Below are 262,221 nucleotides of genomic sequence, written 5' to 3' on the forward strand. Positions count from 1 at the left end.
CAATCAGAGTACGAACCATTTATTACCACCCTCTGCTTTCTATCGTTGAGCCAATTTTTTACCCACTTACACACGTTTTCGCCCAGTCCGAGCTGCCTCATTTTGTATATTAGCCTATTATGTGGCACGGTGTCAAAGGCTTTAGAGAAGTCCAGATATACAAGATCAATAGATTCTCCCTGGTCCAGCTTAGAGCTTACTTCATCGTAGAAACTGATCAGATTTGTCTGACATGAGCGACCCTTCATGAATCCATGCTGGTGAGGAGTTATTCCCTTAATCTCCTTGAGGTACTCATCGATGGCGTCTCTCAGAATCCCCTCGAAAATTTTTCCCGTTACTGAAGTGAGACTTACTGGCCTGTAGTTACCAGGCTCACTTTTGCTCCCTTTTTTGTAGATTGGAACCACGTTGGCAATGCGCCAGTCCAATGGTACTACTCCGGTCTTGATAGTGTCTAGAAATATAAGGTATAGCGGCCTAGCTATCTCGTCACTTAGTTCCTTTAGTATCCTTGGGTGTAATCCATCAGGGCCCGGTGATTTATCAATTTTAGTTTTCTTTAGACGCTTCCGCACCTCCTCCTGCGTTAGGTATGAGATATTTTGTGAGGGGTTCGTTTTATTCCCCTGCTCCTCGTGTGGCATTTCCTTTTCTTTGGTGAACACACTTGAGAAGAAACTGTTTATTAGATTTGCTTTCCCTTCGTCATCATCAATGATTTCTCCTGCATTGTTTTTTAAAGGGCCAGCGCTCTCCCTGCAAATCCTTTTGCTGTTTATGTAGTTGAAAAATAGCTTCGGGTTGTTTCTGCTCTCTTTTGCAATCCGTCTTTCTGCTTCCTCCTTGGCAGTTTTGATCGTATCTTTGCATATTTTGTTTTTTTCCCTGTATGATTTTAGCGCTTCTTCGCTGCCTTGTTGCTTTAGTAGTTTGAACGCTTTCTTCTTTTCGTTTATTGCCCCTCGTACCGTCTTGTCGAGCCACATTGGTTTCCTTTTAGCTGAGTTACTTTTATTTTTGAAGGGAATGAACTGCTCACATGAGGCGATTAGGATCCTTTTGAACTTTTCCCATTTTTCCTCCGTACTGATATTTTTGAGGATGTTGTCCCAATTAATGTTACCGATAGTAGTTCTAAGCTCATCAAATTTTACTTTACTAAAGTTTAGTTTCTTTGTCACTCCTTGATAAGGCATCCTATTGATTGACAGCTGGAAGTTGATTATATTGTGGTCGCTGTTCCCCAAGTGCCCCTCAACCTGCACCCCCTTTATACGTTCCGGTTTGTTAGTTAGCACTAGGTCCAGAATGGCTTTCCCTCTTGTTGGTTCCTGCACAAGTTGGTTCAGGTAATTGTCTTTAATTACTCTCAAGAACTTATCCCCCCTGTGAGATTTGCAGGTTTCGTTCTCCCATGTTATATCTGGGTAATTAAAGTCCCCCATGATAATTACTTCGTTTCGTTTTGACACCTCCTCTATCTGCCTTAGTAGTAAGTCTTCAGTTTCTGCTGTTGCTTTTGGTGGTCGATAGAAGACCCCTATCAGGATTTTGTTGTTTTTTCCTCCCTGTATTTCTACCCACAGAGATTCCACCTGTTCGTCTCCTACCCCTATATCCTCCCGTAGCCTCGGCTTCAAGTTCGATTTGACGTACAGACATACCCCTCCCCCTTTCTGGTTCCTTCGGTCTCTTCTGAAGAGGTTGTACCCCTGCAAATTCACCGCCCAATCGCACTTATCATCAAGCCATGTTTCAGTAATTCCGACCATATCATAGTTTTCATCAGTCATTCTCGCTTCAAGCTCGCCCACTTTACCGATCAGACTTCGTGCATTCGTGATCATACAATTTATTTCATTTTTTTTGTTTTTTAAATTTGTTTTGTTGCTATTCGTACTTATGGCTGATCTGTCAGTTCTAACTGTACTAACCCCACCCCCTGCTTGTCCCCCATTCCCTTTGCTTGGACCCAGATCACTAATTACACTTGCTACCCCACTATCTCTCATTTTACCCTCCCCCCCAGTCCCTAGTTTAAACACTCCTCCAGCCTTCTAGCCATCTTTTCCCCCAGCACAGCTGCACCCTCCCCATTTAGATGCAGCCCGTCCCTACGGTAGAGCCTGTAGCCGACCGCAAAGTCAGCCCAGTTCTCCAGGAACCCAAATCCCTCCTTCTTGCACCAACTCCGGAGCCACTTGTTTACCTCCCTAAGGTCCTGCTGCCTTTCTAGTGTGGCTTTAGGTACAGGTAGTATTTCCGAGAAAACTACCCTGGAGGTCCGCGCCCTGAGCTTGGACCCTAAGTCCCTGAAATCATTTTTGAGGGCCCTCCATTGACCTCTAACTTGTTCATTGGTGCCAACGTGCACCATGACTGCTGGATCCTCACCAGCCCCTCCAAGTAACCTGTCAATCCGATCCGCGATGTGTCGAACTCGAGCGCCAGGAAGACAACACACCGTTCGACGATCCCGGTCTTTATGGCAGATTGCCCTCTCTGTCCCCCTAATAATTGAGTCCCCCACCACTAGAACCTGTCTAGCCTGCCCTGCGCTCCCCGTCCCCGTCTCACTGGAGCAGTCATCCCCCTGGCGTTCAGAGGGCGTGTCGTGCTGCAGCGGTGCTGGCTCTGTAATGGCATCCCGCTCATCTGCCAATCGTGCAGACTTGTTGGGTTGTGCCAGTTCAGGACTAGCCTCCCTGGTTCTCTTCCCTCTATCCCTCCTTCTTTCTGTCACCCAGCTGACTGCCTGCTCCCCCTGCTCTTCCGTACTACCATCCACCCCCGCCTCTACCCCAGCGAGTGTCTGCTCAGTGAGCACCAAACTCCTTTCCATGATGTCAATGGCTCTCAGTGTTGCCAGTTGCCCATTTAGATCCAGAATTTGGGCTTCTAAATTTGCAACGTGCACGCATCTTGCGCAACAGTATGCACCCTCGATCGGCTGATCAAGGACCGCATACATTGCACAAGTAGCACACTGGATGACATTGCCAGGCATGGAGCTCATCCTAATGGGGATCTACAATTTACTTGTGGAAGTAGTGAAGATAGCCTTGCTCACACTCCGCTCACACGCTGCCGCAACCGCTGACCCGCTGCCGCAACCGCTGACCCGCTGCCGCAACCGCTGACCCGCTGCCGCAACCGCTGACCCGCTGCCGCAACCGCTGACCCGCTGCCGCAACCGCTGGCCCGCTGCCGCAACCGCTGACCCGCTGCCGCAACCGCTGGCCCGCTGCCGCAACCGCTGACCCGCTGCCGCAACCGCTGGCCCGCTGCCGCAACCGCTGACCCGCTGCCGCAACCGCTGGCCCGCTGCCGCAACCGCTGACCCGCTGCCGCAACCGCTGACCCGCTGCCGCAACCGCTGACCCGCTGCCGCAACCGCTGACCCGCTGCCGCAACCGCTGGCCCGCTGCCGCAACCGCTGACCCGCTGCCGCAACCGCTGGCCCGCTGCCGCAACCGCTGACCCGCTGCCGCAACCGCTGGCCCGCTGCCGCAACCGCTGACCCGCTGCCGCAACCGCTGACCCGCTGCCGCAACCGCTGACCCGCTGTCGCAGCCCCTCACCCGCTGCCGCAACCCCTCACCCGCTGCCGCAACCCCTCACCCGCTGCCTCTCTCGCGCAACCTCTTACCCGCTGACACTTATGCGCAAACAGTCAAAATTTTTTATTTTATTTATTTTTTTTTTTCCCCCCCTCACAAACACTTAGACCCCCAGACACACACACACACAGAAGACACAACTAACCAGATACACAGAAGACACACAGCTCACAAACACACACAGAGGTAGATACTCAGCTCCTCCGCTCCTCCTGGTGACGTCACCCGCTGTCCCGGCGGCCGCTCACTCTGCCCTCCTGTCTCAGCTGCTCCGCTGAACTCCTGGTGGCCTCTTGGCGCCGGCTGCTGCGCTCCGGTCCCACTGGTCACTCCAGCCCCCGTACCTGCTTCGGCTGCCGCTGCCCCCGCGCCTGCTTCGGCTGCCGCTGCCCCCGCACCTGCTTCGGCTGCTGAGCTGCTCCGCTGTCTCCTTCAGCTCCCCGCTCGCTCGTGCCTCCGTCTCGTGTCGCTACTCCTGGCGTCTGACGTCACTTCCGCTTCAGGACGCTTGTGGTAGATACCACTGGTTTTCCCAATTCAGTCTCTGAGTCTCTTTTTGACTCCTTTCCAAACAACAGGTTTACTACAGGCTGCCTTATCATCCTCCTCCTCACTCTCCTCTCCAGAGGCTTCATCACTTCCTTTCGCAGCATCACTACTACCCTCTTCTTCATCCTCATCAGACGACTCTTCTTCATCACTTTCATCATTTGTTAATCTGAAAAATTACAAACATCTTTTTAAGACTGCATAGATACCAAATGCCGGTGACAACGGAATAGAAAAGGTCATTGCCAATTATACAGCTAAAGGCTACATTCCCTCATCGTAAAGCATTCCGCTCTGGATTTTGGTGCAAATCAGGCTAACTTTGTCATGGATTTCAACTCCATTTATGAAACGGTGAAATGAGCGCTAAGAATCCGCAGCATGGATTGACAAGAATTAAAATCTGCACTGTAGGTTATTTTACGCAACGGATTTCCACTGCAGCGTTTGCTTGAGATTCCTTGAAGTCTCATCCACACTGCTGATTCTGTAAAATCCTGTGGATTTTCTGCAGCCAATTCTGCTGTGGAAGGTTTGCAGCCTTTTCACGATCTATCAGCATATTTGCATCAGTATTGCAATTATTTTCTATTGGACAAATGCCGACAACATTTGCCCAGTAGATCGCAAAAGGCAAATACTGATGACAAACGGCTGTCACGTCATCTAAAACAGGGGTCCCCACCCACCGGTCCGCAGACCGGGGCCGGGCCGTTAGGGGGTCAGCGCCGGTCCGCGGAACTTTTCTTCTAAACACAAGGCCTGCGGGCAGAATCGGGCCCGCTGCCTTGTGCTATGTGGCCCGCAGCGTGCCGACGCCGCTGAGCACTGAGGCGATTACCAGCGGGGGCGCCCCAGCTCCCCGCTGGTAATCGCGCTGGTCCCGGCACACACTGACCTCCGTGTGCAACCAGGAACCTCCTCCCCGAGTTCCCTACTCATTAGTTCCGCAGGAGAGGACTCGGGGAGGAAGCGTGCCGGGCTGCACACTGACGTCTGGGCAAGCAGAGAGGAACCGACGATGACAGCGGGGAGGAGGTAAGTATAAGGGGGGGGGTTATGGTTATTACTGAGGGGTGGGGGCTGCTTACTACTGGGGGGGGCTGCCTGTTACTGTTATTACTGGGGGGGTCTGCTTACTACTGGGGGGTCTGCTTACTACTGGGGGGGCTGCTTACTACTGGGGAAGCTGCTTACTACTGGGGGGGCTGCTTACTACAGGGGGGGCTGCCTATTACTAAGGGGGGGTCTGCTTATTACTGAGGGGGGGGGCTACTTATTACAGGGAGAGGCGCTGCTAATTACTGGGGGGGCTGCTAATTACTGGGGGGGGGGGGAAATTATATGCTGCCCTATGTGTGTGCTGGGGGGGGGGAGATAAATTATATGCTGCCCTATGTGTGTGCTGGGGGGGGAGGGGGGGAGATAAATTATATGTTGCCCTATGTGTGTGCTGGGGGGGGATAAATTATATGTTGCCCTATGTGTGTGCTGGGGGAGGGATAGATTATATACTGCCCTATGTGTGTACTGCCAGGACATTCTAAATGTCATAATTAAATAAGAATGCACTAAACTCCAACCCCCTTCATAACCCCGCCCCATATAACCAAAGCCCCGCCCATGTCCCGCCCAAAATGTTCTTGCTTGAAGCCGGTCCCTGGTGCGAAAAAGGTTGGGGACCACTGATCTAAAACATGTCCATAATGCCCATCAGTGAAGGCCATTTCCGCCTTTACAATCATAGCAATAAAATGGCGCAGCTCTACAAATGGTTAAAAATCTACACTTTTGCGATGACAGGACCCAAAAGTGCTAGTGGTACCTGAAAGGACCAGTGATCTGTAACGGTAATGTCGCAGGGTAAGGCAGTGCCAACCACAGCGTCAGAGCCTAAAGGAGCGCCAGTGAGAGGTTCACCTCCTCTTATCTGCTTAGGAGGAGGGGGAGATGGAAGTAGGGAGGTGAGGGGTGGTAGTGCCATACTTACGAATCCTGTTTACTCACCGTGTCTTCATTTTCTTCATTTCAGCTCCCAGCTAGGGGATAAGCGCAGAGACCTAGAGAGGAGGAAGGCCCGCCTGCTATGGGCCTGCAGGAGGGGTAAACTGTATCTCAGTGCCTGCAGGAGGGGTATAGCTAGTGAGAGGGACAAACTCTTATTGTGCTCTGTGTCCATCTCCACATTGTCTGTGTGCTGTTCACTCCAAAAAACCTTTACAGCAGCACTTCTAGTATGATGTCACAAGCACATGGAGGGTCAATGTAAGCAGAATGGTCCCTGTACAAACAGTCAATTGGGAAGGCTTTGGCTCCACCACAGTGACTCCGAGGGCCCAAGTAACAGATTGCACATGCAGCTGTGAAGGTATGTTTTTGGGGTTGAATCAGACAATTGCAATTTTAATAACTACATATGTAGAATGCTTGTAAAAATTGCTAGACCATCATGCTCCCTGTTTATCTCAAAAACTGGTGACGGGTTCCCTTTAAAATTTGAAAGGGGGTGCTGTTGCATTTGTGTCTACAGCCAGCATTTGCAAAAAAGCAGTACTGTAAGTGACAGTTTGACACAAACAACTGTGTATCGAGAGTTTAAAGAAGGCCGTTTACTTCTAATGATCTCTGCAGCATTATATAATGTACATATGATAATATGCTATGTATACTAGGAGCCTCTTTAAGATATATGCTATATGTGATCGACTATCTGCAAATGATTTCTATGTCTAATGCTATAATATTCTATAGGTCTTAGTGATCCCTTCGTCATCATTGAGCTCTGTCCCCATCATATTTTCCCAATGGTGAAAGGTCAACGAACACAAGTTAAAGCTAAAACTTTACACCCAGTGTATGATGAGCTGTTTTACTTGTAAGTATATGAGTAACAGTTTTCTTCTATTTTAAAGGGAAAATGTCACTAAACTACTATAATGTACTAGCTGATATACCCGGCTTCGCCCGAGTTAATTTGGTACTGGTGTTTATCTGGTGTTCACACGGAAAATCTTATGTAGTTGTGGTTACTTTAGAGATACCGGAAAAACATATGTTCACCATTTTGCATAGTTCTCTGCGTTACCCAGGAAACACCACGTGCAGGTAACCATGCAACGTTTCCTTTATATAAAATGACATCAGGAAGTGAGAGAATTAGATTTCATACGTAAAATTTGGACGCTAATTCTTTTGCACTTAGAATTGAATAATTGAGTTGGGACCCATCAGCTTTTCCTATTTATGACATAATCAATGCCCGTGCCAAATTTCACGTTTCTATGACACCAGAAAGTGAGGAAATTACATTTCGTACGTAAAATTTGGACGCTAATTCTTTTGTGCATAGAATTGAATAATCGAGTTGGGACCCATTAGCTTTTCCTATTTATGACATAATCAATGCTCATGCCAAATTTCACGTTTCTATTACATTGGGAAGTGAAAAAATTACATTCCGTACGTAGAATTTGGACGCTAATTCTTTGGTGCTTAGAATTGAATAATCGAGTTGGGACCCATTAGCTTTTCCTATTTATGACATAATCAATGCTCCTGCCAAATTTCGAGTTTCTATGACACCGGGAAGTGAGAGAATTAGATTCCGTACGTAAAATTTGGACGCTAATTCTTTTGCGCATAGATTGAATAATCGAGTTGTGACCCATTAACTTTTCCTATTTATGACATATTCAATGCTCGTGCCAAATTTTAAGTTTCTATGACATTGGGAAGTGAGAGATTTAGATTATGTACGTTAAATTTCGATTCCAATTCTTCTGCGCTAGAATTGAATAATCGAGTTGGGACCCAATTACTTTTCCTATTTTGGAGATAATCTATGCTTGTGCCAAATTTCATGTTTTTACGACATCGGGAAGTTGGAGAACTTTTGGCGAGTCAGTCAGTGAGTCAGTCAGTGAGTGAGTCAGTGAGTGAGTCAGTGAGGGCTTTCGTCTTTATATATATAGATGGGTAGCTGAAGAGAGATAATTTCAGTGATGTAATGATTATCTCTGAATTCACTTTCACTCCCCCGCAGCAAGCCTGCAAATAGCCTGTGCACTGTATTCTAATGAAGCATCTAGGAGTCCCCTGTGGTGTTTGTCAGAGTTTAGGAGTCTGGGGGATATATTATAATGCAGAGCACAAATTGTTTGCAGGTTTACTGCGGGGAGTGAAAGTGAGTTCAGATATAATAATGACATGACTGGAATCTGGCTCTTCCGCTTTCTACTCATTATAGTAGCTGCAAGGGAGTTTTCATTGTTACACATTCTCTTTATGGACCATGTAAGGAGTCTAGAAGTGCTTACTCCATGACCCATGCTCCACCTACGTTATGGTTTACCCTACATCTGAATCCCATAGGCTAAAGTGCAATGCGAGGCAGATGAGGGCTCTTAGAGAAAGCATGGTTTTATTTTTCATCTCAGCATTGTTCCCTTATGTAAATGTAGTTCCTGTTGCTTATATAGCAGCGATATATTCTTCAGCACTCCACACCCTTAGGAGGGTCCCTTTCTAATGGCACAGATAGGTTGTGCTCCTTTCCCGTGAAGCCACAACTCCTAACCGGAAAAGTATTGATTTTTTTTAATTGCATCCACTGAAAAAAGTCACATCATAAGTGTCCCGTAGAGCATGTAAGACAGTTTTCTGGTGTACTATTCAATAGTAAATTTGCCCCTCCGTGCATAGTAGACAACGCGTTTAAGTATGTTAGTGTTTGGGAGGAAATCTGTGTAAGCACAGAGGGAACATGCAAACTCCATGCAGATGTTGCTCTGTATACTTTGTATAGATTTACTTTTTACATTTTCCACTTGATGAGTATATGTAAAATAAGCTGCGTCCCCTTAATATACTGTAATGTCTTCCACAGCTCAGTCTCGTCAGAGCAGTGTCGGAGGAAGTCTGCCTGCATTGTCTTTACTGTCATGGATCATGATTGGCTCTCCACTAATGACTTTGCTGGTGAGGCTGTCCTTCCCATGAATGTCATCTATGGATTAAATCGGCCTCATATTACGGGTGGTGTGAAAAACGTCCAGCCCACAGTCCTGAAACTGACAAGACCTAAGGCCAATGGTAATGTGATATAGAAGTGGTGTTCAATGTCAAGACACTGGGTTACAAGCAGTACATACTCGCTGTAGCCTGACCACCTCTAGGTACAGTATCTGGGTCTTGCTGTAAGTTGAATGTAGAAAACGTCTAAACACTAATGTTTCCAGAGATCAGTATGACGACGTACAGTACATTTTACATGTGGGATTACAATGTTTTATATCTGTATTTTACACTGAATTAATAAAATGTGAAATAAAAGAAGTCTACGTCTCTGTATCCAATATAACGCACCATGAAGGTGACTTCAGTGCTTCGGGATGCAATCTGTTCCCATAGGTAATAAGCATATTGGACTTAAGAAACACTACAAGATTTTTCTTTTATTGGTCTAATTCCCTCTTCCTTACCCCCCACTTACCCGTATGCCTCAATGTGAGTTTCTCAGACTTGCATAGAGCCTAACTTCTGGTCCACATGGCAAACGCAGTGGGATTTGGGTGCAGAGTCATGTGATCTGCCAGCAGCCAGGACTGCAGTTTTTAACATTAGAAAGTCCCATCGACAATCGCGAGCAAAAAGTGGGTGTTTACCCTCAATAGTAAAAGTATACAGATCGCATTGCACATGCATTTACATGGGAGTGCAATTTTCTTTTTGCTTTCCATAGAAAATAGGACATCAGTGCAAGTGCAGCGTCCCATAGGGTAACTCAGGACACAGGGCATTCGCTGAGGAGCTGGGAGGTTAAAGCTGTCACTTGTCACGGTGGCACTTACTAGACTCCTCCCCAGAGGGACACATGCAGCTTCGGGCGGAGCATTGCTGGGCCTCTTCTAGTTACCCATAGGAGAGGGATGGCCAATATACATACAGTATAACAGGAATACATGTTGTCATGTGACACCACCGTTTCTTTACCCACCAGGATGAAACCTCAGCGGTAATAAAGAGAGTCCACACACTGTATAGTAATTAAGTACCTCAGTCCCTGGGAACGGTCAGGGCCTGGTAAACTTTACTTGAAAACTTTGCCACTTTACAGAGTAAACACACCTGTGCAGGTGAGAAAGTACAGGTTCATAAAAAATAAAGAATCTGTCTCAAAATGGCCGCTAGATACAAAATGGAGCATTATAAGATGTAAATAAGCTTGTGCGTAGTGAAACAATAAATTTGCAAAAATAACTTTACAGCAGGTTATTCGGTGCAATGTCTAATGATTTGTTTTTTTCTTTCTATTCATCCGAGAACATTTGCCTGGTACAGCCGCTATCAGAAAAAAACTCCCCCATGTCCTGAGCTTTGGGAAAAGAGCAAATCGTGCTGATAAGACGCTGCGATCATCCAAACTCACAAGAGAGAATAATCATTTGAAGGACATTTCACATATTTATTCTCACTGCGCTGATTGTTCAACAAAGCACAATTCTTGATGTTTTTCTAACCCAATAAGATTAACCCTCGTGACTAATGACGTATTGCTTTCCTGTATTAGAACTATAGTCAGTCAATAAAGATTCAGTGTACGCGCCTTAAGCAGAGGGGGCTGAATACTTGCCGCGGCTCATCTCTACATATCTGTGAGAGCTAATTACTATAAATCATATAGTTTTTGGCCTCTCTGATGCATCCAGGTATGAACTAATTTGGAACCCAAGGCTTGAAAGGTTAATGTGACCGGTCATGTGTAACGGTCCTTAACAACTGGCGTAGTCGGCAGGATTATTGATTGACGCTGATGATAACCATTGGACTGCGACACAGACCTGGATTGATGATATCAGCCGTGCCAAAGTCCGGGGACTGATCAACCCCATACAGCGCGGTAAGTCACATATATACATATATATGATGTCTACCGTGGTCTGTTTTGGTACGTTTGATTGTAGTCTGTCCTGCGGTCAGTCGTTATTTCAATGTACAATTGTTAAGCTGTCATCAATAGACATTGTTACCTCAGGTCTTGGGTACTCTTAAGTGACACCGAGGGACAGAATCTGTAATTTGACTATATGCATATATATGTGTTTTCATTGTGGGTCCAGTAGGACTAGCTGTTTAAATGTACGGGGCGTTTTGGCTGTTTAACTGTACATGGCATTTTGTGGGTCCATTAGGACTGGCTGTTTAACGGTGCAGGGCGTTTTGGCTGTTTAACTGTATCGGGCATTTTGGCTGTTTAACTGTATTGAACGTAGAAGTCTGTGAACACTACGTCATCGAGGACAGGGCATTTGGCGTGGAAGTCTTTGAACACTACGTCTTGTTGTATCGTACGTAATAACATGTTGAAGTTCTTTAAGAAGACTACTGATCAGGGTCTCTTGGATTCTGTCCACTTGGTGTCATGTAGAGCAGGCAAAAAGTTAAGAAGTTATGTGAAAGGGCGTCAGACGTTAGAGTTCTTACATTACATGATTGAGCATAAGGCTACAGGCATACCAGGGTCTCAGGCAGTTATATGTACTTATAATTAGGCCATTGTGATATACGATGTTTAAATTGTTATGGTCTTTTGGATCCTGTCCAGTTGGTAGTATATAGAGAGGAGTTGAAAAATGCAGAACATGTGGCGTTATCAGAAGGTGCCAGCATATGTGTTATTTATGAGTCTAAATGCAGGGAATAGTTCCTATTCACAGAGAGCGGACAGCCGTTTTACAAAGGTGGGGGCTGTCAGAGAAGGCTTGGAAAGTGTGTTAGCTAATAATGAAGGAATTGTAGTTAATAGACGTTTGCTCAGGTTTGCAGAGAAAGATGTTTCAGTAAGTAACGTAAAGTTGAAGTAAGAAAGTTGCAGATTCAAGATGGCGATTATTCATATGCTTTGAGTTGAAGACAAAGGAAGGCAGTCCTTCACCACATCTGAGGGCACCGCCCCGGCCGTGTCATGGACGATGTTTTTCTCCCTTTTGTCCTGCCCCTAGATGGCCGTGTTGTTATTGGGGCCAATACCAGTCGATATATCTTGATACGTGTCTAGTATGTAGTATTCCTGGACCCTCCCATCACCATCGCCCAGTCAGGCCACGCCTTCGGTGGCCATTTCAGTGCCAGCCATAGCCCAGCGGCCATTTTAGCATCTGTTGTAACAATACCTTCAGCTGCCGCTCAGACGTCCTCTTAGCTCCGCAGCAGAAATGAGCTGGCTTCTCATCTCCCATCTATGTATGTTTTTACCCGGCATACCAATTCTTTGAACTGCAATGACGAGTGCCTTTTCTGAATTTTGCATAGAAACGTTCAAGTCCCCTCATCCCACCTGCAAATAGCCTTCTCCCGATTATCTGTTCTGCAGTCTGTGCTTAGCACCCCCATCCCAAGTAGGTCTGTGCTTAAAATTTCCCATGAATGTAGTTGTTGCTGGAAAAATCTTTTCCACTTTGCAAGGGGGAAAAATGGAGGAGAAAGGGTATCCCCTCTAGTCTGTGTCCCCCTATGACATGAAGCGAGTACATGTAGAGTCTGCAGACAATTATGTGACAATTAACCACCGTGCTGTCTGTCCTGTATGTTTTAATGCCATAACATTGTGTCATTGCTGTACGTGTTGTCCATTCCTCATAAGTCAGATACTGCTGAGAAGAAAGGTCGGAAGGGGAGAGTCAATATGTGATAATATATATATATATATATATATATATATATAGGAGTACATAGAGGGTTAATGCTTGATCTATTAGAAGCTGCAGCTAGTCCGGAGCAGGTCCTCCCCCTTGTCTCCAATCCCCCCCTTCCCTTTGGTTTTCTTCATCTAACTCTCAAGGCCAAAGATTAGAGAAGTTTGCTTGACTAGAATAGAACCCGTAATGAATCTTACTGTTTTTGCTGTTCTTTGTGTAAATGTCAGTTCTGTGATTGGTTGGGCGTGTGCATAATTGCTAAATGTGTGTTCCTTTTATGGGAAATATTAGTGATGAAGTGGTTGTTGTGGAATCTGTTGTACATCTCTAGTATTACAGACAGTTAACGTTTGACTGTTTCCAGGGAGAGGTGGTAGTGATTGAATGTATTTGTTTGCAAGATGAGGACAGTTGCATCATACGCGTTACATCCTGTGTGAACTCTTACTAATATTTGAATGAGAGAGACAGACTTGACCACATGGATGGATGAGAGTTAATGACCCGTGTTCAGACGATGCAGATATTGACTGGGGATACAATTTCCCCTCCTCCCCCCTGCATATGCAGAACTGTAAATTTTCAATGTGGATAGATGTTTGTAGAATATTCATGTTTCTGTTATTGGCACTGATATCTTACAGGCCTTATCTGCATCCACCAAATTCCTACCGGATAGATCGGTAGGGGTTGAGACCTCAGGTGCCAGTTCAGAAGAGTTTTGTAAACTAACTGCTCCAACAAACACCCCTCTTATTTCCAGTCCAGAAAAAACGCTGAAGGGTCAGCCAGGTGCCTACCACATGTAGGCGCTGTGTGCTGTCGGCGCTGTGTGATGTAGGCACTGTGTGCTGATGAGGTGTCAGTCAGACACCTACGGCATGTCGGTTCTGTATGCTGATAATTTGGAAGCCTGCCAACAGGCCACAATTTCACTGTTAATTTTTCTTGCAGAAATGACAAACTCCAGTCCTGCAAAATAAAGGTTGTTCTCCTGGGTCATTGTTTAGGCCAAGGAACTGGACATCTGACAGAGGAACAAAAGGCTGTTGTCCAGGCCATACCTGTACCTACATGTGTTGCCAAACTCCGCACCTTTCTGGGCCTTGTTTCATACTGTCACCCATGAATCCACTCGGTTTCCTCTCTCATGCAACCACTCTATGACTGTCTTTCAATTATTCTTTTCTCTCTCACCTCTGAAGCAGCTCTCTAGTCTTGGGTATTCCCAACTACTCTTTACCCTTTACTCTTTTCTGTACTGAACTTTCTAGCCATGTGACGGCAGTGTTGACACAAAAGCACGGAGGACAACCACGGCCACTTGGATACTACTCAATTGTGAGGGTATATATATATATTGCCATATGTTCTTTATACTTTTATACCTATATGCAAGTTCTATTCAATTCCAAATAAGAAAAAACTTAATCTGTCGCCTTAACATCAGATATTCCAAGGCTTTGCAAGGCTGAGAGAGATGTTTCTAGAAATTCAGAGATGATACCGAACCAGACACGAAGGCCGCGTGTACTTGGCTGTTTTCCCGGAGGCGCCAGTATCAAGATAATGACTGTTATATGATTTTCAGTGTCTCAGGCCGGAAATCCGGACTTCCTATATATGGAGAATGCATGCTTGGCCGCTTTCTTAGAATTGAGTGGGTGATTCTTTGCACTGGAGTTAATTGAATACGTGATTTTCTGTACATAAGCCAGAGGCGCCATATCAAGATAACGAGTGTTTTCACTGTCTCAGGCCGGAAATCCGGACTTCCCATATATGGTTATGAGCCCATCACCCCTTGCTGGTGATGAGACAAAGGGTATAAGATCTCATGTAATCTGTAATAAAGCGCAGCCATGTCCCCGTGTGAGAAACTATACCAGACCTCCGTGTGGTGTTTTCTTCTTATCGCCGGCAGCGGGGCAAGTGGGGTGGGCCCGATTGGTGCTGTATTTAGAATTTTACCCTGGCACAATGAGGGTGGATCCAGTGGCTCAAGGAGCTCCCTCATGTGCTTGTGCGGTGGCAGCAGTACAGGCAATGGTTGACAAACCTTCTGAGTTGGTATTGGACTATACCCCCCCCGCCCCCGCATTCCTTAGTGGTCCTCACCCCTCATGTCATTCGGACCATACTCACGCAAGTGCAACCCAAGCACTTATCTCTGGTCTGTCAGATCCGGCTACAATGTGCTCTTTTGAACCTGGCTACTCTTCTTTTAATTGAGTATCCTGGTTCACAGGGGGGAGGAGAAGGCATAGGTGATCTAGGTATTGCAGATCAGCTATTTTTAAATTGTTTGCAACAAGGTTCTGATCTATTTGAAATAGAATATCAGCATGATTGTCTAGCAGTGATGCAACAAGAAAATGTAAGTTTTAAGAGGTTACTGAAGCCCCTGTTAACAATGTATATTTTGAGTTGTTTTTTATAGATGGTACCAAGGTGATGGACGACTCCACACTGGATATGCAGTGGTCACACAACAAGATGTCCTAAAAAGCAGAAGCTCTTCCTCCGCATGTTTCAGGACAAGAAGCGGAGTTACAGGCCCTCACTGAGGCGTGTGGAGTGGTAGAAGGTAAGATGGCAACCTTTTACACTGACTCCCGGTATGCATTTGGCATAGCTCATGATTACGGCCTAACATGGAAGGCCAGACAGCTTGTTAAGAATGGTGCAGCGGTGACAAAGTGGAAAGCTCACACCAATTCCTACACCGGAGAAGCAAGAGGCAACGCCATCACAAACCACACAGTGAAGGCAGTGGCCCTGAAGCCGTGGAAGAAAAGAAGAAAAGAAGAATTTGACAATAACTTTGGACTTTGATATAAACCTTGGACTTTGACTACTTTGATATGAACTTGGACTTTGATACAAACTTGGACTTTGATATGCTAAAGACTTTACAGTTACAAGCCAGCAATGAAGAAAAAAGACAAATGGACTAAATATGGGAGCAGCAGAAATAGGGCGGTCAACAGAACTTGCCTACCACGGTCCCTGTGCCCCATGATGGCCCAGCTGATGCACGGAAAGACACACCTACCGGGGGTCTAGATGTCCGCCTTGAGGTTGTGTCCTCTGGCCTGCTCCGTCGCCTGCGGTGCCGTCCGACATGGCGTGCCCACAAAGGTCTTTCTGACTTTATTCCTGGTGATGTCGCCTCCTGTGGCTAGAAACGCGCTGACGCCAAAATCTGCGATCTGCACTGAGCCGTCTTCACCCAGGGGGATGTTTCCAGCCTTAACATCCCTGTGGATCTGGCCGTTCTTATGCAGGTACTCCAGGCCTTCCAGCACCTCCTTCAGCATGGTGGCGATGCTTGTCTCATCCAGCACCCCGTTCAAAGCAGCAATGATTTCGGCGCTTGAACAAGGACGGGTGGCTCCTGGGTTTTCTGTAGCTGCTGTATCATTTGTCCAATTTTGCATGATCTTTGCCGTAAGCAACAGGGCAGAAGTAAATTTGCCACATAACGCTTGCCTAGACCGCTCTACCCATTTCAGGGATTGCAAATTGGCTACATTCAGCTCCCACTTGTTGGGAAGTATGAATACGTGCTTGTTGATTTCTTTTCAGGTTGGAGACCTACCCTGTTACCAAAGTAAATAAGCAGGTAACCATACAGAAGCTCATGAATGAGGTAATCCGCAGATATGGGGTACCGGAAGTAATTGAGTCTAACAAAGGTACAAATGTCACAGGTGAAATAATGCAATACATCATGTCTGCTTTGGGTATATTTCAGGCTTTTCACACACCCTACCGTCCACGGAGTAGTGGGAAAGTAGATCCATGGGCAATGAAGGAAACGGGTAAATCTTGAATTGAGTGTCTTCCATTAGTTTTTCTTTTTCTCCGGAGGATACATGTCACAGTAGCCAAGTTTGGGAAATGATTCTCTTGTTAATTTTGTCATAGGTCTCTCCAAGGAAATGTCAATAACGCATTCTGTGGTCTCTGCTTCTCTCTCAGGTCCTACAGACGAGCGTCACAATCTGAAACCAGGTGGCAGGTTTGATCCACATGTGTATATATATATAGATGCAATCAGAGTGCCAAGGGGGGTGCCAGATGAGTTTAAAGCCAGGGATCAAGTTAAGGCCGGATTTGAGTCCCTGTTTGGAATAGTAACCATCAATAAGAATGTTTGTATATATATTACAACCAGCAGGGGTTCGTGAGCTATACAAGAGATGCACTTTAGGGGCTTGCTGATCAGTTGGGCCCCACGGCCACCATGGCTTTCCAGAACCGAGTGGCTCTGGATATGATGCTAGCCGAGAAAGGTGGTGTTTGTAAAATGATTGGTGAAAACTTGCTGTACATATATTCCAGATAATACAGGCCCCACAGGTAAAGTGACTATCGCAATAAAGAAATTGGCCACATTGTCAGAAGAGCTGAAGCGTAATTCTGGGATAACTAACCCCTGGGATGAGTGGTTTGTATGGACCGGACAATGGAAACAATTCTTGGTGCAGATAGGTATAGGGATTCTGGTTACTCTTATCATACTCCTGCTACTTTCTGTCTGTATTGTGCCCTGCATAAAACGCTCCTGTGCTAAGCTTACAGATCAGATGGTACCTGTCGCCCCCGTATACGTAGATATAGAGACCCCAGGCGATGGCTATATGCCTATAATACAACAGAGTGATTTGTCCCCTTATGGATCTGTCTCAGCAGAAGCAGGGGTGACCACTCTAGTCTCCCAGCCATTAGACTAGAGTAGCATGTGTGTTGTAGATCCCTTCTGTGTCTACTAGGTCTTCGTGTTTAGTTAGTTAGGATTAGTTCTCGGGGAAGGGATTAGCCCTTGGACAGCTGACCAACAATGATAGGTAAACTAGAGATAGGGAAAGCAAACCTTACCCCGCCCAGTAGAAGTTATAAGGTATTGTTTATTTTGAGACAGTTTCTAGGGGGATTTGAGAAAGTACAGGTTCATAAAAAATAAAGAATCTGTCTCAAAATGGCCGCTAGATACAAAATGGAGCATTATAAGATGTAAATAAGCTTGTGCGTAGTGAAACAATAAATTTGCAAAAATAACTTTACAGCAGGTTATTCGGTGCAATGTCTAATGATTTGTTTTTTTCTTTCTATTCATCCGAGAACATTTGCCTGGTACAGCCGCTATCAGAAAAAAACTCCCCCATGTCCTGAGCTTTGGGAAAAGAGCAAATTGTGCTGATAAGACGCTGCGATCATCCAAACTCACCAGAGAGAATAATCATTTGAAGGACATTTCACATATTTATTCTTACTGCGCTGATTGTTCAACAAAGCACAATTCTTGATGTTTTTCTAACCCAATAAGATTAACCCTCGTGACTAATGACGTATTGCTTTCCTGTATTAGAACTATAGTCAGTCAATAAAGATTCAGTGTACGCGCCTTAAGCAGAGGGGGCTGAATACTTGCCACGGCTCATCTCTACATATCTGTGAGAGCTAATTACTATAAATCATATAGTTTTGGGCCTCTCTGATGCATCCAGGTATGAACTAATTTGGAACCCAAGGCTTGAAAGGTTAATGTCACCGGTCATGTGTAACGGTCCTTAACACAGGCAAGATAGTAGATTTGAGGTCAGGCAGGAAACACCGGCCCTACAGTCCTCGTTATCTGTATGGTACTGCTCCTGGAAGGGGAACACTCACTGAGTGACAGCCCGATCCCCCACTCCCCGCAGGACCAGTGGCAGCCTGGCACCCCCCTTCATACTTACCGTTCAGCTGAGAACGGTCCGTCAGGGAAAGCTGCTCTTCTTCTTCAGCGGGAGCCAGCTGGCAACGGTAAAGCCATTGCCATGGAATGAGCGGACTGCACATGCGCGTGCACCAGGCATGTTCACGAGGACCCAACCAGCCGGCAAGAGTTACTGCGCTTGCGTGACTAGAAGATGCAGAGACACCGCTGGATTTGTCGTATCCATAGACAACGGACAGGTAAATATAGGGGGGGGGGCACCTGATCAGGTAAGTATATATCTTCTGTATGGCTCATTTACAAAGCACACATTATATTGCAAAGTGCTTCGTAATGGCCATACAGAAGTATATAGCTGCATTTGTCACGGCGGGACAACCCCTTTAACAACTCTACCACCCAGCATACAGTTGGGTCACTACACACCTGATATCAGATCAGGAGAGAAAGAGTAAGCTTCCTGTCCACGGATAATATGTCACTGTGTTATCCGTGGCGATAATGTGGCCGCGGGTAATGCAGTGAACGCTTTCCATAGACTTAACTATGGAAAGCGCAGCCCGACGTCCACGAGCAAAGAATCATAGTAATTCTCCACTCGCGGGATTCAAATCGTGGCATGCTGCGATTTGCCACAATTTTTTGCGGTCAGCCTATCTATCAGATAAGCCTATCTGATAGATAGGCTGACCGCGGAAAATTGCGGAGACCTGTCAGTTCTCCTCCCTGCTCCCCTGTGGCGGAATATCATAGACAGGCAGCCTAAGGGCTCCTTCACACTGGCAAGAAAATTGTGCAAGACTTGTGTGTTGCGAGACACACAAATCTCACACACACATGAAACCCATTCTTTTGAATGAGTTCATTCACATTCACGATGTTTTCCTGCACAGCTCCGCACTGCGTTTCTATGCAGAAAACAAATTGCAGTATGTTCTTTCTTTTAGTGATATCGCCCATTGTTGTCAATCAGGCCAGCAGCAGCCCCCGCCGGCCCCATTGAAATCAATAGGAGAAGATCGCGAAACAGCCTGCGAGGCTGAAGGAATCCCCCATAGTGAGGAGAGAGAGAGGGGCGGAGCTACATGGAATCTTCTAGTGATCTCCCCATATTTGGAGAGATAGGGGGTGGGGCTAGAGGGATTCCCTGGGATCGGGACTAGAGAGGGTTCTCATAGTGATTCCTCTCTAGCAAATAGAGGGGGCAGGGCTAGAAGGATCCACCCTTCAGCCCCGCCCCCTCTCTTGGCTGGGGAGGAGTCACTATGAAAACCCTCTCTAGCCCCGTCCTCTCAGAAAGCCCTGGGGGAGCCCTTTAGCTCCCCCCCCCCCCCCCCATCTCTCCAAATATGGAAAGATCTGTAGGAGATCCCCTATTCCTCCACCTCCCTCTCTCTCCTCGCTATGGGGGATTCCTTCAGTCCCATAGGGATGCGAGCCTGCTTTCTTTTGAAAACGCTTTGCATCCAGGGGTTTTCAGAAGAACTGCAAGGGCGATATTGGGCTGTGAATCATGGAGAGACACTTTCAACTAATCAGCAGGCCAAATATTTCTGCTTTGTACACCTTGGACTGATGTAGTTTATGCATACATAATGATACAATGTATAAAACTGTAACTCTATATGCAAGATTAGGATCATTCACCGACAGCAAGCGGAGCTTTGAAACTGGTGAAGCATTGTAAATTTGAAACTTTAAGTACTTTCATTACATGACATTAGGCAACGCAATTTTTGTGTCTAAGAAAAGTTTATTTGTTCCTGTTAACTTATTGTAAAATATAATGGGAAATAACTCTCATTTTGAAAAAAGTTTGCTTTTGTGGTCAGGACATCGATAATTAAAAGTATATGATTTTGAATTTCGAATATTTCAAGGACATACACAATGAGAAAATAAATTACTTACAATCATGAGCCAAAGTCCTTATACAATGCAGAGTATGTCCATACAGTTCACAATTAATGAAAACGTCTGAATCTTTTCATTAATCCCTTCCACTGGCTTACTTTGCACATCTCAAGGAGGAGTACAGTAGTGTCAAATTCCTGTTGCAAGTTCTAAAGTACGATCAGTATGGTTGGGAGGTAATTGGAGACTTCAAGATGGTTGCTTTCCTAATGGGTCTTCAAGGTGGTTTCACAAAGTTTCCTTGCTATCTTTTGTCTTTGGGATAGCAGAGCCCAAACTGAACACTACCATCGACGAGACTGGCATGAACGTATTGACTTCACTGTCGGACGAAGCAATGTCAAGTGGGAACCCCTAGTAGATTCTAAGATGATTTAACACATTTGTCTCTCAGTAGACCACAGGCTGTTATCTCCATGGCACGTTTACACTAGCTGGGAGAGAACAATGCAATCTCCTGGCAGCCGCGGGGAGAGCAATGCAGCTGTTTTCACAGTTGGGCATGTGTTTAAACACACACTGGGCTCTGCAAACAGCTCCTGGAGGACATTTTTCATGCAAATGAAGGTGATAAAGAGTTAATGACCATTAAAGGCCATTAACACTTTATGCAAATAAAGCGCTAAATCTTTCAATCTTTCAGTCCTTTGAAAGATTATCTTTGCGTGTAAATGGGCCTTTAATTTCTCAGTTCAGAACTGTCTCATGCAGATAATAGTTCATTATGGTTAGCGCATTCCAGAGAACTGGTGCTGTTTGGGAAAAATCATGGAGACGAGAGTGGGAGGTTCAGACTACGATGGAAATAAAGACTCTTTTACACGTAACCATTATCACTCAAACAATTGTTGGATCATACAAATTTGAAAGATAGTTGTTCAGTATAAACATGGCAGACGATTAACGATTAGACGACAAATGAAAATGCGTTCCTTTATCAGTCGTTGTTCATTTTGCACGGTGTGGCAAGGCTATGCAGAGAATCTGATGGGAAAGGACGCTTCCAAACAGACACCTTGTTGGGTACATGTAGTGGTGCTAGGCCACTGTGTTAGTAGTGAGGGAACTACTGTTTAGTTAGCGCCTTGATGGTAAAGTGTTTATTATGTTTCATAGCACTAAGTTTATGTGCTGCCAGTGGCTGATGTGTTTGCTCTGGATTTCCTTGCTACCGCTGAGTATTGAAGACAATAAAAGTAATTTGGACTTTTACACGGACTGAATGAGCCGCTGTGTTGTCGCCGACCCCCACCCCTCACGCAGACATTGTCACAACACACAGAAAAATCATCATTCTGTCGTTTTCAAGTCATTATATGCAAAAAAAAAAAAGTTCATTCAGTTGTTCCCACTGACTGGCACAGACCTCTGGAAGATCAAACATCGAGCGAATGACAAAAACATTTAAAAGATTATTTTTGCATGTAAACTAACTGCATTTTAAAGCAAATGACTGTCACTGTTTACACGTTGGAATGATTTCTCGCTCCATGTAAAAGGACCGTTAGGCCTCTTTTACACGGGCGACAGCGATATCGCTGCTACAGAATCGCTACAATATTGTTGCCATGTACACATGATTTTGTAGCGTCAGTGATGCTTTTTTCTTGGAAGAAGTGTAGCATCGCGTCGCTGCTACCGCGATTTTTGTCAGGAGAAAGTTAATAGGAGTTTTTTAATGTTAAAATTGCATCGAAACTTAAAGGGGTTGTCCGGCCAGAAACATTACATCTCATTACTTCTGTTTGCCCATTTCCATGCACTTTGTAATATACATTGTGCATGGAAAATGATGCAAACAGAAGTTATTGACTTACCTTTAGGGGTGCCCCCCCTGTGTTGCTCCTCCGTCGTCCATATTTACGACAAGTCTTCTGTTCTTCTTGTCGGGCCGGCTCCAGGTCTTGACGGGACGTCGGGGGACGTGCTTCTTGCTTCCTGGTTGTTCTCTCTACTGCGCATGTGCAGTAGAGCTTCAGCGGCTGGGAAGCTCTGGTCTGCCTGCAGGGGACGTGCTGCTGCTTGATCTTCTTGGTAAGGTAAGAACCTGAAGGGGGGGTTTGGGGGGATGGGGGGTGCTGGTGGGTGTCGGGCTGTCAGATGCAGCGGGGGAAGGGGGGTGTGCTAGTAGTTCCGGCGGCCGGGCTGTCAGATGCCGAGTGGGGGGGGGGGGGGGGGTGCTGGTGGCACTGTGGGGAGGTCATTGTGGGGGGGTGCATTGTGTGTGGGCACTGTGAAGGGGGGGCTGTGGGGGGGGGGGAACTGGAGGGGGACACTGTGGAGGGGGCACTGTAAGGGGGGTGGGCATATGTGTGTGTCTGTAGAGCATGTTTGGTGCTACTTTCACTTTCAATAGCAGACCATCATCTGCTATTGAAAGTGCCGCTAGAGATCAGGATCTGCTCCTACTGCTGTGACAGGTGTAGCAGGAGATTTCTTCATCTCCCCAGCATGTCCCCTCATCACTGGACACTGGGACACTGTTGTCACAGTGTCCAGTGATGAGGGGACATGCCGGGGAGATGAAGGAAACTCTTGCTACTGCTGTCAGAGCAGTAGGAGCAGATCGCACTGCTCTCCCTGCCCTCTCATTACTTTGAATGGGGCCGGCCGGCTCCATTCAAAGCAGTGAAGCATGCATGACACCGGTCCTCCAGTCATGTGACTGGTGTCATCAGGAGCGCGCACTGAGAAGAGAAAGGCAGCAGTGCATCATGGGAACTACCCAGCGGCGCCATCTTTGAAAAATCCTTCAGGCAAGCTTTATAAAGGGAAGGAAAGAAATAAAAGGTGAGCAAAATATAGTTTTTTATGGGTAAAGCTGTAGTGTGTGATGCTTCTCCACTACAGGGCATTAATGGGGGGGGGGGGAAAATCAGTTTCGGCGGCGGACAACCCCTTTAAGTGCCTGGAGGAGAGGCTCAAGATTCAAATGAAATATGTCTGTCAGAGCAGCAGGAATCCTGACCTTGAGATAACCAGTGTGATGAGGTTGCTACTTAAATGAAAAACTAGATTGTAATTGTGTGCGTTTATCAGGAGTGATAGTTCTAATAAAAATTTCCGACTTCTGTACACTCACTTTAAAGTTACTGGGCACACCCAAAAAATTCAAACTTGCACAGAACAAATGGGAGCTGTACTCTGGGCAAGTGAATAAACAGCCACATATGCAATGTAATGCAACAATAGGTACAGTGCAATCCTGTCAATGGTGGCCACGCAATTCATGGAGGAGGGGATATATCATTCTGCATAAATGTGTTGTTACAGTAACATAAATTAGTAACATTAGCTCAAAAAATCTATGCCACCAGATTACACTAGCAAGCACATACACCTAGAGAGCAGATACATAAGATTCAGTCCAATGAGAAAGAAAAAAAGGGGAAAAGCTTTCTGGTGACTCCTGCTTCCATACACTTATTCTTCCAGATGCTCTAAACAGTCAAAAGGGGGCTTAGGGCTCATGTCCACGGGCAAAATATGATTTAAGATCCGCAGCGGATCTCCCGCATGCGGATCCGCATCCCATAGGGATGCATTGACCACCCGCGGGTAGATAAATACCCGCGGATCGTCAATAAAAGGGATTTTAAAAAAAATGGAGCATGGAAAAATCCGGACCATGCTCCATTTTCGTGCGGGTCTCCCGCGGGGACGGCTCCCGCGGGCTTCTATTGAAGCCTATGGAAGCCGTCCGGATCCGCGGGAGACCTAAAATAGGAATTTAAAGTATTTACCATCCGGCGCGGGCGGGGAAGGTCAGCTGTTCCTCACGGCCGCATCTTCCTTGCTTCGGCTCGGCGGATGTGCCCGGCGCATGCGCGCGGCACGTCGGCGACGTGCCGGCGACGTGCCGCCGGCGTCAGGAATTCATCCGCCGGCCGAAAATGAAGATCCGGCCGTGAGGAACAGCTGATCTTCTCCGCCCGCGCCGGATGGTAAATACTTTTAAATTCCTATTTTCGGCGCTCATGTCCGCGGGGCAGGAGGGACCCGCTGCAGATTCTACATGTAGAATCTGCAGCGGATCTGATTTTCCCCGTGGACATGAGGCCTTAATCTACCATGAGTCCTGTGTCATGCCAACAGTAAAGCATCACAAGACCATTCATGTAGGGGGTTACTTTTCATCCAAAGGAGTGCACTCACTCACAGTTTTGCCTAAGATCACTGCCATGAATAAAAAAAATGGTACCTAAACATCCTCCAAGAGCAACTTCTCCCAACCATCCAGGAGCAATTTGGTGATGAACAATGCTTTTTCCAGCATGATGAAGTACCATGTCACAAGGCAAAGTGGCTCAATGAACAAAACGATGACATTTTGGTTCCATGGCCAGGGAACTCCCCAAATCACAATCCCATTGAGAACCTGTGGGCAATCCTCGAAAAAAGTAAGTGGACAAAGAAACAGAAATGACAATAAACTCCAAGCCTGGATTATGCAAGAATGGATAGGGGATAACTTGCAATTGTGGTACAACCCCTTTAAGGGCCCATTCACACATGCATTATAAAGCGAACGGAAAGCTTTCAATTTGATTCCATTCTCTTTGGTTTCTGTTTTTCCAACTTAACAAATAAGACACTGTGCTACAACGGAAGTATAGCTTGACGGGCGGCTTCCATTGACTACAATGGAAGCCGTCTGCGCGTATACCCGCAGCAAATAGGACATGCTGCGGGTAGTTTCATGCTGCGGAATTCCGCAGCATGTGCATTGCGCTATTAGGTTCAATAGAACCTAATAGCTGCAGTGAAACACAGCGGATTTCCACTGCATTTTACGTGGCGGAAATCCGGCCGTATGCATTAGGCCTAACAGAGCCCCAGCACTGGTATTACTGGGCCCTAACTGTATTAAATACACATTTTATAAATCAATAAATATATTGGGCTAGATCAATAACTATTTGGAGTTTTTTCCTACACACTCATAACATCATTCGATAGAGAAAATAGAGGTCTCGGTTGCTTTGAAATTTTCTGTTTACCATAATGAAGAGTCATCACACGCGTGCAGCCATCTCCATTACGAACAGTGGGGAAACAATTTTATTAAACCTATTTTTTAAAAAAAAAACTGTTTGCAAAAACATTGATACCACGAAAAATTACTTTAATTGCTATAAGAACTTGGAGTAGTTATATTACATATAATTACAACTCTATACAACTTTGTAAAATAGATATTTCAAAATGTGCAAGTTATAACATTTATTATTTTATTTTAATTTTTTTCTTTAGATTGGAAAAACAACTTATAAATTTATCAATAGGCAACTGTGTAATTTCAATAATAACCTCATGTTTGTAAACCCTTTAGTGGTGCTTTTCCAAAAGTGGAGAGTCAATTAAATGTTTTCTCCTCTCTGATAAAAGCTATGACATCATTCATGATGTCAAAAAGAAAATTTTGGTAAATTGGCTTATACAGTGCCTTGGTAATCCAAGACCTTTGACCTTTACAGGCATCCAATTTCTGTGTCATGGTATCTAAATCATCTCCACTTGAAGCATTTTGTACCTCTGCCTTAACCCTATGGACATTTCTGTTATGGTCAAGGGCTGCCAGTTGTGTGCGTGCTACCATGGAGTCCATGAAGAAATGCAATGTCTTTGGATGATATTTAAGGCAAGTGCCATGGTATATCTCTAGCTCTCCCGTGTGACATGAGAAGGATAGTCGTTTTAGGTCACTTAATAGACTGGTATTTTCAACTATCTTTTTGAGCTGTTCATAGGCAGTCGAATCTTTCTCTAACCAGTTTGTACTGCTCACCATTTCTTCTGGGAGAGGTGGATGAGGACATGCTTTACAGTCACTATCACCATCCCACTCATGAACATTGGAGACATGTTGAATAACCGAGTTCCATTTTTGGATTAACAAATCAGGGTTTCTACAACATGTGTGAGAACTCCACCAAATATGGTTTCTAATTGCCTCCACCCATTGATATAAGATTTCACAGTCTTTATGTTTGGCTGCCATTAAAACTTCATTGCCAATTGATTTGGATAGGTGCCACAGGTCTACTCGATGTAGGATATCCGGATAATTGTCCTTTAGAACCTCCTGAATAGCCACACTTCGGTCAGTAACAATCATTTTCACATCAACATTCATAATCTGGAGCTCATCCATGGCTTTTTGAAATCCTGTTTTTTCTAGGCAGTCCAAAGTCACTTCTGGATTAACCGGTTCCACTGAAAATGAACACATTTTTTTGCTAGTCACGTCCATTAAAGAGTATATAGAATACTTGGCTGAAAATCCAGGCTTGTCCAATTGTTGATCTCCTGCCAAGCAAAGTGGTTTTTCCTGAACACATCGAAGAACTTCTTTTTGTTCCTCCTTCCAGTGATGACTGATGGCCGGATACAGGTACATATATTGATTTTTATGATGGGTAGTTTTGTCTATTGATTTCAAATTGAGCAACTTAAACATATGCTGGGATTTTAGAAAGCTTGAACCACTAAACAGCACCGCAGCAGATAACAGAACATTACCCAGTGGTTGATATCCATGTCTTGGCTGGCTTTCCCACAGTAAACTTGTATGGCCCGAACTGCAGCGTACTTCTATTGACAAATGTGATCCAGTAGTTTCCTTTCTGTATTGTGTAAGTGGTGACATACATTTTGTTTTGGACATACAAGGTATCATCATTATCAGTTTTCTGAGACAGGATTCAAAAACAATATACTTTTCTTCTTCAACAGGATTTTCCACTGGTGAATCCAAGTCCTGGAAGACATCTTTAATGTCATCTTCATCCTCTGCATCACTTGGAACCAAGAATGATTCATCTTCATCCTCACTTAATTCATCAATATGAAAAGCAGAGTCATTCAGGTCCTCTGGTTCATCATCAGTTTGTACAGCCGATGTCTCCCACGAAGTTGGATTTCTGCAAACTGGAGCTAAAGGTTCACTTTTAATGGGTGGAATCCTTTCAGTTTTGGGATTGTGTAAAACAAAGTCAGTGAGTTTTTGTGAAGAGTTAGAGATTGGAAATTGATCTTCTTCTGCCTTTATATTGGGTTCCATTTTCAGTATATTGATGTCAAAATCTGGTATTGTACAGGTACTTTTCAAAGGTGTTGGAGATAAAGTTGCTTGTCCCGCAGATGATTCATTTTCTTCCGTAATATGGATTGCTTGCTTTTTGTCTGAAGAATTAGGTACAGATACATCCCGTTTAGAATCTGATAATTTAGATCTTGGTAAAGTTGAAAGCTTAACAGCTTCCAAAACTTCACAGGAATCATCATCGCCATCACTTGATCTGGAGGCACTGCAGTCACTACATCCCTTATCTTCTGGGCTGACAAGAGATAAGTTTGATTTCAACCTATTACTTCTTTTTACAGGGACTAGTAAGTTGCACATAATTTTTTGATGTTTTCTATATATTTTTCTAGTTTGGGTTTGTGCAATTCTTTTCCTATGCATTGGGTCAGTGGCCACACAACAACTTCTTCTATTTGTGAAGAAATCAGTGTTTACACCTTTGTCAACCATTAATGGCTTCTGAATCGGGGGAGATGTTCGAACCAATGGCATGGTGCTTGAAACAATATAAAATTTACCTTTATTAATAGATGTTTTGCATACAGAAATATTTTCATCCAGTTTCCTTTTCTTTGATGATGGCGGACAATCAGTGATTGCAGTTCGTGAAGTAGGTGTTTTAAGTGGAGCATGGACAACAGATATAGAGGGTGGTTTCTGTGCCAAACCGGATGTTGCTTGCGATTGTGTTATAGAGGGCACATTTCCAGAGACTGGAAGAACTGTTGTCGAGCATGGCTTTGTTTCATTAACAGTCAAGGGAATGCTGACTGGTGAAACAGTCAGAGTTTTAAAAGAAGACTTGTCAGATACAGAGGTAGAGATTACTTGACTTGATGCTGGGGATAAGGATATTATCGGACAGGAAGATGTGGTAGACAATGGTGTTTCGGTACTTGAAGATGTAACTTCTAGCTGGAGCTGGGTATCCAAAGGCAAGTCAGAATTTGACATTGGTACTTCCAAAGGAAACGAGGTTGAAGGTCTTGATACAGATGACTGTGGACTTAAACCAGACAAGGCAGAATGCATTTGTGTAGCCTCAGAGGTAGTGCTTGTAGTCGTATCAATAGTTACTGATCTGTCACCGACGTTTTGATTACGTTTTCGACTAACTTCACTTGTCTGAAAAAAAGCATGTTGAGGAACCACAGGAACTAAAGTCGTTTGCTGAATGGTGGGTTGTGAGGAAGCTTTTGAATGAACAACGGGGTACTCAACCTGACATGTACATGCTGCACCAAAGCAAGATGTTTTCTGGCTGTCAGGAGGTGGAGCGGAAAGACCATCAAGCTCATTGGAAGAGCTGGATGGAGCTGACACTGATGGACTGTTTGTAGATACCACAGATGTTGAAGAAACTGTAGATGGTTTTATGGTATTAAAAATAGTAGGAATAGCATTCTTTTTTAAAATCCTCCTATAAAGATCATGGTGGTAACAGTCATTTGAGAAATGTAAGGAGCACATTCTGTATTTGTCATTTATTTTTCCTAGATATACTTTCACAACCATCTCGTCAAGGTCAATGCCATATTGTCCAGTCTGTTGCAGCCATTGCTTGATTTTTTCAGGTTGCTTTGGGAAACAATGAAGAATTTTAGGATGATCACAGTTCTTTGCGCGGATACAACCACGCACAATGCAGTTTGGCATGATGAGATGCCTACATAAAAAAAAAGACAAAAACGATATTAAGGTAAATGTTTACATTGCATATGTCAAAATACATGTTTCAAAGCAGCAAAAATATTTTTAAAGAAGATTACATGAACACATTATATAACTGATGGGATGGGTTTAAGAACACAATTATGCACATTTTCTAGGGCTAAGGGAGCATTCAGACGATCGTATATGGGCTGGGTTTTCATGCTCAGCCGATATATGGCGCCCCTCTCTGCAGGGGGAGGAAGCTGGAAGAGCCGGGAGCAGTGCTCTGAGCTCCCGCCCCCTCTCTGCCTCCTCTCCACCCCCCTGCACTATTTTCAATGGGGAGAAGCTGGACAGGGTGGAGCTAATTTCCGGAACTTAGCCCCACCCCTATTCCACCTACTCTCATTGCAATTAGTGCAGAGGGACGGAGAGGAGGCAGAGAGGGGGCGGGAGCTCAGAGCACTGCTCCCGGCTTCTCCAGCTTCCTCCCCCTGCAGAGAGGGATGCCGTATATCGGCTGGGCGTGAAAACCGAGCCGATATCCGATCATCTGAATGCACCCTTAGATTGGTAAATCTCTCACATTTTATCAGCTGGGCAGTGAAAGGAGATGTTAAAGGGGTTGTCCGGAGAATTTTTAAAAATCTAATGGCAGGTGAGAAAACAACAAATATAGCAGTACTTTCCCATCCTTAACAATTCAACGCTGCAGCCCTGATGTACTTCTGTTCTTTGTTGACAGCAGAAATCGTGTGGCTGCTGCCTGCCAATCACAGCCTGCAGCACCACTGTTCAGAACTTCTGGCATCACGGTGCCTAGGATGTGAGCACTGATGCAAGGAGAACGGGCGGTGAAACTGCAGGCTCTGATTGGCAGGCAGTGGTATATGACTTTTGCTGTCAACAGAGACCGGCACATCAATGGGGCTGCAATGCTACATAGCCAGGGCTGAGGATAGGTAAATACAGCTGTACTTGCTATTTTTTGCAAATGCACCTGCCATTTAATTTTCAAAAAAGTAACCAGACGCCTGAAGCTCGCCTATTTTTCTTGTTAGACATCTTGCATTTGGGAAAATACAATTTGAGCTGCATCCGATTTTTCATGTTATTTCAAAAATGCAAAGTCTTTAAAATTTGAGCACATATTTGCCATAGTGGCTAACTACATTACTATTTTTTGCCTGACCACCAGTTTCCTCACCCAAACTCCAAGCATCCTATAATGCTCAGGTCAGGCGAACCACAACCAGGCTGGGACACACTTCAGTATTCCACATACAACATGGAGGCAAAATATGGCAGTGTGGTTAGCCCCTTAAATGTTTATTTTGTAACACACAGGTTTACTTATCCAGGGCCCCAACCCTCCAACCCCCAATAGAGTCTATCCTCCCCCCTTAACCCTTATTTAAATGCTCTTCCACCCCTACTAGAATTCTCTCATCCAGCACAACTGCTACATCCGCTGAGCGCACCTAGCTGCAGCACAGACGTGAAAAAGGTATCGCATTCCCACAGGATGCGATAGCTGGAACACCAAAGGGACAGTGAACTGTGTACGGAAACCAGGACTCACGGACAGACATAACATAGAACTGACAAATGGCCAACACACTCACCAAACATCCCCGCACGCATAAGCAGATGGAACTGCTTAAAGGGGTTGTCCCGCGGCAGCAAGTGGGTCTATACACTTCTGTATGGCCATATTAATGCACTTTGTAATGTACATTGTGCATTAATTATGAGCCATACAGAAGTTATAAAAAGTTTTTTACTTACCTGCTCCGTTGCTAGCGTCCTCGTTCCCATGGAGCCGACTAATTTTCGCCCTCCGATGGCCAAATTAGCCGCGCTTGCGCAGTCCGGGTCTTCTGCTCTCTTCAATGGAGCCGCTCGTGCAGAATGCCGCCTCCGTGTAGCTCCGCCCCGTCACGTGCCGATTCCAGCCAATCAGGAGGCTGGAATCGGCAATGGACGACACAGAAGAGCTGCGGTCCACGGAGGAAGAGGATCCCGGCGGCCATCTTCACCGGTAAGTATAGAAGTCACCGGAGCGCGGGGATTCAGGTAAGCGCTCCGGTAAGCTTTCTTTAGGTCCCTGCATCGGGGTTGTCTCGCGCCGAACGGGGGGGGGGAGGGGGTTGAAAAAAAAAAAAACCCGTTTCGGCGCGGGACAACCCCTTTAAGTAAATAAGAGGAATTAGTTAGTGAATTGGCCAAGTCACTTAAGCCACGAGCCCAGCTTCAAGGGTCCTCGTGTCTCGCAGTCCCTTCTCTAACGAAACATCATGAACCAGAACCCTGCCTGCAAGCAGGGAAATCACCTCAATAAAGGTGGCCCCACACACTGGAACATAGGGGCCACACTAGCCTAGAGATGATACATGATCCAGCAGGATAGGACACAGTTCACACACCAACACACTAGGACAAGCATGCAAGACAACCAAAGAACAGGACTGTCCACACCTGATGTCTGGCCACCTGCACAGAGACTGGACAAGACACTGTTCACACACAATCTAAACATATACAAGCATGCAGTACCAACAAAGCCTAGAGTGAAGGGATACCAGCTTCCTCGTGCAGAGGGGCTGGTGCATATACAGATGGTCCCCGACCTGCGAACTGGTTCCGTTCCAGGAACCTGTTCGCAAGTCGAACAAATGCTTGTATGGAGCAGGATCGCGGGTGGATCCCGCTCCATACAACATCGGGTGCCGGCTGTTTCTTACAGCGGGCACCCGGCGGCAGCGTCTGAACTGTTAACACTTTAAATACCGCTCTGACAGCGGTATTTAAAGTGTTAACAGTTCTGACGAGCGGCGGGGCTCGTCGGAACTGCTGCCGCCGGGTGCCCGCTGTAAGAAACAGCCGGCACCCGACGTTCAGGGGGCCCGTACAGCATCCCATGATGAGATCGCGGGACGCTGTGCGGTTGCTAGGCAGCCGGGGACCTCCTGAAAGGCCCCAGGGCTGGCTATGCAGAGTGCCTATCAAGCGCACGGCTTGATAGGCGCTCTGCATAGACAGCCCTAGGGCCTTTCCGAAGGCCCCCGGCTGCCTAGCAGCCGCGATCTGACCGGATCTGACTTGATAGAAGCCTGTCCGGTCCCTGCACAGTATGATGTAATGCCATAGCATTACATCATACTGTGCAGAACAGATAGTTCGCATCTTGCGAAATTCGTAACTCGAATGTTCGCAAGTCGGGGACTATCTGTATATACAGCAGACCAGTGAGGATTGGCTGGCAGCAGGAACTCCACACCTAGCCAGCTCAATTATCCCACACCTGTGAAGTTGTGACAACAGATCCCAGCAGCACAACCTGACAACAACAAACCGCCTTTGCTTTTTGATGTAAATGATTGGCAGAATATAGTTTGTATGCCAATGAAAGGTCAGCCCAGTGCACTAGGAACACGAACTCTTCTCCCTTACGTCAAACCGTAAACCATACATTTAAAGGGCTTTTCTGATCTTAAAAGTGATGAGCAAATGGCTTACATACAGGAAGCTCAGTCACTTACCAATGTACGGTCTGTAGCTGAGTTGTCCCTGTAAGTCAGCCTCTCATCTAGTCACGTGAGCAGCCTCCTGTGTATCTCCTCCTTCTGTGATGCCTGTAATCTGAACACCTCCCCTCTCCCCCTCCCTGTAATAATGGAGGGCACACATGCCTCTCCACTGTCCCCTGGCTCTCCCCCCCTTCCTCCCTGGTGGAGTCTGTTACATGCTTGGCAGTAGATTGTGCCGTCTCTAGTGGCCAAAAGTACAGAAAAGCCATGCCTGTGGCAGATCTGTGTTGTGGGTGAAGACCAGGAAGAATGACAGAACTTCCTTACAGTTTATAACAGAGGGGCGAGCAGGGACCGGTGGGCACAGAGACAATATCTGAGAAGGGTAGAGGAGTCTAGGGAATTGTAGCTACATGATGGGCTCGCCCGTAGCAAACCCTGGCAACATCAGGTTCAGCAAGAGGCTTGGCAAGATAAGCTGGGCAGAGAATATGGTACATACTTGAAAGTTCTTTCCTTCAGCTTGGAGCCCAATTCTTTAATTCGCTAAGTACTAAGCGCTGTAAACATATAGGGTCAAAACCGGCGACAAGTGCGGTCCCGCTGTGGACATTGCGCAAGATTTCTGTCCCATGTGAACTGAGCCTTAGGCTGCTTTCACATCTGCGTTGGGGATTCCGTTTTCCTGTTCTGTTCGGGGAGCAGGAAAGGGGAATCCCCTGGCTGAAAGATCTGTCTTATGACGGACCCGTACAGCGCCGGGCGGACCCCACTGACTATAAGGCCCGTCTCATACAACTGGATTTGAATTGCGGATTCTGCAGGCTCTGAGCGTGTGATATGCAGTAGCTCACAACCAACCAATTGCACTGCCCTACGCAGTTCCGATCACATAAGCGTGTCGCAATTGCATAGTCCGCAAGCTGAAAATAAAGCTCGGCATGTTCTATTTTATACACGAGTATACACGACACAGCCCATTCTGTGTGTATAGACTGCGGGTATCCGCGTGATTGCTAAGCGAAGGAAATATAAACACACAACAATAAAAAAAACAGGTTACTGCGCATTACCATCTGCGCGAGTACGTGGTCATGCACAGTGCAATTTTGGCGGCCATACGCAGCGTCACGTCCGGGCTCACAGCTCTAATCCACTGCAGTATACAACCCGGCCTAATGGGGTCCGATTCATTTCCACTCACTTTACTGGACATAAAAGTCCTGCATGCAGTTCTGTGGCGAAGATTCCAGCGCAGATGTGAATGTGGCCTTAGGGTGCACACGGCTATATCTCGCAGCATGCGAGATATACACGTGCGGCACACTGGCAGTACGCAATGATATTGCATACTGGATGCTTGCTGCCCATTGCCATCTACTACCTGCCAAGATAGAACATGCAGCGATTTTTCTTGCATGCGTATTTTGTGTAAGCAGTAACATGGCTGCCTATAGGCGATTAGTATAGCATAGTCCATGCGCAGAATACATTACACCAACACGCTTGTGTGAGCCCGGCCTAGGGCCTCATGCACGCAGCAGGTCCAGTTTCTGCCTGCGGAATCCCGCACGGAATCCGACCGTGACCGTGGCGCAATGCAATGTCAATTGCAGACAGTCGCGGGTCGGACTGTTTTCATTGACTTCAATGAAAGCTGTCCGTGCGGGAACTGCAAGAAAATGGAGCATGCTGCGATTTTTCATCCGTGAGCGAAAAACGCAAATGGTTTCCGTTCATGTGCATGAAAACTCATTTTTTCATACCATGCTATGGCGAGTTATTGCTGTGGAATCCGAAGGCGGATGCCTGCTCCGGATTCTGCAGCAAAAATGCGCTCGTGTGCGTGAGGCCATACTGTTTGTGCTACTAATGAATGGAATGTGTGATGCCGTTTTCTTGTACACCTGTATATGTGTGTTTGTTTATTGCTTATAGAAACACTACTTATAGTGCTCCCATATAATATACTATGTAACCACATGAATGCATTTGCTCAGGCATACACATCGCACACTGCAGTCTGACCCCGCCAGGCCCCCCTACTGCTGCGTGACGTCATCAGCCGGCGACTCTGCGGCGCCGATCAGTGGCGTCACACAGCGGAGATGGCGGAGAAGTGGAGGTTTCAGCCCGGCTGCTCTGCAGGTGATGGACGGGACTTCTGTGAGGCAGAGCAGCACAATAGCCGTCCGTGCTGCGGCCGGGGTGTCATATGAGGGGGTCCATACATCACGGCTGTTTCCCGACCGCCTTCCCCGGGACTCACGCTGTTTCCATGGCACCCACTGAAGTTAATGGGAGTTAATGGGGACAGTGTAAGGCTGCCGCCCAGGTGTTTCGGTTACACTAAGCAGGCTGGTTGGGGAAATCCACGTTTTTTTCCATCCATCCAAAGCTGAGCTGTTGCCTGGCGGCTCGCTGACCGTTTCCATGCAGCGACTTTTAATAAGTTATATATGTATTGACTTAAATATGGGAAAGTAATGGTGGCGGATAATGGAGGCGACTCTTGGAGGACGGCGCAGGATTTGCGCAGTGCGTTTTTGTTCAACATATGATGTTTACACCTCAAATAATACTTATTAACCCCTTAAGGACCAGGCTACCTAAGGGCTAATGCCCACGGACGGATTTCTGCTGCGTTTTACACGGCGGAAATCCGCAACGTTACCCCGGAGCTATTAGCTTCTATTGAACCTAGTAGCTCGATGTCCGCGGTGGAATTCCACAGCGTGAAGCAAACCGCGGCATGTTCTAACTGTAGTCAGTGGAAGCCGGCCATCGCGCTATACTTCCGCTCTAGCACAGCGGAGGTATCGCATGAAGACGCGGCCTCGCCGGCTGCATCATACAGCACACCGGCGCCATGCGCTGTACTGCGTGTGCGCATCGGCTCGAGAGGCAGGAACAGCGCGGCAGATCCAGGACGTGAGTAAGAGGGTTCTGGGGGGCGCCGTGGCGGACTCCGCTGCGATATTCCGCTAGTAGAGTCTGCCACGGCCGTGGGCATGAGGCCTAAAGGACCAGACATGTTTAGGGATTTTACCCATGTGCTGGTTTTACTGCAATTTAATCCCCCCCCCCTATGACCTCCATGACTTTATATAAGACCTCTGGGGGTTATTCACATTGTGTTTTTTATTTTACACTTTCCCACTGCAGCTGGGGCAGCATCCATAGGCGCTCCAGTTATAGGGAAAAACAATAGTCACTAACAGATCTGATTGGGGTCTTCTAGGACCCTGCAGCTGGCGGCCACGTGATCGCCGGGTCGCATAGTGGAAGAAACACTTTCACTTCTTAGGGCTCCTGCCCACAGACGGATATTTGCTACAGAATTCCCGGTGGGCATCCGCACTAGGGATCCGCAGCAAATAGCGCCCGTAGCATGCTATGATAAATCGATTCTTCCTGCACAATTGCGGTTTCCGCAGGCGAAGGAATGATCACAGCATGTCCCGTTTTTGGCGGATTCCGTGCGGACGGCTTCCATTGAAGTCAATAGAAGCCATTGGATCTGCGGCCCTTCCGCAATGTAATTGCAGAAAGGTCGTGGTTTTCGCAGGATGACACGGTAAAAGCAGGAGTTTAACATAAAAAAATTTGTACTGTGCATGTCCGACGGTTCGCCATGCGGACCGTCCGTAGTACAGATCAAAAGAGAAGACAGCAGGTAAGCGCGGACGCCGCTGCTGGCAGAGCCAGATTCCGCATGCAGATTCCCTCTCTGTGGTGTGCAAGGGACCTAAGTACGTAGCGCTCATTGAGCACCATATACTGGGAATTCGAAGGCAGAAGTGGTTAAAAACCCGCTTCTTCCTGCTCAGTTGCAGGAGCAGAGGCTTTAATCCCCCCGCTGTATTTTTGCTATTGGCAGGAATTAAAGCCAAGGACCAAGTGGCGTATATTTACTGCTTCTTGGCCCTTAAGAGCTAAAGGGGTTGTACCGAAATCTACAGTTATCCACAGAACAACAGTTACGTTTATTATCAATGGGGGTCCAACTGATAGGACTCCCACCTATTTCAAGAACCAGGGTCCCACATAAAAATTTGCAGTGCAAACTAAAGGGGTTATCCAAGCAATATAATCCATCACAGAATACGCGATAAATGTTAGATCGCTGGGACCTGCCATGATGACGAGATCGCACCACCAAGTCCCCAGGTGAATGGAGCGGTGGTGCGCATGCGTGACTATTGCTCCATGGCTAGTGAATAGAGCCGTGGTCGCACATACGCACCACCATTCCATTCACCTGGGGGACACAAGGGTGCGCCGTTCTCATGATCGCTGGTGGGATCCAGCAGTTGGATCAAATATTTAGCCCTTATTCTACGGATAGATGACAAGTGTTTTTGGTGGGATAACTGCTTTAGAGGGAACCTGTTACCAGCATTTACCTCTATAAAGCAACTGCCACCATACAGATTAGTCAGCTGGAACTCTGCATAGCTTCTAAGGGCTTGTTCCTATAGAAGCGGTCACGTGAGCCCTTGGTAGACATGCTGAATCAATAAGAGATAGGACCTACCAGCCAAACTCGCATGTCAGCTGAGGTGCGCACAAAGATAGGACATGTCCTATCTTTGCTGTGTGCTTTCCATAGGCTCCTATAGGAGCCTTTAAAGCACGCAGCCCCGTACCTCGGATCGTGTGAACGGCTGCTTCACGGAGCTGGAAGTAACCCATTCACGGGACCTTTACAGCACTGCTAGCAGCAAGCTTTTCTCGCTAAAATAGCGCGCATCTGAAGGGGGCTGAATGCTCATGGACAGAGTATCACAGCGGAGTTCACGGCCAGGCACCCGCCACGAATTCCACAGCAATGTCTGTCCATTGACATGCTAGGTTAAATGATTGTCCCCTGCCCACGAGCGGAAAGCAACAGCGATTTCCTGCTCGCAGGGAAGAATTGCAGCATGTTCTAAAATCACACAGATGGCTTCCATTGCAGATAATGGAAGCTGTCCGTCCCACGATACTTCTGCTGTGAACACAGTGGAAGTTTCGCATCAGCGCCAAGCGCTGGCATGTCGCGCGCTGCACTGCGCACACTCGCCGGCCGAGAGGCTCGCAGCAGATCCGCAGAGGTGACTATAGGGTCTCTGGGGGGGGCCAGGTCTGTGGGCCTGAGGCCTGAAGATGGTTTCACACACAGGTTTGTCCGGTAGTTTTAGAGCAACAACCAGAAGTGTATTCAAAAGGAGTGGGAAGTATAAAGGACGGACTCTGCACTTCCTGCTGCATCCACTTGCAGCCTTGGCTAATAAAAAACTGCAGGAAAAGCTGCCATAAACATTTTTTTTAAGGCACAGGTTTTCTGTTAGATCTTTTCTCAGCCCTCCTCTGGTCCGTTGATTAGTGTGAATGATTCTTCATGTCATCATTGAATCCCGTACTTGTACGGTAGAGGAGTGTTTGCCCTTGTGCAGGCAGATGAATCACTTTTGGTCTATGCATGCTGCAGAATGAATGGAGAAGCCGGTGATGAAGTATATTTATGTTTAACCGCTTCGTGCACCGCCCGCTGTAAATTTATATCTCTGCTTGCCGGTCTCTGTGCAGCAACGACATAAATTTATGTTCCTCACCCAGCAGGAGAAAAACCCTTAGCGGGTTGTTATTAGCAACCTGTAGATCAGGCGCTGTTGTTCCTATTTGGTTGCTAATGGGTCCTGATTGGTTCAGATCGCAGTGATGTCATCTGAGTGACGTGGGCAGGAAAGTTTGTTATAGTAGCAGACTTTCCTGGCGTTTCAGCACTGTAAAAGCACCTTGCTGCAGTAAACGATTCTGTACATTGTGCGGTGGCCCGGTTTGCTACGGCAGGTTGATACTTATTAAAGTGAATGGGAATCATCCTGCAGTACCTACCTTTGCCATTGCACAATGTATGGAGCTGTCTACTTCCTGAAGCAAACCGCTAGAAGTGACCCCTTTGCAATCCAATTTTGGATTCAGGGTTTCCTAGGGAGCTTTCTCTTTCTACCATTATACAATGGCGCCATCTGCTGGATAGAGCCAGTACTGCGGTATGGGACATGCTGGAGAGGCCCCCTACAACAGAGTGGCCAGTAATGTACAGTAAGAATATCCTGCTGGACGTCTTCCGACATTGGAGCTGTACAGGCTTCAATCAGAATGTTTTTAGACGTCGGACAATCGATTGGAAAGGGTTAAAGGTCATAACGGGATAAAGAAATCCACCACAAAGTAGTTTGCACTGGTTTTAACCAGATGTCACATATAAATAGTGGAATATTATTGCTTCACATCTGGCAATGTTTATTACCAATGTAATAAATCATAATCGTACTGCAGGAGTGATCAAACTATCGCAGGTTCTTGTCCCCTATGGTGACTAAAAAAAAAATGTGAAAATTAGTTTACAAAAGTTTTATTTAAAAAAAACAAAAACCTTTTGCCATATTTATAATAAAAGAATCTAAATCATAAAACCCAAAATATATTTAATATCGCTGTGTCTGTAAAAGCCCGATCTTTCAAAGTAACACATTATTTAACCCGCAAGGTGAACGTCATCAGAAAAAAAAAGCTAGAATTGCGCTATATATATATATATATATGTATGTATGTAATATATACACATATATGTGATGTTTGAATTATTACTTACACCACAGAATAATCATGGAATGTACTAGATAAACCACATGACCAGGTTCTTAGCTATGTACAGAGACACATATGCCAAAACGAGATAAGAAGTTTCTACTGCGCAACTTGTAACTATGTCAAGATGTTATTCACTGCGACTTGTGTGTATGTATGTAATATAATTATATATATACACACACACATTCAGTCCATAATTACTTTACATTTCATTATTACTTTATTCTATCGGTTAATAAAGGCATTAATGCTGCCTATTAGTTATATTTTGATACTCTTGGTACAGCTTCTAAGCCAAATATACAACCTTCTTGATAGTCTTATCTTATGTCTCTCTGTACATACAGAAATTAGACAAGTTGTTTTCTGGTATATTCGACGGTGCCTGCTACTGCGTAGTTTAAATTCATATATATATTCTCAATTGCCCATAATCAAATATTTTCCCTTACAAAAGCGGATTGGTTTGCTCCATATATTATCTACACCCTGTCCTAATAAAAACTTTTTGAACGGAATCACCTGGCTCCCGGCTACTGTAGGTAGCCGGGAGGCATGAAATGTCCCCGGACCCGTGATCACTGTTATCCATTGGAGAATGGCGATCACGTAAAAGTAAAAAAAGACTAATGAAGTTTAATGCTCCTTTCGATTTGGGCACTATTGTGCATGCGGACATAAGATTAGGGCCACAACAGGTATTTTTCTGAACACAGGACTAACTGGGGTATCCATTTTGGAGTGTAAATCTTCATTTTCATGAGCGCTATTGAATAAAAAAACTGTCTTTAAAATGACATATTTGCAAAAATGAGAAATTATTTTTTCTCCTCTAAATTGCATTAACTCCTGAAAAAACCCTGTGGGGTCAAAATACTCACGACCCCCCCCCCCCCCTAGTGAAATATATTAATGGGAGTAGTTTTTTAAATGGGGTCATTTGTGGGGGTATCTATCATTCTGACACCTAGGAGCCTTTACAATCTTGGCGTAGAAAAACAAAATGTTCCTCAAAATGTTGAAAAGTAATGTTAAATTTGTACGTCTCCTAAATGGTTAAAAAAATTTCAAATGTGTGTCCAGAATAAAGTAAACAGATGGAAATTTGTCAAAAATCTGTATGTTTGCACATATTTGAGACATTACAGTTGAAAATGTGAAAAAATAACAATTTTTTTTCAAGATTTTCCCAATTTTGGCACTTTTAATAAATATAAACAAATTCTATTGGTGAAAAAGCAATGTCAGAATCACTTGGATATGCAAAGCCTTTACGGAGTTATTCTATTCTTTATAATGAGGGAGGTGGTTGTTTAGTGTTAGTTGAAAAATACAACTTGTCCCGCAAAAAACAAGCCCTCAGACATCTGTCGAGGGGGGGGGAGGGGGGCTGCGTCATTTAAGGGGTTAATACAGGCTGTTACAACTGCTGTAGGATGATGTAGGAACATTTTCCGCTCACAGTCCGCCTCATCTGATAACTCATATTGCTCAACTGAGTTCTTGCCTGTTGGCCACAGTTTGACATTTCTACTCTTCTGTTTGCAGGGTCCTTCTCTGGTCAGTCTTCCCAGGACTGTGATGTCCTAACCACTGAAGATTGTTCAGGTAGTGATGATGAGGACGAGCCCAAAGATCCAGAAATGGCTGACATGCCCCCAGAATTCAGCACTTACTGGAGAGCGGCTGTTCAGAAACCCAGTGATTTCCCCGCATGGACTAAACTTGTAGCATATGCAGACAAAATGGTAAGACTATAAACCCCCCACTCCTCGCCATAGAGGCTTTCCAGTTCATTTCATAGAGAGAAACTATAATGTTATTGCTCTGTAGGAGAAACAAAATTTTTCATTTTTTTAGGCTCACCACAGAGACCTGACAGCGCTAACCCCTTGTCCCTCGCGGCGGAATATCGCTGGTGATATTTCGTCACGGCCGTGGATAGGGGGCCTAAGTCTCCTATGCAGACTAAATAAAAATATACAAAAAAAGTAATGTTTTTTTTTTCCAAGTTGAATATTAAAAGTTAAAAAAACCTTTTTTTCACTTTTTTCTATTAAAAAAAGCACACGACCGGATTTGTATTGTGAACTCCGCTGCGGGCGTCGGCCTCCGGATTCCGCAGCAAATACCTTCCATAGCACGCTATGGGAAAGCGGTTTTCCATTTTGTCCATCCTGACAACACTACTGGAGGTTGCCCTTTAACCTTTCTGGGACAGGAAGAGGCGTTTAAAAGGCCGCCGTCCTCACATTTCTCCAGGACTCTTCCTGTCTGATGGACATAGAGGAAAGCTCCCGACAGGGGCACCAAAAGTCTTGTAGCTGACTGTGCAGAATTGAGCGCACAAAGAAGCGATCTGGGGGTTCCTTGCTAATTGCGGTCATTTCCTACTTCGGTGCCTGTGGCACTGCAACAGCAGGTGCGATTAGGAGCATGAAATTTTGCACTTGTATACTTGTAAGTTGCCACGGGGTGCAGCCAGGTGCACGTCTACAGCGAAGGGGTTAAAAATCATCCTTCTGCAATACATGGGATTGACATCAGCTGTTCGCCAGGCGTGGTTGGTGGAGCCTCTGCAGTCTAAATCCAGGAGGACTAGGACTGGCATCACCAAAGCAGCTAGGAATAGCATTGAGAACAGGTTAACTCTCTCAAGAGAGTTCATTGGGAGACTCCTATTTAATTCAGAAGAGACAAGCCTATGGAGTGAAATCCCTAAAGTAGATTCACCTGTAGCTAAAGCAACCAGACATACCTCCCTTCCATTGAGGACGTCTCTCACCTACAGGAACCTATGGACAAAAAAAAGCACGAAAAGCCACATCTACTCTGATAGAGGCTAATGTTGCAGCCACATCCGTGGCCAGATAGGTGTTTCTCTGGCTCACAAGACTGGCGGACTGTCTAAAACAAAGAACCTCCAGGGAAGAGGTTCCCGCTTCAAATATCCTCTGAAGTCCAACAGCCAGTGGGAGGCAGATTGCTCATATGCTATGGGAAATGGGCTGTGATCTCTGATAATGCATGGGTACTGGAAATAATCCAGCAGGGTTATAGGATAGAATTTTACTCTCTACCACCTAGGAAATTTGTGATTACAACTCATCAGTCCATAAATTTCCAGCCAAAAATATAAGAAGGGGTGAAGGACCTTTTACAGATGGGTGCAATAGTGCCAGTTCCTTTAAGGGCTCCCGTGGACGGGCGATCTTGCATTGCGTTACTTGTGGCAATAATCCGTCAGCGAGTAGCGCAGTGCACGCTTTTACTATGGAAAGCACAGCCCCCTGTCCACAAGCGGAGAATCATAGCGATTCTCCAATCGCGGGGCTCAAATTGCAGCATGCTGCGATTTGCCAAGATTCTCGGAGGTGAGCCTGTCTGTCAGATAGGCTAACTGAAGAGAACTGACAGTTATCTCCCCTGCTTCCCGGCGGCGGAATATCGCTAGCGATTTTTCCACCTCGCCCATGGACAAGGGGGCCTTAGTAAACAGGGAAAAGGTTACTATTCAAAACTATTTATAGTCCCCAAGCCAAACGGATCGTCTAGAATAATACATCTTAAAAGTCGCAATAAATATATCACAGTTAAGAAATGAAAAATGCAAACAATTAAATCTACTATACCTCTGATAAAGCAGAACAGCATCTTATGTACCTTTTGATTTAAAGGGTGCTTACTACTATATACCAGTCTATCAAACTTACTAAAAATACATTAGGTTTGCAGTTCCAATGGACACAGACATTCACCATTTTCAGGTTGTGTGTCTGCCTTTCGGTCTGGCAACGGCCCTGTGTTTATTTTCCAAAATGATAGACCCAATGGCTCACCTCAGAGGTCAAGGGGTTAATATTGTCCATGTCAACTGATCTGATCTAGACAATAGAACTTTTATCAGGTCTGGGGTGGATTATAAATTACAAAAAATTGGAAGTCTGACCCCGGACACTTAAAAAAAAAAGTATTCCTTGGGGTACTGCTAGATACGGGCTCAGGCTCATCATCCCTTCCGCAAAAAGAAAAAAAAAAGGCAGATGATAGAATCAGTTAAGAGATTTTGGAAAGAAAAGCTTTTTACTTATTAGAGAAGCAATGCAAATTCTGGAGAAAATAACCATGGTGCCATAGGCTCGGGCACATTCTAGGCCCCTCCAAAGGGAGGTTCTGCCCAAGTGGACCGGAGACAGATATCTCTTTAAAAAAAAAAGAAATGTATTGTTCCCACTAACTAAGAGGTCATTGACCAGGTAAACTCTATTCAATAACCCGAGCAATGAAATATGGTGGCATGAGGATCCTTTAGTTTTTGATAACTACCGATGCAAGTAAATCATGTTGGGGGCTCAAGTAGGCCTTCTCTCATTAGTTCCCAGTCTTCTAACCATAGAGAACTTAGAGCAGTCTGGGAAGTCCCAATGAACACAACAAAATCAAAGGTAAGCAAGTCCGAATATAGTCTGATAATATGACGACTGTTTCCTTTGTGCGTCATCAGGGAGGGACCAGGCACCGGCACTTACAGAAGCTGACAAAGAGCATTTTCTCCTGGGCAGAGGGCAATCTTCAGTCCATAACAGCAGTCCATCTGAGAGGATTTCGGAACGAGATAGCAGGCAACAGGTTGACCCGGGGGAGTGGTCCCTCAACACTGAGGTGTTCAACCAGCTAGTAGCCCGATGGGGGGGGGAAAACCACAGATAGATCTGTTTGCCTCCAGGAAAAACTCAAGAGTCACGGACTTTCTCCGTGGGATCGGGGCTGGGCAGGCTGATAGGTGTTAGATATATCGCCAGTAATTACAGCTGCACTTGTCCTCTGACCAGCTAGGCTCTCCTCTTAGGAAAAAGAGGCAATCTTATGTGCCGAGAATACGGTATAGAAAAAAAAAGCCATACTCGCCTCATGCAGCGCTGCTGGAGGCTTTCACTCCACACTGACAGAGTATTGCTTTCTGGATGCAGGGCTCGAATGCCCCGCCTCCAGAAAGCTAATGCTCTGATTTGGCTAACTCAGCGCGGCGTCCGCCAATGAAAGTCGTACTGGATTAACCAGTCACAGCCATTCAATGACATCGGTATGGAGGAGGGAGCGACAGCCAGCTGCAGCGCCGTGGGAGGTGAGTATTGTTTTTTTTTTCTACACCGTATTCCCGGCGTATAAGTCGACAGTTGGGGGTTGTCTTATACGTCGGAAAATACGGTAGTTAGCTCTATTTCGGAACTTGGGTTTTCTGTATCTTTGCTTCTTAGGTGATAGGGGGTTAGGGCTTATCAGATCATGTACTATGACATTTGGCTTTATTAATTTTTGATCTGTGGGTGCCCTTAACTAGTTACCTGATCGGTCTTTTGAATAAATAAGGACTTCAATTTGGGGATAAACTGTTTCGGGACATTGATCCCTTCTGAGTTCTCCTCATTGTTACTTGATAATTATTTTTCTAATACTTTTTGTTCCTGATGAGTCGAACCCTTTTGAACCAATATATGATTAGCAATTCATCTGAATTCTTTATATATGTTGATCTCTCGTCATCTATACAGCATCAAACATTTGTTTACGATTCTGTAGCAGCTTACGGTGGTGTAAGATAATACCAGCACACATGATTCAATATCTATGATTTTGGTATTTAAGGATTTTTGGGGTTCATTAAACTCGGTTTTCCTTGTTCCATAAGGGGCAATCCTTTTGGGGCCCTGATTGCAACTCAATATTTTGAGTAGAGGGGTGCCCTGTATTATCAGTTTCTTCCATCTGTGGGCCCCTATTCTCATTTAATTAGCTGAGTGTGCTGGTCAGCAGAGGTACCCCGCCAAGATAACAAAAGGGGGGGGGGGGGGTGGAGGCTTATGCCATTCTAAGCTTCTCCACTTTTTTTTTTTTTGTCGCTTGTAAAAGTTTAGAGGTCAACACAGTGATAGTGATTAAACAAGTATAGATATAAAAAATGTTTATGGGCTGGATATACCTATAAACTGTATTATTTTGTGGGACATTCCCTTTAAGAGTAGAAACTATGTTGCCCGTAGGAACAGAGCCTTATGACAAAAGATTGCACCTCTTATAGCAAACGTGTTATAGTGACTTGCATTTAGTGGCTCAATACTGGTATATGTCTGGATCAGCTGAGGCGGCTCCTGCCAATTTGTGGGACTGAGTCTTTCTATAGGCCTCGGCCTTCTCCTGTTACTAGGATGGATCTGGGACTGGCTGTTGCCGGTTTAACATATATAATGTTAAGCTCCAATATATGACATTGTTAACATACACTTCCTAATGCTCGCAATGTGACTTAACCCGTTAAGGATCAAGCACCGTAAATTTACGGCGCTTGGTCCTGGGCTTTAATCCCAGCCGATAGTAAAAATATGACGTGGGATTAAAGCCGCCCCTGCTTCTGCAATCTTTCAAAAGCAGGATGGGTTGTCAGCTGTTAGTCACAGTTGATAACCCGGAGGAGGAGGAGAGATGTGGCTTTTAACCCTTTCTGCCTTCTCCTTTCCCATGTACACAGTGCTCAATGAGCGTTATGTACTAAAGAGTGAAAGTATAACTTCCACTACCTGAGCCCGCAGTCACGTGACCGCCGGGATTCCCTGGTACAGTAGAGCTACAGGGTCCCAGAAGACCCTGAACATCTCTCAGTGACTGTTGTCACTACAGGGGATGTTTTCACAGTAACTGAGACTGCTATGGATGCTCCAGCTTCAGTGGAAAAGTGTAGAATAAAAAAACATGTGAATGCTCCCCCAGAGATCTTATATGACGTCAATGGGGAACATAGATAGTAAAAAAAGAATAATTACATGAATAAGTAAAACAAAATGACAGAATAAATTAAAAATATAAGCATAAGAAAGAAAATAACCCAAAGGCGACGCCAAATCAAAACCTCTGAAACAAAATGAGGAACCCATTCCCATACTTTTATTTTAGCATAAATTTACTGATTTAAAATTTTTTTATATATATAATATATATAGAGAGAGAGATTGATTAAAGATTTAATTTTGATGCAATGTTGATTGATTCTTGTGTTGGCCGTTTTTCTCCAGTTGGGTTGTAATCCATTGCTTTCATTACTTTACAAAGGCATTTGTCATTCATGTTCACAGAAAAACCTGGCAGCCTCTAGGAAAGCTTATGACGCCTTCCTTATGCATTTCCCTCTCTCTCATATCTTCTGGAAGAAGTATGCAGACATAGAGCAACAGCTTGGCAGTGCAGAAGACTCGGAAAAGGTATGTGTGTCACAAACTGGAGAAGCAGCTCTGGATTCTTCTAGTACAAAGGTGTACTTCATTTCGCTGGTTGCCTTCCATAAACATATTACGCGTGATACGCTGTTTCTGCAATACTTACAGTTCAGAAAGCACATGTACAAATAAGAGAGACGCATAATTAACACTTAAACACAAGCATTAGAACCCTACTCACAAGAACTTACCATCAAACAGAAAATGGGGTGAAACGACGTAGAAGTGCTTGTTGCCTACTATATTATTTGCATAAAGTCAAGCAAGGCACTCAAAGTTGCATGAGCCGGTCAGTATCGGCGTAGATGCACATATGTAGTGTATGAGGTGTAAGACAGATTGTCGAACTGAGGACTAATGTAGAATTGGGTGGTAAAATGGGTAATAGGCTGTATTTTAGGGCACGCGTTAAACTGGATATTACAAAGTCATTTGATTTAATGTAGTAGCACATTTCCAAGATCTGCTGCAGGATCAGATAAATCCTAGAGCTGGGACAGGGAGCTTCGGTTATATGTTAAGCTTAGATTTTGTTAGTGGAGTGTAGATCGAAATGAATATTTGGCATATTGGTGGTAATCTGCTCCCAGATGTGAAGGAGGTTGTGCCAACATCACAACTCATGTCAACATACAGTTTTAGAGCACATGAACTTCATAAAATAAGATCCCCTCTACTCAGGACCCAATCTATGACTTGGAACGGAGAGCCTCTCTGAAAAAACCCACCACTGAATGCGACATTCCTGCTGCGGTCGCTGCAGGGAGAATGCTTGGCTGGCCATGACTTCCCCTGACACAATCAGCTGTTTGCAGGATCCGCGATGATCAGCTGCTCCTCCCAGGCGCTGATTTTTAAAAAGGGTTTGATGGTACAATCTCCTTAAACCGGATAATTCTATTAAGTATACTTGAACCTCCACCCTGGCCAAAGAAGGCACTCTGGAGAGAAAGTCCAGAGAAGAGGAACAACAGGAATAACTATCCACATCACATTAGTCACAGCAAGAGTATCTCTGCCGCGGGATCACCACCTCCGTCCTTGCACAGCTCTGGAGATGAAAGGAAGAAGATGGCACGAAATTCAAACAAGAAGTTTATTAAGGTGACGTGAAAAAGCAAAGGTTTCCCTACGGTGCAACTCCAGCGAGTGACTCGTTTATATCTATTAACCAAGCAACTTCTTTTTGCAGTCTGGAGCATTACAGCTAGCATTCCCTATGGAGCCTCTCCTCTGTGTTATCGGCATAATACTATCCCTGTTCACTACCCCTTTATTCCCAAAGCGAGTGTTAGGGGATTTGACGGCTCTTTTCCTCCTCTCTCTTACCAGCGGAGCGATTGGGCCGGTATGTACAGAGCATTTGCTGTACAAATCCTTTTTCTAATGCAGAACGTTTGCTTTACTCAGCAACAAGAAAACGGGTTGATCATAAACGATCGTCACACTGTTATTTATAAGGGGAACGTTCTGAAATACATCGTTTCATAATATCTGTATCTTCTTGTGTCACTCTTCAAGTGATTCTTAATAGTGATAAACTATTCTTTCAAGCATGGAAGAACACAGACAATAGGGTGGGGGTGATACAGGGGGGTGCAGATGAGGCATGGGCAGCATGGGAATTGCATGTGAAAATGGGGTAAACTGGTTGTGGTGATAAGGAGGTACAGGGGTAGAGGTATTTGATAATCAGGGTTGAAGGTGTGGGGAGCTGTAGGGAGGGACAGGGGGACTAGATCCGGAGATTTGGTATTCTTCCCTGAAGAGGTGCGTTTTTAAGGCGCTACTGAAATTTCGTGCATCAGGGATTGTCCGGATGCTGTGGCGTAGAGCGTTCCAGAGGATGGGTGCTGTTCTGGTGAAGTCCTGTGGCGAGCATTAGAGGGGTGTTTAGTCTGAGTGTGTTTGCAGATTGACGTGTGCGGGCTGGGTGGTGTACGGACAGGATGGAAGTGATGTATGGTGGCACTGCGCCGTGGAGAGCTTTGTGGGTGAGGAGTTTAAATTTAGTTCTGCAGTGTATGGGCAGTGACTGACATAGTGCAGAGGCTTCTGAGAAGTGGCTGGATAGGAAGAGGAGCCTAGCTGCTGCATTTAATATGGATTGGAGTGGAGCGAGTCTGGTGCAGGGAAGGACGATGAATAGCGATTTGCTGTAGTCGAGTCGGGAATGGATGAAGGCGACGAGTGTCTTTAGTGTGTCCGTGGTGAGGGACGGACGGATTTTAGCAGTATTTCTGAGGTGCATGTGGCATGTTTGGGCCAGAGATTGGATTGGGGGGTAAAGGAGAGGTCTGAGTCCAGTGTGACCCCGAGACAGCGGGCATGCTGTCTGGGGGTTATGGTGGTGCTAGACACTGATATGGAGATGTGGGGGGGGAGGTCGGCTTGTTGAGGGTGAAAAGACAAGGAAATCAGTTTTTGAGAGGTTGAGTTTGAGGAAGAGGGAGGACATGGTGTTAGAGACAGCAGGTAATGCAGTCTTAAGGGTAATATGGTTCAAAAAAAGTTTTGTTCAAATTGTGCTTGCCCTTCTATTATCCGCAGGTTTGACTTTTATGTTAGGGCTACATGGCAACGTTGTCCACTACATAGGTTGTGTGGCCAAATTTGCAGTGCCGCCCTGTGACCTCGGAATCTAATAGTCAATGTGGTCGCATTTTGGCTCGCAAGTTGCTGTGATGTGACCAGAAGATTGCAAGTAATCCATTGTTAGATCTGCCATCACACTGATCTATTAGATTGCAAGGTTGCATTATTGTGACCAAAATCGCTGTTTTGCCCTAGTCTTCTATGTTCTCGTATTTGTGATTCACTTTGGATTTTCCTCCTTATGGTCTAACTCTAGATTTGGAATCGGTTGCCTCCTGAATCTTGTACCTGCCATGCATTATCAGGCCGGCAGGCAGCTATATCGTATACTGTATATGCATCCGTACGCATGTGTTTGTACATTTTAACAGGACGATTTATATATTTGCAGCATATATTCCCTTCAGTTATATTATACTGAAAACAAGAACAAGATTTTCTTTCCTTTTGCTAACTGCTTTTTGATGAATAATGTATGTGATGTATTGTTACATGTATATAAATTCAGTTGGCTTTATTTGTGTAACTTTCCACTGATCATTCTGAAAATGCTAGAAATGTCATTTTATGTGGAACTCAGTGGTTTGACATTTGTCTAGAAATGTTGGGCAGTGGAGGGAGCATCAGGAACGTTGGCTGCTTGGGATAACTACGTCTTACTGGAGAGGCCATTAGTCTCTCCAGAATGAGGTAGTGTAAAAACTCAAGAAACTCTGCAAGATGCCGCAGAAGCTGATGAGACCTTAATCATGAACACTGGTATTCAGCTACAATGAAGACGGCGATTCTAAAAGACTGAGGCAACCGAAAAAGAAAAGGCAAGTTTTAAACTATTTTGTAATTTAAACCTAAAAGTGTAAGACTACCCAAAATCGGCCTTCAGGTTTCACTGAATTTCATCCCACATTCACTTCATCTTTTTCTCCTTTCGGCTAAAATGATTTGCGAGGTCCGTAAGTAAGAAAAATGATATATATATTTTTTACCCCAGTATGGCGCCTATTTTGTTAGACACTTAACCATACACCGTGTCCCTTCTGCAGACACAGGATGAACAGCGTATATGGTCAAGGAGTCTGCAGAAGAGAAACCAAGATATTGGTTTCCTTGACCACGATATGTGTTGGCGAGAGTGAGAGGTTTGGGTTTACTGCAACCTGAATTTTTTTTCGGTTTTGGGTCGTATTGGGCGCTCTGATATCATACATAAGCAATCTTCTATGAAGAAATATATGTAGCAGACCTATCTAAGTATTTAAATGTACCTACACACACACACTCCCACTCAACCTGACATTGAGAGTATAGAGATGCCACTGCAAGCTGGTCAGTAGAGTTGCTGAAGCAAACATGCGATGCCTGGGAAGTATTGTTCACAGGGTCTATTCTAATTAATAGGATTGGTATGCAAGACTCGGCAGGTGGCTTCTGTCTCAATCAGGGCTCCCCAACTTATTTTACACTAAAACCTAGTGTTGACGTGTTGTTTAGCCAAAACTCTCGCTCCTGCAAGTGGCCAGCTCCCAGTTTCGAGCGAGTCAATCTCAAGACTTAAAGGGGTTGTCTCGCGAAAGCAAGTGGGGTTATGCACTTCTGTATGGCCATATTAATGCACTTTGTAATATACATCGTGCATTAAATATGAGCCATACAGAAGTTATTCACTTACCTGCTCCGTTGCTGGCGTCCACGTCTCCATGGCTCCGTCTAATTTCACTTTCTTCTGGCATTTTTAGACGCGCTTGCGCTGTGCGGTCTTCTGCCTGGTGAATGGGGCTGCTCGTGCCGGAGAGCTGGTCATCGTAGCTCCGCCCCGTCACGTGTGCCGATTCCAGCCAATCAGGAGGCTGGAATCGGCAATGGACCGCACAGAGCCCATGGTGCACCATGGGAGAAGACCCGCGGTGCATCGTGGGTGAAGATCCCGGTGGCCATCTTGGTGAAGGAAGAAATAGGAAGAAGGAAGAAGTCGCAGAGCGGGGATTCGGGTAAGTTTTTTATATATATATAATATAATATAATTTTTTTTTTTTAACACATCCCTTGGGTTTGTCCTGCGCCGAACAATGGAAAAAAAAAACAACCCGTTTCGGCGTGAGACAACCCCTTTAAGCCTCAGAAAATAAGGGCTCTATTTCAAGGTCCCAGGAAATCTACAACAAGCTACCTCAATGCAAAGTATACATACATGGCTGAAACTATGCAAAATTGCCTTCTTAACTACTATTTTCACACTAGTAATTATTAGGACATTATAGTGGCAGTGTTTCTGGTGGCACATCACACACACATTAGCTTGATTACCACACATCACACACACAGCTTGGCTCCTCCCACAGCAGTGACATCACCACGGGTCCTTCAGCCCACCAGATCTTTGTGGTGGTGGTAGGTCAGTGTGTTCTGTCAGGACTGCTGAGTTGTGTCTGACATAATAGCGGTTTAGTTGTATTCTCAGTGTGTTAGGACCTGCCATAATGGCGCCAGGAGGTGGGGCTATGACTTCACCAGGGGCGGGGCTATAACATTGCCAGGGAGCCGAGCTATGAGACTCACACATATACATACAAACAGACAAGTGGTCGTTAGTAGTTTGATTACCTCAGAAACTGTATCTACCAGTGTGCATGAGCACCTCTTTACTGCTAGTGTCAGAGCGGATGGGAAAGAGTCAGTACAGGCACAATTTAACATCAATCTCTCATTCCCTCTTCCACAATATTGCAAGGTTCCAGGAAGCTGAGATGGTTGTATGGCAGGATCCTTGCCCATTTCCTCCCATGCCCTGTGGCATTAGGCTAGGCATTAGGTTCACTTCGCCTTTAGAAACCATTAGGTTCTTCCGAAATGCAAAAAATGGATGCTGTTTTTGGCATTTCTGAAGGAGCCTTAACAGCAACCAGTTCACAAATACGCGGTGAACATGTTCTTAAAGACTTATGTCTGCCTAGCCACTTTTCTGTTAGGAGAAGTAAATTATTGGTTACTTCAATTTCTTCAGTATAAGGATCAAGCCAAGCCACAGCCCATAGTTCTGCTTCCTGCACCCCTCTCCTTGTAAAATTAGAGGTTGTTAGATAACGCAAGTGACAGCTCAGTTTTCAGATTTATATATTTTTTTCACCTTGTTGTTATATATATTCACTTTATTTGCCTTGTATTTTTTCAGATTTAACTACTTTTTCTCCTATAAGAGCACATGTTTTTCAACGTTCTTTTTTGACGGAACATTGGATATATGATTGCCCAAATGAATTGCAAATGTGTATTGGGTGATTCTAGTGCAGTATCACTAATGTTTCTGGTTTGTGCAGATCTTCATTCGTGCTGTGAAGGCAAACCCACTGAATGTGACCTTGTGGACAAGCTACATCTTGTTCTTGTTAAAGAAAATGAACATTAAACTGCCAGAGTCTGCTGAGAAGCTGCGAGGGTAAGAATGAAACGATTCCGTTAACACACATCCCTAATTTTATAGAATATATTTTTTTCTATTAAGCATGAGTGGTTGAATGACGGTGATTGGGTTATTTGTATCGATTTATTTTTAATATGAATGTGAGTTATTTGAACATTTTCTAAAGATACCCTCCCTCCCTACACAACTTTCACTTGGAGGTTCACCACTAAGTAATAAGGTAAATCGTCGCACCTCACAACCCTTTAAGACTTAAATTCTGGTCCCCAGCAACAATATGAGCACAGCCTCTTTCCATTTATTAAAATGAAGCCTTGCAGGTTCCAGTCCTCATGAAACTGGGCTGAAAACGTCAGTTCTCATGTCTTTGCTTCATGCACTGACTGCAATGATAAGTAGATACCCCGTGTATCTGCTTCTGCATGAGGGAACATTGGTTGACAATGTAATGGTGGTGGGCGTTTGCTTAAGATTTTCTTAAGGTACTTTGATTATTTTATGTACTAAATAAATGTAATGTAAAATGCTAAATTGTTTGTTTTTTATTTAAAAAAGGTCTATATACATTATTCTGTCTTTGTTTCCATTGACTATACAGTGATGAGTCTCAGATTTTCTCCTTCAGCACCAATTCTGGTTAAATTTTATACATAAAAATTATCCCATGGCCAAGTCGAGAGTGTTTTAGTGATAGTGAATCATTGCCTACATAAAGGTAGCCCATTTCAAGGTGGACCTCCCGATGGCACTGGTTCAAGTCATCACACCGTCCTGGCACAAGACAGTCAATGCTTGTTGTCCCCCACTACATTCTCTTCTCTTAGTCTAGTTTTTCCTCTCCTCTTGTTTGCTAATACTCCTGTGATTTGGGGGGGATTGTAGATCCCTCGAATTAAAGCTGGATAGGGCTATTTTGAGCGTCCCCTTCATTTTTTTTCAGCAGCTACTTGGACTGCTTCTACAGTACATATGACCGGTACTTCTATCGCATCGATCAATATTGTTTTGGCTTTTTCCATATCTGATTGATGTGAACAGAAGAAATAACACAACTTTAATTTTCGGATATTGGAAAGGATATTACTTTTTCCATCCTAGCAAAAGTTGTTGATAAAATATCCATCTGATTGAAGACTACATTGGTCTGAGCAAACCTTACCTGGTAGTCCTATCACTGAAAAAATAGATGCAAGGTCTCATTCACACATCAGATTTGGCTGCTAATCCTTATGGGATTCCATATCACATCGGCTGCAAATCCACGTCCTAAAAGTCTTCCATTACGATAATGGAAATCCGTGGTGTAGTCTACACAATGTGGATATTTTTGGCTAGTGGATTTGACATTCTCCTGTGAATGTAGCCATGTATATACATTAATATTAGTATACCATTATAGTAAGTTTGTGATTACTGTTAAAAGTGTGGGGGGTATATTTCTTTTATTTCCAGCTTTACCAACAATGTAACGCCCTTTCATTCATTCTGTGGTAGTCGATGCAGACATCAGTTCAAGAAAATGGACTCCAACACCAAAAATTTTGATTACACACCTTTGTTTTTTGGTTGGCAAGTGTACCAATAAAGGTGTTTTTCGATAGTAGGATTTTATGAAGTATCCACAGAATAGGTGATAATGGTTAGATGCCTGGGGCCCCATCGATCACTGGTATGGAGGTCCCCAGAAACCCCATTCTTCTTTATTACAGCTACAGCTGAATGGGAGGACGGGAATACTCAGAGAGGCTGTCAAAATTGGGATTATTCACCCTGGAAAAAAAGACAGCTAAGGGGCAACCAAATAACTATGTATGAATACATTAGGTGACAACACAAGGCTCTCTCCTATGATCTGTTTATACCCAGGACTGCGACGGTAACAAGAGGGCATTCTCTACGGTTAGAGGAAAGACGGTTCCAACACAGAAGGGTTTTTTTTTTTTACTGTAAGAGCAGTGGGACTTTGGAAAACTCTGCTTGAGGACATGGTGATGGCAAACTTCATAGAGGAGTTTTAAGAGGGGACTAGATGCCTTTCTGGGGCACTATATAACATGATATAGACGTAAAAAAACAGATGGGTTGTTGATCCGGGTCTTGGCGTCGGGTAGGAGCTTTCAAAATGTTGATTCAGGGTTTATTCTGACTGCCATTATGGAGTCTGGAAGGAACTTTTTCCCACAATTGGGCTAAATTGGCTGCTGCCTCATTGGTTCTTTTTTTGCCTTCCTCTGGATCAACAAGGGGGGGGGGGGTGAAAACAGGCTGAACTAGATGGACATTGCCTCCCTTCAGCCTTACATACTATGTTACTAGGGGGAGTTTGTCTGGTGCAGCAGTCAAGCATGCATGTTACTGCTCTTTACAAACTGTGAGTGGTAGGGTAACGCATGCTGTACTTGGCTGTTTCCGTAGTTCCTTGTATATGGAGTAGCGGTGTGCATGCTCAACCGCTGCTTCATACAAGCTTCTTCTCCTTACCACGGTTGTGTTGAGCAGAAGGGACAGAGCGTTCGAGACCCCCGTACTAGTGATCAGTAAGGGTCCCAGCGATGCACATTTATCACCTGAGGATTTGGGGACGTCTGTGTGATCTTGTTTTTGCTTGTGTCTTGCTGGATTCTGTTTTAACAGGTATCCCAGACAATAATTTTCTTGCTCATTTAAAGAAATGGTGAAGCTGTTTTTGTTTTTCCCCACCGGAGACGTCGCTCCTCTCTGCGCTGCGTCCACTTCTGTTAACAATGTTACTTTGCTATTGTAGATTCATGTTTATGTATAATAATAAATTACCTTTACTTTACACTTTGCTTTTTTTTATCTCGAGTACTGTATTTCATTTGAAAATGTCTGTAAAAGGGGGCATGGGTTGGTCGCATTGCATTTGCTTTGCAGGACAGCGCCTCCCAGAAAAGGTGGGGGGAACCGCTTTAGATGAGATCCATGTCATACACTAGGAGATGTTTGTTTTTTTTCTTTTCTCTCTCTAATACATTTAACTATTTTGTGATACACGTTAATACACTGCAAGACTCTACAACAAATCCAGGACATACCAGACACACTGAGGATTTGACAATCTGCAGCATTCCCTAAAATGCGCGTGTGTTTTGTGCATGCATGTATACGTTTGTGCATGAATGTATCTGTGTGATTGTATGATCTGTAGGGGAATTTCTGTGTGTGTGTATTTTGTATGAGCATAATTGTATTTAGATGAATGCATCTGCTTGTATATTAGTGTGCGTGCGTATGTATGCATCTGCTTGTATATTAGTGTGCGTGCGTATGTATGCATCTGCTTGTATATTAGTGTGCGTGTGTATGTATGCATCTGCTTGTATATTAGTGTGCGTGTGTATGTATGCACCTGCTTGTATATTAGTGTGCGTGCGTATGTATGCACCTGCTTGTATATTAGTGTGCGTGCGTATGTATGCACCTGCTTGTATATTAGTGTGCGTGCGTATGTATGCATCTGCTTGTATATTAGTGTGCGTGCGTATGTATGCATCTGCTTGTATGTTAGTGTGCGTGCGTATGTATGCATCTGCTTGTATATTAGTGTGCATGTGTGCGTGCGTATGTATGCATCTGCTTGTATATTAGTGTGCGTGCGTATGTATGCACCTGCTTGTATATTAGTGTGCGTGCGTATGTATGCACCTGCTTGTATATTAGTGTGCGTGCGTATGTATGCATCTGCTTGTATGTTAGTGTGTGTGCGTATGTATGCATCTGCTTGTATATTAGTGTGCGTGCGTATGTATGCGTCTGCTTGTATATTAGTGTGCGTGCGTATGTATGCGTCTGCTTGTATATTAGTGTGCGTGTATGTATGCACCTGCTTGTATATTAGTGTGCGTGTGTATGTATGCACCTGCTTGTATATTAGTGTGCGTGCGTATGTATGCATCTGCTTGTATGTTAGTGTGTGTGCGTATGTATGCATCTGCTTGTATGTTAGTGTGTGTGCGTATGTATGCGTCTGCTTGTATGTTAGTGTGCGTGCGTATGTATGCATCTGCTTGTATATTAGTGTGCGTGTGTATGTATGCATCTGCTTGTATATTAGTGTGCGTGTGTATGTATGCACCTGCTTGTATATTAGTGTGCGTGCGTATGTATGCACCTGCTTGTATATTAGTGTGCGTGCGTATGTATGCATCTGCTTGTATGTTAGTGTGCGTGCGTATGTATGCATCTGCTTGTATGTTAGTGTGCGTGCGTATGTATGCATCTGCTTGTATGTTAGTGTGCGTGCGTATGTATGCATCTGCTTGTATGTTAGTGTGCGTGCGTATGTATGCATCTGCTTGTATGTTAGTGTGCGTGCGTATGTATGCATCTGCTTGTATGTTAGTGTGCGTGCGTATGTATGCATCTGCTTGTATGTTAGTGTGCGTGCGTATGTATGCATCTGCTTGTATGTTAGTGTGCGTGCGTATGTATGCATCTGCTTGTATGTTAGTGTGCGTGCGTATGTATGCATCTGCTTGTATATTAGTGTGCGTGCGTATGTATGCATCTGCTTGTATATTAGTGTGCGTGCGTATGTATGCATCTGCTTGTATATTAGTGTGCGTGCGTATGTATGCATCTGCTTGTATATTAGTGTGCGTGCGTATGTATGCATCTGCTTGTATATTAGTGTGCGTGCGTATGTATGCATCTGCTTGTATATTAGTGTGCGTATGTATGCATCTGCTTGTATATTAGTGTGCGTATGCATGCATCTGCTTGTATATTAGTGTTAGTGCATGTATATTGGTGCATATAGCTGTGTATATCCATATTGTTTGTGCATATGTTAATCCGTATCTTTTTTTGTGCATGTTTGCGTTCGCTCCATTATATTAATAAGAATGTATATATCTGTGTTTTGCTGTGCATTCGTGAATACCTATATTTTTTGTGTCTGTGCATCATTGTGCGTGTATATGTGCATGACAATATAGCGGTGTACTTACCTGTGTATTTGTGTTGCGCCGTGAACTCGCACTTACATTCGCTATTACAGAGTCCTATTTTGATTCTTTAATTTTAAACCAACTTCTTCCAAGTTTTCTTTTGTTCTGTATCTTTGTACTGACTGCAACTTAGCCCCTTTCATCATCCATGGCACATTCATCCCAACGTGAGGCGCACGCACGTTACAATGTCTGTTCAGATATATTGGAGGGATTTCTGTATTGGAAAACTTTGCAATGTGTAAACTTACCCCAACAACTTTTCCTTCTTTATATTCACTTGTTATACAACCTCTGGGTACAGACTAATACATGGGCAGGTGCTGCGTTTAGTAGAACTGAACTTCTATCGTTCTCGGATTGCAGAAGTATCATTAAAGTAACCTTAGGGTCTATGCACATGGCAATTTGTATTCAGCTGCATACAGAGTCCCTGTGAGTGGATATTACGGGTGTGTAAGCCGTTTATATGAGTCCTCCTTTGGCACCATATTTAACCCCCATTCCCCCATCATTACCCCCATCATACGGCATTCATTGGTGCATGCCATGATTTGTGTCTTGTGGACACTCATTGCAACCATGAGAAAATAAGCAGTGCAGTATGAGCCTGCGACAAGCTATGAGCACTGTATTACGGATATTTACGTCAGGCTCCGTAATACAGCTATGCACATGATACTTAACTGTAGAGCGGTTCTAACATACACATAAAGAGCTCCATACACATTAGGCATTGGTTGTCCAAACCCATCAATAATGGTACGTTCGGACAGTTCTCTAACTTGTATGGGAATTTGCCCCAACAGATGATAATGGGGAAGAAAGAAAGGCTGGGGACGTTGAATTTGAATGTCTTATCCCCGAGAGACATGCCAGAACCAGAGCTGTCTGGCTGCGGCTTACCTCCCAAAACACACAAACGTTTGACCGAGCCAAACGATGTGTGTGATGGAGCTGGTGAAAATGGCTGTCTGATTAACTTTTAAAGAGGTTGTCCCATGAAGAAATTCTTTTTCAATTGGAGCCAACCTAGCAATGAGCTGATGACTTCAGAGCCAACTTCCGAGACCCCAGGAGATCAGCTTTTGTGGCCTGCCAAAACCACAGCTATCCATACAACTCTAGTATTACATGTTGCCTATGTAATACATGGACAGGCTGTATCCACCAGAGAGACATGCTCTTTGTAAGCAGCTCCCTGCTCTGGCTTATAGATTGGGCCCACAGAAGGGCAGCGTCATTTGTGATGTCCATATAATCCTATTAGGGATTCATGAGACAATCTCATTAATGTCTCAAAGATATATGCCCATACCAGTATGTATTTAGCAGCTGTTTTTCTTTATGATTTTAGCTGTAATGTTAGAGTCTCGATTTCATATAAAATTTTATCTTAAATCACATGGCCAAAAATTACCTGAAATTCTTCCATTTGTTTTTTAATGACAAGAATATTGAAGCCTGTAGTGTTCTAATGCCATGCTTCAATGGCTTTTACTCACTTGGCTAGTTAAGGGCGTTCATAGTCTATTTGGCAGTATATCAGACCAGTTTCTATACAATAAAACCTCCCCCTAAGGCCATCTGGAAGTCGAACCCTTTATCTAGACCAGATTTCCGCTGACAGATTTCGGTTTCAATATACAGGGTTATCGCAAAGGGTCTTCCCGTTTTGAAACACTCGTAACTCACATTTAGTAACCCTCTGATACATAAACTTAAAGGGGTTGTCTTGCGGCAGCAAGTGGGGTTATACACTTCTGTATGGCCATATTAATGCACTTTGTAATGTACATCATGCATTAAATATGAGCCATACAGAAGTTATTCACTTACCTGCTCCGTTGCTGGCGTCTCCATGGCTCCGTCTAATTTCGCTGGCTTCTTGCTTTTTTAGACGCGCTTGCGCTGTGTGGTCTTCTGCCTGGTGAATGAGGCCGCTCGTGCCGGAGAGCTGGTCGCCGTGTCGTCATCGTAGCTCCGCCCCGTCACGTGTGCCGATTCCAGCCAATCAGGAGGCTGGAATTGGCAATGGAACGCACAGAGCCCATGGTGCACCATGGGAGAAGACCCGCGGTGCACCATGGGAGAAAACCGCAGTGCATCCCTGGGAAAGGACTGGCGGCCATCTTAGGGAGAAGATTTTTTAAACTCCTTATTTCGTCGGATCGGTGAGTAGCAAGCGGTTTAAAAACCGCTTTAATTAGCTATTTTATGCCAGGGGGGTGACAGGGGGAATGGGGTAATTTAAAATTTTGATGTTTGCCGCGAGACAACCCCTTTAATATCAATGGAAACAGAAGCTCAAAAAGTTTTTTGTTTCACAACATCTAAAATGTTTTCCCTATCAGAGGTGATCACTGTGAGCCCCCTTTGTCCCTCAACACACACCGAACCTGTAGTCAAGTTCCTGCCATACATGTTGTAGTGTATTACGACTGACTAATGCAATGGCGTCCCTGATGAGTACTCGTAGATCATGTATGGTGGGTGATAACAGAGCATGTAGACTCTTATCTTTAACATTCTCTCCCCCCCGAGAAAAAAAATCATTAGGCATAAGGTCTGGGGAACATGGAGGCCAAGGAAGAATTTAACTATCATCACTACCTGCATGGCCATTTCATCTGTTTCATCATAGTCTCCTACTGAGCTCACCTCTGACTTCATTGTGAAAATGCGGCAAGGGGTGTCCTGTTGGAAAATGAAATCTGGGGTTTACTGTTCAAGCTACTCCAGAAGCCATATCTGTAGGAGTTCCTGGTACGAAATCCCATGACTGTTTGCTCATGGAAATTTGCTGCATGTTGACATGTGGGTCCCCCCACCCCCCTTCCTCCCCCCCCAGATTATTACATTTTGTTTCGGAACTGTGCCGGAAAGGTGGAAAGCGGCTTCGTCACTAAACACTAAAGATTCAATAAAGCCACTTCTGATTACAGTTTGCACACTCTTACAAAAGGGACGTCGCCTCACTTTGTTCGGTTTCTGGCCCGATAACATTGCAAACTTTTGCGCAGAATCGTCCACACAGTCGCCTGCGGGGCGTCCAACTCTGCTTGCTCTAATGGAAGATTTCCGAGGACGACTTGGGAAACTTGTACGGACACGCGCCACTGTTTCCACGCTTACTGTCGGACGGACGGATGATTTTCGCTTACAGATGCATCCTTTTTCCTTAACATTGGAGTATCCCTTATGAACCGTGCGCCTGCTGGGTGGGTCTTCACCAAAATGTTTGAAAATGATGTTGCACACTAATAACACACTGGTAGACATGAAAATCAAGGACACAAAACACCCCCTCTATTTTTGTAAGCAGTACTATATAAAACCAGAGTTAGGCCGACTAAACAAAATATGGCACATTCATTTCCCTCCAACCAAAATTAGGGAGTTTTGTTATTTTAAGAAAAGAAAGAACCTGCAACCAGCTCCTAGAGGCCCTGAAGATGATAAATTGTTAATGGCTATTAACACTTTATGCAGATCGCTAAATTTTGCAATCCTTCAGTCCTTTGAAAGATTATCTTTGCGTGTAAATGGGCCTTAATAGTGCAGCTAGCATTTTACCTCAGCAGCTTGAGTAATAATAGCTGCGCTGTGATTGGTTGCGATGGGCAACAAGGATGTCTTACTGTTAAACAGTTTTGCTAAATTAAAAATTTTTACTTCGTTTCCATTGATATCAAATTTATGTATTTTGAGTGTCAATAAATGTGAATTATGAGTGTTTCAAATCGAGAAGATGATTTTATAGCCCTATGTACTATGTATACTGGCCGCCTTCTTTGAGAGGACCATACTCCTAGAAGACCATTTTAAACATTTTGGGTGATTGTCTTAAAGAGGTTTACTATATATGTATAGTCTATCAATGACGAACTGATCTTGTCCTCTCCCATTCTACTACTATAGTCTCCGAATGACCTCTCTAAGTGGTAAGTAGATCAGTCAAAAACTTTGATCACAATTGCTCCTGGTGATGTACAGTTCCAACAGTGTGCACTAAGCGTATAGCTGAGGCACAGCTTATGTACATCTGACGGTGCCAAGGCGTTAAAATGAAAATCAAGTTTAACCCCTTAAAGACGCACCCATTTTTTTTCCTCCCCCGCTTTTGAAAATATTATTTCATTATTTTGCTGCCAACATAGCCATTTTTGAATAATGTTTTATTTTTACTTTAAAAATTTCGAAGTTGGATGACATAGGAAAAAAAAAAATCTACTTTGCCATTTTGAGGGGGGGTCTTGTTTTTACAGCGTGCATGGTACAGCAAAATTGACATGTTTAACTTTATTCTGTGGGTCAGTATGATTACAGCGATATCCAATTTAGGGCTCGTTCATACGGCCATTAGTTAACTAATGGCAGAGAAATTAAAGAAATAAAAAACTGCGCTAGTTGTTCAGTTTGAAAAACAAATCAAACGGAAATATTTCCGTTTTTAATGAAAACTCTTTGAAATCTTAATGGGAAAACATTTAATTCCGTTTTTATTTCTTTTTCTCCGCTCCTCAAATAGAACAAAGGAACTCAAATAGTTAACTGCCCCTACCGGCAGTGTGAACGAGCCATAGAAGGTGTTGTATCTTTGTTTTTGTTTTTTTAACTACTTTTACCCATTTCTCAAGCACATCAACAGTCTTTTTTATATATATAAAAATGTCTTTGAGAGTCATAAGACCGGTGGATATGCTTGAGAAAGAGGTAATGGCTAACCCTGAAATGCGTTGCTTCAAGGGTAGGTCATGGATTTTTTTAAAAAAGTCAAAGTCCTGGAGAGCCTCTTTTAACTGCGAGATATTTTTCGGGTTTTCTTTTTTGTGTTTTTCATTTTCGCCTTTCAAGAAGCATTTGTGACGGCTTTTTTTTATTTTTTGAAGGACGAGTTGTATTTTTAATGGCACTGTTTAATGCACCATATAATGTACTGGGAAACTTCTAAAAAGAAATGTAGGTGGGGTGAAATTTTTAAAAAAAACTGCGGCTTTTTTTTTTTTTTTGCGGCTTTTTAATCTTCCAGCAGAAATGTATTAGACGTACCCCTTTAGTGATGATTGTTATCACTATGACTATAGTGTACAGAATGTCTTGCTATAGATACGGGTAAGGATAGGATGGGAGTAGTGAAAAAAATGTATACATTTTATTGATGTGTAGTAAGAATTACTTGATGCCACAATCTAGATGCTGGTAAAAATCTGAGTACTGGACTAAAGAAACAGGCAAATTAGGTGAAGAGGTATAGTAACAATAATCAGATATGCAAGTTCTCATCTTCTTCCTTTTCTGTAGGACAAAAAAAGCCCATGCGTCACAGGTAAAGTATGCTTTGTTTGATGGAGGAATTATAGCATTCCCCCAACAAGCCGCCCAAACATCTACAGTTCTACAGGGGTAGACAGGAGGATTTATGTCTCCATGCAGTCTGATAGCACCCCCACAGGTTCCCATTCACACTGAAGTGAGAGCCAACTGAAGGGGGGATACATTTCGACTTGCTATCTCCCAGACTAGGTCTCACCTAGAGCAGGGATCTCAGTCTTGTTCTAAAGCTAAGATTCTCACTATATCTGTGATCTATCCTGACGTAGAGCCTGTAGAAATGCTGTCAGTAGTGGAAGCTTCAGGTATATGCTACTCCCACTTCAGCTTTGTGTATCTCGAGCTATATAGCGGCAAGAACTGCAGTTCTGATCATCTTTTAAAGCCAAGATCAATACTCTAGGTGCTGTATAACCTAAGAGACATTAGTAGCAAGGACTGAGCTCATACATCCTTGACTGCTGAGCTGCCTTCTTGTAAGGATGTGTAAGATGCATCCTTGGCAGGGAAAAGCTTCAACTGCATAATTTTAACATAAGTCTTAACTTTTAATATATGCTTTTACAGGGTGTTCAGTGAAGCTATTGATGCCTGTGGCATGGAATTCCGCTCTGATGAGCTCTGGAGCCTTTATATAGAATATGAGGCAATACATGGAAACCTAAAAGAAGCCATGGCTCTATATAATCGTATACTCAATATCCCCACCCAGCGGTATCAAATGCATTTTGAGAGGTGAGAACGCAGGTGCTGAAAGTAAGGGGGGGGGGGGGGGGGGGGTTCATTCTCCATTGTCCCATTATGAATGCTCTCCTTCATACTTTAGATTGTGCAATGTTGCAAATTGTATCGTAATTCTGTTCATTTGGTTTTGTCTTTGGTTCTGTATAGGTTTAAAATACTTGTATCTTCTCACTCTCCTGTCAAATTCTTGACCGGGGAGGAGCTCAACCGGATCCACGCAAGTATACAAGTTGAAAATGATAATGACCAGGTTGCTGCGGAAGATTTGCCAACCGGGGACATCGCCGACTCGTTAACAGTGTGTACTGTTCTGAATCTGTAATCTTGTTGTAGCTAGTACTTGAGCTGTTTTGTTGTACTGTAATATACACAAGCAGATATTCTCTTGCCGCCTTAAAATACTTTTTCCAGTCCTTTTACTAGTCCCTTTAAATATAAGCAGAATGCAGAAGTGTGTTGAAGCTTTCCTTTTTTTTTTCTTTAAGGAAATGGATCTGCAGAAGATCCGGCAGCATATTATAGATACAAGAAAACAGATGCATCTCCTAAACGAAATCCAAGTTAATAAACGTACCGTGTTTGAAATTGGGGTAAGTTTCAGTTTTTTAGGGGTATTCCCAGAATGAACATTTGGCACCTTCAATACCTTTCAGAAGTTTGGAAACACTAATCACTAGTTAAAAATATCTCTCGGAGATACTTCACCAATAGTTGAACCATAGCCGGACCGAAAAACTTCAGGGTTGATTCACTTTACACTGACAGCGTGCAAGGCTGTCATACAGGCAAAGGGCGAATATTTCAAGGTGTCAAAAATTGGAAGTTGTTTCCAGATTCCAAGAGTCATATGGGGAACTGAGCTGTGTTTTTTTTTATTAGTTCAGTATACATGTAGATTCCTAAGCACTGATATATTAGGGTGATTTCACATCTGCACTGGGGATTTCGCTTTTCTGCTCTGCTCGGGGAGCAGGATTCCAAACTTTTACTCACTTTTTATAGATTTGAAGTCTAACTTTCCCTTTAAGGCATTGGTCAGGGTAGTTGTGGCACTACTGCTAAATCTCCCAATGAACGTAATAACTAAAACAAATTTGTAAGTAACTTTTTATCTTGATCTAGATCAAACGATTGTACTTCTTTGCCACACCATTAAGTGTTAAGCAACTAAGAAACTGGAGGATATACCTGAATTTTGAGATGTCTGAGGGTCAGCACGAACGTATAGTCGTACTGTTTGAACGCTGTTTGATGCCATGTGCGCTGTATGAAGAGTTCTGGATATTGGTGAGCATTTCAGATTATTGTTAAATATGCTTATGCTAGGTCTAGTATTCAACAGTGATTACACATACAGTACTGTGAAAAAGTTTTTTTTAGACAAGTGTGGGAAAATACGAATGCTTTCAAAAATATAAAAGATTTTACAAAATGTAAATAAAATGAACAAAAGATAAATTAAATCAAATCAAGATTTGGTATGACAACCTTCAAAAAAGCATCCATTTGTTCTAGGTACACTGGTACGAACTCAGGGATTTTTGTAGGATTATAGTCAGGCCAGGCGTATGATTAAGCAAAATATGCCAAACCGGCAATAATGATCACCATTTTCATATGTAAGTTGAAACCGTTATTAAGTAAAAGAGAAAAAGCTGTGTAGGAGGAACAGCCAAGCTCTGCTACAAAGGTGATGTTGTGGAAGACAGTGTCATGGGTCACACACCAGCACAAGACTGAGCACAGCAACAAGACACAAGGTAGTCATTCTGCATCAGCAAGGTCTGTCCCAGGAAAGATTCTAAAGTGGACTGGAATTTCAAGATGTGCTGTTTTGAAGCCCAAAGAAACGGGCAATGGTGAGGACTGCAGACAGAAGTGGCCGGCCAAGGAAACTACCTTTTGAAATAGGATAATGCTCAGCAGTGCCATTAGCTCAAAACTGGCAGAAAAAGGTGGAATCGATGTACACCAATCTACTGTTCAGAGAAGACTGGCCACAAGTGGTCTTCAGGGAAGAATTTTGGCCAAAAGGCCATACCTTCAACACAGAAACAAGGCCAAGTGACTGAACTATGCATGAATACATAAGAACTGGGGTGCCAAAAAAGGGCAGCAGGTGTTCTGGGCTGATGAGCCAAAACTTGCAATATTTGGCTGTAACAGAAGGCAGTTTGTTCAGCGGTACAATAATGAGTGTCTGCAGGCAGTGAAGCATGGTAGAGGGTCCTTGCAAGTTTGGGGCTGCATTTCAGGTTCAGCTAAGGTTGTTTATGATTTGGTCAGGATTAATGGTGTCGTCTATGCTGAGAAATACAGGCCGGTACTTATCCATCATGTAATACCATCAGGAAGACGTCTGATTGGCTCCAAATTTATTCTTCATCTGGACGACCTCAAACATACAGCCAGTGTCATTAAGAACTATCTTCAGTGTAAAGAAGAACAAGCAAACCTTGAAGTGTTGATACAGCCCGACAGAGCGCTGATTTCAACATCATTGAGTCTCTCTGGGATTACAGGAAGAGACAGAAGGATTTGAGCAGAAGATGTGTGCTTAGTTATACAACTTCTCGGCTGTATTCCTTCAAAACATTGCAGGGAAACAGGCTGAACTGGATAGAGACAAGTCTTTTTTCAGCCTAAAATACTGTTACTAAAAACTGTGTACCTAGAAAAATTTTAGCGGTTTTGAAGGCAAAAGGCCGTCATACAAAATAGTCAGTGGATTTAGATTTTATTTTGCATTTCGTAAATTGACAAAGATAAACTATTAACAGTTCTATATTTTTGAAAGCATGCTTAGGCCTCCCTCACTCAGGCGGTTTTCATCGCTTTGTTTACTGCAGATTTAGCCTGCTCTTAGCATGCTGAAGGGTGCTGGGAAAAAAATCCATACTTACCTGGCAGGTGCCGTCGGGGACTCTCTGGACCTCCGTGCAGGCTGCCAGGCACTTGTCAAGGTAGCAGAGGATCTTTTGCTAGTGACGGAGAATAGAATTCCCCTCCTCCAGCAAAAGTTTGCTCTGATTGGCTGATTGACAGCCCGTTCAACCAATCACAGCCAGCGCTGGATGCTCTAATCATAGCCATTCATTGGAGCATCCAGCACTGGCTGTGATTTGCTGAGTGGGCTGTCACTCAGTGGTGCTCAGCCAATCAGAGCAATCTCGTGCTAGAAGCAGGGAATTTCAATGGGCAACACAGGGCCGAAAATGGACAAAGCTAGAACATGTTCCGCTATGAAAGCGTGCTTTGACGCTTGTGTGAGCAGCCCCATTGAAATGAATGGGAGCTTTGTACAGCGTTTAGCGCTGCGCTGAAAAGGCAGCGCTAAACACTGTATAAAAACGTCTGTGTGAAGGAGGCCTTACTTTGCAGGACTTTGTCCACACCTGTCTAAAACGTTTGCACAGCATTGTGGATATATGTGTGTATATGTAAAGTATCATTTACACGCAACGATTATCACTCAAAATTAATTCAAACGAGCGAAAGTGAGCAATAATCATTATGTGTAAACATGGGGCCATCATGAACTATTTGTTCACTGGTCGTGTATCGCTGAGATTCAACCTGCATAAAAATAGTTGTTTGTTCGCTTGTCGTTAGGTTTAAAGACATTTGTATAGTCGTTTATTCTACCAAATGAATGGAGGGGTGATTGTTTGCTGACAATACACAATGACTACTTGCTTACTCATGCAGCAGAATGCAGTGGCTTTTCTTTGCACTAATTAAAAACCTCCAGGCCAGAGATTCCTCGCATAAACACACGCCTATCTGAGCAAACAACATACACAGTGTTTACTTAGTTAATGAGGGAAATGGTGAGGATTTCAAACTATTATCTTTATGTGTAAATGCTCAGCATTTGAAAGCAAAAAAAATAGTTAAAGGCCCATTTAGACACAACGATTATCGCTCAAAATTTGCTCAAAAGCCATCTTTTGAGCGAAAATCGTTGTCTAAATGTGCCCATTTTCAGTTTTCTGCCGAACTACCATTTATAGTTCTGTTTGAAAACCATCCTTCAGCAGAACAGCTGATATGCAGGACCGCACGCTGTGTTCTGCTGGGAAAGAGCTGATAACAGCTGACAACATTGTTACAGCTGTTCTTAGCTCTCAGCCCCCATCAGAACGGCTGATAAGCAGGACTGCACACTGTGTCTGCTGTCCATGGTGCTGAATTCTCCACGGGGAACTAGAGATTACATTGTTTTCTCTTAGCAGCCCATGGCTGAACAGTGGAGCTAATTACAGAGCTCAGACCTCCTGCTTAGCTTGCAACATCTACCAGAAGCTCAAACGACGAATAGTTGCATGTAAATGGGCCTTAAGTCCTCACCTCTCTACCCCAGTGATTCTGGCTTCTGTCTCTCTGCCTTTGTTATCTGTGGCACATGTCTCCGGCTAAGGGATGCTGTGACTGCCACTGCTCAGACTGCCTCTGAAAGGGTCAGTGCATGCACTTAGCTATCCAGTCACTGGCCAATTCAGATAGACTCCTGTCTATTTAGGGTACCCTTCTCCCACTAGAGGGTGCCTGAGCTATTATGGCAGCATGCATCTTTGAAGGAGAAAGCAGCTGGGCTGGTGCAAGGCCTTTTCTGTTTTTGTCCTCTTGAGGCCACTTTCACATGGGCGACAAAATCGTGAGATTTTCTGGCAGTGCAACAGTACTACAAAGCGCACGTATGTGAAGCCCACGCTTTCCTATGAGTTCCTTCCCATTAGTGATGTTTTGTAGGCTGCTACATTGCGAGAAAAAAGAAATTGCTGCATGTTCTATACAGCCACGATTTGCGATGTTTTGTAGCTCGTTTCCCTATGGAGCCTTCCTTTGTGTTGTGTCACATTGCATGAAATCACTGTTTTCAGGCGATGCAACTTTTACAGTAGGAAGTGCTACTGTTTCCCTAAAATATGCCCTAGATGCATTAAAAAAAATAAAAAAAACAGTACATCACCCAACAGGCACTGTCTGCTCCAACACACTTCTCCTCTCGAACATCCAGCACGCTTGTTTTCAGTCTTCAGCCGCCACTTCCTGGTCAGGCGGTTGAAAAATCCGACATCCAAGAAGCGCTGGCTCTGATTGGCTGAGCCGCAGCGCTCGAGAACCAATCACAGGCATCGCATTGAATGGCTGTAACTGGTTATTGAGCGCTGTATATAGATGTTTACACACATTGTATCTGATTGTAAATAAACAGAATAATCTGTTAATATTTGGGCAAATTTACTGCAAATGGTAAACTTACACCCTTCTAATGAATCTGTCACCATAAAAAACATTAAAAAAGCCCTGAAGGAGTACGCTGTGTGGAAAGCTGAATTCCAAGGATGTCATTATCTCAGATCTCACTTTCACTCCCCGCATGAAGCCTGCAAACTGCCTGTGCTCTGTATTGCAGTGAAGCACCTAGGAGTCCTGCTCCACTGGCTTGTAGACCTCAGTAGCGCTGGAGAGGCATTACATGGAGCACGGGTCATTGCTGGCTTACTGCAAGAGAGGGAAACTGAGCTCAATGATAATAATGCCCTAACCATTGTTTCATGGTAAATGCACATATTGTCTACAACAGACATGTAAATCAATGTTAGTATATCATAATATAGAGGGGAACTTTCAAGATAACTTTTAAATGTCAAATATTTATTACATAGATCTTGCAAGTCTGAAGATTAAAATGTCGCAGTCTTTTAGAAGAGACTGCTAGTATATAGCTTGAAATTCCTGACTCTCTGCATCTCTACAGTATGCTCGGTATATGGAGAGACATTCCATTGAAGCTGCCCGTTCCGTGTTTGTGAGAGCGTGTCGAACCCACTTACCACTGAAATATACGCTCCATCTTCAATGGGCTTTATTTGAAGAACAGCATGGTAGGTCGTCCTCTATAACTAGCAGTCCTTCCATAGATGAGCATTTTCTACTATTGATGTTTTTGGTTTTTTTCCAACCCGTAACTAAAGCCGTATCTATTTTTCTTGCCTCAATAATGGCCTCCTCTCACTAGGACAACTGGACTCCGCTCGGGCCATTTTTTGCAATCTACAGAATGTGTTACCCGAAGTCGCCATGGTGCGTGTGAGGCATGCGAACTTTGAGCGCCGGATTGGAAATCTACAAGAGGCAGAGAGGTTACTCCGAGAGGGTATACAGAAAAGCTCTGCCCCAGAAATGGCAGCGTTTTATACTGGCAAGCTTGCCCGACTACTCCTAAAGCTAAAAAAGGAACCTGAAAAGGCCCGAGACGTACTGATTGAAGGTCTCAAGATGGTACCGGTGAGAGAATACGAATAAATGATGGCTCTCGGAAAGCGGAATGGTTAAAACACAAATAAGTATTGCCTCCCTAATGGCCAAAATAGGAAATGTCTTTTAAGGGGTTGGCCCACTTCTAGCTATTGATGACATAAGGATAAGTCCTCCTGTAGTCGATTACCAGATTGCCCCCTCCCCTACTAATCAGCTGTTCCTCTGTGCTGTTGCAGGCAGTAGGTAGCGCTGTACATTTCAGGGTGGCCCAGTCTGGTACTGCAGAGTTCCATTCACCTGAAAATGCCACTTTTTTTTTTTTATTGTAAAGCTTAAATTTAGGTCTCATGTAAATATATTGGACATAGAAATCAGTCGCGTAAATTGCATTTTTTAACCTCTTAGTGACATAACTAACTTCAGCCTTTTTAAAAGGGTTTTCCAGTGAAATACTATTGATGACCTATCATCAGGATAAGTCATCAATATTTGATCGGCTGGGTTCTGTCGCTCAGCAACCCGACCGATCAGCTGAGCGGGGCGCATGCTGTCAGCGTCACAAGTACACAGAGGTCGGAGCGGAAGCCTCTGCACAGGCTTCTGTGTAGTGGCCAGCGCTTGTAACTGCAGCACAGTTCCCATTAATTTCTTATGAGAGCTATGCCTATTGTTACAAGCGCTGGTCACTACATGGGAGGTCGGCGCTGAGACTTTCACTCCAAATACAGAGGTCGGAGCGGGAGCCTCTGTGCCAACCTCCGTATAGTGGCCAGCGCTTGTAACTGAAGGCAAGGCTCCCATTGATTTCAATTAGAGTTGTGCCTGCAGTTATGAGTGTCGGCCACTATACGGAGGTCAGCGCAGAGATTTCAGCTCCGACCACTCTGTACTTGTGGCGCTGACAGCATGAGCCTGCTCAGCTGATCGGTCGGGGTGCCGAGTGATGGACCCCAGCCGATCAACTATTGATGACCTATCCTGATAATAGAATTTACTGTGCAGGGTAAATAATGTAATATTTTTTTAGTAGGGAATGCTATAGATGTGTCAATACAAATTTACGTATAATTTTTTTTTCAATATTTAATACCTTGTGCAAAAGGAAAAAAGTATTTTTAAAATCTCTACAGAAACATTTAGATGCCAAAGTCATTGCTGACCGAGGCATCTGTAAGGTTAAACTATGTTAGAGGAGTGATTAGATGCGCAAGTCCTAATCATTTCACTCCTTTTCTGAGAGAAAACCTTATATGTGACTCACGGTACAGCAAATATATTCTCTGACTATTTACATGCAATTATATCTTTTGAGCGATAATCATTGCGTGTAAATGCTACTATCATTGACTTTTCGGTCGAACGATCATTTTTAAGTGAGCGTAAAATCCATTGTTCAGCTGGAGAGCTGATAGCACGCTGTGTTTCTCCACGGGAGTGCTGATTACATTATATTCAGCATGGGGCCCGCGGCTGAACAAAGGAGCTGTATGCAGAGAACAAGCCACCTACTGTTCTCTGCATACAGCTCAGGGAGGCTCATTTATATGCAAATGAAGGTAGTAAGCTGCCGATTGGCATTAGTGTCCGTTTGCAGCTTATGCAAAACGATCATTCAAACTGTCAATAATCCTATCTTTTGAACAAATTTTGAGTGATCATCTTTGCATGTAAGTGGGCCTTAACAAAGAGGTGATAACATGGACAAACAGTTTTGACCACTTTTCCTGGGGCTGGGGGAGTGGCATAAGAATCACAGATCTTGTGTGCTGCTGAAAGATCCTCCTCTGTCTTTCCTCTGCGCATACTGACTGAAATGACAGCTGTGAATTCAGTATTCCTGACCCCACTTCAAACGGCTGTAGCTTTAAAATGACAGAAAAAGCATGTCCGTAGCCCTGATAGAATCGGAGCTACAACGGTTTACAGTAGAAGGAGCTCTGTTCATCAAAAACTGTAATGTCTTTTCCTGCATAAAGAACAGTGTTCATCCAAAACTGCTGGGAGGTAATGTTGTACTACATGTAAAGATTCAGGTTTTTCCAGTCATCTCAGATGAAACTTAAAGCATGTGTTTTTGTCTTACATTTTTTTCTTCCAGAATAGTCCTTACCTGCACCAGTGTTTGCTGGAAACGGAGGTATCCAGAGATGCTGTGGATGATGTGATACATTGTGTGGAAAGAGCTCTGAACAGCAACATCCACGATACTGTAAAGGGGATCTTGTCTCAAAGACGTCTTGAATTTCTGGAAGATTGTGGCAATAATATTAAAAGGTACGGAGGCTTGAAAGTCCTGAAAAATTAGTCCCATTTTTATTAATTATACAAATTTTATATTTTGTCTATGTAAATGTTCTGGTTTATTTTTCACTTGCAGTTTAAGAAATGCCTTTGATGAACATCAGAAACTGATCAAGCAGGAAGAACTGAAAAGGAAAGCAAATTACAAGTAAGAGTATTACCATTTGCTAAAAACTATCTAAAGGCCCATTTAGACACAGATGATCGCGCAAAAGACAGTTTGACCGGTTTGAGCGGTCATTTTGCATAGCTACTAATGATGTTCATTAGTTTCTAATGCCCTTTTAGCAACTTATTAACATCATTTGCATGTTAATGAGCCGCCAGGAGATGTATTTACAGAACAGCAGCAGGTGGTCTGTTCTTTAAACACATTCCCTTTGTTCTGCTGTGGACTGCCAGCTAATAACAATGTTATCAGAGCTGCCCAAGGGGGAACTTAGCATGTGGTCCCTGCTATCAGGAAGAATGGATTTCATACTCACATGAAATCCATCATTCAGCAGAGAATCAAACGATGGTAGGATTTAGACACAACAATTATCGTCCCAAAGCCATTGTTTTGACGAATTTTGAGCGATAATTGTTGTCTAAATCAGCCTTTAGTCCCTCTTCTAGTTGCTCATTGCAGATAAGCTAATAGGTTGGGTGTTAATGGGGTATTCAGGGATGGTTTTTATTTTTTGATTGATGACTGACAGCTATCCGCTGCTCGGATTCCCACCAATCGGCTGATTTTCATGGACTCTTGTCTTCTGACAGCCATAACTTTAAAAAAAAATCCGTCCACATAGCTGTGTGAGGGAATGTTTTTCGTGCGATGTAATTGAGTTTCTATTGGTAACATTTTCAAATACATGCTATTTGATTGCTTTTTAATTACATTTTTTTCCTGGAGACTGGGTGACCAACAAAGTGCAATTCTGGCGTTGTAGGATAAACAATGCGTTACTTTGATAGATCGGACTTTTACAGATGCAGTGATACAATTTTTTTTTTGTTTTGCAATTTTTATTATTATATATAGGAAAAGGTTAAAAAAAAAACAACTTTTACTACCTTTTTTTATAATCGACCTTTTTTTTTAACTCATTTTTGCTTTTAGTCTCCATAGGAGGTGTAAACTTGTGATCCTTTTGTTCTATTATAGAGTATATGCTGCATTTATATAATATGTATCTGTAGCTGGGGAGTACAGCCATGGTCAAACGTCTTGGGACTGACCCAAGTTTGGTTCTCACAAAGTTTGCTGCTGCAGTTTTTTTTAGATCTTTTAGTCGGCTTTTTCTATGTTATACCGAAGTACAATTATAAGCATTTCATGGGTTTTTAAACTTTTGATACATATTTCAAGTTTAGGCTACTGCAAGACTACTGCAATTTCCGCTGGCAGGCTGGCTATCTGCTTCTGGGCCAAATGCTGACTTTTATCACAATTTCAGTTTTTCTTTGTCCGACCCGCTTTTTGAAGATTGAGATTGGGATTTTCCTGGCCTTGGACCCAAAATGTCAATGTTTTGTTCGCCAAGCCACTTACAACCGATACTATTCTTTATTCATGGCAGTGCTTTTAGGCAAAAACGTGAGTGGGTCCACTGCCTTGGATGAAAAGTAACCCCACACATGAATGGTCTCAGGATGCTTTACTGTTGGCAGGACACAGGACTCCTTATAGGCTCACCTTTTTCTTCTCTGGGCAATCATTCTTCCAGATGTCCCAAACAGCCTGAAGGGGCTTCATCAGGGAATATAACAGTCCTCTACAGCCCAATCCCTGTACTTCCTGCAGAATGTCAGTCAGTCCTTGATGATGATCTTGGAAAGAAGCGGCTTCTTTGCCGCCCTTCTTGACACCAGGCCAGCCTCCAAAAGCTTTTGCCTCACGGTCCGTGCCGATGCCCCGACACCTGCCTGCTGCCATTCCTGAGCCAGCTCTGCATTGGTATTGAGCAGATCTCGTAGCTGAATCCTCTTTAGGAGACGGTCCTGGCCCCCTGAAGCCGCCTTCACAACAATACTGGAAATGGTGTTTTTGTGATGAAGTTCCTATTCATGGCAAGTAATGAGTGCAAGTTAATGTAATTCATCTGAGCACTCTTCATAACAAGCTAGAGGCAATGCAAATTGTCACTGAAGCAGCAACATTTGCGAAAACCAAAATTTGTGTCTGTCTCAAAACTTTTGACCACGATTGTGTATGGCGGTCATGAAGCGGTTAAATAGCTTTATATTAAAAGATGAAAGGGTTAATATACTTAATTATCCTTTTACATTTGAAAAGTATTTTAGCATTAAAAGGAGTCTGATTTGAACCGTGTGCCGTCTCTTATCCACTGAGATCTTCTGCTCCTCCTATTAATCTATGTGCCCAAGCTGGATGTCAAAGCAGAACATTCGAATGCACAATAATGTTATATTCTCTTCCTATACAGGTATGAAGAAGATAAAAAAGCCAAAACTCAATCTTTTAAACCACCTGTAGGGGATATTGTCATCCCAGGAGTTCCGCAGCCTGAAATTCCATCTCCAGCACCACCTTTAGTGTCTAAGGAAAGTGCAACTGTATCACCGGCACAAACTACTACTGTAAATGTGAAAACAGAAAATAAACCTGTCCCTTATCAGAAACCCCCTCCTGTACAGCCTCGCTTTCATCAACCAAGACCTCCCGCACAACCATATTTCCCTCGTCAAAGAGCACCAGTTCAAAATTTTATTCCCGTCGTTTTCAGAGCACGAATATCACCACCTATGCCTCCACCCCACATGGGAGGGCCACCTGTACAATTTCCTCCTTACAATTATGAACCATGGCAGCCTCCGGTAAGGGAAAAGTACAATGCGGAAAATATGGCCCCGTTTTGTTTTCACATTGTCCATCCATTTTCAATACTTACGTTTATTTTTTTTCTTCCTCAGAACTTTGAAGAATACAACAGACCACCTCCTTGGAATTTCAATAGGCTTTACCTACCTTATTGATTGCCTACCTTTTTGAAATCTTGCAAATTGTTGCCTACGTTTTTGAAATCTTGCAAATTGTTGCCAACTGTTTCAAGTCTAAAACCGTAATGGTGGTATTTTTCTATTTCATTCCCTTTTGGGGACCTGCCCAGAGCGTTACTTTTTTTAAATATCTCAATGCACTATGGGTAAAGCGGTGGCTTACCAGGAACATACTGATGGCAGTTACATACTAGACTACAGATGATCGGCTTTTGCCAATTATGGTCATAACCATCTACCCAATAAACTGTGTTAAGACAGTGTGGCTGCATCAGGGTTATGGTTTTCCTAGGGAACAGCAGGGTATGATCCTGGAAGAAGGCATGAAGACCAACACAGCCCCGTGTGTGCCATCCCATGCTGTTTTGTATTTGGTTTCCTTCAGTTTAGTTTCACGTGTTTACTTGTTAATTTCTGTAAATAAAGTTTGACACGATAACTAAAGTTTAAGGAAGTTCCTACAAATTACATTTATGGAATGTCCACAATAAGTGCCACAAATGCCAATACGTAGGGCTCACATGTGCAAAATTCTTCATTTAGGGACTTTTCACACATGCAGAATATTTCTGCTCCATAATATTCAATATATACATGTGGATTTAGGTGCAGAATTTTCTGTGCCTTTTAGATGTGTCTTGCAGAAATAATCCACGTCTCAAAGGTCTCTTGCTCATCTGTGATGGGGTCCCGACTTTACTCAAAGAGCAGATTTTAGGGTAATAAAACATTTCAACATGCCCAGTCCTTTTGCATTAAGAGGAGGTAAGCTGCAAGCAGTGGCTTACTCCCCATTCAAAACTCATACACCCTCGGCTTAGCCAGATGTGCATGTCTGTGGGTAGTTGGGAAGAATAGCTGTTGGCGAAACTACAATACCAGAACGAAGATTGGTGGGGAGACTACAAAATCAGAGCAAGGCCGTCTCACACGAGTGTGTCAGTATACCATAATCTAAATGCTGAATACGCTGTACCAATCTCCCAAAGGCGGCCATGTTACTGCTCACACAAAATACATGTGCAAGAAAACTCACAGCATGTTCTATCGTGGCACTTTTTTACGTGGGCATACATGCAAAGATAGTACATGGTGATGGGTGGCACGTAGCCAAGACTTAATGTCAACTGTTTTCATCCTGTTAGATACATATACAGAAGAGAGGTCCAATGTCAGAGCTCTCCTGCGTACTATTAGAAACGTGCTATACACATTTTATGCAATTCTAGGATGCCTCTATTAGGCCTCATGTCCACTGGCAGGTCTGATTCCATGCGATGAATCCCACACGGAATCCAGCCCTGCCTGGGGTCAGCGACTCTCGCACACCTGTATTTTCCCGGCAGTGGCGTCCACCTCTTCCGGGTGTGCCGTACAATGCATGGTCCTCACAGCTCCATGTCCAAAATGTACAGTACAGTTTTGTTTTTTTTTTCCCCCTCCAAACTCCTGCGTTCCCACGAGATCCGCGGAACGTTCGCAGTGTCAGCTGCAGGTGTGCCGCGGATCGTACAGCTTCCATTGACTTCAATGAAAGTCGTACATGCGGGAACCGCACAAAAATAGAGCATGCTGCGATTTGTTTTTCAGACTGAAAGGTCCGCCAAAAACCTCTGCATACTTTCAATTGATTTGCGGATGCCCAAGCTTCCCTATGGGCGGCTTCATTTGTGGATCTCCCGTGTGCATTCTGCAAATCAAACCCGGCTGTGGACATTGGACCTTTCAAAAGTAGATATTAGAGAAATTTGTAAATGCCTGTTAGATCAATATACATATAATTTACAGCACTATTACTAATTATTTTCCCCAATGTGAAACATTCATAACTCACATTTAATTTTCAAAAGACTTCTAATAAAATCATCATGACAGATTATTTGTGTTTGTAGAGTAATTCCAAGGAATCCACAACACGCTTCCCACCCAAAATAAAGGAGGCAGGGAAATTGAATTGGAGAGGGATAGGAGTGTCTGTTACGGTGCTTGCCTGCTTAGAGTAGCCTTCATAAATAGCGCCACTCAGTGATCCCAAATAAATTAGTGTGATGTAGAAAATCCACCCAAAATGGCAAAATAATATTTTATGAACTACACAAGCCAAAATCCATTTCTTTTTTTAATGTTAGAACAACACTTTTTAGAATGCAATAGTCATTATTCAGCATGGCCAAAGTCTCTGTACTTCCCATAAAGAGTAGTTCCAATAGTGTCAAAAACCCTTTTCCGCTAACCATGCTTGTAATTCCTTATCGAAGTAGCCTTTAATCCGGATGGAGTGGCTGATCTCATTGACCTGAGTTGCTGGTGTCCTTCCTGTTAGATTGGTCAGGAATTCTCGGACTTCTGCTTCCAGAGCCTTTAGAGGGTAGAGAAGGGAGTGAGAATATTAGGGGCGAGGGATCCTTTATATACACATAAAAACATGATTAAGTACCTGCTCATGACGGGAATTAACACACACAAGTATGACCTAAACCGTTCTAGATTTCCTCCCTGCTACATATAGGGCCATGCCATGCTGGCAGCTCTTACAGGTTGTTGGATGTATGCTTACTTATAACAGTCTGCATTACGCCTCTTGCACACAGGCAACAGCAATATCGAAGCTGTGTGCCTGCGATTTTGTAGCGGTAGTGATATATTTTTGTGAAAAATCGTGCATCGAGTCGCTGCTGCAAGTGATAAACTCGTGAGAAGGTTAAGCCCCCTAAAATAAGCCCTAGCTAAATTCCTTGGAAAAAAAAAAAAAGGAAATACCTAAAAGGCTCGGGGCTGCTCGCCGGAGCTCCGCTTGGTGTCATCTAGTCCTTGTTCGCCCACAGAAGATCACTTCCTGCTTGCAGCATTCAAAAATCCCGCCTCCGGGAAGCAATTGCTCTGACTGGTTCATCCATCGCTACTCAGCCAATCAATGCAGGGCTTGATGAACCAATGTGAGGGCTGTGATTGGTTCATCCAGCTCTTCATTGATTGGCTGAGCAGAGTTTGAAGAACCAATCATGTTGTGGAAGCAGGATTTATGAATTGGCTGAGTAGCCACAACCAGAAAGTTATCTTCTGTGAGCGAACGAGGACTGTAGGCTGCCTGACGGAGCTTCGGCCAGTAACAGGTGGACCTGGATCGCGCCTGTGAGGTAGTATTCCTTTTTTTCCCCTGGGAATGCGGGTAGGGAAACACATTGCATCTCACGAATATCGCTAGTACATGAGATGCGATAAACAAAGAGGCTCCATAGAGAAACATGGGGTACAAAACATCCCAAATCGCGGCAGTATAGAGCATGCCACAATTTTTTTCCGTCGCATCAGACAAAACATCGCTAACGTGAAGGAACATAAAGGAAAGCATAAGCTTCACGTACGTGCGATTTTGTAGCACTGTCGCATCATGAGAAAAAGCACACGAGTTTTGTTGCTTTTGTGAAAGCGGCCTTAATCCTACAAGGGCTCCTATAAAAGCATAGCCCCAAGTCAAGACAGGTTCTTTTATGCATGGAAAAAAAACTGCAGTTTGGAGGTTTTATTTTGTATGGGGTTTGTACAGGAATTTATTTAAATTATATTGATTAGTAGAAGGCAAAAAATGACAACTCTAATGGTATACGTTTAACACATGGTGTTTTGGGGGAATAAAACTACAGATAGACCCCTACTTGCAAACAGGTTCTGTTCCAGGAACTGCTTTGCAAGTCTAGTTGTTCGTATGTCCGAACAAATGCTTGTTTGGAGCAGGATAGTGGGTGGATTCCGTTCCGTATAATGTCAGGTGCAAGCTGTTCTTACAACCAGCAGCCTGTTTCGACAAGCCGCGTCGCTCGTCGGAACTGTTAACACTTTAAAGCGTTAACAGTTCCGGTGAGCGGCGCAGCTCGTCGGAACTGCTTCCGCCAGGTGTCCCCTGTAAGAAACAGCCGGCACCCAACGTTCAGGGGTCCCATAAAGTGTCCCGCAACCAGCTCGCGGGATGCTGTACAGATGCTAGGCAGCCGGGGGCCTTCTGAAAGGCCCCAGGGCTGCCTATGCAGAGTGCCTATCAAGTGCACGGCTTGATAGCTGTTCTGCATAGGCAGCCCTGGGGCCTTTCAGAATGCCCCCGGCTGCCTAGCAACCGCATAGTGTCCCGCTATCTGACCGGACAGGCTTAATAGAAGCCTGTCCGATGCCTGCACAGTATGATGTAATGCCATAGCATTACATCATTCTATGCAGGACAGATTGTTCGATTTACGAACTTCACAAGATGTGAACAATCTGTACTATGCAAACCCTAAAGGTCAACACACTAAGCAAAACTGTGTGTGGAACTGCTCTCAAATTTAGTATTTAGGAGAGCAGAACAACCTCAAGACAATAGAGTTGTAAGAAAAAACAAAAGCAAGTGAACACTTAAATTTCTACAATAATTACTAGTAAAATGTGTTAAACCCTTTCCAATCCAAGTTCCCTGCCACCCACACACTCCCCCTATATTACACTATGCAGAATAGAGGTCAGACGTTGGAGCTCGCTTCTGCATAGTGTTAGAAATATGTAGCGGACCTCGGAGGCATGGGAGCTATGCAGGGAAATCTCAACACTGGATCAGAACAGGTTAATGGCAGCGAGACATTTCTGTGCTACAGTGGTTATGGCTGTGTAACAGCATCACCCTATCCTTAAGGCCTTCACATGGGCAACACTGCATCGCAGTGAGAAAATCGCTGCGACTTCTCGCAGTGATACCGCGATTTTGTAGTACCACATGCGAGGATCTTTTTTTTTTTTGAGGGGGGGTATATTAAAAAACCTCAGCCTGCTGCTAAGCGTCAGCCAATCACAACAAGAGCTTCCAGGAGGCGGGGATTTTTCAATCCCCGGTCATAAGAGATACAGTCTATGGGATGGTGAGGAAGCTGCTGCATCAGCGTCTGACAGCGCTTCTAAGGTGATGTTTTGTCTTTTTTCCTGCAGTTAGGGCTTAGCTTAGGCATTGACCGTAAGATTTCTTACTGTCTAAGTTACATTGCACTGCCCAAAAATCGCGTCTTCATTTAATGCAACAGAGGGGAAGGCTCCATAGGGAAACAAGGGCCACAACACATCATGAGTCGCGGGCATATCGCTGGACCTGCGAGGTTTTGTGTCGGGTTGTTGCATCCTACAAAACATCGCATGTGTGAAGTAACCCATAGGAAGGCATGGGCTTCTCATACATGCGATTTGTCGCATTGTAGCAACGCGATAAAAATCGCACAGCTTTGGCACTCAGGTGGAGACCTAAATAAAGATAGGCAAGTCCTCAGTACTACGCCTCTATTGTTTGATTACTGTGAACACATGAAGCTGGATGAGGCTACAGAAGCATTGCTAAACAGCTGGATGTACATCAAGCCACAGGTAGACAATTATCTATTCAGGACTGCTACTACTGTTTTTCTCCCAATGTCTAAGCACGCAGGGATTCTGCTGCGGGATTCAGCAGTGGAATCCGTGCATACAAGTGGACATGAAGCCTAAAGGACAGAGGTCCTTGCCCTCAAGCTGGAGAGACACTGGGTACTGCAACAACACAATGACAACGCGCACAAATCAACTACAGATAGTGTTTTGGGATGGCCAAGTCAAGAGTCCTGACCGTGAAGGAATTAGATCAAAGATTTTTGTATTAAAATCAAATAGTGAAACATTTTTCTAATTTTAATGTTTTTATTTTCAGATTGTAGAACTTTGTATTCTGCTGTCTATACATGACTAGGCAGACGCCCATGTTTCTGGAGCTACATTTAACAGCATTAAGAGAATTTAAAGCCACATTCACACGATTGACAGGCAGAAACCCATCGACTTTGTATGGGGCACTGTTCTAGACGTGCTCTGTGACTTGTGTAGAGGTTATTTTGCGAGGAGGAGGAGTAGAAAGTCACAACTTATAAGTAAAGAGCACCATTCGCAATGCGCATAAGTCTTCCCTTTCTGTGTAATCTTAGTGAGCTTTCTCTATTAGGCCATGTGCTCAGTGTGAAAAACACAGGGTTTCAGGATTGTTTTCTTTTTTTTAAATACAAATTGTGATCAAACGTTAAAAATGAAAAATTACCAAAAATTCTTAAATATGTTTAACACAAAAATGTGATTTTTAAAGGTCATTTTCTGATGACACATTTCCTTTAATCCTATTGATACAGAGTGGCATTATCTGAAGAAAGCCATGTATGCAAGGCATCCCAGAAAAGATGGATTATACCTACCTGATAATCGGGTTTCCAGGAGTCTCCACGACAGCACCAATTGAGATTGCCTCCTCCTGATAGGACAGGAACATACTGAGAGGTTAAAAGCTCCCCCCCTTCCCCACTTTCCTCAGTGGATTCTAACGAATTGCCGGGGTAGGAGCTCAACTTAAATTTCTTTCCTTAACCAGGGTTTTTTTGTTGATTATAAAATTATATTATATATTTATTTATTTTTTATATTATATTCTATAGTTTCTTTTCTATCAATTTACGGGGGGGGGGGGGGTACGGGTGCTGTCGTGGAGACTCCTGGAAACCTGATAACAGCACCAATTGAGACGTACCAACTAAAGTTTATTAGGGTGGGATTGCTGCCGAGAGGACTTTGCGGCCGAAGGCCATGTCCTCGTCCTGCTGCACTTTTACCCTATAATGTTTAATGAACGTGTGGGGTCTTTTCCAGACTGCGGCCTTGCATATCTGCTCGACCGAAGCTGAGCTATGTTCGGCCCATGAGGATGCTACTGCCCTTGTAGAGTGGGCTGTAAGAGCTAAGGGGATTTCCTTCCCGAGGGCTTTATAGGACTCTATGATGGCCAGGCGGATCCACCTGGCTATGGAGTTTTTTGCCGCTTTGTTCCCTTTATTTGGGCCACTGAACTGGATGAACAGGTTGTCGTCCCGTCTCCAGTGGCTTGTCGCATCTATGTAGCCTAGGACTGCTCTTCTGATGTCCAGGCAGCTTAGGATTTTTTCTTCCTCGTTTTTTGGTTTGCTAACAAATGAGGGAATTATTACGTCCTGGGACCTATGAAAATGTGATACCACCTTTGGCATGAAGGCAGGGTCCGTTTTTAATACTAATTTGGAATCCGAGATTTTTAGAAATGGGTGGCGAATGGACAGGGCCTGCAGCTCGCTAACCCTCCTTGCAGACGTGATGGCTACTAGAAATACGGTCTTGATTGTAAGCATTTTTATCGGTAGTGCTTCGATCGGCTCGAATGCTTCCGCTGACATGGCCCTTAGGACCCAATTAAGGCTCCAGTCTGGAACAAGTTTTATGGGTCTAGGTCGTAATCTAGCTGCTGCTGTCAAGAACCTGTTGACCCATCTATTGTCCGCGAACTTTGTGTCGCATATGGCGCTAAGGGCTGCGACCTGGACCTTCGACCCATCTGTAGGCCCTCCTGCAAGAATTCTAAGATCAAAGGGATGCTCGGGATAGAATCCCCGGAATCCCTTCCCTGTCTCCATGAGGAGAACCTTCTCCAAACCTTCTGGTAGATAAGGTGGGTCGTCTTTTTTCTGCTGGACATTAACGTTTCTACCACTCTTTGTGAGAATCCCTTCCCCCTTAGTGAGGATTCCTCAAGAGCCATGCTGTTAAGTGGAGTCTGTCTAAGCCCGGGTGGTTCAGTGGCCCCTGTGATAGCAGATCTGTCCAGGTCAGAAAGGTGACTGGGTCCTGGACACTCAATGTTGTCAGAAGACCGAACCAACTTCTCTTGGGCCAGAAGGGGGTCACCAGGATGAGCATGCATACCTGGGTTCTGAAATGTTGTAAGACCCTGGGGATCAGCGGTATCGGAGGAAATGCGTACGCTAGCCCCTTTCCTCAGTCCTGGCCTAGGGCGTCGAATGCTGTAGGACGATCTCCTGGCCGGAGGGAGAAGAAATTGCCTACTTTGGCGTTCTCCCTGGTTGCAAATAGGTCCAATTGTGGGGACCCCCACCGGTTGGTCAGGATTCTGAATGCCTCCAGGAAGAGAGACCATTCTCCTGGGTCTATCTGCCTCCTGCTGAGGAAGTCCGCTTTTTGGTGTAGCGTCCCTTTTAAGTGTGTTGCCGTGATCGAAAGGATCCGGCCCTCTGCCCAGTGGAAGATTTTCTGCGAAATGTTTTGCAGAACAGGAGACCTTGTGCCCCCCTGGTGCCGAAAATGGGCGACCGTGGCGGTATTGTCCGACAGTATCTTTATATGCTGGTTCCGTAGCGAGTTTCCTAACTGCTGTAGGACCCGCCATACGGCCTGTAGCTCTCTGTAATTGGAGGATTGTTCTTTTATCCTTTGGGACCACGGGCCCTGAAAGAACTGGTTCCCCACATGCGCTCTCCATCCCCAGGCGCTTGCGTCCGTTGTGATGTGCGTGGCTGGGTTTTGTAGCCAATGAACCCCTCTCTGCAGGTTCGCTGGGAATGTCCACCAACGCAGGGATGTTTTCACTGTGTTTGGGATATACATTTTTGTCCCATGCGGATAGGATGGAGGCCTGTAGAGCTCTGGTGTGAGCCTGGGCCCATGCTACTCCGGGAATGCATGACGTTAGGCTTCCCAGGAGAGACATGGCTTCCCGAATTGTGCATGATCGTTTCTGTAAGAAGGATCTGACCAGCCTCTGGATTTTTTGTATTTTTTCCTCGGGCAGGCAGGAGCATTGTAATTCTGAGTTGAGCGTTATGCCCAGAAACATCTTCTTCCTGTCAGGGTTTAAGCTGGATTTTTCCCAGTTTATGATCCATCCTAGAGACTGGAGGAGTTCTAGTACTATCTCTAGGTGCTTTGTTAGTAGTTTCCTGGACTCTGCTATTATTAAAATATCGTCCAGGTAGGGTATTATTAGGATCGACTTTTTTCTCAGGTAGGCAGCTACCTCTGCCATAATTTTGGTAAAAATTCTGGGTGCTGAAGAGATCCCGAAAGGCAGGCATCTGAATTGGTGGTGCTCTATTCCTTTGCCCATATCCACTGCAAGCCTTAGGTATCTTTGGGACCCCTCGTGGATCGGTACGTGGAAATAAGCGTCCTTCAGATCGATGGACGCCATGTAGGCCCCTTTGGTAATCAACTTTATCGTTGAAGAGATGGACTCCATTTTGAATTTCCTGTACTTGACACAGGTGTTCAGAGGCTTCAGATTCACTATCATGCGGTGTTTCCCGCAGGGTTTACTTACTAGGAAGAGCCTGGAATAATGGCCCTGAGTTTCCTCGTTTTGCGGTACGGGGGATATTGCGTTTAGATGTTGCAGGTCCCGAACGCTTTGCCTTAGTGTGAGGATATATATATATATTGCCATATGTTTTTTATGCTTTATACCTATATGCAAGTTCTATTCAATTCCAAATGAGAAAAAACTTATATGTCGCCTTACATCAGATATTCCAAAGGCCTTGCCAGGCGAAGACAAAATGTACAGCAAAGAAGAACCAGACGAAGGCCGCGTGTACTTGGCCGTTTTCCCAGAAGTGCCATATCAAGATGTTCCACTATGTACAAAATTTTCACTGTCTCAGGCCGGAAATCCGGACTTCCCATATATGGAGAATGCATGCTTGGCCGCTTTCTTAGAATTGAGTGGGTGACTCTTTGCACTGGAGTTAATTGAATACGTGATTTTCTGTACATAAGCCAGAGGCGCCATATCAAGATAACGACTGTTTTCACTGTCTCAGGCCGGAAATCCGGACTTCCCATATATGGTTATGAGCCCATCACCCCTTGCTGGTGATGAGACAAAGGGTATAAGATCTCATGTAATCTGTAATAAAGGAGAGCCATGTCCCGTGTGAGAAACTATACCAGACCTCCGTGTGGTGTTTTCTTCTTATCGCCGGCAGCAGGTAAAGTGGGGTGGGCCCGATTGGTGCTGTACTTAGAATTACCCTGACATTAGTAAGTGTAACTGTTGCCCTGAGCCTCCTGTGATGATGAATTTCCTTCTGGGGAGGGACACCAGTTCTATCCGGTATCCCTGCTGTAGGATCTTTGGGATCCATGGGCCTTTGCAAATTGCGGCCCATTGGTCCACAAAGTTCCCCAGCCTTGCCCCTACGGAGCTGGCGTCAGGGTCTCTGCTTGGGCTCCCCCTGGTGGGGATTAAAGAGGATATTTCTCCCTCTGCCCCCCTTGGGGTAACTCCAGCGGCCTGTCTTGCCCTTGCCTCGGTAGGCCTCGGGCTGTTGCCCTGGGGTTCGGAAGAAGGTCTTCCCTCTCTGCGGCTTTTCTTCCGGGAATCCCTTCTTTTTGTCGTCCGCCTTTTCCAGGATTTTATCAAGGTCCGGTCCGAACAAAAACTGACTGTAGAACGGGAGGTCGCATAGTTTATTTTTTGAGGCCAAGTCGCCTGACCATGATTTCAGCCATAGTACTCTTCTCGCTGAGTTAGATCGGGCTGTAGCTTTTGCCGAGAGTTTAACCGTTTCGGCCGCGGCATCTGCTAGAAAATTTGTTGCCATGCGCAGGATAGGTAGGGAATTTAGGATCTGTTCCCTTGGCGTTTTATTGTTTAAGTGTAGCTCCAGCTGTTCGAGCCATACCCCCAGGGTGCGCGCCACGCAGGTGGCTGCGATCCCTGGCCTAAGTATGTTTGCTGCTGCCTCCCATGATTTTTTTAGAAGGCCTTCGGCTTTGCGATCCATGGGATCTTTTAACTGTGCGGCGTCCTCAAAGGGCAGGCTCGTCCTCCTGGCTACTTTGGCCACTGGGACGTCTACCTTGGGTACCTCCTCCCAGCTTGTGCAAACTTCCTCCTCAAATGGGTACCTTCTTTTTACCCCTCTAGCGCAGAAGGAACCTGCGTCTGGTTTCTTCCACTCCTTTTGGATAATTTTAATGATGTTTTTGTGGACAGGGAAGGTATGTTTACGCCTCTCCCCTAGACCCCGAATATCTCGTCTTGCAGGGTGCGTGGTTCTCTGGGCTCTTCCATTTTTAATGTAGCCCTGACTGACTTAATTAATTCTGTTAAGTCGTCCTGATGGAAAAGGTATCTTTTGTAGTCCTCATCGTCTGAGGACTCCTCGGCCGCCTGTTCCTCTTGCTCCGATCCGATAGAACTCTCGGAGTCGGAAGGCTCATCGGGAACGTACGCCTTTTTCTGGCGTTTCGCTGGCGGCGCCAGCTGTGACGTTGGGGCTGATCGAACCTCCTCCTTCACCAGCTTCCTAACGTCATCCAGGAATCCCCCCGATTCCTCTTTGACTAGCCTAGCTACGCATGCCTTGCATAGAGGCCTCTGGTACGTAGCTGGCAGTCTCGTCCCGCACTCCACGCATTTTTTGGGTTTTGTTCTGGGGGGGATGTTTTTTTATCCCCTGACAAAGAGGGGAAAGTATTTTTTGCGGGTAAATATGCAATTTTTCCATATACAATACATTGGATTTTGCATTTTGTATTTTTTGCCGCACTGGCTACTTACGGCCGCTGAGGCTGAGGTTTCAGCTATCTCTGGGGCTGGAGCACTCATTACTGTACCGGTGCTGCAGACACCCTGCGACCTGTAGTGCTGGTCCACCTTCTGGCTTCTCTCAGGTTCCTTATTTTGAATTTTCGCGCTCCTGTGCTAAGCCCCGCCCCCTCCGTGCGGCTCTTGATGCGAGCGTGATGACGTCACCACGCTGGACACGTGACGCGACGCCCCGCCCCCCGCCGTCAAAGGGCTTCCTGGAGCGCCGCGCTGTGACTATACGAGGAGGAGGAGGGGGACTGAGGCTCCCGCTTTGTACCCCCCATGGGCCGCCGCAGGAGGAACCTGGCCCGGGGGCTACCACCCCATGTGGCGTCCCGGGAGTCGTCTGGCTGGGAAGGGAGGACAGGCTGACCCACTGCCCTCCGATCCGCCCGTGAGTATGCTTTGGCTGGCTTCTCCACCAGCCCCTCTCAGAGATCCTGCCTCCTGGCAGGGCAGGAAGACACTGAGGAAAGTGGGGAAGGGAGGGAGCTTTTAACCTCTCAGTGTGTTCCTGTCCTATCAGGAGGAGGCAATCTCAATTGGTGCTGTCGTGGAGACGACTGGGGGAAATATGGATTAAGAAATACATTTGTAAGAAGTAATGCTCTAAAATTCCTTCTCAACTGTGTGCAAAGAATAACCATATATGAATGTTTAACTAACTGACATCTACTGATTTCATTGGCCAGCAGCTGTTTCATCATTTAGTGAATCATTATCCTTTAAATGCAATATTGCTGCTGACAAAAAAGAAAAGCAATTTTTTAAACTATAAAAGCGTAGGATAACTCACCCATATGTCACCTTCAATCTTCCGGATAACGGTCATCTGCCGATTACCATGAGTGATGTCCGTGTACACTGGAACATTGTGCATCCTCGAGCGTCTCACAACATAAGGAAGATCTGGGAGTGTGTCTAGCAAAGAAACAAAGTTTAGACTGTAAGCTACTCTTCAAAGCACAAAACGGCAACATTTCATAAAAAGTGACCAAAATGTAATATGAACCCTAAAATGGTGCCAACAAACTACAGATTGTCCCTCAAAAGAACAAACCTTCACAAAACCCCAACCACAGGAAAATTAGTGCTATGAGCGTGGCTGTGGAGTCGGGAAAAATGTAGCGACTGTGGCTTATAAAAATATATAGATTATACATATGGTATAAATTCATTCAATGCAGAATTTGTTGCACATTTCCATTCGTAGGAAATTAGGAAAGTTTTGGAATGTCCTATAAATACACAGTTAATAAAAAAAAAAAAAAAGCACGCACCTAGGGCGAGTTGTCGTCTTGCTGCAAAACTCAGCATGAAGTAACATCTCAGGCCGCTTTAACGCGGCCGTAAAAATCCGAGAGCTGCAAATTTTGCACAAATAGGAACCTCATTCTTTTGAATGAGGTTATTTACATGAACAGTTTTTTTCCTGCATTGCAGCGTGGGAAAAACCTCGGAGTGTTGTATCTGTGGGTGTCCCCTCGGAATGTATCGCCAATTATTTTCAATGAGACAGGAAAACACATTGCACAGTGTGACGTACAGGCGAGTGTGATGTGAGGTTTCCCATTGAAAAAAATGGGAAACGTGCCGATCCTCCAACAGGGCTGAAAGCCGCACCAGAGGGTCACAATCTTACCGAAATGATGAGAGGCGGTTTTTTTTTTTTTTTACAGAAAGATTCCTTGCATTCGCAGGTATATCACACGTGCACATGTGTGATATCGCGCTAGGCCGTGTGTAGAAGCCTCAGGCAGATATGTAAATGATTAGAGTTGTGGTGTGATTAGATGAACGGTCTTGCCACTTGAGCCCCTAGGAGAGGTTCCATGCTTGGCCAATGTATACCTTGTTGACCATCAGACGCCTCTATCATGTGATTGAAGAGATTTTGCCCAGTTAACAGAGGTTAACCGGGGGTGCAATACTGGAAAGCGAGAGGCTGGACGGTCGTATTGACGATTTTCTGTCACCTAGGCCGTTCTGACCAGACTATTGGGAAGTGTTGGTACCAGTGCAAGTGTGGGTGCACTCAAGACAACCGGGCTCAGGACATCCTTAACAGACCACCAGTAGAGAGGATCGTCCGACAAGCACGAGCAGCTACAGCCGTTTCATTGTCCGCCATTCAGAGACAGGTAGCGCCATCGTTACAGGCTCTTGTGTCTGTCGGAACCATTTCCAGGTGCTTGGCTTAAGGACATTTGGTCTCGCGGCCCCCATTGCAAGTACTGCCTTTGACAGAAACCCACCATCGCCTCCGTTTGGAGTGGTGCTGTGAGCAACAAAATTGGGCTGCTACAGAGTATAATTGGGTTGTCTTCAGTGACAAATCCAGGTTTAGTTTGGACGCTGATGATGGCCATGTTTATGTTTGTAGACCTCGAGGTGAGCACCTCACTCCTGCCTTTGCTGTGGAGTGGCACATTACCACCACTGCTGGTGTGATAGTCTGGGGGCCATCACATATGACAGTCGGTCACCCCTAGTAGTGGAACAAGGGACAATGACAGCTCAACGATATTTTCAGGACATCCTGTAGCCACGTGTTCCTCTCATAGCAGCTTCCAAGAGGCATTTTGCAGCAGGATAGTGCCATGCCGCACACACAAGAGGGTCACAGGAATGTCCCCACAACATTGTCACATTTTCGTGGCTGACTGGTCACCAAATTTATCACCAAAAGAACATGAGGTTGGCGTCCCAGATGGTCCTATATGACCGCCTATGAATTTGCACGATCTAGAGGCTCAGTTACAGCAAATGTGGACCAATATGCCACAAAATACCATACAAGACCTGTATGACTCCATGCCTTCTCATATCACATTTTGCATCCAAGAAAGAGGCGGTACAACAGGGTACTAGAGCCTCCATGCCTACCTGTATCACATCTTGTATCCAAGCTAGAGGCATTACAACAGGGTACTAGAGCCTCCATGCCCGCCCGTATAATATCTTGTATCCAAGCTAGAGGAGGTACAACAGGGTACTAGAGCCTCCATGCTCACCTGTATCACATCTTGTACCCAAGCTAGAGGCATTACAACAGGGTACTAGAGCCTCCATGCCTACCTGTATCACATCTTGTATCCAAGCTAGAGGCATTACAACAGGGTACTAGAGCCTCCATGCCCGCCTGTATTACATGAGAGTATATGTTCTTTTAAGCCCCTCTTTATCAAAAACATTGATAACTATGATGTTGGGCCGCCTGCACACGAACAAATTTGCATTGCTGAATCCACGGTCATAGAGGTTAGGAGGTAAAACCATAATGTGTCAGAAGCCCGAGCCGCAGCTGGCCATACATTTATTTCCTCTGTGTCCAGAATTGAAGGTCAGGCCTTTTGCAGAATATAGAGTTGATCTGCAATACCAGACAGGAAAGGTGCGGTGCAGATTCCAGCATGAAAACGTGTAGATACTATTTTTCTGTTCTCATGCAGCCGCTTTAAGACTGCCATCACACTGGCAAGGAAATCATGCGAGATGTGTTGCGTTAAGAGATCTACAAATCTTGCACAACTATGAAACCCATTCTATTGAATGGACTCGTTCACATTAGCAATGTTTTCCTGCATGGCACCGCATTGTGATGCTGTGCAAAAAAAAATTGCAGCATGTCCTATTTTTCTGTGATATCGCCCATTGTTCTCAGTGGAACCGGCGGCAGCAGCACCAACCTTATTGAAAATAATAGGAGAACTCTGTGATCCCCTGCCGCGACTGTTACAGCCACGGTGGGGATTCCTTCATCCCCGCAGTGATGAAACGCTGTTTTCATGTGAAAGCACCTCACAGCCACAGTTTTCACATGGATGGCGATATCGGGCCGTGATTCACAGCCAGATATCTCCCTCGGCTGTGTGAAGAAGCCCTTAATGCGGTTCTTTAAACCCTATAGTCCTGAACAAACAAAGATGGTCGAACTGCTTCTCTGATGCCTTGATGCACAATGTGTACCAGTATATGTCATTACTCTAAAGCCCTACAACTGCGCTGATTGGCCAGCGACGTCTATGTGAACAGTGCTGGCCAATCAGAGCAGTGTGTAGCGTCTTAGACTACCGATGTATACTATAAACACTGTATCAGGTAGTCATAGAAGCGGTTTGGCCATCTTTGTTTCTCCAGCACTGGGGGGTTGCTTTAATGTAACAGAAGGAAAAGGTTTGGCAGGAGAGAGGAAGTCACCTGCCACACGTGTATCATCAACAGTTGTTTCCGTATAGAGTAGAACTGCAGCACACAAACCTTTAGGGGGGATCCATCCGGACGGAGTCACTCCTGTATGCTTTGGTGGCTTGGGCACCCGAGTGGGCGGTATGAGCCGTTCTACAAACCTGAACTCTTCATGGGATTCTATTATACCCGGATATGAAGATGTCGCACTCGCTGCTGACCCACTGCATGGCCGCTTGAAGAAAAGAGGAAACACGAAAAACAAAAATTTACTTAAGAAGAAAAGTAACTTTTCATCTCTGCTAACACCCAAGATGATAGTAAGATCTGCTAAGGCACTGTTCCCATCACATTTGGCGTATGCGTTAAGTATACGTGTCGGGAAATACTCTGCATAGGCTGAATAACGGGATTCCAATTGAAATTGCGAACGATTTGTCTCTGTGCAGAAGGAGCCTTTAGGTTTGTGAGTGCATCATATTAATACCAGTACACGCTGATAGAACGCACATTTTATATAGGTTGAACATTGCACCAATGATACATTTGAAAGATTTGTTTCCATTTTTGACCCCCTGCATGCCGCTTATTTCTATTTTTACAACGACAGATCAACACAAAGGGGTTTTTGTGGGTTGAGTTGTGTATTTTTAGGATCATTTAGGGAAATACAGGCGGCTCGTTGGAATGGCTTCTACGTCATGACTAGTGGAAAACCCGTGCCGGGGTGGTGGCTGTAATCTATATGACTCTGCTCCTTCTGCATACTCCTGGGTGTATATTACAGGGTTCTTCAAAAAGAGGGAACAGATTTGGGGATTTAATGCCAAACCACAAAAGACAGGTGCACAATCCACACATCACTAAAAAGAGGAAGGTTCAAAGTTTTTCTGACACACCAGTGAGTTCCATTTTCGGCCGCAGCGTAGGACATCCTTGTTGTTTATGGGAAAATGGCGACACCACAGGAAAAATCGTTTTGTGCGCTTGAGTTAGCTTTGCTTGTGACGAGGCGCTGTTTTTGGAATCGACGCCAGAATTCGCGTTGCTCTTGAACAATAGAGTCACACTTGGCAAACTTAAATCACACAAAATGATTTTTCGTGTGGTGTCGCCATTTTTCTATAAAACTGCATGAAATAGCGCTGCAGCAAAAAACGGAACTTACTGGAATGTCATAAAAAACATTGAACCTTCCACTTTTCAGCAATGTGTGGAATGTGTACCTGTTTTCTGTGGTTTGTAACTAAACTCCCAAATCTGCCCCTTCTTTGTGTGTGTGTGTGTATATATAATCTCCACGCTCAGGAATATTCAGTGGAATTAGTAATAACGGTTATAATAAGAGATGTCAGCTATTTTGCAAACATTAAATACTGAGGAGTAAACCCACGGGAGGTCTCTGTGGCCCGTCGGCTTACTTTTGTAGGCACTGGCAGAATTTTTCTGAGGCCAGGATTTTCCTTTATTCTTAGTTAAACTGACCAGATTTTCTAAGGGTCAGGGTGGGACAGAGGGGTGTGGTCAGGGGCGGGGCTTATGACGTGTGAGTTTACCTCTGTCATTATCAAAATTACAAAGGAGTTTTAAAAAAAAAGCCAGGGAGCTAATTCTGCAACATTTTGCAACTTAAAAAACAGTCAAAATCTGTACTATTGGTGCCTTATAGTAGTTAAGCGCTGCGGAATAAGTTGGCGCTATACAAATAAAGATTATTATTATATTATAGTTATAGTGTCCCCTGTATTGGCCACAGTAGTAATAGTAACCCCCACAGCGGTCCTAGTAGTAATAATGACTCCCACAGTGGGCCCAGTAGTAATAGTGTAACCTGTATTGGCCACAATAGTAATAGTGACCCCAACAGTGGCCCCAGTAGTAATAGTGACCCCCACAGTGGACCCAGTAGTTTAGTGTCCTCTGTATTGACCCCAGTAGTAATAGTGACCCCCACAGCGGCCCCAGTAGTAATAGTGTCCCCTATATCAGACCCACTAGTTATAGTGTTCTCCGTATTGGCCACAGTAGTAATACTGATCCCCACAGTGGGCCCAGTAATAATAGTGTCCCTCATATCAGCCCCAGTAGTTATTGTGTCCCCTTTATTTGCCACAGTAGTAATAGTGACCCCCACAGTGGCCTTAGTAATAATAGTGACCCCCACAGTGGCCTTAGCAGTAATAGTGACCCTTTTATTAGCTCCAGTAGTAATAGTGTCACTTATATTGGCCCAGTTATAATAGTGACCCCCACTATTATTAATAGGGTATTATTGTATCTTGACGCCACCAGTAAGCTAGGAGTGTGACAGCCCTTCAATGGAGGAATGCCCGTCACACCCCCAGCTCCCCATTGGCTGTTTTCCAAAGGTCCTTGAAGTTGTTTGTGCTGTTCGCCTTAAATTAATAGCTGTACATGCTTTCATGTTAAACCTGTAACATGGCAGCAGTTACAGGTAATAATGTAAGGCTAACAGCACAAAGGAACGTAAATACACCACCACAGCCTACAATAACTGCAGATGTTGCTGTTGAGATCTGAGTCCCTGGAGCAGGGTGGCCAGGTGTGCAGACAGCAGCGGTGGCGACAGAGCACAGGACGAGCAGACAGCTCCCCACCCCAGACCCATCCTCCCAGCAGCCCCAAACTTCTGTGCGCGTGCGGCAAACTTGCGGCCGACGAGAGCATCCACAGATGCAACAATGCTCTTCATCTCCCTGAGGCCCAGGCTAAGTGAGAACTCAGGCGGAGGAGGTGACAGCACATCACGGCCAGCACTCTGCTGTTGCAAAGCAGGGGGTAGATGGGGGGGGGGGGGGGGGACGGTCCCCGGCGCAGGCAGCAGATCAAAAGAGGTAGTGACAGGGGGGGCGAGTGACAGAGGGGGAGAGTCACGGACATTGTGCTAACTCAGGAGGAAGGGGGGGGGGGCGAATATCGCCTCTGCTAAGGGGGGGGGGGGGGGGGTAGTGACACCGGACGTAGAGACAGGGCATACTGCAACATCAGGGCTGCTGTAGAAGGGGCGACTGAGAGATCAGGGGCACGGATACTTACAGCAGCAGCCGGGACAGCTGAAGAATAGTGGTCTGCTGGGTCACCTTATCTTAGCACATCTCAGTGCCATGAGTGCCCATCTTTTACCATCTACCAAAAATCCATAAAGATCTCACAAATCCTTCTGTAGACCCATTATAACCCAAATTGACTCTATAGTCATTAACCTTTCACAATATATAGATGTTCTCATCCAAAGATATGTTTCCAAACTTGACTATTTGAAAGGTACCCTGATTTTTTTTTTTTTAAATGATAGAAAATATTGACTGGCAACCATCATACAGTTGGGGGCCACACTAGACATTCCATCTTTATACTCAAACATCCCACTGTACTGCTGCAAGGAGCAAGGCTAAGGCCTCATGCCCACGGCCGTGTCAGACTCTGCCAGCGGAATATCGCAGCGGAGTCCGACACAGCGCCCCACAAAGACCCCATACTCGCCTCTCCAGATCGGCCAAGAGAGTCCCGTCCGGTGAGCCAGTGCACATGATCAGTGCATGACGAGCCGGCGGTGATGCGTGATCACGTGATACTTCTGCTGTGCTCGCAGCGGAAGTATCGCGTGACAGACAGCTTCTATTGACTACAATTGAAGCCGGCTGCAAGGTTTTCCGTAGCAAATAGAATATGCCGCGACTTCATTCACGCTGCGGAATTCCGCGGTAGAATTCTGCAACGTGAACATTGCAAGGCAAAAAGCTATTAAGTTCAATAGAACCGAATAGCTGCGGAATAACACCGTGGATTTCCGCCGTGTGAAACGCGTCAGAAAACAGTCCGTGGGCATTAACCCTTAAGGTTCAGATTCCGCTTTAAAGAGAGTGAAACAATATGGAAGGTTAAACACTCATAATTTATTAAAATTCAGTGATAATCGAGCATAGTGGGCGATAACTGTCCTTTTATAAATTATTATATATTAGGTATAAAGATTACATCACATCATTAGCTAAAATGACTCATCTGAACTGGGGAAGCAAAGCCGTGCAAAGATAGAGTATCTTCTCCAGTGGGCCAAAAGTCATGACACCTCCTCGCCCCGTCACCTCACTTCTAGGGGTTCACAGATATGACACGGTCTCATTCTGTCTCCATAGTTTCCAATTTGAGTGGAGAAATGTGAAACTTTAATACTATTATAATACAGATTTCCAAAGTCATGTCCACAACAGATCGTGTCATCAGTAGACAACATGCCTTGTAGGCGCTCATTGTAAGCAAGAACAATAAAACCCAACTTTCACAATAAATGTCCTCCCATTGTATGCAGAAACACTCAACCCAAAACAAGAACAGCTCCCAATACACCCTCAACATGTCCATTCTTCCATTGTGTGATAGGTCAATAAACACCTCTTCCAGACAGGACTACTTACCTTATCTATCCATCCAGAACAATAGAAGCATGGGGCCTGAAATAATTAGGAATGTATACTCAGCATATTCCCCACTGGAGGGATTACAATGAAATTAAACCTAAAAAAATGCTGTATTTTCCGGTCACCCACACGGAAAGGGACTAGATAGTGCAAGGATTTATCAGAATATACCAAGTAAACACAAACATTTTATTTTAGAGGGTATCCATTGATTTTTAAACAAAATTTTGCTTTTAATATTAAACTTTTTAAACAAATCCGGGGGACAGCGATGGGTACCACATTAACCCCTAGTTTAACAAATGTATAGGTAGGAGAATTTCAAAGACATATAGATTACGTCCAATCACCGATGGCATGAAAATATCAAATTTATAGACATTTTATTGAGGATTTGGTTTTTATCTGGAATGGTCCAAGGAGAGATTTTAAAACTTTTACTAGAATTATGGAAAATAATAATTGTAACTTTTTACAATTATTTTCAAAGTTTGTGGATTCCATACCATCGCCTAGCATTGTTAAAGCAGGGATTGAAAAAAATCTGTACTGCATAAAAAAAATATGTCCGACAGCGTGCCGCTGAGTCCATCCGCAGTACAGAAGAAGAAACCTGCAGAATCCAACCCAATTGTGTGCAACCGGCCCAAATAAATATTGGCCCATTCTTCTGCAAGGTCCATATGTGATGAAAATAATTCCACTTGTATTAACTTAGGGGAACGAGGGCTCTAAAAACAGGTTTAACATTTTCACGTATATATAGAATATTTTTTTTAAATTTTTTGCTCATTTAACATAAATCTAACTTTTAATACTTTTTAAGTTATTAGAGATGTATTTCTTTTAGGGCTCACGCACACGAACATGTGGTAAAATGTTGCGTATATAACGCAGTGCTTTACCGCCGTGTCGAATGGCTCATCGAGGCATACGGCAGCAATTTTTGCCTACGCAGACAGTGCATCTCACGCATAGACATGCGCAGTCAGTCTGTCGCTTAATGTCATTGCGTATGTACAGCGTGTAGTTCGCACCAATAGAGAACAAAAGGGCTCTACGGCGCAAAATACACGGTAAAATAGAACATGCTGCGTTCTTTTTTATGCACGTATTATATACAATGAAAAACCGGTAATGTGAGTGTAACAGCGAAAATCAATGTATTTGAATTGCAGCGATCTACTGCATACTTACGCACGAGTGAGGGCGCTGTTAATAATTCATTTATTAGACAATCACCATTAGATTATATAACCAATGCCACCATATTTCATCTTTAATAACACCTACATGTATTTTCTCTCTCAATGGTCTTAGGCCTCATGTCCACGGGTGGGCTGAATTACGCGTGCGGGAGCCCACAGTGGAATCTGACCCTGCCCGCAGCCGATGACCATGCGTACCTGTGCAGGGGGCGGCGTTTGTGCGGACCTCTCTTCTGCTGGGACATCTGTACTGTGGGTGGTCCGCACGGCTCGCCGTCAGACATGCGCAGTACATTTTTTTTTTATCTCCTGCTTTCTCGCAGGCCGTGGATCGGGTGGCTTCCATTGACTTCAACGGAAGCGATTCATGTGGGATCCACACTGAAATGCACTTGTTTTCCGGATCAAAAGGTCAGCCAAACAAATCCGCATGCTTTAATTACAGTGCGGACGCCCGTGCTTCCCCATGTGCGGCTCCAATTGTGGGTTCCCCCGCAATTCTAAACCGCCCGTGGACATTGGGCCTGAATTATTGATTTTTCTTTTATTCTTCTTCTAGAAATAAAAGGCATATGGCTGAATTATTTAATTATTCATTCATTGAATCAACAAATACGTGTGTGTGGCCTTGTAGCTTGAGATCCCCACAGGCACAGCGGGAATAAAAATTAAAAAACTAAAAAAAAAATAAATTAAATATTGATAAAAATCTCCAGTTTCCACGCTCCCTCTACTCCCCAAATGTTCTTATGCACTAAAATGACTTCATTAATTAATGCCACAATCACATCATACAAGGTTTCTTATCTTCCAAGAGACAACAAGGTGCATGATAATTAACAGTTAAGTAGCACAATAGCTCTCCTCCTAGCCCCTCCCCCTTGTCACTCCTACCAAATGACAATTTAAATAGCTCTCTAGAGCTGGTAAGGAACAGATTGTTGATCCTCTCTGGGCGATACACCTCCAGCAGGTAAGACGGCTCGGCCTTCACAGACTATTAGAAGAACATTCTGTCAGGATTTTTAGATACTGTAACTATTTTATGCTTTTATAGCTTTTTAGAAATATTGTAGATTGTTGTGTTCTTTAAAGACTCCTGGTTTAATATCCACTAACCTGATGGTTCCTGTAGAGTCAGCATGTACTGCGGGCACGGGCTGCCATGGATGTATTATGAGGCTGCAAGTATTTGGCAAATTGACTTACCTGAAAAACCAGCAAACCCCCCAACCTTCCCCATTGTTATTATGTGGCTGGTATTTTATGAATGGCATTTAGTGGAGTTTTCCTCATTTGTTGGGGGGTCCATTCATGCTTATATTTGACCATTTCTACCTATATCACTCCTTAGCCAACACTGATTTGAATATTTATATATAGGTTCTTTCATTATTTCATTATTTTATATATAATAACAAAACAATCTTGGATATGTGGCGCGATGTCCAAGTAGAAGAACGTGTTTTCATGTTTGGTGAACCTCTTCCTCAGTACTTGCTAGAGATATATATTCCCAGGGGGTCGAGTCACACACCCAGGATAGTTTTCTTTATTTTTGAGCCTACATTGATTTGATTAGCATTCCACCGTTGCGTATTTGAGCGCTGCCTGTTGTATTTTCGCAGTTTAAGCGTTATGTATCACTTATAACATTTATTGTGGTTTCCCAAGTTGCCCATAAAAGAAAATATGTTGGTTCCCAAAAGAACATTTCAGGCTGTCCGCCTGGGGTACGTTTCCTTGCTTCCTAAAAAACCACGAGGAGATGTTTCTGACGTGATGCATTTGCAAACCTCTGGAGGTTGTTGTGTAACGGATCCTTCCCGTTTCTTGTACTGGGGGGATTACTGACCATCAAAGGATGAGGCCCCCTGTCCACGGGCGAGATGGAATATCGCTAGTGATATTCCCCTGCCCGGGAGCGGGGGTGAGAACAGACAGGCTCACCGCAGAGAACTATCTGATAAATCGGCTCACAGTGGAGTATCGTGGCCTGCCGTGATTTGAGTCCTGCGAGTGGAAAATCGCTATGATTTTCCGCTTGTGAACAGGTGGGCTGCGCTTTCCATAGCAATGCTATGGAAGGCATGCACTGCGTTCCCCGCAGCTGGATTATTGCTGCGAGTAATGCAATGCCCTATCGTCCGTGGACAGGAGCACTGACGGACATATGCCATAAAACAGCTGACATCCAGCATCTCCGATGGCGGCAGTGCGAATAAAGGTGTGGCTGTCACTTATAGCCAGCTTCTCGCTAAAGATCTGCTCCTCAGCTGCATCGTACATGCAGGGCAGGGAAGGGTTAAATGTAGAATGTTGGAAATATGTTGCAAAAGTGTGTTGTTTTTTTTCTTTAACCCCTTCATGACGCAACATTGGGCTGTGAAACTCAGCTTGATGCCGCGCTCGCCGACCTGCAATTTCCTCGCGGATGCACGGCATTTTTGTGTTAATACCGCATCACTTCAGGGAAGTAGCAGCTTAGCGCAATGGAGGAGCGCGGAGTGTTTCCCACTGTTTTTAGTGGGTCAACATCATACTTGTGTGCCCCTCGCACGCCGTGCCGCGCCCATTGAATACAGTGGGTGATGTGTGGCGTTCCGAGGGAAAGGCAGTAACTTAAAAATCGCTCCTGTATATGACCCCATTTCAAAAGACAAAGTTACAAACCCCACATGACTTTTGTCGCTCGTGTGATAATGGGCTAAAGGTGCCATTACACTTCGGCGCGCACTGAACGCGATGACCTTGCGCAAGAACGCACGACCTATGCAGAAAACCATATTTGTCGCGCATATACACACAATCAATGATATTTTGCCATACGGTTTTGTGTGCACAGTGACCGAAATGTACTTCCTCCCCCAGGAGCGCCCGGGGTCTCTGCCTCATGGCTTGTATCTAGCACCGTTTATCATCTTTATAGCCCCCTGTAATAAATTCCACAAACTGCCATGTATAATAATCGGTACCTGCAGCTTCATAGAAGCATTCAGCACTCCTAGTGCCGTCCTTCTTAACATGGAGGCCGCCATCTTTACTCGACAGCTTCCTTTCTGGTGGGTGTACCAACATGGCCGCCACGTTGCGCAGTTATGAGAGTACCAACATGGCTGTGACGTCAGAATTGCGTCACATCCTCCGTACGTGCGCGGCCACGTAGAGCTTTAAGATCCGTGCGCGCTCCTTTTTCCTCCTCTTTCCTCCATTTTGCCAGACGTGGAGCGGCGGGTGAGGCTTGCGGGCGTTGTGGCGGGGTTTCCCGCCGGAGGGCTGTGTGTGATCGGCGGGTACCGTGTGCTGGGTGGTGAGGAGGAGCTCCGGAGCGGTTCTGGCCTCCTCTGTGGGCTCTGTCGGGTGTCACGTGTCCGGCCTGCCACCTTGCTAGCGTAGTGTGGCGGGGAGTGCTCGCTGTTATCAGCCACTCATGGGTTCTCCCCTATTTACAGGCCGGCAGCTGTAGTTCTAGGTGACCCAGGGCCTCAGCTGCTCTCTGGGAGGTGTTAGAGGGGCTTCTGGGACTATTGATGCGCCGCCCTCAGGATGGGGCACTGATCAGTTGATCGCTGGGATCTGCTGATTGGGGCCGGACTCTTATTAATGGTGTGATGGCCATCAATGTGAGCGATAGCTGCTGTTACACTTGTCTGACCACCGATGTCAGCGCAGCGGCGCCAATCAGCTGATCAGTGGGGGGTCCTGAGCCGCAGACCCCGCGGGCGACTAATGATGACTGATCGTAATGTCCCGGAATACTGTTTAAAGGAAATAAAACCTTCCTGCCATCCGAGTTCTTCTGCTTCCCTCTGCGCCGTGTGATGAGGTCATGTGACCGCGTTGTCAGGTGGCTATGGAGAGAACATGGCAGCCTCATCGGGTGACAGTCATGGTGGTGTCGCCTCCTTGCGCTCCAATCATAACCTATATGTGCGGGAAATGGGTTCAAAGAGATTATATTCTCCTGAATGTAGTAAAAAATAAAACTTTTGCCCCTGTCCAAACTTTTCTGCCCCCTCCTGTAGGTCTGGGTGTTCATGAGGTTCCATGTCACCACCAGCTATTGGACAGTGAGATCATGTGACGTTACTTCTAAGGGGTATTCCCATCTCGGACATTGGATACCGGTCTCTCCTCTGTATACTTATCGCCACCATGATGGTATGCGGACTGGAGTATGGAAATAGCGTAAAACTGCCAGTTCAGCTGCTGTCATACTCCGGGCCACAAGAGGGCGCAGCGTGCAGGCTGGATTACCTTGGCTAAAATGGGAATACCCCTTTAATGCAGCATCAGTCCGTAGAAATGTACCGACTCCAATCTAGAATAAGCCTGATGATGAACCTATTACTAAGGCTGGCTGACGTCTGTCGTGGTGATCTGTGGGTTTGGCCTCCCTGTTTTAAATATTTTTCATATTGAAGACCCATAAAGCATCTTCGTTGCATCAGAATAAATCACCACAACTGTAAACTGCTATATGTGATATATATGATTTAGTTCTTCCAACTACATAACTTTTGGTCTCTTGTGTTCCTCTTGTCTCGTTGCAGCTGAAACCATGCAGCTTTTTGTGAGGGCGCAGAATTTGCACACCCTTGAGGTGTCCGGGCAGGAGACCGTCGCCCACATTAAGGTAAGGGGGCATGTGATAAAATTAACCGCACACACATGACGGCAGCGAAAGGGAGAGCGTCCATATCAGTCCCAGGGAGCGGACCTGGTGATTCGCATGGACCTGGACCATGTACAGCTGACAATGGCTATTTTAGAGTCAGGCCAGCACTATTATTTTTTAAATTGCCATTAATTCCAAGGCTTGGAGAATTGGGTTAAACTACATGGCACTACATATACGCAACACGTTGGGCACATAAAGGGTAAACTTCCAATAACATATTGATAGAGGGAGAGAGGACCCTGGTTTGAGAGAGGGCAGAGTCCAATGTAACACCAAAACAATGAACCTGTGAAAGTTAACCCAGTGGTTGGACCCCCACTGATCACTGTGGATAGGTGAAGAGTGCTGGAGATGCCCTTTAATTGGCATAACCTGCTGATTATTACCTGTATGTAGTTTGTGTATAACTGCATTTATAATTATGTGCTCAATCTGTTTAGGCTCACATCTCCTCCCTTGAGGGAATTTCCTCCGATGACCAGGTTATTCTCCTTGCTGGCACCCCTCTCTCCGATGAAGCCACCCTAGTCCAAAGTGGAGTATGTGAACTCAGCACCTTGGAGGTAGCTGCTCGTCTTTTGGGAGGTTTGTACTTTTCACTTGTATGTTTCCTACTTGCTGATGTATTACATAGGGTCATTACTAAGTAATGCAGCAGCCACCCTTGTAATCTGCCTATATATGTGTATATATACTATAACATGTTAATGTTTTCTATTAATAGGTAAAGTCCACGGTTCTCTAGCTCGTGCTGGAAAAGTACGCGGTCAGACCCCAAAGGTAAGTAGTATACTTTGGACACGGTCACTTATCCAAGTGGTCCAGGGCTATTCTCCGTTTGGCTTTAGGATGTGGAGTAGAGTTGTAAAATGTCTCTGAACAGCAGCAGGCTGAGCTCACACGAGCGGAATATCATGCATATTAAGGGCGCATAATACACGGTGATTTTCATTGGTCCATTCACACTTGTGTATATTCATTGTGTAATACGCACGTAAAAAGAACGTAGCATGTTCTATTTTACCACGTATTACGCATGATGGAGCCCTATTGTTTTCTATGGGTGCGTATGAGAACACTGTACATACACAATTACACTGTATGTGCAGCGGTTTATACGCATGTTGCTAGGAAATCTTACCATACACTCGTGAGCCTGCCCATACTGTGCAAAATCCAGGAGGTGGGAGCAGATGCAGCGCAGTATAGGATTTGGTAAAAACACAAGGCTGTCTGACTATTTGGGGGCATTCCTACATAATCAGTGGTGTAATTATCATTGCTTATTGCAGGTGGCCAAGCAAGAGAAGAAGAAAAAGAAGACTGGCCGGGCAAAAAGACGCATGCAGTACAACAGGCGTTTTGTTAATGTGGTCCCCACCTTTGGCAAGAAGAAGGGACCCAATGCTAACTCTTAATTTGTCATAAAGAGTTAATAAAATGTAGAACTTCATTTTCCATTTTCCTTTGTGGCGTTTTCTGTGGGTGAAACATAAATGATCTGCATTCATCAGGATGGGGCTTTATTCACAGGCGTACCAGTGTCGGCTGCAAAAATACATCTGACAGCACTTAGCTGTATTAAAGGGGTTTCCTAACCTTTAAATAAAGCCTTGAGTGCCGCCATCATGTTTGTTGCCATCATGACCGCTGCAGCCAATCACTGGCCTCAGTGGAATCCGTGCATAAATGGCACATAACTGCTGAGGCTGGCCAATCTGGGGAAGTTGTAGTGGAACCCCCACCTGTGAAGAATAGGGGTCTCGTCATTTCAGTGTCCTGGAATTTAGATCTACAGGGCTACAGGGTTCGGTTTTCCTGCTCTATTGAGAGCAGAAAAATAGCAGCGAGTGGCTGAGCAGAGCCGCCTTCTGATGGTGCTGAACAAACCTCATTGATTGTAATGGGGTCTTCTTGGCTTCTGGCATTTTACAGGACAAAATCGTGTTGTCTGCAGCATTTTCATCCTGTTTTGTTACAAAATTCGGCAGCTGAGGTTCTGATACTGAACAACCCTAACTGGATGAACCGTTCCCAATAATAAGCTGACTATCAATCATTCTTTAGACTACAGTCAAACCTCTAGTTTCGTTGGTAATTCGTCCAAAAGCATTTGAGTAAACGTGAAACCAATGAAACTCGAGCCAATTATTTCCATAAGAATCAATGTAAATCCAATTCGTTCTAGACATTCCAAAAAACACACCAAACTACATTTTTGTACAGCATTTAGCGCTGCTCTGAAAAATGCTGTACAACGCTCCAATTAATTGCAATGGCGCTGTGCACACGAGCATTTTCAGCCCTGCGAAGCCCATTAAAATGAATGGGCAACTTGGTACCATGTCTTTGGCAGCGCTAAACGCCCTAGCTACATTACCTGAGGGAGAAAAAAAAAATCAACTCACCTTGCAGGTGCCGTCTGTGTCCCGGGGGGTGCTTTCCGGGACCTCGGTGCAGGCCGCTGGGCACTTGTGAAGCCAGCAGAGCATCTTGCTTAGTGACAGGGATTATATTCACTGTTGCACGTACAAATTTTTAACCTGTAATACGCATCACCAATGTGTTTGTGTTTAATAAGCCCTACCAACGATAGCGATATTTTTTTGCTGCGATGCGAGAGCGATGATTATAAAACCAGTGATTTGCAATGGTTTCATACTTTGTGATTTTTTATTTTTTTTTTTCACTCTAGCTTCGGATCACTGAGAAGAAATCTGCGATATTGCTCAGTGTTTTTAATGGGGCCACTGGCAGCAGCATCAGCTCCATTGCAAAACATAGGGAGCACATCAGACTTCTGTCACAGCTGTGGCAGGGGTTTCCTTCATCCCCACGGGGATGAAGGAATCCTGTCACAGAAGTCTGATGCTATCCCATTGCTTTCAATGGGGTCGGCGTTGAAAGCAGTGGGTTGCAGGCAACCCCTGCAGTGATGATTTTTGGGGAAGGAATTGAAATATAAGCCCTTCCCTGAACACCCTTAGCTGGTGAAAAAATTATATACTCGCCACTCAGGCACGTCCTCTAGCTTGCTCCTGACATTGCTGTGAAGCGGTTTCCTGAAAAGGGCTGTGCTGATTGGCTCACTGCTCAGCCAATCACAGGCAGCGCATAGCCATTCATCAATTAATCCCCCTGTACATATGTACTTGGTGTTTCCTCTGAGCTGTCTGTTCTGTCATGGACTTGCTGTTTTACAATCGTGTTGTAATATCTTTCTTGCTATGTATAAATCCCAGAGTGGAATATTTCCTGCTAATTGCTATGGAACGAATGAAAATGAATAATTGAAATGAACTAGAAAAAGCCAGATTTATGCTGTATCTTTGACAACCCACAAATAGTAATAAAAGGGCTGCAGTCAGGGCAGACATGGAGTATTAGGGTAGATTCACACCAGCAGGTTTTTTGCAGAAATTTCAGCAACTGAAGATCAGTTCTGTATATCTGGTTGTGGTTGTTTCTGCAGCCCGTGCCTGGATTTCTGAGATGGGCAGTCAGATTTCTACAACAAACCTGCCACATGTGAATACTGAAATGTACCACCTCCTTTTCTATGACCGGCGTCACTCCCACCCCCCACTGAGTGCATAATCAGTGTCATTTTAGCATTAGATGCCAACATGATCATAGAATGGTAGAGTTGGAAGGGACCTCCAGCGTCATCTGGTCCCATCCCCTGCTCAGTGCAGGATTGACTAAATCATCCCAGACATGAAATAATCCCTTCCCTGAAAAGAAGCTGTAGCTGAAGAAAAAAAAATATATACATCACCTTAGAGCTGTAAGCCCTGGCCACATCTTCTCTACGGGTCCTGGCCCTGATCATCCCTTCTGGCCAGGGATTGAAATATCTCCGCCTCCTGGAAGCACTGGCCGTGACTGGCTGAGTGCTAAGGTGATGTATGTGTATTTTTTTTTTTTCTAATTTAGGACTTCGATTAGGGCTTTGACAGCAGGATTTCCTACTGATAAAATTGCATCACACTTCACGAAAACTGCATTTTCATGTGATGCAATGCAACAGAGAGGAAGGCTCTATAGGGAAACATGAGCTACAAAACCTCATGAGTCGCCTCATATCGCAGGAGCCGTGAGGTTTTGTGTCAGGTTGTTGCACGCTACTAAACATCGCATGTGTGAAGTAACCCATAGGAAAGCATGGGCTTCACATACATGCGAAATGCAGCAATCGCGTGACTGTCACCCGTGTGAACAAGGCCTTACCATCAATCATTCAGACAATATTTTTGTTTCGTTAAAAAAAACAAAACCTTTTATTGCATTTCATACAAATTGCACTCTAGTAAAATGTATTACAGGTTAGATCAATAATCTGATATTACTCAGGCTTCAGGTATCATTCAGGTGGTCTTAGTACAGCTTTGTATGTGAACTGCACATTTTATGTTGAGAACAGATCAGACCAGAGCAATAAAGCAGGGATATTTTCCATACTTGCTGCGTCCTGATCTTGACACCGAATATAAAGTTCCTGCTCAGTCTCAGTAAAGGGATTCTGTCATCAGGTTCCTGCTGCCAGAGCGACAGGGCAGGATGAACCCAGGACATCGATGCCAGTTGCTCCCATGAGTGTGTTATTCTGTAATGCTGCAGTGTTTCAGAATAGATGCACTTTGATCATTGAATTGGATCCTCGGAGCTTTGAGTCGCGGGGTGGGCCACGCCAGCCCCTCCCGCTACATGAAGACTGACAGCTCTCTCCCTGTATAGGAGTAAGGAGAGAGCGGTAAATCTTTAGGCAGTGGGCGGGAAGACGATGGCACGGTCCATCTCAGTGACTCAAAGCTCATACAGTGCATTTATTCCGAAACACCGCAGAATTAAAAACACAATGGCAGCTGACATCAATATCATGGGGTCGGGCAGCATGAAACGGATGACAATCCTATTAAAAGGGAATTTTTCCAACACACACAACTGCTTTCAGAATTGGGCATCCAGGGGGAACAGCTGAGCACCCCAAGTCCTGTGCTCGGCCTTCCTGGCAATCGGCTGAATTTGTCGGGAAGCTGCGTCCAATCAAGCATTTCTGTTCCTGCAGAGTGAATGTAGCGTTACAGGATGGCACACGATCTCCAAGAACGGGAGGCTTTCTTATTGAGTGACTCTCAATTCTGGGTTATAAAAGGTTGTCCTGAGCGGGGGACCCTGCTCTCTGTTGTCCATATGAACAGAAGTGGTGCTCTTGGCTTGAGACAGCCTGAATGAAGCCTTAGAGTAGCTCAGTGCACTTTAGGTCACTTCCATTTGAATTAGTTAGAAAAAAATAACAAAAAAATCACAGCAAAAGGTTATTTTAAACCCCAACATGATGGACTGTTTGGTGTTGATGATGCTGGATACACTTCCAAAAACGATCAACTCATGTTGGGTTTTTTTAGCTGCACGATATGAAGTTTGCTGAAAACCAAGATCATTCTACCCAAGAAGTAACTTTACATCACGATTAACAGCTTTGCACATGCCACTGGTGAACTCTTCATCATTTGTGCCAGCAGTCAGCTCTCCAGCAATTAAGCCATTTTCCTTCTCAGCTCACATTCGTTTTCCATAATGAATCTTACACCATACACATCTTAGCAAACAGTAGTCTGATTTTCCTGCTTTTGCCACACAAGCTGAAATACTAGTTGATGGCTGGATGGATCAATAGATATATGGAAATATCCTGTAAGGAACTCTTCTGCAGTATTCTTGCCAGGCGAGTCCATACTTTTTCAAACAGAGGTGCTCATCTCTTGCCTCACGGTGAACGAGAAGAAAAGTAAAATAAATCACGTAGAAGTAGGGTAAGATGTGACCGAGACCTGCGGGGAACAAGTATATGGCAAATAAAGACCATCAGTAAAGGGAATCAGTGAAAAAAATTAAGTTTTCTGAGCGCCAGGTCATAGACCACATGTTTATACACACAACTTAATTTAAGCTGCATCTGTAACTAAGTTATCTGCAATTAATTGTCCGGAAAACCTTACAAACTATTGAGAGGTCTGGGTACCTTGAGGCTAATCCTCAGGACTAAGTCACTGCCGCAGGATATCCAATCTCCGCATAACTGTAACATCCATCACTGACAGGAGGCAAAGATTATAAAATAGAACTTATTTGCATAACTGTAATAAGAATGTCAATATAGTCATTTATCACGTCATTCCTGTACTTTACACCAGGGAAAGATAATACAGTCGAACCTCTAGTTTAGTTGGCAATTGGTAAACTTGAAATCAATGAAACTCGAGGCAATTATTTCCTTAGGAAACAATGTAAATCCAATTAATTCGTTCTAGACATTCCAAAAACACACCAAACCACATTTAATAGAGAGTAAGTATGGTTTTTAATACCAAAACCAATAACAAATCATTAAAGACTACTGTAAAGAATAAATGAACATTTAACATGCTATTGAACATGTTACTGTGTTCTCTGTGTTACATAGGACTGCAGGTGACATCATTATCTGTCCTCCGCTTTATCACTGTGTTCTTACATAGGACTGCCGGTGACATTATCTATCCTTAGCGTTATCACTGTGTGTTATCTGTGGTGTTACATAGGACTGCAGGTGACATCACTGTGCTATCTGGGTAAGCATGGGCACTTACATTACACTACAGTACTGTTTTACTAGCGCGCACAGCGACGCTGGAGAACGGTGGGTAGCGTTTCAGCGTCAGGAGGAGACGCTGAGCAGGAGATCATGTGGGCCGAGTCAGCAGCGAGGCCACGAGAGACGGCGGCCGCCAATGAATCTAGGAGCAGCTGGTGAAACTAGAGGTGAAATTCTGGCTGGAAAAAAAAAAATCAATGAAACTGGAAACCGGCTAAACTAGAAGACAACGAAACTAGAGGTTTGACTGTATTCTTAGATTATAACCAAAGAGCAAGAGAGCATGGTTGTTCATCCTACTAGGGGTTGTTTGGGTGCAAGGAAACTTTCTAAAACTCAGTCCAGGCCTATTAAACAATAAAAGCAGGGGTACTTCCCCATCCTCTGCCCTGGCGATCCAGCGCTGCAGCCCCACACTCCTCCTGATCTTTGTTGTGGAATGGATACCACCCAACTTATTTTTGCCTTGCACCCTGGCAGGATCTATTTCTTGCACCTATGCCTAGACGGAATATACACCCTAAAAAGGGTGGCCCCATGCCGTACACTCTTCCAGGAAACCTTGGCTTGCCCAATAAATGATAATATTCCCACCATCCTGATGTACACTGGGTGGATTAAAACTAGTCATTAAGCATGTATGACATATCCACATGTATTACAGATGCCCAATATACGCGGTCCGACACCTATCAGTAGAACGGGGTCCTGGTAACTCCGTTTGCCAACTCTAGGCCACCAGACCCTCCATGCAGCGCAGCAGAGAGATGGCCACATTCCTTTGCGTTGCCTGTACAACTAATTCGATAGCTATAAAAGGTTCCAGTTTTCTACCCCAATGCCATAATTATGCATCTTTAGTGCCATATAGGGTGATAAGCCACTGCTCCCTCCTGATGGGTGTAATTTTGTATCTGGTTTTTGGCATTAAATATAAAGTCATAGATGTATAATCAAATGGTTTACAACCCTGATCACTCTAATACTTTGCATTGGACTGTGCCCTTCTTTCCAATGATTTCTGTGTACTCCTATTAGGCTTGTAGTCCTACAGTAACTCACCACATGGTAGTGACCAGGCCAGAGCCATAATTAGATCCCCCAGGTAATTTGGGTGACGAACAAGACCCCACCATCCAGATACAAGAAGTCGCTTTCCTGTTGCTGTTGGGATGGTTTCCAGCCCTAAAATTCATGGAAGAAATTGTTTAGAAGTGAAATGCAGAAAAATGAGGCGAGACAAGCCAGTATTTATACCCAGCTTACATTAAGTGAAGCTCCATGCAACTTCTCTTTGTGGATGACCTACAGAAGCACAATGCATACAGGTCCCATCTGGCAACCCGCATATTTTTTAGAAAGGTTTCATTGCCAAGCTCAGTGTATGCACCAGGCACAAGGCTAAAAAAGTCACAAGGCTACAACTATCACACAATGATAGTATTAGGACAGCTGCATGGAAGGAACATGTTCATTCATACATACATACAACTGTCGCACAACTCAATAGATGAATGTGGATTGTGACTTGTGTCAGTGGCTGTCCTGGCTCTTACTGAATCACTGGAATACAGTATAAGAAAAAGTAATGCATATTCATTATAGTCTAAATGTACCGGGTTAAATCCTAATGTCTACGTCTATTGAGATGGATCCAAAACCAAAACACTGCTTTATAGGTTCTTTTCTTAAGAGATTGTCCAACAATGGACATTTATCAACAGATTAGGTGATAAACATCTGATCCCCACCACTGCCTCTCGAAAATGTACCTGCCACTCAATTTAATGTGTATGAGACTGATGGAAACAGTTGAGCTGTACTAAGCAGTCCCATAGAGCGGCAGGCACATACAAAAACACATTATTTATAAAAATAAAAAAATAAAAAAGCAGAAAGAGTGCAGTGGTGCAGTGAGGAAGAATGATGGGCTCCAGATACCTGATCTACTGCTTGCTGGGGGGCTCAGCGGTGGAGCTGACAGCAAGCAGACATTTATTACCCATCCTATAGATAAGAGATAAAATGTCCGCTGTGGGACAAGCCCTCTTGATTAGAGATGAGTGAGCATACTCGCTAAGGGCAATTACTGGAGCGAGCATTGCCCTTAGCGAGTACCTGTCCGCTCGGAAGAAAAGATTCGGCTGCCGGCGGGGGGGGCGGTGAGTTGCGGGAGTGAGAGAGAGATCTCCCCTCCATTCCTCCCCGCCCCATGCCGGCACCCGAATCTTTTCTTCCGAGCGGACAGGTACTCGCTAAGGGCAATGCTCACTCAAGTAATTGCCCTTAGCAAGTATGCTCGCTCATCTCTACTCTTGATTCAACTTTTTTTTTTTTTTTTTCACTTTTGAGCACTACTTTGTTGAAAGTGTTCCTGAAGCTACTAACCTAATCAATCATTAATATTATACGATATTGAGTCTTTGTAAGGGTTGCAACTTTGTTTTCTGGTAGAGCTCTCAGTCCCCTTTAACCCTTTACAAAGTTGTAGCATTAGATGATAAAATTCTGTTTGCACACAGCCGGCATCAGGAGGACGTTACCGCATACAGAATATTCAGGAGTTGAATGGAAGCTATACAACTCCAATTAAAATCAGCACAAAATTTTGGACCTTAAAAAAAACAAACAAACAAACACAAACTAATAATTTACAGTCAGAAGTACATTGCAGAGTAAGGCCCCCTGTCCATGGCTGTGACAGGATATCGCCAGCGATATTCAGTCGTCGGGGACGAGGGGGGAGCGCTGAGAGGTCTCAGCAGTGACCTATCTGACAGATACTCACCGCGGAGAATCACGGCATGCCGCAATTTGAGTCCCATGAACAGAGAATCACTAGGATTCTCGCTCGTGGACAGGGAGCTGCACTTTTCATAGCAACACTATGGAAAGCGTGCACTGCGGTACTCGCAGTTGGATTTTTGCCGTGAGTAACGCAATGCACAATCGCCTGTGGACAGGAGCCCCTAAGGCCTCATGCACACGGTAAGTCTGGATTCCAGCTGCGGAATCCCACACGGAGTTTGGCCCTGAATGTGGCGGGTGACCCTATGTACCTGTCGTCTTCTTCGCTGGCGTCAGCACGGACCTGTCTTCTTCCGGCCTCTGTATTGCAGATGATCCGTACGGCGCGCTGTCGGACATGCGCTGTACAGATTATTTATTTTTCTAAAACTACTGCTTTTCCCGTGGAATCTGTGGCCTGTCCGCAATGTCAATTGCAGACTGGACACGGGTCGGACGGCTTCCAGGGAAGTCGTTCGTGCAGAAACCACAGGAAAATGGAGCATGCTGAGATTTTTCATCCGTGAGTTGAAAACGGAAATGGTTTCTGTTTGTGGGAATGAAGAATCATTTTTCCATAGCAGGTTATGGAGGGTTATTGCTGTAGAACCCGGATGCTGATGGCAGCCTTGGATACCGCAGCAAAAATCCGCCTGGGGGCCTGAGGCCTCGCGGTTTAGTGTGGTGAAAGTGTAAAAAAACTGTTAAAAAAACAACCACTTTGATACTTTATTATTCCACTAAGACGTTAAACAAGCTATCTTAAGGCATAAGTGTGCAGAGACTTGGTCATGCAGTACATAGCATAGGATATCCTCTTTATTCACTTACCAGCCACACTGGGGTCTGAAGGGTTTCTTCGGAAGGTATTTTTCTGTGAGTTAGACCCTCGGAAAATGATATATCCAATAGCTGCCAGAATTTGCATGGAATAAAATATTTGTATAGATCAACTATACATGATGACAATAAACAACCTGAAGAAAGCTACCACTATACATTTCTGTATTGCAGGCACGAATATAATACAACTTCATAACGTCCTTCTAACACCATGTTATACTTATATAGCCATTTCCTACATAATCAACAACTCTAGAAATATATTGCAATACTAAGGCTTCTTCCACGTCAGTGTCAGAGGTTGTGTTCAGAGCCTCCGTCAATGATTTCTGCGAAACCCCTTGACAAAATAGCACTGTATGCATAACAGCAGCCGGACAGAACCCATTATAGTCAAATGGTTCCATCCAGCGCCATTCAGGTGCAGCATGTACTGGATTCAGCAGTTCCGTTTTTGCAGTTGTTCAGGTCCTAAGACTAAGCTGAACAGAAAATCAAAGTGCATATGTGAACAAGGCCTTATCTTGTACTAGTCCAGCGTTATACTCTGTATTATAGTCCGTTGTTTGGGTTTTATACAACAGTTACCTGTGCAGTGTCTGCTATAAAGACTATTCTTCCCAGAATGCAAAGCACTGTACAGGCAATGAACCAGTAGGGAATGCTCGAAGACGTCTGTTCTGATACACTCAAGATTGTGAATGCAGTTCTGGACTGATCAGCATTAGTACAAGATAAGTAACAAAGTGCAGCTATAAGGTTACATATCTTTTTTGGGCAGACTGATTCTGCATGTTGCCGTCATGTACTTGAGGCCTTTTTCACACAACCGTATGCGTTTTTACGGCTAAAAAATAAAAAGCACATCCAACAACAATTCCCCACATGTAATATTAATACCAGTAATTGGTATAACTTTTACCTGCTGGGATCTTGGGCCTGTAGGAATACTTGTACATATTCATCATAAAATTATTTTTTCTAACTTTTTACATACAAAAAAAGTAAAGTAATCATACCATTAAGAAGGACAATGCCAAGGGCAGCCAGAGAGCTCAGTTCTTGTGGGTGACGGACTAGGAAGTAAGCCTGCAGTGAGTATGTGAATGGTACCCAGCATAAATCCCCAAATGCTAGCATGAAGCCAAATCCATCGTGTACAATGTCCATGGTAGTGAGGATCGCCTCCTATCGACAGAGAAAGTGGACAAAACATCATTTGAATTAACACACACCAGGCCTCCCACTTTCCTCAAACCAGCTGAGCTCCATATTACATCATATACTTATGTAATAAACAATTCTGACCTCATGCCACATAGCATCCATAACGTAAAGGGCCTGGAAGCCACACACTAAGAGCATGGAGAGAGAGGCGGTGCCACGGAGCTCAATGTCCTTCATCAGGAAGCACAGGTTGATCAAAGACTGGAAGGAAATATATGGTGTCAGATGGGTCAACTAAATAATGTGTGATATAATGCAGATCAGGGTTTGTGAAGAAAACAATTATCCGTGAAAGGTTGGCTACATAAATACTGTCCATCATACACAGTCCAGAAGTTGGCAGCTTATGTAACACAGAGGCAGCTGGGGTGCAATGCTGATGGGTCAAATCACTTTTTTTAATCCTTTATTCCTTCATACTAAAACACGGGCAACGGATTGTTTTTTTATGGATCAGTGTCGCTGCCATCTGTCGGTGAATTTGGGACTTCATGACTGTTTGTCTGTGCTGCCCAGTACCTCTGTACCAGGGTTGCCAATCTCCTCTTCAATTTTTTGTTTCTGTATAACTGGACCAAAAATCATGGAAGGCCCAAAATGTTTTATGGACACAAACTCAACCCCTTTTTAGTCCATGCCCCTCATGGGACACCCTCAAAATGCCCCCAATATGATACACTTTAATATATTAAAGTAATGGACATTTCCTACACACTAGCTTGTTACCTGCGACTTCGTCCACGGGGAATTTCTATTTTTTTTACCTAATCTGTGTTTTGCTGTATATTGAAACGTAAAAAGTTGAAATAGTAAAAGGAGTGTAACTGCAATATGCTATGTCAGCACACTTCTGTACACTACACTTTTGGTCCTCTGAATACAGAGGAAAGTCCAGCAGCCTCTAGCAGTGGAGCTGGTACATATGAGCAGCAGACCGGTGGTGACTGGCTGGCTTGAGAAATCCACACCCAGCTAGCTCAATCAACCCCACCTGTGGGTCTGCACTGCTGCAAAACTATGTAGTACAACAGATCCCAGCAGCACAACCTGACACAAAGTGACACTGAATCTTTCCCCATAAAATCATATAACAATCTGACAGCTTCTCCTGCTCTATAACATGATGCCTGAAGTTTGGACAGCATTCAAGCCGACAGACTTCCTTAAATTAAAAGCCAATATATGTCAAAGATGTAAAAATGACTGTTAAATTAGTAAGTCTCCTAAATTGCTAAGAAACATGCAAAAATGTTCATTTACCTTTCAAAAAAATTATATATGATATAAAATTAGTACAATGTATATGTACATATTTGACATACTGCACTTGAAAAAAAAAAAACGAAAAACACAACAAATTTTTACATTTTTCCTCAATTTTGGCGATTTTAATAACTTTACTAGAGATGAGCAAATATACTCGTTTCGAGTAATTACTCAATCGAGCACCGCGATTTTCGAGTACTTCAGTACTCGGGTGAAAAGATTCAGGGGGCGCCGGGGGGAGGCGTGGCGGAGCGGGGGGTAGCAGCGGGGAACAGGGGGGAGCCCTCTCTCCCTCTCCCCCCCCACTCCCCGCTGCAACCCCCCACTCACCCACGGCGCCCCCCGAATCTTTTCACCCGAGTATGGAAGTACTCGAAAATCGTGGCGCTCGGGCGAAAAAGGGGCGTGGCCGAGTAGGTTCGCTCATCTCTAAACTTTACACAAATTGTATTGGTCTACTTTTCCCACCTAAATAAAGTACAACATGTGGTGAAAAACAGTGTCAGGATTACGTGGATGTGTAAAAACTCTTCAGTTATTCTCTGTTAAAGTGACACATACCAGATTTCCAAAATTTGGCCTGGTCATTGAGGCACAAACGGGCTTGGTCTTGAATGGGTTAAAGTACTGGGGGCTGTTATACACTACTCTAAACACCTCTGGAGTGTGGGACAGTTGAGTCTTGCAGCTTCTCTCTCATCGATCACCTCTCTGTGCTTCTCCATCATTCACTCTATAACCAACCACTCATACTTTCAGATAGTCATGGTGGGTGGGCTTGGGTTAGTGAAAGGAAAACTGGCAGGATTTGGTGATTCCTTAGAGCTTTGGTTGCACTGCACATACAAAAACTTAAAATGTTTAAAAATTCAGGGACAGCGTTTCTTACGGTCAGGCACTAAAGTTGGAACACACTAAATTTTGCAAATTGTTGCATAGGCTGCTAACCACCAGTTTGTGGGGGGAACAGCATGTGGATATATGCTGGGAGCGACTGCCTCCTTAGGTCCACCTGCTTTTTTTCCCATGTGGCAGCGTATTGTGGAGCTGCATGATTCATCCTCCTCCAAGCTTGGTCTCCACCCCTCTAATGTCAGCCCATCGGTACCCTGCAACACAGTTCCCTTGATGTTACACATCAGCTACATTGATCATTAAAAGGAGGGATAAAACAAGTAGGGTAGAGGCGCTAAAGCTTTACTATTAATACCACTGGAAAATGACAAAATAACGTTATGTCAAACGTAGCAATAGAGAGGAGTTTCATGATGCGTTATTATCCAACTACAGGACTCAACTAAGGCTGCTTTCACACCTGCGGCAGGAATTCAGTTTTCCTGCTCCATTCGGGGAGAGGGAAAGAGGAATCCCCTGGCTGAATGGGTCCATCTTATAACGGAACCGAACAGCGCTGAACGGACCCCATTGACTATAATGGGGTCTGTTTAGTTTCCACTCAGCTGCCCGGCATTTTATCGAAAGAAAAAGTGCTGCAGGAGCCGCTATTTCTTCCGGTATTTTGTGCCCGATCTGCAACGAAACCTCCGAGCACAGATGTGAAGGCAGCCTAATAAATCTAGCTCTGCTTCACTGAGAGGTGATGGAAATTAGTTCTCACCCAGCCGATTAGTCCTGGCCGAAGCTCACAGAAATACTTCAGGTCAAAGGAGCCAACACGAGGGTTCAATTCATGCCCGATGAAAAAGTCATACAGGGGATTTCCTATATTTAAAAAAATGAGAATAAAATTAATAAAATATATCCTTATCATTATAAGTGCTGCAGTGATACAAATAGGTTTTGCAAGATAAAGGGACCTCATATAGCTATATTGATTGTATCACAGACCATTACCATAGATGTAGCAGGGCTGAATTTATCAATTTTATGGTTTTCTTTCAAGCACCCTGATACTTCGTGACATAAGTTGTAAACTGATTGATGAAAGTAATGAATATAGCTCTGCGACAGCTGTACATTTATGAGTGTCGGTCAGATGCTGTTCCTGCACCTCTCTATGCATAGTGGCGGCAGAACACAATTATAGGAAACTATGGGTGTATAAGACTACAATGATGGCCACTCACAGCAAATCCCACATAATGTTAAATAACGTTTAAAATAAAAAACAAAAATATCCCGCGCCTTGAAAGAAACCAATCTTTTTTTATTTTGTTTAAAACAACGCGTTTCGACACATAATTGTGTCTTTATCAAGTTTATACATACAACATGGTGTGTGCTGCCTTATATAATGAAGGATAACATACGTCTGAGGCTCACTTTCCAATTGACTAGGGGCGTGATTTTTCAATTTAGGTGATTTATTTGTCACCTGTCTGACCACGTAGCTCTCAATGGAATGCTTTGCATTCCATAGTTTTTTTCTTCCTTTGAACTTTATTGTTTCAGTTTTGTTTCTTTTCATACATCTGGTTTAATTCTAAAACTGTCTCATTGAGACTGTTATATAGGATTATTATTAGAGATGAGCGAACGTGTTCTTAACGAGGACTTACGCACCCGAACACCGGCTTTTCCGAGGACTTCAGTGTTCGCGCGTAAAGATTCGGGGGGCGCCGGGGGGCGGGGAGAGGCGCGGCGGCGCGGGCGGCAGCAGCGGGGAACAGGGGGGAGCCCTCTCTCTCTCCCTCTCCCCCCCACTCCCCGCCGCACCCCCCCGCGCTGCCACGGCGACCCCCGAACTTTTTTCGCCCGAGCACGGAAGTCCTCGCAAAATTCGGTGTCCGGGCGAAAAGGGGCGGGGCCGAACACGTTCGCTCATCTCTAATTATTATCTGTTTATTCTACCTGTAATTTTTATTTTTTGAAGTATGTTTTTGTTTAGTTTTTTAAAAAAAAATTTTTGTTAAAAAATGAAGGCTTTCATCATATTAAAATTTCTCTAATACTTCGTTTAGACCTTCTGGCATTAAGGTATTTAGGCGATAAATCCAGTACATTTCTTTTCTTCGTAGTCTCATTATAGAATTTTGTTTTATCGTTTCTAGAGGTATTAATCTTAATTTTTTACTATTTTTATTGTGTTTTTCTTTGAAATGTTTTGATATGCTATGTTTTTCATATCCCCTTTTAATATTATACCGGTGTTGGTTGATCCTAATATTTAGGCTGTTACTTGTTCTTCCAATATATCGCAAGCCGCAAGGGCATTCTAATAGGTAAATGATGTTTTTACTTTTACATGTCATTTTTTCTTTTATTTTTATTTTTTCTTCGCCTTTTTGTATAAAGTTTTGTTTATGACACATATGTGTGCAGCATTTGCACTTCATATTGTTACATTTGAAACCACCTGTTATTTTATTTTCTTCTTTGAAAGAATAGTTTTTTTCTTTTTTATTGTTTAGGGGATTTGATGGGGCTAAACTATTACCGATCGTTTTATTTTTTCTGAAGATGATTCTAGGATTTTTTTCTAATGTTTTTCCTAAATAAGGGTCATTTTTTAAAAGAGACCAGTTTTTTTGTATGATATTTTTTATCTTGTTATGATCTGTGCTGAATTTCGTGATGAATATGTTGTTACTATAGGTGTTTTGTTTTATGTCTATTTTTTCTTTTGGTTTTTCACTTTTTATGGTTTTTTGATATGCGTCTTTTAATAGCTGTTTTGGATAATTTTTATTTTCAAATCGGTGAATTATGTTTTTTGCTTGGTCTTCAAAAATGTTTTTTTCACTACAATTTCTGTGTATTCGTCGTAATTGACTGTATGGTATGTTGTTTTTCCATTTTTTGTGGTGACAACTGTTGTATTGAAGATAACTATTTTTATTTACTTTTTTAAAATGAGTTTTTGTATTAATGATATTATTTTTGATGTATAAAACTAAATCTAGAAAAATGATTTCTTTCTTATCAATTGTGGACGTAAATTTTAGGTTTTTTTCGTTTTTATTGATGTTTATTATAAAATTTTCTAGTTCTAGTTTTGAACCTTTCCATATTAATAATATGTCGTCTATGTAGCGACCATGATAAATTATATTTTTGTTTTTGAATTTTTCGACCTCAAATTGTCCCATGTATAAGTTAGCGAATGTCGGAGCAAATTTGCTCCCCATCGCCGTTCCGGTTATTTGAAAATAAAAATTTTTTAAAAAAGAAAAATAATTATTTTTGAATGCAAAAATAATGAATTTTAATATGTACTTTTTTTGAGATTGTGGCATGAGTGGGTCATTGTCAATGAACCACGCGATTGCTTCTACCCCTAGTTCATGTGGTATGCTGGTATATAAAGATTCGATATCAAGGGTACACCACATGTATTCTTCTTTCCATTCTATTTTTTGTATGGTGTCTAATATTTGGCTAGAATCTTTTATGTATGTTGGGAGGCTTATGACATATTTCTGTAAGATGTTATCTATATATTCCGCTAAATTGAAAAATCACGCCCCTAGTCAATTGGAAAGTGAGCCTCAGACGTATGTTATCCTTCATTATATAAGGCAGCACACACCATGTTGTATGTATAAACTTGATAAAGACACAATTATGTGTCGAAACGCGTTGTTTTAAACAAAATAAAAAAAGATTGGTTTCTTTCAAGGCGCGGGATATTTTTGTTTATTTTAAACGTTATTATCCAACCAGACCGTGATTGCAAACACGGTGAAAGGATTTCCCCGGACGCCGCTCCAAAAGGACAGACGGAGAAGCAAGAAACCCGCTGAAGGCAAAAGTGGACAACAGGTGCAGAGGGGTTATTTCCTTACCACCGGATTAACCCTTCTGGCACCGGGTAAGTCCACTCTCTCTTTTTTTCTTTTTTAAGCTATAAAAGCACCTGAAATTGCTAGCGAGGCGCATTCTAAAGCACATTTTCTACATAATGTTAAATGCTTGATCCTGCATGACCATGTGGTTAAATGTGGAGAGAAGAGGATGAGATGTCCCTGTAGGTCGCCACAAGTTAACTACTGTATATTTTGGGCTACAAGACACATCTGGCTATAGGACGTACCCCACATGTAGACTACAGAAAACAGGTAACAAATTATTTCCTACTAATTAAAACTTTCCTGGTGGTCGACGGAAGTGGAAAAATCAGGTGGATGCATGCCAAACCATATAAACGTATGGTTAATACCACAGCCAATACATTATTCTCTGGCATGGTTGTATTGGAATTCATCTTGGGAAGGGTATGGGACAAATGCTAATATTAATCTGAGTGGGATATGATCTGATGGGCTGTGAGTTATTATTATGTGTCAACTGTGCAACATGTTCTTGCTTCCCCTCTTCTTGCGGGTTAATATCACTCTACCTGAATTGCCACCTGGTGCCAACGAAGACTCTGGTGCTGCCAAGGACTTGACATAAAGGAAGATGCTGAGAGCTAAAGATATGATGGCTGAGGCAACAGCAAACTCCAGGAAGTGGTCATAAACATAAGAGAGGGGTAACTGGACCATGAATGCCACACCTGCCAAGAGGGCGCTCACCAGGAATGCATAAAAAGCTGCCAAGAGACACAAAGATAAGACCAACATGAGTAGGAACGACAGAATTTGACTCATTTGGGAAAGTGTAAAAGTTTGTACTTTACTAAATAAACGGTTTACACGGTCTGAGAAGTTGTTTTCCATATTTACCCCTTAAATTAATCTAGAACACCCCAATATTAATAATAATAATAATAATAATCTTATTAAATTACAGTTGATATGTGTGTAATGGCATAGACCCAGACCAGGAAAACATGTGCAACGTGTGTGAAACGGAACCCATCATCCTTTTAACTCACCGTTTATTTTATATTCCAAGCGGGTATTATCTCTCAAAGTGATTCCTTCAACTATCTGAAATGACATCATTGCCAAGTTATTCTGATGATAGATTACAAATGATACATGTATTAAACAATCATCAATCAGGGCTTGTGATATGGCTGGCCCCGAGTGGGCCAGTGGATACTCTGTATGAGCAGCCTGAATCTTGTTTCTACTTCTGTCCTTTAAGGCCTCGTTGACATTAGCGTTAGGGAGATCAGTTTTCCTGCTGTCTGGGGACAAGAAAAACAGCCCCCTCTGGCCGAACGATTCCGTCTGTTTCATTCAGCATGTTGCCGGAATTTACAGGCCAAAATTTCATCCTGTTCCCTAGCAGAAATCAGCGACAAAAGTACCGAACAGAAGCTCCGACGCGGATGTGAATGAACCCTGAGGGCTACGAGAAGGACAAATAGCCACAATATCCGGGCCAAGTTCTTTTGGTGCCATTTGATAGTTGGAGAATTTTGTTGAAAACTATTCACACACATGGACTAATCATCGGGCCCAGCATGGTTAACGGCTTCTACTACCTTAATAGACGGGTACTGGGGTCGGTTTAAACATCGCTGAAAAATTCTGAATCAAATTCCACACGAAAATCGACAGCAAAATCCGAGGTCAGATTTTGTCCACGGAATTCACTCATTGCAACGAATCAATTCCGTGGTGAAAATCTGTGGCATTTCCACCACAAATAAAGCACACTGCAAGTTTCAAAATCCGCATCATTAGGCTCTAGTCACAGTAGCACCATCTGAAAAAATATGCAACATACATATTAGGATTCCCATATGAACAGATACTGGCAAACTAGATGCCCCACGTTGGCTGAGATGGTGTCTGTTGGGCTTTGGTATCTTTGATGACCAGAAAGTTTCTGCAGACGCTGATATTTTTGATGTTTTGAGCAGTAGTGTGAACAAAGCCTAAAAGGGGTAGTCTGCTCTCTTTTCCACTGATGACCTACCCTCTGGATAGGTCTTCAGTAGTTGATGGATGGGGGTCTGCCATTCGGGACTCCCGTCCATCAGCTGATTGCCCGGCCCACTGTCCAGTGCAGCAGGTCGTACGTTGTCATTAGTAGACAAAGGAAGAAGTGCGGGCACCGGCTTCACTGCCATTACAATCAATGGGAGAGCCGCACTGCTATTCCCCTTCCTTCTCCTCTGCTCAGGATTGGATGTGACATACTGACCAGGAGAAGCAGGAAGAGGAGTAGCAGCGCACTGCTCCCACTGATTTCAATAGGAGTAAAGCCTGTGCATGCACTTCCTGTGCTGACCACTGATGACAACGTATCGCCCACTGCACTAACAGTTGATGGATGGGGATCCCAGACAGACAACCCCTTTCAATGGGTATTCCCACCTGAAACATCTATGGCATATCCACAGGATAAGCTATAAATGTCTAGTAGATGCAAGTACCACCTCTAGGACCCACATCCATCTCCAGAAGAGAGGTCCTGCTAACCCCTGTCAAGCCTGCTGTTCTGTTTCATAGAGGTGAACAGACAGAACTACGTGCGGTCACCTCACCATTTGTTTTCCATCTGGATGTGGCAGCCAGTGGCACCTCACCAGGGGATATGTGGGACCACCATACTGGAAATTGATGCAGGTCCCAGAGGTGGGACATCTATGAGACATTTAACCCACAAGTGTCTAAAATGGAAATACCCCTTTAAAAGGGTTTTCCAAATCACAAATACCATTGGTGACTCAGAATAGGTCATCAATAGTTGATTGGCTGAGGTCCATCGCTCAGGAACTTGACTGATCAGCTGAGCAGGTGCATGCTGTTAGTGCTGCTATACACAAAGGTCGGAGCGGAAGCTGCAGCTCTTACCCTGTATAGCAGCGTGCACTTGTAACTGCAGGTGCAGCTCCCATTGATTTTAATGAGACTCCAGAAATCAGTATTCACCACTTACTATACCCACTGCTGAATGTGCAGGAAGGGCAGTGCGGCCCCCTAATGGGATGATTAGGGGATTATTCCTTCACTATACAGAATAGTATCCACCATATGTTCAAATAACAGTAAGATGAGTTGTTACATAAAAAAATAGGTTTACATACACTTCCCATAGGCAACATATATAGCACTGCCTGTAGTGCCACCCAGCCCAGCAGTAGCGTCAGAGCAAATGGGTTCCACAAAGACTGCAGTTGGGGAAGAGGACTTGGCACCTGGAACACACTGGCATCATCCGTGTTACATGTAAGTAGGAGGTAAAGGACCGTTCCTGGCAGGACTACCAACAGCAGTAAGGCTCCTACACAGGAGGGGGGAAACACAAGCGTTAGTCTATAATGCTGCCATGTCGGGCGATGTCCCGTCCCGCCTAGGGTCACATGTACTTACCAATGGGTCCCCCAAACTCAAGTTCTTTTGTGCGTGGAGTTTTTATCTTGTTCGCCATCCTCCTTTCTAGAATGGAAATGTTCTTAATTACTACAATAATAATAAAAAGCACAGATGAAAAACACTAAATAACCACCTCTTTATAATTCACCGGTACGCCCTTATTTATGTTACCGGCCATCAATGCCATCTTTTCTAGATACTCAAATGTGTGTTTAACCGGATGCGAAGCTCATGTGAGCCAAGAGGGCTGCTCGTTAGTCTATGCCCACAGCGCCATCCAGCTCATTCTTCTATTAACAATGGTATTTGACACAATAAATGTGACATTTATTTACCAGTATATGTGTAAAAAAAACACAACTTCCACTTGGGATTTGATCTGTGCTGGTTTAAGGGTCAGGAAGGGTATCATTTCTACTTACGGAGATCAACTAGAAGGTGTTAGGAGACTTATAAGGCCATCCATGCTCTTCTGGGAAATATGTAAATGGTAATATGGAACGATATAGCTGCAGCGCCACCTATTGGATGGCAGCATTCCTGCAGGTCAATGTCAGAATCTTTAAACAAGTCTTGTAACAATGACTGGGAATTAAGGCTGGGTTCACACGGGGCGTATTCCCGTCGGAAATCTCGCGGTTTGGCCGCAGCAAGAACCGCGAGATTTCCGCCGAGAGAACCGCCGCGGCTTAAACTTTGAAGCGGCCCGGCCGCTTGCTTTTCCGTTACGGCCGGAGCTCCATAGAGGAGAGCGCGGCCGCGACGAAAATAAACACAAAAAAAAAGTAAACAGACATGCTGCATCTTTTGAAACCGCGGCTGGGGCGGCCGCAGCCGCGGTTTCAGCCGGATTTACCGCAGCAGATTAGCCATCCCATGTGGACGAGATTTCTGAGAAATCTCGTCCACATGGCTGGCTTAGCCCGAGATTAGCGGCCGCGGGCGGATTGGCCACGGGCGGATCTGCCGCGGCAAAAACCGCGGCAAATCCGCCCTGTGTGAACCCAGCCTAAGCCATCTTCTCATTTGCATATCTCCCAGGGGTGAGGGGGCCAAGGATGGCCTTAGAAGTCTTTCACAACTTCTAGGTGCTCTCCCTAAGGGCTCCCACCCACTAGCGTTTTTTTACTGCGAAATTCGCAGCGTTTTTTTTTTTCTGCAGGGGTCTTTGGGCTATGGGAGTTGTAAAGCTAAAATCGCGATTGCGCAAAATCGCGATTTTGCGCAGAATCGCGATTTTGCGCGAACGCGATTTTAGCTTTACAAGTCCCATAGACCCCCTGTAGAAAAAAAAACGTGCGAATTTCGCAGTGAAAAAAAACGCTAGTGGGTGGGAGCCCTAAGGCTGGTTTAGACACAACGATTCTCGCTCAAAGCCGTCTTTTGAGCGAGAATTGTTGGGTCTTACTGCACGGACATCTGGAGTTTTCGTTAATAAGTCGCTGATCATTCTCTTTCAGATCGGCCTTATCAGGAGTTCACAGCGGGACACCGCTGATACTATTGTTTCAGCTGGTATCCCGCTCTGTAAACACAGCAGGAGAGTGCAGAAAACAGCGGTCCAGCTGTGTTCTTCATACCCCGCTCGGAGCACTCAGCTGTATACCAGCTGAGCGCTCTGAGAAGAGAACAGCTGAATGCAGAAGACAAGCGGCCCCGCTTGTCTTCTGCATAACCCGCTTGGAGCACTTATCTGTATAACAGCTGTGCGCTCTGTGAACACAGCAGGAGTATACAGAATACAGCACTCCAGCTGTCTTCTGTAAACCCCACTTGGAGCGCAAAGTGATCGCTCAAAACTGTCAATCAAACTGCCGTTTCAGCAATCACCTTGCCCTGTAAATGCAAACGATTATCACTCAAAAGATGTCTTTTGAGCGAGAATCGTTGTTTTTAAACCAGGCAGGCCATCCTTGTTCCCCCTCTGGGAGATATGCAAATAAGAAGAGGATACATACTTTGTATCAGTTCAAAGTATGTATCAGATATCATCACTACAAAACGTCACACCAAGCAATAACGGAGACGTCGCATGGGTATATACAGATGTGCCAGTTTTCTTCTTGAAGAAGCAAAAAAGTATACGTCCTGGCAAAGAAAAAAAAAATCATAAACACGGCTCACATCAGTACAGTTTATATTAACCTGCAGACGCTATTGATATAGTTTTCCTTTTATGTATCGCCTCACAATCAGAAGGGACTTTGACCCACATTATAGGCTGTTACTGAAGCGTCCGCCAGGTGTAAAGTCCATCATAGTTACTAGAATTTACACAAAAAGCTGGCACGTATATGTGCCGCCAGATGACGCATGCATACAGAAGCCTGTGCCCCTCAGTATATTTGTCGCAGGACAGCCAGCGCACTTTACTTAGGCCAAAGTAACACAACCGTATTTGCACATACAACGCGCCGTGAACAGAAACCATAAATTTCAAGGTGTTCATTCACAAGTGTGTATTTTGTGAGAGCAAGGCCGATTTCACACCGTCAAGAAACTCGTATAAGATTTCTGCGTTGCAAGATGCGCGAATATGAACCCCATTCTTTTGAATGGCGTTATATACATGAGCAATTTTTTTCCCGCACCACAAAAAATCGTGACATGTTCTAACTTTTCACGTTCCCTGGAACACATCACCCATTGATTCTAATGGGACCGTTAATGCCTCGCGTGGTTCTCGCATGCTGTGCGACGTGCATGCGACGTTTCCCATTAAAATTAATGGGAAACACTTCTGATCCTCCATCACAACTGAAACTCGCGCAAGAGGATCAGAATTTCACAGATGCGGGACATTTTTGCCTGAAAAACACCTCGCTTCCGCAGGTACATCGCACGTTTATAAGAGCAATATCGGGCAGAGTTCCACAGTCCGACATTGCGCTCGCCCAATTGTAGGTAGCCTAATTCCTTAGTGAAAAAACATACGCAGAATGTTCCATTTTCCTTGAACGCATAAAACTATCTGGCCATTCCAATGGCTGACAGCATCAATACATGTTTTTTGCGCATGATTTGCACATGGAAAACGCACAGTAAAAAAACGCAGTTACGCATGCAAATACGTATATGCTCATGTGCATCTGGCCCTAGTCTGGTGTATGAAATGCCAGATTCACGTAAACGTGTTCTCGCATTAAAAATTTGCTAGCACAATAAGTAATAGAACCTATTTCTTTCAATGGGTTCATTCACATGCGTGTATTTGGCGTTCACAATGCAGTCCCGCGAAAAAATACGCAGCGTGCTCCATTTTCCTGTAGATTGGCACAGGGAAAGAACACATCTTGAACTCATTAAACTAATTGGCCATTTCAATGGCTGAGAGCATCGGTGCGTGTTTTTTTTGCATACGTAATTGCACACAAAAAGTACAGTAAAAAAAATGTAGTTGTGCACACAAATATGCAAAAAAATCGTGAAAAGTTGCACACAAGTAAGCATACACTTGTGTGAATCCAGCCTAAGTAAAGCCGCTTTCACAAGTCCGAAGAAATCGCACGAGATTTATGTGTTGCGAGGCGCATAAATCACGCACGAATATGAACCCCATTGCCCTATTATTTTCAAAGGGGGCCAGCAAAAGCATCGCATGGCGTGCAAGGTGCACGCAATACGATGTGAGGTTTCCCATTGAAAACAACGAAAGCCGTGCCGAAGGATCGCTACTTCCTAAAGTGATACGAGTCCCGATATTGTGCTTTCCTGTGTGAAATTAGCCTAAATGTCCCCAATTGTCTGGTCAGAGGACTCCAGCTTTCTGTTGCACCATGCTGATGGGAAGCCAGACTTTGGCGCAAGCAGCATGAACTGATGAACCTGTCAGGTTACAACAGTGCGGATAAAGTTAGGGTCCTTTTATAGGCTTCTATGGGAGCTGCTGGCTGGTCGCGGCCAAAGATATGGAAGACTTATCTTTTCCGGACGCACGTATAAGCAGTCGCCCGGATTCCGCAGCATTTGTGCTATCTATTCCAGAAGAACGATTTTATGCACAAAAATAAAACGTTTGTGTGAATAAGGCCTAATACGGCAAATGTGAAAGACTGAACGATACTTCTTTTAACGAACCAATGATGCATCTACCTGTACTAACAGGGCGCCGGAGAGCGAACACCGACATCGTTCGCTCGCTCAAACGCTGTATCGTTAGGTGTAAACAGGCGTGCATATTTTTGCACACAATACATAGAGAACAGAATCCATTGCTTATAATGTATCCATTCGCATGCGCATATTTAACCTGCGCATTTCGGTTGTGCAAAATAAAAAGACATGAAAAATCACTGCAGTATGCTCTATTTTTCTGCACCCAAAGCTTCCATAGAAGTCAATGGGGTGTACGTAAATGCGCCCGAAATACCCTAGGAAATGCGTGAAAAAGAACACATCTGAGACTAATTAGGCATTTAAATTTGTGCGTCTTTGTTTGCTGCGTGCAAATGAACATTCCCTGCAGACGCAAAAAAGTACAGTAAAATATGCTGATGTGTGCGCAAAAAAAGCACTGTTGCTTCTGCAACAACGCTGCGGCGCACACAAATACGCATAAACTCGCATCAATGGGGCCTTAGAAAGCTTTACTTTAGGGTTATCAGTGATAGATGGGCGCTGAACAATGCCATGTACTATATACTGTACACACACCTATACAGACACTGCTACCTCCCTGCTAGCCGCACTTGTACCTACCTGCACTTCGGTCCTGGGAGCCCACAGTCACGGCACTGGCCCTTTAATTAATCCCAAACATCGCCTCCCAGCCCCTCTTCCTATACTGTCACTAGCAGCAGCAGCCAATCACAAGCCAGGCTGACAGCCCACGCCTTCCCTCAGCCAATCAAATTGACATAACGCTCGAGCCATGCGTGTGTTCTTAACGGGATTGGCCGCAGTGGTTGCCATGACATCCTATGTCCCGCCTATATGTGTTACAAGAACTATCTCGTCAACATTCTATTCTGACAGTAATACAATGAGCCTGTCACGTGCTGCTGGCTGGCAAACAATACCCATTACCTCAGGGGTATTGTTGTAAGGGCTCATTCACACAACTGTGATCTGACTGCGTACTCTGGAGCGATGTACGCCCACGTGAGGGCTTGACTTAGTCCCATTATGTGGCCGTGATTATCAACCCTGTACATACGCAGTGCGTATGTGTGGCATTTATACGCAATGTCACTAAGCAGCAGAGCAGGAAAGTCAAAGAAACAAATCAGACTGCACATGACTGCGTGCGTGAGATACGTGGTCATGCACAGTGCAAAATCACTGCGATACACAGCGACATGCCTGCACATCGCCGGCTCACACAGCGGCAAAACGCACAGCGTTTTACATATACGCTCGTGTGAGCCGGCGCTAAAGTCAATTGGAAATTGAAAAAGCGCAATCCACAGGGAATATGTGTATTTCATTCACGTAAAAATACACTGCGTGTTTACACAACTGAAATATGCATACGCTTGTGTGAATGAGCCCTTTTGGCAGGGGTGTCAGGGAGCTTATTTGCGCATGAACCAGGCCAAAATGTTTTTTAAACTTTCAAGCTTTGATGGGCTCTCTCACATTCTGTGTTTTTGTGCTCAATTTTCATGTGCAAGAAAATATACGCGACATGCTGTATTTTTGTGCGCGTTTGTGCACCTAAAACACCATAGGAGTCAATTTGCGCACCTGATCCGCAGGAAATCGCGCGTGGAAATTGATAACACCAGGGATTAATGTTCAATCACGGTGCAGATGTGTCCCATGGCAATGTGAACAGTCCTGGCAGCACAAAAAAGTGCGATAGCACTCCGCAGCGCAATTACGTCACGCTATTACGAGTGTATCTACACATACGCTCGTCCTCAGAAACCCTTAGGGCGGCTTCAGACAACTGTAAGCGTAAGGCCACATGTCTACGGGGAAATTCGGGCCCGCACGGATTTCCCATGCAGAATCCCGCAGCGGGTGAGTCCCTCCTGCCCCGCACACATGAGGCCTCAAAATCGATTATACTTACCTGTCCGGACGCTACGGATCTCCTGTCCGTCGCGGCCAGATCTTCTTTCTTCGGCCCCATGGATGTGCTCGCATGCGCCGTGCACATTATTTACTTTTTGAACTCCCGCTCTCCCGCGGTACAGCACAATAACAGCTGCAGATGTGCCACCGGATCGAACAGCTTCCATAGGCGTCAATGGAAGCCGCAGGAGACCCTCACAAAATGGAGCATGCGTGTGGTTTCCCGCATGTGCGATCCGCGCGGCAGGGAAAAATGACATTCGCAGGGATTTAATTACCTGCGGGTATCCAATGATTCCCTATGGACGCGGATCAAGGAATGCGGGACACCCGTGTGGATTTGCTAATTCTATTTTGCCTGTGGACATTGGGCAATGTATTTGCGCAGTGAAGGAGTGTCTTTTTGCGCGTGTGCCTGCCAAATACCGGGCACATTTTGCGCAGGCACCACTTGTTGACATGTGATTATCCTGCCCTGATTTAGGCCAAATTAGGTGTCGGTGTTCGCAGGTATGCGCAGTGTTTTGCAAGTAGATATGTGCGCATTTGTCCACCTCCATGGACTCCTATGGGGACCAAAAATAGAGCATGTCACGTTTTTTTCTTCACATCAAAGAAAAGAAAACGCTAAGAACGAACTCACTGAATACTATCCTCCGCATAATGCACGTGTGTATTTTGCATATTCTAAGCTCTGCCTCCTGAGGGGGTGGCAGGTGGGACTAGGGAGGCTAATGAAAAAAAGAATGGTCAACATGGGCTGGACTGCAGCAAGAGGTCAAGTGACCATCAGTCGGTCCACCATTAATTTGCATACTGCGCAGGAAGAGGCTACAAGGCTATCACTCCTGATGGAAACCTGTGAGGGAAAAAAATAAAGATACCACTTTGTTCATCATGCAGTCCCACGTAGGACCAGGGTGTTTTTGTCCTAAAGGACCAGACACTATTTATGGATTTTACCCATGTGGTAGTTTTACAGCCCTATATTTTCTTCTTCAGGTACCAAAATTATTTTTGTTGTGTTTTTTTTTCATGATGTACAGGACTATTTTTTAGATCTTTCTCACTGACTTTCTTTCCTCGTTTTTTAGTTTTATTGGGGGTAAAAAGCTACAAAAAAATATTTACAAATGTATTTATTTTTAAAATTAGTATATTTCCACTAAAATAAAGTACAGGAATAGTTTCCTCATTTTGTTTTGGACGTTTTAATATATCATTTGTTTAGTCTCGGATTACGGGGTGGATGGTGCAACGGTTTTGGTTGGCGATGAAGGTGGGTCATATTCTTTTTAATGTGCATATTTTATTTTATTATGTCATTTTTTAAACTTAGTTTTGTAACATATTAGACCTCTGTACGACATTCACATTGTCTTTTTTATATCATACTTTCCCACTGTAGTTGCAACATCCATAGGAGCCCCAGTTACAGCGGAAAACATCCCCTGTAGTGACAGTAATCACTAACAGAGCTTGTCTGGGTCTGCTAGGACTCTGCAGCACTGTTGTGGCAGGGGGACACGATGGTCACATGATCTCCGGGTCGAATATCGGAAGTAACACTTTCTGCTTTCTATCTGCACTATAGAGCACTCATTAAGCGCTATGTAGCCTGTAAAGGAGAAGGCAGAAGCCGTTAAAAAACGTCTGAGCTACTCTACTACTATAACTCACACAGAAGTCAAAGGATGTTACACAAACAGTGAGCTACACTGCTTCTACAGCTACCGAGTTATGGAAACAATGTGCTGTGCTACACTGTTTGCATACCTCCCATTGATTTTTATGAGAGTTACGGAAACAGCGTAGAGCAGGCCATTCAACTACAGGCCACTGGAGGAGAAAGCGGTAGTAATACGTCATAGCTTGGACCTGGCAGAGAAGGAAAAGGCAGTGATGAAGACAAGGGATAGACCAGACCTACGAACAGGCAGCAGTAAGAAAGGACGGACCAAACCTTGAGGAGCAGCAGGGGTCAAAGAGAAGGTGTTGGCGACATGGACCAGACTAGACCTGGAGGAGGAAGAGGAGCTGCAGCTGACTGCAACATAAGACAGACAACTGCACAAGGTGAGAGGCGGCAATGCGAGAAAGGAGCTAGAAAAGAAGGAGCGAGGATGAGAAACTTAGAGGAGGAGCAGGCATCGGTGTTGAGGTGGGACAGATTAGACCTGGAAAAGGATAAGGTGGTAACATGGGGTACTGGTGCACCTTCTCTCCACCGGAACTATGGGTGGATACAAGGGTTTGTCCTGGTGGAGTAATATGGAACGCCCACAGCTGCCGATTGGCTAGTTTGAACGACCACAGCTGCCGATTGGCTACCTCATATTTGTCCCCTGACACAAGGATGTGAGTGTGTTCCATCTATGTTTGCTCCCGACTCCAAGGTCATTTTCCTCGCCTGTCCTCTCACCTCCCCGCTCCTGTCACTGTCCCTGTCGCTTGGACGATTTGCTTCCCCGCTCTTCCACCTGGCCTCCCATCAGCGCTGCAATATTTCTGGCGCTGTCAGGCTCCCCTCTCGTAACCTGTCACTCTCCCCAGCGCTCTGCCTTCTCCCCTCCCTGCTCTGCTGCTATCCGGTTCCCGCTGTCAGTCTCCCCGGCAACCTTACATCAGCGTCGCCATATCTGCTTGTGTGCGGCTGCGCCACTGCAGCTGTCCCTGCTTTCTGTGTCAGCGTGTAAGCCACTGTCTTCTGTCGCCATCAACTTAGCCAGGGCCGATCTTTGTCTGCATGTTCCCCGGCAGGTGTAAGCCGGCGTCCACATCCTAAATACCGCTCGGCCGGTCCTGCTAATGGGATTTCCCGCAGAATTTCCGCAGGTAGATGCTGCCATAGGAAACACAATCCTATGCCGACGGTCGCAATTTGCTGCATGGTCTATTTCTGTGCGGGTCTCGCAGAGGCCCCCACAGAAATGTCGCTCCCCGCGCTCCAGCTCCACTCTACGCATGCGCCGGCTGGGCAGCAGCCGGCACATCACAGAGCCGGAGCCGCGGGAGAAGGTGAGAGCTGCACTGGAATTCTCGCAGGTGATCCGACCCGGCCGTCTGCAAGCGCCTTAGTCTGCAGTAATCCTCAACCTAACCCTAACGCTACACAGCGCTACTAGTGGGCGTTATGTAGGTGTTCTCTGTTACTGTGGCCGGCCAACCCACATCTCCACCCATACTTCCAGTGGAGAAAAGATGCACCAGTACTGTAACATGGGACAGACCAGACTTGCAGAAGGAGCAGGCAGCAATGTGAGACAGACTAGACTTAGAGGAGAAGGAGGCGGTGACATGGAACTAACCAGACTTGGAGGAGAAGACGGCAGCAACGTGGGACAAACTAGATCTGGAGGTGAAGGAGGAGGTGGTGGCGATAGTGTAGATTGAACCCAGCTGAGTAGGGGAAGGTGGCAATGTTGGATAAGAGCTGAAAAAATAGGAGGAGTGGGACACAACAAAGCAAGAGGAGGAACAGGTGGCTTCAGCAACAAGGGACAGACCAGACCTAGTGGCAGAGGAGGAGCAGGTGGTGGTGATGAGGACTAGAGCAGACCTGGAATAGGAGGCGGCAGCAAAATGGGATAGACTGGATCTAGCGAGTGGGAGAAAATAGCAATATGAGACAAAAAGGAGCTGGAGGAGCAGAAGGCGATGACATGGGACAGACCAGACTTTGAAGAGAAGTAGGTGAAGTGGCCCAGAGTTAATGAGGCCCCTCCATAATGTTAAATGTGTGTCTCATGCAATGGTATTGTCAGTGTCTTCTATGTTGTATGCATTTGATGTGTATTGCACCTCCACAACACTGAGTTAACGTCTGGGTTTTGTCTGGGAAATGTATCTTGTTGTATGTCATGCGACTGTGTTTTCTATATATGTTTGCGAGGAAGTAAGTAAGTCAGTCTTGCAAGAGAGAAGGCTTCTTCAGTTAGCAAGTGGGTGAGCCACACAGACACTGTCTGGTTTGTGTGGTCCAGTATGGAAGAGGCCGAGTGATGGTTTGAAGTCTGCCCTGGGCCTACACTACCTAGGATGTGCCAGTGCCACTATCCGCACTGAGAGTGAGAGAGAAAGAGAAGGACACCAGAAGAGTGAGTGATGACCCGCAGAGAGTAAGAAAGGAAAAGAGAGTTTGCCGGGAGCAGGATCTCACAGATAACTGGGACTGTGGATTGTCTGGATTACCCCAAGAAGTACTCCCTGTCACATCACCTTCTCAGAATGTAAAGTGTTTTTGCTGTTATTTGTTGGAACTTTATTGGAATTAAGTAAACGGGTATTACAGACCTTTCCCAGTTTGCTCAGAAAATTATCCTTGTGTGTGGACTGTTATTACAACCTCAGGATTTACCACAGAGGATGGAACGGTGATGTCACGAGTGAAAATGTACTTTAAGGTAGCCGCTACTTACCCTTTCCCTGTGACCCCCCCAGCAGTAACTTGGATAGGTCCCAAGCTACCCTCAGAGGAGGAGATGGTAGAGCTACCGTGACAGACACCTTTATCTACCACGCCATCTCCTCAGCTGTGGGCCCGCTCCTCGGATGCTGCAGGGCAGAGCTTTGGAATTACAAACAGGATTATACCTCCGTGCCTTTCTGCGAAAACACGGAGAGAAAGTGCCTCCACCTTTTCCAGACACGGAGAAGAAGTGTGCCCGTGCCTGAGTTTACAAAAACTGTCTAGTCGTGTCCAGTTCCAGCCAAGTTATAGAGTCAACAAAATGCAGAGTAAAAAGGACTTTAATCTTCATTGTTATGTGTCCAGGATGCGTTATACCCTGAAAAGAAACATGTAGTGTTGTTGGATGGAGTGAAATTGCCTGCGATAAACTTTATTCAAGAAGAGGGGGAAGACAAAATTGAGGCCCAAGATGGTGCCCAAGTTTCTTCTTTCCTTGCCTTCACAGAACCCACAAAACTTTCCCACCACTCAGTTCCCGCCATGGCTGAGGGAAAGGTAGGGGGTGTCAACCCCACCGCGGAGCAAGAGCAACAGTCAATGCCACAGCTGCAAGCTGAGGACTACCCAGAGGAGGAGTCACCAAGTTCGGTGAGTGAACCTCTAGACTTGTCTCACCAGACCAGTGAGAGCACCCCGGCGAGCGAAATGTCTACCAAGGTGATCCAGGGCATTCCTGCAGGTTACCCCCCGTCAAGACCCCATTTCTATTGGAGTAACGAACCTGAACTGGTGGGGTTGGTGCCACTATCTTTGCCCGTTTCACCTCCACCGGAGAGAAGATTAAGGGAGCCTCTAAACTTGGACTCTATTTCTTCGGGATTTGTTGCTCCCGCTTCTAATATGCCCCTAACAGGAGAAAGACTCCGGAGTCTGCAGAGATTCCGAGCGGGGGATCGATTCATAGAAAGCCTCAGCTGTGAGCCCGCTCCTCGGACGCTGCAGCGGCGAGGGACAAAACTGGAAGAGAAGGAGGAGGCGGTGACATGGGACAAACCATACCTGGTGGATAAGGAAGAGTGTGTGGACATAACATGAGACAGACCAGAGCTGTAGGAGGAAGCAATGGCAACGTGGAATAGATTGGACCTGGCAGAGAGGGAGGAGCAGGCAGTGGCAATCATGAGGGATAGACCAGATCTTGAGGTGGTAAATGAACAGGCAAGGGTGATGAGGATCAAAGAGTGACTAATTAAGTAGTTACAATTACATCAATTTTTCACAGAATTACTGCCTTAAAACATAACCTTTACTAATCATATAGTTAAAAAATTACACTGTGAACCTAACACAAAGCTAGGGGTGGATATTCAGGGAGGATAATTTATCACACCCTACTATGTCCCTCTGGCGAGGACTTTGAAAAGCCGGCGAAGGAGAAGAAATTTTCCTCGTTCAGGTACAACTACTCTCTCAGCGTAGTTGCGCCTATGGCAATGTGTTTAAGCCCTCATAGTGTTTATTTGGCTATTTGGATATACACTCATTGTCAAAAAAAATCCATCCACTAGAAGGAATCAAATCAAATTAAACTATGTGTGATTATAACATTGATATACGTAAGTGATTACAAAATCAGAGCAAAAGGATCATTTGTTTCAGAATAAAGAGCACATGAAGTCAGGCTCTAGTACCCTGTTGTACCACCTCTAGCTAGATGCAAGATGTGCTACAGGCGGGCATGTAGGTTCCATATGGTATCCTGTGGCATATTGCTTCACCTGATCCTGTAGAGCAAGCAAACTTATAAGGTGTCCCTATGCGTGTTCTGCTGGCAATAAATCTAGCAACCAAGCAGGCCACAGAAGTGTGGCAATGTTGTGGAGGCATTTCTGTAACACCCTTGCTGTGTGCAACTGAGCTTTATCTTGTAGGAAAGTGCCTCTTGGAAACCCATGATCAGGACTCAAACCCAGGACCTTTTGTTTCCAGACCAGCGGCTTTCCCTGTTGAACCATCCAGGTCTTTGGACAAATTCCCCTAAATACCATAGTCTTGTTCCTGTTAGCTCAGTTCCTGCCTCCCTGTTCTGGCCCCGACCCTGCCTCCAATTAGGATTTCCTATAAAAACCTGGCCCATCCCCCAGACATTATTGTGCTCTATTGCTTTGATCAAGCGTCATCTTCTAAACCTACTCCTCTCCTGCAAACCATGATTACCTGTTACCGACTTCTGGCTTCCCTCATAACTATATTACCTGCCTCATCCATTGTACTGCATACTAAGACTTCCGATTGCTTACTCCTGGCTTTCCCTCCTGACTACGTTACCCACCTCATCCATTGTGCTGCATACCAAGACTTCCCGTTGCTGAGTCTGGCTTTCCATCTGACTACTCTCCAGACATGGGGCTGCTACACCTGAGGCTCCACCTTAGTGCCTGAACCGCTACAAAATAATCTAGCCTAGAATAGAGTCCGTAGTAACCACCCTGAGAAAACAAGTTACAGAGTTCCAAGAGTTTTGTGCCTCCTATCAGAAAAGGTTTTTTGGACTACAGACACTGGTGCTGGTTCAACAGAAGGAGATAATCAGCTTACAGAAGCAGCTTCTGTATTTGCATCACTCAGGCTCTGATGTCCGAATGACACTGCCCGCAAAATTTGGTAGGGATTGTCGTCAGTATAGAGGCTTCCTTAATCGACTGCTATGCATCAAATCTTTGATGATCCAAACCGTCGCGCCATGGCAGAAAGGAGGTTATATAACCTACTACAGGGATGATGTTCCATTGTAGAGTATACAGCAGAATTTCGTCACTGGGCGAATAATACCATGTGAAACCCAACTAGAGTGGAGACCCCTGATAACCTTGAAGATTTCATTCTGCTGTGCATCTGAATTGACCGGAATCTTTCCGAGTGGTGAAAAGAGAGACTGCGGGGTTTGGGCACCAACACACCTTACTCCTTCAGTCAATCCATGTTGAGTCCCCAGCCGAGGACTAAAGCTGCACCTGAAGTGATGCAGGTTGACGTCATCTGCAAACCCCTTTCCACCACTGAAAAGGAAAGGCGCCGGGCTGAAAATCTGTGCCTTTATTGTGGAAGCTCAGAACATTATGACCTAAACTATCCAAACAAGTTCCAAATTACTCTCACTCTAGCCAATGTCAAGACTACAACCAATTCAGCCGTCATGGAACAAGGTGATGCCACCAAACACACCTTTGCACGGGCAGTTCAAGACGGTGTGAAAATCCTTCCCAGCTCCACCGATTTGTCCACCCAATAGAGATTTTAACAGGTAATCAGAAGATACAGTGCTCAACGATGTTGGATTCCGAAGTGGGAGGAAACTTCATGAACTTAAGATTCGCTTCTGACATTGTAAACAGACTTAAGCCGATACCGATTCATATGAAAAACGCAGATGGGTCACCCTTGTCCTCGGTTCCCGTCACACAGGAGACAATTGAACTGGAGCTCCACATGAACCCTGAACTTCAAGAAACGATCCAGCTCATCTCGTCTACTAAATTTCTGGTAATTCTCAGGATCCCCTAATTCTCTACCCATAATCCCTAATAGGGATTGCGGGATCTCTCTTTCTCCCATCGGTGAGAGTACCCAATACAGTACAAACTTGAGGGTCTATTATTATTTACAAGCGCCCCATAGTCACCACGGTTACCATAAGCAACCGGGCGATGCATTACATCCGACTCCGCCCCCCTACGGAGCCTTCGCTGTGCGGCACCCTAATGGATGTGATCTGACTTTTTTATGTTACATTCTATTTAACTGCGCCCCTGTATTCATCTCCCCGAACGGCTACTGCACACTGTACTAAATCTACTTACCGTGAAGCCGAGTCCCACGGGGATGTCACAATCGCTTCGCCCGCAGCATTTGCATTGACCAGGCGACTCCTCCCATGTGACGCGGCGCGTCATTACGTCACCACTCACTACCCAATGCGTGGGAGGAAGCGTGATGACGTGACCACGCGGCGCGCTATGCGTTCCAGCATGGAACGCGGAAATCAGTGAGCGTCTTTGGGAGCAAAATCGGGGGAGCACTGCGATGATCAAAGACATATACATCCCACTTTGAACTGACTTAGACAGCCTACTTCATGAATAATACATGCACATGGAGGAGACAGTCAAATAAACATCATTTACAGTACGGAATTAACAGGACCGCCCCTTGGTACAGCTGATTGGTCAACTCATGAATATCCCCTCCTGTGTAGGAGGAGCTAGCCCTTTATAATCCCTGTCATCAGCCTCAACACCTCATAGCCGGCTGCTCACCATCAGAGCCGCAGGCACGACCTCTTGCTCTCCAAACCCTGACTACACACCCGGGTCCTATCTGACTGTGGATGGGACTATTTAGGGGTGCTGTTGTCCTCTCTCTCCAGGCTTGTCTGCACCTATGGGGTTTCAACCCTAGAAACTACCCACAAATAGTGGACCTCTTTTTCTCTTTCTAACCTAATACAGTCACTCTCTGACTACTATACGGAGTACCATCTCCAGCTGCCGATAAATAGACTAATAGCCAGGTCATTGACGGACTAAAGAACGCCATAGGGGATTTGCTTTCGCATCCCCCGATGGGCAAACAAGTCACTCTTTGACTGTTATACGGAGTACCATCTCCGAACGGCTCTATATAGACTGACAGCAAAGCCACTGGCAGACCAAAGGACGCCGACAAACTCATAGGGGACCTGCTTACGCAGCCCCTTATGGGTAAAGATAGACTGGAGAGAGGCTGAATCTAGACAACAGAAAACCCCCCTTGACACCGGGTTTACTGTTGAGATAGTTCAACCCGGGGAACTATTTCTCCACTATGAATGTAGATGCATGAAATTGACCACTACATACTAAGGGTCATTTAGCTCCAACTCTTCTCACTATATGGTCTGACATATTACGGACATAGAACAGAACACGGTCCGGTCCAACTAATAGTGATGCTTTGTTGGTGTGCGTATCTTGAGAGCTAGAGAAGGAAATTACAACTATTTGATATGTAATTCCTTTAATAGAAACAGGTGGAAAAACCGTGTATCCACCGGAAAAAAACACATTGTTAATTTTTTTCACTAACCCTGGTGACGATTGGTCCACGATAAAAGGACGGCATATTATTTGATGGTATATTTACCTATGCTCCTGAGGAACTATCCAAAAATCGGATAGGGAAACGCGTCGAGCCTATTATTGTTTGAGCCTATTATTGTTTGTTGTTGCATGGCACTACTGCGGGAGCCTACGGACTCTTACCTACCTAGTGCTATTGCAAGCTCTCTTCTTGAGCTATTAGATCTAGCACCATTGATGTGCAAGAGCCTGTTTGAAGGATCTGGATGCAAAATGCTTAATGGGATTGTAACCAGATCCTCAAACAAAATAACGAATATGCAACTGAACACTGTGGCATAATTGGGGATTGACCAGAAGACCGCATATTCACCTGCTGGATTCTATATCAATCCCCTAGAGGTGGACCCACACCCTGAATAGTGGAATTCAGTAGGATTCTGTCAATTGATAATACCTGCTTCCATATATCCATATGTACCAGCAGTACACTAATCATTAAGGGACACCCCTAGACACACTGTGAGGGACTATACATCTGTCTCCATGAAGCCTAAAGGAAGTCAATCCCCCATCCAATCTAAGACCAGGGTATTTCCCTCTTCTGGTTTTTCTTTTGTTTCGTCTTGATTTATGTTTGTTAGTGTCATTGTAAGCCCACGTTTTTAGAATTACTTAATAAATAAAAATTATTAATTTTATATCTATATCTGTGAAGGGTCTACCCATAATCCCTCTTTAAACTGGAAAACAAGAACCATTGCCTTCCCTTTAGAATACTCCAAAGAGAACTGCCAGATGACACCATCCGCCCCTAAAGCGGTGCAAGACCTCGAGGATAGTCAACAGAAGTTTGAGAAATACCAGTCCACTACGAGATGTTCAGGGATGTTTGCAGCAAGAAGATAGCTGACCAGCTGCCACGTCACCGACCATAGGACTGCCCCATTGAGTTGCTCCATGGATTTTTTATTCCATTTGGGTATATCTACAACCTCTCAGAATCAGAGTTAAAGACTCTTCAGTAACATTTGGATGAAAATCTAAAGAAGGGCTTCATCCGGCTATTTCTCTCCCTGGCAGGAGCACCCAATTTGTTTGTTGAAAAGATAGATTTTACTTTTCCACCGTGCATTGATTACTGGGAACTAAACAAGATTACTATTAAGAATTGCTATCCTCTCCCGTTAATCCCAGAATTGCTGGAGAGGCTTCGGGCAGCCAAGGTCTTTACTAAGATGGACCTCAGAAGAGCATATAATTTGGTACAGATCCGCCCCGCAGATGAATTGAAGATGGCTTTCAGAGCAAGATATGGAAACTTTGAATCTCTGGTGATATCGTTTGGTCTCTGCAATGCTGCCGCTACCTTCCAGCACTTTAACAATGACATATTTCGAGACTTGTTGGATCAATTCGTAGTGGCATATATCGACGGCATCCTCATCTTCTCTGACAATTTAGAGGAACATTGCAGGCACGTTCGGGTAGTCTTGGAATAACGCCAAAAGTTAGAGAAGTGTGAGATTGAACAGACCCTAATGCAATTCCTGGAATACATTATCTCCCCAGACGGCTTAAGTATGGATCCCAGCAAGATTAAAGCCATCCTGGATTTTCCCATGCTAAGAAATTTGAAGGAAGTACAGCGCCTGACTGTTTTTCCCAAACTTCTACAGAAGATTTATTAGGAACTTTTCAAAAGTCATCTCTCTCATCACCTTCCTCACAAAGACATGGAGGTGGACGCTTCCAACTCCACTGTGGGAGAATATTCAATTACAGTGAGACGAAGATAAGATGCAACTACATCCTTGTGCATTCCTGTCCTACACCTTATCATCCACGGAGAAAAAACTATGAAGTTGGGAACAAGGAACGTCTAGCGATCAAGGTGGCTTTCACTGAATAGAGGCACCTCTGGGAAGGTGCCCATCATCCAGTAATAGTTCTTACTGACCATAAAAATGTAGAATTTCTCTGTCCTGCCAAAAGGCTTTCTCCGAGACAAGCACATTCTTCTTCAGGTTTGATTTCGCTGTGTCCTACTGCCCCGGTTCCTGAAATGGCAAGGCAGATGCATTGTCCAGGATATTTTCTGAGCCTAAAGAAAAGTTAAATACAGACCACACAATTCTGTCCCGCAAAATGTTTTTAGGTATCCTGTATTCTGAGGACCTCCTAACAAAGCTTAAAGGGATTTTGTCATTAGAAAAAAAAATTAATACTTACCTATTCCTCCCCAAGCAGTCTTCTTACCGCATCCTCTCCTCGCCAATCTCCTGGCTCCTCCAGTTCCCCGGGTCAACTCATGGCAAGCTGACCAGATCCTCTTCTTCCTGCTATGGAGCATACATTCTCGCCATTCTGCTTCTTGCAGGTCAGAGTATGCCTTGCAGGGAATGTCGAATCCTATGCCGGGCTATTGCCGAGACTGCACATGTGCGCTGTCTTGCCACGAGTGTTCATATACTATTGACGCAAGATAGCACGCATGCGCAGTCTCATTAATAGCCCAGCATAGGAGTAAGCACTAACTGCTAGGCAGTGAATGCTACGTCACTAGCGACATAGTGTACATTGACCTGCAGGAAGGAGACAGCGGAGAATTACTTAATGCACAGGAAGAAGAGGATCCAGCCGGCTTGCGGTGAGGTGACAAGGAGGACTGCAGGAGCCAGGAGAAGATGTGGTAAGAAGACTGCCTGGGGAGGAATAAATAAGTATTGATTTTTTTTCTAATGATATTACCCCTTTAAGGGAGGCTACGAAAGTGACCCATTGCTGAGTTGTCCTTCTAAGGATGTAGAGCTCTCTTTCAAGAATGGACTTGGTAGGTGAGAACACCAACTATATGTTCTCGAGGCTGGTCAATTGAAAGTCCTCAAACTGGTCCATGATTCCCAGCTGGCCCATCAACCTTGGGGTCACAAAGACTTTGGAACTCCTACTTCATTCCTTCTGGTGGCCCGACTGCTATACTTGAGGCTCCACCTTAATGCCTGAACCACTACACCCTGGTAATAGAGGCAACTGAACATATCACTGAGCTGTCTTTGTCACTCGTTCCATTACTAGGGGTTGAATGACTGTCATATGCATTGGCCACCCAGACCATCACACCAGCAGTGGCGGCAGTGTGCCGCTCCACAGCAAAGGCAGGATTGAGGACACCCCTACGTCTCCAGACACTAATTTGTCCGTAATCAGTGCCCAAACTAAATCTTAGTTTATCACTGAAGGCAACCGAGTTACACTCTGTAGCAGTCTAGTTTCATCCTTCACAACACCACTGCAAATAGAGGCGACAGTGGGTGGGTGTATAGGCGTACCGTCAGGGGTCGCAGTGGCTCATGGGGTCCCGAGGCCACCCTCTGCCATACACATATTTACATTAAGTGCATTACCAGCTGGCCACTCTACCTGCAGCACCGCACCGATCACGGGGCAGGCAGAGCGGCCAGCCTGTGAAGAACTAGAGAAGAGCAGCAGGAGAGAAGGAGGGAGGCAGTCACATGGGCCAGCAGGGCACAGTGTTGATGTCATCATGTGCTGCCCCTGCCTCCTGCTGGACGCGTACACTGCATCTGCCTGTGCTGCTGCTATCAAGGGAGAACTGGTCCAGGCCCAGGGGTATGTGTATGTGTGTCTGTATATGTGTATATAGTGTGTGCTTATATATCTATATATAGTGTGTGTATATACTGTGTATTTAGTGTGTATATATAGTGTGTATGTGAATATAGTGTGTGTATATACTGTGTATATACTGTTTATGTGTGTATATATCGTTCTCATATCTATCTATCTCACTATCTCTCTCATATCTATCTATCTATCTATCTATCTATCTATCTATCTATCTATCTATCTATATCTGGTATAAGTTATATATCTCTCTGTATTTACTGTATATTTTTTCACTCTTTACACACAATTAAAAAACGCATCAGAAACACATGCGGTTATTAATTGTGTCTGCAGCTCCCTAATAACATGCGCGGTCTTTAAATACAGCATGCAGGTTTTTTACGTGTTTTTCTTAATTGTAGTTCTAAAGTACAACAAAAACATGAACACACCCTAATTTTGCTGTCCCAGGGGATCGAAAACCCATGGAAATCTCATGGGATGACCGCACAGGAATATTGCGAGATTTCTGCGGCAGAAATGCAGCTTTATAACTCGCGGGTTTGGAAGCGGCTTCGTCACCTGTATTCTGCTGCGGCCATCTCTCCGAATAGAGAGGAGAGAGGCCACCGTTAAAACGGCGATACAATTGACATACCACCGCTTTGATTTCCACATGGCATGACAATTTCAGTGAGGTTTGTTCGTGACGGACTGGCCGCAGCGCGTGAACGAGATTTTTGCAAATCTCGTCCACTTTGCTGCTTTGTCCCGGGATAGAAAGTCTGCTCTGAAATTCCGTGGCAATTCCGCCCCATGTGAACCCAGCCTAAGGCCATGCTCACATGTGCTTTCAGAAGACGCAGCTTATAATCGTGGCATTTTTACCAGAATTTCGAGCTGTGTTTTTGAACACATGGTACAGTGTTTGACAGCGCTTTTTAATGCACCCGATCATTGTGATGGGTGAGGAGGTAAAAAAACATGAAAATGCAAAAATAGAGCAGACAGCTCTCGAAAATTGTGGCGTTAGGAACACCACGTTCTAAAGATTACGCTAAGGAGTTAGATCATGTATGCAAATTCGTTTTGCAGCTGTATGCAGCACGATCTAGGTATAGGTAAGGGGGAGATGGAGGTGGGGTGGGGGGCCCTGAGCTGAACTTTTGCACCCGGGCCCCTGAACCTTTAGGTACGCCCCTGGGTGGGTGTCAAAGACAGTATACATAATGAGAGCAGTGAGACCGAATGTCCTTCTACCCAGCACCTGGAAGTGGTTCCTACAGATGCAGGGGCAAGTAACGATGTTTATGTGTGAAGCGTCTTGCCAATTACTCAATCTGTGTTATGCTGTTACATGAATCCTACCACAGAAACTGCTTAGAGGGGGACACAGACACTCCTTTCTTAAGTACTGATGATGATCACACAACTTGTTACCATCGGCGGTTGCGGATCCTCCCAGGGCGGTGGTGTGCGGGGTCCCGTGGTCGGGCACTTCCCCCTAGCTTTTTGTCCGGCTGCCGAGGGCGCGAGTGCCTGGCCGGCATGGGCGGTGTGGTGCTGGTGGCACGCGGTTCCGTGCACGCGGCTCACCTGTGAGTGCAGCTGCCGTGCACGAGCTCCCTTTTTGTTGTGTTCTGTTGGGAGTGGCTGTCTCCCCCTCTCTACCCCTGGGCGGAGGCTTTTGTTTAAAGGTCGGGCAGAGACTTGCAATCCCTGCCAGTTATTGGTTTCCCTCAGTATGCTAGCTATTCTGCCTCTGCTGGTCTCCTGCCTCTGTCATCTTGTCTGCTATACTTTGCTGTTGTCCGCCAGGTTTTTCCATCTGCCTCAGTTCTGCTTAATATTGTTCGTGTTCGTTCTTTACATCAGCCTTTCTGTCGGTATTCTACCATTTCCATCCAGGTACGTCAGCGTTCCTTTTTCGGTCCCTAGTGAGAGTAGGGACTGCCGCCCAGTTGCCCGCCTGGGGTTAGCCAGGAGTGGAGGCAAGTAGGAAGGGACAGGGGTTTTGGGTGAGATCTAGGGCACCCGGGCTGGTGTATCAAGGGTAGTATACCGTAACACAACTCCTGTCACACAGTTATAATGTAATAGATCACAGCTCATCCTCCTGACTGTATACTTACGGTCTGTAGTTTTTTTTGGTAATAATTAAATTGCCCATCCCAACAGGTATAAATGGTATAGCCTCTAGCTAATGTTGTACTGATGTATCATGGGATTTATTGAAAGTGAAATTAAAAAATCTCACTCTCAAGATGGTGTCTGAAAAGCATTACACATGGTACTGTACTGCATGGAAGTGGCTGCAATGCAGAGAGAAGACCTCTAGAGTGTGATATGCAATCAGGTGAGGGGACATACAAGGAAAACTGTGTTTTCACCAAAGTGGTGGTCCTTTAAGTTTCAGCAAATCTCGAATAGATGGCTTAGTTCTTCAGAAACTGCTGCCTCCAATCAGCCCGCCTATGTTGAATATCAATGTGCATATGATCAATTCAGGGAACACTAAAAGGAATCCTTGTGCTACTTAAACTCAAGAGTAAAGTGGGGGCCTCTTGGTGTCTTCGGGTACATTTATCCCCACCTTGGATGTGGAGGCACTTTACAGCTCGATTCCACACCAGGGTGGCTTACACGCAATTGAATATTACGTATTGCAAAGGGGTTCACAGTACCATCGACACAATAAGTTTCTGTTGGACCTCCTTGGGTTTGTGTTGTCACACAACTTCTTCATCTTCGACTCCGAGTACTTCCACCAGCTCAGGGGGTCAGCGATGGGGATGGCATGTGCCCCATTGTATGCCAACCTTTACCTGGGCTGGTGGGAGGAAAGGGTCATCTTCTGTGATGATAATATCAACTGGTCACGATATATCCTATATTAGTTGCGATATATCGACAACATGCTAGTATTTTGGACAGGCAGTCAGGACCAATTCCAACAATTTGTTAACTTCTTGAACCGGAATGAATTAAATCTAAGATTTATGTCCACAATAAGCTCCACCTTCATTGAATTCTTGGATGTTACCATCAAAATACAATCTGACAGATGCATCTCAACCACTCTCTTTCGCATCTCAACCACTCTCTTTCGCAAACCGACAGCGAGTAATAATTTGTTGCTGTGGGACAGCTGTCACCCTTTTGCATTAAAGAGAGGTATTCCAAAGGGGAAGTTCTTGCATACCCGCAGAAACTGCTCTGATGATGCCTCCTTCACTGTTGAAGTCGACAAACTACGGAAGAGATTCACTGATAGAAAATATCCTCGAGATATCATCAATGAGGCCTCCAACTTTGCTGGTAACCAAAATAGAGCAGACTTATGGGTCCCAAAAAAAAGGCATGAAGACCAGTGAGGTCAGAATCATTGGTACATACGGCACTTGCCACTCCGAGATTAGACAAATTTTGCGAAAATACTGGGACATACTCCTGAATGACAAGGATTTGGAGGTGGTACTTCCTAAATATCACAGCATCACCTACAGGAAGGGTCGAAACATCAAAGACCATCTAGTCAAAAGCCACTACAAACCCGCACTGGCACAAAAAGATTGGCTAGGTAGTTCCAAGCCGAATGGAAATTTTGCATGTGCCAATTGCGCTGCCTGTGGCTATATTAAGAAGGGCAATATGTTTGAGTCAGCGACCAACAACAAAATTTACGTTATACGAGACTTCATAAAATGTCTGTCCTACAATGTCATATATCTTATTATGTGCTCTTGCCCGAAACAATATGTGGGGAAAACAAGACAATAGCTGTGGAGACGTTCATTGGCCCATATTGGTAACATACACCGAAAGGAAAACATTTCGTTGGCTAACGACATATGGGATAAACATGTAGGAGATCCGAACTGTTTGAAGATCCAGGGCATTAAACCCCTTAAAGTGCTGGAGGTAATACTGTTCAACAAGCAGTTAAAATCCATCGTTGTAATAATTCCTTCTATGAAATGTAAAACCACTTTCACCGGTTTACTCCAGCGTCGGGCTAATCCTGGTACTACTATAATTAGCAGTAATAAGCTAGACAAACATACATTTTTGATCCAATAATATTATTTATTAATAAACACATTTGCAGGTCATCCAGGATTTCTGGAGGAGTCTCCAATATATTGTATTATAATCAGCACTAATAAGCAAGCTAAACATAATACTCCGATTATTAACACTGTTTATCGATTTATTCTTGCATTCAGGATACCTAAGATACTGGCTAACTGCCTCCGATATACTGTACCTTAACAAGCCCTTATCCAAGATGGCGGGACTGACTATGCCCTTAACCTACGTCACTGCGCTCATCACGTGAGGATACGCATGACGTCATCATGCCACCCCCCACTCATCACGAGGTCATGCACGTGACGTCACGCTTTGTTGCGGCCGTTCAGAACACAGGGATCTCCATTGGTGTAGTGACGTCCTGGCACTTACACATCCACGTCATCACTGTGGGCCTTAATGCATTGGTGGACGTGGCGAATAGAGATCACGGCTGGCATTGATGGGTGTTACTTGAGGAGGAGTTTCATAATGTCGCCTAGGCGACCGTGATAAAAAGCTACCTCCAATAAAGGATTTTTAAAGCCTATACTTGTTTTTTGTCCTGTGTGTCCCCCTCGCGATTTGGTTCGGAGGCACTAACTAACACTGACATTCTTGAGAATGGCAGTTTTTACTGTAACGATGCCCAGAAAGGGTGAATTCCCTGGGGCTTCCTGGAGAGGGAGGAGCTAATGAATCCCCAACCCATGGGTGGTCCCCAAGACACTATTTAAGTGATGCAAATCCTGGAGGCTGGTTGACACTCTAGTCCACCTTTAGAGCTATGAGTGCTTACTTATTTTCTGTATCCTCAACTGGGGGGAATAACTTTAGGGGGAGATATCACTTTGCCTAGACAGGTCTAATATACCATAGCAACTAGTTATTGCAGGTGACTGGATACCAACAAGCAGTCCATCAGTTGTGACCACAACGGTTAGGCTATACAGGCTTACCCATCACTAGTACTGCTAACCCTCCTTTTTAGGGTGATGGATATATTAATTCCTTCACCGCTATATACACTGCAAGTGACTTTATAGACCTACAGACATCTGGACCATTCCTCCAAAATATCACCGACTGTCTGTCTGCTGTCTCTAACACTATGTCCTCCCTCTTTCTCAAACTAAACCTCTCTAAAACTGACCTCCTTGTCTTTCCACCTTCTAACCGACCTCCCCTCAACATCTCCATTCCAGTGTCTGGCACCATCATAACCCCCAGACGGCATGCCCGATGCCTTGGGGTCACACTGGACTCTGACCTCTCCTTTGCCCCCCATATCCAATCTCTGGCCCAAACATGCCACCTGCACCTCAAAAATATTGCTAAAATACGTCCGTACCTAACCACGGATACGCTAAAGACGCTCGTGGTTGCCCTCATCCACTCCCGGCTTGACTACTGCAACTCGCTATTAAATGGCCTCCCCCGCACTAGACTCGCTCCACTCCAATCCATACTAAATGCAGCAGCTAGACTCATTTTTCTATCCAGTCATTATTCAGACGCCTCTGCATTATGCCAGTCGCTGCATTGGCTGCCCATCCACTGCAGAACTAAATTTAAACTCCTCTACCTCACTCACAAAGCTCTGCATGGCGCTGCGCCACCATACATCGCCTCCCTACTGTCAGTATACCACCCAGCGCGCTCACTCCGATCGGCTAAATAAACACCCCTGTAATACGAACCTCACATGCTCGCATACAGGACTTCACCAGAGCAGCCCCCATCCTCTGGAACGCTCTACCCCAAGGCATCCGGACAATTCCCGATGCACGAAATTTCAGACGTGCCTAAAAAACGCACCTTCAGGGAAGCATACCAAATCTCCTGACCTAGTCCCTCGCCCCTCCTTATGGTGCCCCACCCTGTTTGCCTTCTAATAAATGATCTGTATATCTAATTTCCTATTGCCTGTGTTCCCCACCCCCTGCACCTCCTGTACCACCCTCAACCCATTTGTGTCTAACCCAATGTATCTCACATTGTAATTGTTGCAATTGTTGTATTGTTTTGCATTTATTCATGCCTGAAAGCGCTGCGGAATAAGTTGGCGCTATACAAATAAAGATTATTATATATTATTTATCCCTGTGATTATAGGGATGTCTGGCTGTCAATCACCTGCTATCTGGTAAACTATGAGTCTTTTGAATAAGCCTCCTTATTATTACCGGTAGCAATTAGACTAAGTATAATCTCTCCGGGTTTATATGCAGCACTCTGCTTCATTTTCAGTCACTTGTGCATTCTTAGTGAACTAGATTGGTATTGATACTTTTTGAACTATTAATTGATTCAAAGGAATCTAGTAATAACTTGCTGATGATTCGTGAAATCCACGGGGAAACGCGTTGAAGTTTAAGTTTTACAAGGATTTCCCTATATGAATCATGCTATCTGTTCATGGAGGATTTCCCTGTATGAATCAGACTATTTGTCATTCATTATGGAGATCTGTCATCATCTTGTTTACTGAATCTTTATAAGTATTCCCTATATGAATCAGACTATCTGTGCATTGATTATGGAGATTGGTCACCATCTTCGTTTTTGTTTTTGCACTAATACCAAGTTAATAAATCACACCAGGGAATACTAAGGCTGAATTTCGGCCTACTACCGATTGATATATTTTGTTCCCAAACAGTAAGATTTTCCATCCTCAGTCCGTTACACACTGTTCATCTTTTTTTGTGTTTAGTGTGCCCTAATGGTGCTACATGTTTTTTAAAGATATACAAAATAAAATTTAGTTTTAACTCACTAGTCTATTCTGTAAAGGACAAGAGTAAAGTGGAACTTACTTCACTGGGGGGTTTGGATGATCCCCAACTCCCCCACCCCCCAAATCCAGGTCAGCAAAATGTGAAAACTGCCATGGATAGGGATAGATTCGTCTTCCAAATTTTTATTAGTAACCAAATAATGAACAATAGGCAACATGTTTCGATTAGGCTTGAGAAAGGGGTCCAAACCCCCCCAGGGAAGTAAGTTCCAGATGTACTTTACTCTTGAGTTTAAGTAGTGCAAGGATTCCTTTTTGTGTTCACTGAGGTGATCATATGCACATTTTTTACTACTGAAGCTGTGTGTCCGCAGAGCCTCTTCCTTTGCTGCTCTCCTGGTTTACTTCATACCTGACCATAGCTGTGGAGTCCTGTCATCGGACAGGCTCCATACAGGCTGTCATCGGACAGGTTCCATACCAGGTGAGTCCATCCCAGAATTGAATATACTTGTATTTTTATCTCTTTACTGTGTAGACAGGTATTATTGTATCTTGTCACCACCAGGAAGCTAGGGGTTTGACAGGGCTTGGATGGAGGACTTGGACGCCCCTGTCACGCCCCTAGCTCCCGATTGGGTGACTTCTGTAAAGTCCTTGAAGCTCCTAGCTGCAGCCTTTGTACTGCTTTTTGTCTGCCCTGGAGGGTTAGGGTTAGGGATTAGTTTTCCAGTTAAGCTTACATTATTAGCTATAAATGCAGAAGCCTTTACATGTAAAAATGTAAGCCTAATACGAAAACTAACCCCTAACCCTAACTCTCCAGGGCAGGCAAAAATCACTACAGACACTGCAGTTGTCCCAGTGCTTCCTGTGAGCTTCGTCCTGGCCGTCAATTGCCACACTCACTGACTGTTGGTGTCAGCTGTGTGTGTGCCTCAGCCACCCCACCCAGTCTTGGTGCAGTCCTCCTCTGGTGTCAGAGCAGCACCTGGAGGATTCAACAGTCCGTTGCTTGTAGACTCGCCGTTGTCCTTCGGCGCTCTGCCACCTGTGTCTCTGCCGCTGCTCCCAGCCTTGACACTGTATTGCTGCTATCGTACAACGGCAGTGGCCCGTGTCCTCCGGCGGCTCTGGCTGCGCCGTTGCTCCCTGCCTCGCGGCTGTCCTCCTGCCCTGTATGAATTTAGTAATGCCCCCCGTCAATCAGAAGCTGGGGGCGTTATTAAATGGTTTCACAGCTGGTACCTTGTCACCACCCCTAACTTATGGTGGTGCCGTGTACACATACATCTCCTTCTTGAAGCGCAGGTCCACTATTTATACCTTTTCTATGTTGAAAATCAGATCCCCTGTCTTTCACCAGGATACCCTTGGTTTTCTTTTCTTTTTCCCTCTTTGCCCAGGAACAGTTTGTTCCCCCCTCACATTCCTCAGTAACTTTGTTTTCACTGCGGGGATTTCTCAGTCATGATTTGTACAGCTGAGAAAATATAGGACCTGCCCTATCTTCCCCGAACGTAGTGAACACATCATGCGGGGAAGATCGGGCCGCCGCTATCTTCCCACCTCTTTTTTCAAACTTTTGCGCTCTGGCACAGAGTTTGAACTGCCGGCTAGGGACAAGAAATCTCCCTCATTCAGGCGCAGCTATGCGCTGTCCTTCCGAGTGTAGTTGCGTCCACAGCAGTGTGTTTTCAGCCTAAATAGGATTAAAGGAAATCCTGTTCACATGTAGAGGAAAAAACACTGCAGATTTTCTGTTTTCAGGGCTGATGCCAAGTTGGAATTAACTGTCGAAAAATTCCACGTGAATTCCGCTTCTAAAATCCACGTGTTTTTGACACATATTTTTGTGCAGATAGGCATGTGGAATTTGCCATCTCTATAGGCATGTGGAATGTTGACACCGAGAACCTTGTTTCTGTGCGTTTTATGTCACTTCTTGATGCAGAAATGCATGAAAATTAGATTTTCCACATCAAAAATTCACGTGTGGATTTTGCCCATTGACAAGACATATTCCGCATGCAGAGCCATGTAAAAATCTGCGCCAAACTGAAGCGGATTTCAGAGGAAAAATTCACATAGTTTTTCACAATAAATTCCACCGTGTGAACATACCCCAGCTGTACTGTATGTCTAAACCACAGCGTTACTGCAACGTGTGAACACACCATTGAAACTGAATTAAATGTTTCTGTTTTTTCCCTATTGATTTCAATAGCTTTTCAAAAAAGTGGAAAGCTTTCAGTTTGCTTCCATTCCCGTGTGAAAGAGGCTTTAGAGTGGCTTCATATCTGCGTCAGGGGTTCCACTTTCCTGCTCTGTTCTGCTCCCCGTGGCTGAACAGCACCGAACAGACTATAATGGGGTCCGTTCGCTTTCCACTCAGTTGCCCAGCTTTTAGCCAGCAGAAAAAGCAGAATTATTTCCAAGTTTTCTTTCAGCTTGCACTGATTGCTTTTCCTTTTCTTCTAAAAGTAACAAAAGGAAAAAATTATTTCCGACTCCATATGGCAGTCAGAATAATCCCTGGATCAACGTTTGGTTAATACCTAATTCCAAGACCCGGATCAACAACCCCGCTGGTCACCTAATGTCTATTTCCTGTAATATCATAGCGCTCTAAAAAGATGTCTAGTCCGCTCTTAAACTCAGGCAGTGAGTTCCACACTCTCACTGCTCTTACAGTAAAGAACCTCCTATATGTTGGTGATGAAACCTGCTTTCTTCTAGATGTAGCGGATGCCCTCTTGTTACCGTCGCAGTCCTGGGTATAAACAGATCATGGGAGAGATCCTTGTATTGTCCCCTAATGTATTTATAGATAGTTACTTGGTCGCCCCTTAGCCGTCTTTTTTCCAGGGTGAATAATCCCAATTTGGATAGCCTCTCTGGGTATTCCAGTCCTCTCATGTATTAGTTTAGTTGCCCTTCTTTGAACCCCCTCAAGCACTGTGACATCTTTCCTGAGCACCGGTGTCCAGAACTGTACACAGTATTCCATGTGGGGCCTGTCAAGTGCCTTATATAGTGAAGAATAATGTTCTCTTCCCTCGCCCCTATGCCTCTTTTAATGCACCCCAAGACTTTATTTGCTTTTGCAGCAGCTGATTGGCATTGACTGCTCCAATTAAGTCTACAGTCAACTAGTACCCCCAGGTCTGTTTCCATCTCACTTTTGCCTAGCAGTACCCCATTTAGTGTATATTGGTGACATCCGTTTCTCCTGCCCATGTGCATAACCTTACATTTGTCAATATCGAAGTTCATTTGCCATTTTTTAATTCAAGCCCCCAGCTTATCTAGGTCCGTTTGTAGCCACATATTGTCCTCCTTTGTTTTATCTTGTATAATTGTGTGTTGTCTGCAAATATTGATATTTTACTGTGCAGTCCCTCTATCAGGTCATTGATAAATATATTGTACAGAATGGAGCCTAGCACTGAACCCTGTGGCACCCCGCTAGCTAAAGTAGCTAATTTACAATTCTTTTTCAATCTAAAACATTTTAATCAGAAGTTGCAGCAGCTAAATAAATTTTGTTATATTTGTGCAGTACGGTTTTTATTTTCTGCTTTGTTCAGATAGAAAGTAACCCATTGTCTGCTTTCTGCCTTCTAATGAACAATACTACTAATTGCAATACCTTATACCAAAGCCTATGTTGCCATCTAGTGACGATAAGAGACACAAACTATTAAATGAATTCAAGTTACAGTTTAATCAATGAATAATAACTGGTACATACAAAAAGTTCTTAAAACATGCAAGCCAGTAATATATTATGCAAGGCTGGAAAAGACTTATGTTCATCCAGTTCAGCCTAGTATACTACAATTTTGATCAAGCGGAAGGCAAAAACCCCAGTGAGGTAGAAAACAATTTTCCTCATTTTAGGGGGGAAAAAAAACTCTTTCCTGACTCCAATCTGGTAATCAGAATAATCTCTGGATCACCAACCCTTCTGAAGTAATTAGGGACTATAACATGTAATATTGTTGCACTCAAGACAGCCGTCCAGGTCCCTCGTAAACTCTTTTAGTGAGTTCACCATCACCACGTCCTCAGGCAGAGAGTTCCATAATCTCACTGCTCTTACAGTAAAGAACCCCTCTCTAGGTTGGTGTAGAAACCTTCTTTCCTCTAGACGTAGAGGGCGTCACCTTTTTACTGTCACAGTCCTGGGTATAAATAGATGAAGGGAGAGATCTCTACATTGTCCCCTGATATATTTACACATAGTTATTAGGTCACCCCCTCAGCTGTTTTTTTTCTCAATTAAATAACCCCAAATTTGATAACCTCTCAGGGTACTGTAGTCCACCTAAGTAATTTACATATTTCCAAATTCCGTAACATTTCTTGAACATTCCCATGTTTTTTTTTTATTGATCTGTTCATCGTTAAAGGGGAAAATTTATTAATGCTTTAATAAATTTAGACATCATAAAACTATACAAGCAGAAAATAACAGCTATTATGGGCAGGGAGGCCTCAGGCCAAATGGCCCTGCCCCACATCTTGATAACCCGGACTACCGCCGGTCCAGATGACGTGTTGCTCTGTGCTGTGCATAGCTCCATTCCTTCTCCAGTCTCCTGCTCTCCAGTGCTGTTCTGTATTGAGAGAAGACTGGGAGTGGAGGTGGGCTATGTACTGCACAGAGCAGCCTGGTGTTCGGACTGGCAATAGTGTTAGGAGTTATCAAAGTTATCCTGTACTGCTGGCTGGAGTTTCAGGGGCGCCATAGACTGCAGGGGCCATGAAGAGGGCACCATCTCTTTGTGTGGCCACAGAGAGGGGCATTATCACTTTGAGGGTGCTTTATTACTTTGAGAGGCACAGAAGACACATTACTAGTTTGTGGGACCATAGAGGAGCACTAGTACTGAGAGGGGAATTCGGGTTAGCAGATAAATGAAAAAAGTGTATAGAGATGTGTCATCTCTGAAAGAAGTCTTCATGGCGATCTGAGCTCAGGTGAAGAAAAATGAAAATGGACGACTCCAATCAGAGAAGACATCACCTGTGATCGCCGGAGGTAACTTCTCTCTGTGTGGGACTGGTATCTGAGTATTATTTAGCGGTGTACTAGAGCTCAGCTACTTTACTGTAGATCACCAAGTTATCAAGACTCTCATATATATTCTTATTTTTTGCTTGGGAAGAATGATTCTGAGTTTTTCCGTTGGGCCCGTGAGTTTTGTGTATGTCTTTAAATACAGCTGTAACTTGGGATAAGTACTAGATGAGTAATCTGATGTATTACGAAGTTACTTATCTTTTCATGCAGATTAAGCCTATATATAAATTCTAAAGCATTTGGTCGCTTGAACAAATACACACCCATAAAGACAAGAATAGTAGTAAGACTTGCAGATGTTATATGCTTGACTTAATAGATACAATTAATGTACTGAAGTAAATGGTAAAGGTCACTTTATGGGAGGAAAAATAAGAACACATCTAACATTCATTGAAGTAAATTGCCAATGGTATCTCTCGTACTGGTAGGGACAGGCTAAGGCATGAGAGCTCAGTTATATGGCTGACTATTACATTAGTAGTTATCATCCATTGCCAAAATTCATTGAGGGCACAGTTACATACAAGTGTTATGTCTGATAGGTCAAGTCTTTGTAAGGACACCAGAGGTGTAAAACTTGAAGATGACAAAGTGACAAGGTTGTTGCTTCCTATCGTTAAGGACTGTAGCATCTTCAGATCAATGAACAATTCCTGTGGGATTAGTCTAAGGTTATTCCTTGACAGGTCTAAAGATTGGAGAGCCTTTAACCCTTTGAATAAGTTTTTAGGCAAAGAGTAGATTTGGTTCTTCGCAAGATTGAGTGTTTCCAGTGAGGCCAGAGGTATAAAGATGTCTGAACACTGGCCGGCATTCCAAACTTGTCCTAGGTCATTATATGAGAGATCCAAATGAAGAAGGGAACTGTTACCCACAGGTTTCTTAGCAGTATTAAGTGAACACCTTGAGAGATCGTTACGGTTTAGTAGAAGTTCTTTCAGAGAATGTAACTCAAGGACATCCCACAAGACCCTCAGATCAGTTAGGCGATTACTTGAAAGATCCACAAATTTACAGTTAGGGCAGAAGGAAGTGAGACCGTAAGTGTTGGAGATGCGATTTTGTTTTAACAAGACAAAAGTTAAACCTGGCAACTGGACTGGTGGAATGTTCGTTAGGGCATTATCCCTTAAGCTCAGCGAATCCAAGGAGTCAAGGCCTTTCAGGGCTTTATCTTGTATAGCTCCAATGTGGTTGGAACTGAGATCCAGAGTTATAAGGGGGGAAGATGAAAGACTTTCAAATGTTTTACTCGTAATAGCTCCAATTAGATTTCCTGACATATTAAGGCTCACCAGTTGTCTTAAACCTGAGAATGCTCCAGGGCTTATGTAGTTGATTTGGCTGGAGGACAGATCAAGAGACAGTAGCTTTGGAAATGCAGAAAATACATTGGATGACAACTCTGAGGTGAAGCTATGGGATATGTCAAGAATGTAGACGTTACTCAGGTTGAGGCCTGAGAATGTGCTATTTTCTGGGTTCTTTATGTTATTAAAGCCAAATCCACTTCCTAGCACAGCATTATGCCTCATCTGAACATGCTCTACTTGAGTTCCAGAAATCATTTTAAAGAAATTTTCCACCTTTTCTGTATTCCAGGCGATTGAAGATATATCTAGGGTTCCTAATGTGATGTTTCTAAAAGGGTTAGGGCAAAGGGTTGTGTTAGAAACCTGGAGGGGATTAGATGAGAGGTCAAGGAGCTCTAATTTTCTTCCTTGCAAGTTCTGGAGACTGTCTCCACACAGACTGCTGATTTTATTGAGTTTCAGAATGATGGTGGAAATTGAGTGCAACCCCAGGAAGCTAGGATCCGGCTGCAGTCTGTGTATATTATTATATGAAAGGTCAAGCTTCTTCAGGGAGGTTAACCCACCAAATATACTAGATTCTAGGACAGACTCACTTAGTCCATTCTTGTCAAGAAGCAGGGTTTGTAGTTTGAACAGACCTTGGAAAGCTCTGGGATGTAACCTGAGGTTGAGGTTGCTGCCAAGGTCAAGGGTGATGAGGTTAGGCAGGTTTTGAAAAGCAACTTGATCAACATAGAATGATCCATTGGTAATCTGTCCGCCAAGAGTGAGAGCCCGGAGCTGAGACAGGTCTTGGAAAGAGTCCAGGGATATGGATGAAATACGATTGAAGGATAGTAAAAGAACTTCGGTATCCAAAGGGACAGATGGAATAGACACTAAACCTTGAAACATGCGGGAATAAATATTTTGATATTTCGCCACTTGTGAGATGCTGTTGGCAGAATGTGAGGGGAAAAGACTTAAGATCAGTAACCCAACGGCCGGAAAGATCATGATACCTGCAACAACATAAGGAGATATTGTTAAGTTTTACTATTATGGATCCAAATTTCTCCATTTTTTTCCCCAAACCTTTATTTATATTGCTTGTAATTAGAGATGAGCGAACGTACTCGTAATGAGTACTTACGCACCCGAGTACCGCCATTTTCGAGTACTTCAGTACTCGCGCGTAAAGATTCGGGGGGCGCCGGGGGGCGGGGAGAGGCGCGGCGGTGCGGGGGGTAGCAGCGGGGAACAGGGGGGAGCCCTCTCTCTCTCCCTCTCCCCCCCACTCCCCGCTGCTACCCCCCGCGCCCCCCGAATTTTTTCGCCCGAGTACGGAAGTACTCGAAAATCGCGGTACTCGGGCGAAAAAGGGGCGGGGCCGAGCACGTTCGCTCATCTCTACTTGTAATGAATAAATCAGTGTTATGTTGAGGCAAAGTGAAATAGATGGAGAATACTGTATTGTATTGGGAACAACGAAACCCATGATATTTAAGAGAGGTATGAAAGCTTAAAGACTGTCGGAACAACCCAATAATTGTTCATAATGAAAGATTTTCACAATTGCAGCTCAGTCATGGACATAGGGAAGGTTGCTCAGAGGTAGAGATGAGCGAGCGTACTCGGTTCGGGTGTTTTTGCACTCGAGCACCGCTTTTTCCGAGTAACTGACTACTCGGGCGAAAAGATTCAGGGGGCGGCGTGGTGGAGCGGGGGGTAGCAGTGGGGAACAGGGGGGAGCTCTCTCTCTCTCTTCCTTCCCACTCGCCTCTGCAACCCCCCGCTTACCCCCGGCGCCCCCCGAATCTTTTCGTCCGAGTAGTCAGTTACTCGGAAAAAGCGGTACTCGAGTGCAAAAACACCCGAACCGAGTACGCTCGCTCATCTCTATTCAGAAGCTTAAAGGTAGCTACACAGGTATTTATGAAAGAAGACTTATGTTAGATCTTCCCTGAAGTGAATTGCATCTGTGGGCTGCTGACACAATAATCAAGTGTGGTGATCAGGTCTTAATCCATCTATAGGGATAGCAGGCGTGTACCTACCTGCAGATCGTCTTTGTATTGTGTATTAATATATACAGGAGGTATAAAGAGAAGGCTTTAAAAGGCGGCATGACACTTCTCTAATTATATCAAGAGTATAAGGGAGGTGCCCTGCATTTTCCCTAAGCCCAGCTTCACATAGGTGTAAGCGTATTTCTGCACATATTTTTATGCAATGGACGATGCGCTTTTGCGCATATTGTACTGTATTTTTTGCGCACACATGCCCTACATATTCGCACGTGCAAAAAAATATGCAAGCATGCTCCTATTGATTTGAATGAGTAATTAAGCTTAATATGTTCTATTTTTGTGCACAATACACACGGAAATAGAACACGCTGCATATTTGTTTGCACACAAAAACAGGCCTATGTAAACAAAGCCATTGAAATCTATGAGTTTCGAAGTCGCTCCTCAGGCGAGCTCCCGTGTCCCTCACCTTAACCAGCGCTCCGAGGCACCAGCGAGCGGCTAAAGGTGAACACCCGACACGCTATGGGCAAGAGGAGACCCCAGCGCTCACAGCCCGGCACTCCAGCGGGACGCAGAGGCACACTAGAGCGTTTCCTGGGCGGCGGAGGAGAGGTCGCCGCCGGAGGCAAGATGGCGCCGACTCCCGCGGGACCGCGGTCACAGGAGCCCCAGAGACGGCGCGGCACTGCAGGGAGCAAGAGGAGAAGATGGCCAGCCGTAACCAACCACACACAGGCTCACCAGCAAGGGGAGGAAGCCCACAACCCCAGAGAGAGAGAGAGCAGGAAGCCCGGGAGGGAGACAGAGCTACCGGAGGCACAGTGAGTACGCCTAGCAACAGCCCCATCATGCAGCATAGCTCACCACTACATACTCCACAGCTGCCTATAACTGAGGGGAGTAGTAGTCCTCCCTGGCCGCTCTCTCAGGCATCCAGCATAACCAGCAGCCCCACACATAAGGAGGGAAGGAGCTCCCCAGATAAAACACAAGAGGAGGCATGGAAGAGCCGTATAATGGACATTCCAACTAAAAAAAGATCTTGACAAATTTTTCCAGAGGTTAGAAACATCCAATAAAAAAGCACTAGAAAGCATACATCAAGACATACAGCATCTAGGACATCGAATATTACAAGTAGAGGACGCGCAAGAAAGCACAGCAGCCATCTTGGAAACGCATAGGCAGGCCATTCAAGCACAGGCTGATCAAATCTCAGGCATCGTCATGCATTTAGACGACCTGGAAAATAGAAATAGGCGAAACAACCTGCGGATCCGGGGCCTGCCAGAGGAAGTAGAGGGTCAGCACCTCGACGCGTGGGCGCAGTCTTTCTTCCGACAAATATTAAACCGCAAAGCAGAGGACCGTATTGAAATTGATCGAATTCATAGAGCCCTAGGTCCCAGAGCCACTGACCCTAACAGGCCAAGGGACGTTATCTGCAGAGTGCATTTTTATAAAGACAAAGATGCAATCCTACGAAAGGCCAGAGAAAAAGGGGACCTGCAGCATGAAGGAAAGCCAATAATGCTCTTACAAGACCTTGCTCGCCACACGCTACGAATGAGGGGAGCACTCAGACCCCTGCTGACAACCTTGAAAGCCAAGGGGATCCCGTACAGGTGGGGGTTCCCCTTCTCACTAACAGCCAGCAAAGACGGGAAGACAGCAGTGTTTCGGTCAGCCGGCGACCTCCCGAACTTTCTAGGCGCACTCCAACTGCCATTGGTGGCAATCCCTGATTGGCCTACGGTTCCATCGGTCGTGGCCCCCACAGCCCAGGAACAATGGCAGACCGTACCGCCCAGAGCCCGAAGGGAGAAACCTCCGCCCCAAAACCCCTGATTGCGCACCAGCCCACGGTGAAGATGATATTGATTCCTAAAGAGTGCCTACCCGCAGCTTTGTTGGCACGAGAGGAACTCTCCAAATATATGTCCTGAGGCATAAACCTCATTAAAGGAGATGTCCCGAGGCAGCAAGTGGGTCTATACACTTCTGTATGGCCATAATAATGCACTTTGTAATGTACATTGTGCATTAATTATGAGCCATACAGAAGTTATAAAAAGTTTTATACTTACCTGCTCCGTTGCTGGCGTCCTCGTCTCCATGGAGCCGACTAATTTTTGGCCTCCGATGGCCAAATTAGCCGCGCTTGCGCAGTCCGGGTCTTCAGCTTTCTTCTATGGAGCCGCTCGTGCCAGAGAGGGGCTCCGTGTAGCTCCGCCCCGTCACGTGCCGATTCCAGCCAATCAGGAGGCTGGAATCGGCAGTGGACCGCACAGAAGAGCTGCGGTCCACGAAGGTAGAAGATCCCGGCGGCCATCTTCAGCGGTAAGTATTGAAGTCACCGGACCGCCGGGATTCAGGTAAGCGCTGTGCGGGTGGTTTTTTTAACCCCTGCATCGGGGTTGTCTCGCGCCGAACGGGGGGGGGGGTTAAAAAAAAAAAAACCCGTTTCGGCGCGGGACATCTCCTTTAAGAGCCTACAGAGGGGACTGACCAACAGGCGTTCTTTGATAGACTCAGGAACACGCAAGTACCCACCTTGCTTATCACAGAGCGGACACTCTATCCGGGACATAGGCGGGAAAGCGCCTTAACTCACCTTAATTCTACTAACAATAGAAATTAGTTTGTTCAATTTTTATTATTATCATTGATTTACTCTTTGGTGCCTCTAGCGCTTTAATCCAAGACCCCAGAAAGGGGCAAGTAGCAACCCAAAAGGGGTCGTGTTGTGGGGGGGACGCGGGGGCCTTAAGCCTGTCCTGACCGGGCTTCCGCGTACCTCACATAGGGCGACCAATCGCACTTCGTGCGAATACTGGTACTCGACGACCAGTAGTTCTCCCTGATTGTAAATGCAGCAAATACACGCTGCGCAAGGCCCATTTTTCTTTTGGGCCTTTCTTTCTTCCTAACCTCTATCTATACTCAGGGTTATACCGTAACCATGTCTAAACGCTATGTACCCTTCACCTCCCCCTCCTCCCATACTGACCTGCTCACCCTTCTCCGTCCGGCGTCAAATGCCGATTTATTGCTTGTCATGAGATGATGGCTAATATTACTTTTTGCACCTTTAACGCCAGGGGCTTGAACGGGCCTTCTAAGAGAGGACAGATCGTGGACCACCTGCACCGTAAGGGGATTATGATCGTATTCTTCCAGGAGACACACTTCCAGGAAACGAAGACACCTAATTGTAAATATCGGCACTACACAACGTGGCACCACAGTCCTCACCCAGACAAAAAAGCAGGGGGTACATCCATAGCGATACATAAACGCTTACCCCACAAATTCTTAGCTATGGAAAAAGATAAAATGGGAAGGTTCATATTCTTAAAAATCCAAATAGATAACGAAATCTTAACATTGGCAAATGTTTATTTTCCGAACCAGGACCAGAAACGCTTTGGAGTCCGAGTGCTGGGGGAGCTGGCGTCCTTTGCTGGAGGATCTTCCATCATCCTTGGCGGAGATTTTAATTTAGCTATGGACCCGACCAAAGACACATCCAGGGGTAAGTCGGGGATTCCCCACCCAGCACTACACAGAATCAAAGCAGAATTAGCTAACCTCAAACTAATAGATCTCTGGAGGGTTCTGCACCCAGGGGAGAGAGACTTCAGTTTTCACTCCCTGGCACACAACACATATCATAGACTAGATTACCTATTCATCTCACACAATTTACTAGACAGATCGCCAACATCAACAATGGGCACATTTATATGGTCCGACCATGCTCCGGTCTGGGGATCACTGACAGGGGGACGGGGGGGGGCAACCCGAATGCTACCTGGCGACTAAATGATAACTTATTGGAGGATGGGGCGTGCCTGCAGGACATACAGCAAGCTATTGAAACATTTGTAGAAACCCACAATGCAGATACAACATCAGCCCCAATAAAGTGGGAAGCCCTTAAATGTGTCCTCAGAGGCATCTTCATTTCCCATGGGGCGCGTCTCAAAAAATTAAGGGCAACCAAACTAGAAGGATTACTCTCACACCTAAATAACTTAGAGATGACCAATAAAAACACACCCTCGAACTCCATTGCATCAGAAATATCGGCAGTCAGAATTAATATATTACGCATATTAGACCAAGCCTCGCTTTGTCAGAGAGATAAAATAAAAGGATGGCATTACGAACACGGAGACAAAAGCGGAAAGGGTCTAGCTAGAGCTCTTAATCCTAGATCACCCCAAACATACGTCTTTGAAGTACATAAACCAGGGAAAGGGACAGTCCACAGCAACACAGAAATCCTTGAGAGTTTCCATATGTACTACGAGGAACTATACAATTTAAGGAAACACCCCGAGGACTCGACAGGAAATATAGAGACAGATAGGAACGCGTACGTGGCTGAACATACACATAGGCACATATCAAGCGAGGACGCACATGCATTAGAAGAGGACTTCACCCTACAGGAGCTAAAGGAAGCTATAGCATCATTAAAAGTAGGAAAGAGCCCAGGCCCCGATGGCTTCTCCCCCCGCTTCTATAAGATCTGCATGGATCACCTGGCCCCTCTGATGCTGGAAGCATTTAACACAGTCTCTAGGACCTGCCCCTTCCCGGCACAGGCACTGCAAGCGACCATTACGGTACTTCCTAAACCTGGCAAAGACACAACGTGTTGTGGAAACTACAGGCCGATCTCACTATTAAATATAGACACCAAACTATTCGCGAAATTAATAGCGGGCCGAATGCAAACTTACATCCCAACCCTAATTCATGGAGACCAGGTTGGCTTTGTGCCGGGGAGGGAAGCGGGAGATAACACCATAAGGTCCATAGCCCTGGTCTCGAGAGCCACTAAATCAAAAGACCCATTGTGCCTGCTGTCAGTCGATGCTGAAAAAGCATTTGACAGAGTAGAGTGGAACTTCTTAGAAGTAGTGTTAAAGCAGATTGGATTGGGCCCTAGATTTATGGGGTGGATCATGGCATTATACAACAAGCCATCAGCAAGAATCCGAGTGAATGGCAGACTCTCACAGCAGGTACAGATAGGGAATGGAACGAGACAGGGCTGCCCGCTGTCCCCTTTTCTATATATTTTGGTGATGGAGACCCTGGCAAATGCCCTTAGGGTCAATCCCAGCATCAGAGGGGTTCAAACAGCTAAAAATGAACAGAAAGTCGCATTGTATGCGGACGATCTGTTACTATATCTTGCAAATCCAAGAGTGGCCCTTCCTAACGTATTAGAAGAGTTCAGGAAATTTGGTAGACTCTCTAACTTCAAAGTTAACCTAAATAAGTCAGAAATCCTAAATGTCAATATACCGGAGGCGGAGGAGAGAGCCCTAAGGGCGTCCTTTCCGTTTAAGTGGAGGAAGGAAGAAATTAAATATTTAGGCATACACATCACACCGAAGATAGAGGATCTATATCAAAAAAACTACGAACCACTTCTGACAAAAATAGGAAACGACTTAGAGAAGTGGCGAGTGGCACCCTTATCCTGGTTTGGCAGGGCCAGCACAGTAAAGATGAATATCCTCCCCAGACTGCTGTATGTCATGCAGACCTTGCCGATACGTCTCCCTGGGACCTTCTTAAATAAACTGAGGAAAATGGTGATGAGATTCATCTGGGGCTCAGGGAGGCCCAGACGAAATTGGAGAGCTCTTACTGGTCATAAAGAGAAGGGCGGCATGGGGATTCCGAACATTACTTTGTACTATAGAGCAACGCTGACCAGATACATATTAGAGTTGACACAAGGCAGGTCCCCAAAAAGATGGGTAGCCATGGAACGGGACGCAGCACCCCACTGTACAGCCGGCCTAATCTGGATCCCGGGCTACGGGAAATATAAAGACGTAGGCCTATCCCCATTCATAGAAGAGATAATTACAGCTTGGCTGGGGTGGGCCACAGGTTCGGGATTGATCAGGAGACCAGGCCCATTAACGCCACTAGTGGGTAATATAGACTTACCAACATTCTTTAAGGGCTCGACTCTGGTCAATATGCTGAAGGAGGGTGAAGCACTAGACATCCCCAGAGTAAGAGACATGATTAACGAGGGGAGGCTGAAAACACTGGAAGAGATATTGAAGGGAAGGGGGTCCCCGACCGGAGCATGGTACCAGTACCTGCAGCTGGGTCACTATATAAGATCGTTGGGGGAGACTCAGCAGATCGAGATCAACCCAACCCCTTTTGAAGCCCACTACATCCTTAACACATCTACAAAGGGTAGCATCTCCAAATTATACCACTTTCTAGTGGATAGGGACACACAGAGAAGCGGGATCGCATTAGAGAGGGAATGGGCAACAGACTTAGGTCAAACACACCAGGAAGGGGCTTGGGAAAAAGCGTTTATCCTTACACATAAGCTGAGCATCTCCAGCAGATTGCAAGAGTTGAACTATAAGATCTTAATCAGATGGTACAGGACACCGGAGAAGCTCGCCAGAATATACCCCCAGTACTCGGACTCATGCTGGAGATGCCAATCGGAAAGAGGTACCTATATTCACATGTGGTGGTCGTGTCAATCGATCTGTCCTCTATGGCGGGAGGTGGGAGCTCTCTATTCCTGGGTAAGCAGAAACCCCCTTCAATTGACACCGGAGATAGCCCTTCTATCAATGTTCACGGGGTCCTTGTCGAGAGTTAAAAAATCTCTGCTAAGATTCTTTATATTAACGACCCGCCAAGTAATTGCGAGGAATTGGAAAGCTACGTTAGCCCCCTCTAGACTAATGTGGCTGGAAATGTTAGACAGAATAAGTTACATGGAAGAATTATGTGCTAGAGATGAAATGCGACGTAACAAATATCTAGCGATCTGGAGCGGTTGGATCTCGCAGAGAGAGTCGATAGAGGTGTCCAATTGGGTCCAAACAGGACTGATCCCTCCCTCGAGGGTTCAGTCCACGAAACTATAAGAGGAATCAGTTGACACGGGTAAAACTGACGAGAAGAAGCAGGACAGTAGCCCTTCCCCCCCCCCCCCCCCATCCCACCCCTTCACTCCCTACCTCTTTTCTTTACCACCCTTCTCTACCCATTCAAACGCAACCCCACTACTTTCTATCTCTACTATCCTTCCTTCCGGGACCAACGCGCCTTGAGTCTCTTCTGAAGGTGCGCTGGGCCACCTAATTGAGTTATGTGTTATTGTTGAATAACGGAAACGGTTCCGAAAACTTAAGTTAATTCACAGCAAAGAACAGAGTGCAAGAACCAAGTATTAAGTAGTTTTATTTAAGCTGTGTTAATTATAAGCTAAGAATGTTGTAACGTTGTTTGTTGGCCTGGATAGTAGGCCTTGTTGTTATACGCCTTACATAACACAAAACAAATAAATACCTTTTGAACCAGAAATCTATGAGTTTCATTCACTGCATAATGCGCAGCGCCAAAATACGCTCATGCGAATAAGCCCTAAGCACTACCCCGTACTAAGGGCTTATTCACACTAGTGCATTTGAACTGATGCATTGGTTTCCAAATTCCCCAAATGTATTCTAAAGGAGTGATAAACATCTGGATACATTTTTTGCTGTATGTAATCTCCGTATCTTTACTATTACTTACAGCCAAAAACATTTCAGCTGCGTATACATCTTGTTACAATGAAAGCCTAAGTGCTATACAGCTCTGCAGTGATGTTGCATACATTTTTGTATACAGTTAAATGTGTGCCAAAAGTGGAAAATTGACTTTTTCTCTCAATGTGAAATGGTAGGCAGGCATGATTAAAGGGGTTGTCCCGCGAAAGCAAGTGGGGCTCAGCACTTCTGTATGGCCATATTAATGCACTTTGTAATGTACATCGTGCATTAATTATGAGCCATACAGAAGTTATTCACTTACCTGCTCCGTTGCTAGCGTCCACGTCTCCATGGAGCCGTCTAATTTCAGCGTCTAATCGCCCGATTAGACGCGCTTGCGCAGTCCGGTCTTCTCCCTTCTGAATGGGGCCGCTCGTGCCGGAGAGCTGCTCCTCGTAGCTCCGCCCCGTCACGTGTGCCGATTCCAGCCAATCAGGAGGCTGGAATCGGCAATGGAACGCACAGAGCCCACGGTGCACCATGGGAGAAGACCTGCGGTCCACCGTGGGTGAAGATCCCGGCGGCCATCTTCGCAAGGTAAGTAAGAAGTCACCGGAGCGCGGGGATTCGGGTAAGTACTATCCGTTTTTGTTTTTTTTAAACCCCTGCATCGGGTTTGTCTCGCGCCGAACGGGGGGGCTATTGAAAAAAAAAACCCGTTTCGGCGCGGGACAACCCCTTTAAGGTGTTTTATGCTACTACTGATGAACTATGCTCAGAGTAGACCATCAATAATGATAGACGGGGATGCCATACTTAGTACCCCCACCAATCAGCTGATGTGAGTCTTCTGGCACCTGTTACTTCCTTCACAACTCCTATCCTGACAGTAGGTCATCTATAGTTTAGTGCTGGAAAACCCTCTAATGTTATGTGACCTACCCTGTGAGTAGAAGCAGAGATACAGGCTATCATTTTGCAGATATTAGAAGGGGCTGCACAGAAGCTTATGTAAACACCTACATTATTCAATGACAGCAAGCAAAGTTCTTGAAAATGAAGATTTTTTTCAAGTATATTACAAAGTTGTAGAATTTGTCTTCATTCATTAATTATTATTCATTGTTAATTTATTGAAATAAAATTGGAAAACCTCTCTAACACTTCAGATATGTTATGCGAAACAAAGGTTGATAAATTGAGTCTATCACAATGTATCAACGGCAACTTTTATATCTTCCACTTCCCCTAAAGTGATCCTTGGAGTAGCAAAGAAAACCAAGCTACTTCTCTGACTACTTGATGCACACTGTGTATTAGTAGAAGACATTACACCTGCTTTGATTGACCAATGCTGCCAACATGAACAGTGCTGACCAGTCAGAGCAACATGTAGTGCTTTAGACTATGGATGCATGGTATCAGGTAGTGAGAAGCGGTCTGACCATCTTTGTTTCTCCAGCCCTGGAGGGTCACTTTAAAGGGATTGTGACAAGGACTGTTTACATACATATATATATATATATATATATATATATATATATATATATATATTCCTTGCACATGTATATAAAGTTGCACGGAAAGCTAGCCATATGATATAACCATAATGACTCCACCACAGCAGTAGTGTGGACTACCCCGACATGTAAGCAAAGTGACACATAGAAGAATAGTACTTACTAGTCACTGGAATGCTGCCTTACTAGAATGTGTGCTCTTCAGATTGCAGTCATCTGATCGGATTATTCTACGCCGCTGCTGTATTTAAGTGTCTGGCACATGCAACTTTTCGATTAGGAAATATAGAGCTGACGTCAAGAAGTGTTCAATGTTTGGTAACAACAAGGAGGAAATTCCCACATTATTTTGCTTCAAAGATGACATCCTGACTTCACACCCATTACTACACAAAATCAGGATGTACGGTCCATATGTCTCCCTAATACAATGTACTAAAGAGCGTTTACTATAAAAATATAGATACCACAAAAGTGGTTTCCCACAAAATGACTTGCTGGCATAGTACTAGATCTGGAGAATCATGGTGCTAAGTCTCTGATCCCAGTGAAGAAATGGTTACAAATGTACCGATATGTATCCTCCACTCACTTTACTGGAAACTAAGTAGACATGTTGACGCAGTAATAGTTAGATCACTTATATAGACATATTGCAATACTTCAGTATATTGTGTTTCTGCAGTCATTATATTAAGCCATGCCACAAGCATGGCTTAATAGGCAGAAATACATATCACCCTTTAACACGGCCTCAGGCTTCCATGACAAAAGGCTCATTTAGACACAACGTTTATGGCTCAAAATTCACTCAAAGCCATCTTTTGTGCGATAACCGTTGCGTCTAAATGCACGGACAACGTGCAGTTTTCATGCACGATTCGTTCCTCGCTCAATTCTAGTTTTCTTGAATTGAGCGATGAACTCTTATCAGTGGTGCATGCTGTTATCACAGTCAGTAGCAATAATAAGATTCTTTCAGCTCATATCCCACTGGTAGTTCACAGCGAGACGCGTTCGCCAAGTGATAGTGGCAGTGTCCTGCTCCGCCTGCATAACTCTTTAGAAGCTAATTAGCTACTATAGACTATGCAAAGATGATCGCTCAAAACTGTCACTCAAACTATCGTTTGAGCAACTTTTGAGCGACCATCTGTCAGTGTAAATGGGGTAAAACAAATGGCCGCCTGCGATCTTGTTGCAGGTAAGCCAGGCAGGTAGCAGATAAAGTCATCTTACTCTGTTGCGCCTTTTAAGATGACTAACAAAACTGCCAACGACATATAAATGGTTAACTGACATAATTGGAGTTATCTCCGATACCAGCAGTTGGGGCTGGGCATCAGCTATCAAAGGCAGCCAACACCCGAAATGCACAGTACATGTCTGGAAGATATTAGGAAGGGGTTCAGGCCCCGTGCACACAGCAGAGCATTGTACATAGAGGCCCACAGTCACTGTACAGAGCTGTATGATCTCTGTGTCATAGCTATCGGGGGTCGCAGTGGTCACAATTGCAGCTTGGCCCCAAAGGCCCCGCTCGCCACACTGACATTGATACTGTTGCTGAGCCCCTTTCTGGCCATGAACCACTCAAAACCTCCAACTCTTTTCTCCTCAGCTTAAAGCAAGTACTGCAAACAGGTGGTTGAAGATAGAAGTGCCTTCTCCACTGCAGGTCTAAAGTCTGGGACTCTTTGAATTTGTTGGTTGCGCAGGGAGGACCACTATTTCCATGGGGGAGCACAGAGGGGACTACTGTTACCACTATGGAGCACAGAGATGACAGCTATTAAGAAAAAAGGGATAGAGAGGACAACTATTACTGTGAAGCGGCACAGAGGGGGCCACTATTACTTCATATGGGCACGGAGGGGGCTCTCACTTTCAGATTGTCACAGAGGGGGCTTTTTCATTTTGAGAAGGTGATAGGGAGGTCTGTCCTATTGTTGAGGCACAGAGGGGGCTCTTTCATTATGAGGGGGTTACAGAGGATTTTTTTTCACTTAGCGAGAGGCACAAAGGGACCACTATTACCTTGAGAACATAAAAGGGACCACTATTACCTAGTGGAAGCACAGAGTATGCTATTTCACTTTGAGAGGGGCACAGAGGAACCACTGTTACCTTAAAAGACACAGAGGGGTCCACTGTTACCTTGCAGTGGCACAGAGAGACATCTATTACTCTGAGGTGACACATCGGGTTTATTACTTTTCAGCAGGAGTGTAACTATAATGGGTGCAGAAGATGTGGTCAAACACAGACTATGCTCTGGAGCCTAAGGGGGCCCATAAAGTCTTCCCCATATAAGAAGGGCAGTACTCTAAATGAATCCTCATTGTTGAGGGGCCCTTAGAGATTTTGCATTTAGGTCCAGCAGTTTCAAGTTAAGCCTCTGCTTTTTAGGGACACAAAATGGGCATTATTACCTGTCAGAGGGCACAATGGAGAGTTATTACTATGTGGTGGTTAAAGGGGAATTATTGCTATGCAGTGGTTACAAAGTAGTACACTATTACTATGGGCCACAATCAAGTTATTATTTCCTATAGCAGGCACTATGGGGGAATTTTTACTATATGGGGGTGCTATTGCTTTGTGAGGCACAAAAGGGGCACTGGTACTGTATTGGTCAGGCACTATTACTATGGTGGGTACTGAAAAGGACATTGGGGGTAGCTGCAGGATGGGGAGATTGTGCAGGGTTGAGTTATGGCTGAAAAAAACTTCATTGCAGTCTCAACCCAAATCGAGAAGAAAAGGGAAAGCTGACGACTCCAGTCAGAGGATACCGTCACCTGTAATCACTGGAGCTAACTGCACTGTAATCACTATCACTGTGTAAACTGGTATCTGACCATTAAATAGTAACTGCATGATTCAGAGATATCCTAGAGCTGAGCCACTATACCAAAGCCCACCGTGTTATAAAAGCTTCTAGTATATGGCATTTTGTAGATAGATATATTTTCCTTTGGGGTGGTCAAGCATGTTGGGGGGGGGGGGGGGCTGAATTTTGCACTACGGCCAGTGGACTTGTAGCTACTCCTTCCTCCGTAGTCTACTGTATGAGCTCCTTCAGCCGCTATATGTACAGGGATATTCTCCCTTAGAAATAATGCTTCTAAGAGAGAATATCTCCGAATATATGGCATCCGAAGGAAAATGACATAAAGTATGTTAGTTTGGACAGAAGTCCACAGAAAAAAAACTGTATGTCTGCATATGAAATAGTTTTGTATATGAAGGTACAATAAAGACCACACTCTTCAAAAGGAGTATTGTCTTTTCTCTATACAAAGCAGAGTCATAATGTAGCCGTGTTAGATCATGTATGTTTATGACCTACATACCATATGTACTACTTGGAGCGCTTGCAGAAGATTCTCAGCATGCTGTAAGCATTAGTATTTCACAATCCTCAAATGCCCACAATGTTCTGCAACATTCTTCAGGTTCTGAAGATGCCTCTGTAAAATGCCAATGTTCTCTGGAGAAGTAGAGCTGATCGCAACCAAGCACTGTATAAGAAGAAAAAGCAGCATAGGAAAAAAGGAGGCACAATCCAAAAAGTAAATAGAGAAAATGGTGGTAGGACTATTGAATGCAAAAAATGCACAAAGGCTTTATTGCAGACACAAATGAGTTAAAAACATCGACAAAAGAAGAAAATACAAAACTCAGGACAAAATATGTCCAAGTAGTTACATGGCAGCAGTCATAAATAGACACAGGATCAAGTGCAAAATATACAATACTGTTTCCTATTAGAGTAAAACAATAAAAGTATACACTGAAATCATTACTGACTTTAAAGGTCCTAATCTGTATGTGCTAAACATGAATATGACCATGAAAATTTTTTATTGGCTCTCGTTTTGAAGATATTTCATATAGTTCACCATGTAAATTTATCCAGTTAGGACTGTAACAACATTTTTACACTTACAGTTTGAGCCAGACAGCAGCCGTGTGCTTACAGGACCTGTGATGTCACCATCATGTGATCAGTCAGTGCCTCTGAGCTCATTACAACACACCTAACCACAACATAACCAGTACACCATGTTATCTCCTACATTATCAGTGTACATATCAACACCTAATCACTAGTGTACTATATAAGGCCTCGGTCACACGACCGTTTTTTGGTCCGAATGACAGCTGAGAGCTGCCTCTGATTGGTCCCTGCGCTTAGCCAATCAGAGGCAGCACTCACTCACCCATTCATGAATTCATGAATGGGTGAGTGAGAGCTGCCTCTGATTGGTGAGGGCTGTGACCAATCAGAGGCAGCTCATTCAGCAGGCGGGGATTTTAAATCCCCGGCTGCTGAATACTACACAGAGCAGTTCAGGAGAACTGCCGGCAGGACGCGGCTGAACTCCGGCTGAAGGGGCAAGGTGAGTGTATACATTTTTTTTTTTACACATTTTAGGATGATTTTCAGGAAAGGGCTTATATTTTTAAGCCCTTCCCGAAAATTCATCCCGCGCTTGCTGGCAGCCCATTGCTTTCAATGGAGCCGGCTGTATTGCCGGCACCATTGAATTCAATGGGCGAACATCGTTCTCCTCTGCCACAGCTGTGGCAGAGGATAGCGGGCGGTGCGGGGCGGTTTCACTGAAAACGCTGCTAGGTGCAGCTTTTTCAGTGAATTGTCAGCCCCGGTCACACGATTTGCGGATGTGCATCCGTTATGCGATCCACAAATCTCGGGAAAAAATGCCCGTGTAACCGAGGCCTAAAGCCCAATCGGAAAGGTTGAGCATTTAACATATTTCAGACTTCGTGGGATACAGTTTAAGTTACTGTTACATAAAACTGTTATTATTTTTTCCATTTAGTTACAATACAGAACACTAATGCCTCAAAAGTAGGTTAATACCATGGACAATTTTTGCTATATTTGTGGGAAAGTGATATTTGCCAACCAGAAGAAAAATATCTCTTCTCAAGTGAAGAAGGCATATCCTCTTTACTTTGGATGCAAGATTGGTGACCAAGACAAGCCTTGGGCGCCGCATATATGCTGTGCTACATGTACAACACAGCTTTTACAGTGGTTGAATGGCAAAATACCATCAATGCTGTTTGTAATCCCCATGGTGTGGAGAGAGCCAAGCAACCACACAAATGACTGTTACTTCTGCTTGGTTCCTCCACTTTCCAGTGGGATAATGAAGCAAAAGAAGTCAAGAATACTGTACCCCAACATTCTGTCTGCATTGAGACCAATTCCTCATGGTAAGGGGCTTCCTATTCCAGAACCTCCAGCAGAATATTCTCTTGATTCAGCTGATGAGGACAAGAGTGAGCCGTCCTGTTCTTCTCCTGGTCCGTCAGCATGCAGTGATCCAGATTTTCACCATAGCGCATTATCAACCCAACACAGAATAACACAGGAAGAACTAAATGACCTGGTTCATGATTTGGACTTATCCAAGAGCAAGTCAGAATTGCTAGATTCAAGACTCCAACAATGGAATCTTCTAGAAGAAGATGTCACAATTACTTCATATCGAAAGCGGTGCCAGCAGTTTGAGCCTTTCTTCAGAAAGGAAGGTAATCTGTATTGTGTTCCGATATTGAGGGCCTCCCGAATGCCTTAGAAATCACTCATGACCTACAAGAAGACTCATTTCTAGACTCTTCGAAACTGAGTCTTAAGGCTGTGCTTTTGTAAAATGGAAACCATCTTCCATTTATTCCAGTAGCACATGCTGTCCACATGAAAGAGACGTATGATAACTTAAAGCAGCTACTGAATTCCATTGAGTATAACAATTGCAAATGGAACCTCTGTGGTAATTTGATATTAGTTGCCTTTTTAATGGGACTGCAGCAGGGATATACAAAATATATGTGTTTCTTATGTGAGTGGGATAGCTGAGCAAGGCAATTGCACTACTTGCGGAAGGAATGGACTCACAGACAAAATGTAGCAGTTAGAGAGTAGAATATCCAGCGCCCAGCTCTGGTCGAGGCTCACGAAATCCTGCTACCACCCCTTTACATCATACTAGGTTTGATGAAGAACTTCATGAAAGTAATGGACCAGAGTTCACCAGCTTTCTGATACATTCATTAAAAATTCCCTCGCCTCAGTGAGGCAAAAATTAAAGAGGGAGTTCTTGTGGGTCCTCAGATTTGAGAACTCTTCAAAGATGACCGGTTCAACAACTTCCTGCAGTGTGATGTGAAACAAGCATGTAATGCTTTTCGCCTAGTGTCTACAAACTTTTTCGGGAATGTTAGGGCAGAAAACTACAAGGAACTAGTACAAGACATGCTGATGCAGTATCAGAAACTTGGCTGCAGTGTGTCTCAAAAGATCCACTTCCTTCATTCTCTTCTGCATTTCTGTCCAGACAACTGTGATATGGTTAGTGATGAACATGATGAACGGTTTCAGCAAGATATCGCAACGATGGAACAAAGGTACCAGGGAGAATGGTCCACTACCATGCTGGCCGACTACTGCTGGACACTCCACAGAGATACTCCCGAATCTGAATCTGAAGCTGGACAGGAGACAGGCAAAGAAATCTAAGACATAGTCTATGACCTGATTTTTTTACAGGTATTAGCCTTTGCAGATTACAAAAAAATAGAGCCAATTCTGACTGTCATATTCATGTTGAGCACATAAAAATTGATAAGAAATGACTAATTGTGTTTCAGTAACATGACTTTTGTAAAAATGTGTTGACCTAATCAATTTTGACCTAAGTCTCATATTCAGTGCATGACGATATAATCTGTATAAAGTGCAAAAAAACATCCTTATGCTACACCTCCATGTGAGTCGTAACATGTCAGTGGCAGGGTGCAGCTAACCGCAGACATGTGCTCCAGCAAGCATGGCTAGGGGTGTTCCATATCCTTAACAGCACACTGGGTCAATGTCCTGCAGGTGGGCATGAAGGCGAAAGCGGTGGCCCTCGTTTTATGGTACCCCAAAGACTTGCGGAACATTCATGTGTGTCTGTCCTTTCCTTCTTCTCTTCATCCATCTCCCCCTACCACCTTTCAACACCCTCCACTTTAACACAGAAATCGGTATGTGACAAAACCGAGCCTACATACAGGGTTGCATGTGGGTAATGTCTCCATGATGTGCTAAAACTCATGTGTTTAGGGCAGCATAGCTACATCGCCAAAGAGCTGTTGACAGCTCTCAAGGCCGAGGCTGACACATAGCTGACCTTGTAGAAGGTGAAGTCAAGCAAGGTCATGTGTGACAATCAGGCGGAACTGCTGGTAGCTTTTTGCCGGGCCCATGTGATGGACCTGGTAGTGCAGCGCTTCCCAAGCAATTATAGGTTTACATCCACTAAGGTGACCAGATTTTCCCAGGGTCTACGCGGGACAGGGGGGTTTAGTCAGCGGGCGGGGCTTATCGCGACCTATAATTTTACCTCCATCGTTATAAAAAGTACAGGACCGGTTTAAAAAAAGACAGGGAGCAAATTCTGCAGCATTTCAGCATGCAAAAACAGTCCAAATACGTTCCATTGGTGCAGAGCTTGACTGGAAATAAGCTGGGTATCCGCAGCTGATTTCATACTATGCGGCGCTCCCCTCACCTCCTCCGAAGACTTCCCGCTGTCAGCGCTTCCCAGCTTCTGGTTCTCAAAAAAAAAGAGGAGGGGTTTGAGAAGAGTGAGATTTTCAGACAGATTTATGAATTGCGACTTTTTAAAGAGATGCAAAATTTTGTGCAAGATCACCTCAGGGAAGGAGTTGACTAAAATAATTACATCACTTTACCTGGCAACCCAAACTGATGATACTTGCTACAAATTTATCACATATTATGAATCTTTTGATAAATTTGTCACAAACAACAGCAACACTGGCTCCAACCAAACTCACTTTAACCCTTTAGTGACCAAATGCTGTAAATACACAGCGCTTGGTACTGGGCTTTAATCCCATGGGTTTAACCCTTTCCAATCCAATTTGTATTCTGGTTTTCCTAGGGGGCTTACTCTTTTTCTGCCATTATACAACGGCACTATATGCTGGCTAAAGCCAGTACTGCATGAGGTGACACATTGGATAGGCTCCAACAGCAGAGAGGCTGGCAATTTACAGTAAGAGAACCCCGACGGACGTCTTCCAACATTGGAGCTGTACAGCCTTAAATCATAATGTCTTTAGACGTCAAACAGTGGATTGGAAAGGGTTAAAGCTCCTGCAATCTAGCAGGGGCATGTCTAGTGCTCGGCTGTCTAGCACCTACTGTAACACCCGAGAGTAGAGAAACCAATGTTTCTGACTATTTAACTCCTTCCATGCCGAGATCAATATCGATCACAGCATGGAAGCGGCTAACAGGGAAGGACGCTCCCCTTTCACCTATTGGCTGAACACAATGCGATTGAGAGGTGCTGATGGATTTGCATGGTAATAGGAGGCCTGGCAAAAGCCTACATGTCCGCCAGGTATCTCAGCCTATCAGAGTCTGATTAGCTGAGAGAAGATGCATAGTATACTGCATTATAGAGATAATGCAGTTTATTATGTAAGGGATCGAACAATCCCATCTGCAAGTCCCCATGGGGGACTAAAAAATAGTGTCAAAAATAGTGTTAAAAAAAGTTCAATAATATTCATTTAAAAAACACCACTAAATTAAATGAATAATTACATTTCCCCACAAAACAATTTTTAAATTAAAAATAATAAAAAGGTATTGCTCGTAATGATGACCCAAACAATTAAAATGTTTCATAATTGCTATTTTTCGTCCATTTGCCTAGCAAAAAAAATGCAAAAAGAAGCTATCAAAAGGTAGCATGACCTCTAAAATGGTATCAACGATATGTACAACTCTTACCACAAAAAACAAGAGCTGCCACAGCTTCATAGATGAAAAATAAAAAATATAATGTGTTTTGGAATGTGGCGGTTGAAATTCAAATTTTATTTCTATAAAAAGATGTTGGTAAATGTAGTAAAAAATCTTTAAAAACTACATAAACGTGGTAGCATTGTAATTGTAATGATGCTCACAATGAAGGATAAAGGGTATTTATGCTGCACAGTCAACACTGTAAAACAAAAAAACTATTCTAAAAACAAGTCCTTATTACCTTTTTGGATGAAAAAATAAAAATGTTCTGGTTCTGGTGATGCGTCGACAGTGAAACAATTTTATTTTCCAAGTGTTTTTAGTGTGCAAAAGTAGTAGCTAGAGATGAGCGAGTATACTCGCTAAGGCACATTACTCGAGCGCGTAGTGCCTTAGCCGAGTATCTCCTCGCTCATCTCTAAAGATTCGGGGGCAGCGCCGGTGACAGGTGAGTTGCGGTGGGGAGCAGGGGGGAGCGGGGGGAGAGAGATCTCCCCTCCGTTCCTCCCCGCTCTCCCTGCCGGCCCCCGAATCTCTAGAGATGAGCAGGGAGATACTCGGCTAAGGCACTACTCGCTCGAGTAATGTGCCTTAGCGAGTTTACTCGCTCATCTCTAGTAGTAGCGCATAACTGTGATACCAAATTTATGGAGTTTTTGTTTATCATGCAGATCCAGAGTAGAATGTCATCACGTGTTTTTACCACATGGAGAACGCCAATAAAAGAAAACCTAAAACAACAGTGGTTGAATTTCGTTTTTTTTTTACATCCCCCCCCCCCTCAATAAAGTTAATAGACATTTTACAACACATTATACGTACCCGAAGTGATGCCATTAAAAATTCAACTTGTCCTTAAAAAAAAAACAAGCTCCAATATTGCTATGTGTGAGAGAAACCAAGTAATCTTGTGGATATGATACCTTTTAATAGCTAACAAAAATACATGATGTTATAGCAAGCTTTTCAGGGATATCTCACCCCCTTCAACAGGCTATTGAATGAAACTAGTTTGGATGGCCCATAATTATAACATACAGATCAAGAGGGTATGGGGACACCCTCCTCTTGATCTAAATACATGTTTACACCCAGAAATTTGAGACTGTTTTGCACTCAAAACTTAAAACAACAAACTAAGCTGAGCCATAAATCCTAAATCAGTCCACTGAGCTCAGGGCAGTTTTATGATGTGTCTTATCTCTTTTAGCCTGATGATGAGCTTGAGAGGTTCCCAAGCTTGCTATTACATCATGTAGTTTTTTAACCATTAAAAAGTATCATATCTTCAAGATTACGTGGTTTCTCTTGCTGGGAACAATCACATTTTGCTGTACTGGCTAACACTGTACCAAACCTTTGTTTTCATTATCTCTCCTTCAACCTGCATATGGAAGGAGAATATTGCTATGTACACAAAAGACATATAAAAATTATGGCTCTTTCAAAACAATGACAATGTTGAGAAAATAGTTTGATCATTAAGGTACAAAATAGACAAAATAGCCGGTCTCTAAGGATTTAAAAAACTGCAGGTGATAAACTTCCTCCCCAATGGGCATAGTGATCACTATTAGAGATGAGCGAGCGTACTCGGATAAACACTACTCGCTCGAGTAATTGGCTTTATCCGAGTATCGCTGTGCTCGGGTCTAAAGATTCGGCTGCCGGCACGGAGCGGGGAGCTGCAGGGGAGAGCGGGGAGGAACAGAGGTAAGATCTTTCTCTCCCTCTCTCCCGCCCGCTCTCCCCTGCTCCCCGCTGCGACTCACCTGTCAGCCGCAGAGCAGCCGAATCTTTAGACCCGAGCACAGCGATACTCGGATAAGGCCAATTACTCGAGCGAGTAGTGCTTATCCGAGTACGCTCGCTCATCTCTAATCCCTATCAACACTAGAATGTGGCGTGATGTAAACGTGTTCTTTCCCACCATACTAACAAATTTCAATAAATGAAATCATTCCTGTTTGGGAGAATATCTAGGTCTGTATATCCCATCCCTTGTGTGCGTTTATCCCTTTCCTGAGAATTATTTTGAACCAATAAAATATTTGAATGCTCATCAGATTGGAGCAAAATCTTTATGGTTGACTTAGCACCCATAATATGATCCAGGCAGCAAGCATAGGTAATGTCATCAAGGGTGCATGTTGGCTGAAAATGAATGACGACCGAGAAGCAAACGTTTCTTGCTCGTCATTGGTTCGCGTTTAGGGCTTATTTACACGAGCGTATATCGGCCTGTGTTTTCACAGCCATCCGATATATGCTTCCATCTAAGCAGTTCCCCCCTTCCCTCTCCCTCACCGGCTCTCCTTCACTCTGGCATTTGCAATGGGGATGGGTGGGATGGGGGTGGAGCTAAGCTCCTGCTCACTCTCATTGCTGGCTATGGACAAGGGGCGGGAGCTTGGCTCCCCCCTATCTCACTCACTCCCATTGCAAACTGCTCGGAGGGGAGGAGAGAGGCAGAGAGCTGGTGAGTGGGAGGGAAGGGGGGGGGATTGCTTAGATGGAAGCGTATATTGGCTGACTGTGAAAACATCGGCCAATATATACTCGTGTAAATAAGCCCTTAAACTGTAGAATCAATGTGCAATTTTGCTCGTTTGAATGATTTGAGTGATAATCGTTCCATCTAAACACACCTTAAACCTAAAAGTACGAGTTGTAACTATACGTAACCATATTTAAAATTTGTCATTTTCCTCAATGCAGATTTATAGACTTACAATAAACGCTGAGACTGAATTATGCTGGCAAGTTCGACAACCTACTGCATTCAAAACAGTACAATGCAAAATGCCAGTCAGCGCCTCCTACTTTAGTTTTTATAGTTTGCTTTGTTGTTTAGAGGGACAGTCCCTGGAATTAATAACAAGGGGATAAACTGAGAGGAACATATTCTTATCTATTTTTTACCGTAAACCTCAGTTGTTTTTACTAATTTATGCAATGCTAAAAAGGGGAAATCAGTTGTTTGTTGAATGTCCTGTTCTACAGCAATGATGTCACATCTGTAAGTTTACATAAGGGCTTCCTTTATTTAAGTACAGGGGAGAAGTGAAGAAAGATGTTTGCGGAGAAGAGTAACGCTGAAGGTGACATTGAAGTCTTGTGACACCAAGCAATATACAGTGCGGTTAGAAAAAAAATATGTGATAACAATGTACACTCATTGTCGAAAACAATCCATCCCCTAGAAGCAGTTATCGGAATCTAATTAAACTTTCTCTGTGTCATTGTAACATTGATAAATAAGTGATTGCAATATCAGAGCAAGAGGATCATTTATTGCTGTTGGGCCGCGGCTAGCTTGGAAGCAAGATGTGTTACGGGCGGACATGGAAGCATTCTGGTTCTGTATGGTATCCTGCTGAATATCGCTCCACATTTGTTGTGACTGAGCCTCTAGGCTGTTGAAGTTGGCATCCCAGATGGTCCCATACATGTTTTATTGGTGATAAATCTGGTGACTGGACAGCCATGGAATTGTGTGTGCGGCCGAGCATTATCCTGCTAGAAAATGCCTCTTGGAAGCCACCATGAGAGGAACACATGTGGCTGCAGGATGTCCTGAAAATATCTCTGAGCTGTCAGTGCCTCGTACCACTAGTAGGGGTGCCCCCAAACCATCACACCAGCAGTGGGGTCAGTGTGCCGCTCCACAGCAAAGGCAGGATTCAGGCGCTCACCCCGAGGTCTCCAGACACGACCACAGCAGTTATCAATGCCCAAGCTAAACTTGGATTTGTCCCTGAAGACAACCTGCCTCCACTCTGTAGCAGTCCAATTTTGTCATTCACTAACGAAGGCGATGACAGGTGTCAAAGGAAATACACGTAATGAGCACCATGGGACCAAATGTATAAATATATCAGGGGACAATACAGAGATCTCTCCCATGGTCTGTTTATACCCAGGACTGTGATTGTAACAAGGGCATGCTCTACAACTAGAGGAAAGAAAGTTTCTACACCAACATAGGAGGAAGTTCTTTACTGTAAGAGCAGTGAGACTATGGAACTCTCTACCTGAGATGTGGTGATGGCGAACTCACTAAAAGAGGAGTAAAAAATTTGACAAAATTTTTCATTATACCCAGCTTTATATGAAGGGGCGGAAAAGAAAATCTTTGGGGTCCACGAAAGGCTAGGCAACAACATTTTTCTCTGTATAGTCAAGATTTCTTGCAGGCCAGTCCACTTGAATGTAATGTGATTTCCTATCCCTACTGTCCCACATACATAAAAAGCAACCGTATTTAGTGTACCCCAGTTGCATTGCTAAGAGTATCGCGATGACTTTTAGATCGCCATAGATTTTCCACTTGTGTTCAGCGTATTTGATTGAGTCGAAGAGGGCTGTCATGTTTGCATAAGTCTCCTTCATGTGAACTGCATGACCAACAGGAATAGAAGGAAGACGGTTGCCGTTGTGAAGTAATACAGCTTACAAACTAACCTTGGAGGAGTCTATGAATGGCCTCCATTCAGTTGGATCATGGTTCAAATTCAAACATTTCATCAAGCCATTAATGTCGCAGCAAACAACCAAATTGTTTTTCTTCTCAAAAAAGGAAGCAGATGCCTATGACATTGAATGTACTGCGAGACCCTGACATCCTGTTGGAGAAGATTCCATTGCTCTAGTCTTGACCCTAGAAGTTTCGCCTTCTCTTTTGACAAGTCAAGGTCTCGAATGAAATCACTGAATTCCGCTTGACTCCATCTGTGCAGTGTATCATCTTTTACCTCAAAGTCAGGGTCATGGGATGTGGAAGGCCTGTTGGGGTCTTCTTGTTCCACACTTTCTACTTCAAGCTCATAATATTGGGGTGGAGTAGGAACTGGTAAACTATCTAAATGTGGAATAGGTCGAATAGCAGATGGAAGATTCGGGTATTGAACTGTTCTTGGCATCTTCATTGACAATTCTGCCTTTATAGGCGGAGTCAAGCAGAAAGAGCAGTCATCTGTATGGTTTGTAGGCTCCTGCCAAACCATAGGAACAGCAAAAGCCATAGATTGGCTGAAAAATTAAAAACTTTCTCGTAGTTTAACTGAACAAGAGTTGCAACATATATGTGGAGCCCATGACTTATCCTGGTCCCCTACCTTCAACCAAAATAATGCTGACAGGCAGTCTTCACAAGAGGCGTCAGATTGAGTTTCTGTGATGAAAATGTTATTTTACCACAAATGTAACAAAGATTATTCACTAAATTTACGCATTTTCGTGGCATTTTGATATAGCAAATTTTACACTCCAAAACCAGAAATTCTGAATAAAAGAAAAACAGAAACAATATAAAACTCAGTCATAGCAACATTTATTATGTTTGTAACCTACAAACATATGGAGAACATTGTGTTATGTCAGTTGAGAGGTGTGACAACTCCCCCCAAAAAAGATTCCCACAAAATAAAAATGTAAACTCTAAAAAATTACATGTCACTGTATCTCCAAAGCAAGAGATAATCTGTCTTTTTATGGTAATTTTTGATTTCAGCAGATGGAAATACATAAGAATACGCTAATTTTGAGCTTGAAACAAATTCATCGTTGGGCAGTGTATTTGGTGTGACCACCTTTTGTCTTCAAAACAGCATCAGTTCTTCTATGTGCATTCGCTCACAGTTTTTGAAGGAACTCAGAAGGGAGGTTGTTTCAAACGTCTTGGAGAACTAACCACAGATCTTCTGTGAATGTAGGCGCTAAAAATCCTTCCGTTTCTTCATGTAATCCCAGACACACTCAATGAAGTTGAGTTCAGGGCCCTGTGGGGGCCATATCATCACTTCCAGGACTCCTTGTTCTTCTTTACACTGAAGATAGTTCTTTTGTTTTTATTAAATTATTTTTATACAAACATATACGTTAGTCTCAAATCGTGTCCGGATATTGACATATAGAGTTCATATAGGCTGCTTCTTCCCCTGTAGCTTACATATTTCCCAAAAGGCCAGCAAATTCTTCATTTCTCGAATTTTGTGTGAAAATAGAGTCCTGTTCATCTCTGGGCTCAACCTACCTATTATATACTGCAATCTATCTAGCTACATTACAAGGTACAAGAAACACAAATATATCAATCTAGAAAAAGAATTAAGCAATTTGTAGAAAATACTTGGTACATGTATCGCTATCACATTTATTGCCACACTCAAGACCTCCCCTGCAAGTCAGTCTATCCGCGATTACTCCTGATTCACCTCAAACACTGGAATAATTAGCCCATTGATATGCTACGGCGCAGGTTCAGCGGTGATAACCCAGGAGTACTCAGCCATTTCGACCATCTGCTATAGTATTTGTGGCCTATTTTCCGTTTATATCCCTTTTTCTCAGGGTAGTTACCTGTTGACTTTGTTTCCGAATTCTATCAGTGCAGTGGGGTGTCTCATCTAGCCAGTATTGCGCAATTAGTTTCCTTGCGATATATAAGAGTCCTGCTATTGCAATCCGTTCTTGCTCTTCTGTCGGAAGATATCCAAGGACACATACCAATGGTGCGAAATCCAAGTCAACCCTGTATATATTCTTAATCAGTGTACCTCAGTCCAATATCTGTTTGGCTTTGGCCACCACATCATGTGTATCAGACCAGCAACTTGGGTTTTGCAACGCCAGCAATGGGACGGGGCGGAGCTAAGCATTGCAAAGAACGAGTGGGGAGGAGAGCAGAGGTGAGCCTGCGAGCGAGGAGGGAGGGGAAAGGAGTGACAGCATGGTGACCTCAGCATATATGCGCCGGGCCCATGTCGTGTGAACGGGTGCACAAACGGTACATTTGTGCGCCCGTTCAGGAGCTTGTACGCCCCAGATGGTAGCGTATATCGGCCGGCAAAATGCCAGCCGATATATGCTCGTGGGAATAAGCCCATAGTCTTGCAAAGAGGCTCCAGCTTTATGCGTGCACTTTTTTCCACCATATAAGGACCCTAAATAGACTATTTACCTTGTGAAAGAAATGCTGGATTATCCATTGTGGTGAGTTATGCAACAGGTACAGTAACTGGGGCATCCAGATAATTTTTATTAAGTTAACTCTCCCTACCACCGACAGGGGGAGTCTACACCAGACTTCTAGCTTCTGCTTAAATTTCAACAAAAGCGGGTCTAGATTTAATTTCGTATAATCCAAAATGCTTCTTGATATAATCACCTCCAGACAGGGGTGCAAATCAATGGGGCATGTTTAATAGTAATTGTTAGATCCGGCCTATCGAATGGCATTGCTGTAGACTTGTTCCAATTAATTTCAATTCCAGAATAAAGCCCTTCATAGTATAGACGTAACCTGATTAAAATAACCTTTATTATTCCAAATCTAACACCAAGGCTTAGGGCTGACAGACATATAACAACAGACAAACAGTTATTTGGGGGGAATGCAGTAGACAGAGTACTGTCCAGAAGACCAAAAGTGATGGGCATATAGTGGACAGTGGCAACCCCAAAAATTGACACAGTGGTCACACATATAAGGTTAGATGGCAAAAGCTATGCCGCAAAGATCAGTTTTTTGCCAGTAATGCCTTCACCACTTAACTAGAAAAGTCTGGGATTCATAATTTCATGAACCCGGACAGGAAAAAGGGGCTCAATCAATCTAGAGGTTCAAGAATTTTCAGGTTTGACGCGTTTCCCCGCTTGTAAAAGCAGTTCATCAGGAACCAATTTTGCATAAATATGCTGTCTGGAAACAGGAAAAATATTGAGTCAACATAGGAGATATATCTATAAAACCCTGAGGTGCTCTCATATTAACACAGCAAGAGTCTACTAGTGTGTGAGGCAATATTTGAATAAAGATAGTCGTACTAAGAGGATCGCTTGCCCAATTGTAAGGATACTGTCAGGGTGTAAACCGTACTATACTGCGATGGAGTGCATGTCTGAGGTTAGTACTCTCACTGAAGGTTTTGGACGTTTGTGCTAACCCGGAGCAATTAATGAGTCAGTAGCGTCTACATAGAGTGCCCTGCTGATACATTCTTGCACTCCACTGTGACCATTATAACTACTCAACTAGCCTAGAAATGTATGTTACTGATACTAGCTGACCCACCCGTTACACTACGCTTCTTGCTGACTGGTACACAGTGTAGATGGATGATACGTTTAGTAACTTTCCTGCGATGGCTTCTAATTTCCTCACAAAAATGAGAGCTTGCACTCAGACAATGCCTAGATTAGGTCTCTTTCAGAACTAACTGAGTTGCCTATATTAAACGGAGATGTAGAGATAGAGCCCGTGGCCCTGATGGTGGATGAATACACAAATCCGAGGATGCCCCAGTGGCCTCACGGCACCTGCAGAACAAGGTGTGGAGTGAGCAGGGCAGAAAGCTATGCACACTAATAATGCTGTGTTTGTTCTAAACCATCACAAGCCAATTGCCTTAATCCCAGATACACAAAAGCACTTAATTTGCTTATACAGATGAACTCGAAATGGTTTGTGAATGACTGAACAATCGCCGAATGACGAACGATGACTTTTATGCCTCCATAGCATAAACAATGAGCGATAAATGATTCATGAATGAACTGAATTATGTTACTTACATGAATATACACTAGTTCTAAAAGTGTAATTTAAAACCTTCAAAAAATGTGCGTTGATTATGCATAATATGCATGCACTATATAAATAGAGGCAAGTAGGGGAACATAATATATTTTTTATAGGGGTTGGCGTTTTGCTCTTCTAACAAAATTCCACATTCCCAGCATCTTGTCACACCATAAAATTCTGGTTACCAGCAGCCACCACTAGGGGGAGCTTATTGCATAAGGATTTCTTAACCTTTGCTCACATCTGTATTGGAGGCTTTATTTAGCTCCTTCATTGCACAAAATCACAGACAAAATAGTTCAGTATGCCAGGCAGCATCACAGAATTTCAATAGACCCCATATAGTCAATGCGGTCCTTTGGGCACCATTTCCATCCATGATGTGCTGTATCTAGTATTTTCACTATTCTGTTATTATGACAGAGCAGAACATCACCCATCAACCTAGCCGTGTTGTTGGCAACAGCTGCATGCCAGTCCCAAGCCCGGATAAATGGGAATGGGTGGGGAAAGCAATGGCAAACTACTCTACTACCACTGCCAAAATACGTTATGGATCAAAACCAAATAAGTCCAAATATGGTGCTGGAAGGCGGGCCCCCTGGGCTGGAAGGCACCAATCAAGGCACCAGGGAAGAACAAGGATGAAACCCAAATAACTTGGGCATTAATGACGTGGGCAGGATAAAGCAATTTGGATGCCGGTCTGCTGATGCAGCTCCAAGTGAAAGGTTTCGTTTGTGTTTCTCAAAGATTCCCAACATCGGCACTTGGAACGTCTACTACTACTACTGGAGCAACCAATGCGCGAAACTGGAAGAAGCAAACCAGCAAGGTCGCTTTTCAACAACCAAGAAGCAACAGTCAGGGCAGTTTATGGAAACACGGATTGGTTCAGAAGCGAGAAAGGCGTACGGCAAGGCTGCATTGTATCACCAGACCTTTTCAATCCGTACGCAGAGACAATCATGAGGCGATGCAATCTGGACAAATCAGAAAATCGGAGTCAGAATCGGTGGCAGAAATGTCAACAACTTCTGATATGCTGATGACACCACCCTGCTTGTGGAAAGTGAAAGGGACCTGGAATACCGTATCCAACGAGTGCAAAAGGAAAGCGAGCGCATGGGACTGTATCTCAACAGCAAGAAAACAAAAGTCATGACTATGGTAGGCAACAGTAGAGGGAACATAAAAATTACCAATGAAGAAGTCGAGACGGTTTAAGAATTCATCTTCCTTGGATCCAAAATCAATTGCAACAGGCAATCTGGACCCAAGATCAAGAGATGGATAACGCTTAGTAGGAATGCAATGTTAGGAATGGAAAAGATCTGGAAAAGTAAGGATATGAGCATTGCAACAAAAACCAGACTGGACAAGGCAATCGTCTTTCCCATAACGACGTATGGTTGTGAAAGTTGGACTATCAGGAAAACAGACTTTTCAGAAAATCTCCACTTTTCAGAAGTCATAATTCTTTTTTCTTCTCCCATCGACACGGCCGTATGAGGGCTTGTTTCTTGTGTGGCTGACTGTAGTTTTCATTGGTACCATTTTTGAGTACATGTAATGCATTGTAAAACTTTTATTAATTTTTTTTCAGAGCAAGGAAAGAAAACATTAATTGAGCAATTTTTTTTACAGCGTTAATCGCGCAGCATAAATGACATGATCACGAGTCGGTACGATTAGAACGATACCAAAATGAGTGTAATTTTTTTTAGGTTTTTTCCACTTTTTTGGAAATTATTTTCGTTTCTACATCACTGCATTCAAAGTCCCATAGCTTTTTTGTCTTTTTCCATGGATGCAGCTCTGCCAGGGCTTATTTTTTGAGTGACGGACTGTAGTTTTTATTGGTACCGCTTTGGGGTACATACGACTCTTTTGATCACTTTTATTGCATTCTGATGCCATGCCCTCCACAGGATGTAAATGTAAGTATCCCACAGCCAGGACGTAAACTTCTATCCTGCGGCGTTAAGAGGTTAAGATATACATTATACATTCCCCAAATTTATTCCATCATTATGTAAGCAGATCTTAAAAAGAAATATTTGTGTGCCGTCCTTTCAGCCCCGCTCACAGATCACCTCGATTACACTCTGCTCCATGGGCGCAGGATCCAGGCACCGATGTGCGGCACTGCCCACAACCTCATCCAACAAGCAGTGGACTAGATTCTCATCACTAACAAAGCGCCACAGGTAGAGCTGCAGGTAGTGGCAATCTACTTGGATCTGCTGGAGACCAAAACGGCCAAACGTTCTCAGGCGGACACACTCCAGGAATGTCTTAAGGCTGATCTTAATAATGCCTGTAAGAATAGAAACCTGAAAGGACAGAAATTGATTATAAGTATTTGGTATAAAAACTACAATGCAAATGAGGGAAATACTAAAAAATAAGAAAAAGAGAAGAATAAAAAAGTATATAAGACTTAAAAGGGAACCTGGCCTGTTTCCCCAGCACCGTACGGTGATATTACAGGATTTGTGGGTGAGCTGGGTGATGTATTTTTTATACTCCCTCGATCCAGCACTGTCCCCCTCTGAAGTCAACAGGTAGCACGAAAATCTGACTTCCATCTGCACGCTCTCCAATATACTTGACTCTGCCTAACTTATTTTATGCTGCTGAGGGGACGGGAAAGGTTCCTTTTAAAAAGCGATATATGATCAAAGGGTCCCCTTATGGCAAAAATGAATAAACAAGCCTATATTCACTTCTCCCTGCACGTCCCCCGCCGGCGGCTCCAGGTCTCACCTGTATGTAGTGTTCACAGGCTACAGCAGACTGTATACAGGATGTCACAGGCTCAGCAGTCAATCGATTACAGGGCTCAGTGCTCGATCGCTAAGCCCTGTGATTGGCTGCTTATATTCATATTGGAAGAGGCTGTCTAGATTAAGAAAACCATGGGTGCTTTCTTCCTGAAACAGCACCACACCAGTCCAGTTTGTGTCCGGTACTACAGCTCAGTTCAATTGAAATAAATACTGCTAAGCTGCAATACCAGAAACTCACTGTGAAGATGGGACAGTGTTTTGGGAACAAAGCAGCCATGTTTTGTTCATCCTAGAAATCCCCTCAACATCATCATAAAAGGCAACAAATGCATCCATTTTCTTCTACAGAAGCCAAGAGCAAATAGTAAAAATCAATGCATACCAATGTTTGTGACCTGGTGCAGAGCTAGAGAAAACACAGTGGGGTAGATGTACGAATACTGAGTGATAATTAGATAGTGCAAACTTGGACTAGACAGTCTTCAATTGCAAAAGGTTTATTACTGCGACGCTGCTGAATGAGAAATCTATCAAATCTTTAGACTGTCTGGTACCCATTAGTTGGCTTAGTTCATGCCAAAAAATGTGCCAAACCTTGGTGATGCATTTAGCCCATGCCCCCTTTCAACGAAGGAATGCCCCTTTGTCGGACGAATCGTAAAAAAAAAGTGTCCGAAAGGGTCTAAAACACATAGCAAATGTGATGCAAAACATATCTGTACTTGAAAACTGCTAACCTTTCAACAGTAAATCTTCCCCAGTAAGTCCATGGAGACCGCAGGAGGCAACCGAATGCAAACCAGAGAATTAGAAAGCAGGACAAGCATATTACCTTGTTGAACTGGACGGTGCTGAAGATGTCTATTCTCTCAGAGAAGAGCTTCTGGATGTTGCTGAGAAGGTTTGTATCCAGAGGAGCACTGTTACAAGAAAGACAGCATTAGGACACGGCCTTTTTTTTTAAATTTTTCGTTTTTTTCCTCCTCCTTTTAGAAAATCATAACTTTTATTTAATTATTGACGTAGAGGTCTGAGGGCTTGTTTCTTGTGGGACGAGTTGTATTTGTCAATGGTACTATATAATGTACCGAAAAACGTTTAAAAAATTCTAAGTGGAGTGAAATGGGACAAGAAAAAAAAAATTATATAGGTTTTTTTTTTTTTGGCTGTACTACTTTTATTGTTTACCGAAGATATTTAATATTTTAAAATTATTTTCTGCCGTCATCTTCTGCTAGCTATAACTTTTTTATTTTTCCTATCGACGTAGATGTGCAAGGGCTCACTTTTTGCGGGACGTCCTATAGTTTCTATTGGTACCATTTTGGAGTAAATACGACTTTTTCATCACTTTTTCTTGCAGACAGAGTGATCAAAAAAGCGCAATTCTGGCGTTGGGTATTTTTTTTTTCTAATGACGTTCATCATGTGGGGTAAATAATGCATTACTTTGATAGTTTGGACTTTTTCAGACGCAGCGATACCAAATTTTTTTTGTTTTATTATTTAGATTTTTTTTATTATAAATATAGCAAGGTTTTTTGTTATTACTTTTTATTTTTAATAATTAAACTTTTTAAAACTAATTTTTACTTTTTTTTTAATCTCTAGAGGGGACAAGAACTTGCGATGCTTTGATCGCTCCTGCAGTATGATGTAATATAGAGATGAGCGAGCGTACTCGCTAAGGCAAATTACTCGAGCGAGTATTGCCATTTTCAAGTGCATGCCCGCTCGTACCAAAAGATTCGGGGGCCGGTGGGGGTGAGCGGTGAGCATTGGGGAGCGGGGAGGGGGGGGAAAGAGAGATCTGCCCCCCTGTTTGTCCCCACTCTACACCGCCGGCCCTCGAATCTTTTGGGACGAGCGGGCATGTACTTGAAAGTGGCAACACTCCCTCGAGTAATTTGCCTTAGCGAGTACGCTCGCTCATCTCTAGTGTAATACCATAGCATTACATTATACCACGATTTGACAGGCAATCAAGCCATGTCACAGGCATGATTGATAGGCAATCTACAATGGCAGCCCTCTAGCCTTTCAGAAGGTCCCTTGCTGCCATGCAATGAGTGGCAATTCGCAATCTTATCGCAGGGAGCAGTTCCGGATCCCCGTCAGGGCATTTAAATGTCGCTGTCAGAATTGTCTGCGGCATTTAAAGGGTTAACAGCTCCGATGAGCAGTGCGACTCACTGGAGCTGTTGTGGGCGAGCGTCTGCTGTAAGTAACAGCTTGCGTCCGCACTGTATAGAGCAGGATCAACCCGCGATCCCCCTCCATACACACCCCGAACCTGCAGGATGTAACTGTACAAGAGGCTAATAGTCTGCATGCAAGTATTTATAATACATTCACATGTATTATACTTACCTTGGAGTGTAGCTCTGAGCATATCTCCCCTGTAGTCGGGAGCTGCTATATACAGAGAAGGTGCGTTTACTAGAATCGCTGCTGTGAGCTTTCCGAACCCCTTCCTCATACAAGAGTCCCACCTGGAAAAACAAATAGACAAAGGTTTGTGTATCAGTGAGGACTACAGAAAGTAGTCCTCGATATTCATAAACTACAGGCTAGCCCGGGCCACCCAACTCCAACAATGATTGAAGGCAGTCTCTCTATGCAGAGTAATAGACAACTGTCAGTCATTGGCTATTATTTGGGGCTAGCCTGCAGCTTATGAATATCAAGGACTTCTTCCCAGAGTTCCCTGTGTGTCACTGCTACTGGCAATCCCTTATTAAATGTCAGGACGTAAATGCTGTGAGCTGCACCAAGAATGAAGGAGCAGCAGCATTACTGTACCTTCACAGCTGCACTCCTGCCAACCCCCTGGACAGGGATGTACAACACATTTAGGATTTGAATGGGGCTGCAGTTCCCTGCACAGTGTATGGCCAGAACCCTTCCTGTGCAGGGAATAAGGTGGAGGCCCCTGAGGTTGGTTCCCCCACCAAAAACAATATCATGGCATTTCCTAGTGATATAGCATGGGCATACCCCTTTAGCTTTTGCCATTCTATGCCAGGCTTTATTCCATCATTTACATTGTATGCCCTCCTACATTGAGTAGCCATCTTGATCAGTGTTTCACATTCCTATGTGAAACATTGAGGGGGAGCGTTTAAATGCAACGAGAAGCCAAAGAGCTGACGATTTCTATGCCGGGTGAAACTGACCGACGAACGAGAAGTGCATGATACTCGTTCATCGTTCAGTCGTTGGCTGGCATTTAAACTGAACCAATCCAGCACACAGAACTTCCACAAATGTTAGTTGGGTTTTCTCATCTCAAGCTGGGCTCATGCACCATACTGGTTTCTATGTCTACATGCGAATCGCTTTCACTCTTCTGTTCCCTTATAGCTGCCTTGAAGTCGGGGACATGGAAGCTGATTGGTTCTGCAGCAGCAGAGGTATGGGAAGACATTGCTGCAGAACTAGGCGGGTTTACCATTCAGTCATCTAGAAATGTGTTGGGTAAATAGGACTTGGGCAGCAGACTTGAGCTGAGAAAGGTTTAACAGGTGACCCTGAAACGCGTTGCATGATGGATGGAATTGCCTCGTCTTTGAGCTGAATAAACTGCATTTAGCAAACTTTCGATTCAGGTTACTAATATATGAAGATATAAGACATTGCATTTGTGCAGTAGACTTGGGGGGGGGGGGGGTTTACAAACCCCATCACCTAAGTAAGATAGACATTTTCACTCACCCTTTCTATTTACGACTGTCCCCTGAGTGCTATTATTCTTTCGCCTTGCATGCCAATTGTAGCGAGACCTGATGGTTTATGGGTGGGAAGCGGCCTCCTTATGTGAATGTCTGGGTTTGGATGGGAAAACCAGTGAATGTTACATATCTCCTAAATTAAGCCAACTCAGCATCTGGTACGAGGATGCTTGATCCTTTTGGGTTCACCCCCCACACCAGGTGAGTGCATTCTCCTTTTAGACATTTATATTTCATTACTGTGTGTGCGGCGCTGCTCCCCGTTTTTTTTAACGTTCTGGTATGAATGGTTCTGAGAGAGGAAATACATTCTGCAAATAGACCAGCTAGCAAGGAGACAAACTACTAAATTCACCTGCACATCCACACCAGTGATATCTTCCACTACTCGCTTCATGACCGCTCGCACATTTCGGGGTTCAATGGTGGTCACCCAGTCTCTGGTCTCAACACTTTTGCGTAACATCTGAGAAATGACGAGCCCTTGAGACTTCACATACTGATTGAGGAGGGTCTGGGCTGTGGATCGAGCCAAGGAACAGAGAGTGCTGACCGGGGTTACTGGAGAATGGTCCTAGACATGAGAAGAAGAACATATCTGATGTCTGCCACAGTCTAGAAACATTTAGAGGAAAACACATTGAGATATTAAGGCTTCTTCACACCAGTAAATATGCTGATAACACATAGCAAACACACTTCTTATGGGTGCTTGTATGTAGACAGTAAGCCCAGTATGGTCTCTTCTATCTAGACTGTCAAGACCAATAAAGATCAAATACACATTGATGGCATATACTGCTTGTAGTTACAGGCTACACTGACCTCTCTGGGGAGAATACAACCATTACAGGAGTCTTCCAATATAGGATGCTGCATATTCAGGAATACTAGCAACTTATAGAATTATTTAACCACTTAAGGACCAAGCACATTAAGTTTATGGTGCTTGGTCCTGGGCTTTAATCCCGGTCAATAGTAAAAAAAATATGCCGCAAGATTAAAGCTCCTACAATGTAGGAGGAGCAGGTGGAGTGCTTGGTTATTAGTCACTTCTGCTATTTGAACCGGCAATCACTTGACCACCGGGTGCCCCCTGCCACAGCAGAGCTGCAGGGTCCTAGCAGACCCAGATCAGCTCTGTTAGTGACTACTGTAACTACAAGGGAATGTTTTCCTCTGTATCTGGTGCTCCTATGGATGCCTCAGTTACATTGGAAAAGTGTGAAATTAAAAAGATAAAAGGCAATGTGAATGTCCCTCAGAGGTCTTATAAAAAAAAAAGTTACAAAAATAAGTAAAAAATAAAATAAAAATGATATATAGTTATAAAAAGAAAATGACCCACCAACCTAAACAGTCGCAGTATGCGCCCTGTAATCAGAGACTATACAAATGATATGCCAAAACGTCCAAAACAAAATGAGGAACCCATTCCTGGACTTTATTTTACTGTAAATATATTCATTTTAAAAATAAACTACAAAAAAAAAAGGTTCGTTTTTACCCCTAATAAAAAGAAATTCTGTGAAAAAATATATTAACCCTTTGCAATCCAATTTTGGATTCAGGGTTTCCTAGGGGGCTTTCTCTTTCTGCCATTATACAATGGTGCTATCTGCTGGCTAGAGCCAGTACTGCAGTATGTGACATGCCAGAGAGGCCCCTGACAACACAGAAGCCTGCAATATACAGTAAGAATACCCTGCTGGACGTCTTCCGACATCAGAGCTGCACAGGCTTCAATCAGAATGTAGGAAGACATCAGAGAGTGGATTGGAAAAGGTTAAAAAAATAGCCCATTTTCCCTAAAAAGTATATCTCAGAAAACTCTATTCAGGTTTTTGAGATGTAAATGTTACATGGTTTTTAAACTTTTTGCATTGTAATGTAAGTTGGTGATATTTACTTGTCTTGATTATGGGAAAAAAATTGTAATAAAAAAAATAGCCTAATATATCACAGAAAGAGAAAATCTGCAAAACTAATTTTGTTTTGAAAAAAAAAAAAAAAAAGAATACATGGCTAAAATCTTTAAAACGTGCCAGGTCCTTTAGGACCACGATACCCTGGTCCAATTTGTATCCTGGTTTTCCTAGGGGGGGTTACTCTTTTTCTGCCGTTATACAGCGGTGCCATCTGCTGGCTAAAGCCAGTACTGCATGAAGTGACACCTTGGTTAGGCTCCAACAGCAGAGAGGCTGGCAATATAAAGTAAGAGAACCCTGACAGACGTCTTCCCAACATCAGAGCTGTACAGCCTTAAATCATAATGTCTTAAGACGTCAGACAGTGGAAAGGGTTAAATATAATAAACATTGCATACGGCAATAAATAAGCACAAATAGCAACCCAGCAGCAGTGATACTTCTTCGTTTTACCTGTCCCAGAAACTGTTCATCGGTTAGGGTTAGTATGTAGCTAATGGTTGAAGTCTCATAGTCCAAGCACAGGCGAGAGAGAAGCAGCAGCAGCAATGGTGGGGTATTGGCTCCCTTCTCTCCTGGGGAATCGCAGAACTGTCGCGCTGTCTGGCACACAGACTTGATAAAAGCTACAATCAGTCCTTCTCGGACACCCTGACTGCAGAATTCACCCTGGAAAGAAGATATGAGAGGAAGGCGTATTATGATGGTATAAGAGGTTGAGAAACAGGACACTTATGTATTTCCACCGGCACTCACCTTGAAGTATGGCTTGTCTGAGAAAGCCACATCCTTAGCAGTGAAGAGATGCACAGAAGCCAAAACGGATTTAATTTGGTTTAAAACTGATCCGGACAGCACCGCCAGTAAGTCACCCAGTGCAGGAGCCTCTTTCCCAGGTACCCTTGGAGCAGCGAGGGCTTGTCGGACATCAGTAATGCAAACTTGAAAGAAGTCTTTCAAGGCTTGTAGATATTGAGACAACCGTTCCTGCGCCGCCCTTACAACAATCTCTGTGCCCCTTCTATTAAAACTACATCCAGGTACCAACTTAGAGGGTGCCTGCAGGCGTCTGTGGAACCGATCCAAGGCTCTTACTAATAGGGAGTTGTCTCCGGGGTTCTTTTCTTCTCGCAGGCGTTTCTCCACAATTTCAAAGTAACCCTCGCTCAGTTCATCCAAGAACTTAGTCAGCTTTTCCTCCGCCATTTGGGCTGTGCTTCCCGGCTCCTTACAGAAGAGGCTTTGGTACGATGCTGCGAGGAGACAGGCGTCACTTATAAATCCACCACACCCCCGGTCAACAAACTCCAGAATATCACTTGCCCCTACTAATTCAGAGAGGTGGGAGGCTAACCGTCCACGTCCATGGGCAAGGAATTCATCACACAGCAGAGGAGCCGGTTCCTCCAAGCTCAGGAGGAGCTCCACACATTCAGCAAGGTCCTGCGGGGAAGAGGAGGGATCCCTGAAGAAAACAAGACATCAAAAGTGATCACACAGAGATCCATTTATAGGACGTGCCTACATCTAAAATGACATTTAACTGAGTACTAGAGAACAAACCAAGTAATAAAGTATCTCAAAGTTTCACAAAGTTCTTGAACTACTACAAACTACTGAAACCACTGCACAAAACTACGGCTGCAGAGCATTTTAACCACTTAGTAAGTGACCTGTTTTGGGTTTTAATGACCAAACTTTTATATTTTATTTACAGTTTTTTTCCATTGTTGCATTCTAGGAATCCCCCCCGCCGGCCCCCTAATCTTTTCCGGCAAGCAGGCATGTACTCGAAAATGGCGATACTCACTCGAGTAATTTCCCTTAACGAGTACGCTCGCTCATCTGTACTCATAACCCCTTGGTGACATGTGACTCCATACACGGCAGGTGTACCGATACCCGGCAGCAGCATTCGTGATCAGAGAGAACTCAAATTGTGGCTATTAATTGTTTGGATGCTGCTGTCAATTCTGACATTGGCATTTAAATGGCCTAATGAAGGCAGGGTGCTCCCTTTGTAGCTGAATGGCTTGCCTGTGACAAGATTGTGGGTGGCTGTTCATACATCTCGTTAGCTCGGGGCCTCGTGAAGTAGAAAAAAAAACCTCTATGAATTTGTTATCGTAATGGAACCGGCCCGCAGAAAAACGTTAACATGTCATTTTTGCTGCACTGTCCATGCTATATACAAAAAAAAAAGTCCCAAATACAACTCGGCCCACACAAAACAAGTCCTCATATACCTACGTCAATGGAAGAATAACGTCGTAATTTTTTTCAAAGCAGAGAGGACAACAGAAAAATGAAAAAAAAAAGAAAAATGGCCGCTACCTCAGGGGGATAAGAGGTATCAAACTTTTTTTTAGGTTTTATTGTTTTTGCACAATAAAAAAGTTCTTTATGTCACAACAATCAGCAACCAATAGTTTTTCTTAATTTTTCCATCTATAGTCTGACACCTTTAAAGATCCCCGGTAGGAGTTATTTAATCCAAAACATGTAATGCTTTGGAAACAACCAAAAGGCAAAGCAAATACCTGAATCTCTGGCGTAGTGTGCCAGCCAAACCTGCCATGATGGCCTGACAGTCAGTCTGGATGCCATGGAAGGAAGGCATATGCTGGTACTGATGGAGTACACTGCGGGCTTTGGCATGGTAGGACACAGCCTGGACATAAGCACCGAGCTCAATGCATTTTTTCAGACGAGCTGGAAGTTCGAATAAGAACTGCAATTTGCGAAGCAGAGTGTGGACGCCTGGAGGAAACAGAACACAGCGTCAGCAGGGAGAGAACTGCAAAATGAGACTCCCACAATATCAACACAAGTGTAAAGCTGGATCTAGACAGAAGACGGCTACTATTCCTAATTTACCCATTAATGTGTTTGGTGGAATGGCAATGTGAATTCTTTAGAGTAGAGGGGTGGGAGATAAATGGCTGCAGACACCTCTGTCATCACCAGTCTTGGAGGAAATAAACAGGACACTTGGGCTGAGCCCACGGAAGTTACAGTGTTATTACACAGGACGACCGTAGGGCGCTTAACCCCTTAATGACGCGGCCCCTTTTTCTTTTTCCATTTTCATTTTTTCCTCCCCCCTTTATTTATCCATCGACGTCGCTGTATGAGGGCTTGTTTTTTGCCGGACAAGTTGTATTTTGCAATGGTGCTATTTAAAGTACCATATAATGTACTGAAAAATTTTTAAAAAATTTAAAGTGGAGTGAAATGAAAAAAAAAACAATATTTCGCCATCTTTCAGTGCGTCTTGTTTCTACGGCGCACAAACTGCAACAAAAGCGACATGATAACTTTATTCTATGGGTCGATACGATTACTACGATACCAAACTTGTATAGGGTATTTTTTTACTGTACTACTCTTTTTTTTTTTTTTCAAAGACATTAAATTTTTTTCAATTATTTTCTGCTGTCATTTTGTGCGCGCAATAACTTTTTTATTTTTCTGTCGACGTAGTTGAGCAAGGACTCATTTTTTGTGTGATGTCCTGTAGTTTCTGATAGTACCAATGTGGAATACACACGACTTTTTGATCGCTTTTTATTGCGTTTTTTCTGGGAGACAGAGTAACTAAAAAAATGCATTTCTAGCGTTCTTAAATTTTTTTTTCGGACGACGTTCACCGTGCGGGAAAAATAATGCGCTACTTTAATAGATCGGACTTTTACGGACGCGGCGATACCAAATACATATTTTTATTTTATGATTTTGATTTTTTAATAATAGATATGGCAAAAGGGGGGGGGGGAATTTAAACTTTTATAACTTTTTTTTTTTTTACAATTAAAAAAAAAAAAAAAAAAAAACTTAGATTTTTTGTTAAACTTTACTTTAAAGTCCCCCTGGGGGACAACAACTAGCGATGCTTCAATCGCTCCTGCAGTATGACGTAAAGGGGGGGGGGGGGGATTTAAACTTTTATAACTTTTTTTTTTTTTACAATTAAAAAAAAACTTTGATTTTTTTTTTTTACTTTACTTTAAATTCCCCCTGGGGGACTACAATTAGCGATGCTTCGATTGCTCCTGCAGTATGCCGTAATGCTATAGCATTACGTCATACTGCCATTTAACAGGCAGTCTCTCAAGCCACCCCACGGGGATGGCTTGATAGGCAGTCTGGTAAGGCAGCCCTGGGGCCTTTCAGAAGGCCCCCAGCTGCCATGACACTTGCACGGCTCCCCTGATCTCACCGCAGGGGGGGGGGGGGGGGGCGTGCGGCATTTAAATGGTTAATAGCTGTGATTGGCCGAACGTCCGATAGCGGCTATTGCCCGCGGGTGTCAGCTGTAACAAACAGCTGACGCCCGCACTGTATGAAGACAGGTTGCCCCACAACCTCTCTTCATACATACCCCGCCGCTCCATGACGTACCTATGCGTCATGGAGAGGGAAGGGGTTAAAGGCGCCTGACAGTCATCCCAGCGATAATCGCTCCTATGCTTTCACACAAGAGTCATGATCACTCAGTGAATGGAGGCAGAGCGGGCTGGAGATCACTTCCGCTCGCCAACCCGCCTCCATTCACAGTGAACAGGCAGTCGTTCATAGATGATGGACTGCCTGTTTACATGAGCTGATTGTCATTTGATTTTTATCCCTGCACAAACTGAAAGACAAATGATAAGCAAAGGAATTATCATTCATCATTCAGTCGCTGGCAGCACAGACACTGCAGGATTATTGTTCAGATTGCTTAGATCCGCGAGAACCTGAATGGTAGTCGTTCCATGTAAAAGGGCCCTTAAACTGTCAGTTGATCTCATTGACAAATACGGCCATTGTTTAAGGGTATTCCAACAGTATCAAGGTATCCCACAGGATAGAAAATAATCGGATCGGTGGGGGTTTGATTGCTGGGACCTCCACCAGTCGCCAGAACTAGGATCACGTATACTCCCAAATGACTAGAGGAGAAGCGTGTGCTCCATTCATTTTAATGGGACTACCAGAGATAGTTGAGTACAAGCAGACCCCACCGATGAGATAGGTATCCCTTGTGGAAAGGGGATAACTTGATATTACCAGAATACCCCTTTTATATGTGCAGATTGTTTTTGATGTATTAAAAGGGATGTCCCATACAAATATTAATATTAATGTTAATAGTTCATTCCAGCCCATAATTAAAACATTTTTTAAAAACTGTAAATACATAAAAGCTTCTATCTACAGACATCCCAGGACTAATCTTATAATAGCACCACCTGCTGTTTCTATTAAAGAGCCTTTCTATGTCCGAGCCACTTCAATTAATATTCCAAGGTGGTCGCTCCTACTCTGCGCTGCTCCTCTGCAGTAATGCTGTCTTATCACCGGCTCAGCATCTCTTCTGACATCGGAGAAGATGCAGCAACTTCAGAAGTAGGCGCTTACCCCACCAGGGATCCCTCCAAATACCCAGAGGAGCAGAGAGAGAAGCAGGACTGAGCATGTGTGACCACCTTGGAGCAATCACTGAGGTGGACATAGAATAGAAACAGCAGGTGGCGCTATTCTAAAATTAGTCTTAAAATATAGGGGATGGAAACATTTCCTTATAGGTTTTTATATTTTCTCCTGCTCAACACAAGTGTTTTTCATAGCTTCCACGGAAGACAATGGAGAGCCATGCAAATGTACAGCCACCGCGCCATTCATTTTCCACCTCGATGCAGGATGAGGTATCTCCTTTCTGAAGTTAAGTGGGATTCCTATCTTTCAGACCTGTGGAGATGCCATAAATATTTTGGGTGGGAGTAACCCTTTAAGGACTGCTGATCACCAAGGCCAAGAAAATTCTACATGCAATTTGGCCGCCTGCAGACGGGTAAAAATTCCGCGGCGGGATTTCCACCTCTGGAAGCTGTCATAGGATTGTGTTAACAAACGCAATCCTATGCAGATGGCCTCGATTTGGCCGCGCAAAATTTTGTGCGGCAAACAAACCGCGGCATGCTCTATGCGAGCCCCGCACAGAAACGTCACTCACCGCCCGCCGGCTCCGCTCTGCGCATGCGCCAGCTGCCCGGCAGTCGGCACATGAAAGAGCCGGGGCTGCGGGAGAGGAGAGTGCCCGTGCTGCTCTCTGCAGACGCTCGGGTCGGGTCCCGCTGCGAGAATTCTCGCAGCCGGATCCGACCTGGCCGTCTTTAGGCGGCCTTTGTCTAATATACTTGTCAAACAAGACACTTTCCAAATGTATGAAGTGCATGTGCAGCTATTGTAACACGACTGTACAAACACCTCAGAAGGTAAAGAACTACATGTATGTCATTTACATGATATTACCGACATACAAACTGGAAGCACAGCAGAATACCAAGCTGGTATAAACAGTGTGTTGCCACCTATTAAAGAGCCCGTCATAAAAACCATGCAACCATGAAAGAGCTGCCACTCACCGCTAAGCTTTGTAATATGATGATGCCTCTCCTGCAGGGTACTACTGATGCGGGCACTAAACTCGGTGATTACTGCCATGTTGGTGGCCAGGCCATCCATCTCATCCTCCATCTTTTTAAAGTCATTTTTCATCTTGCGGATGGTGTCTGCGGAATTAGAAAATGCTGATTAGCACTTTGCCCTGTGGAAGTAGTTCCATCTGATCGCAGATTTGCCTGCAGCAGCGCAGTGATCCAATATTAACTCCGAGCACCCACCTGTCGCAGAGATGAACTTATTGTAATTCTCATACACCAGAGTCTGCATATCACTGTCCAGTGCCCGTATCTGACGAACCATATCAGCCTCGATGTCCATCAGCTCAGCCAGGGATTTTTCTTTCCTCAGCTGCATAGAAATGAGGAAAATATAATATGAACAACAAATACACTCTGTCAAAAAAAGGTAGAATAAGGCCGCTTTCACATCTGCGTCGGAACCGCCCGCCGAGGGTTCTGTCACCGATCCGGCTCCAAATACCGGAAGAAGAGTGTCTGCATTAAGCACTTTTTCTTCCGTTCAAAAACCGGACGGAAAGCAGGCGGACCCCATTGTAGTCAGTGGGGGCTGTCTGATGCTGGTCGGTTCCGTCCAGAGACGGGGCAGGAAAGCGAAATCCCCAAGGCAGTGTGACTACTGTAAGGCTTCATGTCCACTAGGTAATTGGATTTAGCAAATTCGTGTGGGTGTCCCGCACGCGTGATCCGCGCCCATAGGGATGTATTGGACACCTGCAGGTAAGTAAATACCTGCGGATGTCCTTTTTCCTTGCCGCGTGGATCGAACGTGCGGGAAATTGCCCGCAGCGTGCTCCATTTTCTGCGAGTTTCCCGCATGGACGGCTCCCGCAGGCTTCCATTGAAGCCTATGGAAGCCGTCCGGATCCGCGGTGCACCCACAGCTGAATTTCTGCTCTGCCGCAGTAGCCCGGGAGAGCAGCAGTTCAAAAAGCTACCACGTGCCGAGCACATTCGCCAGGCTGAAGAAAGAAGATCCGGCCGCGACGGAGGGCACATCCGTAGTGTCCGGACAGGTGAGTAAATCCTATTTTAAGGCCTCATGTCCGCAGGAATAGAGGGACTCGCTGCAGGATTCTGCATGGAGAATCCGTGTGGGCCCGAATTACCTAGTGGACATGAGGCCTAAGGCCTCACATCCACGGGCGGGTTGGAAGCCGCAGCAGAATCCGAGCCTGCGTGCCTGTCCGGGTCTGTTCTGCAGGTGTGTGCGGGTTCGCCAGCGCACATGGCAGTACTTTTTTTTAACCTCTTAATTACATGGCCTATTTTGGGGTTAAGGACGCAATGATTTTTGGCGGATTTTCATCTCCATTTTTCAAAAGTCATAACTTTTTTATTTTTCTGTCGACGCTGCCATATAGGGGCTTGTTTTTTGCGTGGCGAAGTTTAGTTTTTGATGGTGCTATTTTTGGGTACATCGACTATATTGTAAAACTTTTACTATTTTTTTATGATAACAGTGAGAGAAAACGCATCAATTCTGCCATAGATTTTGTTTTGTTTTTTTTTTACAGCGGTAAGCATGCAGCATAAATGAAATAATCCTTTTTTCTGCGGGCCGGTACGGTTACAACGATACCAAAATTCTTACATTTTTTTTAGGTTTTTCCACGTTTCTGCAATAAAACCCGTTTTTTTGGAAATCCAATTTTTTTTCTAAATCGCTGCATTCAAAGTTCTGCAACTTTTTAACTTTTCTACGTACGGAGCTCTGTGAGGGCTTACTTTTTGCGAGACAAGCCGTAGTTTTTATTGGTACCATTTTGGGGCATATATGGCTTTTTTGATCACTTTTATTGCGTTTTTAGGGAGGCAAAACGCTAAAAATTAGCATTTTGCCTCAGTTTTTTAGCGTTTTTTTAATGCGTTTTTACATGCGGAGTCAAAAGCATGTGCAACGTATTGTACACATAGTTACGTATGCGACAATACCAGATATGTGGGATTTTAATTTTTTTTATCTTTTTTTATGCTAATAAGACAAAAAGCACAAAAAAGGGTTTTACTTGTACATTTTTTTTTTAGACTGATTGTGTCCCTCTGGGGGACTTAAGGCACAGCACTGATGATCGCTGTGATAAGGCATGGCAGTAAACTTCTGTCCTGCCATGCCTTATCACTTATACAGCGATCACAGGCTATGGCAATATAGGAAGCAGGTATCTGGCGTCCTGTTGCCATAGCAACCAGCCGGGCTCTCTGTGATTATATCGCGAGAGCCCAGCAACTTCACAGAGGGAGTGCGCTCCCTCTGTGATCCCTTCCCATGCCGCGATCTACATAGATCATGGCAGGAAAGCGGTTAACAGCGGGGGGGGGGGGGGGGGGGGGGGGGGGGGGCACATTTCCGATGCACCCCCGTTGTTGCAGCGGGAGGCTGGCTGCCGCTGCGGGACAGCGCGAGATCACTTATGATCTTGCGTCATCCCCAGGATGTAAGTTTACGCCCTGTTGTGGGAAGTAACTGGCTGCCAGGACGTAAACTTACGCCCTGGAGCGGTAAGGGGTTAAACTCTTGCTGTCCCACGGAATCCATGGCCCATCCTCAATGTCAATTGAAGACGGGCCACGGATCAGACGGCTTCCATTGACTTTGATGTAAACCGTCCGTGCGGGAACCGCACTGAAGTGGAGCATGCTGCGATTTCATTTCCACACCCAAAGATCCGCAAATCAAATCTGCATGCTTTAATGCAGGTCGGGATGCCCATGATTCCCTATGGGTGGCTTGAACCACGGATCATCCACGGCATAAGAGCAGCCATTGAGGAGTTGAAGGGGATTTGCTGGAACTAAGCATTGTTAGACCGGCTCATCCATGAGCGCCTGTGACTTGTACAGGTCAGACATCTAGAACACGTGAAGATGAGGCGTCCACAGCCCTCACGCCCCTTCACTATGTGGTCCGGCCTTAAAGGGGTTGTCCCGCGCCGAAACGGGTTTTTTTTTTAACCCCCCCCCCCCCCCCGTTCGGCGCGAGACAACCCCGATGCAGGGGTTAAAAAAACAAACCGCTCAGCGCTTACCTGAATCCCGGCGGTCCGGCGTCTTCATACTTACCTGCTGAAGATGGCCGCTGGGATCCTCTGTCTCCGTGGACCGCAGGGCTTCTGTGCGGTCCATTGCCGATTCCAGCCTCCTGATTGGCTGGAATCGGCATGTGACGGGGCGGAGCTACATGGAGCCGGCATTCTGCACGAGCGGCTCCATTGAAGAGAGCAGAAGACCCGGACTGCGCAAGCGCGGCTAATTTGGCCATCGGAGGGCGAAAATTAGTCGGCTCCATGGGAACGAGGACGCTAGCAACGGAGCAGGTAAGTAAAAAACTTTTTATAACTTCTGTATGGCTCATAATTAATGCACAATGTACATTACAAAGTGCATTAATATGGCCATACAGAAGTGTATAGACCCACTTGCTGCTACGGGACAACCCCTTTAAGACAGGGCATCAATGTTTAGTTCAAAAAGACCCTCTGACGATGCCCCCCCCCCCCCTTTCTTGCCCTTCGTGGTCACATCATTCACATTTATACCTGTTTATTTGCACCAAAATTTACACATTTCCCCTCAATTGGGATTATTGATGACAACTGTCCATAGCAACCAATCAGAGCGCAGCTTTCATTTTCAGAAGTTCTGTAATAAAACGAGAGCTGCGCTGTGATTGGTTGCTACGGGCAACAGCACTCTCCGTCCGTGCCGCCCTCCCGCAGAGCTGACGTCACCTTGGTGAGGTAGAGCTCCGGATGGAAGTGCACGCCGTCGATGTCCGTGGGGTCCAGTAACTTCTCGCTGCTCTTGCCCTCATCGTTGATGCCATAGTAGAGCTTGAGCATGCCGTGCGCCTTCCTCTTCTTCCCCTCCTCCTCCTCGCTCACAGCTGCGGCAGACATGTTCCTCGTATCTCAAAGCGAACTGCGCAACCGTACGAGCCGCCAGCTTCCTGTTCCTGCGTAGTGCGGGCGGACGGCTTCCTGAGCGGATGTCCGTGCACAGCTGCAGATGAGGCAGCCATACTGGATGCAGGAGCACAGGGTCCTTGTAGGGCGGGGGCCGCTACTGAGAGAGGAGTCGGGGCTCCTTGTAGGGCAGGGGGCGCTACAGAGAGAGGGGAGCCCGGGTCTTTGTAGGGCAGTGGGCGCTACAGAGAGAGGGGAGCCCGGGTCTTTGTAGGGCAGGGGGCGCTACAGAGAGAGGGGAGCCCGGGTCCTCGTAGGGCGGGGCCCGCTACAGAGAGAGGGGGGAGCCCAGGCTCCTGGTAGGGCAGGGGCCCGCTACAGAGAGACGGGGGAGCCCAGGCTCCTCGTAGGGCAGGGGCCGCAACAGACGGAGGAGTCCAGGGTACTTGTAGGGCACGGGCCACTAAAGATGGAGGAGTCCAGGGGCTGCTATAGAGAGGGGCTCATTCAATGTGTTACAAATAAAGTTTTCTATTTTCTTGACACTGATTTCAAATGTATTCTCAGACTTTAACTGTTGCTCTAGCCATTTACATCAGGTCTGGGCTATTCCCTGGCACATGTGAACCAGTGATGTCTGCACAAATACAGTATTGTGTATAGGCACGCAAGCAAAGGACGCTCGTTCACTGCACAAAGTTGCACAGGAGCGAGCGTATTTTGAAATACGTTTGTGTTAAACCGGCCTTAAGGTTGGATCCACACAGGGGCTGATTTGCAGCAGAATGTCCGCAGCGCGCATTATGCTGCAGATCAGCAGCGGATAGCTTGCGTCCGAACATGCACCATTAGGTGGGTATTTTGAGGCGGGTATTATCACGTTTTTCTATGCACAATTCACCCGCTCATTGAGAAGAGGTGAATTCCACATCGGGAAAAGGCGATAAAATTGACATGTTGTGGAACTGAATTCCGCACCGCATGGCAATTTCCGCACTACATGTTTTGTGCTGATTATTTCTGCAGCTTGTGGACGAAATTTTCAAAATCTCATCCACTTTGGCGCTACTACAAATGCAGCGGAATTTCCATTCGGCGGTCTGCACAGATATTCCGCAGCTAATCCACCCTGTCTGGACCCCCTAGTAGTAGAATAAAGAAGTATACATATAATTTCAATTAAATATGTTTTATAAATGAACTTCTAAACAGTAAGTCCTGAAGAGGGTAACATACAGGTTATAGGCATGATGTAAGATCACCAGGTGGCAGATTAGGAACTTCCATATGGAGCATGAAAATAGGAGAAGTTAGATGTTTTATAAGGCAACTATCACATCTGCGCTGGAACCTCCATTCAGAGCGGCTCGATGCAGATCCGGCACAAAATACCAGAAGAAAAAGTGCTGTTTTTTTTAATGGTCAATATATTGTAACAAAATGGTACAATATTGAATATCCTACTTTCCTTTTATGTCTATAACTTCATCATCTTGCCTGACAGAGAATTTTGGCTGTCATATTTAGGTTCAGCACCCTGAATATTGGTAAGAACACGGATGCACGTGACCTGAGGCAAGTTCTGCGTGGACACTGACGTCACGGCACTTGCTGAGATTTAATAACCAATGGTAATAAGTGAATTATAATAAGTTATGTATAAGAAAGGTGTCTTCTAGCCTCGTTTCCAATGTTTTTGTCTAAAAAAACCGTATAAATATTTCTGCTTGTTAACAAATAAAGAGAATCAGTTGTGATTTACATAAAGTTCTGTGTGACTTGTAAATGATTCGATGAGCTGCTCATACTTAACCCTTTGAATTCGGAACACCTGTAGTGCTCCATTGTGCTAACACTGGTCTATCCTAAAGATAGGCCTTTTATGCTATAGTCCAGTAAAACCCCTTTAAGGGCTCTTTCCCAGGAGCGTATATCGGCCGGCCATTTTCACGACTGGCTGAGATACGCTATGATCTGATGCATTGGATTCCAATGCATCAGATCACATGGCCGTATTCCTGAGGTGTAAAAGCACCTGGCCAGGCCAATATAGCGCCAGGCCTTTTTTACATCGGGCCTAAAAAGATAGTCCTGGAACTATCTTTTGGGTTGGAATACGTCGGCCGCTGCATGGGCTCCTGTGCGAGCCCATGGCAGCGGCTGTAGGTGGGAGGGAGTTTAGCAGCGTGGCTGCTAAACTCCCTACCTCTGCTCTCCTCCCCATCGCAGGCTCACCTCTGGTCTCCACTCCACTGGGTCATTGCAATGAGAGGGGGCGTGATGGGGCAGAGCTCAGCGCCGACACATCTCGCCTCCTCCCATTGCTGGCTGCAGACAAGAGGTGGGACGTGGGCAGAGCAAAGCTCCTGCCCTCTCCTCGCCCCTTGTCCATAGCCATTAATGGGAGGAGGTGGGGGAGGCTGGTGCTTAGCTACGCCCCGCCCCCTCCCATTGCAAGGAACCAGCAGGGAGGAGACCAGAGGTGAGCCTGCGATGGGGAGGGAGGGGAAAGGGGTGACGGAATGGTAGTCTTGGCATATATGCCATCTGAACAGGCGCACAGAAGTTTGATTTGTGCACCCGTTCACCAGTTTTATCTCTCCCAACATAGCGTATATCGGCCGGCTATGAAAATGGCAGTCGATATACGCTCGTGGGAAAGAAGCCCCTGGCCTACTTTACACTGCGGCGTTTACAGTACAAGCCATGTGGAGATTTGAGAAATCTCCTTTGAACGGTATGGAACTATTATGCGACAAATCCGCAGCAATTCTAAATCTGCGGAATGTCTATTTACGCTCGGAATTCAACTCCTGAAATATTAGTATTAAATTCTGCAGCTGGTCCACAATTTAATTCACTGCCAAATCCGCATCATTTAACTGCAGTTTTCTTGCTATGGGTATCCTGTTACAGAATGCCCACAGTAATTTACCCTAAGGCATCAACGGGAACTTTTCCATGGATGGCGAGCGCGATGTGGGGGCGGGATTCACGGCCCCATATCGCACTTGACCGCATTAAATTAGTCTGACTGTAATGGACCCATCTAGAAAAATGGTGCAGAATTTCTGTTGCATAAAATCCTCACCAAAATCTGTGTCAAAATTCATTCTATTGGTGCAGAACTCACCCCCATACTATTGCATGGGTGAAATCAGATCTGCAACAATGGTGCAGATTGTGATGCAGATTTTCTGCTGTGGAAAATCTGCCCCATTTCTGCTACGTATGAATGTACATTTGCAAAACGTGTGTTTTTTGCCACATTTTACTGCAAACATAGTGAAAACACATGGTTTCATAAATGCACTTTTTGGTTCAGTTTTTACCACAACCAAACCACCCCGTGTGATTGGAGCCTCAGGCTTCAGCCTTATTTACACAAGCGTTTTCACGCGGCTATTCAGCTGCGTAATGTCGAGCGAAAATAGTGACCATCTGCAGCCTTGGTTTACAATAATTCAGATGACTGATTTTTAGCCACGTAAAAACGTAGAGCCGGTAGAAATAGGACATACGTGACCGAATATGGCGACCGATTTTATACACGTCCGGAAAAGATAGGTCTTGCCACAGAGGCATAACTTGAAGCTCCTGGGCCCCCATGCAAAACCTGTAAGAGGGCCTCCAACTATAATGCTTTACTCATAATACTAGGCTCTCTATATGGAGAAGAGAGGCCTTATGGGCTCCTGGGCCCGGGTGCAACCGCATTCCCTGCACCCTCTATAGTTACGCTCCTGTCTTGCCGTATCTTTCGGCCGATATACTTTGAAGGCTCCCATAGACTCCTATGGCAGCTGCAGAAAAAGGGAGGGGGAGGGAGTTTAGCAGCATCCAACACAGGTGAAACATGACAGGTGCCTGTATTTAGGCATTAGAAGTAATTCTGAGGATTTATGCAGTCCGAGGGATTTCGGGGCTGCAGTATTTTTTTTTTTGCTAATACGCTACATCTAGTCGTGTGAATGGATGAGAAAACACTAATTGAAACCGCGACCGTGGCTTTTTCCTGTGAATGCATTTTTTGGCCACGATGCAGCCAGCTTTACAATGCAGCGCTCGCATGAAGGGGCCTCATAGCGACCTTCTGAGGCCTGGACAAACAAAGAGGGACGCACCGTTTCTGACTGCATACTGTGCATCAGTTTGTAGCATTAGACTAAGGTCTCTTTCACACAGACGATTTTCTGCAGCTAAGCTAAATGCATCAAAAAATCATGAATAAAAGAAGCAATGCTTTCCTATGGAAACCTGCAGATGAACGATTTGTAGCTGCGTCAGAAAACCGCAACAAAAGAGATAGGACATCAGTGTCAGAATTCAGCGACTGAAATTCCCTGCTGTGTGAAGAAATAGGACTTGACCTATCATTTGGCAGAAAATAGCAGAAGCCTCCATAGACTCCTATGGGAGACTATGCAAGCCGGCCGGCAATGGGGACTGGAGGGATTTCCCCTTAGCAGGGTTCCCCTGCTGAGAAGGAAGAATTCCTCCGTAGCGGGGATGGAGGGATTCTCCTGCAGGAGATGAAAGAATTTCCTGACTATGAGGGAATTCCTCCTTCCCTGCAGAGAAACCTCTCTTTCCATTACAGGAAATCTCTAGCTTCCCTGCAGGGGAATCTCTCCGTCCCTGCTGAGATGAAGGGAGTTCCCAGAGATGAAGGGTCTGTCTCTCCCACCCCCCTCTCCCATTAACCAGTGGTGGCCAGTCAGAGCAGCATTTAGCGTCTTAGGGCCCTTTTACACAGGCCAATAAATCGTTCAGATTCCCGCATTTTGTAATAATACGTGCGCCACCACTCTATTCACTTACAGTGACAGTTAGAGGTGTAACTTGAATATTTGGGGTACTAATGCAAAACCCATTCACTTGGAAATTGATCAAACCCCCATTACCAGGATCGGTATGCGTCCCAGTGGTTAGACCCTCCTGATCATAAAGTTATTCATCATAAAGGTAACTGTTTTGCAAGTTGATCTTGGTAGGCATATTTTGTTGGGGGTGAAACTACAGAATCCAAACTTCCAAGCCAAACTTCATTGGAGCAACAGCTGCAGCGTTCTATGCCGACTACATGGTGGGAAACTGAAGAGCGTCGTCCAGAGTAAGTTTTAGTTTTTCACTAATGTCTGTTAGGCCTCTTTCACACAAGCGTATATCGGCTGTTTTCACGGTTGGCTGATATACGCTGTGATCTGATACATTGGATTCCAATGCATCAGATCATATGGCCGTATTCCCATGATATAAAAGCGCCCGGCCTGCCAATATAGCGCCGGGCGTTTTTATGCCAGGCACAAAAGATAGTCCTGGAACTATCTTTTGGGCCAGACTACATTGGCCACTGCATGGGCTCCTATGGGAGCCAAAGACAGTGGCCAGAGAAGGGAGGGAGTTTAGCAGCATGACTGCTAAACTCCCTCCCTCTTCTCTCCTCCCCTCCGGCTGATTTCAATCGGAGGGCGCGGAGCTAAGCGCCGATTCCTCCCATTGCTGGCTGCGGACAAGGGGCGGAGCTGAGCTCCCCTCGCCAGCCCTTGTCCGCAGCCACCAATGGGAGGAGGCGGGATGGGGCGGTGCTTAGCTTAGCATTGCAGTCAGCCGGAAGGGAGGAGAGAAGAGGTGAGCCGGCAAGGGGGAGGGAAGGGGCAACGGCATGGCAGCCTCAGAGTATATGCGCCGGGGCCCATGCCGTGTGATCGAGCGCACAAACGTTAGATTTGTGCGCCCGTTCACAAGGTTTTACACCTCACATCGTTACGTATATTAGCTGGCCGTGAAAACGGCGGCCGATATACGCTCATGGGAATAAAGTCTTAGAGCAGAAAAACTATGCTGGTTTAACATAAGTGCAGGTGGACTGGTCTTATCTGCTCCAGTCTGTGGGCTTAAGAAGTATGCTATGCTGTATCATAAAAATCTGTTTGACGTGATAACCAGTTTTCTTTGTAAATGATGTGACAGAATGATGGGAATGGTTGTGGATGGGAGATATATTTAGGCAGCAGGTTCACTTACTAATTCATTAGATCTGTGTCCAGACTGCTTGAAGTAAAGGTGAGCCCTGTGATACTTATCCTGGGTGATCTAAGCCTAATTTACCCCGAAAAAGGACTCCTTCTTGCTTGATATTACCCATTACAGGGGGCATTTAACTATCCAGATGACTGAAGAACAGAAGATCAGAGAAAACCCCAAGATCTTTACAGGTACCTAAGTTGTTAATAAGAGAGACTGTCCTCAAAGATGGCAGCATAAACATGGTGACAGATTCCCTTTAATGGTTGCATTTACATTTGGTGGTAAACTTCCACATTAAAGGAGTTTTCCAGGCCTTGAAAATTGTTGACCTTCCACAGTTTCCATTCACTTCAATAGGAGCTGTGCCTGCAAGACAGGCTGACAGCTGCCCCACCAGGGTCCTGAGCGGTGGACCCCACTGATCACCTAGATATAGGATAGGTCATTAATTTTGAAGACTTAGAAAACCCCTTCAATGGTTGCACAGTTTCAGAACCAGAAACGATCTTTTGCTAGTATCTAGAGGACGGCACCATATCACAAATCTGATATGTTGACAGCAGGGTGGTTGACAGCTCTTACCCTAAACTTTTGTGCCATTATGGGTTGAAGGGAGGCTACCGCCAACCACAGCAGACTCACCTGCAGATGGCTGAGTCGCATCCCGTTGCGAGAATTCTCGCAGCAGGATGCAACTCGTGCCCCTGCAGTGACCACCACGGCTCACCTCCTCCCGGCATCTTCTCCGCTCTGCTATGTGCCGGAACATGCGCAAAGCAGAGCCGGCGCATCGGCGGTGAGGTTTCTGTGCGGGCCTCTGCGAGGCTCACACAGAAGTAGGTCATGACACGAGTTTTACCGCCGTGAAATCACGGCTGTCTGCATGGTATTGCATTATCTAATGCAATCCTATGGCAGCGGGCACGGGCAGAAATTCTGCGGGAAATCCCGCCGCGGAATTTCCGTCCGTGTGCAGGAGGACATTTAAAATATAGAATTGCTGACATGAACATCAAATATACTTAATATATAAACAAACCATGTTTCTTATTTTATGTACTGTATATTGCTATTTTATATCGATGTTGTAATGTCCCAGCAGAGAACAATCACATTTGCTAATCATATTCAATTCTATAAGCAACAGGGACATCATGGTGAATGCATGCAAACTGGAGGTAAATAAACTGTCAGATAAAACTAATGGTTTCCTTGGTTTGACTTCTAGAATTGTATAATGTTTTTCACTTTGATTGTGTTTCCTTGTACTTTGGGAATAATGCAAGGACATTATTATTTTAATATATGGGAGCTCACATGATTTTATAATGCATGGCTATCTGCACTAATTCCATAAAAATGAACAAAGCAGCAGCGCACGTTTGATGCCCCCTCCCTTTCATACGGGGGAATAGGAGGCCCCTACTTTAGTGATGAGTGGGAGACCCACCAGTTGGACCCGCACTAATCACTTATTTCCTATTCTATGGATGGGGGATATGCTTAAAACTTGACATAATCCCTTTAAAGGGAATCTGTTAGCTTGAACCTACTGTCCAAACTGCAGGCATGATGTTATAGAGCCGGAGGAGCTGAGCGGGCGGATATATAGTTTTGTATAACTTGTATTTTATTCATTTATATCTCTGCACATTCTGAGCTGAACAGTCCAATGGGCGGAGCTATCAGTGATTGACAGCGACCCCTGTATGTACACTCATACTCTTTCCTCATAGAACGATATACAGTTAGTCCCCGACTTGCGAACAGGTTCCGTTCCAGGAGCCTGTTCGCAAGTCCGAACAAATGGTAGTATGGAGGGGATCGCGGGTGGATCCCGCTCCATACAACGTCGGGTGCCGGCTGTTCTTACAGCGGGCACCCGGCGGCAGCAGTTCCGACGAGCCGCGCCGCTTGTCAGAACGGTTAACACTTTAAATACCGCTCTGACAGCGGTATTTAAAGTGTTAAAAGTTCTGACGAGCGGCGCGGCTCGTCGGAACTGCTGCCGCCGGGTGCCCGCTGTAAGAACAGCCTGCACCTGACATTCAGGGGGCCGGTACAGCGTCCCACGATGAGATCGCGGGACGCTGTGTGGTTGCTAGGCAGCCGGGGACCTCCTGAAAGGCCCCAGAGCTGCCTATGCAGAGCGCCCATCAAGCGCACGGCTTGCTAGGCGCTCTGCATAGACAGCCCTAGGGCCATTCAGGAGGTCCCCGGCTGCCTAGCAACCGCGATGTGACCGGACAGGCTTCTATCAGGCTTGATAGAAGCTTTCCCGGTCCCTGCACAGTATGATGTAATGCCATAGCATTACATCATACTGTGCAGAAGAGATAGTTCGTATCTTGCGAAATTCGTAACTCGAATGTTCACAAGTAGGGGACTATCTGTATCAATCTTCTCAGCTCCTTCAACTCCTTTTTTTTCTAATTTCATTTTTTTCTCCCCTATTTTAAAAAATTATAACTCTTATTAAACCATCAGCGTAGAAGTATGATGGCTTGTTTTTTGCGGGACGAGTTGTATTTTTCAATGGTACTATATGAGGTGCCGTATAATGTACTGAAAAACTTAAAAAAATTAAAGTAGAGTGAAATGGAAAAAAATCTAAATTCCGCCACCTTTGGGTGCATCTTGTATCTATGGCACAAAAACTGCAACAAAATTGACCTGATAACTTTATTCTATAGGTCAGTACGATAACTACGCTACCAAATTTATGTTTATTTGTTTTTTTTCCTGTACTACTTTCATTTTTTCCTGATCAGAGCTGTTGCGGGCGTGTGTTGGCTGTAAGAAACAGCCAGCAACCGCATTATATGGAATGGGATCGACCAGCAATCTCCCTCCATACATATCCCGAACCTGCAGGATGTAAATGTATGTCCTGTAGCGTTAAGGAGATAAAGTACTTGTAGCTAAGGTCCAACCAGAAATGATATTTTGAAATAGATTGGGGATAGACATTATATGTGGCTGTAGGAAGCATCCAGGTAAATCCAGGGTGCAGCTTGAACTTCCATAAGCATCAGTAGAAACCAACTCCAAAACTTAGTTTGCAGTAACAAATGTTTTGGCTCCTTTGCTACCAACCTTCGCTTGAACCATTACCAACTTCCAGCTCCATAGATCATCCAACCCGCTTTGATGCCTCTCTCACATTTTAGTTCCTAGACCCAAAAGACTTAACCCTTTCCTCTCCAATGCCTGACCTGTTCCGACATCATGAGCTTCCTCTATGGCTCCGATGTCGGAACAGGTCCGCAACTGCAGTATAGGAGTGCATCTGCACTCATTCATCAGACACATCGGGTGCAACTGCACTCCTGCACTGGTCCTCATCAAGGACCCCTCAGGAGAAGGCAGAAAGGGTTTTTAACACCTTCTGCCTTCTCCTTTACACATTACATGGCGCTCAATTATCGCTATGTAATGCAGAGAGAATGCGGAAGTAACACTTCCGCATTCCGCCCGGCGATCAAGTGACCGCCTGGACCCTCCTGACTTCAGCTGTGACTGGTAGCTGAGATCAGGAGGATGAAAAGAGAATGCAGAAGTATTATTTCCGCGTTCCCCTGGCGATCATGTGACCACCAGCACCCTCCTGATCTCGGCTGTCAAAGATCAGGAGGGTGAAGGGAGAATGCTGAATGGGCATTCAAATAAATTGGAGCTCGGGAAAATGGAGAGGGAAAAAACGGATTGGAAAGGGTTAAATTTATCTTTGTTTAGGAAGTCCATAGCTCTTGGCGTTGAAGCCTGGTGTCAGATGTCTAACTCTTACCTAAAGACTGCTGTTGCTCACCACTAGTCGTATAAATGCTCCCCTGTCAGTACAGAGAGTAGCAAGTTGTTGTATTATTGGGCCATCATATGGGGGTATTATGTGAGGTGTATATGGAGGTATCATCTTGGTACTATATGACATTATATGTACAATACATATTCTTCTGGCAATTAATAAAATAACAGCCATATTGATAATTACATGCACTGCGGAACACAAGTTTATTACAGTAGCTGGCACCCTTTCTTGGGTTAAGTTCATGGAAAGGCAAAGTTAATGGTTTGTTATCAGGATGTCAGTTTTATATTGCTGTGGATCACTTGCACTATTTTCCTAGTAACTCTCGCAGCCGGATGGTTCCAGCCATTCATCACCGGCCACTAATCTTTTGCTCTTCACCAGCGCTGGAGAACGTTCTGGGATTTCATAGCTGCTAAGAGAAATCTGACCCGGGAGCATCTTTTGTTGAGTAAATCAATCAGCTATGACTTTTCAAGGATCCTGGGAGCCCGAAGTGTGAGTGTCGCTTGTAAACTGGCAAGTGTGTGACACAGAGAAGTTTGTAAAAAGGAAAATAGATCAATGCTTATAGCGCGACACGAGTGATCATCACTAGGGGAAATAGAAATAGAGTGTTACTTAGGAAGAAAAGGGGACAATAACGCCAGATGAACTCCCATAAATTAAAGGAGTTGTATCCCAATAGACTTGTATCACCTACAGGATAAGTGATAAAAGGGATTTCACTGCTGAGATCCCCACTGATCTTGAGAATGGGAGTCACTTGTCTCCCTTTTTGTTCCCCATTGCAGACTCACTGAACCCCCTCAAGGTAGAGATTGCATAGAGCGGCAGTTGTGCATGCTCACTGTTGCTTTATTCATTTTCAATGGCAAAGAGAGAGGGACATGGGACCCCTGTTCTTAGGGTCAGTGGGGATCTCAGTGGGTCAATGGGGATCTCAGTGGTGAGACCTCCTTCAAACAGGTGAAAAGGTGATAAATGTCTATTATGTTAAAACTCTTTAAACTATATAATAACCAATCTATATGGCAATGGAAATGGTACCAACTGTTCAGGGGTGAGATGAGATCTAGTGCCCAAAGCAATGGTTTTAGAAGAGACCCCCACCATGATTCACTCCAAAACCTGCGTGCTTTAACACTTGCATGTCAAATACACCTATGCAAGTAAACCCCTCTAAAAAGACCACTGTTTGAGATGACCACCAATAATCCAGACCAGATTTTTAATATCCTTCTGTGTGTATTGGCCGTGGACCTTTACTTTGAGAGAATCTCCCTTTCAAAATACAATTTTACGGCCTTTGTATAAGTAGAGAAAACATTACAAGAAAAAGTAAATGAACCTTTTGGAATTACCTGGATTTCTGCATTGATTACTAATAAAATGTGATGTAATTGTTATCCAAGTCACAATTATAGACAAAGACAAACTAAATAAATGAATAGTATACTGTCAGTTTTACTGTTCATGTTTTTTATTGAGCACAATGAGCAAGCATTCACAGTGCTGAGAAGAAAACTAAGTGAACCTTTTGTGTTAAAGGTGACATGAAATTGTCTTCCACAACCTCACCTCTGTAGCCACGTTTGGCTATTCTTCACCCAGTTTTAAACCTCCTACACAGCTTTTATGTTTCAGTTAATTGGTGATTTTCAACCTACATATGAAAATGATGATCATTATCATCTGTTTGGCATAATTGGTTAATTATACATCTGAATCAATGAATGGCTATGATTGGTTTGCTGAGATACGGCGCTCGTGAACCAATCACAGCCAGCCTTTCCTGGAGGCGGGGATTTTGATCCTCCAATCCAGGAAGGGCTGGCAGAAGACTTCAAGCAAGTCTGCCGGGGAGCTTCAGGGAAGAAGACACACCGGAGATAACAGCACCTCTTAGGTGATGTATTATTATTTTTATTTTTTGATGCAGCTAGGGCTTAGTTTAGGGCTTTTACAGTAGAATTTGCTGAACAAAAACCACGTTTTCGTGAGATGCGATGCAACAGGAAGGAAGGCTCGACCATAGGGAAACATGGGCTACAAAAAAAGCGCAAACCGCGGCTGTATAGAGCATGCCACGTTTTTGTAGTCTCGCAATGTCGCAGGCTCGTGTGAAAGAACCCATGGGAAATCATGGGCTCCACATACATGTGATTTGTAGCACTGTCAACATTATCACGCCATAAAGTCGCCCGTGTGGATGCGGCCTAATCCTACAAAATCCCAGACTTTGTTCAAGTGTGCCTAGAAGAATTGATGCTGGTTTGAAGGCAAACAGAGGTCATACCAAATATTGATTTGATTTGCATTTCTCATTTGTTCATTCACTTTGCATTTTGTTAATTAGCAAGAATAATCCATTGACACTTCTATCTTTGAAAGCATTATTACTCTACAGCATTTTCCCGACACCTGCCTTAAGAACACACAGACACACAGACACACACACATATATATATATATATATATATATATATATATATATATATATATATATATATATATATATATATATATTAGTGTGCAGTAATTACAAAAGTTTGAGCCTTGTGGATGTGTATTGAGGAAGGAAACATTGGTTTAGATGGGTGCTACTGTATCCATGAACCTTTTAAGGGAGCTCTCCAAGATAATCTTTTATTATGTTCTCAGTGTTCATCTTTGATACAGTATCTTGTGTAGTTAATGCACTTACTAATCTCCTTGTTCATGAAAGATCCGATATGGTTCCTCTGGTGAGCCACATAACCCCTATTCTCTAGCCAAATCCTATAGCGGCTTTTGTATGGGCCAGAAATCCCTTTCTCTATTCATAAGGGTTCATTCACACCACCATAGGCACATCTATGCTTGGCAGCATGGAACGTAGTTTGGCCTGAATGAGGGGAATCCTTTCTCCTTTGGCGGCAGTTCAAACTTCGTGCCAGAGCGCAAGAGTTTGAAAATTACTGCGGGAAGACAGGCGCCGCCCGATCCTCCTACACGTAGTTTAACTATCTACGAGCAAGATAAGCCAGGTCTGATCTTTTCCTGGCTGTACAAATCACAGCCAGGAAAAGAGCTGGTGAAAACAAAACCCCTGAAATCCATTGATATCAGTGGTTTCATTTTGTCCCGTTATGCAGACGTTATTATCACGGCTGCCTAAGGAGAAAAAACTATTCTTGTCTGAATCCATGAGCATTTGTGTACCTTCCATAGACTTCTATGGGGACCTTAAGTGTGCAAATGTCCACAAAAATAGAGCATAATATGTTGTTTTGTTTCGCGTGCGCAAAATGCATGTGCAATAAAAAGTACTGAGAATGAAGCCATTGAAATCAATGAGTTCTATTCTCTGTGTATTGCGCATGCAAATATGCTGGTGTGAAGGGGCTCTTAGCGTTATAGTGCCAGAATATCTGTATACCGCAGGTTGTGTTCTGCTATTCCATTGTGTAGGGTGAACTAATCCCTACAGACAAATATCTGACCTACAGACATCCTTAGGTACAGATACAACTACAGTAAACCCATCTTAAAGAAGAGCAGATTCACATATTTGTCACAGTTTGGTCACAATTTCACAAAACACATTGAAAATCCTGGCAAAAGCATGATGTGTGAATATACCATAAAAAGAGTAATACAATTCTAAAAAGAGTCGGTGCCCGGGCAGCACCCGTTGTAATACCACCTGGACACAACCCATTGGGAGGACTGGCGCTGTTTTTGTGGAGAACATATATGTGAGTTTCGCAGTATAAAACACCAGGGAGCAGGACCCATTCATACATAGACAACCAGTGGAAATAAAGACACCGACACAAAGATATAAGAGAAAAAAAAAATTATTTTTACTATGGGCAATGGTACATTTCATGTTGAGGAATTTTGAGGCCGAGATCATCAAGGAAAAGGCAAAAAAACCCCTTGAGGATTGATCCAATTGTCCTCAAAGGTCTGTTCACACGTAGCAGAAATACGGAAGATTTTACTTGGCAGAAAAAAACATGGAAAATGTGCAGCATTTCTGCATCAGAAAACCACATCTAAATCTGCACCATTGGTTTAGTTTGTAACGCCGACCCTCTGACCTCAGACGACTGAGCCCTCAGTGCAGCGCACATCCTTCACCAGGAAACCGCTACTGAGCGCCGCTGCCACTGGTCGGGTGATGTGGAAGTGGGCGCATCACCTGACTAGTGGCAGCGGTGGCCACGGGCTCCATAGTGGTGGCTGGGTGAAGGATGTGCGCTGCAGTGATGGCTCATATTCTGAGGTGAGAGGGTCGACGTTGCAGACTGAAATCCGCTGCAGATCTGGAGCTAAAACAGAGTCAAATTCTCACCAATAAAGGGGATTTTGATGCAGAAATGCTGCAGATTTTTCCACTTTGTAAAAACCACAGAATTTCTGCTACGTGTCAACATACCCAAGGGGGGAAAAATACCTTCCTTATGCCAAATATGGCAATCAGAGCAAGTCCGAAGATCAAAGCCAATATTTAACCTATCTGACTATTTAAATCTGGATATATAATCGGTTATTAGTATTTACTGTATGTGTGAAATATAAAGTGTATCAAACTAACCTGTTTATAGACTGTGTTGATCCAGAGGAAGGCGAAAACCCCATTGAGGAAAGAGCCAATTATCCTGTTTTAAGGGGGGAAAATTCCTTCCTGATCCCAAATATGGTGACCAGAATAAATCTCAGGATCAAACGCCAGCAGCTCACTTCCCTGGTGTATGTGATGTCAGCTAAAGATTCTACAAAGCTAAAGATTTTTGTATATGTATTTATATTGTATTATTTATGTGGCTACTTCCCTGTAAATAAAACCTAACCCTATTTAAGGCTGTGAGTTGATCCAGAGGAAGGCAAAAACCTCCTTGAGGTATGAGCCAATTGTCCCCAAGTTGGAAAAATTCCTTCCTGACCCCACATATGGCGGTCGGAACAAGTCCCAGGATCAAAGCCGAAATCTACACCTATCAGTGTGTGTATTCTTGTGTCTATGTATGTGTTAGCGTCTATACTTGTGTCTGATCTTAATGTATGTGGTGTGTGCTACTTACCCGGCCTGTGCTGAGGTCTTACTAGTAACCAGGAGTTCAGGGATAATAGTCACTCTGGCTATTTTTCCTGAACTCGCCAGTCAAGCACAGGCCGCTCCTGGGGGTGAAGAGGGTCTTCAGCAGAGGATGATGCCTGAAGTCAGCCAATTGTTATGGTAGATGATGCCAAGGTTGAGGGAAGTGTGGTGGAAATATGCAGCATAGTTAATGGAGAGAGGATGTTTTAGGCAAGCCTAGGTCTTCTACGGCAGCAGAGTCGTGGGTTCTGGAGACAGTCGGCACGGGCTGAGCCTACAAGACATAAGAGAGGAAATATTATTAGATTAAACTTTCTAAGATATGTGAAGTTTTGTTACAATGTGTGGATATAATGGTAGGTGTCCTGTGTGTATAGGTTTGTATAGGTGTACAGATATGTATGTGTAGGTGTGTATAGAGGGTACTTACCAGATGGTTGTGGCTTCCTTCACTATCGGATTCTGCTCATCATCCTAAGAAGAAACAGAGACATTGTAATTACAGGAACAACAATAATGAAGCCAAAGAGGGAGAAGTCTGTGGACCGGACATGGAGACATGAAGCAGGATTACTATATGAGCTCATGTTCTGTCTGACACCAGAGGAACAAGGATGATGAATACAGAGGTCAGACTGAAGAACATCATCCCAGGGGAAGGAAGATCTTACCGGGTCCAGCTTGATGAAGTTAAATCGAATCCGTCCACAGGGTGAAGGGGTGTCCCATCCTCCGGCCACTGCAGGTTTTCATTCTCCAAAACTCTCCTGAATGGCGGCCGCACTCTTTTTAATTCCAGTTCCTCCCAATCTATGGTGGTAAAGAACGGGTGACCTCTGATGTTTTTGTCGACACCCAGCCTCTTCTCAGGATTCTTGCGCAGCAGTCTCTCCAGAAGAGGTTTTATGTCGGCATCCAGCCAAGATGGAAATTTTGGCTGCTCTGTGGTGATGGATTTGATGACCTTTTCCCTGTTGGAGCCATGGTAGAAAGGGGACTGTCCTGCCGCCATCCTGGATACAACAATCCCCAGGCTCCACCAGTCGACTGCTGTGTCATACTCCTTTTCAAGAAACACTTCTGGGGCCATATATTTAACTGTGCCCGTCCTTCCGCTAGTCTTATTAGACGAGGTGACGCCGTCTTGGGCCAGCCCCAGGTCGATCAGGCGGATGTGTCCATCTCTGTCCACCATGATGTTGTCCAGCTTTATGTCTCTGCAATGAAAAAAGAAAAGAGAAATGCAAATCAGTGCAGATACAGGAGACTTGGGGATGTAGGGTAGCAAAACTGGCCCTAATTCAGGACTCTGGAGAAGCTGGGAAACTATTACAAGGAAGCAGAGAAGTGTGGGAAATTCTGCTCACCGGTGAACGATGTTATGTTGGTGCAGGAACTGGAGGCCGCATACAATCTCCGCTGTGTAGAATCTGACAGAGAGAAGAGTGTAGTATCAATGACATGAAATCAGTCCCCTAACATCATGTCCTCATCACTGTGTCTGTCAACACCAGAAGAGAGGAGGCGCTGTTTATGGCAGCCTGTACACTCTCCAGTCTTGTACATCTGACCTATAATGTATCCCCCCATGTTTGTCTGTCTCCTGATTAGTCATTTACTCACCTCACATTGCTGTTGTCCAGGCAGCCGCACATCCTGATGATTGCCCTCAGGCTTCCTCCAGACAAATACTCCATGATGAAGTAGACTTTGTTGGCAGACTGCTGTGCGGCGTAGAGATGGCATATGAAGGGGCAGTCTTGGGCCTTCAGGAGTATCCGTCGCTCTCTCAATAACATATATTTTTCACTTCCTCTGTCGACAACCTTGATGGCCATGAAGGTGTTTCTACCAGGGAATGAGGCCAGGACCACCTTAAGAAAACAATAAGGAAATGATCACTGACAGCGGCCAGAGGGGACAATCATACACATTTATTGCATGGGGGAATTATCAGTAGGGGTTTAGGCTATTTTGCTGCCTACGACCGGGTCCTCACGCAGCAAATCTGCATCAACATCTGCATGAAACACACAAACCCTCATTTGAAGAGCTTAAATTTGTGCTAAAAATCTGCAACAAAATGTAACAAGCTGCAGATTTACAATCCGCCCCGCAGGACAACGTGCGCAGGAGGTGTTTTCTGCAGTGCGGATGAGATTTCTTCTAGTCCTGGAAATTGCTGAGGATTTTCTGCAAACAATTCTGCTGTGGGGAAATCCGCAGCATTTCTTCTACATGTGAGGCCTCCTTCACACAACTGTATACATTTCTACGTTCCCCCATATATTCCCATGAATGACTTTTTGACACGATCGAGTCCCGATCTTAATTAGCGTATTTAAAGCCATCCACATGGTGAGCAGCTGCGTGCATGTTAAAAAATGCGCAATAGCGATGGCAAGCAACAATCGGCAGAAATCCTTGGGATGGCATTAGAATGCCTAATTAGGGCAAGCTGTCTTCTTTTCCCAGCAGGGTAACTCCCTCCCCCTCCCTTTTTTTCAGCTACCATAGAAGTCTATGGGAGCGTGCTGCATATCACAGCAAAAAATAGGTCAAGACTTATTTTTTCATGGGCCATATAAAATATACGGCTAGGTCGGGTATGTCCTATTCTTTCACGTGTGATTATTTTAAAACGTTCAACTGAATGAAGAGATTAAAGTCCAATGCTTCGCATGTCATGTTTTAGGTGCATTTTTTAATGCACCGAAAAAAAATAATCAGGACAGCGCCTCTGTGGATGGAGATGATTGCAGCCAAGTCTTTGAAGAGACCGCCTGCAAGAGTGTTTCATAGTGTGCATGTCGGAAAAGTGCCCATGGCGGGGGACACCCGGTCCCAAAGGACATCCAAGGAGAGCGAATGCAAGGAGAAATTCTAGGCTTTCAAAACAAACCCCAGATAGAAATAGAGACAAGCAAGTTTTAGGAAAATTTAGCCTCCTGCGCTCAGGGTGCCCATAAAGACACCAAAAACACCAAATATTGGTAATGTAGAAAAAATTACATGTGAGGAGAATATCTTGTATAGTCAGTAAGACAGAAACATAATGAAGCCGTAAATCCTTAGTGTTGAATAAAGTGATTATTTTTTGACAAACACTACAAGGTGCCACGCGGTTCAGAGCGAATATCGCTTCTTTATCAAGCACAAATCTATAAAATATCAATACAAATTATATATGGTGCAAACAGGGGACTAATGTCAGAGAGAAAAACAGGAAAAAATAGAAAAATGAAAAAGAGAGAAAATATATAATTATATATAGTAAGTCCACAGGATTGTGATGTGTTTTTTTGAAAAATGGAGCAATTAATTAAAAAAATTAATAAGGAAATGTACAAGGGAAAAGGTAACATATATAAAAAACATTGGTCTCATATAATATTTGATAAAAAAAGGCAAGACACATAAATAAGGGAAAGATAAAACACATAGATTCCATTGAATCTGAAAGCCAGTGGGAAAACATAAGTAAGTGAATCAATATAGTATTTCATGAAAAGGATGCGACATATAAAATCACTGTTAAACTGAATGAGCTCCATAGCCGTTATATAAAAGACAAGCCAAGTATCCATGTGAGATGCATATATTAGAAGTATACTGATGTAACGGTTCAAAAATACAAAGATACGAGAGATATAAGACAACTGGAATCCTGATTGTGGATAATAGTATCATCACTATACAGGAAGCATCACACACAATCTATCTACAATATCTTTTCCCACTAAATGCAATAAATGTAATAATAAAATACACAGTTCAGATAATACCGCCACAATGTCCCCATATAATACTGCCATATTATGCTAATACATCATACATGCATAAACACAGCACTATGCATCGCTCAAATAATACCACTAAAACATTTTTCAAATAATACCACTATTACACCCAAAGACTATCATCAAGTAATACCCCTGCCAAATACTATTGCCATTCTATAACCAATATGGCTGATTTCAGCCCAAAATTAAAATACTATATACCCCAGGTCCTTCTACAGCACCAGCACACCACCTTTGCTCCACCAACAAACCAGTCTTGTTTCAGTTAAAGGGTTTTTTAAAGAATATATTTATTTTTAAAAGTTATGCAGGCATCGAATCTCTTCTTTACTGTAGTAGTTCTTTCCAATGAGGCATTTAACAGAGAACAGAAAAAAAAAGGAAGACTGAAAGTGGAAAGCGGGTTGGCAGAGTAAACCGTTACTCTCCTCGCCGTTTTGAAGGAGGGATTAGATGAGAAGGGAGATCCGCTGGTAGCTCGTGCCCTTCTAGCTTCACCTTTATTAAGTGATTTGCTAATGCAAACTCTTCATCATCAAGAAAGCCATCTCGGTCCACATCTGCCAACTTCCAGATTTTGCCCAATACTGTGTTTGGAAGCTTAGACTTCACCATTTCCTTTTTGGCACTGGCACCAGTGATTTTTCCATTGACAGGAGAAAGTGTGTAAAAGATCTCATCATAGGTTGGTTTATCTTTACCCACTACCCACTCTACGTCATCGATGCCCTCTCCAGCGTATTTGGAGTCCAATGCTTCGCATGTCATGTTTTAGGTGCATTTTTTTATGCGCCAAAAAAAATAATCAGGACAGCGCCTCTGTGGATGGAGATGATTGCAGCCAAGTCTTTGAAGAGATTGCCTGCAAGAGTGCTTCATAGTGTGCATGTTAGAAAAGTGCTCATGGCGGGGGACACCCGGTCCCAAAAGACATCCAAGGAGAGCGAATGCAAGGAGAAATTCTAGGCTTTCAAAACAAACCCCAGATAGATATAGAGACAAGCAAGTTTTAGGAAAAGAGACTCCTGCGCTCATGCCCATAAAGACACCAAAAACAGCAAATATTGGTAATGTAGAGAAAATTACACGTGAGGAGAATATCTTGTATAGTCAGTAAGACAGAAACATAATGAAGCCGTAAATCCTTAGTGTTGAATAAAGTGATTATTTTTTGACAAACACTACAAGGTGCCACGCGGTTCAGAGCGAATATTGCTCCTTTTTCAAACACAAATCTATAAAATATCAATACAAATTATATATGGTGCAAACAGGGGACTAATGTTAGAGAGAAAAACAGGAAAAAATAGAAAAATGAAAAAGAGAGAAAATATATAATTATATATAGTAAATCCACAGGATTGTGATGTGTTTTTTTGAAAAATGGAGCAATTAATTAAAAAAAATAATAAGGAAATGTACAAGGGAAAAGGTAACATATATAAAAAACATTGGTCTGATATAATATTTGATAAAAAAAAGGCAAGACACATAAATAAGGGAAAGATAAAACACATAGATTCCATTGAATCTGAAAGCCAGTGGGAAAACATAAGTAAGTGAATCAATATAGTATTTCATGAAAAGGATGCGACATATAAAATCACTGTTAAACTGAATGAGCTCCATAGCCGTTATATAAAAGACAAGCCAAGTATCCATGTGAGATGCATATATTAGAAGTATACTGATGTAACGGTTCAAAAATACAAAGATAGGAGAGATATAAGACAACTGGAATCCTGATTGTGGATAATAGTATCATCACTATACAGGAAGCATCACACACAATCTATCTACAATATCTTTTCCCACTAAATGCAATAAATGTAATAATAAAATACACAGTTCAGATAATACCGCCACAATGTCCCCATATAATACTGCCATATTATGCTAATACATCATACATGCATAAACACAGCACTATGCATCGCTCAAATAATACCACTAAAACATTTTTCAAATAATACCACTATTACACCCAAAGACTATCATCAAGTAATACCCCTGCCAAATACTATTGCCATTCTATAACCAATATGGCTGATTTCAGCCCAAAATTAAAATACTATATAATTAGGGTCACTGCACCTTTATCAGAAAATGGGAAGTTATAAAACTTACCTCTCCGAAGCTTCCTTTACCCAAGGTCCGAAGGCAGGTGAAGCGACTGATGTCAAATCCGGAGTCTGATGGTCCGGGGTCCTGGCTGGTGCCCGGTGTTGGCTCCTCATCCTCTTTTATTATGATATTCTCTTCACTCCTCTTCTTCTTTATATCCGTGAGTCCACTCACGCTCTCCTCTTCTCTCTTCTGCTTCTCATGTCCATTGGACGCCAGTTTTCACAATCTTCTAGTGCCACATTATCAGTAGATGGGAAAGGAATGGCACTTCATGTCTGGGTTGGCAGCAGGGCCCATAGTTCATAAGAAATTGTGTGAAAATTGAAATGAACCCAGTGGAGGAATAAACCATAAATTCTACTATTGGCAGGAATAATAAAGCCTTGTGAAGGGTCATTATCTGCTCCATTCGATAAGTGTCCATCCAGATACATGATGTGCATTGCCATAGGTTACAACAGGCAGTGCCCTCGCCTGTGCGGAATCTTGGTGTACCGGGCGGAGATGCTTCTATGGAGGTCACCGAGGGATTCATCCACAATGATGGATTATTCTGAGGTGTGAAATGCTAGAAAAGGGTCATTATAAATAAGCGGTCCCGTTGTGAGTTACTGCTGGAGGCTGTAAATTGGCGCAGTAATGTATATATGGCATTATAAGGCCTGAGAAGTACTAAGACTTTATTTATTACACTGAGCCCCATAAATACTTTATCAAACAAATTTAACTGTGTCCAATCTGAAGTTGGAGGATGAGAGGTTGTATACAAGATATAGCCAGGTTTATAGTTGGGGGTTTTCAGGGCTGCGTTAACCATATGGCAAACTGCAGCTGCAGCGCTCACTGGTATCCATGCTCCAGAAATGTAACTTGTAGCTGCTGGACCCCAACGCAAAACCTGTCACAGGGCTCCCTAACTCTAAGGCTGGGTTCACACAGGGCGGATTTGCCGCGGAAATTCCGTGCGGAATTTCGCTGCGGCAAATCCGCCTGCGGCCGCTAATCTCAAGATTAGCCAACCATGTGAACAAGATTTCTCAGAAATCTCGTCCACACGGGAAGGCCAATCCGCTGCGGTAAGTCAGGCAGGAACCGCAGCCGCGGCTTTCAAATATGCAGCATGTCTATTTATTTTTTCTTTCCGCTGCGGCCGCGCTCTCCTCTATGGGAGCGCCGCCCGCAGCGGAAGAGCGAGCAACCGGGCCGCTTTAAAGCCGCCGTGGGTTTTTCCGCGGCGGTTCTCCCGGCGGAAGTCTCACGGTTTTTGCTGCGGCCAAACTGCGAGATATCCGACGGGAATCCGCCCCGTGTGAACCCAGCCTACTACTTCATTTATAGTATTGAGGAGAGAGACATTATGGCCCCTAAGGCTCTAAGGCCTGGGTGCAAACGCACTCTCTGTGCTCCCAAAGTTATGCCCCTGGTCTAGTGGCATCCAGCAGGTTGGGGAGAGGTATCAAACGGTACACTGCATAACAAAGGATGTCAACCACTGTCCATACGCTCCATTGACATTTTTGTATGTTTTTCTACGCATTGTAACTGGAAACAATTATTGCTGATAACAGTTAGGCCGGCTGCACACGAACATGTGGGAACCTGCAGCGGAATCAGACGCTGTGCCCAGTTGGGGTCCGCGCGTACCTGACTTCTTGTCTTCTTTTCCTGTACTGTCCATGGTCTGCACAGCTTGCCATCAGACATGCACAGTACAGTTTTTTTTTAATCCCTGCTTTGCCCGTGCTGTCGCTAGGCAATGACATGGGTACCCGTGACCTTTCTGTAATATCATTGCGGTATGGCCGTGGATTGGACCGCTACCATTTAGTTCAATGGAATCCGTCCGTGTGGAGCCCGCACAAAAATGGAACATGCTGCGATTTTTCCTCCTCAGAGTAAAATCCGACAGAAATTGTAGGGTGTATTCTTAGCTTTCTGTGTGGGTTTGCAGCAGATTGTCCCCTGATCCCATTTGTGATTGACCCATTGCCATTCACTGGGGGTAATCATCAGCATTTCCATGCCACTTCTGTGTAGAGTCCCATTCAGCGGCATGGAATGTGGATTTCATGTGGTTTTAGGAGTGGAATACTTGCTGAAATACGCATTCAGTTTGCCAGGTCTGAACATACCCTTTCAGAGAACTTGGCATTACTTTTCAACCCCATAAACTAAGTTATGGGGCTCAAGGTGAGGGAACGGGGTGTCTGGGGAGGGGTGTTTGACACTCAATGGCCAGCTCTGTGTGCAAACGTTCTCATTTATCTCTATGTAAAAGCGCACACAGAGTTGGCTGAAAAGAGTCAAGTGTGTGCATGTGCCAACTTTTTGGGGATACAGAGCCGGAACGTGGTAGCCGGTCAGTATCACACACAGCTTGCCAGACTCCCCATTTCCTCATCTTTGAGCCCCATAATGTAGTTCCCTTTAAAAAGGACCTGTTTCCTCCTTCACAGAAGATCTGAGGGGCTGGCTGCATAGCTTTAGAGCCGCATCACTGTTGACTATATTGCAGTTTTTCTTTTCTACACCCATGTGTTAACTTGTGCCGGATCTAATTAGCTACAACAGTCCAGCAGAAGTATTCTGTCAGGTGGCCAGTTTGCATTCCTCACTGTCAATGAACGACGTAAGATTTGGCTTTGGGCTAAATCTGAGGGCATTGTCCTGACGGTTACCCCGGTATTCACCCTTTAACCCCTGTACAGGGATCTGGATTTTGACACGGGGAACCGAGCAGACCGCTACCTCCTGGAGTAGTCCCAGTGTGGTTGGTAAGAGGGACCAGTGCAAAGCCCTGTGAACAGTCTGTGCAGAGAACAGTCTGTGCTGTCCTGACACCTTGTCAGGTGTCAGGACAGGCAGAGGGCAAACGGAAAGCTAGGTAAAAGTCCAGGAATCAGGACAGATGCTGTAGTCAGGAGCAGGAAGCCTTAGCTGAGCTGGGTGACCAACAAACACATACCAATACTTGGGCAAAGGAGGAGGATCCCCAGCTCAGCTAAATAGATGGGTAATAGCCAATTACCCTGCAGCTGGGCTGAGAGCACTGGGGAGGATTAGCCCCTCGCAGTGCTGATGAAAAATAAACGGCAAAAGTTATTCATACAGGAGGAGCAGAGCATTGCCCGCATATGCCCGGAATAGCAAGAGGGTGGCTGACCTGGCTAGCCAGCCCTAACAGAGCCAGACCATCTGCCGGAATATTCGTGTGTCTAACGACAACCAGGGTGGCCAAACAGGGTATAGGAAAAAAAAATCTAGTGATAAGAAGGATCGTGGCTGCAAAGATAAGGAGCCGGTCCCACTGATCAAAAGCCATGACATATCATCTTTGGGCCTTATTCACACAAACGTTTGATTGCGGCTATTTTGCCGCCATAAAACGTCGGCCAAAAATCGCGGCCATCTGAAGCAATGGAGTCCAATGCATTCATTCAGATGAACGACTTTCCGGTGCCTAAAACTGTCCAGCCGGAAAAGATAGCACAGACATTGCTGTTTCTGGCGGGCAGCTTTGCCATGCCGCTGGAAAAGATAGGTCTTGCCCTATCTTTTGGCCGCAATCAGCCGGCAGCTCCCATAGAGGCCCGTGGGAGGTGCTGGCAAGGGGAAGGGAAGTCTAGAGCTGCTAAGCTCCCTTCCCCTCCCTTTGCCGGCAGCTCCTATAGGCTTCAATGGGAGCTTCTATTGCCGCAATCAGGGAGCTTAGCAGCACTAGCCTTTCCCAAATTAGGCCAGTTGACATGGACTGACCCCATAAATAGACATGCTGCGGATTTAGAATCCATAGTGTTTTCCATAAACCCTGCCAATTCGTTGTTGACATTTTCTGCGCAGTGAAGGAGTTTGCACTTGTTTTACATAGAGAAATCGTGGATTTCACCTTCACAGTACATACAATCTGCAGCATTTCCACAATAGGACGAGTGGACGGCAGATATAAATCTCCCCTGGGTGCGCTCATTCTTGTGCATAGTTTCCCAGTCCGTGTGGATGGGGTTGTGAAGACCCGGTTTACCTCATATTGGAAATTGCTGCAGTTTTGTAATTAGGAATTTACGCTGCAAATGTGCTGCATGTGGATTTGTCCTCATCAAGAGGGCTCAGTCACACGGGCGTTTTTACGCACGTAGAAAAAATGCGTGTCTATTGCCACCCATATGTTCTATCTTTTGTAGGCGTTTTTTTTTTTGACAAACGCAGAAGGAACGCAGTACAAACGTTTTTATGCGCGTATATACGCATGTAAAAACGCCCGTGTGACTAAGCCCTAATAGGGTATTGTTGTAAAACCTGGGAGGGGAAAGACAGCGGGTGTAATATATGGTAAAAAGCACGCCAAAGTCTGTTATTTTGTATGAGACAAATGTTTTAAAAGCCCTACATAACTTAATATGTGGCTACTGAAACTGTGCAGCTGCAGGCACCAGACAATGAATACCTGCATTCAGCATTATTGGAGACAAGGGCAGTTGGACTATAAGGATTTGTTGATGCTTGGCGTTTTTAGGCCTCGGTCAGATGGGCGTTTTTTCGCGCGATTTGCGCATGCGCATGCGATCTGCTCATAAATAGAACCATTGCTTCACAATGGCATCGGACACATGGCCGCTTTTTATGTGGATGTCCGATAAATTATAGGACACGAGGAATCGCAGATCGCGCCAATCTGCGATTCATTGTGTTCTATTATATGCGCTCAATGGGGCTGGCGGCAGCAGCGCCGACCCCAGTGAGAACATTTTTAAGCCCTTATATTTTTAAGCCCTTCCCGAAAATTCATCCCGCGCTCACCGACAGCCCATTGCTTTCAATGGAGTCGGCTGTATTGCTGGCTTCATTGAATTGCAATGGGTTGGACAGCGCTCCTGTGATCGGGGCCTTTTCCCGGAAAACGCTGCTAGCTGCAGATTTTTCGGGCGATTTTTCGGCCCCGGTCACGCGATTTGCGGATGCGCATCCGACATGCGATCCGCAAATCGCGGCAAAAAACGGTCGTCTGACCGAGGCCTCAATGTGTTTCTGAACTGTAGCAAAGAAACGTACACAATTTTAGAAACAGTGTTTTTAAATACTTTTTTCTTTTGCTGTGGTTCAGAAATGCTTAAAAAGGTATGAATGCGATCTGTGGACCGGCCATTCATTGTATCATTATTGTGTCTCCTTTGCATGAGTCAGGTATTAGAATTTCTGTCCACGTGGCCTCATAAAAGCCTGACGGACTACATCTCCCAGCAAGCCCCTGTGCTCACTGCTGTTAATAAGTAGTGTGCGCTTTCAAAGATGTTGCTCAGAGGTCAGTACTAATCTGGAAAATGCTGCAAAATCAGGGCTGTCGCTACACTGAAGGGTAAGATGGCATTTGACTAGATGTAAGTTTAATTTCCTATGGGTATAGAATTAGTTGGGACCGTGCAGCAGAATTCAGCACCCCGTTTGGGGGAAACCCAGCAAAATGTATACTTTGGGTGTGAATGGCAAAGAAAACATGATATTGTTTACAAGGTTAAGTATTTGGATAATAGTTGGATAGCTGGTTCACTCCGGGGATGAAGGGGATACCCGCTGCGGCAGAGGATTGCAGAGTTCTCCCATTGCTTCCAATGGCGCCGGCGCTGTATTACCAGTGGCCAGTTTAGTTTTGCACGTGCAGAATAGAAAAGAAAGGGGTAGAGCAAAACCCGCAGGAAATGAGTGGCCCAAAATACAGGCAAGGGCTGTGAAGGTTTAAGATGTGCAGGAGATTCTGGAGGTGCTGCCGGCCAGAGGACGCACCACCTAAGTGGGTGTGCGTGTATAGAGGAGTGTAAAAACAGGAAACTGGTGGCTCGGCGCAGCGCTCAAAGAAATATTTGAGTAATCAGAACGACTGGATGGAAATTTCTCCTTTAAGGCCTCCTTCCCACGAACGGATTTCCGCCGCGTAATTCGCGGCGAAAATCCGCTGCGTTGCCCGCAGCTATTAGGTTCTATTGAACCTAATAGCACAATGCTCACGATGCGTAATTCCACCGCGGAATTACGCACCGCGATTTCTCCCGTCCTCACCCGCAGCATGCTCTATTTTCTGCGGGTGAGGACGGGCTGTACGCACTGACGGCTTCCATTGCAGTCAATGGAAGCCGTCCATTCACGCTATCTCCCGCTGTAACCAGCGGGAGATAGCGTGAAAAAACGCTTTCCCGCCCACCGCCGAGCGTCATATGACGCCAAATGACGCGGTCCGGCCGCGTCACGTGACACGGCCGGCCGTGCACGTGACACGGCTGGTGACGCGAGGGCGGTGGGCGGTGACGGGCGGTGACGCGCGGCGGTGGGCGGGGAAGCGATTTCACGCTATCTCCCGCAGGTAAGTATAGGGGCTCTGGGGGGCGCCGTGACGGGCTTCGCAGCGGAATATTACGCTGCGGAGCCCGTCACGCTCGTGGGAAGGAGGCCTAATTGATAAATCAGACCACAATCACTGAAAATGGAAGGAGAAATTTCCATCTGGCCATTCTGATTATTCATATAATCTCTGGCACGCTGCGCCAAGCCACCAGTTTCCTGTGTTTGCGGTCCTGCAGTTTAGACGTGAGCGCAGGGCAGAGAATGGTTATATATGCCGATACTAAACATGGTCTATTCTGAGTGACAAATGTTCTGCGGAGAATATACAACCCCAATTCCATAAAGTTGGGGCGCCGTGTAAAATGTAAGCAAATGTTAAGAAAAACAGAATGCAATGAAATCCGTGTGAAATCTCCTATATTTTATTCCCAGTAGAACACAGAACACATCGAGGGGGGGGGAGACAGTTTTCAATTTCATTAAAAAAAAAATTAAAGGGGTTTTCCAGGGAGATTACTATTGATGACCTATATTTAGGATAGGTCATCAATAGCTGATCGTCTGGGGTTCGTCGATCGGCACCCCGACCGATCAGCTGAGCGGCGCATGCTGTCAGTACCGCAAATACACAGAGGTCCACATAATATTGTGAAGACTTTGAATTTACCACCATCTACAGTACAGAATATCAAAAGATTCAGAGAATCTGAAGAAATTCATGTGTGCATGAGACAAGGCCAACGGTCAATATTGGATGCTTGAGATCTACAGGCCCTCAGGCTTCGCTGCATTAAAAACAGGCATGATTCTGTAATGCAAATCCCTACATAGACTCAGGAATACTTCCCGAAATCATTGCCTGTGAACACAGTTTGCCGTACAATTCCAAATGCAAGTTAAAGCTGTATCATGCAAAGAAGAAGTCATATATCAACACAATCCAGAAACGCTAGCGTCTTCTCTGGGCCAAAGTTTATTTAAAATGGACTAAGGAAAGGTAGTAAAGTGTTCTGTGGTCAGATAAATCAAAAATTGAAGTTCTTTTTGGAAATCACGGACGCCATGTTCTGCAGACTTGAGAGGGACCATCCAGCTTGTTATCAGCGCACAGTTCAAAAGCCTACATCTCTGATACGGGGTGGCATTAGTGCCTATGGCATGGGCAGCTTACACATTTTGAAAGGCACTATCGATGCTGAGCAGTATATAGAGGTTATAGAACAACATATGCTCACATCCAGACAATGTCTCTTTCAGGGAAGGCCTTACATATTTCAACAAGACAGTACTAAACCATCGCAACAGCATGGCTTCGCAGGAGAAGAGTCCAGGTGTTGGACTGGCCTGCCTGCAGTCCAGACTTCCTGTTTCTCCAGGGAGAAAATTGTGTGACATTTGTGCGTTGGCTTTGAATACCCCGCCTCCGTTAAGCGCTGTGATTAGATTGAGTGCCAGCCAATCAGAGCCAGCACTCGATGAACCAATCACAGCGCTTACTGGAGGCGGGGTATTCAAAGCCCCGTTACCAGGAGAAGAGAATTCTGTCAGCTCTGAGGACTGCAGCAGCGCGGGGACACAGAACCCGGCAGCTGGGTAAGTATAAGACACCCCCTGAAAATAAGACACTGTGCCTCTTACAAGGCAAAAATTAATATAAGACAATGTCTTATTTTCAGGGAAACTGTGTTAGCATTTCCCTGTGTATGGTAGCGATTTCACACACGCAGTCATGGGCAATCTTCCTGTTTTTTTACCAATTTCCCGCTATGTCGCTTAGCGTCGATGCGTATAAACACCGCACATCTACAATGTAATTACGTATGTACAGCATTTATTATGTGCCCATAAACCTTCCTGCGCTGCCTCTAGGCATCAAGTGATTAGCAATAACTTCAAGCAACTGCAACAACATCTAGAGCGCAGTTGCTGCTGGAAGGTATGACATCACAGGATGGGGCGGGGCCTCGCAAGTGAAGCAGTGGCCGAGCGAGAAACTACAGGCAATGAGCGAAGCAGACGAGTAAACAGCGGCGGGTGATATTGGAGCTGCCACAGAGCTGGCAATTTTTAACATCACAAAAAAACCTAGCTCTTAGGTCCCCTTCACACGAGCGCCGCGTATTTGCAGAATGATGCTTTTTTGCGCACGCAGCGGCGCTTTTTACTGTACTTTTTCTGCACACAAGACATGTTCATTTGCGCACGACAAAGACGCAGCGGTTAAAATGGCAAGTGTGCGTTCCAGATGTTTTTTTTTCCTGAGCAGTTACGCAGCGTTCGATGTGTCTTCTTGCATATTTTGCACACATTTGCCCATTGACTTCTATGGAGACTTTTCTGCACAAATGTGCAGGAAACTACAACGTGCTGCGTGATTTTTGCGCAGGAAAGATATGCGTGATACAGCCATTGGAATGAATGCGTTCTATTCTGTGTATCGCGTACGCAAATACGCCCGTGTGAAGGGGGAATTGTTTTGGCAATGGAAGTATTGCAGCTGAGCAACACTGCAAACACCCAGCAAAGTCATTTGTGAGTGCGCAGCGATATATTGCGGTTTTCTTGACAAACGCAGACAAAATCGCAGGTTTGCAAGTTCGATATCAGTCTGAGTTTCTGGGATGGATATCACTTTCGCCCTGGCCTGACTAGCATGGAGTTTCTGTGAGCAGGCCCTGCAGCAACCTCAGACATTGCAGTAAAATAAACAGTACAGAATGGAGCTGCCGGAGGTTATTGCTGTCCCCCCATGCACTGGAGGATTTTAGTCCTGCTTTTTTGCTCCTGGTAAATCCTCCCTTTAGCCACTCCATTCTAGACATTTCACTACTACACTGGCTAGAATGGAGTTGCTCCTGGTAGATTCAGCTTATTAGGGAAGTGTCTAGAGTGGAGTGGCTAAAAGGAGGATCTACTAACTCCATCCAACTGGGGTCATGTGACGTGATTGACGCGCAGTAGAGCAAATCAGAGTCCAGTCACCCCCTGGGCCCGCCCCTTCGTTCTATGTTTGCAAGTTCAGGGCGGAAGTGAAATTTTTAGCTTTTTTTTTCTCTTCAAACTTTATTAAAAGCGGACAGTGAAATTGAATTGCTGATCGTTGCAGAAGTGGGGTAGATGTTAATATGCCATTAATGGAAACCGTCAGTGAAGACTCAATATTAATAGAATATTAGTATTTTTTAATATCAGCAGCCTTTCAATGTGCAGAAGATGACGGTTCTGAGAAACGCGTCAACGCTTTAGCTATGTGCCGCCACCTCCTGGGGAGGTGCAAGATGGCGTTTAATTTTGCGGCTATCGATTCTGGGAGTAACGTCGCCTGACGCGAATCTCTGCGCGCTTACAATAGAGTGCAAGCTCCTTTGCACGGTCATGAAAGGGCTTATCGTGGCACACCTTACCTAGCTGCACGCTCACCCACTAGCGGCATGGAGGGTCCGCTGGAGGCGTGGCCCGAGTCGCGCTACTTTTGCACACAGCTTAAAAAAGTCAGCCGCATCAAAAATTTACACCAAAATCCGTAATAAAATGCGCACGTCCGCGGTACGGACTTAGCCGCAGGATTTCCCTCATTCCATTGAAACAAATGAATTTCGCAGTCAACAAATAGCGCACGCTGAGGGTTTAAAAATACGCAACATCTTGCAACGCACAAATCTTGCGCAGTTTTCTCGGCCGTGTGAAAGCGGCCTTAGATTTCTTTCACATGAGCGTATTGTAGCGCAGTACGGCCGGGCTCGTGCGGTAAGGCGCAGAAATTGCAGCGTTTTATCGGTCTAAGGAACCACGTTTTCCTGCGTATTGTCGCGGTTTTGCTTGCCTGTGCATGAGCAGCGTATTTTCTGCGCGCTCTCCTGCACTGGCTGCATGCGTAAATAACATGACCGATGTAACTGCGTCTGCACTGCGCTTCTAACGCACCCCTAGAGAACGATAGAGCTCCAATGCTTGTAATACGTGGTAAAATAGAACACGTTGCGTCCTTTTTTTGCGCAAAACATACGCAAAAGATGTACGCAAGTGTGAGTGCTACACTGAAATCCGTGTAGTTTCATTGACACCATTTACCGCTTATCATATGCGCGAACATTGAGAGCGTAATACGCAATTCAAAGACGTCCGTGTGAGCCAGCCTAATCCGGAAGTGTTACAGATGGCGTCGCATCGTATGGCATCAGTCTGTATGGTCTGTAGGTGCCCAAAATACCAATGACTGCGAATGCAGAGCCAGAAATGGACAAAACTGGCGCACGTTGTATTTTTTTCGCTCGGCCGTGGAAATTACTGCCATATTAGAAGAAGCGGAGATTTACTCCTATAAGCTCCTTCTTACAGTCTGCCAAACGCAGACCAAACGCCGAGTAAAAATACTGTCGTCTGAAGGCGGTTTAATAAAAATAAGTTCTATTCGCCTGTCCTGCCCCCTAGTGGTGAGTGCTGGGCTCTGTATTCATGCTGCAGCGGTGATGTGTCCATACGCACACATGACTGTCCCCCACATCTCTCCGCACCCGATATTGGATCAGATGGGGGAGTTTTCGACTTTCAGCACTTAAACAAATGTGCATGATTTTTCACGGCCGTAGAAGGAAGCGAAACCATTGATTTCAATGTTTTTTTAATAGCGATATTCTCGCATGTTAATAGTGAGAAAAGATAAGGCGGGGCCGTTTCTCCCCCCCCCCCCCCCCTTTTCCCCCAAACGAGTGCAGAGTTTGAATGGTCTAAAAAAGACAGCTTTTACGCGCAGCTACAGTCTGAGCGGCGAGCGTAATTGCGCATACGCCCAACTGTTTAGGCCCTAACCCCAGTGTTAGAGGTGCGGTGATGCCGCCATGATGCATGGACCTTGGGAACAGAAGAGCAGTTTGGTGGCCCCAGCGTATTCCCATGCTGCTCATGCACATTAGGCCTCTCTAACGCGGACAACAGCGATATGCGCTATCGCAGCTTTGTACACGCAATTTTGTAAAAATCTCACATCGTGATGCTGTCACCACGATTTTTTTGAAAGAAAATTAACCCTATCCAATCCACTGTCTGACCTCCGAAGACATTATGATTTAAGGCTGTACAGCTCTGATATTGGAAGCCATCCGTCAGGGTTCCCTTATTGTATATTGCCAGCTTCTCTGCTGTCGGAGCCTATCCAACGTGTCACCTCATGCAGTACTGGCTTTAGCCAGCAAATAGCGCCGTCTTATAACGGCAGTAAAAGAGTAAGCCCCCTAGGAAAACCAGGATACAAATTGGATTGGAAAGGGTTAATAGCAGTTTCTATTGTTAAAAATGTATCACATCGCACGAAAATCGCAAGTTCCTGCTATGCAATAAACAAGGAGGCTTCGTGGGGAAACAAGATGCAGAACATCGAAGAAGGATACAGCTAGAGATGAGCAAATGTACTCGTTTTCAGTAATTACTCGATCGAGCACCGCGATTTTCGAGTACTTCAGTACTCGGGTGAAAAGATTCGGGGGGGGCGCCGGGGGGCGGGGGGAGGCGTGGCGGCGCGGGGGGTAGCAGCGGGGAACAGGGAGGAGCCCTCTCCCTCCCCCCCCACTCCCCGCTGCAACCCCCCACTCACCCACGGCGCCCCCCGAAATTTTTTGCCCGATTACAGAAGTACTCGAAAATCGCGGTATTCGGGCAAAAAAGGGGCGTGGCCAAGTACGTTCGCTCATCTCTAGATACAGCAATGTAGCATCAGACAAAACCTTGCGAATGTGAAGGAACCAGTTGGAAACCATGGGCTTCATACACGCATTTTGTAGCAATGTTGCGTCGCTACAAAATCCCACGATTTTGTAGACCGTGTGAAAGCTGCCTTAGGACTCTTCCACACATGTGTTGCAGTAAGCGCCCTGATTTAAATCGCAGTGCTTTGCCACATTTTACTTTTTGTTTCATTGATGAGCGCTAAACGCTCAAAAATAGAACGGACTCCGCTCGAAAATCGAAATTGTGCCAGAAAACTTCCCTCTTCCGTGTTATGCACCACATTCACTATGTGTTCCTAGACACTTTTGAAACTTTTTCCAAATCATCTGAAAAAGGGGCCTGGCTTCATGAAAAGAGCGTGTGACCTAAATTGCATCAAAAATACCAATTTTTGGCATACAATAAGCCAACTAAACGGTCTTAAAAGCCAAAAGCTTTACCATCCAGAATCAGTCACTGGGATGAAAGTGGCGCATTTTAAGACTGTCTGTCATAGGCTGGGCTCACACGTACATATGGTAAAACGCAGTGTGTTACCAGGTGTGGAATGACGTATCGCCATGAATTGTTGCGTTTTTTGCCTGAATTGGCTTCCTGGTTTCCTGCTTTTCTTTTTACTTTCCTTCTATTGTCTCTGAGCGACATTGCGTAAAAATGCTGCGCATATACTTATGTACAACAGTTTCGTACACACCCATAAGGAACAATAGGGCTCTATTGCGTGTAATGTGCAATAAATTAGAATATGCTGCATTCTTTTTTACACGCTGTAGTAGTGCAGTACACAGGAGGGCCGGTAGAGGGCCAGAGACAGGACTTTTATTGCAAGGGTTAACCAAGGGGTTGAGCAGGAATGAGATAAAAAGCCAGTTCCTACCAAGGAGAGGTGGAGAGTGTCTGGCTGAGGGCCAGGTAGACAGCTCAGTGGAGCTGCAGGGCTGTTAGCCCGAGTGTGTGGCTGAATAAGCCAGAGGTGGACAGGGAGACGCCCCTCACCTCAACACCTAGCAGAGGTGTGTGTCTGGGAGGACCAGACTTAGCTAAGATGGCTGCTGGACTCTGGCAGCGTGTGTAAGCGGCTTGGAGATAGAAGCTCTGCTGTGCGCTGCACCTGCAACGTGTGACCTGATCCCGGGCAGCCTGTGTGACCGGCTTGGAGATAGAAGCCCTGCTGTGCGCTGCACCTGCAATGTGTGACCTGATCCCGGGCAGCCTGTGTGACCGGCTTGGAGATAGAAGCCCTGCGGTGCGCTGCATCGGCAAAGTGTGACCTGATCAGGCCGGGACGGTCTGATAGCTGTATGTTGGACTATAATTTTGTTTGCCTAAAGCTAAGGCTGGACTTTTGTTTTGCTGGTATAAAAAATAAACGCAGCTCAAGCCTGCTATTGGACTTTATCCATTGGTTTCCGCCTTTGACTGCCGCCGACCCGCACTCTACCGAGCTAATTTCCCACAACGCATATTACACACAATGTTACACAATGTATATACAATTGTGAGGAACACGGAAAATCAATGTATTTGAATTGCCACATACATCATGTGTGTAATACGCAATACAAATACGCTTGTGCGAGCTCAACCTTAGTTTGCACTGCCTAACGTTAGTAAATGTGCCGCAGTGTGTGGGGGCCTCCTGCACACGGGTGGGGATTCCGCCTTCGGACTGCAGCAAATCCAGCCCATAGCATGCTATCAGACAACGCAATTTCCTGCCCATGAGCGTAAATCGATTGCCATCTTCGACTCGCGGAGTGATCCGAAGACAGAGGGAGTTTTATCATCCCATTTTGTCGTAAAAAAGTTACAATATTTGGCGCATGGCCCGCTTGCACTTTCTCGAAAAGTGGGCACGGTTGGCCCGAACCGACACATTTACTGTATGATTTACTCCAGAAACTGGCGTACTCCGGCTCCGGATGTTTCATGGATCTGTGTGCGGCGCTTCATATATTAGGCGCATCATGCACCAACAAGGATAATAAGACCCACATATAAAACACCTGTCTTAATCAATCTCCCCTCTCATAGAGGTCAGTATCGAAAGGTGATTGGCCATATAAAAGCCATGGATAATATGGCGACATCTGCATCTATTCTGCTTCTATATGTGCCCGGACCTCTCAGGTGCAGCTCACACACATATGTGCCCGGATCTCTCGGGTGCAGCTCACTCACATATGTGCCCGGATCTCTCAGGTACAGCTCACGCACATATGTGCCCAGGCCTCTCAGGTGCAGCTTACGCACATATTTGCCTTGACCTCTTGGGTGCAGCTCACACACATATGTGCCCGAAACTCTCGGGTGCAGCTCACACACATATGTACCCGGAACTCTCCTGTGCAGCTCACACACATATGTGCCCGGACCTTTTGGGTACAGCTCACGCACATATGTGCCCAGGCCTCTCGGGTGCAGCTCACACACATATCTGCCCAGACCCCTCCGGTGCAGCTCACAGACATATGTGCCCGGACCTTTTGGGTGCAGCTTACAAACATATGTGCCCGGATCTCTAGGGTACAGCTCACGCACATGTGCCTGGACCTCTCGGGTGCAGCTCACACACATTTGTGCACGGACCTCTTGGGTGCAACTCACGCACCTATGTGCCCGGACCTCTCGGGTGCAGCTCACAGACATACGTGCCCAGACCTCTCAGGTGCAGCTCACACACACATGTGCCCGGACCTCTTGGGTGCAGCTCACACACATATGTGCCCGGACCTCTTGGGTGCAGCTCACACACATGTGCCCGGACCTCTCGGGTGCAGCTCACACACATATGTGCCCGGACCTCTCGGGTGCAGCTCACACACATATGTGCCCGGACCTCTCGGGTGCAGCTCACACACATATGTGCCCGGACCTCTCGGGTGCAGCTCACACACATATGTGCCCGGACCTCTCGGGTGCAGCTCACACACATATGTGCCCGGACCTCTCGGGTGCAGCTCACACACATATGTGCCCGGACCTCTCGGGTGCAGCTCACACACATATGTGCCCGGACCTCTTGGGTGCAGCTCACACACATATGTGCCCGGACCTCTTGGGTGCAGCTCACACACATATGTGCCCGGACCTCTCGGGTGCAGCTCACACACATATGTGCCCGGACCTCTCGGGTGCAGCTCACACACATATGTGCCCGGACCTCTCGGGTGCAGCTCACTCGCATATATGCCCGGACCTCTCGGGTGCAGCTCACTCGCATATATGCCCGGCCTCTAGGGTAATTTACATAGGGAATTTTCATGGGCGATTTCTTTGTGTTGTGAGATGCACAGGAATCGCACCTGAAAAGAACCCATTATTTTTAACAGGTAATATACATGAGGGATTTTTCTCTCACAGCAATAGTGCAGCATAGGACATGCTGCGATTTCTCTATCTTTTGGCTGTTCTGTTCAAGAATCCCCCATTATTTCCAATGGGAGCCAAAAAAAAATCGCATTGCATTCGCAGGTTCGTCTTGCAAAACACATTTGAATCACTTAAAACATTGCGGATATAAGCGTGCGATATCAATCCGATTTTCACAGATCAATATCGCACCTATCTGTGTAAATACAGCCTTCCTAAAGGGTTGAGGCACTGGTTACAGCCGACAGGTCCCCTTTAATACACGGGTGCTTTGGGGAGACTCCACTTTCTGTGCAGATTGGGATTTGCGCAAAAAAAGTTGTGACTTTTTGTTGTCTCACATTTTGTATGTTAAAAAAAAAAGTGTTTGGCTTGTTGAGAGCGGGCACGGTCAGCCAGACCCACACGTATATGTATTACTAGCTCCAGAAACCTACGATGGGGCTGCTGATAAGTCTTTGGCTTTGTGCTCTTTTTTTGTTTCTATGGTAACGAATGTTACATCACATGAACGCCTTATGTGTCTAATATATGTTTTCAAAATTTTGTGTTTGTAGCTTATGGCAACAGTGATCTAGGCACGCAGGAAAACAAAATGGTGGAGTCTAAGGCGATATTCACATCAAATGAGAGCAGAGGAGTGATAAAATTCTTGTTTCTGCAAGGAAAGTCCGCGAAGGATATTCATGATGATATGTCGCAGACATTGGGGGATCAATGCCCTTCATATTCTACAGTTAAGAACTGGGTTGCCAAATTTAAAACAGGCCACTTCAGCACCAATGATGAGGAACGTCCTGGACGACCGAGAGAGGTTGTTGTTCCGGAGATCGTCGATGCTGCGCACAACCTCATACTGGAGAATCGGCCAATTTCAGCTAAAGGAATAGCAGACATCATGGTGATTTATCGTGAACGTGTTAGTGTCATTATCCATTATCCATGAACGTTTGAACATGAAGAAGCTATCTGCAAAGTGGGTCCCCAAATGTTTGACAACAGATCAGAAAAGCATGCGAGTGGAAACTTCCCGGTCCATTTGTCAGCATTTCTGGACTGATAAGAACTTCCTGGATCGACTGGTCACTATGGATGAGACCTGGATTTATTTGTATGACCCTGAAACCAAGGAGCAGTCAAAAGAGTGGAGGCACAGTGTTTCTCCTCGCCAAAGAAGTTCAGGGTGCAAAAATCAGCCACTAAGGTGATGGCGTCTGTGTTCTGGGATAAGGAGGGTGTGCTGCTAGTGGACTACCTTCAAAATGGTTCCACCATCAATGCAAGGTATTACATTGAACTTTTGGACCAATTGAAGGCAGCTCTGAAGGCCAAAAGGCGCAGCAAGCTGTCCAAAGGAATCTTGTTCCTTCAAGACAACGCCTCCGCTCACACTGCACAAGCGACCGCGGCAAAACTGGTGGAGCTAGGCTTCCAGCTGGTTGACCCCCCACCTTATTCACCAGATCTAGCTCCCTCCGACTATCATCTGTTTCCAAACCTGTTAAAACACCTCAAGGGTACCAAATTTCACACCATTTCTGATGCCATGGCTGCTACGGATGACTGGTTTGAGGCACAACCGAAATCCTTCTTTTTGCAAGGCTTACAGTACTTGGAATACCGATGTAAGAAGTGTGTTGACATCAGTGGAGAGCATGTGGAATAAATGTAAAGTTTCATCTTCCTATCTCGTTTCTTTCTGGGTAAAGCCAAAGACTTATCAGCAGCCCCTCGTTTAGTTAAGCCAGCTGCTCACTGGCGGATTTGCATTGCGGAATCCAGAGCAGGCATCCGCGGCAAATGCCACCCATAGTATGTTATGGCAAAACGCGATTTCCTCTATACGAGTGGAAATCAATTACGATTTTCTGCTGGCTTAGGAGAAATCGCAGCATGCTGCAATTCTGTGCGGCTTCCATTGAAGTCAATGGAAACCATCCACCCCGTGACCCTTCCGCAATCATCATTGCGAAAAGGTCGCAGGATCCACATCATCGTCTAGCGACAGTGCGGCATAGTCTGTACTGTGCATGTACACCGGCTGGCACACCCGCAGCACGGATATGAAGATGGCAGACAGATATGCTGGGGTCACCAGCTGGGCACACGGTCGTATTCCGCCCTGCGGGAGCACGCAGCAAAATCCGGCCCTGACTGTAGTTTTTAAACTTCTGCTTTCCCGCGGAATCTGCGGCCTGTCCACAATGTTAATTGTGGATCGGACGGCTTCCATTTCCTTCAATGGAAGCTATCCATGTGGGAACCGCACTGAAATGGAGCATGCTGCGACCAAAAGGTCAGCAAACACATCTGCATGCTTTAATTCAGCTGTGGACACCCATGTTTCTCTGTGGGTGGCTTGAATTGCAGATCGTCCGCACGGGTGCCCCACGCAGATTCCGCAATTCAAGTCTGCCCATGGACTTTGGGCCTTCAGGTGTAATATCAATATTTGCAGATGACACAAAATTATACAATATAATCAATGAAACGGAGGACAAGGTACGGCTACAAACAGACCTACGGTAGATAAGCTGGGGGCTTGAAAAATGGCAAATAAAGTTCTATGTTGATAAATGTAAGGTTATGCACATGGGCAGGAGAAACGGATGTTACCTATATACACTAAATGGGGTACTGGGAGGGAAAAGCGAGATGGAAAAAGACCTGGGGGTACTAGTGGACTGTAGACTTAACTGGAGCAATCAATGCCAGTCAGCTGCTGCAAAGGCTAATAAAGTCTTGGGGTGCATTAAAAGAGGTATAGGGGCGAGGGACGAGAACATTATCCCCCCCACTATATAAGGCACTTGTCAGGCCTCACACTTCTGGTCACCAGTGCTCAGGAAAGATGTTACAGTGCTGGAGGGGGTTCAAAGAAGGGCAACTAAACAGAATGGGAGGACTGGAATACCCTGAGAGGCTATCAAAATTGGGATTATTTACTCTGGAAAAAAGACGGCTAAGAGGTGATTAAATAACTATGAATACATACATGAGAGGACGATACAAGGATCTCTCCCATGATCTGTTTATACCCAGGACTGCGACTGTAACAAGAGGGCATCCGCTACATCTAGAAGAAAGCAGGTTTCATCGCCAACACAGAAAAGGGTTCTTTACTGTAAGAGCAGTGAGACTGTGGAACTCTCTGCCTGAGGATGTGGTGATGGCAAAATCCATCGAGGAATTTAAAAGGGGACTTGATGTCTTTCTGGAGCGGAAGGATATTACAGGATATAAATCTAAGGTTAATTGTTAATCCGGGTATACAGGCAGGTAGGAACTATTAGAGGTTGATCCAGGGATTAGTCTGATTGCCATTAGGGAGTCGGGAAGGAATTTTCCTCCAAGTGGGCTAATTGGCTCCTGCCTCTTGGGGTTTTTGCCTTCCTCCGGATCAACAGCATAGGAGGATAAACAGGCTGAACTAGATGGACATTGTCTCCATTCTTCCTTACATACTATGTTACTATAAACTTCTGGGTGGCGAGATGTGCCCAGTATATGAAGAGGTGTATGCTTGGTCAGAACTGGCATAGACTTCTGTCTAGGCGGACAGAGGTGGCGAGATGTGCCCAGTATATAAAGAGTTGTTCCCCAGGTCAGACCTGGCATAGACTGCTGTATAGGCACACAGAGGTGGTGACATGTGCCCAGTGTATGAAGAGATGTGCGCCTGGTCAGATCTGGCATAGACGTGTGTGTGTAGGCGCACAGAGGTGGTGAGATGTGCCCAGTATATGAATAGGTGTGCGCCTGGTCAGACCTGGCATAGACTTCTGTGTAGGCGCACATAGGTGGTGAGATGTGCCCAGTATTTGAAGAGGTGTGCGCCAGGTCAGACCTGGCATAGACTTCTGTGTAGGCGCACAGAGGTGGTGAGATGTGCCCATTATATGAAGAGTTGTGTGCCAGGTCAGACCTGGCATAGACTGCTGTATAGGCACACAGAGGTGGTGACATGTGCCCAGTGTATGAAGAGATGTGCGCCTGGTCAGATCTGGCATAGACGTGTGTGTAGACGCACAGAGGTGGCGAGATGTGCCCTGCATATGAAGAGGTGTGCGCCTGGTCAGACCTGGCATAGACTTCTGTGTAGGCGCACAGAGGTGGTGAGATGTGCCCAGTATATGAAGAGTTGTGTTCCTGGTCAGAGCTAGCATAGACTTCTGTGTAGGCGCACAGCTAGTGAGATGTGCCCAGTATATGAAGAGATGTACAATGGATCAGACCTGGCATTGACTTCTGTGTAGGTGCACAGAGGTGGCGAGATGTGCCCTGTATATGAAGAGGTGTACACCTGGTCAGACCTGGCATAGACTTCTGTGTAGGCGCACAGAGGTGGTGAGATGTACCCAGTATATGAAGAGTTGTGTGCCTGGTCAGAGCTAGCATAGACTACTGTGTAGGCGCACAGAGTTGGTGAGATGTGCCCAGTATATGAAGAGATGTACACATGGTCAGACCTGGCATAGACTTCTGTGTAGGTGCACAAAGGTGGTGAGATGTGCCCAGTATATGAAGAGATGTACGCTTGGTCAGACCTGGCATAGACTGCTGTGTAGGTGCACAGAGGTGGTGACATGTGCCAAGTATATGAAGAGATGTACGCTTTGTCAGACCTGGCATAGACTTCTGTGTAGGCGCACAGAGGTGGTGACGTGCCCAGTATATGTAGAGGTGTGTGCCTGGTCAGACCTGGCATAGACTCCTATGTAGGCGCACAGAGGTGGTGAGATGTGCCCAGTATATGAAGAGATGTACGCTTGATCAGACCTGGCATAGACTACTGCGTAGGCGCACAGAGGTAGTAAGATGTGCTCAGCATATAAAGAGATGTGCGCCTGGTCAGACCTGGCATAGACTTCTGTGTAGGCGCACAGAGGTGGTGACAAGTGCCCAGTATATGAAGAGATGTACGCTTGGTCAGACCTGGCATAGACTTCTGTGTAGGCGCACAGAGTTGGTGACGTGCCCAGTATATGAAGAGATGTACGCTTCGTCAGACCTGGCATAGACTTCTGTGTAGGCGCACAGAGGTGGTGACATGTGCCCAGTATATGAAGAGATGTACGCTTGGTCAGACCTGGCATAGACTTCTGTGTAGGCGCACAGAGTTGGTGACGTGCCCAGTATATGAAGAGATGTACGCTTGGTCAAACCTGGCATAGACTTCTGTGTAGGCGCACAGAAGTGGTGACGTGCCCAGTATATGTAGAGGTGTGCGCCTGGTCAGACCTGGCATAGACTCCTATGTAGGCGCACAGAGGTGGTTAGATGTGCCCAGTATATGAAGAGATGTACGCTTGATCAGACCTGGCATAGTCTTCTGCGTAGGCGCACAGAGGTAGTAAGATGTGCTCAGCATATAAAGAGATGTGCGCCTGGTCAGACCTGGCATAGACTTCTGTGTAGGCTCACAGAGGTGGCGAGATGTGCCAAGTGTATGAAGAGGTATACACCTGGTCAGATCTGGCATAGACTTCTGTGTAGGCTCACAGAGGTGGTGACATGTGCCCAGTATATGAAGAGATGTACGCTTGGTCAGACCTCGCATAGACTGCTGTGTAGGCGAACAGAGGTGGTGACATGTGCCAAGTATATGAAGAGATGTACGCTTTGTCAGACCTGGCATAGACGTCTGTGTAGGCGCACAGAGGTGGTAACGTGCCCAGTATATGTAGAGGTGTGCGCCTGGTCAGACCTGGCATAGACTGCTATGTAGGCGCACAGAGGTGGTGAGATGTGCCCAGTATATGAAGAGATGTACGCTTCGTCAGACCTGGCATAGACTTCTGTGTAGGCGCACAGAGTTGGTGACATGTGCCCAGTATATGAAGAGATGTACGCTTCGTCAGACCTGGCATAGACTTCTGTGTAGGCACACAGAGGTGGTGACATGTGTCCAGTATATGTAGAGATGTACGCTTGGTCAAACCTGGCATAGACTTCTGTGTAGGCGCACAGAGGTGGTGACGTGCCCAGTATATGTAGAGGTGTGCGCCTGGTCAGACCTGGCATAGACTCCTATGTAGGCGCACAGAGGTGGTGAGATGTGCCCAGTATATGAAGAGATGTACGCTTGATCAGACCTGGCATAGACTTCTGTGTAGGCGCACAGAGGTGGTGAGATGTGTCCAGTATATGAGGAGATGTACGCTTGGTCAGACCTAGCATAGACTTCTGTGTAGGCGTACAGAGGTGGTGACATGTGCCCAGTATATGTAGAGGTGTGCGCCTGGTAAGACCTAGCATAGACTCCTGTGTAGGCGCACAGAGGTGGTGACATGTGCCCAGTATATGAAGAGATGTACGCTTCGTCAGACCTGGCATAGACTTCAGTGTAGGTGCACAGAGGTGGTGACATGTGTCCAGTATATGTAGAGATGTGCGCCTGGTCAGACCTGGCATAGACTTCTGTGTAGGCGCACAGAGGTGGTGACATGTGCCCAGTATATGAAGAGATGTACGCTTGATCAGACCTGGCATAGACTTCTGTGTAGGCCCACGGAGGTAGTAAGATGTGCTCAGCATATAAAGAGATGTGCGCCTGGTCAGACCTGGCATAGACTTCTGTGTAGGCGCACAGAGGTGGCGAGATGTGCCCTGTATATGAAGAGGTGTACGCCTCCATGTATTAGGTGCATTATGGGGTAAATCCTATTAAGAGTGCGTTCACCTGGGCGATTTTCAGGCGTGATAACTACAGGTGTGATAAGAGCACATTGCTTTCAATATGGCCAGCCACATGGGGAATGTTTCTCTTGGAGCGATGGTCTGAGATTGAAGAAGTGCTACATGTCCAATCTTTGGGCACTTCTGTTTCAGAATCGCCCATTATTTCCTGGCTGCATGGAAAAAGATTTTAAAAACTCATTGCATTCGCATGTGGAGGCACTTTGCATGTGAGTGCGATACGCTTTTTCTATTTTTCCTCCTAAAACATGTAATTTTTTTCCATGCGCATGAAAATCACATGTTGCAGTGATGTGATGCTTTTTGCAAACTGCATTGCACTTGCTGCAAAAAACGTAGGTTTCCAAGTGTGGGTCCTAGTGCATCTTGTCTCCAGCAGAAGAAAGGTTAAGGACATGCGTTGTCCAGGTTGAGTAATAGGGGAGGGCCACAACTACCGATTGGCTGATGCACACATTCCTCCCCAGACACAAGGTCACACCACTAGCCGGCCTTCTGGCATGTAAGCTCCCGTATCTGCTCCTAGCGTGCCTCTGTCTGTGTTTGCGTACCGGGCTGCCATATCCGCTGCTGGTCCCGCTGTGACTCTCCCACCCCGGCTGTCCTTCCATCTCCACTCCCGACCCCACTGTCACTTTACCCGCCGATGTAGCATCATGTCCCCTCCGGCCTCCTGTCACACTCCCTGGCGTACTCGCATCATCTCCCCTCCCGGCTCCTGTCATTTTGCCTGCTGCCCTCCCGTCCTGCTCTGTTGTAGAAGTTGGCCCTGCTGTGACATTGCAGGATGGATGGAGGGACCGGCGCTGAACCCCGCACCGCCGTCAGATGCAACTAGGTAAGCGGCAGATCTGCTCCGCTCCCTCACCAGCTGAAGCCGGAGCCGCTGTCTGTCGGAGACTCTGTCAGTTTCCCCGTCCCCGACGGTTTTGTGAGCCGCTGTCTTCAGCTAGCGTCAAGGTACCCAATCGGCAGCACTCCCCCAGGACAGACTCATGTCCCCACCCATAGTTCCAGTGGAGACAAGATGCACCAGTACCCCAAGTGTAATATCACACTCGCCCTAAGGATACATGCACTTGCCCTTTTTTTCCCCTAATCCAGTAGTAAGACCAAAAAATCATTCCAAAAATCAGATGAAAATAGGACCCTTTCATTTGAATGGGATATGCCATTCTTTACTTGGAGTGATAGTCTGAGTAATAAACTGCAGCAGGTCCCATTCTTGTCTGATTCTTGGACAGAAAAATATTTTATTTTCACCCGAACAAGTTTCAGGCGCAGGTTCCATCCGCTTAATTCACATGAGCTTTTCTTTTATGTGCCGCCATCTTTCAATTTTGCACATTACTTTCTATGGAAGCAGAGAATCGCATTGCATGTAGATGTACCTTTCCTGCAGTGTGATGAGACTTTTCCTCTCATCTTTACTATTGGAACGCAATGCGGTGTTCTCACAAAACACATCGTACTTGTAGAACAAAATAAATCTCCGGATTCTGAGTGCGCTAAGTCTGTGTTCCTCGGACCGATATCGCACTTAGAAAGTAGAGCGTTTCTTTACTATATTCTAGGTCTGTTTGCTGTCAGTGAATGGGAACACTATTTGCCTCCAGAGGCCTAAAACCTTTAAAGACCTAATAAGACTTCTTGCAGCTGGGTTTGTCTCAGGTCTTCGGCTCAGGTAGGATTGTCTAGGCTGGATGCACTTCAGCTGCACACATCTCTCTTCCCTGATGGTTTGCTACAATGTATCAGGTCAGGGTGGGTACAGAGGATTATGTAGACTGGATACATTGTAACCTGCTCTCAGTTTTGGGTCTGTGCAGGGTCTCAGTCTGCTGCTCCCTTGGAATTGTTCACCAGTGAAGCATATGGTGTGAGCATTCACTAGTTGGGGCTCCAATAATAATGTTGCCATGGGGCCCTTGATCAGATGTCCTGTCATGTTTTGCCTCGTGCTCATCGCAGTCTTTCTTATCTCTGTTCTCAGTTTATCCAGAGAAGACACGTAGGATGGAGTTCAAGAAGGAACTGGGGGATCTAGTCCAGATCCCGGAGGAGGGGCTTCTAAAGATGCCAATGTCTGTGGGACAGATGGAGGTCAAGAAGGAACTGGGGGCTCTAGTCCAGATCCAGGAGGAGCTTCTGAAGATGCTGATATCCGTGAGACAGATGGAGGTCAAGAAGGAACTGGGGGCTCTAGTCCAGATCCCGGAGGAGGAGCTTCTGAAGATGCTGATATCCGTGAGACAGATGGAGGTCAAGAAGGAACTGGGGGCTCTAGTCCAGATCCCGGAGGGGGAGCTTCTGGAGATGCTGATATCCGTGAGACAGATGGAGGTCAAGAAGGAACTGGGTGCTCTAGTCCAGATCCCGGAGGAGGAGCTTCTAAAGATGCTGATATCCGTGAGACAGATGGAGGTCAAGAAGGAACTGGGGGCTCTAGTCCAGATCCCGGAGGAGGAGCTTCTGAAGATGCCGATATCCGTGAGACAGATGGAGGTCAAGAAGGAACTGGGGGCTCTAGTCCAGATCCCGGAGGAGGAGCTTCTAAAGATGCCAATGTCCGTGAGACAGATGGTGGTCGGGGAGTATTGCAGTGAGTGCGGTCTCGTGGTTAGCACAGGGCCCCAGGTGTCGCTCTCGTGTGGACATGGGCTTTTCCTACTTCTCATTCCAGGAAACCTCCTTCAATTCTAACATGTTTGGCATTTTTTTGATCCTATCCCTGACAAAGCTGAACGGTAACTAATATGGAAGATAGCTTGCTTTCCCAGACTCCGGAATGGATAACGTACAAAACTGTGCATAGGGACAGGCAATGCTTTAGTGCTTGAGTAGGCAGACTGAAGAAATACTGAGTGACTACACAGGAGGCTTGTAGATTGTTGCCCAAGGTTCCCTGGAGAGGAAGGAGCTAAATGTTGTCTGCTTTCAAAGAAGGGAACTGAGAAACCTCTTCTGTACTGATCCTGAATCCTGTTATACTCCAGAGCTGCACTCCCTATTCTGCTGCTGGAGGTAAATACAAGTTATAACTTGGGATCTGTACAGGATAAGTAATAAATGATGAAAGTTGATGATGGACTTGACTTCTTCGTGTTTCAGAGTTGATGGTAATGAACAAGGCAGTCTGCTCCTCTTGTGAAGGTGAGGGGTCTCCTGATATTTGCAGTCCTCTGTCCCCCAGGTGTCTGCTTTGCTATGTACTATAAAGTTTTTTTTTGTTGCAGGCTGACAGTCTGGATGAAGAGCTGCAAGAGGCCAAACTTGTGCAGAACAGCAAGTAAGGTAAGTGAGTGCCGGACAGAGGTGTAGCTAAAGACTGGGGGCATCAGCCTGACTGACGCTCCCTTACCAACTAATAACAACAAACTTACCGACAACTTCTTTAGTGTCAAATGTGGGGTAGGCCACAGCTTTATTAAAGATTTAACCTTTACTACCTATTATTTCTAACTCGCTAACCCTTCCCATGCTCCAACCCGCTTAACTTAACTGAATTCAACTTTAACAGTTCCACTGGACGTTTGTAAGCCCGCTTTCCTTGGGCTTGTAAACCTTCCTTCAAACCAGCATGGAAAGTTCCGGCAAAAACCAGCTGTGACGACTTCCAACAACTAAAGTCTTATAAAGTCTCTCCTCGCCCAATCCCCCGGGCGGGTGGGTGGGTGTCTTGCACGGCTCCGTCTTCTTTCTTCACTTGCTTCTCACTTCTGTTCCTCTTCCTTTCTTCTTCCCCCCTTCCGTTCTAAGCTCCTCCCCCTTTTGTATCGCGCTATTACCCTAAGCTCCGCCCCCAGTCCCCTGCAGCCGCGTTACTCACTGTGCTGCATAAGAGACTGGGGGCATCAGCCTGACTGACGCTCCCTTACCAACTAATAACAACAAACTTACCGACAACTTCTTTAGTGTCAAATGTGGGGTAGGCCACAGCTTTATTAAAGATTTAACCTTTACTACCTATTATTTCTAACTCGCTAACCCTTCCCATGCTCCAACCCGCTTAACTTAACTGAATTCAACTTTAACAGTTCCACTGGACGTTTGTAAGCCCGCTTTCCTTGGGCTTGTAAACCTTCCTTCAAACCAGCATGGAAAGTTCCGGCCACGCGGCATGCGTCGTATCCTTCACGGCGCATTCCGCCCCACCCCACGAACCATAGCTAGCGCAGCCTCGACTCCATCCTGCAGTCCTGACAAGAAAGTGTCCAAACCGACTTCGTTCAGGTGTACCCCGTCATTCCTCAGTGCACCTCTCTCTCTGTCCTCCAACTCCCAATGTCGTATAGCAATCCCCCCCAGGGAATGCACAAATTTCGAAACCCTTTGATTGATCACCTTCCGGACATTCTCAATTGCTTCGGGGCTTTTTGCCCCCCTCCAACGTCTCCTGCCGATAATATCCGACCAGACCAGCACGGACTCTTGAAAGCACTCCCTAAAACGGAGCATGTCCTGTTTTATTAGGACGAGTAAATCGCCCAACTTTACTTTTCCTAGGTCGTTCCCCCCGGCGTGCACGACCAGAATGACTCGCCGGGGGGTCCACCTGCTGATTTCCGTAATAATTTTCAGCAAACTGGGCCACTGCAGGCCTCGAACTCCATACCAGTTGACCACCGTGTCCGTCAATCCCAGGCTCCTTCCTAGTGGCCGAGTTGCTGCCCTCTTTTCGGCCCAATACACAAATGAGTGACCGACAATCCATATTTTCCACGGTTCCGCAGCTGAAAAATAGAAACAAAGAAAACAGAACCCATACCGGCCAACCGAAAAGAATTAACCAAAAAGACAGAAAACCTCGCAACTCCAAATTCTTATAATACTAGGTCTGGTCTGATGTATGATTTATAGGCATGCGACTTCCATCTGCCCAGACGTTTCACGTCCTCCTCCTTCATACCATGTGCGTCTGCCATGGTTGCCGCCCCTATTCTAAAAGAATGCGTACCGAATTCGGACGCATTCAGACCTGCCGCGCGTAGGGCTGAACGAAAAACCGCCGAAAATTGGAACCGGGTGAGGGGTGTGCCCGACGCATGAACAAAAAATTGGTCACAGGTGTTACGCGAGCTCATATACTCACGTACCGTGGCTACCGGGCACCACTTGGAGCCAAGGCTGTTAATCGCTAACCACTCGCCTCTGCCATACATGTCTGTTTTGGATTTTCTAATGCATACCCGCAAAGACTCTCCCGAGGGGATAACGTCGTTGTGGCGAAGGCCGCCCGGCTTGTTTTTACTAGCCGGGACCAACTCACCGATGCGCAATGCCGCGAAAAACGCCATCGAAAAAGCTGCCCTGAATAGCAACGCTTCCGAGCTATTGTCGCAAACACTTTCTAAAAGTTCTAAAAGCCTTACTAACAAGGAAAACGTAATCGGCCGTCGCTTGTCAACGCGCGTCTTCTCCTTTTTCCAGCCGCGAATTACTTGGCGGAACACAAAATCCTTCGTGACATCCGCCTTGCCGTGTAGTTTTAATAAAAACGCTACGCCGGCTAAGTGCTTTTTTGCTACACCGACGGACCGCCGTTTTTTCCGCAAAGCTGCCAGCATATCCAGCGTCGCCGCCCGCGCCTTCTCGCCGTCGGCGACGGAACCGCCTGACAATGAAAGCCAATGTAACCAAATAGAATTATAACTGTTCCACGTCGCACGCGTAACCGATGTCTCCACCAGCTTCAGTAATTCTGCTCTACCAGCTTCGATAAGTGAGGAGGGCATCGTGCCCCCTCGGCCTCCGCCTGGGGATGACGGTCCCTGAACGCCTCCATCTGAAAACGAGAGAGTGCGTCAGCCGCCCCATTGTCACGACCCGGAACATGCCTGGCTCGCAAGTAGATATTGCTTTGTAGGCATTTCAAAACCACGTATCTCAACAATGCCAACACGGGTGGGGAAGCCGATGTCTGCTTATTGATAACATGTACCACTGCCGCATTATCTGACCAGAAACAGACCTTGCGGTCCTGAAACTCCGAGATCCATAATTCCAAAGCTACCACCACGGGAAAAAACTCCAACAGTGTCACGTTTTTGGTCCACTTTCTAAGCAACCAACTCTGGGGCCAGGGTTCCCGGCACCAATGGTTATTGAAAATGACCCCAAAACCTCCTGATCCCGCAGCGTCCGCAAACAGGCATATGTCGCTGCCGGTCACCTCCTCCTTAGGGCATATCACCTGCCCGTTGAAGGATTGCAAAAACACCTTCCAGATATGTAAATCAGCTCTCATCCCCTGAGTCACCCGCACGAAATGGTGAGGCTCCCGAATTCCCGTCATGGCTAAAGTTAGCCTTCTCGAGAAGACCCGCCCCATGGGGATAACTTTACAGGCAAAGTTAAGCAGGCCTGACAGCCTCTGTATCTGGCGCAGGATGACCTTCCTGCAGCTGGACACTTCATTGACCACCTGGGTCAGCCTTGCTACTTTCTCCACTGGTAGCCTGAAAACCATATCCTCGGAGTCGATCTCGATCCCGAGGAAGGTGATCCGTGTTAATGGGCCCACCGTTTTTTCCTCTGATAACGGGACCCCCACCCGACGCATGAGAGACTGGAAGGTTTTTAGCAAAATTGCGCAATCGGCTGATTTTTCCGAGCCCACAAACAAAAAATCATCTAAATAATGTATCACTGATGAGATGCCCGTCTCATGCTTGAGTAACCACTCCAGGAAAGAACTAAACAATTCGAAATAATAACACGAAATCGAGCATCCCATCGGCAGACACATGTCTATAAAAAATTGATTCTCGACACGGCACCCCAGAAGGTGAAAACATTCGGGATGTACCGGTAACAACCGGAAAGCGGACTCAATGTCCGTCTTCGCCAGCCGAGCTCGCTTGCCCGCCGCCCTAACCAAACGCACCGCGCAATCAAAAGACGTATACGTCACCGCCGCCTGATCTTTCGATATGCCGTCGTTAACCGAGTCACCGGCGGGGAAAGAAAGGTGATGAATTAAACGGAACTTACCGGTTTCCTTCTTAGGTACTAAACCCAAGGGGGAAATTGGTAAAGGGCGGTGTTCCGAAAGGGCCGGCCATGCGGCCCAGCTCCACTTCTTTTATCAATTTTTCTTTGACCAAGCTAATATTATCTAACGCCGATTTTAAATTCGGGGAAAACATAGATGCGGGAGAAAACACAAACGGAATCACGAAACCCTCGGAAAAACCGTCTTTAAGCATTTTTGCCGCCTGTTTCCTGTGGTAAATGTCTAACCACGGAAGCAGGACCCGACTTTTCACTGGTGTTCGGTGCTCCACCGGCACCACCCACTGTGGCAGACGCTCTTTGTTTTTTAAAGCAGCGAACTGCTGCGTGCTGGCCACCGCAAACCGAGCATTCATGTCGGAATTTGCAGGTGGCGTGAAATCGGCAATGGCCCTCGTTATAGAGCCAACATGTGCCGTTCGGTCTCTGTGCTGCCGCGGGGGGCTGTTGCCCGCCTCCCGCGGCTCCCGTCGGAAAGGACGCTCTGGCGGGCCGTTGTGCTAGGATCAGCTGGATCCACACGTCAGTCGCTTTTGTGGCCCAGCTTATGTGACTCGTTCCGGATACGCGCCTGCGGAAATCCTCATCATAGCGCCACCAAGCTGACCCACCATGCAGCTTGTAGGCGCTGTATATAGTATTTAAATAGACCATCAACTCTGGTCCTTTACTCGGCTGATGCTGACACACCACATGAGCCAAAACCATATACGCTTGAAGCCAATTGCCGAACGTCTTGGCAATCTTTGGCTTCTTTTCTGTTCCACGTTCGGACAACCGTTCCTTGTCCACCATAACGTGGTCCACCGACAATAAGGACGAAATATCCACATATAAACCTTTTTTGATCCTTTCCGTAACATCCTCAGCCAAACCTACCCCTAGCGGGGCAACACCGCAGAACATCGAATCTGCATATTTTAAACCCTCCGTTGGGTCACCATCTGTACACAACGTTGAGCTTCCAGACACATTACTCACAGGCGGGCCTCTGCCCCCCGGTGAACCACCGGATCCTGCAAGCCCTTCTTGCGGATCCACCTTGCTCAACAATGACTTCAACACCGTAACCAAATCTTGTTTTTCCGCGCCCTTCGCGGGATCCATCACATTACACCAAGCATTTTGTAATGATAACTCACCAGCTCGACCGACCTCCGGCAACGCCAAGGGTGATGTCCCAGCTGTATCCCTCCTCCGGATCCTGCGGTCTGGCGTGGGCTGACGACTGTCCTTTTGCGTAGCCTCCTGCGCCCTCTGCCGATGGGCCAAACCAGGCTGGTGTCCGCACGACCGTCCATGCGAGTGGCCTTGACTTCTGTAACTCCTGTAGCCTCTTGCACTTTGTTTAGCTTGTACATTGAGCAGATGCCGATGTTCTTCTGAGTCCCGTCTATCTTCTTCTGAGCTGCTCCTATCTATTCTGCTGACTCCTCTTGCCCTGCCGCTGCTGCTACTTGAAGCGCTGCTCGCCTGCTCTAGCTGGCCCGAACGCCTGGCTTCTTGTCTTATCGCCCTGGCTCTGTCCCTGCGCCTACGCCTAGCGCCCTGCCCTTGGCGGCCACTGCTAGCGTAATTGCCTGATACTTGGGATGAATAACCCAACGTTTCTTGCAGCCTTGGGTCGAGGTATCTCGGGTTAACGAAACACCGATGCTGCATGCCCGTAGCGGGTGGCTGCACTAATGAAGTGTGTCTGCTTGGCCTCTGGGTGGTGTATACCCCCCTTTGCTGTCCCGTATATAGGGAAGCCTCCGGTCTATTACCGCCATAGTAAGATGGCATACTGTGGCTATGACCCGGTTGGATAGCTGCATGTGGGCTCGGGGTCGGGCTACGTGACCCCTCAAACCGGCTACCCCTCCCTCGTTGTGCCCTTCCTGGGCTTAAAATGGCAGGGCTTGGGCTGCTAACGGGGCTGCTGGTGGGGGTGCTACAGGTGGCTGCTGCTCTCGTGATGTTCCCCCTCTTACTTGGCCCCCTGCCTTTCTGTTGCCTACCTTCTGCCGCGCTGCGCTCTGGCTGCGATGCTCTGTGGTGCTGGCGGGGTACGCGCCCTTCCCGCGTGTTCCCTCTCTCCTCCGTCTGGATCCTGGCCGCACCACTCCTCGTCTGCGCTGTTTTGCGCGCCAGTGCGCGCTGCCCTGTTGCGCTGGGTGCTGCTGCCGCTGCTGTAGCAGATGGCTGAGCTTCTCCTCTTCTGCTCCCGCTCGCCGGCGGTGAGCGCTGCCTCGTGGCGGGCCGTTTTCCCGCCAAACGGTTTGAACCCGGCGCCATCTTGCTTCCGGTTTTTGCGGCGGCCGCCGCTTCGTCTTCTCCCCTGCTGTTCCTCAGTCCGCGTCGCTTGTTCGCCGGGCTCGGGCTGAGCCTCGCTGGCGGCTGCTTTCTTCGCTGCGGTCTTCCCCGCAGCTGCTCCTCTCCTTCCGGCGGCGCCTCACTGGCTCCACTCTGTTGCGTCCCGGATCCCTCCGGCTCCGCCGCTCCCGCGGCCGTCCTGCAGCTCAGCAGCAATTCCTCCAGCCAGCCGGTGCCGTCCTGGCTAACTGCCTCCTTGATTTGCACCCGCAGGTCCTCCATTTTCTTTTCTTCTTGTCTTCTCACCGGACTCCTCTTCTCTTCTTCTCCCGACGTCTCCGGTCCTCAGTAGTAAGTTTCTTGCTCTTCTTCTTTAAACTACTCCTCCGCTCTGCTTGCTCTGCTTTCCAAATTTGTAATCCAAAGTTTTGTAGTCCACGTGTCTTCTTCGCTGGCTTGCAAAAACTCTTTTAATCCAGGCCAATTGTAATCCACGTGTCTTCTGTCTTGCACGGCTCCGTCTTCTTTCTTCACTTGCTTCTCACTTCTGTTCCTCTTCCTTTCTTCTTCCCCCCTTCCAGTCTAAGCTCCTCCCCCTTTCTATCTCGCTATTACCCTAAGCTCCGCCCCCAGTCCCCTGCAGCCGCGTTACTCACTGTGCTGCATAAGAGGCTCATGGGCCAAATGCTACACCGCCGATGCCTGCCGGAGTTGGGTGACACTCGTCTTGTAATGAAGGGTTTACAGTAAAGTCTTCTCACGGTTAAGGTGAGATTCTGCCAACTCTAAAGGGATGTCAACAACACAGAAGAGCAGGACCGTTCAAAAGGTGAGCTTGGGTGTGACTGCAAGACCCAGACTACGGATCCTTAAAGGGGTTGTATCACAATTACAAGTTATCTCCTATCCACGGGATAGGAGATAACGTGCTGATCAGTGGGGGCTTCACTGCTGAAACTTCTGCTGATCTTAAGATCGGGAGTCCTGTGTCCCCCATTGACTTTACTGCAGGGTTACTGCACCCCCTTCAGTGAGGAGACTGAATGGAGTTCTGGTCACACAAGCCCTCCATTCACTTTCGATGGAACTGCAGAGATGCCCGACTGGGGCTTGTCAGGTATTTTTGTAGTAAATGATTTTTTTTAAATTTTTTTTTTAATGCATATGCTCGGGCAGCGCTCCCTACATGCTGATGTCACTGCAGGAGGTGAAGGAACCCCCCCACAGTGACAAGCAGAATGGGACATTGGAATCCTGTTCCAGAGATGGGCGAGGGTCTCACCAATGAGACCTCTACCAATCAGCAAGTTATCCTTTGTGGATAGGAGAACCTGTAATTTTGGTATGATCCTCTCTAACATTAGTTGTAAGAGTGGGAGCTGCAAAACGTGACTTGTCTTATTACATCACTAGAAAACTACTGCAAGTCATTAGGGCAGACTTATTAACCTTTCAAATACTTGGCATAACATAGTATGTAATGCTGAAAAAAGACACGTCCATCCAGTTCAGCCCATTAACACCCAAAGTTGATCCAGGGGAAGGAAAAAAAAAAACCCAAACCCAATGAGGTAGAAGTCAATTCAACTCATTTAGGGGGAAAAATTCCTTCTTGACTCCAATTTGGCAATCGAAATAATCCCCGGATTAACAACCCTTGAAGTTATTAATGATTATAACATAATATTGTAATGCTCAACAAAGGCGTCCGGGCCCCTTTTGAACTCTCATCGAATTTGTCATCGTCATGCCCTCAGGCAGAGAGTGCCATAGTCTCATTGCTCTTACAGTGAAGAATCCCCTTCTACGTCATTGTAGAAACCTTCTTTCCTCTCAACATAGAGGGTGCCCCTTGTTACTGTCACAGTCCTGGGTATAAATAGATGATGGGAGAGATCTCTGTATTGTACCCTGATATATTTATACATAGTTATTAGGTCGCCCCCTCAGCCGTCTTTTTTCTGAACTAAATAACCCAAATTTTGATGACCTCTCTGGGTATTGTAGTCCATCCATTCCATTTATTACTTTAGTTGCCCGCCTTTGTACCCGCTCAAGCTCTGATATGTCCTTCTTGAGTACCGGTGCCAATAACTGTCCACAATATTCCATGTGTGGTCTGACCAGTGACTTGTAAAGAGGAAGAACAATGGGGTCTAGTCCCTACACTATGGTGGAACTCTGGGGAGCCTTATACTAGTTATAGGTATTAAAAACTCTGCATTATCTGTAACATGCACTTTGCTTTTTCCTGTTGGATGGGGGTTGTATTGGAGATACATTGATGGCTATTGCCCTGGACTAGAGATGAGCGAGCGCACTCGTTTAGGCAAATTACTCGAGCGAGTATGGGCATTTTCGAGTACACACCTGCTCGTCCGAAAAGATTCGGGGGCTGGCGGGAGTGAGCATGAGGGAGAGAGATCCCCCCCCCCCCCCCCCCCCCCCCAAAATCTTTTCGGGGCAAGCAGGCATGTACTCGAAAATGCCCATACTCGCTCGAGTAATTTCCCTTAACAAGTACGCTCGCTCATCTCTACCCTGGACATATCTAATGGTCTACATCTATATGGATTTGTGTTCTGCTCACCACTCATATCATTATGTTGGGATTTTTTATTTAATGTGTATCTATATTTGTGTGCATCCCTGTCTTTTCTTTTTGGATTTATGACTTTTCTATATTTAATAAATATATATATTTTTATAAGTCCTGCACTCTAATTTTCTTTATTTCTCTGTTTGATATATATTATAGGAGGGACTTTTTGTTATATGTATGGGTTATATGAAATAGATATTATCTACCCCTGATATATGACTTATGATGCCCTGCGGCTTTTGTTAAACTACAATATTCCATGTGTGATCTGACCAGTGATTTGTAAAGAGGAAGAATGATGTTTTCATCATGCGCCCGAATCCCCAAGTCCTTTTCCATACTTGAAAAAGACTCACTAGAGTCGAAACGTCGTTTTAGCGTTTGTGGGAATAAAGGAATCTACTTTGCACCAGATTGCTGCCATCTCTATTCCTTACAGAATCACTCAAGTCCTTTTCCATGTCAGTTTTGCCTAGTGGTTTCCCATTTAGTGTAATGGTGACATGTATTTCCTCTGGCCGTGAGCAGAACCTTACCTTTATAGGTGTTAAACCTCATTTGCCGCTTTTCTTCCGGAGCCCACAACTTATCCAGATCCTCTGTAAACTGTCCTGCATCCTTTTTATGTTAATCGCTTTACACAGATTTGTATCATCTGCAAATATTGATATCTCACTACACAATCCCCTCTATCATATAATATAATCTATTAAAAAGAACAGGGCCCAGTACTGCCCCCTCTGGTACCCTATTAGTATTGGTGACCCAATCAGTATGTACCATGTATAAACCCCACTCTGCTTTCTACCACTGAACACTTACTTACCCACATTCTCACCCAGACCAAGCATTCTCATCTTATATACCTACCTTTTATGCGGCACAGTATCAAACGCTTTGGAAAAGTCCAGATACACAAGATCCAATGACTCTCCCCGGTCCAGTCTAGAACTTACCTCCTTGTAGAAGCTGATCAGGTTGGTTGGACAGGAGCGATCTCTCATAAACCTGTGTCTTGAGGTACTCCAGGTACTACTGGACAGTCTGAAATTGCACCAGATTTCAGCGGCTCATGCTGGATGGTAAACTTGGTGCATCTTTAGGATTTTCTATTGGATGGCTTAGTTTACACCAGTACTTTGCACCAAAACTCTTGTGCAATTTTTAGTGTGCTGTCTCTAAGCCACTCCCCTAATATGTATGATACAGAGATATACGCTGAAGCTGCTGGGCCCCAGTGCAATATCTATAATGGGGGCCCCTCCGTCACCCATATTATACCCTAAGAGACACTAGTGTTATAGACTGCACCTGGACATAAATGCTAAGGGCCCGTTCGCATCTGTGGTGGAGATTGGGTTTGAAGCCTCCTGCAGAGGGCAGCATGCTTTGCTATTTCTGCTTGATTACTTTGTAATATGCTGATCAGAATGGCAGGAGCTGAACGGCACCATTATAGGACGGCGACAGACAGAAATCCTCAAGAGCCCTGGCACAGGTGGGAAAGAGGCCTAATGCTGTGTGCCCGGAGCTGGGCACGTAAAGCACTCCCAATACACTGCTGCAGTATATGATGGTGCTATAATGAGTGGGCTAGTGGTGATTGGTGACTGTAGTCAGGTGATCTTCCAGCTTTCATGGTAATAGTAAAAACAGGACTGCTCTCAGCAGCAACTCTATGGCTTTTCCTGGGTGGTGAAGTTACACTATCAGTTGAGTCCACCATCTTGGTTTTCAGCTGTTAAACTAAGTTCAATTATTTTGATCCACTAAAATCGGAACAAATTGAACCAAGATCACGGGCTAACCCGTCTTGGTGCAAGGTTTGTGTTTTTTTTTTTTTTACTAGGTCTCAACTCTTATTGATGTCAGATCAAAACTTTGCTGCTACGGGCCCTAGATCACGGCTTTATCATTAGAACAGCTGCCCTTACAGGGTTGTCCAGTTATAAAATATTGATGACCGTTCCTTAGGACAGGCCATCAATAGCTGTAGATCGGTAGGGGCCTACCGACAAGGACCCCTGCCATTAGCTGTTCACCAGATTGATGCACTCCGACCCAGTGAAGGGCTAACTGGTGAGGGTCCTGGGCAGCAGTCTCCTGCTCATCTACTATTAATGACATAACCTACAGATAAGAACATTACTAATTTGCAACTGGACAACCCCTTTCAACTGTAACATTGACCACCAGGGGAGGCTCATCATACACAGACTATTTGAATGTAATCTGTATGGAGGGAGCACCCCCTAGTGGTTGCTGCAGACAGACTTTTAGAATGGTGTTGCATAGCCTAAGGAGTAGTCCAAACTAAAAATTAGTAATTTTCCTGGCCCCTGCAGAGGAAATGTCTGCCCAGAGTCACTGCAGTACAACAAGCCTATACACGAGTGGTGCTGTTTCTGAAAGAAGGCTGTTTCTCCTTAGAATGTTTAGTCTCCTACAACCTGTAGTACTCTGTGGTTCTCCTCTCTTTTACATAGCGGAGTTGCAGATATCGACCTATGTAAAGCTCCCAAACAGATTACGTCAAGATCATCTTACAAAAAACTGTATCTAGAACCCCAAGGTAGCTTGGACTACATGCCCTGAGTGCTGCAGTTGCCCCTCATGCGTCCGAAGGCACACTCTTCTTGGTGTTTCTCTTTACTAGAAATGTGACCGGTCCGGTCTCGTCCCTGAGAGACAGCCTGCTACATGAAGGTGGTCCTTACATACATATACCATTGGTGGACGGTCAGGTAATGGGACTACCGCTTGCTTTAGGCTTTGCAGAAAAAGGGTCAAACAGGTCAAAACTGGCCCCCATTAAAGGTGCTGGGTTTTGCTACCCCGCACAGAGAGCTTTGTTTACCCCTTCATGCGTTTCATGAGATGGGGCCAATTCCTCATCCTCTTATTCCAGCGAAGCAGTTCCTCCAAAAAAAAAAGCCTGTACCGGTTTCTGGCTTTTAGCATCAAATGGGATTATGCCAACTAAAACCACATGCAGTAAGTGGCCCACAAGCCCCGGGCTCTTCACACAGCCTGAGGAAGGGGGGGGGGGGGGGGGGGGGGGTGGCGGCGATAAGAGTTTCCAGTAAAACAAATAAATCCCTTATGGCAAGTGCCCCACAATCCAGACTCATGGGGTTTGTTCACATGTAGCAGATTTTTTGCTTAACTTGCGGATTTTGATGCGGATCTGCAACAGATTTCACCCTTTCAATTGAAGGGGTAAATTTTACTGTAGATTTACACCAAATCCACTACAGGTGAACACTTACAGTAATGGTTGCATGTGGCAATAGACCGCTCTAGCCAGCAGTGCTGCCACTGTTAAGTAATCACCTGGCAGCTTCAGAGCCCAACTCCCTGTTTTGCGCTGGAGACAAAGGGGAGGAGTCAAGCTTGATGGCACTGGTGCTCATGACTGAGCGGTACTGTGAACTTACAGGTTTGCTATGAAACCACAACTGGGTGGCACGGGGGGGCATTAGAGCAGATAATAGAGGTAGCTTGGGTGCCCCTACTGTAAGCAGCCCCTTGCTGCACAGCCCACCTCTACAGCTGGTCCAGCCTCATCCTGCACTCATTTATAGGTTGGAACCTTGCAGAATATTTAGTCTTTCCCTGCAGACTTGATCAACATTTGACAAGCTAGAGTCTCTGAATGTGGAGCTGCGGAGATGGTGCAGCACATGCCCGCACTGGTGGTAAGTGGTCAACGTACTGACACGCATGCCTCATACACACACATGGACTAGTGTAATAACTAAAGACTATTAGACATGTACATTAAAGAGGCCCTACAGTCTTCTAGAACTCACATGAAAATGAGAACACGCCGTTTCAATCTTCATCACTTTCATGCAGAGTGCAGCATCACTAGTAGGAAGTTGCAGAAGCTTCCATTAGCGACATTTTAGACAAGACGACTTATAATACGAACAAATGATGTCCTAGTTATCTAGTCTTCTCGCACAGCCTGTTTATACAGGCAGATACAGCGGTGGCTTGTTCAGGTGACATTCGCTGTATAAGTGAGGACAGAACGAGCGCTGCTTAAACCAAGCGATTAGCGAATGAGCAACGACAATTTTTATGCCTGTATAAAATGAGTGACAAGCAAAAAGCAAAACAATTGTCAATCCTAGTCGGCTCGTTTGAACGATAAATCGTTCCATCTAATCGCACCCTAAGGCCAGCTTCACACTGGTGATAAAATTGCACAAGAGTGAGTGAAAAACACAGTTTATAAAACCAATAATGTTCAATGGTTTCATTCTCATTTGTGATGTTTTCACTCAAGCCAAGTTGAGGGGGAAAAAAAAAACCTGCGATATCGCCCATTGCTTCCGATGGGGATGGTGGCAGCAACACTGGTCCCATTGAAAGCAATGGGAGAACATCACGATTTCCTGCCACAGCTGTGACAGCAGCGCCAGAGGATTCCTTCATCCCCGCAGGGATGCAAGGCTGTTTCCATGTGAAAACGCCTCGCAGCCAGGAGTTTTCAGAAGGATTGGGAAGGCAATAGCCTATCGATCTGACATTGAGTTGCAGGAATGTTAGCTTCCAATAAGTGGCGCTGTAGAGGCATTGTTCAGTCTTTCATTTGCATATTGCCCAGAGGAGCTTGCATGGTCTTACGAGTCTCCTCACACCTACGAGGTGCGCTCCCTAAGGAGAAATGATACCCTTCCAGACCCAATAATTTTTTTTCCCCGTATACCATCGCAATGCAGGAAAAAAGAAAAATTCAAAAGAATGGGGTTCATATTTGTGCAAGATTTGTCCTTCTTGCAACACACAGATCTTGTACGATTTTGTTGGCCATGTGAAAGCAGCCGAAGGCCTCTCTTACACGGGAGTTTTTTCACTACCTCTGCACTATACCTCCATGCATTTGGGAAGAGACATCAGCTTGCTTTGCTTGGTTACTGCACAAAATATGCAGTAAACACACAGGCAAGCGCTCACAAAACCGCGGTTACACAAACATTTGTAAAAATGTGTTTAAGAGTGGCCTTTAGCCGCTTTACACGGCCATAAAAAACCACGTGAGATTTGGGCGATGTGAAATGCACAAATATGAACCCCAGTATTCTTTTGAATGGGGTCATATACATGAGCGATTCTCCAATAGTGTTAAATGCTTTCGTTTAAGCCATCATGTACGCGAGAACAAATATCAGGACATGATCAGTTTAGGGTTTGTTCTATTATACTCTTTGTAATAACCAAGAGAGTTGGGAAGGAAAGTCCAACTAAATGAACAATCTAAAGGCAGATTTACACGCAACGATTATCGCTCAAAATTCATCCAGACGACTTTTGAGCGATAGCCATTGCTTGTAAATGTGTGCCCATCG

At 45.1% G+C, this 262,221-nt stretch overlaps 9 protein-coding genes and 1 long non-coding RNA gene across 12 annotated transcripts; 3 read left to right on the plus strand and 7 right to left on the minus strand.

The window, feature by feature from the left end:
- Positions 1–6,379: 6,379 nt before the first annotated feature.
- LOC136582774 (uncharacterized) lies at positions 6,380–9,506 on the plus strand. The gene is made up of 3 exons (XR_010787216.1): positions 6,380–6,540; positions 6,924–7,047; positions 9,058–9,506. It is a non-coding gene; the product is annotated as an uncharacterized lncRNA (long non-coding RNA).
- A 16,138-nt stretch (positions 9,507–25,644) lies between these two features.
- LOC136582105 (uncharacterized) lies at positions 25,645–31,816 on the minus strand. The gene is made up of 2 exons (XM_066582907.1): positions 31,804–31,816; positions 25,645–29,260 (listed from the first exon to the last, which is right to left on the minus strand). The coding sequence occupies exon 2, from the start codon at positions 29,248–29,250 to the stop codon at positions 25,864–25,866; it is 3,387 nt and encodes a 1,128-aa protein (XP_066439004.1). The 5' UTR covers positions 29,251–29,260; positions 31,804–31,816; the 3' UTR covers positions 25,645–25,863.
- A 3,047-nt stretch (positions 31,817–34,863) lies between these two features.
- Positions 34,864–77,199, plus strand: LOC136582106 (pre-mRNA-processing factor 39-like). Of its 2 annotated transcripts, XM_066582910.1 has the most exons (15): positions 34,864–34,925; positions 40,968–41,167; positions 46,547–46,672; positions 52,597–52,715; positions 63,572–63,739; positions 63,896–64,046; positions 64,234–64,338; positions 64,871–65,035; positions 69,513–69,639; positions 69,774–70,042; positions 72,114–72,289; positions 72,393–72,464; positions 74,749–75,139; positions 75,236–75,306; positions 75,337–77,199. In XM_066582910.1, exons 1-14 carry the CDS (start codon positions 34,886–34,888, stop codon positions 75,296–75,298), a joined length of 2,172 nt encoding a protein of 723 aa, XP_066439007.1. In that variant the 5' UTR covers positions 34,864–34,885; the 3' UTR covers positions 75,299–75,306; positions 75,337–77,199. The 2 variants fall into 2 exon arrangements, with proteins under 2 accessions (XP_066439007.1, XP_066439006.1); XM_066582909.1 differs by having other exon boundaries at positions 75,236–77,199.
- Positions 77,200–77,428: 229 nt separating this feature from the next.
- On the minus strand, positions 77,429–99,688 carry MRPL49 (mitochondrial ribosomal protein L49). Its single transcript, XM_066582912.1, has 4 exons — positions 99,582–99,688; positions 91,029–91,191; positions 87,565–87,689; positions 77,429–77,681 (listed from the first exon to the last, which is right to left on the minus strand). The coding sequence occupies exons 1-4, from the start codon at positions 99,642–99,644 to the stop codon at positions 77,535–77,537; spliced, it is 498 nt and encodes a 165-aa protein (XP_066439009.1). The 5' UTR covers positions 99,645–99,688; the 3' UTR covers positions 77,429–77,534.
- On the minus strand, positions 81,758–87,364 carry LOC136582107 (uncharacterized). The gene is made up of 2 exons (XM_066582911.1): positions 85,210–87,364; positions 81,758–84,585 (listed from the first exon to the last, which is right to left on the minus strand). Coding segments are annotated over exons 1-2 (1,956 nt in total). The 5' UTR covers positions 85,212–87,364; the 3' UTR covers positions 81,758–82,631.
- Positions 99,689–99,750: 62 nt separating the features above from the next.
- Positions 99,751–102,740, plus strand: FAU (FAU ubiquitin like and ribosomal protein S30 fusion). Its single transcript, XM_066582913.1, has 5 exons — positions 99,751–99,840; positions 101,160–101,242; positions 101,728–101,872; positions 102,012–102,067; positions 102,580–102,740. Exons 2-5 carry the CDS (start codon positions 101,168–101,170, stop codon positions 102,703–102,705), a joined length of 402 nt encoding a protein of 133 aa, XP_066439010.1. The 5' UTR covers positions 99,751–99,840; positions 101,160–101,167; the 3' UTR covers positions 102,706–102,740.
- Positions 102,741–105,543: 2,803 nt separating this feature from the next.
- On the minus strand, positions 105,544–127,009 carry TM7SF2 (transmembrane 7 superfamily member 2). 2 transcript variants are annotated; one of them, XM_066582915.1, is made up of 11 exons: positions 126,923–127,009; positions 122,222–122,287; positions 121,936–122,132; positions 119,827–119,881; positions 119,347–119,541; positions 115,666–115,769; positions 112,863–112,982; positions 112,574–112,742; positions 111,543–111,623; positions 108,987–109,109; positions 105,544–107,121 (listed from the first exon to the last, which is right to left on the minus strand). In XM_066582915.1, exons 2-11 carry the CDS (start codon positions 122,277–122,279, stop codon positions 106,961–106,963), a joined length of 1,263 nt encoding a protein of 420 aa, XP_066439012.1. In that variant the 5' UTR covers positions 122,280–122,287; positions 126,923–127,009; the 3' UTR covers positions 105,544–106,960. The 2 variants fall into 2 exon arrangements, with proteins under 2 accessions (XP_066439012.1, XP_066439011.1); XM_066582914.1 differs by having other exon boundaries at positions 122,222–122,311; positions 126,923–127,003.
- Positions 127,010–151,919: 24,910 nt separating this feature from the next.
- On the minus strand, positions 151,920–165,908 carry LOC136582111 (toll-like receptor 5). The gene is made up of 2 exons (XM_066582916.1): positions 165,862–165,908; positions 151,920–155,620 (listed from the first exon to the last, which is right to left on the minus strand). Exon 2 carries the CDS (start codon positions 155,613–155,615, stop codon positions 153,684–153,686), a length of 1,932 nt encoding a protein of 643 aa, XP_066439013.1. The 5' UTR covers positions 155,616–155,620; positions 165,862–165,908; the 3' UTR covers positions 151,920–153,683.
- A 13,968-nt stretch (positions 165,909–179,876) lies between these two features.
- On the minus strand, positions 179,877–202,009 carry VPS51 (VPS51 subunit of GARP complex). Its single transcript, XM_066582918.1, has 10 exons — positions 201,795–202,009; positions 198,265–198,394; positions 198,007–198,153; positions 194,137–194,356; positions 192,353–193,061; positions 192,050–192,265; positions 190,024–190,242; positions 188,308–188,429; positions 186,770–186,857; positions 179,877–185,481 (listed from the first exon to the last, which is right to left on the minus strand). Exons 1-10 carry the CDS (start codon positions 201,960–201,962, stop codon positions 185,221–185,223), a joined length of 2,280 nt encoding a protein of 759 aa, XP_066439015.1. The 5' UTR covers positions 201,963–202,009; the 3' UTR covers positions 179,877–185,220.
- Positions 202,010–216,115: 14,106 nt separating this feature from the next.
- LOC136581736 (protein kinase C theta type-like) lies at positions 216,116–224,529 on the minus strand. Its single transcript, XM_066582360.1, has 7 exons — positions 224,470–224,529; positions 222,826–223,017; positions 218,519–218,769; positions 218,263–218,325; positions 217,567–218,112; positions 217,326–217,369; positions 216,116–217,169 (listed from the first exon to the last, which is right to left on the minus strand). Exons 1-6 carry the CDS (start codon positions 224,527–224,529, stop codon positions 217,348–217,350), a joined length of 1,134 nt encoding a protein of 377 aa, XP_066438457.1. The 3' UTR covers positions 216,116–217,169; positions 217,326–217,347.
- Positions 224,530–262,221: the final 37,692 nt, after the last annotated feature.

Source organism: Eleutherodactylus coqui, chromosome 11 (genome assembly GCF_035609145.1).
Source record: "Eleutherodactylus coqui strain aEleCoq1 chromosome 11, aEleCoq1.hap1, whole genome shotgun sequence".
Classification (NCBI taxonomy): Eukaryota; Metazoa; Chordata; class Amphibia; order Anura; family Eleutherodactylidae; genus Eleutherodactylus; species Eleutherodactylus coqui.

Bases quoted from the DNA above. Each gene is read 5' to 3' on its own strand.
- LOC136582106 (XM_066582909.1), top strand. From the start codon at position 34,886: ATGGCGGAGAAGTGGAGGTTTCAGCCCGGCTGCTCTGCAG. The intron at 52,716-63,571 runs GTAAGAATGAAA...ATGCTTTTACAG, and splicing joins TCTGCTGAGAAGCTGCGAGG to GGTGTTCAGTGAAGCTATTG. The intron at 72,465-74,748 runs GTAAGAGTATTA...CTTCCTATACAG, and splicing joins AAAAGGAAAGCAAATTACAA to GTATGAAGAAGATAAAAAAG.
- MRPL49 (XM_066582912.1), bottom strand. From the start codon at position 99,644: ATGGCGGCCTCCATGTTAAGAAGGACGGCACTAGGAGTGCTGAATGCT. The intron at 91,192-99,581 runs GTACCGATTATT...CTTTTCTTCAAG, and splicing joins ATGCTTCTATGAAGCTGCAG to CGGCCATGCAGTGGGTCAGC. The intron at 87,690-91,028 runs GTTTGTGTGCTG...TTTCTTTGCTAG, and splicing joins CGGATGGATCCCCCCTAAAG to ACACACTCCCAGATCTTCCT.
- VPS51 (XM_066582918.1), bottom strand. From the start codon at position 201,962: ATGTCTGCCGCAGCTGTGAGCGAGGAGGAGGAGGGGAAGAAGAGGAAG. The intron at 186,858-188,307 runs GTAAGTATAATA...TTCTTGTAACAG, and splicing joins GCTCAGAGCTACACTCCAAG to TGCTCCTCTGGATACAAACC. The intron at 185,482-186,769 runs GTAATATGCTTG...CTGTCCTTTCAG, and splicing joins GCACCGTCCAGTTCAACAAG to GTTTCTATTCTTACAGGCAT.
- LOC136582111 (XM_066582916.1), bottom strand. From the start codon at position 155,615: ATGATCTTTCCGGCCGTTGGGTTACTGATCTTAAGTCTTTTCCCCTCA.
- LOC136581736 (XM_066582360.1), bottom strand. From the start codon at position 224,529: ATGTCTGATGGCAAGCTGTGCAGACCATGGACAGTACAGGAAAAGAAG. The intron at 218,326-218,518 runs GTGAGTAAATGA...TCTCTCTGTCAG, and splicing joins CTGGACAACAGCAATGTGAG to ATTCTACACAGCGGAGATTG. The intron at 217,370-217,566 runs GTAAGATCTTCC...GTTTCTTCTTAG, and splicing joins ACTTCATCAAGCTGGACCCG to GATGATGAGCAGAATCCGAT.
- TM7SF2 (XM_066582915.1), bottom strand. From the start codon at position 122,279: ATGGCGAACAAGATAAAAACTCCACGCACAAAAGAACTTGAGTTTGGG. The intron at 119,542-119,826 runs GTGAGTTAAAAG...GTCTCTTGGCAG, and splicing joins CTTGGAATATAAAATAAACG to CTTTTTATGCATTCCTGGTG. The intron at 115,770-119,346 runs GTAGAGTGATAT...TTTTAAATATAG, and splicing joins GGCACCAGGTGGCAATTCAG to GAAATCCCCTGTATGACTTT.
- LOC136582105 (XM_066582907.1), bottom strand. From the start codon at position 29,250: ATGCCAAACTGCATTGTGCGTGGTTGTATCCGCGCAAAGAACTGTGAT.
- FAU (XM_066582913.1), top strand. From the start codon at position 101,168: ATGCAGCTTTTTGTGAGGGCGCAGAATTTGCACACCCTTGAGGTGTCC. The intron at 101,243-101,727 runs GTAAGGGGGCAT...CAATCTGTTTAG, and splicing joins AGACCGTCGCCCACATTAAG to GCTCACATCTCCTCCCTTGA. The intron at 102,068-102,579 runs GTAAGTAGTATA...TGCTTATTGCAG, and splicing joins TACGCGGTCAGACCCCAAAG to GTGGCCAAGCAAGAGAAGAA.